General features: G+C 53.6%; 11 protein-coding genes, 1 long non-coding RNA gene and 1 other non-coding gene across 18 annotated transcripts; 8 read left to right on the forward strand and 5 right to left on the reverse strand.

The window, feature by feature from the left end:
* The first annotated feature begins 1,699 nt into the window (after positions 1-1,699).
* DENR (density regulated re-initiation and release factor) lies at positions 1,700-17,825 on the forward strand. The gene is made up of 7 exons (XM_049767897.1): positions 1,700-1,813; positions 11,478-11,497; positions 12,121-12,205; positions 14,188-14,271; positions 15,496-15,612; positions 16,944-17,083; positions 17,520-17,825. The coding sequence occupies exons 1-7, from the start codon at positions 1,702-1,704 to the stop codon at positions 17,562-17,564; spliced, it is 603 nt and encodes a 200-aa protein (XP_049623854.1). The 5' UTR covers positions 1,700-1,701; the 3' UTR covers positions 17,565-17,825.
* Positions 17,826-21,017: 3,192 nt separating this feature from the next.
* CCDC62 (coiled-coil domain containing 62) lies at positions 21,018-58,234 on the forward strand. Its single transcript, XM_049768230.1, is given in 24 exon segments — positions 21,018-21,053; positions 26,905-27,097; positions 28,709-28,785; positions 28,788-28,856; positions 28,858-28,878; positions 31,622-31,694; positions 31,697-31,723; positions 31,821-31,883; positions 31,886-31,981; positions 33,793-33,869; positions 33,872-33,896; positions 39,559-39,584; positions 39,586-39,651; positions 40,063-40,164; positions 40,166-40,179; positions 41,860-41,908; positions 41,910-42,029; positions 42,255-42,428; positions 42,430-42,498; positions 42,501-42,589; positions 50,962-51,118; positions 54,362-54,487; positions 54,574-54,629; positions 58,183-58,234. Coding segments are annotated over 24 exon segments (1,857 nt in total).
* Positions 58,235-66,651: 8,417 nt separating this feature from the next.
* On the forward strand, positions 66,652-84,509 carry HIP1R (huntingtin interacting protein 1 related). 2 transcript variants are annotated; one of them, XM_049769184.1, is made up of 32 exons: positions 66,652-66,810; positions 75,288-75,351; positions 75,662-75,804; positions 75,895-75,951; positions 76,503-76,583; positions 76,760-76,836; positions 76,940-77,001; positions 78,547-78,687; positions 79,052-79,109; positions 79,217-79,292; positions 79,383-79,523; positions 79,603-79,664; positions 79,771-79,843; positions 79,951-80,113; positions 80,196-80,284; positions 80,400-80,516; positions 80,600-80,701; positions 80,797-80,991; positions 81,385-81,532; positions 81,606-81,692; positions 81,836-81,943; positions 82,058-82,194; positions 82,550-82,660; positions 82,764-82,822; positions 82,905-82,935; positions 83,016-83,078; positions 83,302-83,402; positions 83,494-83,599; positions 83,701-83,824; positions 83,908-83,969; positions 84,094-84,297; positions 84,383-84,509. In XM_049769184.1, the coding sequence occupies exons 1-32, from the start codon at positions 66,718-66,720 to the stop codon at positions 84,416-84,418; spliced, it is 3,171 nt and encodes a 1,056-aa protein (XP_049625141.1). In that variant the 5' UTR covers positions 66,652-66,717; the 3' UTR covers positions 84,419-84,509. The 2 variants fall into 2 exon arrangements, 1 of the variants encoding a protein (XP_049625141.1); XR_007492889.1 differs by lacking the exons at positions 66,652-66,810; positions 83,302-83,402; positions 83,494-83,599; ... (2 more) ...; positions 84,094-84,297; positions 84,383-84,509 and adding exons at positions 72,899-73,413; positions 74,489-74,572 and having other exon boundaries at positions 82,764-82,935; positions 83,016-83,218.
* An 802-nt stretch (positions 84,510-85,311) lies between these two features.
* On the reverse strand, positions 85,312-96,930 carry VPS37B (VPS37B subunit of ESCRT-I). Its single transcript, XM_049769257.1, has 4 exons — positions 96,804-96,930; positions 87,222-87,393; positions 86,520-86,602; positions 85,312-86,426 (listed from the first exon to the last, which is right to left on the reverse strand). The coding sequence occupies exons 1-4, from the start codon at positions 96,912-96,914 to the stop codon at positions 85,977-85,979; spliced, it is 816 nt and encodes a 271-aa protein (XP_049625214.1). The 5' UTR covers positions 96,915-96,930; the 3' UTR covers positions 85,312-85,976.
* Positions 96,931-113,544: 16,614 nt separating this feature from the next.
* On the reverse strand, positions 113,545-130,807 carry ABCB9 (ATP binding cassette subfamily B member 9). The gene is made up of 12 exons (XM_049769213.1): positions 130,603-130,807; positions 126,982-127,639; positions 122,596-122,710; positions 122,329-122,459; positions 121,802-122,007; positions 118,787-118,984; positions 118,072-118,200; positions 117,212-117,400; positions 116,685-116,858; positions 115,938-116,097; positions 115,162-115,298; positions 113,545-114,201 (listed from the first exon to the last, which is right to left on the reverse strand). Exons 2-12 carry the CDS (start codon positions 127,580-127,582, stop codon positions 113,953-113,955), a joined length of 2,289 nt encoding a protein of 762 aa, XP_049625170.1. The 5' UTR covers positions 127,583-127,639; positions 130,603-130,807; the 3' UTR covers positions 113,545-113,952.
* A 5,819-nt stretch (positions 130,808-136,626) lies between these two features.
* On the forward strand, positions 136,627-139,452 carry OGFOD2 (2-oxoglutarate and iron dependent oxygenase domain containing 2). Its single transcript, XM_049769246.1, has 7 exons — positions 136,627-136,758; positions 136,968-137,024; positions 137,517-137,630; positions 137,710-137,809; positions 138,489-138,616; positions 138,781-139,038; positions 139,133-139,452. The coding sequence occupies exons 1-7, from the start codon at positions 136,627-136,629 to the stop codon at positions 139,394-139,396; spliced, it is 1,053 nt and encodes a 350-aa protein (XP_049625203.1). The 3' UTR covers positions 139,397-139,452.
* A 1,299-nt stretch (positions 139,453-140,751) lies between these two features.
* Positions 140,752-142,261, forward strand: ARL6IP4 (ADP ribosylation factor like GTPase 6 interacting protein 4). Of its 2 annotated transcripts, none has more exons than XM_049769259.1 (5): positions 140,752-141,023; positions 141,241-141,555; positions 141,639-141,756; positions 141,838-141,907; positions 141,998-142,261. In XM_049769259.1, the coding sequence occupies exons 1-5, from the start codon at positions 140,867-140,869 to the stop codon at positions 142,052-142,054; spliced, it is 717 nt and encodes a 238-aa protein (XP_049625216.1). In that variant the 5' UTR covers positions 140,752-140,866; the 3' UTR covers positions 142,055-142,261. The 2 variants fall into 2 exon arrangements, with proteins under 2 accessions (XP_049625216.1, XP_049625217.1); XM_049769260.1 differs by having other exon boundaries at positions 140,752-141,002; positions 141,184-141,555.
* Positions 142,262-143,435: 1,174 nt separating this feature from the next.
* PITPNM2 (phosphatidylinositol transfer protein membrane associated 2) lies at positions 143,436-207,315 on the reverse strand. Of its 4 annotated transcripts, none has more exons than XM_049769187.1 (25): positions 207,162-207,315; positions 163,567-163,737; positions 161,129-161,343; positions 160,558-160,679; positions 159,861-160,088; positions 158,871-159,191; positions 158,224-158,319; positions 156,131-156,235; positions 155,913-155,983; positions 153,270-153,517; positions 152,970-153,159; positions 152,734-152,862; positions 151,748-151,962; positions 150,852-151,030; positions 149,211-149,381; positions 148,904-149,056; positions 148,119-148,283; positions 147,623-147,771; positions 147,354-147,470; positions 147,126-147,242; positions 146,903-147,051; positions 146,689-146,838; positions 146,239-146,422; positions 145,315-145,443; positions 143,436-145,216 (listed from the first exon to the last, which is right to left on the reverse strand). In XM_049769187.1, exons 2-25 carry the CDS (start codon positions 163,642-163,644, stop codon positions 144,893-144,895), a joined length of 4,005 nt encoding a protein of 1,334 aa, XP_049625144.1. In that variant the 5' UTR covers positions 163,645-163,737; positions 207,162-207,315; the 3' UTR covers positions 143,436-144,892. The 4 variants fall into 4 exon arrangements, with proteins under 4 accessions (XP_049625144.1, XP_049625145.1, XP_049625146.1 ...); XM_049769188.1 differs by lacking the exon at positions 207,162-207,315 and adding an exon at positions 178,782-179,058 and having other exon boundaries at positions 148,904-149,017; XM_049769189.1 differs by lacking the exons at positions 148,904-149,056; positions 207,162-207,315 and adding an exon at positions 178,782-179,058.
* LOC126003013 (U6 spliceosomal RNA) lies at positions 166,734-166,840 on the forward strand. Its single transcript, XR_007493560.1, has one exon. It is a non-coding gene; the product is annotated as a U6 spliceosomal RNA (small nuclear RNA).
* An 8,254-nt stretch (positions 207,316-215,569) lies between the features above and the next one.
* MPHOSPH9 (M-phase phosphoprotein 9) lies at positions 215,570-252,555 on the reverse strand. The gene is made up of 23 exons (XM_049769199.1): positions 252,164-252,555; positions 248,878-249,031; positions 245,654-245,743; positions 244,315-244,835; positions 243,135-243,258; positions 241,779-241,869; positions 240,001-240,104; positions 236,841-236,966; positions 236,287-236,705; positions 235,817-235,990; positions 234,705-234,792; positions 234,264-234,479; positions 232,130-232,177; positions 231,124-231,188; positions 229,507-229,605; positions 227,292-227,426; positions 226,418-226,560; positions 223,778-223,924; positions 220,807-220,927; positions 219,972-220,075; positions 218,191-218,423; positions 217,922-217,990; positions 215,570-215,953 (listed from the first exon to the last, which is right to left on the reverse strand). The coding sequence occupies exons 1-23, from the start codon at positions 252,181-252,183 to the stop codon at positions 215,852-215,854; spliced, it is 3,393 nt and encodes a 1,130-aa protein (XP_049625156.1). The 5' UTR covers positions 252,184-252,555; the 3' UTR covers positions 215,570-215,851.
* A 3,816-nt stretch (positions 252,556-256,371) lies between these two features.
* MTRFR (mitochondrial translation release factor in rescue) lies at positions 256,372-261,787 on the forward strand. Its single transcript, XM_049769267.1, has 3 exons — positions 256,372-256,455; positions 260,332-260,626; positions 261,562-261,787. The coding sequence occupies exons 2-3, from the start codon at positions 260,360-260,362 to the stop codon at positions 261,775-261,777; spliced, it is 483 nt and encodes a 160-aa protein (XP_049625224.1). The 5' UTR covers positions 256,372-256,455; positions 260,332-260,359; the 3' UTR covers positions 261,778-261,787.
* A 1,274-nt stretch (positions 261,788-263,061) lies between these two features.
* On the forward strand, positions 263,062-264,366 carry LOC126002055 (uncharacterized). The gene is made up of 2 exons (XR_007492891.1): positions 263,062-263,483; positions 263,895-264,366. It is a non-coding gene; the product is annotated as an uncharacterized LOC126002055 (long non-coding RNA).
* On the reverse strand, positions 264,310-270,399 carry CDK2AP1 (cyclin dependent kinase 2 associated protein 1). Its single transcript, XM_049769268.1, has 4 exons — positions 270,186-270,399; positions 267,304-267,401; positions 266,274-266,400; positions 264,310-265,045 (listed from the first exon to the last, which is right to left on the reverse strand). Exons 1-4 carry the CDS (start codon positions 270,238-270,240, stop codon positions 264,978-264,980), a joined length of 348 nt encoding a protein of 115 aa, XP_049625225.1. The 5' UTR covers positions 270,241-270,399; the 3' UTR covers positions 264,310-264,977.
* Positions 270,400-277,512: the final 7,113 nt, after the last annotated feature.

Raw genomic sequence — 277,512 nt, forward strand, 5'->3', positions numbered from 1 at the left:
GCTCTTCAGAGTTGCCATTTGGAAATCAAAACCAAGAATGCCCACTGCTTTTGGGGTCAACCTGCCAGCCCAGATTTCATCCCAGGCATCCCATAGGGGCCATTGAGCACCTCCAGCAGAGATCTTTAAATGCAAAACTTGTGAATGAATAACCCCTGGGCATGGGTGGAGAATGTGCTTTCCCACATTCCCAAAACAAGCAAACAAACAAATAAACAACAAGAAAACCCCTGCAACTTTCACCCAAGACAGCCCAATTTCCAATGAGCAGAACTGTGTGCCCATCTGTCGGCGGCGCGCGCCCCCTGCCGGCAGCCGGGCCCCGCGCGCCCAGGCCACGCCCCTCGGAGCCTCCGCGCACGCGCCCTCGCGCTCTTCCGCCCTCGCTCGCGGACTTCTCGCGACGGCCGCCCCGGGTCCCGCGGGAAGAGCCGAAGTCTCGCGAGAGGCGGCGGAGTCTCGCGGGATCGGCCGCGCCTGGCTGCCAGGTGCTCGGCCGTGGCGGCGGACGGAGCGGAGCCTCATGTGCCGCTGGGCCCGGCGCTAGTGGCGGAGCGGAGCCGAGCGGAGCGGCCGGGTAAAGGCTCCGCGGGAGGCCGGGCGCGGGGGTCGCGCCGGGCTTGGCCTGTCCTCGCCGCCGGGCCCCGATCGCCCTTTCCCGGGCGGCCCTGGGGTGGGGACCCGCTTGGCGCCTCCTGCGGCCCCCACATTGCTTCTCCTTGGCCCCCGCATCGGGCCTTCCTGACACTCGCACACACACACTCTTGGGGTCTCCCCCAGCCCGGCCCTCCTGGCCCCCACATGGCTTCTCACCCATCCACACACACACACACATACCAGATCTCCCCCCAACACACACACACACACACACACATCCCAGGCACTTGGCCCCCCACATCAGGCCTTCTTGACACACACACACACACACACACACACACTCTTGGGGTCTCCCCCAGCCCAGCCCTCCAGGCCCCACATTGCTTCTCAGATCTCCCCCCAACACACACACACACACACCCCAGGCACTTGGCCCCCCACATCAGGCCTTCCTGACACACACACACACATATATTCTTGGGGTCTCCCCCCAACCCAGCTCTCCTGGCCCCACATGGCTTCTCACCCATCCACACACACACACCAGATCTCCCCCCAACACACACACCCCAGGCACTTGGCCCCCCACATCAGGCCTTCACACACACACACACACACACACACACCCAGGCACTTGGCCCCCAACATCAGGCCTTCCTGACACACATTCTTGGGGTCTCCCCCCAACCCAGCCCTCCTGGTACTGCTTCTCTCATTCAGACCTTACACACACTCTCTCTCTCTCTCCCCCCCCCCCAGCCCAGACCTCCTGGCCCCCCACATTGTTTCTCACCCATCCACACCCACACCAGATCTCCCCCCCACACACACACACACACACACGCTCTTCATCTCCCCAAGTCTCTCACTTATTTGCTTATCATCCGTTGGGGCAGCGCAATGTCCGCCTCTGCCCACGTGGCCAGAGACCCATGGTGCGGGGCTTCCTGCCCACCAAGTCGGCCTGGCTTTGCGGGGGCAGCTAGGGGAGAGGTTAGTGATTGCACCTAGAGACCATTCGCTGCTCTGCGGGCTCTGGGGTTCGAGGCCACCATGATCCTGTGAATGAGGATGATGCTGTTTCTCTCCTGGCAGGTGTGAGCCATGGCTGCTGACATTTCGGAATCCGGCGGGCCGGACTGCAAAGGCGACCCGATGAGCACTCCTCCCAAATTAGATGATGCCGAGTACCCGCTTCGCGTCCTTTATTGTGGAGGCAAGTGCGTTTGTTGGAGAGCCTAAAGGCGGCTGCTCTTACTTTACTTAACTGCTTTTTTTTTTCCCCTACTTTGGGACACATCTGGCCCTAATCGGGTCCCCCCCTGAAGCCTCACTGTATTGCAGTGCATTGCGATCATTACTCATTTTCTTCTTTTCCTTTGAGTGAACTTTTAATCAAAAGGTGGGGCATAGAGTGGTGAAGAAGCATGGATTACAGGTTTTCCCTAGCTCTCTTAACTGGCTGGCTTCGTGGCCTGGAGAAACTTGCAGACCAGATGAAATAGAGGCAGGCAACTGTGCTCGTTCAGCCTAGTGTTAGTGGGAGATTGCCAGACTTGAGCGGGTGAGAAGCACTGAGGGCATTGCACAAAGAGTGAACAGCTATGCAAGAAAAGAAAAGGCTTGGTTTGTATCCGTGGAGAAATTAATAGCTTTGCCATAATGTAGCGTCAGGTTTATAGAGGCCTATATAATATTCCTCTTTTGTATCTGTTCTCTGCCTGCTTTTCCCCCTCCCTTTTTTTTAGGGGGAGGGGTGCTGTTTGGATCTGAATAAATAGGAGGCAAGGCTAAAAAGGAAGGGGCCTTTGGCTGCAGGCTTGCAAACTCCTGAATTGGAACAGCTGGCTAGTTGGTAACTGGATTGTGTTCGACCCTCTACCCTCATTTTACTCTCTTGTCTGTGTGGATTATTTACTGCAATTCTATTTGATTGGAACTATTCTCTCAGTCCGTGCTGGATTGGGGGTGCGGGGGTTCCACAGTTCCCAAAAGGGAAACCAGACCTTAACGAGAACAACTCACTTCATGTAGTATTCAGCCTAGGGCAGGGGTCTCAAACTCAATTTACCTGGGGGCTGCAGGAGGCAAAGTCGGGATGATCCTTGAGTGCAAAGTCAGTAGTAAGCCTTGAACATTGGGGGGTGTGACCCAAATAGCTAAAACAAAACAAAACAAAAAAAGATTATCTAGGGCAGGGCTACGAAATGTTGTACAGAGTTTGAGACCCCTGGCCTAGGGAGTAGGTCAGTAAGGAGGAAGAATTAGACGACTGTCGGGCCGGAGAGATAGCATGGAGGTAAGGCGTTTGCCCTTCATGCAGGAGGTCATCGGTTCGAATCCCTGCGCCCCATATGGTCCCCCGTGCCTGCCAGGAGCAATTTCTGAGCCTGGAGCCAGGAATAACCCCTGAGCACTGCTGGGTGTGACCCAAAAGCCACAAAAAACAAAAACAAGAATTAGACGACTGTCTTGGGAAGGGATTCTTGGTTTTGTTAGTATTTGGCACATGCTTGCGTGTATGTGTTCATGTAAGGTGCTGGGGATATAGTGGGGGAGGCCCTTGCCTTTCAGGTGACCTGGGTTTAGTTCCTAAGTACCCTTTGTGGTCCCCTAACTGCCAGGAGTGATCTCTGAGCCCTGAGCACAGAATAAGACCTGGAATTAAAGTCTGTGTCCTCTTCCCTCGCCCCTATGAGGCTTTTATCCTGTCAATAAAAAATAAAATTGAGGTGCCAGAGAGAGAGAGAATACAGGGGAGTTAAAAGTGCATTCTTTGCCTGTGACTAACCCCAGTTCAATTCTCAAACACCATGGTCCTCAGGTATCAGCCCTGGATGCCCCCCAAGCTCCATTGGGGTGGCCTGGGGGTATTCCTGGCACAGCAGGGCCTGACTGGCACAGACTGATGTGAATGGCCTGCTCAGCTGGCTGTGAGCTGTTGGAAAGGTTCCCTGAGCACCCCTTCCGCTTGCCTTCCCTCTGCACCCCAGATACTGTGCTTCTTTTTGAGTAGGTAGGCAGGGTTTGCTCCTAGTAGAGCTCGGGACCATGTGATGTTGTTCCAGGACCTCAACCTGTGCATGTCCAGCATGTGTTCCTCTACCTCTCTCTGGCTCGTGTATTTAAAGTACTTTGCCTAGTTCTACTAATGTTCCATTTTTCCTTTTTTGGGGCCGCGGGAGTTGAGGGTTGTGCCACCCTTAGCTGTGCTCAGGTCTTACTTCTGCCTCTGTTCAGAGGTCTCTTCTGGCTGGGGATCAAACTAGGGTCAACTGTTAGGGGAAAACAGTGCACTGTCTCTCTAATCCCTTCAGTAGGCACTAACCATGTATTAAGCAATTTTTTTTGTGCTTGTTGGGTTTTGGGCCACACTGTGGAGAGAGGTTACTCCTGGCTCTGCACTCAGGGATCACTCCTGGCGTGCTCAGGGAACTATATGGGATGCCGGAGATTGAGCCTAGGTTGACTGTACACAAGGCTAATGCCCTCCCTTCCCTCTGTACTTCCAGCTCGTGTTGAGTATCTTTGAAAGTGAAGTAGAATTAGTTTATGTTAATTCATAGAGTAGGTAAGGAAATGCCATAGGATTGAGTTTGGTTTTGATAGTTTTTGTTTGTCTTTTTGGTTTTTGGGCCACACCAAGTGGTGCTCAGGGGTTACTCCTGGCTCTACGCTCAGAAATCTCTCCTGGCAAGCTCGGGGGACCCTATGGGATGCCGGGGATTAAGCCTGGGTCTGCCCCGGGTCAGCCACGTGCAAGGCAAACACCCTACTGCTGTGCTATCACTCCAGCTCCCAGCCTCCTGTATTTTAAAGACTTAGAACGTTAGCCTTTGGGACTGGACAGAAAGGTCAGTGACTTGAGAGCACTTGCTATGCTTATGGCTTCCTTGGACCCCATCATCCCCTGAGCATCTAGCCACTAATGGCTCCTAAGCACCATGTGGTCCCAGAAATGAGAACAAAAAGCAAGCATTATGCCAGCTTGAGTGCAATAAAGAAAAACTTACTAGTTCTGCTTGAGAGAACTGTGGTGATTGTTGGTGGTGGGGAATGGTATTTTTGCCACATTGTTTCATTTATTTAATCTTCACAACTCATTCTGAAGTATTTGGGTTCTAAAGGGGGAATCTGGGATTAAAGTTCCTGTTTTTGTTGGGGCCACACCCAGTGAGTGGTGCAGAGGGCTTACTGCTGCCTCTATACTCTGGGATCATTCCTAGCAGGTTTGGAAGATCATATGTGTGGGTATCTGGGAATCGAACTCAGGTTGGCTGTATGCAAGGCAAATGCCCCACCTGCTCCAGCCCAGATTTTTTTGTTGTTGTTATTGTTGTTATTTTGGGGCCACACCCAGTGAAGCCCAGGGGTTACTCCTGGCTATGTGCTCAGAAATTGCTCCTGGCTTGGGGGACGATAAGGGATGCTGGGGGATTGAACCGAGGTCCGAGGTCCGTCCTAGGCTAGCGTGCACGCCACCGCTCCAGCGCCTACAGCCCAGATTAAGGTTCAAGACAGGCCTCGACTTCAAGGAACCTTAATGAAGTCATGAAAGTTTGAACGACTGTTTGTTGAGATGGTGGAATGATAGAAGCTCATTGGAGTGCAGATAAGGTGTCTAAAATTTATAATCTGGGGCCCGGAGAGATAGCACAGCAGTGTTTGCCTTGCAAGCAGCCGATCCAGGACCTAAGGTGGTTGGTTCAAATCCCGGTGTCCCATATGGTCCCCCGTGCCTGCCAGGAGCTATTTCTGAGCAGACAGCCAGGAGTAACCCCTGAGCACCGCCGGGTGTGGCCCAAAAACCAAAAAAAAAAAAAAAAATTATAATCTGGTTAGTGATAAAGGGCTGGGTTTAATCTCTTTGGGCGCTGGGGAGCCAACCTGGCAGTACTCTTATAGATGAATGAACCACGCATGGCACTGGGGACCAAAAGGGTTGGGTGTATGCAAAGCAAGCGCCCTGCCTCCTCTGCTATTTCCAGCCCCTGAATTTAATCTTTTTTTGGGGGGGGGTTTGGTTTTTCGGCCACACCTGGTGACGCTCAGGGGTTACTCCTGGCTATGCGCTCAGAAGTCGCTTCTGGCTTGGGGGACCATATGGGATGCCAGGGGATTGAACCGCAGTCCGTCCTAGGCTAGCGCTGGCAAGGCAGACACCTTACCTCTAGCGCCACTGCGCCGGCCCCTGAATTTAATCTTTTATAGCACTATAACCAGCGAGAAGGGAGTTTGAAAAGGCACCAGATCAAGTAGGAGACTTTGAAATACCAGATAATGGGGCTTAGCGACCCTGAAATCATAGGACAGAAACACATAAAAAGACTTTCTTTTGGGCCCGGAGAGATAGCACAGCGGCGTTTGCCTTGCAAGCAGCCGATCCAGGACCAAAGGTGGTTGGTTCGAATCCCGGTGTCCCATATGGTCCCCCGTGCCTGCCAGGAGCTATTTCTGAGCAGACAGCCAGGAGTAGTAACCCCTGAGCACCGCCGGGTGTGACCCAAAAATCAAAAAAAAAAAAAGACTTTTTACCTTTTCCTTTTTGTTATGGGGCTGTACCCCACTCCTAGTGGGTCTTACTTCTTACTCAGGGATCACTCCTGGCAGGAATCTTGGGATTATCTGGGATGCTGGGGATTTAACCTGGGAGGGCAGCATGCAAGGCAAGTTCCTACCAGCAAAACCATCTCTCCAGCCCCAATGAAAGGCATTTCTGAGGAAAACAAATAGAATTCAAGTGATCATTGATCGTTGGTTATGAAGATAGCTTGGAGCATTGCAGAGTTTCCAGGTCTGGAATCGAGGAATTTAAGGGGTTATTTCGCTGTCAGGTCTGGGCACGTCCTGTGTTGTATTTTAGGATTTTCAGCTTCCAGATCCCCAAGTTAACGCTGAGTGTGGAAATTGGCCTTTTCATTCTTGGCCTTGAGTTCTGGTCCCTGGCACGGTGTGGCCTATTTGTCCCCAATACCACCAAGTCACCAAGCGGTAGATGGAACTGTCTGGGCACTCAGCCATGCTGACTATTGTTGAGTGGGGTCAGTCCCCGCCTCACCAAAGTCTATCCCCAGCTCCCTGAGCACTGCAAGACCTGTTTAGGGAGGAAAAGGGGAGCTTTCCAGGGAATGCACTTAGTAGGTGCTGGGACACTTCTTATGACTTCCCTGCCTGGGTGGAGTTGTTACGTGGCCCCTTTAGATACGGGTGCTGACCGGTGCATATTGGCGGATATTTGTTAGATTAGACTGCATCTGGCTGATCAGGCTGCCCTTTCTGCTTTCAGTCTTGGTGCACTGGGCTCTGTACTCAGGGCATCATTCCTGGAGGGGCTTGGTGGACCACGTGTGCTGCAGGGAAGAGGAAGCCTTGGTCAGCTGTGTGCAAGACCAGCGCCCACCTCTCAGCCCTAGGTGGCATGTCCTAAGGGAGTGAAGCGTGGTTTGGAGCTTAAGAGTTGAACCAGTTGGAAGAGTTTGGGGTATAAAGAGCCGCAGGTCAAGCTCCCCCATGGTTAAGGAATGCCCAGCTTCTTTGAGGGACTTCAGGGGCTCTGCTGACACAGGAGGCGATTGGAAACGAGGCGGGGAATGACCCGAGACAGGAAGGCAGACCCCCTTGCTAGATCCAGGAAAGTAGTTTCGCCTTAGTCCTAAAAGCCTAAAGGCTCATGATGCCCAAGTGGGCATCGAGGGTTTTTCCTTTCTTTATTGATTATGTGTGGTGAGTGGCAGCTGAGGTAGGAAGCAGTTGTGATTTCCTAGGGAGATGCTGGATGTTGCCAAAGTTAGGGATTGGGTCAGGATTAAAAAAAAAAAAAAAAAAACTAACTACAGTTGAGATTGGATTGACCAAAGTGTTGGAGGAGTCAGAGATGATTTACTAAATTTCTGGGAATAAGGCTCTCTTGAGCTTGATTAGCAGGATTGTGCTCGAATAACATGGATTTTTCTTCTGTTTTTGACTATAGAAAAAAAAAAAGAAGTGTAAAAAGTACATTCAGACTCTTGATACCTATGATTACAAAGGAGGTCTGTGAGGAGATGGTGCCCCCCAGTTGAGCGAGATCCATGGCTCTAATATGGAAAGGACACAGACCACTTGCATGTTATGATAAGAGCTTTTCTTTCTTTTTTTCCTTTTGTGATGGTGGTTGGGGGAGGCTGTATACAAGGCAGGAACCCTGCCTGCTGTCATAGGTGTCACACCATTTCCCCTGCCATCCCACTCACCCAGGTTCAAACCCCGACATCCCACAGAGTCCCTGTAGCACTGCCAGGAGAGATCCCTGAGTGCAGAGCCAGGAGTAAACCCTAAGCATTCCCAGGTATGGCCTCACACGGTGACAAAAATAATTTTTCAAAAGTAATTTTGATTCTATAAAGCTCAAGGGAATTATGGCCCCAAGTCACAAACCAAATAAAAAGCCCCTCTGAATTGAAGTACAAAAAACAGTAATTGGACTAAGAGAACTGTTTACTTACCATCTCTTAAATTGCAAATAATAGTGAATGGTGCTTATTCTGGCTGTCTTCCCAAATAAGCTGTGTAGCATAATCGTTGTTTCCCCTCAGTCCTGTTTTTGTGGGTTTCGAAACAATATCTGTGCTTGTGCTCAAGTAGGCTGCTGAGGTCCTAAGGTTCTAAGTGGCTCTAAAGGCTGTTTGGGGGCAGGAGAGATGGTGCCATGGGTAAGGTGCTCGCCAATCCCACACCACAACTGGGCCTGGCCTGTTCCACGTCCAGATGCAAGACAAGTAACTTCCTTTAAACACTGAAGTTATTTAGTGGGTATAAAGCTTAAGCTTGGGGTGATGGAAAATATCCTTGAACTGGATAATGGTCGATAGTGAAAGAACTATATGCTTAAGCAGTTTGAATGGTCATTCTGTCAAAGCAGAAGCCTGTTTCTCTTTTGGTTTGTTTTTGGGCCACACCTGGAGGTCTCCTGACTCTTGCTCAGGGATCACTCCTGGTGTGTCGCTAGAACCAGGGTTAGCCACATCAAGGCAAGTGCCTTAAGCCCCGGACTCTGGCTTTCTCTCTCTTTTTTTTCCCCATGTCTTTGGCTATGGTGGTGGTGCTTGGGGCCCAGTGCGGTGTTGGGTATGAGCCTAGAGACCTTCTGTATGCAAAGCCTGACCTCTGGCTGTTATGCTATGACCCCAGCCCCCAAACCTTAAAACATGCTTCAGTTAAACCTGTATACTTAGACCAAAATTAAACAACAAGCAGATTGCCTTCTTGGGTGTGGTGAGAGTGAGGGTGGATGCAGTTCAGATTTACAGAAAGGTTTGGAGAATACAGTGCCAGAAATTCCTTACGTCTCTGATCCACACTCCCAAATGTGGCCTTCTCATTCAGCACTGAAAGCATCTAATCAGATGCTTTAATTCCATTTTCTCTCGTCCCGATAATAGCAAAAGGGGTCCAAGACCATGCGTTTCGTCCACTTGGGAGGTCTTGGGGGTCTCTGGGTTTGCATTTCAGACATCAGTGCTTCCCAGAAATTCCCCCACACTCCGAGCTCTCGAGGCTCTTCCCCAGTTATTGGAGATGCCATACCCAGCTTGGCTTGGGTTTTCTTCCCGGCCAGTGGCCATGAGTTTAGCCTGTTTCCTACCAGCGTTGGTTGGATCACCAGGTTGCTGTCCTAATGTAGTTACTGCTTTGCTTGTGATTTTAAAAGGTGATTTATAAAAGTGGCTCGTGTGAGTCAGGAAGTGACTCAAACACTCAAAGGGCTTGTGCTAGAGCTTTGAGGCTGCCTACTCCCTCAATTCTGCCACAAACGAGTGTCATGCTTAGTTTAATTCTGCTTGATTTTTGGCCACACCTGGTGGTGCTCGGGGCTGGCTTCTGACTCTGTGCTCCTGGTGTATGTGAGGGCTCACAGGACCGTAGAGGGTGCAGGGGAGGAGTGTTTTGGGGTCCAGATGGGATGCCGGGTTTTGAACCTGGGTTGGCAGTTGCCTGCAAGACAAGTTCCCAGCCCGTGGACTCTTGCTGTGGTCTCAAGGAAAAGTCTTGTGAAATACTTGGGTCTCTGGTTTTGCAGGTTTTTTGGGTTCTTTTTTACAATAACTAATGATTGGTGAATGTGTTGCCTGCTTCGGAGGCTGCTCTTCTCGCACAGGGCACTGTCCGGGCCAGCGGATGGTGAATTTCTGATCTGCAGCTGGCACATTGGTTTCCTTTCTCTGCAGGGGCGAAAAGGTTGTGAGCCACACCCAGCAGTGCTAGTGCCGCAGTCTGCTCTGGCCTGGCCTTGTGCCCCGGGTGCTCCTCGCCACGCAGCTCTGCGCTCAGGAGGCCACGTTGTGTGCCCAGGGCACCTGGGGTGGTTGTGTGCCCGGCAGTGTCTCAGCTGCTGGGTTTCTGCTGCTAGAAGTGACCTTTGCCTTTCCATTGTCTCAGTGTAGATTCAGAATCTTATTTTACAGCTGTTGAAGGGGGAGGGAGACACCTGGCAGGGTGGAGAAGGGTCCTGAACAACCTGTGCTGAGATGGAGCCTGGGGTTGTGAAGCCTGCGAAGTGTGTGCTCTGCATCTCCTCACCATCTCTCTCTCTCTCTCTCTCTCTCTCTCTCTCTCTCTCTCTCTCTCTCTCTCTCTCTCTCTCTCTCTCTCTCTCTCTCTCTCTCTCTCTCTCTCTCTCTCCCTCTCCCTCTCTCCCTCTCTCTCTCTCTCCCTCTCTTCCTCCCCCCCACATCCATCCCTCAGGGGTTACCACTGGCTCTGCACTCAGAAATTACTCCTGGCTTGGGGAACCGTACGGGATGTCAGGGATCGAACCTGCATCTGTCCTGGGTCAGCTGCATCCAAGGCAAACGCCTTACCATTGTACTACCACTCCAGCCCCTTTGAGCATCTTCCTGGTCCCACTATTTCTCTTTTACCTCAAAAAATTGGGGAAGGTTGAAGAGAATTCAAAGGTTAAGGTTCTTGCTTTGCACAGGGCCAGCCCTGGTTTGATCCTTGAAGTCATGGATGGTCAGAAGAGCTGCTAGGTGTAAACCCTAAGCCCTGAGCACCTACCTGCCAGGTGTGGCCCCAAAACAAAAAAAATTTTTTTTAAATATAAAATACTGTTTTTAGGGCCCGGAGAGATAGCACAGCGGTGTTTGCCTTGCAAGCAGCCGATCAAGGACCAAAGGTGGTTGGTTCGAATCCCGGTGTCCCATTGGTCCCCCGTGCCTGCCAGGAGTTATTTCTGAGCAGACAGCCAGGAGTGACCCCTGAGCGCTTCCGAGTGTGACCCAAAAACCAAAATAAATAAATAAATACTGTTTTTATTTTCTAGTCCGCATGTTTACAGTGGTTTATCGTTTTGGCATGCATTTACCACAGTACCACTCATGTCAAAGACCCTCTAATTTCCTTAAATTTACCCTCTAAAAAAACTTATTTTTGTTTGGTATTTGCTTTTGGATCACACCCAGCACACTTGGCTTACTCCTAGCTCTGCACTCAGAAATCACTTCTCCTGGAGGTAGGTGCTCAGGAGACCATACATGGTGCCAAGGACTGAACCCAGGTTGGCTGTTCGTAAAACAATTGGCTATCCATTGTACTATCACTCTGTTTTTGTTTTTGTTTTTGGGCCACACCCGGTGACGCTCAGGGGTTGCTCCTGGCTTGGGGGACCATATGGGATGCCGGGGGATCGAACTGCAGTCCTTCCAAGGCTAGCGCAGGTAAGGCAGGCACCTTACCTCCAGCGCCACCGCCCGGCCCCTGTACTATCACTCTGGCCCCCTTTTTCGTATGGACAAATTACAGAGAAACAGAAATGAAGAATTTTGTCAGATTTAAGTAAAAGTTAGAATAAATTATTTGTGTATATATTTTTACATTGTCTTTCTTTTCTCTTTCCCCAGTCTGTTCATTACCAACAGAGGTAAGTACTTTTAAAAATTCTTTTCTTCTTTTAAATTTTAGTATTGGGACAGTCATTGATTTTAGAACTAGCTTAAGAACTTTTTAAAATTTCATTCTGTCATTTATAGTTTCAGACTTGAAAAATTGTATGAGTTTAGGGTCTTAATTTGTTTTCTTTTCATTGTACTTGGCAATGTGTGGTTGGGAGTTTTCTGTGGAATTCATGAATATTGAGCTAATCTATGAGAGAATTTCTTTAAAGTCAAAGCGTACTCATTTGAACAGTGGAGGAAAGAGCATAAATTTACATTTTGGAACAAAATTCTAATAAGCGAGCTTAGATTCTGTGGGCAAGTCAAAAATGATACCCCGACTTAGCCAGGCAAGGTGGATACACTTTTGGATGTTTGTTTACTAGAAGCTCTTGTTTGATAAGAAATGACTGCCCAGAGGAAATGCCTAATTCCTTTCTAGGCTCTCGTTCCTTCAGCAGTGGTTTCTGGTGGGACACAGATTTTGTGTGTGTGAGACAGACACCCAGTGTCAGTCGTTAGCAATGACATTCTTTACAGAGCAAGTGAAGGGCCTGATTTTGAAGCAAACTGTATGTGATTGCAACTCACTTTGTTCCTTTCCCTCCAGTACTGCGAATACATGCCTGACGTTACAAAGTGCAGACAATGGTTAGAGAAGAACTTTCCAAATGAGTTTGCAAAACTTACTGTAGGTATGTCATTTTTATTTTCTTTCAGCGAAGCTTGTATACATCATTTTGAAGATGGGAATGGGAATTCTCCTTTAGGAGGCTAATTCAGATATCCTGCTATTTGCTGTATATTCACTGTGCAGGCTGGGCCACATCCAGTGGCGCTCAGAGAGGTTCCTCCTGGCTCTGAGCTCAGAAATGGCTCCTGGCAGGCTCAGGGGGACCTATGGGATGCTGGGGATTAAACTCAGACCTGTCCCATTTTGCCACTTATCACTTATCACTCTGGCCCCTGTATTTTTATCCTTTTTTTTAATTGATTAATTAATTGATTGGCTGTGCTCTGGGATCACTCCTGGCTCTGCACTCAGAAATCACCCCAGCAGGCTGAGGACTATATGGATGCTGGGAATCGAACCGGATCTTTCCTGGGTTGGCCGCATGCAAGGCAAATGCCCTACCTCTGTGCTATTTCTCTGACCCTGTATTTTTAAACTATTTCACTTTTGGGTTAAATTTCCTCATGTTACGTGACATTGATGCAGTTGTCTTATGTCTCTGAACCATATAGATCAAGTATCAACTGTGCTTTTGTGTAAATGATTTAGGGGAAAAATATTTTTGCTCATTTATTCAACAAATTACAAAGTTCATGGTACATGCTGTACATGTTAGATGTTTAGACAAAACGGCAAACAAAAAATCTGCTCTTGGGCAGTTGTATTCTTGACGGTGTTGAATTACTTGGTAAGTATGAAATGGGGAGGTAAAGAGCTGAAGGAAGTAAGGAGTGAATCATTGGGTGCCGTGGGGAGCTTTCCTGGAAATGGCTGCCTCCGAGCAAAGGCCCTGGGGCAGACCTGTCCCCAACTTATTCAGGAACTACCTGGATTCTGGAATCCTCAGGGCAGGTCAGAGGAGGACGGAAGGTGAGGTCAGAAATGGAAAAGCTCTGAGTTCAGGGCAGGGCGGGCCTCTGCTCAGTGAGGTGGGGTGCTCTCACAGGGTGTGCTGACCAGAAGAGGGGTCTGACCTGCCTTCCTAGAGCAAGCAGCTCTTGGCTCTGTAAAGACTAGGATGGAGAGGCGGTCTAGACAGAGGCTGGGAAGAGAGCCCGCAGTGGCCCCTTGGAGCAGCTGGGAGCGGGCCCTGGCTGTGCGCTAGCCGGGGCTGGGGGTGGGTGAGGAACATGGGACAGGAGAAAGCGGGGCTTGTACGACGATGTGGTCGTGGCCAGGAAGAGTGAGGAGCCAAGCCCCCTGCGTTGCTAAAGCTCCCGGCTGGGGAGTAGGAGAGAAAGGGGGAAGCCTGGACTGGGAGCAGGGCAGGCCTATCTGGTGTGCCCTGCATTGCCCTCCCTTAGCCACTGCGGTTCTGACTGTACGTGAGGCACAGACACGGCACCGATAATTATTCACTCCCTGCCAGCTGCTCCAGCAGAGCCATCAGCTAGTGCTGGACTCTGCCAGCCATAAGTGGCTGTCTAGTGGCTGAGGGGATGGAGTGTGCTCAGAAGCAAGCTTAGTGTGTTGACGTACCAAACACTTCTGCGCCTTTCCGTCTGCAACCTCAGTAATAAGACTGTTTTCTTCTGCCTCTGACTTAGATAGGATATGCAGAGTATTTTGTGTGAATCACTGTATGTGTGTCAATGAAGGCAAGTCATTTGTTTTTACATGTCACCTGAAATTGTTGGTAAGATGCTTAAGGTTGCTCAAAGGTGATGGTTTTGTTTGTTTGTTTGTTTGTTTTTTGTTTTTGTTTTTTTTCTGACCACACCCGTTTGATGCTCCGGGGTTACTCCTGGCTAAGGGCTCAGAAATTGCCCCTGGCTTGGGGGACCATATGGGACGCCGGAGGTTTGAGCTGCAGTCTTCCTTGGCTAGTGCTTGCAAAGCAGACACCTTACCTCTAGCACCACCTCGCCGGCCCCTCAGGTGATGTTTTTTAATGTATGCAAAGTAATGGCATTAACTTTTTTTAATTTTGTTTTTATTGTCTAGAAAATTCACCCAAACAAGAAGCTGGACTTAATGAGGGTCAGGGAACAGTAGGGGAAGAGGAAGAGAAGAAAAAGCAGAAGAGAGGTGAGATGTGAATTCCTGGTTTATTTACACCAGCACACCTTAGCATGGGTGGAAAGAGGTAATAAAATGGCCTCTGTGTTCCTGTAATTCTGTGTGTCTGTCCGACGAAGAGATAAAGGATCATATTCTCAGGACGGTTGGGTTGGATTTGGCTTGATTTCATCTCTAATTAGATTAGACCTTAAAAGTGTTAAGGTTACATGACTGAAACCCAACTACAATCATATTTGTAACCAAGGTGTTTAAATAAAGATACTATTTAAAACAAGTGTTAAGGTGGGGAGATGGCTCAAAAGTTTGAAGCATAAGCTTTGCGTGTTGTCTTTATTTTGTCCTTGAAACCGCAAGTTCTGGGGCTGGAGAGATAGCACAGCAGAAGGGAGTTTGCCTTGCAAGCTGCAGGTCCAGCACCAACGTTGGTTCGAATCTGTTCGGATCCAGCATCCCATGTGGTCGCTGGTGCCTGCCAGGAGCAATTTCCAAGCTTAGAGCCAGGAGTAACCCTGAGTGAGACTGGGCCAGGGGTGGCCCAAAAACCAAAAGAAAAGAAAAAAGAAAAGAAAAGAAAAGAAAAGAAAAGAAAAGAAAAGAAAAGAAAAGAAAAGAAACCACAAGTTCTCTGAGTACTGTCAGGAGTGGACCCCTCTAAAACAGAGAGGAAACATGTTTGACTTGCCCAGCACATGCATAACCAGTTAGCTTATTTTATGACTCAAAACTGGTACCTTACTATTTTTTATTTCAAAAATTTATTGATTTTGACTTTGGGACCACACTTGGCAGTATGCAGGGCTCACTCTTGGCTCTGTACTCCAGGATCCCTCCTGGTGGGCTCAGGGAACCAAGTGGATTGAGAGGGATTGAACCCCACTCAAACCATGAGCAAAGCAAGTGCTCTGCCCGCTCACTGTCCCCTCTCTCCAGCCCCCAGATACCTCTCCTATCTAATTACTCCTTTTCCCGGAATATCCTTCCTTCTCCACCCTGCTCCCTTCCCCTGCATAAAAGCCAGACTTAGATGCCATTTCCACACGGAAACGAATGGTTGTTGTCTTGAAGGTAACAGCATGCAAATACTTCTGCCAGACCTTAGCCTTGTGGCAGGCACCTCAGTCTTGTTGTTAGTTCTAAGCATGTATTGTGTATACAGTGAAATGATTAACTTTTTGCTGCTATTATTTTATTATCATTATTATTTATTCACTGAGCTCTTTCTCAATTAAGGCGGAAGAGGTCAAATTAAACAGAAAAAGAAGACTGTACCGCAAAAGGTCACGATAGCCAAAATCCCCCGGGCAAAGAAGAAATACGTAACACGGGTGTGTGGCCTGGCGACTTTTGGTGAGTTCAGGGGTCTAAAACGTGGCAACTATTTTCTGACAGCAGGTTTCATGAAAGGATAACAAATGAGATTGCTGAGATTCAAAGCGAGATGTTTTGGTTTTGGGGGCCCCGCAACCAGTGGCTCTTAGGGATCACTCTCAGCAGGCTCAGGGGAACCATATGGGGTTCTCAGGTTGAACCTGGATCAGCTGCAGGCAAGGAAGAGGGGTGATTCCGGCACCTGTGGTTGCTCAGGGCTTCATCCCTGGCACCGCAGTCGTGAAAACGCACATGGGAGGCTTGGTGCTGTAATATAGGGAGGGCGCTTTCCTTAGCCACAGCTGACCCGACATCAATCCCTGACACCTGTATGGTCCCCCAAGTCTCTCCCGAAGTGATCCCTGAGCATAGAACCAGGAATTAGGGGCTGGGAAGGTGGCGCTAGAGGTAAGGTGTCTGTCTGCCTTGCAAGCGCTAGCGTAGGACAGACCGGGTTCGATCCCCCGCCGTCTCATATGGTCCCCCAAGCCACAGGCGATTTCTGAGCGCATAGCCAGGAGTAACCCCTGAGCGTCAAACGGGTATGGCCCAAAAACCAAAAAAAAAAAAAAAAAACCAGGAATTAAACCTGAGCATCATTGGGTTTAGCCCCAAAACAAAATAGTAAGGATAGCAAAATAGCTTCTTGTACTTAAATGTCATGTTTGGAATTAATTATGTATACTGAGTTTGTTCATAGTTCATATGAACTACATACATAGTGTGAACTATGTAGTATATGCTGCTGTTTTTACATACTTAAACCTTTTCTTTATTCATTTATTTTTTTGTTTTTGGGCCACACCCAGCAGTGCTCAGGGGTTATTATTCCTGGCTCTGTGATCAGGAATCACTCCTGGCAGGTTCAGGGGACCCTATTGGATGCCGGGGATTGGACCCGGGCCCATCTCTGGTAGGCAGCATGCACAGCAAGCACTTTACCGATGTGCTGTCTCTCGGCCCCACATACTTTGTTGGACCTTCAAAAACCAAAAATATTGATATTTAATATAAAAAAAAATAGGGCCTGGAGAAATGGTGGATAGAATGCTTATCTTGCATTCAGTTGCCCCAGATTTGATCCCTGGCACCTTCTAGTTCCCCCATCCCCACTAGGAGTGATCCCTAGCAGATACCGGAAGTATTGAAGTATGTTTTAACCACTCCCTGTAGTGATTTGTAATTATTGTTCTAGAAGGAATAGGAATCCCATTATATTTTGTCCTATAAATTTAGATGAAGATCACATTTAAAAATGGAAAAAGATTTTGATGTATAGTTCTAATTGTAGTCTCCTTTTTTTACAACAGAAATTGATCTTAAAGAAGCACAAAGATTTTTTGCTCAAAAATTCTCCTGTGGTGCCTCAGTAACAGGGGAGGATGAAATCATCATTCAGGGAGACTTTACAGATGATATCATTGACGTCATTCAGGAAAAATGGCCAGAGGTAAGTATAGGGGATGGATGTAAGCATCTGGAGACAAAATGTGTTTGGATTTTTGTTTTTGTTTTTTTTTTTTGCTTTGTTTCTGGGCACTCGGGTTACTCCTGGCTCTGCTCAGAAATTGTTCCTGGCAGGGTTGGGGACCATATGGGATGCTGGGGTTCAAACCAGGATCAGCTCACAGTGCTATTGCTCCGGCCCCTGAAGATATAATGTTTTAGAAGTGGCTTCCTATTACTAGTTTGTTTGTCTCGTCACACTCAGTGGTGCTCAGGGGCTGCTACTGGCTCGGGGGACCATATGGGATGACGGGATTTGACCAGGGTTCATCCCGTGTTGGCCATTTTGCAAGGCAAATGCCTTACCGCTTATCACTTCGGCCCCACTTCCTATTATTTGAAGCCACAATTTATGAAATGTAATTACTTGTGTTTTATAGGTGGATGATGATAGCATTGAAGATCTTGGAGAAGTGAAGAAGTGATTTTGAATATTTGTCCGTATTTAATGATCTGAACTGAGAGTCGATATGGCCAAAGGGAGAGAGAGAGTCCTTTAAAAATATATATATTTATCCTACAGTCAAACTGTGGACTACCCTCACCGTTGGCATCTTCACTGTTCTGTACGAGGCTGCTTGTTTGTTTGTTTGTTTTTATTGCCAAAGTCTAATAAACAGGGGAGACTGTTGTTGCTGATGCATAAAATAGAATTTAGTCAAATAAAAATTTTTGGTCTTTTGGTACTTTTTAACTTTTTATTTTTGGATAAACATGTTTTATGGAAAGGTTTTCTGTTGAAAAACCACTCATGATCTCATCACGCTACGATTGTGAAGCTGAGCGACATTTTCAAGACTTGGCCTTCTTGCCGTCGTGACCGTCTCCTTGCTCCTCCGTTGGCGGCAGTTGGAGGGGCGCGTGCATCCGAAAGATCTGTTGATGCATTTGCTTCACTGGTCGCGACCACCTCCACTGTGGACACATTTAACATGCTGTTGGTAGGGGTTCCGCTGTTTGGGAGATTACTTGGTAAAGTCTATTAAAAGCCTTAAAACAATCTGCGCTGTTTGTTCGCCTTAGTAAGCCACTGCTCGGACATCTTAAAGAAATTGGGAAAGAATCATGAAAGGTGTTCATCACAACATTCCTCAGACAAAACTGCACGTCGCAGACATGAACGTTTGAGGATTGGTCAGAGGAACATCGGAGCATCGAACCTCACACATCAGACTATCGTGTCTGTTTAGAAAGGATTCTTGGGAACATGTTTCTAAACATGTTTAAACAGCTAAGGGGCACTGCTCCAGAGGCATTTTATACATTATTTATAATGGAAAACTTCAGAAAAGCTCCAGGTTCCTATACGGGCTAGATAGATGTGAGTAGAGCTCTCCTAGTCAACTCAGTAATAGATGAATAGACTCAGTACACAGCCTGGGAAAAAGCAATTGGATCAAAATATTCTCACAAGAGGGGCTGGAGAGATAGCGCAGCAGTAGGGCATTTGCCTTGGACTCTGCTGACCCAGGACAGACGGTGGTTCAATCCCCAACATCCCATATGGTCCCCCGAGCCTGCCAGGGGTGATTTCTGAGCACAGAGCCAAGAGGAACCCCTGAGCGGCACATGGTGTAACCCAAAAACAAAAAGACTTATCACAAGAGAGCCCATTAGAATGAATGCATTGAGTGGCTTCAAACTTCGTTGTTCTAAAGGTCTTTATTTGGGGGGAGGGGGGGTTGGGTCACACCTGGCAGCACTTGGGTTACTCCTGGCTCTGCACTCAGAAATCGCTCCTGGCAGGCTCAGGGGACCATATGGGTGGCTGGGATTCAAGCTACCGTTCTGCATGTAAGATGAATGCCTTGCCTCCATGCTATCTCTGGACCCTGTTCTAAAGGTCTTAAGACAAGTGTGACAGTGGGAAAAAATTAACTTGCTGTAGAATCTTTTAGAAATTTAGAACCCACTGTTTATTGCTATGTACGTTAGTCTTTTTTAAATTTTTTTTTTGGTTTTTGGATCACACCTGGCTCCATGCTCAGAAATCACTCCTGGTAGGCTTGGGGGACCATATGGGATGCTGGAATTTGAACCAATGTCCTTTGCATGCAAGGCAAATGCCTTACCTCCATGATATTTCTCCGCCCCGTGTACATTAATCTTGAGAGTTTTTGTTTTTTTGTTTTGGATTTTGGGCCACCCCGGTGGTGCTCAGGGGCTACTCCTGGCTGTCTGCTCAGAAATAGCTCCTGGCAGGCACAGGGAACCATATGGGACACCGGAATTCGAACCAACCACCTTAGGTCCTGGATTGACTGCTTGCAAGGCAAACACCGCTGTGCTATCTCTCCGGGCCCAATCTTGAGTTTTTTTAAATAAAATCAGAAAAATATGTAAGATACAAATTACAGGCCGGAGCAATAGCTCAGTGGTAGGGTGTTTGCCTTGCGTGTGGTTGACCCATGACAGACCCAGGATCCCTGGCATCCCATATGGTCCCCCAAGTCTCCCAGAAGCATATCTGGTGGAGCAAATTTTATCTATCCATCAGGAGCATTTGGTACGGGTCCTCTATATGGTTGGTGGTTGAAGATGTCTCCTGTTCAACACATACATGTATAGTATTCAAGTTCAGTTGGCAAAGTAGTTTCAGTTCACATTTAGCCGTTAGCATCCGCTACCGCAGGGAAATGCAGAATTAAAATTGTCCTTGTGTATAACGTGTGATTTTTTTCCCCCTTTGGCTGAAATTTAGAAGAGCATAATAAGAAAAGATGAAATCATTTTGTTGCTACATGGATGAACTTGGGAAAGTCATACCGTCACAGTGATTGTTTTAAAAAGATGGAAAAACAAGCAAAAAACACCAGTTTTAATGCTGAGTGAAGTAAAGAGAGGGACAGACAGAATCATCTCATGGCAGCATGTAAGGGAATAAATAACATGCTCAGAGGCAGCAGAAACTGGCCTTGGTATGAAGCTTGAGAGGCCAGGGTGGAGGGTGAGGGTGTGGAGTGGGCCCCTGGAACAACAATGTAGGGTGTGTTGCTGCTGTGATTGCAAAAAATAAAATCCTACCACTAACTGCTGGAAATCAAGGTTCCTAAAATAAAACATAAGCCACAGCAACAAGGGACCGACTGGCTGGGGAATGGTGAAGGAGACACAGCACCAGTGGGGGGACTGACCCAGGCCTCCTGTATGCAAAGCTTTCAAGCATGTCTTGGCCTCCCCAAACCTTTTTTTTATTTTACAAAGAGCCAGTAAATCAGCTTTTCCTCAATATAATTCACAGAGACCCAGGTTGATGGCTCCAGGGACTCAGCCCCACTCTACCAGCAAGACTCCAGGCCTGACTTCATCACCAGCCAGGTGGCCAGAGTTTGAAGTAGTTTTCCCCACCCTCAGGTTATCCTGTGTGAACAAATTGCTAATTCTTATTCTATATAAAAAAAAGAAAAAGAAAAAGAGCAGGATCAAAATTCTATATATTTAACATTGATAAGCATTTTTCAAGCCACTCTCCAGTGGCCAGAGCAAGCTTCAAAAGTTGGCATCCAAGTCATGTCTACCATGTCTTGCAGGGGGGGGGGGAATTGCTGAGATATCGCGCGAGAGAACGAGAGGAAGCGGTCGCCGAAATATCGCGAGTACGAGAGGAAGCGACAGCCGAGATATCGCGAGAACTAAGGGCCACAGCCGCCGAGATAGCGCGAGAACCAGGAAGCGGCGGCTGGGTCGCGCAGGCGCCGAGACGTCGCGAGAACGAGCGGAAGCGGCCGTCGAGGCATCGCGAGAACTAAGGGCCGCGGACGTAGAGATATCGCGAGAACGAGCGCGGCCCCTCCGGGCCGCCGTCGCCCGGTCTGCGGGCAGGCGCGCCGGGCTATGGCGTTGCTCGGGTGACGCGGCCGTGGCGGAGGCGACTCCCCATGAACCCCTCGGCGGCCTTCCCGCTCGGGCGCCAGGTGAGCCGGCCGGCGGCTGTCACCAGGCCTGGCACCCCGGTCGGCTGTCAAGTGGGGCACCCCGTTTTGTACAAAGTTGTCTTTGCTGAATTGGGATCAGCCCCGCATTGGCTTGTGGAGATGGGCAAGGCAAAGCTTTGAGAATGACAGTTTTGGGGTCTCTGTTTGTTCTCCACCAGTGTCCCCCTGTTATTTTATACATATATGTATATGTATGTATGTATATGTATGAAGACGTTTCCATAAGATTCTTATCTTACTGATGATCCTATCCTAATGCACCATTGCACTCCACCCTAGGGTGTCACCTGGTGATATTGGATGATCCCTTCCTTGGGGTTCTGCTCCCAGGCAGTGGGGCTTCAGGAGATGTCAGTTTTCTTCAGTGGATGAGGCTGAAGAAAAGCCCTGGCCTTCCTCAAACCCTTGCTTTTATAGACAAGAAGCAGGTACCACCCTAGGGTGGGAGCAGAAGACCTAGTGAGGAATAATCCAATAGACTATCACCAGGTCACACACCCTAGGGTGGGGCACAATTATTGATTAGGATCAGGTCCCTGTTTGGGTGCCATTATGTAGAAGATAGCCCTGCATGGGGCTAGAAGGTGATGGAATAGAGGAGCCTTTCTCCTTCATTTTTCTTTTTTCTTCTTCAGGGGATAGCAGCTTTATTCAGTGGATAAGGCTGAAAAATCAGCCCCAGGATAAGCCCCAGCCTTCCTCAAACCCTTGCTTTTATAGACAAGAAGCAGGTTACCACCCTAGGGTGGGAGCAAAATACCTAGTGAGGAATAATCCAATAGACTATCACCAGGTCACACCCTAGGGTGGATACATTAATAGGTTAGGGGAGGATCAGTAAGATAATAATCCCTATGGAAATGTTTTCATATATAACACCCCCTCCCATGAAATTTTTAAAAGAATATTCTTATTTAGGCATCACGATTATGAACATGTTTGGAGTTGGGTTTCAGTTATACATAAGTAAGAACCCCCCCCCTTCACCAGCACAACCTTCCCACCACCAATAGCCCCCATCTTGCCTTTACCCCCACCCCCTGACTGTATTCAAGACAGGCATTCTAATTCTCACTTCACTACTACGGTCATGCTAATTGTCGGTGTAGTTATTTCTGTAACTCACCGTTTTTTAACCTTTTTAGTACAAAGGCACACTTTTTTTTTCCATGAGAAAGAAAATCACGAGGCACACCACCATTATTAGAAAATGTTAAAAAAAGGGGCCGGAGAGATAGCATGGAGGTAAGGCATTTACCTTTCATGCAGAAGGTCATCGGTTCGAATCCCGGCGTCCCATATGGTCCCCCGTGCATGCCAGGAGCAATTTCTGAGCACGGAGCCAGGAAAAACCCCTGAGCATTGCCGGGTGTGACCCAAAAACCACAAAAAAAAAAAAAAAGTTAAAAAAATAAATTGGGGCTGGAGAGATAGCATAGAGGTAAGGCGTTCGCCTTGCATGCAGAAGGACGGTAGTTCAAATCCCGGCATCCCATATGGTCCCCGTGCCTGCCAGGACCAATTTCTGAGCATAGAGTCAGGAGTAACCCCTGAGCGCTGCTGGGTGTGACCCCCCAAAAAATATTTAAAAAAATTAATTCTGTGGCCAGAGAAATAGCATGGAGGTAAGGCGTTTGCCTCACATGGGGAATGATGGTAGTTCAAATCCCAGCCTCCCATAGGGTGCCCCCCCTTGAGCCTGCCAGGAGTGACCCTTGAGCGTTGCTGGGTGTGACCCAAAATCCAAAAAATAAAGAAAAGAAAAAATAGGGGCTGGAGAGATAGCACTGAGGTAGGGCATTTGCCTTGCATGTAGAAGGATGGTGGTTCGAATCCCATATGGCCTCCCATATTATCCCCACCAAAGCCTGCCAGAAGCAATTTCTGAGTCTAGAGCCAGGAGGAACCCCTGAGCATTGCCAGATGTGACCCAAAAACCAAAAAAAAAAAAAAAAAGAAAATGTTAAAAATATTTAACTCTGGGCCTGGAGAGATAGCACAGTGGCGTTTGCCGTGCAAGCAGCCGATCCAGGCCCAAAGGTGATTGGTTCGAATCCCAGTGTCCCATATGGTCCCCCGTGCCTGCCAGGAGCTATTTCTGAGCAGACAGCCAGGAGTAACCCCTGAGCACCGCTGGGTGTGGCCCAAAAACAAAAAACAAAAAAAAATTGAACTCTGTGCCTATATTGACTATATATAAAGTACTTCTCTTGAATAGGAATCAAACACAAAGAAATTCTTTTACAATGACTTTATTATGAAATAATAAATAATGATAATGAGCTGGTCTATTTGTGAGCCAAAGCCGCAAATTGGAATTTTTCCCACAGCACACCAGACAATATCTCACGGTACACTAGTGTGCCGCGGCACAGTGGTTGAAAAACGCTGTTCTAACTTGCACTCACCTCTCTTTGTGAATTATATGTTGGGCGTTTCTGTTTTGGGTGACACCTGGCCCTCCTCAGGGCTCACTCTCGGCTGCTCTGAGATCCTGATTTCTGGCTGGGTTTAGGGGACCATATGGGGTGCTGGGGATCAAATCCATGTCAACCTCGTGCAAAAAGCAAAGTGTCCTACACCCTGTACTCTATCCAGCCTGCGTTTTTTACATTTAAGCCATTTTTTGTTTGTTTTGTTTGTTTGTTTGTTTGTTTGTTGCTTCCTTGATTTGGTTACAATTCCATAATTGTTGGGGTTAGGTAAGGAATAATATTGTTGACTGATCCAGGGAGAGAACAGCAAAAATAAAATGCAAGCATGAATTTCTTCATAGTTCATTACCAGAGGTTTCCCCTCATATTTTGTCCCCCGTTTTTTCTTTTTTTTCTTTTTCTTTTTCTTTTCTTTTTTTTTTTTTTTTTTGGTTTTTTGGCCACACCTGGCATTGCTCAGGGGTTACTCCTGGCTGTCTGCTCAGAAATAGCTCCTGGCAGGCACGGGGGACCATATGGGACACCGGGATTCGAACCAACCACCTTTGGTCCTGGATAGGCTGCTTGCAAGGCAAACACCACTGTGCTATCTCTCCGGGGCCCCCCCCTTTATTTTCTTTTCTTCATTGTCCACACTGGACAATGCTCAGGGATTGATTACTCCTGGCTCTGCAGCCAGGTATTACCCCTGGCAGTGCTGGGGATCCATGTGGGATGCCTAGGATAGAACACGGCTCAGGAATGTGAGCCACTGTTTAGCCCCAGGTGGGCTGCTCACCAGAAGTTTTCAAAGTGATTCCCCCTTTGGAGCTGGGAGATAAACAATGGTTGGGGCCCCCGCCTGATGAGGCTTTGGGTATCAGAGGGCCTTCAGCTTGAGAACCACACTTGTGGACTAGAGAGACTTCAGGGGAAGAAGACCTAGCCCTGCGTGCTGGCACCTGCTTTCATCTCATGGTCCCCAGTGTAAAATAAAAATATATTCCACAGGGCTAGAGTGATAGCACAGCGGTAAGGCATTTGCCTTGCAGCCAACCCCAGAAGGACCCGGTTTGATTCCCGGCATCCCATATAGTCCCCCAGCCTGCCAGGAGGGATTTCGGAGCACAGAACCAGGAGTAAACCCTGAGCACCACTGGGTGTGGCCCAACCCCCCCCCCAAATACATATATATTTCACAAATTGGGTGAGACTGCCTCAGGCACCTTGTTTCTAACCCCTTGGCAGATGGATCTGATGAAACAGGGTAGCAGTGGAGAAATGATACAGCCACCAGTGAGGAAAAGATTAACTGGAGTCAGCCTGCTTTTTCCTTCATGGCCTCTCTCTTGGCTGCCAAGTGCTGCCTAAGCCAAGTGCTTTCACTCCTGAGCATGCCAAAGCCAGACTACAGACTACTCTCTCTCTCTCTTCTTTTTTGTTTTTTTTTTTTGTTTTAGGTCACACCCAGTGATGCTCAAGGGTTACTCCTGGCTCTCTGCAGAAACCCCTGACAGGCATGGGGGACCATATGGAATGCTTGCTAGGCAAACGCCCTACCTCTGTGCTATCTCTCAGCCCCAGGCTATTCCCTTTATTCAAACTAACCCCCAGTCCTAGGTGAGGGAAGGTCAATTCAAATACAAAAGCAGCTATCCAGTGAGTTTTTAAGTCTTATAGGAAGAGGTAGGGAAAAGAAGTTAGGGGAAGGGCCCTGAGAGATAGCACAGTGGCGGTTGCCTTGCAAGCAGCTGATCCAGGACCAAAGGTGATTGGTTCGAATCCCGGTGTCCCATATGGTCCCCCGTGCCTGCCAGGAGCTATTTCTGAGCAGACAGCCTGGAGTCACCCCTGAGCACCGCCCGGTGTGGCCTAAAAAACAAAAAAAAAAAAAAAAAAAAAGTTAGGGGAAAGGCTCGCCTTCCACCCTATACTGCTGTGAGTCCCTGTAGCACAGACTTGGTACAGAAATCCAAAAAGCAACATCTCACTCCCTCACCCCAGTAAGATGCCAGGCACTGTGTGCCCACATCCTCCATATAGGTATTTCCTTGTAACTGAGCCATATTTTTTGCCTCAGTCCTATCTTGGGAGGGGTTTTCTAGGCCATTCATTCCCCAGTGATTGGTGCCAAGCAGGGTCTGCAGCATGCAGAGCACTCACAGCGCTCCCATCAGCTTCTGTCTTAGCCTGGTGGGTGGGATCCCAGGCGAGAGCTTTCAGCTTGTTTTATTTTTGGTGAAGCAAGATAGTTGTTTTGGGTTTTGGTTTTATGTGGAGATTCTGAGGAAGGGGAGGCAGAAGATAAGAGAGAGATGGTCTCAAGAGAGAAGGTGGGCTTCTCCAAAGGCTGAGAGCCCCAGTACACATCCCAGCGTGGTAGCAGGAAAGTTCACATCTCAAGTTTTATTTATTTTTTGGGAGGGGGCACACCTAGCTCTGCACTCAGGAAATCGCTCCTGAAGGGCTTGGGAGACCATATGGGATCCTGGTGATCAAACCTGGGTGAGCCAGAGTGCCAAGGAAAATGTCCAACTCACTGGACTATCACTCTGACCTCTCAGGTTGGTTTGTTTTTGTTGTGTGATTGTTGTGTTGTGTTGTTCGTTTTGGGGTCACACCTGGAGGTGCTCAGGGATTACTCCTGGCTCCTGTGCTTAGAAGTCGCTCCTGTGCAGGGCTCGGGGGACCATATGGGATGCCAGGATTCAAACCAGGGGTCTGTTCTGTGTGGCCACGTGCAAGGCAAACGCCGTTACCGCTGTGCTATTTATCTGCCCCCCTCAGGTTGTTTTAAATGTACATACTTTGGTTTGGGCCATACCTGGCATTGCTTTGGTTACTCCTGGCTCTGCACTCAGAATGATTCCTGTTTGGATACTGGGGGACCCATATGGATGCTGGGATTGAAGCCTTCTCAACTGTGTATAGACAAAGCACCCTTATACATTTTGATACTATTTTTGACAGGAGGCCAACTGAGAAACTTAGAATTGATTATGAAAGACTAAAGTTCAGAAATAAACTTTGACTGATATTTTTACTATTCTACTTTATTGTTGGGGTGCATCCAGATATGCTTAGGGGCTCACCCTCGTAGGGGCTCAGAGGCTCATATGGGGATGCCGATGATTGAACTCAGGTCAGCTGTTGTGCAAGGCGAGTGCCCTCCTCACAGTGCAGTCGCTCCATACGGTCACCCTTCTCCTCTATGGATAAGTTTTATTTTGTGGTAAAAACTTTCTGAGAGGCCAGAGAGATAGCACAGTGGTACGGTGTTTGACTTGCACGCAGCCAATCCAGAACAGACAGTGGTTCGGTTCCCATACGGTCCTTCCAGCTTGCCAGGAGCGATTTCTGAGCCCGGAGCCAGGTGTGACCCAAAAACAAACAAACGAAAAAACTTTGATTTTTAGAACATCGGGTCAGAAGTTGAGATTTCCACGATAGAGAAACAACGGAAAGAGCTGCAGCTGCTCATCAGAGAGTTAAAAGATCGCGACAAAGAGCTCAATGACATGGTCGCAGTACATCAGAAACAGCTTCTGTCGTGGGAGGAGGACCGGCAGAAGGTGCTGACTCTGGAGGAGCGCTGCAGCCGCTTAGAAGGTCGGGATGAGCGAATGTTCGTCTTTCCTCCACTCACTGCTGGCCCAGACTGGGGAGGGGGAAGAAGATGCCACGGACTCAGTCGTTGTCACAAATGTTTTCCAAGTAGGGAAACATGTGGTATGGGTTAGGTGCAGGCAGATGTCCAGTTAACATGAGGTGGCCTAGCGTTAAATCTGGAGGGAATTTAGAGCCCGGAGGTAAAAGGAAGGTGCCTGGACAAGCTGTTTCTCTCGGCTGACTCAGATCTTAAACTTTATATTAAACAAAAGAAAGAATGGAGAGGGAACTTGAGGAAGGGAGTTGTTATAAGTCAATGTGGCCTGAGAATTATTTATTTTTAGATTGAATTGATTGATCGATTGATTGGGTTTGGGGCCAACTCGTGTGCTCATGAGTCACTCCTGGCTCTGCACTCAGAAATCGTCCCTTGGCAGGGGCTGGGGAACCATATAGGATGCTAGGAATAGAAGTGGGTCCCTCTGGGAGGCTGGAGAGATAGCCTGGAGGGAAAGTTGTTTGCCTATGCATTCAGAAGGTCGGTGGTTCGAATCCTGGCATTATATATGGTCCCCTGGGCCTGCCAGGAGTGATTTCTGAGCAAAGAACCAGGAGTAAACCCTGAGCGCTGCCGGGTGTGACCCAAAAAAAAAAAAAAAAAAAAAAAAAAAGTGGGGTCCCTCCTGGGTTGGCCACATGCTAATCCTCTTAGGCTCAGTGCCTGAGATTTGAAAGAAGTGTGAAGAGAGTGTTGAAGATTATTATAGACTATTAAAGCACTTTTTAATTTTTGGGGGCACACCCAGCAGTGCTCAGGGGTTACTGCTCCTGGTGGTGGCTCAAGGAATCATATGGTGATGCCAGGGACTGACCTGGGTCAGCTGCATGCAAGGCAAACACCCTGCTTGCTGTGTTATTGCCCCGGCCCTAAAGTACTTTTCGTTTTTTTTTTTTTTTTTGGTTTTTTTTTTTTTTGGGCCACACCCGTTTGCTGCTCAGGGGTTACTCCTGGCTATGCGCTCAGAAGTCGCTCCTGGCTTGGGGGGGGGGACCCATATGGGACACCGGGGGGATCGAACCGCGGTCCGTCCAAGGCTAGCGCAGCAAGGCAGGCACCTTACCTCTTGCGCCACCGCCCGGCCCCTAAAGTACTTTTCTTATTGGAGGAAAAATTCTTACCATTTTTTAAAAAAAATTCTTACTATTATAGAAATAGGGTTTTTCTTTGTTTGTTTATTTGGTTGGTTTTGGGGGCCACACTCGGTGGTGCTTGAGTTTATTCCTGGCTCTGCGCTCAGAAATCACTCCTGGCAGACTCGGGGGATCCAACCCCCAGGTCAGCTGAGTGCAAGGCAAATGCCCTCCCCATTGTGTTATCGTTCTGGCCCGCTGAAATAGTTTTGAAACAAAGTATTCTTCGGTCTTTTTTGTTTGTTTGTTTGTTTTTGGCTTTTGGCCCATACCCAGCAATGCTCAGGGGTTATTCCTGGCTCTTGATTCACTCCTGGCAGGCTTGGGACCATATGGTATGCCAGGGATTGAAAAAAGGTTGGCTACATGCGAAGCCAAGAGCCTTATCCACTATTCTATCAGCTCTTGGCCCATTTGTAGGTGAACTACACAAAAGAACCGAATAATCAGGTCCCTCACCAAGAAGGTTCAAAACCTTGGAATCCAATCAGGTGGAATTGCCAGGCGGCTCTTCAGAAAAACTCAGCTCCAGCTGCAGGAGATGGCGCAGAAAGCAACCCACTCTGCCTCTCCTCTCTGAAGACCTGGAGGTTGGCTCTGTGCACTTGGTCCCCGGGTGTATGTATCGGTTTTCCTTCCCCAGCCCTTGGGCTGGCTTGTCTGTCTGGGTTCACCCATTAGGTGGCAATGCTTGCCCAGAGTGGCAGTTGGTGACGCAGGGAGTGCTGGGGGTCAGAATCTTGCCATGCTGGCATGCTGTGATACCATTACTGGGGAGGCCCCATAGTTTTAAAAGTAGAATTTTATTTAAGATACTCAATTATGGGAGCCGGAGAGATAGCATGGAGATAACATGGAGATAGCATGCCTTTCATGCAGAAGGTCATTGGTTCAAATACCAGCATCCCATATGGTCTCCCTGTGCCTGCCGGGGGTGATTTCTGCTGGGTGTGACCAAAAAAAACAAGAAATAAAAAAATAAAAATAGGGGCCTGGCGAGGTCGCACTAGAGGTAAGGTGTGTCTGCTTGGCAAGCGCTAGCCAAGGAAGGACCTGCGGTTCGATCCCCCGCCGTCCCATAGGGTCCCCCAAGCCAGGGGCGATTTCTGAGAGCTTAGCCAGGAGTAACCCTGAGCATCAAATGGGTTAGGCTCAAAAAATTTAAAAAAAAAAACTCAATTGTGGGGCTGCAGCAGGTGCAACAGTGGGTAGGACACCTGCTTGTAGTTGGCCTGGGTTGAATTCCCAGCACCATATAGGGTGTTTGTCCCTCTGCCTACCTGGAGTGGCCATGAGTGCCCAGCAAGGAATTCCTTGGGCCTGAGGTTACTTGATTTTCTAGTTAAGCTTTATTAGCCCAAATTCTGTTTCAGGCTCTGAGAGGTTAAATTTAAATGGGCCATTGGGGGTATAGAATGACTAGTACAGCAGGTGAAGGCCTTACACACAGCCCACCTGGATTCATCCCTGGTACTCCATATGGTCCCCTGAGCTTTCCAGGAATACCTACCTTAGAGAGAGTCATAACTAAGCCCAGAGGACCACTGGGTGTTATCTCAAAAATAAACATAGGGGCCGGAGAGATAGTGCAGTGGTAGGACATTTGCCTTGCATGTGGGCCGACCCGAGGAAGGAGCCGGTTTGATTTCTGGCATCCCATATGGTTCTCTAGCCTGCCAGGGGCGATTTCTGAGTGCAGAGCCAGGAGTAATCCTAAGTGACCACTGGTTGTGGCCCAAAAACCCATCCATCAATAGAGTTTAAAAAAATTATAAAAATAAACTTAAAATAAAGGACATGTAGGAGCAGGAGTGATTAATACAAAGGAGAGGCTCTTGCCTTTTCCATGGCTGACCTAGATTTGATCCTGAGCATACTCCTACGGTTCCCTTGAGCCTTCTAGTAGTGATTGCTGAGTGCAGAGCCAGGAGGTAAACCCTGAGCACCATAGGTTGTGGCCCAGATGTCTTCCCAATTTAATAAAAAAAAACAAAATACTCAACTAAGTTTTGTGTGTGTGTGTGTGTGTGTGTGTGAGAGAGAGAGAGAGAGAGTAGAGAGAGAGAGAGAGAGAGAGAGTGAGAGAAAGAGAGAGAGAGAGGAGAGAGAGAGAGAGAATGTTCATCCACCACTATGGTTCCTGTGTTCCCACATGCTTCCTCTGCCATATCATCGGGACAAGGCATCTGCCGCTTCACAGCAGCAGCTTGTCAGGGCCAGAGAGAGTACAGCTGTGAAGGCCTCACACCCGGCCAACCTGGTCTCAGTACCTGGCATCCTGAACCCTGCCAGGAGTTGAACCCTGAAGACTGCTAGGGGTGGCCCCCAAAATTGAGTAGATGGATTAAAAAAAGAACCATAAAGAGTCACTAATTGTTAAAAAAAAAAAAAAAAAAAAGAGGGCGTAGAAGATGATAGCACAGCGGCGTTTGCCTTGCAAGCAGCCGATTCAGGGACCTAAGGTGGTTGGTTTCGAATCCCGGTGTCCCATATGGTCCCCCCGTGCCTGCCAGGAGCTAGTTTCTGAGCAGACAGCCAGGAGTAACCCCTGAGCACCGCTGGTGTGGCCCAAAAAACAAAACAAAACAAAAAAGTCACTAAATGTTGGGACTGGTGAGGTGGCCCTAGAGGTAAGGGTGTCTGCCTTGCAAGCGCTAGCCAAGGAGAGGACCGCGATTCGATCCCCCGGCTTTCCATTTGGTCCCCCCAAGCCAGGGCTAGTTTCTGAGGCATAGCCAGGAGTAACCCCTGAGCATCAAAACAGGTGTGGCCCAAAAACGCAAAAAAACCAAAAAAACAAAAAAAAAAAAAAAAAAGAGTCACTAATGTTACTTAATTTCAGCAAGGAAATATTCTTTTTCCATTCATTTTATTTCCTTTGCTGTTTTTTTGGTTTGTTGGGCGGGGGGGGGGGGGCACGACATTCTGGTAATGACCTGGGATTACTGCTGGCTCTACATTTACAAGTCACTCCTGCTGGACTTTGGGGAACTGTCTGGACGAGCCTGAGTGGGCAGTGTGCAAGGTGAGTGCCTACCTGCTGCACTATCTCTCTGGCCCCTCTTATTTTATTCAGCTAGAATTATTCATGACAAACATTAGGAAATAGACATTGCACAGATATGACAACAATCACACAAGAGAGGTGAACCTGCCATTATCACAAGAATGCCAAATTTACTGGGAATAAGTGTTTGTTTTGCTTCTTGGTGGCTGCTTTCTTTCCTCACTTTGAAAGAAATATTCAACAAGGGAAAAAAACAAGGCAGAAAAATGAACACAAATTGTGGCTGGTGAACAGACCTAATTAGCATCGGATGTGTTTCTGTGCAGGCCAGAAATGAAAACCTCAGCAACACACTAGTGGAACTCTCCGCTCAAGTTGGCCAGTTGCAGGCTCGAGAGCAGGCCTCACCACGATGATCAAGCTGAAGGGTGACTCGCCGGTGGCTCTCCTCACAGGCAGAGCCTTTTCTGGGGGCTAGAACAGGTTTTTCTTTCCCTTTGCCCATAGGACAAAGATATCATCGAGAGGCGGTGAATCACATCGCAGACTGCTCCGGGAAGTTTAAGCTGCTGGAACACGCCCTCCGAGACCGAAGATGATGGAGTGGAGACCGTGCATTGCCAAGGAGAAGCAGGACTACAAGCAGAAGCTGAAGTTTCTCAAGGTGGAAGTCAGCAAGCTGAAAGGTCAGGCACAGCCGCCCATTGATGTGTGCTTCCTTTCAGGTCCACGTGGCCCAGGCGAGCTCCGCAGGTTTTCTTATGTTAGCCACCCTTTTCCCTCTGTGACCACTAAAAGACTGAGGTTAGGAAGACATCCACACCCATCTTGTGGGGCAGATGCAACATTTCCAGAATCTTGGTGGTGGTGGTGTAGTTCTTGCTTTTTTGGTTATGGGGGCCACACCCAGGGCTCTCAGGGGTTTCCTTCTGGCTCTGCACTTAGAAATCACTCCTGCTGCTTTAGGGCACCCTCTGGGATGCCGGGATTAAACCCAGGTTGGCTGCTTGCAAGGCAAATGCCCTCCTCGCAGTGCTATCTCTTCAGCCCCTGTTGTTTTTATTTTGGGCCCAATTCAGAACAGACAGGGAAGAGGAAGGCAGGAAACCTCCTGTGCTATGAAAGGGGCTCTCTGAGGCGGGATCCCCCCAGATTGTGGTGACGGCCACCCCCAGGCTTTGTCAGCTTTTATAAGGTGTGTGTAGATTGTCATTCCTTGACAGTGGGGTGGCCTCTTTCCTCCCTGTGGCCACAGACTTGGAGACCACTCAAAGCAATAGACTTGGAGTCACCAGGGTCCCTGGCAGTCAATGGTGTTGGGATTGAACTAGGCCTCACATTGCCAGGCCTGCCCTCTGCCACCCTGGTCCATCTCCCTTTCATGGTTGGTTCCACTGCACCGGTGTGGCCTTGAGCCGTTCACCAAAATGCCCTAAGACTGGGCTTGGCGTAGGGGGAAGGCCGAGGTCAGTGCTGGCTCCACTGGATGTGGTTGCTGAATGACCACATGTTCCAACATTGGCTCAGTCAGGTGAAAGGAGATCTGGTCTGTATCATGCCTGGTCTGTGAGTGGGTGAAGCTTCGGGGGTTTAGTTTTTCCCCCCGTTCCTTCTCGTACTTTGTACTTAGGCCTATGGGTCCTGTGTGAACTTGGCAGAGTGTCAACAAGTGTTTTGCTGTGGCCACATGTGTGCTTGGCTGTGGGTCACATGTGCCCCTGCTAATCTTTGTCTGCTGTGCGTGAGTAACTCACAGAGCATGCGGCAGCCGCACTTCTGACCCCGCGCTTGCAGTCATTGGTGGTTCTCTCTGTAGCCCCCTGAAGAATTGTTAGAATTAGATAACATTCTCATTTTTTGATTTGCTCCTGCCTCCTCGATGCCCTTCATAGGAAGAAAATATCGCTTTATAAATGGGAAACTTCAGTAATAGCTTGGCTGTTAGCCCCCAGGAGTAGGAAAGCAGAGGTTTAGTTTTGGGGGCCTCGAGTGGTGTCTTTGAGGAGTCATCTCTGAGTTACCGGAAACCAGCAGCTTTCCATCTGGCCAAGAGCCAGTCTCAGGTCTGCTCTCTGTCTTGGCAGAGGAATAGCAGGCACAGAGGTCCTAGACTGGGCCTTAAGAGGGGGGACAGGACACGAGGAGTTGGGAGGGGAAGCTGGGCGCAGAAAGGCCAGGAGCAGGTTTTTAAATTATTTTCAATCTTCCCCATGATTATTTTGTGGTGGCTTCAGGGCTCCAACTTTGGACTTTGCAAGTGCAAGGGTCCACCTGAGTCACATCCCGGCCAGGGCTTCAGCTCTTATGCTCAGGGTTGAGTATGGGAACAGACCACAACCCTACAGGGACAGGAACCGGGTCCTCAGCAGCCTGGATGCCACGATGGGCTCAGAGGAAAGCGAGGGCAGGGTCGGGGTCAAAGATATGGGGGTGTCCTGCACTGTAGTCTTTCTCAGACCGTCCCCACTGGAGGCTGCTTTCCCTTCTCCTTTCAAAGATGATCTGAGTGAAAAAACGACAGAGAATAACGAACAGCGAGAAGAGATCATCCGCCTCAAGCAGGAGAAAAGTTGGGTCTGCAGGATGAGCTGGTTTTCTCTGGTAAAAACAGTACCTTTGTCGAAGAGGCTTGAATAGTTGTTTATTTGGGGTCTAAATTTTTCATGGTACTAGCAGTATGAGCATTTTGGGGTTTCACCCCTGTTGAAGACTGGGGGTGGCCTCCAGGCAGGGGAATGGAAATGCTGCTTACCTGCCCAGTTCCCCCGCCCCCCAGCCATGCAACCTGCATCGCCTCCCCCAGAAACTGCATTGGTGCTCACAGCTGCACAGAAGAAGGTTCCAAGCTGAGGCAAGGAAGGCTGCATTATTCTGCAGGTTCTGGATTACAGCTAGAGACTCCTGGGGACTAAGCAATAGCATAGTGGGCAGGGGCTTATCTTGCATGTGGCTGACCTGGGTTTGATTCCCAGCAACCCCATGCCATTCCCAAAGCCCCACCACTGTTAGGTCTGACCCAAAACAAAGACAAAAAATGTAGTCAGTTAACCCTTTCCTGTTTGCAAATAGATTTTACAAATGGAAAATACTCCATATTTTCTTGTATTAGTATGACCTTCACTAATATGTTGTTGTGAGTGATATGTTTCTTAATATTATTTCAGTTAAGCCCTCTTCTCATAAACAGACATTATCTTCCCCCAAATTCTATTCCCTTGTTGCTGCAGAATCCCAATGTCATTCCCCACCTGCCCCCACCCTCCAGGCCCCTTCCGCCTCCTTGCTTTGTGCATGGGGAGAAGTTAATTTGTGATTTTTTTTTTTTTTTGGTTTTTGGTTTTTGGGTCACACCCAGCAGCACTCAAGGGTTACTCTTGGTTCTATGCTCAGAAAATCGCTCCTGAAAAGAAAAAAAAAAGAAAAAAGAAAAAGAAATCATTCCTGGCAGGGCTCAGGGGACCATATGGGGATGCCAGGATTCAAACCACCGTCCTTCTGCAATTAAGGCAAATGCTCTACCTCCATGCAATCTCCCAGCTCTGACCTTACACATCTTGTTTCTATCCTTGCTGGCTAGGATGTTTTTACACTTGCGTGCTACTAGTTTGTAGTAAGAAAAGCTTAGGTTTGGAGGTCAGGTTCCAAGGAAAAAAAAAATTTTTTTTTGTGGTTTTTGGGTCACACCCGGCGGTGCCGTGCTCAGTGTTTTTTCCTGGCTCCGTTCTCGAGAAATCGCTCCTGGGCAGGCACGGGGGACCATATGGGACGCCGGGATTCCAACCGATGACCTTCTGCATGAAAGGTAAACGCCTTACCTCCATGCTATCTCTCTGGCCCCCAAAGGAAAATTTTAATGTGGTTTTTAGTGTTTCTGATTTTTTTTTCTGTTCACACCTTTCCTCAATGCATTTTTTGTTATGTTTTGTTTTGTTTTGTTTTGTTTTAGAGATACACCCAGCAGTGCTCAGGGTTTACTCCTACCTCTGTGCTCAGGATCACTCCTGGCAGTGTACAGGGTCGGGGGTCGGTATTTGGTGCCAGGGAATCAAATCCCGATGCCTTCTTTCTGTAAAGAAAATATAATTCTGTAAATGGAAAGCATCAGTATTCAATGAGGAAAAAATTTAGTGAAGCAAATAGTTTAAAAGAAAGTTACTTAGAGTCCGTTTTTTTGTTTTTTTGTTTTTTGGTATTTGAGTCACCACCCAGTGGTGCTCAGGCGGTTACTCCTGGCTATGTGCTCTCAGAAGGTCGCTCTTGGCAGGCTCGGGGACCACATGGGATGCAGGAATCGAAACCACTGTCTGTTCCTGGATTGGTTGCGTGCAAGGCAAATGCCCTACCACTGTGATATCTCTTTGGGCTCTCTATCTTTGATTCCTATTTCCACTCTGGAGAAGCTCTTGTTCTCTCTCAAACTCATGCTTCTGTCTTTTTTCTCTGCTTAATCTTTCTAAATAAGGTGGGCCAGAGCAATAGTACAATGGATAGAGCATTTGTCCTATATGTAGCCAACCCAGGTTCAATCCCTGGCATCCCAATGGGGTCTCCCAAATCTACCAAGAGCAATTCTTTTTTTTTTTTTTTTTTTTTTTTACCAAGAGCGATTCTTATGTGCAGAGCCAGGAGTAATTCCTGAACATAGGCTGTGTGTGTGTGTGTTGGTGTTGTGTGTGTGTGGTGTGTGGTGTGTGTGTGTGTGTATGGTGTGTGTGTGTTGTGTGTGTGTGTGAGAATGGGGAAATAAATTTATTAGAGAAATATGAGGGATGAGGCCGGGAAGGTGGCGCTAGAGGTAAGGGTCCTGCCTTGCAAGCGCTAGTGTAGGACGAACTGCAGTTCGATCCCCGGGCGTCCCATATGGTTCCCCCAAGCCAGGAGCGATTTCTGAGCGCTATAGCAGGAGTAACCCCTGAGCGCCAAACAGGGGTGTGGCCCAAAACCAAAAAAAAAAAAAAAAAAGAAATATGAGGAAAAAGAGAGATACATTTTCAAGAAAGAACATGGGCTTCTTTCAGAAGGAAAAAAACTTTTATGAAAAATTTTCAGAAGCACACGTCCCTTATTTCAATCTGATTAAAGATTGGGAAAATATTAGGCTGAAGAGATAGCATGGAAGTAGAGCGTTTGTCTTGCATGCAGAAGGATGGTGGTTCGAATCCCGGCATCCCATAGGGCATCCCCATAGTCCATTCCACAGGAGTGGACTGTGATTCGAATCTCGGCATCCCATATGGTCCCCAGTGCCTGCCAGATCTATTTCTGAGGGGAGAGCCAGGAGGAACCCCTGAGCGCTGCCGGGTGTGACCCAAAAACCAAAAAAAACAAAAAAACAAAAAACAAAAAAGACTGGGGAAATATGTATTTATTCCACTATAGGGTCACTGTCTCCATTCTCCCCCAGGTTGACTGACTGCATAGAATTTAGGGAGGAGCATTTTTCACTCCTAGGGTTGATTTTGAACAATCTTTCCATTCACATTTATGTGTTTGAAACTGCTAAAAAAAAACTCGTAGGCTCACAGAGAGTTTATTTATTTTAATTTTTTGATTTTGGGTCCGGCAGCACTTAGTTTCTTTGAGTCACACCCAGTGGCGCTCAGGGTTTACTCCAGGCTCCGGTGCTCAGAAATCACTCCTGGCAGGCATGGGATGCCGAGATTCGAATCACAGTCCATCCTGGATCGGCTGCTTGCAAGGCAAACACCCTACCGCTATGTTATCTCTCCAGCCCCAGCACTCAATTATTTTTGTCTGATTTGGGGAACCATATGAGGGTCCCATGGGATCAAACTCGGTGGCTAAGTACAAGGTAAATGCTCTCCCTGCTGTACTATCTCTCTTCACCAGGGAACTTTTATTACTATACAAGTGCTATGAACAAAGTATTAGAAAGATGGGCCAGAAAGATGAATACAGCAGTTGAGGCACTGGCCTTGCACATTGCTGACCCAGGTTTGATACCCATCACCCCATGTGGTCCTCTGAGCCTGTCAGGAGTGATCCCTGAATACAAAACCAAGAGTTAAGCCCTGAGCATAGCCAGGTGTGCCCCCCACAATTATCCTAGGAGGAATTGTCAGATACTATGTATTTTGTTTGTTGTTTGTTTTTTGGGTCACACTGGCAGCACTCAGGGGTTCCTCTAGCTCTATGCTTAGAAAATAGTTTCCTTGGCAGGCTCAGGGGCCCATATGGGTGCTGGGATTCGAGCCATCGTCCTTCTATATGCAAGGCAAATGCCCTACCCTCCGTGCTATCTCTCTGGTCCCAACTACTATGATTATTTTTTCTACTAACCCCTATTTCCTTTTTTTTTTTTTTTTTTTTGGTTTTTGGGCCACACTGGTGCACTCAGGGGTTACTATCTGGCTCTGCACTCAGAAGTCACGTCCTTGCTTGGGGGGGGTACCATATGGGATGCTGGGAATTGAACTGAAGTCTGTTCTGGGTCAGCCTCATGCAAGGCAGGAGGTGCCTTGCCGCTGTGCTACCACTCTGGCCCTACTTACCTCTTTTTAATCGTATATGCTATTATGGTTTGTTTGGTTTTTTGGTTTTGGTTTTGGTTTTTGGGTCACACTCAGCATTGCTCAGGGATTACTCCTAGGCTTTGAGCTCAGGAAATCGCTCCTGGCCGGCTCTGTGGACCATATGGGGTGCTGGGATTCAAACTCCTGGTCTGTTCTGAATTGGCTGCGTGCGAGGCAAATGCCCTAATGCTGTGCTCTCTCTCCAGCCCCGAGCTATTTTGTTTTTGTTTTTTTTGTTTGTATTTTTTCTTTTTCACCGTCAGCCCTCGTACATGCCTATTTTTGTAATACAGGGAAGGCATGTATTTGGATTCTCACAGTGCAGATGCCTACCAGTTACCTGTGTAATGTGAAAACAGCTATTATGGGGAGTGGCTGGCACAGGGCCTTGTGCTCTGACCTCTGGGCTCTGGCCTCCAGCCTTCAGCGTTTGCACCACAAATCAGGCTAAGAAGGAATGAGTCCAAAGCAATCGAGATTCATTTTAGGCTGTTAACGATCAGAAAGAGGGACATGCCATCAGCATTCCTACTGAAGGCTCTTTCTTGTGCCCTGGGTGACTTGCTCTCAGACTCTGCACATGTAAAAACATATCATTTGACTGCAGTCAGTGCTTTTGTGGTTTGTTTTGGGACTACACCCTTCAGTACTGTAGGGCTACTCCTGGCAATATTCGGGGACCATGAGGTACTAAGGGTTGAACCCTGGCCTCCATCTGTGAAGCCCTGTGCTCAGTCAGTCTCTTTCTTTTTTTTCTTTTTTTCTTTTTTTTTTTTGGTTTTTGGGCCACACCTGGCAGTGCTCAGGGGTTCCTCCTGGCTGTCTGCTCAGAAATAGCTCCTGGCAGGCACGGGGACCATATGGGACACTGGGATTCGAACCAACCACCTTTGGTCCTGGATCGGCTGCTTGCAAGGCAAACACCGCTGTGCTATCTCTCTGGGCCCTCAGTCAGTCTCTTTCTCTTTCTATCTTCCCCCTCCCCTCCCTCTTTCCCTCTCTTCGCTCTCTCCTCCCCCCTTGCTCTCTGGCTTGCTCTCTTGCCCAACTGGGGAGAATGTTTACTCCACTTCAGCATTAGTTACCCAGTGAATGTTTTCCGTGTGATAAGGAGCCCAGATCAAAGCTTTTCCCAGTCAACCATTTTGCAGGCTCCTTTGGGTTTGGGTGCCTGGGAGTGAAGCCAGAGCCTCAGGCAGGCACACAAGGCCTCTGCCCTCCAGTCCAGCTGCTTCTCCGACTTCACTTTGTTCTTTTTTCCCCTTTTTTGGTTTTGGGACCACACCTGGTGACGCTCAGGGGCTAAGTCTGGATATGCACTCAGAAATCACTTCTGGCTTGGGGGACCATATGGGGCACTGTGGGTTCAAACCCAGGTCTGTCCTGGGGCATTCCGAGTGTAAGGCAAAAGCCCTACCGTTGTGCTATTGCTCAGGCCCCCACTTTGTAATTTTAAATTCAGGAGCAGAGGAAGGAAAATGTGAGTTGGGACCAGTGAGTAGCACATAGGGTCAGGTCTTGGCCTTGCATGTGGCCGACTCCAGACCGATTCGTAGTGGCAAGGGTCGCTCCTGAGCATGGACAACAGCCAGGGGTGGCCCCTGAGCACGTGAGGGGTGACCCACCTTGAAAGCAAAACCAGATTTAGCTGAGCAGTCACTTGTTGGGGTTTAAGATCTGTGTTGATATAGGCTAGTGACTTATAGTTGGTGACATTTGTTCCTAAATAGCAGAGAGAGAGAGGAGGAAAGACGAGGCTCCTCGACATCGCCAAGTCGAAGCAAGAACCGGACGACTCTGAGCTGCACAACCTGAGGCAAGGTGTGTCCTTGCGGAAGGTGCTTGGGAACGAAAGGGACCGAATCAGGAAGAGCCTCTGCACCTTGGGCCCTGCCAGCTGCTCTTTAGTGGGTGGTGGATGTGTTTAAGGGACGCAGGCAGACAGGCCAGCCAGAAAGGGGAAGAGAGGCTGAAAGTATTTGAGGGAGCAGGAGATATGAGACAGGTAGGTGGGGTGCTCGCCTTGTGTTTGGTCTGACCTGCGTTTGATCTCTGGCATCCCCGATGGTCAGAGCATCGCCAGGTGTGGGGTGAACCCCCCCATGCACCAGAAAAAGTATTTTGAATATTTCACTACTACCCAGTTTCAGTATTTGAAGGTGCCTGTTTTTGACTTGATGGTAGCTTTACAATACACTTTCTATTGACTTATCAATAACATGTATTGATGGCAGATTTACGTGAAACAACAGAGTGATCTTCAGTTTCTGAATTTTAATGTGGAAAATTCTCAGGAATTGATACAGATTTATGATTCAAAGATGGAGGGATCAAAGGACCCTGGAATCCAGGTAATAGTTTGTTTCAGGTAATTTTATTCCACCATTTGGAATAGTTTTTTATTTTGGAGCCACCACATGGCAATGCTCAAGGCTTACTCCTGCCTCTGCATTCAGGAATTAACTCCTAGTGGTTCTCAGGAGTCCTTAGGAATTGAACCCTAGTCGACGTGTGGTGCAAGGGCAAACAACCCTTCCCCCTGTGCTATCTCTCTGGCCCCTAGAATAAATTTTCCATTTCTTGCTATCGTCAGTACCTACTAATTCTGCCAGCATAGGAGGGAAATAACATATGAGTATGCTAAATGAATAGCATTTTTATTCTATGCAGATCTGATCTTAGAATTTTAAGCACGATCCTATGTTAGCCCCTTGATAAAAGCCAGTCATGAAGTGTTTTGTGTGTCCGTTGTGCGAAGGCTCTGAAGGAGAGCAGAAACTGCAGACATTCACTGTGGAGGGGCGCTGGGGCTTGGGTTGAGAGACGACTCTGCAGAGAGCCTGGACTGCGTGTTCTGATTTTGTGTAGAACATCCTGATTTACCAAACTGTGGATAATTAAAGTCATTTCAGGCATTAAATATTCTTGATACCAATCCCACCACTCAGTGTCCCCAGTTTTCCACTCATCATGCTACCCTGCTCCCTATCAGCACAAACAAATTTACTTCACATTGTTTTATTGTAATACAAAGGCAAATGGGAATTATCAAATGTAATCAGCAAGGGGTCATTTGGAAATGATTGTTCTCTCTCTCCCTGGCTTTACTAAATTCAATGTCCTGAGGATTTCCTGGGCGGTGGCTGATGCTAGTGGAGCCTTCTGGGTTACTGCTGAAGCTCTTTGAGTTGGGGATATTTCTATGGAAACTTTCCCATCAGATTGCCTACGGTAATCTGGGCAGGTAGATTGCCGATAGCAACTGGAGCAACACTACGGTCAACCAGACATGGGGAAGACCAACAAAGGGGTCTCTGTTACAGGACTGAGTCCTTTGTTACAGGGCACATATGTGAAATCATGAACAATCTGTTTTTTGACTTATTAGCTAATATATTAATGACTTGTCAACTAGATTGGGGGGGGGCTGTGTAGGTTGGGGCAGAGGAGATAGTGACTGTGGCCATCAGAAAGATTTCCTGGAGAAGGCTAACTGAAATTGGCTCTGAAGACAGAAGAAAAAAAATTTTGTTTGTTTTTGGGCCACACCCGGTGACGCTCAGGAATTCCCCTGTGCTCTGCGCTCAGAAATCACTCCTGCAGGCTTGGGGGAACCATATGGGATGTCGGGATTCAAACCACCATCTGTCCTGGATCAGCTGCATGCAAGGAAAATGCCCTACTGCTATGCTATCTCTCTCTGCCCAATGAACCTTTTTTTTGGGGGGCGACACTCCGTGGTGCTCAGCGGGTTACTCCTGGCTCTACACTTAATTTGCTCCTGGCTTGAGGCAACCATATGGAAGACCAGGGGATCAAACTGCGGGTCCGTCCTGGGGTCAGCGCGTGTGCAAGGCAAACGCCCTATCATAGGTGCCACCCCTCTGGCCCCAATATTTTTTTTCCCCAATATTCAATTAAGACTAGTGGGGGTTGCATTAAGATTTAGCTCAGCTAGAGGTTTGCAGCAAAATATTTCGAACGACAAACATTCTGCACAGGTTATAACTCTGTTTCTTGTCCTGCCACAGTAGAGACATGTGTTTGTCGGACCTTGAAGCTTTCCACCTAAAAGTCGATTCTTAAGTGAGCGGAGAGAAATCAGAAGTCGGCTGGTTAAGGATCAGAAATTTGGGAGAGCATGTTGGCCCAGCCACCTCGGCCCGACCTGAACCCTTGTGAAGTCTGCCGAGAGAAGAAGGTGGCAGGTTGATAGCACTTTCGGGGGGTCAGAGCGCAGCCCCCGTCTCATCTCTGTTCACGAGAGACTCGGAGAAGCCCAAGCCTTGTACTCTGGGGAGGAAAAGTCCAGGACGAACCCAGAAACAAAAGCACCTTGTGCACGAGCCAAGCCTTGTCCCTCCACGGTCCCCGGCCAGGGCCATAGCCTGATTGACCAGGGCCCGTGGGGCGCCTTCGCTGATAGGGCAGCAACTGGCACGACGTCAGTGTCTACCTGGGTCTGGCCGACTGCTCAGCCAAGCACGCCGAGAAGCTGGGCATCGAGGGCGGCGACGCTGGGGGCCAAGGTGGGGGCCACCTGCTGCAGGAAAACAGACGCCTCCCAGGGGAGAGGGACGCTTGTACTGCCCGGTGCTGGCCACCCGAGGAACTTCGTGGTCGAAGCCCCCGGCCACATGTCGGATGTGGAGTGGTATGAGCATCTTCAGGCCCTCCGAACACGCAGAGAATCGTCCGCCACAAGACGGGGTGTACTTGTTTCTGGAAGTGCCATTGGAACAGAGCACACCCCTTCCCAAGGTGAGTCCGTCTGGTCTGGTCAGCACCTCTTGGGGGGGGCGGGGCCCGCGCCTGCCTGTAGAGAGCTTTTTTGGCCTCTGGGTGCTTTTGTTTTTGGTTTTGGTTTGGGGACACACTCAGCGGTGTTCGGAGGTTACTCCTGGTTCTGTGCTCCAGAATCATTTCTGGTGTTGCACAGGAGCCCAGCTGGGTGCCAGTGACGGAACCCAGGGTTAGCCACATGCCAGGCTAACACCCTCACTGCTGTCCTGTCACCCCAGCTATTTTTTTCCAAGGACTTTTTGTTTTGTTTTTTTTTGGGGGGGGAGGCCACACCCAGCAGTGCTCAGGGGTCACTCCTGGCTGTCTGCTCAGAAATAGCTCCTGGCAGGCACAGGGGACCATATGGGACACCGGGATTTGAACCAACCACCTTTTTGGTCCTGGATCGGCTGCTTGCAAGGCAAAAGCTGCTGTGCTATCTCTCTGGGCCCAAGACTTTTTTTTTTTTAATTATCTTTATTAAACACCGTGATTACAAATATAATTGTAGTTTGTATGATTACAGTCCATGTAAAGAACACCCCCCCCTTCACCAGTGCAGGACTCCCACCACCAATTTCCCAGATCTACCTACTCCCCACCCCACCCACACCTGTACTCGAGACAGGCTTTCTTTTCCCTCATTCATTCACATTGTTATGATAGTTTTCAGTGTAGTTATTTCTCTAACTGCACTTATCACTCTATGTGGTGAGCTTCATGTCATGAGCTGCACCTACATGGGAAGATGGGGAGAAGTAAGGGTTGGGACTGAGGCAGTAAAAGATTAGAAATGAGCTTTGTGGGCCCGGAGAGATAGCACAGCAGCGTTTGCCTTGTCAAGCAGCCGATCCAGGACCAAAGTGGTTGGTTCGAATCCCGGTGTCCCGTATGGTCCCCCATGCCTGCCAGGAGCTATTTCTGAGCAGGACAGCCAGGAGTAACCCCTGAGCACCGCTGGTGTGGCCCAAAAACCAAAAAAAAAAAAAAAAAAAAAAAAAAAAAAAAGAAATGAGCTTGTAGGGCAGTATCAAGGTCACATACAAGATGGATATTATGGATATATAGAATATATTGCATACAATACTATCAATAGGAAAACAAGGAGAAAAAATGTTCACTGACTGTCCCAACATAAACCCATGCTAGATCAGCCCGCCCTCCTCCCAGAGCGCGTTCCCATTAGTGTAGGGGAGAGATAGGAGGAAACCTGTTGAACCCCTATAGAGTCCACCTAGAACCACGCCTAGGGAAAGACTGAAGTCCAGGGGAGAAAAAACCCTATACCTGGCAAGAGCTGGTCTCCAGAATCAAGGAGGAAACCGGAAGCCAGATGTCTGCCCGCCCTCCTCCCCGATGCACCTCCCCCCTGAGTACGGAGGGAGGGGGGAACCTGAGGACCACTAAGATGTCCACCTGAACACCACTTCTGGCCATCTGAGCTGGCACCCAGGGAAGGCCTGGATGTCAGGGGAAAAAGACAAGGACAGCTGGGGGCCTGCCAAGCCTCCCAGCACTCCCCAGGCCTATACCCTAGCTATTTTAAAATAAAGCAAGATTAAAAAAAAATATTTGTGTTTAAACGAGCTGTAAAAGTTACTGGCTTTTGTTTTGTTTTTTTAAGTTTGATTTCTTTACATTTTTTTTGGAGGGGGGCACACCCAGTGACGATCAGAGGTTTACTCCTGGTTATGCACTCAGAAATTGTCTGGCTCTGCAGGAAATCCCCTGCTGCAGGACATATGGTTACGTCAGGAGGATCAACCATGGTTATATCCTAGGCTAGCACTGGCAAGGCGATGCCTTACCACTCCGTGCCACCGCTCTTGCCCTGGTTTCTTTACTTTTATAAAATTATTTATTTTGTATTTTGGGGGGCCATACTTGGTGATGTTCAGGGTTTATTCCTGGCTCCGCACTTAGGATTCATCCCATATAGTCTTCTGATGCTAAAATCACATGCGAGAAAAGCACCCTTCCACTGTACTATTTCTTCCAGCCCCAGTTACTGGTGTTTTTTTTTTTGTTTTGTTTTGTTTTTTTTTTTTTGTTAATAGAATATACTGCATTATTCTGGCCTGTTTTATTGTCAGATTTACTGAATCTTGTGGCTGAGTGTTTCCTATAATTATGCCTGCTATTTTTAACTAAAACCTAGCTCTTCAATCTAAATCACAGAAAGGACAAGTTTTCTATATTGAGAGACTGTTGTAATCATATGGACTTTCATAGGATTTTATGATGAAAATTTCTTTCTGGTGTTTGCATTATAGGGGGGCTGTTGTTTTTGGACCACACCTGGTGCTGCTCCAGGTACTCTCTGTGGTGACGGGGGTGAAGCATGGTCAGCTGCATGCAAGGCGAGTGCTTCTGTGTCCTACCTCTTGGCCCTTTTATCTGCTTGGTCATCTTAAAACCATACAGAAGTTAACTCTAAAAAATATGTTGTTCTTTGTTTTTGGAGTGATTGTCACACCCGGCAGGGCTCAAGAGTTACTCCTGGCTCTTTGCTGAGAAATCACTCCTGGTAGGCTTGGGGACCATCTGAGATGCCAGGAATTTGAAACCAGGGTCAGCCACAATGCAAGGGCAAATGTCCTGCAAACTGTTCTATCACTCCAGCCCAAAAAATATGTTTTAAATGGCTTGTAATGTTAAACATCAACTGTTCCTCTAGGGGCCTGCGTTGTTTTTGTTTTGGGGCCATGCCCAGAGTTGCTGGGAGCTACCCCTGGCTGAGTGCTCAGTGATTGCCTTCAGGGGACCGTGTAGTGCAGGAATCAGGAAGCAAGGCAAAGACCTTCACTCCTGGACTAGTTCTCTGATCCCAGTTTTGCTTTCTAAAGATTTTTAAGAAAATGGCTTCTTTGAGGAGGCATGAATGCCTATTCTGGGATACTGAAGAACTTGCCCTTTTTTTTTTTTTTTTTTTTTTTTTTGGTTTTAGTGTTTTTTGGGCCACACCGCCAGTGTGTGTTACTCCTGGCTCTACGCTCAGAAATCCGCCAGGGGGTTACTCCTGGCTCTACGCTCAGAAATCACTCCTGGCAGGTCAGGGGACTTTATGGGGATTCCAGGATTTGAACCACTGACCTTTTGCATGCAAGGCAAATGATTTACCCTCCATACTATCTCTCTGGCCCCTGAAGAACATGCTTTTAATCTTACTGGTATTTTTTGGTTTGTTTTTTGGGCCACACCCAGCAGTACACTCAGGACTCATCTTTCTTTTTATTTTTATTTATTTTTTATTTTTATTGTGACCAAAGTGCATTACAAATCTTTTCACTGCATCATTTATGGTACATAGAGACAATGAATGAGGGGCATTCCCACCACCAGTGCTGTCCTCCCCTCCGCCCCTTTCCCAGTATGCATTCCATATCTCCCTCTTTACCCCCCCAGAATGCTAGTGCAACTGGTCTCCACTTTTTTTTTCTTTTTTTTTTTTAATTTTTTATTTTTAATTATGAGAACAAAGAATGCAAAGAAAGCGGACAAGTAAAGTTACAGTGGAAGGACAATCACCCATAAACAGAATTCCTCAGTATCCCTATAGCTAATATCTTAACTTTGAACTTTTAGCCAAAGAACATTAAGAAAAATAAAACAGAACCTATGTACAATTGCTTTGTCCTCCAAGTCCCAGATTGTAGTACATAATATTTCTTTTTTTTCTTTCTTTCTTTTTTTTTTTTTTGTTTTTTGGGCCACACCCTGCAGTGCTCAGGGGTTTTCCTCCTGGGCTGTCTGCTCAGAAATAGCTCCTGGCAGGCACGGGGGACCATATGGACACCGGGATTCGAACCAACCACCTTTGGTCCTGGATCGGCTGCTTGCAAGTGCAAACACCGCTGGTGCTAGCTCTCCGGGCCCTCTTTTTTTTTTCTTTTATTTTTTTTATTTTTAATTATGAGAACAATGATGCAAAGAGGGACAAGGTAAAGTTACAGTGAAAGAACAATCGCCATAAACAGAGTTCTCAGAAGAAATCCCCTTGCTGACACTTAAATATTGAACTTACAGTTATATATTCATGCACATACATATTAGTTTAAGTTAACATCAAAAGTTTAAGAGGTTTTTTTTAAGGGGTTAGTCAAAAGGACACAGTAAAAAACGGTGTTAGAGTGGCAAATATTGTTTGCATAGGCCCACCAAAATATGGGGGTCATAGAAAGGAATAACCTGGTCTAATACAAGGGAGACCACTACCCCTGAAGTTTCCTGGCATAAGACCAACTCTAGGCTCCAGGCAAACTAGTTTATTCAATCCAAGTCATTGATCTGTAGTGCCAATACAGTTTTATTTTTCACGCAGTTCCTATTGTTGGCATCAGGTTTCTGTATTAAAGATCCTGGAATCTGCACATCCTACATTGAAGTCAGGCTGGTGGAGTATCCTCTAGTTTCACTTCACAATTAAGGGGCAATACAGCAAGCCTGTCGCATGAAGCAGGTCATTGTTCTTGTTAAGTCTTCTCAGTGTTAAGAGAAGTCTCTTTTGAGTAGATCGATGTCAGAACAGCTGTAGGGTCTTCCCTGGTAGAGGAATGCCTCAGGTGATGTTATAGATAACCTTGATGTTTTGTAGGATGTCTTTCTCTAGATTCAGGGTATGAATGGAGAATGCCATTCTTTCTGAGGCCTGTGCCAGGTCTTTATGTCAATGTTCAGGTGTAAGGTCCCATTGCACTAACAAGATTTGTGTGTTCCCATCTCTTTATATAGGAACTTATGGTATGTATAGTATTTTCCCCGTTTTAGTGTGTCTAAAGCAAACAAGAAATAAAGCCACGTGCGTTATCAGAGTATATGGGGGCGTAAGAAACACGTCCAACAATACCCATGACTTGGTTCAAACATAAGCATTAAACTGAGGGATCTTTCACACCAAATTCCTATTGAGCAGTTCACAAAGAGAAGATAAAAAAAATGGGGGGGGGGATCGTCACTGTATAAGAAGATATTCCAGCAAAGTTATAGCCATCAAAGAAAACACCCATAAAATGTTGAAAAGACATGTCTCCTTTTTATGCCTTTAGAATAGTTGGGTGGGTGTTAACTCCAGGGCACCACTTTGGTCTGTGGACTTAGGACTCTACAGTACTTAAGTTAGAAAGGGTAAATGAGGAGTTAATGATGATAGGGGTTAAGGAAGTTAACAGAAATATGATCTTTTGTATGGGGTATGCAAAAGGGCAGAGTACAAAATGGACATTCTGCATACATGAAAACATAATTCAATGATAGTGAGTACTATTAATGTATATTGTGCGCACGGGGGGCAATAGCCCCCCCCCCCCGCGCGATTTTGAAAATATAGACTGGAAAGAGATCTCCAGTGACTTCAAGAAGCTGGTGAGGCCAGAAGTTCAGAGCCCACCTAGACCCCTCCCTAAGGAGCTGAATGGATAATGGGGGAAGGCCTAGGGTATCTTCAAGCTCCACCAAGGGGCCCAACTCACTGGCTTGCCAGGCATGTGGCCCGGGGAAGCCCTGGAGATCTGGAGCAAGGCGGTAGAGGGGGTGCTGGGGTTTCCCAAGGTCCAGCACCCCCGTGGGCCTGGTTAAGAAGGCCTCCAGCATGGCGGGGGGCCTGCCAAACCCATACTGCTAGACTCCCGGTTCCCAGGAAGGAGAGAGATCCTTCAAGAAGCTGGGGAGGCCAGAAGTTCAGAGCCCCACCCAGACCCTCCCTAAGGAGCTGAATGGATAATGGGTGGAAAGCCTAGGGTACCTTCTGTAGAATTAAATAATTAACGATGGATCTGGATGGAGGTGGATGGATAGAGGGATTTTTCCCCTGCCATCCCAAGCCACATGGCTCCGCAACCCCCATCCAGCTGGAGGGTCCCAGGTTTAGGTGAACGGCGGAATCACTCATCAGAGACAGGCATCAGGAAGCATCAACTTTATTAATACCCTATCCATCACATGTGTGGCCTCTATCATAACCTTTTAAGCACAGCCATTCTTAGCTAGCCTTGCATCTCAACTGCTTTTCAGCCATCTTCCCTTTGACCTCCATGCTGGCCAAAGACCAAAAGGCCAAAAAGGGCAGGGCCCTAATCTTCTGGGTCAAAGGCCTTATCTACCTTTTCCAAGACCCCTCCCAGGAATGGGTGGAGTCTTGCAGGTAAGGTCAAGTTACCTAGGGAGAAAGGGTAGGGGCTGAGGCTTCATCAATGTTGCATTAAATAATTAACGATGGTGGTGGATAGTTAAGGATGGAGGTGGATGGTTTTTCTCTGCCATTCCAGGCCACGTGGGCTCCAAAATCTCCCATTCAGCTGGCGGTCCCAGGTTTAGGTGAACGGCAGAATCAGACTCATCCAGAGACAGGCATCAGAAAGCATCAGCTTTATTCATGCCCTATCCACCACATGTGTGGCTTATATCATAACCTTTTAAGCATTTGCTATTCTTAGCTAGCCCTGCATCTTAACTCCTTTCAGCCATCTTCCCTTTGACCTCCATGCTGGCCAAAGACCAAAAGGGCAGAGAGAAGCTAATCCCCTGGGTCAAAGGCCTTATCTACCTTTCCAAGACCCCTCCCAGGAATGAGTGGGGTCTTGCAGGTAAGGGTCAAGTTACCTAGGGAGAAAGGAGGGATGAGGCTTCATCTCCCCCTTCTCTGAAATATAAAAGAACCTTTTGTAATCCTGACTCCACCTTTAGCCAAAGGTGGGTAATCATGCAACAACATAATAAAGTGGGAGGGGTCGGTTCTTTTGGTCTTTGGCCAGCATGGAGGTCAAAAGGAAGATGGCTGAAAGGAGTTAAGGATGCAGGGCTAGCTAAGAATGGCTGAATGCTTATAAGGTGGATAGGGCATGAATAAAGCCTGATGCTTCCTGATGCCTGTCTCTGGATGAGTCTGGGAACCGCCAGCTGTATGGGGATTGAGGAGCCATGTGGCTGGGGGTGGCAGAGAAAAATCTCTCCATCCATTCACCTCCATCCAGACCATTGTTAATTATTTAAGGCTACACCTTCAAGCTCCACCAAGGGGCCCAACTCACCGGCTTGCCCAGGTATGTGGCCCGGGGAAGCCTGGAGATCTGGAGCAGGCGGTAGAGAGGGTGCTGGGGTTACCCAAGTCCCGCACACACACACCACACACACACACACACACACAACACACACACACACACACACACACCACCCCGGCCTGGTTAAGAAGGCTCCGGCATGGCGGGGGCCTGCCGAATTCCCCAGGACTCACTCCTGATGGGGGACCATATGGGATGCTGGAGCTCGAGCCCTGTCTGCTGTGTGCAAGGCAAGTGCCCTCACCTGTTATCCTGTCACTCCAGCACCAATAGATTAAAAACTTTTATTTTTTGTTTTTGGGTCACACCTCGCAGCACTCAGGGGGTTACTCCTGGCTCTATGCTCAGAAATCACTCCTGGCAGGCTCAGGGGACCATATGGGATGCTGAGATTTGAACCACCGACCTTCTGCACACAAGGCAAACACCTTACCCTCCATGCTATCTCTCCAGCTCAGATTAAAAACTTTTATCGTAATTGAGATAATAGGGGTAACAATGATGTTACTGTTAATGATTTTTGTTTTGGGGAGTCTTGGACCACACAGGGATCTTTCCTAGTGGTGCTCAGAAGAGGATATGTGGTCCCGAGGCTAGAAAACAGGGTTGACTATACATAAGGCAAGCACTTGACCCCAGTACTTGTCTCTCTGGCCCTACTTTATGGTTCTCATGTACAGAGTTACTGCCCCAGAACAAAGTCTGGTTTTAGAGAGAAATATATGTGTGATTTACATATAGTTAAATGTTTTCAACAAATATAAATGTATTTAAATATGTACATTTACATATATTTGTAAATGTAACTCATATGTAAATGTAGCTCATACAAATATCTGTAAATATAGTTCACATGTAGGAGGTCTTCAATTCCACTTAAAAAAACAAAGTCGGGTGCTAACCCTGGAGTTACCCACAATCCTATTGAGGCATGAGACCCTTCTTCAGAGCATCAGCCCAGGTGCTTCTTTTTTGTGTGTGTGGTTTTGGGTCACACCCGGCAGTGCTCAGGGGTTACTCCTGGCTCCATACTCAGAAATTGCTCCTGCAGGCACGGGGGACCATATGGGATGCCGGGATTCGAACTGATTGACCTCCTTGCATGAAAGGCAAACACCTTACCTCCATGCTATCTCTCCGGCCCCTGCCCAGGTACTTCTTCAGGCATGAATTTCCTTTATGTTTTGGTCTTTGGCCCTCCCCTGGACAAAGCTATGTTCCCTTCACAGTGTGTGTCGCATCTTGGGGGTCCATCAGTTCCCCCAAGGAAAGTCCTGTCTGTATTTCCCTTCACAGTGACCTCGCTGCTCAGCAGTCCCATTTTCTGGGCTCTTCAGAGTCTGCCTCAAGACTCTGTGACGAGAAGGTGATGGAGACAGAATCCTCTCCCGAGAAGAATCACTCACCAAGGCTTCTGTCAGCCAGCCAGGACACGGCGATCCCCAGTGGAAAGGTCTGTGGGCACCCATTGGCAGAACCGTGGCTCATACACATGCAGTTTCCTGCAGGTTTCTCTTGGGCACTGCAACAGTAGGCTTGGTTTGGGCCATTCTTTAGCATTTTCAAAAGGTAAGGAACCCAAGAGATAGTTCAGGGACTAAGACATTCACCTTGCACATGGCCAGACCTGGTTCCATCCTGGGAACTGCATATGTTTCTCCCGAACATCATCAGGAGTGCTCCCTGGCTAAGTGCATCCACTTCCAATAAAAATATAAAAAACATTTATCTGGGTTGGGGTGCATGGGCCACACATGGTGGTGCTCAGGGTTACTCCTAGGTCTGCACTCCTAGGTCTGGCAGGCCTGGGGGGGACCATATGGGATGCCGGGATACAACCTGGTTCAGCCACCTACAAGGCAAATGCCCTCCCCACTGTATTATGACTCAGGCCCCATAAAAACATTTTTTTTAAGAAAATCATAGAACTGGGGCCAAAGTGGGGACAGTATCTAGCTTGCATTCGTCCGACCCAGGTTTGATCCCTGGCATTCCATAGGGTCCCCTGAGCCTGCCGGGAGTTATTTCTGAGTGCAGAACCAGCAACAACCCCTGAGCACCACTGGGAGTATCCCAAAAACTAAAAAAAATTACAGAACTTTGAGGTGCTGATATTGCTGTTGTGTGCCACCATTGACTCATGATCAGCTGTGGCTTAATTAGTAAAAATTGCAGCACTTGTATCACCTGTTAAAATAGTTCAAGAATAGGAGGCTGGAGTGATAGCACAGTGGGGTAGGCGTTTGCCTTGCACATGGCTGACCTGGGACCAACCCATTCGATTCCCAGCATCCCATACTGAGCACAGAGCCAGGAGGAACCCCTGAGCACTGCCGGGTGTGGCCCCAAAACCACAGACAGACAAAAAACAAAATAGTTCAAGAATAATTGTTCTAGGACCGGTGAGATAGTCTATCAGGCAGGCTACTTGCCTTGTACACTGCTAAACTGGGTTTGATCCCCAGCACTCGATATGGGCCCCCAAGCCTGCCAAGGAGTGATTCCTAAGGGCACAGTGGGAGTAAGCCCAGAATACTGTCAGATATGATTCCAAAACAAAAAAGAGATGCGCAACCCTGACTCAGGCCCCTCTTTCCGCCGAGGTCCCCAGTGCCTCCTCCGGGCAGGAACAGTTTCTAGGAGCTGGTCATGTGCCCCAGCTTCCTTCCTGACTCAAACACATCCTGGAGCTTTGCTTGCCAGTATACACTCACCTTCATGACATAAGGGAAGTCATGTTTCTTTCATGTCGAAAGCACTGAGAGTCACCAGGATCCCAGGAGTTGGAAGGTTCCTCCCTCTGGCGAGGTTGGTGTGAGTCACCAGGATCCTGGAGTTGGAATGTTCCTCCCACTGGTGGGGAAGTTTGTGTGGCACAAACCGGCATCTTCCAGTGTTTCTACTTGGAACTCTGTTCTTCCATTTTTTTTTCTTTTTAGCTTGTCATTATTTGGAGCTTGGGGACACAGCTGGCAGTGCTCAGGAGTCAGGAGGGAGGAGTGGGGAACAGGGGAGCCCTTGAGGGCTGTGGACCTGCATTCCAGCCCCACCTGAAACTGGCTTGGAATGCAGTTTCTCAGACCCTCCCAGGCGGCCTGAGTCAGGATCTCTGACCTGTCCCCAGGAATCTGTCTTCCCAGCCTCTGGGTGATTCTGTATACACGGCAAGTGAGGGCCCAGCTGAGGAGAACAGAGATTCTGGGGAAAAGGATCTGCACGGTTTCACCTCTGGATAACCCGGCCCAGTCAGAGGTGGTCAGTCACAGCACTTTCTTCTCTGCATTTTGTGTTATTAGGCAGTCAAAGTTTCTGTTTCTTTCTTTTTGTTTGTTTTTCAGGCCACACCCATTTGATGCTCAGGGGTTACTCCTGGCTAAGCACTCAGAAATTGCCCCTGGCTTGGGGGGACCCTATGAGACGCCGGGGGATCGAACCGAGATCCTTCCTTGGCTAGCGCTTGCAAGGCAGACACCTTACCTCTAGCGCCACCTCACCAAACCCAAAGTTTCTGTTTCATTTTTTTTTTTTTGGTTTTTGGGCCACACCCATTTGACGCTCAGGGGTTACTCCTGGCTATATGCTCAGAAATCGCCCCTGGCTTGGGGGGACCATATGGGACGCCGGGGGGATCGAACTGCGGTCCGTCCTACGCTAGCGCTTGCAAGGCAAACACCTTACCTCTAGCGCCACCTCGCCGGCCCCAAAGTTTTCTGTTTCTTAATTCATAATTCAGCCTTAAGGCTTTAACATTCCAAGTAGTTGATCTGTAGGTTTTTCTTTTTTTATTTTTGGTGGGAGGAGTTATACACACCCAGCCATGTTCAAGGGTTATTCCTGGCTCTGTGCTCAGGGATCACTCCTGGCAGTGCTTGGATGATCATATGGCATACTGGGACTCAAACCTGGGTCGGCCTGTGTGCAAGACAGGGCAAGGGGGAGCACTGTCCCAGTGGTTAATTTTGTAAACAAAGGTTGCTTCTTAGTGCTCGGGCTCCTCAGTGCACCTGGCCTGGCCTAGAAGTGTTTGGAGGCTGCTGGGATCTCACCACAGTGCTGCAGGACCCGCCAATGCCAGGAATCAAACCTGGGAGTCTGGTATTACCCTTGGAGCTATTTCTCTGGCCCCTGCTCTGTGTATGTGTGTGTGTGGGGGGGGGGGTTTGATTTGGTGTGTGTGTGTGTGTGTGTGTGTGTGTGTGTGGTTTGGTTTGGGGGCTATACTCAGCAAGGCTTAATGCTCAGTAGCTTGGGAGTTGCTACCAACAGTGCTCAGGATATCCATATGGTTCCAAGTATTGATCCCATGCACGCAGCCCATCGGACTCTCTCCCTGACCACCATATCTATTATTAATTAGTGTTGACATACACAAAATGAAGTCTATAACCAGCATCTTTCAAATCATTTCTGAGGCTTTAGTTCTAAAATATTTTGACACGCTGATTATACAAAGTCCATTTAAGAGCCAGAGAATGCCAAGGACTCTTATCCCATGGATGTTAGAACTGAATTCTGAATTCGGGGAGTCAGATGTGGTTACGTTAGTATTTCATGTCCTGCTTTTGCTCACAGTTCCAAAAGCCGCAGGACTCTGCTGCTGGGTAGTTCCTGGTGGCAGTGCTTGTATCCCTGCACTTGTATCTGGAGTGCTGACATGCGTCCTGGTGCTGGAACCTTCCCTGTGTTTCTCTTCCAGGATGACTTTTCTCCCACAAGTAAGCTCCATTGCCTGCTGGCGAAGTCTCGGCAGATGGTCTCAGACCTGGAACTTAGCACCCTGCTCCCCATCAGCTCCGAGCACCTCGACAGCAGTGCCCAGAACGTGCGTGCAAGTACCCACCCAACCCGCTGCAGTGGGCTGGGCTCCCCAACACCCAGGAGGCATCAGCATGTACCCCTTCCTCACAGAAGAGCACTGCAGAGAAGTGCCCCGGAGTGAGCTCCTTGTCCTTAGCCCCAGAACCGTGGGAGACAGACGGGTTTTCTGGGCACTCTGCCCTCCTTCCTACTGGAACAAAGGTGCTTTGCTGGTTTCTGTTACTAGAATATGTAACGCTGGTTCCACGTTTTCCCTCAGTGATGAGATTCTAGTTGTGGTCCGGCCGGTAAGCAAGAGTCACCCTCACTGGTCAAGCCATGGTCAAGCCACAGTGAAGTTACCTGCCTTTTCCAGGCCTTTCTTTCTAGCTCTGATGTTCTCTTGGGGGTTCCAGGATGGCTCAGTGGGGGAGCTTGCAGCCCCCTGTAGAGATTAGGGTCTGGTCCCCGGCCTGCCGACATCCCACTGATGGTCCTAGGGAGCCGTTGGTCAGATTCGGGTCTTAAGCACAACACAGCCAAGGGGGGAGTGTCAGGCCAAGGAGAGGGAGGGCTCACGGGCTGATAGGAAGTTTCATATGCCTGAGCTGGAATTCAGTTCCCTGAAGTAGCTTCCAATACCACAGAGTAACCCAAAAGCAAAAAATATATCCACATCTCCAGAAGAACTGAGCTTACTGTAGCAAGATAGGGGACTCTAGGGGTTCGGGGGGAGACTGAGGCAGTATGGAAGGAAGGTATCTTTGAAGGTGGTGAGATTAGGGGGTTGTATAATGGAGCCCTATCATGAACCATATCGTAAATCCTGGTATTTGAATAGAAAGTAGAAAACATACATATGTGAAAGGGAAAATAGGGGTCCCATATGGTCCCTTGAGCGCTGTCAAGAGGAATTTCTGAGTGCAGAAACAGGAGTCACCCCTGCGCACTGCCAGGTGTGGCCTCAAACCAGAATAACCTTGGGCCCGAAGAGATAGCACTGCGGCGTTTGCCTTGCAAGCAGCCCATCCAGGACCAAAGGTGGTTGGTTCGAATCCTGGTGTCCCATATGGTCCCCCTGTGCCTGCCAGGAGCTATTTCTGAGCAGGACAGCCAGGAGTAACTCCTGAGCACCGCTGGGTATAACCCAAAAAAAAAAACCAAACAAACAAACAAAAAAGACCTTAGACCTTAAGGTGAATAGGGAGGCAGTGTGGGTAGATGCTGCTGTCTGGAGGAACCAGAATAATGTCAGGGGTGCAGCTGAGGGAAGACACGCGGTCCCCACCCCAAAACCTGCAAAGAATGATGCTGAAGACATGAGGTTGGCCTGCGCTTCTCTGGGCACCATTCTCCTCTCTTGGTCTCTCTTTTTTCCACTTAAAAAAATATTTTATTTTGGGCTTTACACTCAGCCTATCCAGAATGGATGGTGGTTCTAATCCCGGCATCCCATATGGTCCTCCATTGCCTGCCAGGAGCAATTTCTGAGCACAGAGCCAGGAGTGACCCCTGAGTACCAAAGGAAGTGACCCAAAAACAAAGAAACAAAAAAAGATTTTATTTTGGGGACCTATAACCCAAGTGCTTAGGGACTATTCCTGGCTGTCTTAGGAGTCACTCCTGGTGGTGTTCAGAGGAACTATATGAGGTACTGGGGGATCAGATTGGGGTTTGCACATACAAGACACATGTCTCCAGTCTGTTCACTCTCTTAAGACTCTGGGGTTTTTTTTTTTTGGGGGGGGAGGGGGATTTACTCCTGGCTTTGCATTCAGAAGTCACTCCTGGCAAGCTTAGGGAACCATATAGGATGCCAATTCGAACCAGGATCTGTCCTGTGTTGGCCACGTGCAAGGTAAACGCCTTACCACTGTGCTATCCCTCTGGCCCTTAAGGCTCTATTAATAGCCCTGCAGGCTCTGTTAAGGCTGCCCAGACTTTGGTTGGGCCTTTAGCTGAGTGAGGCAGATAGCACTCCAACTCTGCCTAGAGTTAGGAACCCCGACCCTGCCCGTCCCAAAACCTGCAGTTTTGTTGGATGGGTTGTGGGCGCCGAATGAAATCCCGGTATTTCATTAGTTTTTTTTTTTGGTTTGGTTTGGTTTTTGGGCCACACCTGGCAGTGCTTCAGGGGTTACTCCTGGCTGTCTGCTCAGAAATAGCTCCTGGCAGGCACGGGGGACCATATGGGACACCAGGATTGGAACCAACCACCTTTGGTCCTGGATCGGCTGCTTGCAAGGCAAACGCCGCTGTGCTATCTCTCCCGGCCCTTCATTAGTTTTTTTTTTTATTCATTCCCATAGATCCTTCTGTGTTTTTTTTTTGTTTGTTTTGTTTTGTTTGTTTTGGATTTGGGCCCACACATATTGTGCTCAAGGTGGACTCCTGGCTCTGCTGAAGGATCACTCCTGGTGGGACTCAGTGGCTCTGGGACGCCAAGGGATCAAATCCAGGTCAGCCTTGTCCAAGGCCTTACCCTGGACTATCTCTCCAGGGCCCCTCCTAGATCTTAGAAAGGCATTTCTGAGGTATCTGGACATTTCTTCAGTATTTAGCTTTTCTTAAATGGCGACTTAAGTTAGAATGTGAGGATTGTTTTGTAGGACATGGATGTCTTAGAAGAGTCAGCTCAGGAAAATCCCCTTCTGTGTCACTGAAGAAAACAGGCATCAGCTCAAGATGCATCGTAGTCCTGGGTAAGGTCACCTCTGCTTATCTCCCCTTCTATCTCCGTTGATATTTAATAAGTAACCTGGGAACATTGATAACGCAGAGGTCAAGTCCGTGCACTCGTTGGACCTGTCTCTTTGGCCTTTCTCTTTGGCCTGCTTTTACATGACTCCTAATGTGAGTTGGGAAGAAATGCAGAGCCAGAAATTCTACTGCTTAATACTGAAAAATCTTAAACCCAAGTAAGGGAACATGTGGACAGAGCTTCCAAAACCACAGAGTCAAACATGACCGTTTCAAGCCATTTTTACTGGAATGCTTGACTGCAAAGAAGAATTTTTCTTTTTTTTTTAATTTTTTATTTAAACAACTTTATTACATACATGATTGTGTTTGGGTTTCAGTCATGTAAAGAACACCACCCATCACCAGTGCAACATTCCCATCACCAATGTCCCAAATCTCCCTCCTCCCCACCCAACCCCACCTGTACTCTAGATAGGCTTTCTATTTCCCTCGTACATTCTCTTATTAGGATAGTTCAAAACGTAGTTATTTATCTAACTAAACTCATCCCTGTTTGTGGTGAGCTTCATGAAGTGAGCTGTAACTTCCAGCTCTTTTCTCTTTTGTGTCTGAAAATTATTATTGCAAGAATGTCTTTCATTTTTCTTAAAACCCATAGATGAGTGAGACCATTCTGCGTCTTTCTCTCTCTCTCTCTGACTTATTTCACTCAGCATAATAGATTCCATGTACATCATGTATAGGAAAATTTCATGACTTCACCTCTCCTGACAGCTGCGTAATATTCCATTGTGTATATGTACCAGTTTCTTTAGCCATTCATCTATTGAAGGGTATCTTGGCTGTTTCAGAGTCTTGCTATGGTAAATAGTGCTGCAATAAATATAGGTGTAAGGAAGGGATTTGAAACATCTATCCTTTGGGCACTTCCTGCCTGGGTTATTTCTCTTGAACCTGCATTTTCCAGGCAGTTTCTTCAGACAGGTTGAGGGGGACAATGGCCTCACCTGTTTACAGTCAAGCCAAGGAGCCTTTTCCAGATGCCATCGAAGTGGCACCATCAGCCTGAGAGCCAGGGTGTCTCCCACTCTCCACCTCGCTGCCTCTTTTCCTTTGCTGAGGAGTTTTTTCTATTTTTTTTTCTTTGCATTTGGGTCACACCTGGCAGCACTCAGGGGTTACTCCTGACTCTATGTTTAGAAATAGCTCCTGGCAGGCTCAGGGGACCATATGGAATGGTGGGTATTCGAACCACCAACCTTGTACATGCAAGGCAAAAATGCCTTACTTCCATGCTATCTCTCCAGCCCCGGAGTTATCCTATTTCAAACATTTTACATTAGCTCATTTTCATGACAGTCAAGGTCTGCTTTTTTTTTAAGTGACATGGGGCTTTTAGCACGTGATCCAGCACTCATTGATTCTGATTTTATTAATGCTGGCTTTACTTCCTGCAGAAACCGCTTTCTCCTCTGTGTGGAAGGCCAAAAGCAGACATCAATACTTCGTATTTAACCTTGAAAACAAAAGGAGGGTTGTACTCCTTCATGAGCAACATTTCGTCACTACGGGGAGCCAAAACTGAAAGTTAATTTTCAAACACCTCTACTTTTCAAAGGAACCATTTTCACGTGTGAGAAATGTTTATTGCATACAAGAAATCATACCTTGTCTTTCATATACTTGAACTGGCAGTTAACGCTGAGGAAGAGGACGTCGCCACAAAGCTGGAATCTGGTTCAGCACTAGACGAGAGAATGTCTTTGAGGTGCATGTTAATTGGAGAACCCCTGTATATAAAATGCTATTTTAACTACCTGGTATTTTTAAACCGGTGAATATATTTAAATGTTATAATTTAACATTAGCTTATGAGTCAGCTCCAAATATATGGGAAGTTCTGTTCTGTTCCCTGGGGTTTTAGCTCTGGACTTGGCTGTGTAAAATAGACTGGATGATATAAAATAAAACTGGGAAGCCAGAGAGATGGTATAGCGGGAAGGGTGTTTGCCTCACACGTGACTGACCCAGGTTGAACCCCTGAGCACTCAGAAATCGCCCCTGGCAGGCTCAAGGGACCAAGTGGGATGCTGGGTCCATCCCTGTTTGGCTACGTGCAAGGCAAATGCCCAATTGCTGTACTATCGCTCCTGCCCCTATAATTTAATTTTTTTTGTTGTTTTTTGTTTTTGGGTCACACCTGGCAGCGCTCAGGGGTTCCTCCTGGCTTCTACGCTCAGAAATCGCTCCTGTCAGGTGTGGGGGACCATATGGGATGCCAGGATTCAAACCACCATCCTTCTGCATGCAAGGCAAATGCCCTACTTCCATGCTATCTCTCCGACCCTCTAATTTAATTTTTTAAAAGAATATACTATGTGTTTCTCTGTGTCTACTAATAGAAGTAATCCACTTCCATCAATAAAAAGTGGGTTTAGAGGCCAGAGAGATAGCACAACGGCCTTTGCCTTGCAAGCAGCCGACCCAGGACCTAAGGTGGTTGGTTCGAATCCTGGCATCCTGTATGGTCCCCCGTGCCTGCCACAAACTATTTCTTTTTTTTGGGGGGTCACACCCAGCAGTGCTCAGGGTTACTCCTGGCTCCATGCCCAGAAATCGCTCCTGGCAGGCATGGGGGACCATATGGGACGCTGGTATTTGAACCAATGACCTTCTGCATGAAAGGCAAATGCCTTACCTCCATGCTATCTCTCTGGCCCCGCCACGAGCTATTTCTGAACAGATAGCCAGGAGTAACCCCTGAGCATCACTGGGTGTGATCCTAAAAAAAAAAAAAAAAAAAAAGAGTGGGTTAGGGTCCGGAGAGATAGCATAGAGGCAGGGCATTTGCCTTGCATGCAAAAGGACGGTGGTTCGAATCCCGGCATCCCATATGGTCCCCCGAGCCTGCCAGGAGCGATTTCTGAGCTTGGAGCCAAGAGTAACGTCTGAGCACTGCCGGGTGTGACCCAAAAACAAAACAAAAGTGGGTATAGTAATTAAAATATTTTGGGGGGTTGACTTTTTTTGTTTGTTTGTTTTTTGGGCCACACCCAGTGATGCTCGGATTATTCCTGTCTGTGCACTCAGAAATCGCTTCTAGGGAACCAGAGAGATAGCATGAAGGTAGGGCATTTGCCTTGCATGCAGAAGAACAGTGGTTTGAACCCCGGCATCCCATATGATCCCTAAGGCCTGCCAGGAGCAATTTCTGAGCGTTGCCAGGTGTGACCCAAAAACAAAAAAGAGAAATCGCTTCTGGCTCTGGGACCATATGGGATGCTGGGGATAGAACCGCAGTCAGTCCCAGGTCAGCCGCATGCAAGGCAAATGCCCTACTGCTAACACTATTGCGTAGACCCCCTTTTTTTTGTTTTGTTTTGTTTTGTTTTTGGGCCACCTCTCGTAGCACTCAGAAGTTATTCCTGGTAGGCTCAGGGAACCATCTGGGATGCCACAAATCAAACCCAGGTCTACTGCATACAAGGCAAATCCACTGTACTATCACTCTGGCCCCTTCAATAAAATTTTGACTTTAAAGATTATAATTATACAGGAGAATAATAAATAAAATAATAAAGAATAAAGAAAATTGGGCCAGAGCAATAGCATAGTGGTAGAGTACTTGCCTTGCACACAGACGACCCCAGGACGGGACAGACTCAGGTTCGATCCCTGGTCCCTGAGCCTGCCAAGAGTGATTTCTGATTGCAGAGCTGGGAGTAACCCCTGAGCACCGTTGGGTGTGGTTTCCCCCCCAAAAAAAATAACCAAAACAAAACAAAAAAGAATAAAGCAAAATAATAAACTATAAAATAAGGAAGAACGGCCATTTGGAACCACACCTGGCAAGTCATTTCCTCAGAAATAAAAGGGAAGTGTTTTTGGAGCTTGTGCCTGCCTGTCCATAGTCAGTTGAGCTGGACAAAAATCTCTTTGTTTGAAGGGGGGTTTAAACTAGAGTCCCATGGTGGTTTCTCTGAGCTAGGAACCACACCCACTCCTCCTGTTTTTAGGGGTGTTTGGGTTGGGGCCAACTACTTAAGAGATCAGGGCTGCTCCTTGCTCTGGACCTGGGGGATAGTTCCTGGTGGTGCTGGGAGATAGTCACAGGAAGGAGGGGAATCAAACCAGTTGTTAGCTGCATGCAAAGCACTTAGCTCCTTCAGATCTGTCTGGTCCCCATTTTTCTCTATTTTTTTCTTTTGGTTTGTTTGTTTGCTTTGGTTTTGGGTCACACCTGATGACACTTAGGGGTTACTCCTGGCTCTGTACTCCGGAAAACATTCCTGGTAGTGCTCTGAGGACCATCTGGGATGCTGAGGATCAAACCCAGGTTGGTCGCATTCAAGACAAATGTCCTACCCACTGTGTTGTCGCTCTGCTCCTGCCCATTTCTCCTTTTTAATTTGGATGCTAAAAAATGGACTTGGGGAGATCAGCCTATGTTCTCTCAGCTTCCAGGCCCAAGAGAGCTCAGAGGGCTGGAACCCAATTGCAGAAGTTTGGGTTTGTTCCCTAGTACCTCACGTTCCCCAAGAGCACCACCAGAAGTGAGCCCCATTCTCAAACATGTGTGGTCCCCAAACCCAAAACCAACCAAAACCAAAAATGAGTGTTGCAGTTATTTTAACTATTGGATTTAAAATATAATCTTTAGGGGCTGGAGAGAGAGCACAGAGGTAGGGTGTTTGCCTTGCATGCAGAAGGTCGGTGGTTCAAATTGGCATCCCCTGAGCCTGCCAGGAGTGATTTCTGAGTGTAGAGCCAGGAGTAACCCTGAGTGCCACTGGGTGTGACCCAAAAACCAAAATAATAATAATAATCTTTAGTCTTGCCCACCACATTATTGTGCATTATACTGTCCATAATTAAAAAAAAAAACAACGGGAAATCCTCATATCAGCTTGTCTCAAGCTAAGTTATTTAAATATGTGAGGAATTTCTGATAAAAAATAATCAACCTTAGTATGTTTGAATAGTTGGAAGATAAAAGTTGATTTTAGCATTTATATTTCGTCATCGACATTCTTTCAAGGAGGAAGTGAATTGTACTATGATTTTCCTGCCAGGAATTATCTCATCCATCTGAAGAGACCTGATATTGTATATTTTTAGAATTTGTGAACGGATCTTTGAAACAAAAATAGAAATACCAAAAGAAATTCTGAGGGGCTGGAGAGAGAGTACAGCAGGTAAGGTATGCTTGCCTGCACGAAGTTGACCAGCGTTCCATCTCACTCTTGTACTCCCAGGACTCCTGGAGCAATTCTCGAGTGCAGAGCCAGGAGTAACCCTTGAGCATCACTGGGTGTGGCCCCCAAATCAAAGTTTCTGAATCAAGATATTACTTGATTAACAGCCCTTATCAGCAGTTTTATATCCCCCCCCCAAAGTGCTAGTTGTATGCTCAAGCTGGAAGGTCGCTGGTTGTCAGGATAAGTCTAAGAACTGGAGCCAGGGAGCTGCTGTCCCTGGCAGCCCTGAAACTTTCCTTCTGGGCGTTTGAGCTGTTTTTTGTTCCTCATGAACCATTTGAGGTTGGTTTTGTTTGGCTGCATTTCAGAACATTCCCCATTCAAGGTCTTAGAATCTTTTTTTTTTTTGAGGGGAGCAGCACTCTGCTATGCTCAGGTTTTACTCCTGATTCTGTGCTCAAGGATCACTCCTCGAGCTGCTCAGGAACCATAAGGGATGTCAGTGATCAAACCCAGGTCAGTCATGTGCAAGGCAAATACCTTGTTGCGATACCACTCTGGCCCCAATGCCAGAATAATTTAAGATTAAGCATGTTAAGAGCAAACCAGAGATGCGGGCAGGGTGATGGCCGGCTCAAAAGGCTGGAGCCTGGGATGCAGCACACAGCCCCGGGTTCAGTCTCCGCCACCCCACGGCCTCTGACCACTCCTGGGTGTAGCTTTGGCATTATCCCAGCACTGCTTGAGCAGCGTAGGCAGGGTAAAAGCCCCATGGTCTTTGGAACTTGTCCAGAGAGAATATATTGACCTGCCATAAAGGACAAGAAAATCTGTGCACGCAGCAGCAAGTACCGCCGTGCTGTCTGCTGGAGGCACAGCAGCGAGCAAAGCCAGCTTGATTTTCTGTTTCTAGGTTAGTGGGGAGACAGACTCGAATCAATCTTGTGCAGCTCATGAAAGACCGCCAAGTGCTTGAAGGCAGCATGGAGCTGCTTCGCCTGCACCTCCCTGTAACAGGGACATAGGTCAGGCTGGAGGGTTTCCAGAGGAAGTGACTCCTGAAGATCCCCATGGAGGCAAACAGAAAGAGGAAGAACATTCCAGACAATGACACCAGCATATCCGAAGGCCCCGGGGTGGGCTGACCCACTTTGGGACCTGTCAGACAGGGTGGTGAGGTGCGGGTGGAAGTGGCCAGAGAGCCCAGGGCCAGCTCGTGCCAGCCATGGGTGGGGGTATGTGGGTGCTGCAGCAGTTGGTGGGGCCTCTGAATCACATTGCTTGCCTGGTTTCCCTGGGAATCAGGTCTGGTCCTTATCCCCAACTAACAGTAAAAAAACGGCCTCAGGAGGCATCAAAAGGGCTACCTGGGTGTGACAATGGGGAACCTCAGCGAGAAGCTGAGAAAGGGGTTGGGGATGCTGCCCCCAGGAAACAATTCCCAGGTGTGTTGGTAACTTCCAACTAGTGTGCCTTTACTAAGGAGTCAGCAGCCCACCAGCCGGGGCAGGCTCAACGCTGAGCAGAGGGGTTGCGGCCACTTCCAGAGCCTGCAAGCTTGAGGCCTGTGTGGCATGTGAAAAGGGAGCCTAGGAGCAGTCAAAGGAGGTTGACACAACCTGTCACATGGCCTGGATTGGGCCACAGCTATTGAAGCGAGTGCTGAGGAGATATTTCCCATGCGAATTCATCAGCAGTGAATATTCGCTGCTGCTGCTGCCTTGTTATCTGGTGAAGCAGCTTTCGGGGATGGGATCAGAGAGAGGGTGTTGATTTCTCTTTAGTGAACAGTCTTCAGGATGAACTTCTCCCTCTGCCTTTGTTTCTGGGCCACATCTGGGGGTGCCCAGGGCTTACTCTCCTTTAAAAAAATTATTTTATCTATGACCCAGTGAGGCGCTCTGGAATTACTCCGGGTAGTGCTCGGAGGACCATACTGGTTGTTGGGAATTAAACCAGGTCAGCTGTGTGCAATGCAGATGCTCGAACAGGACTGACTATCCTGACTCCTCACGGCTTACTCCTGGCTCTAGAACCTTACTTAGATGGCATTCAGGGGTCTTCAAACTATGGCCCGTGGGCCACATATTGTATTTATTCCCATTTTGTTTCTTCACTTCTAAATAAGATATATGCAGTGTGCATAGAAATTTGATTATAGGGGCCGGAGAGATAGCATGGAGGTAAGGCGTTTGCCTTTCATGCAGGAGGTCATCGGTTCGAATCCCGGCATCCCATATGGTCCCCTGTGCCTGCCAGGAGCAATTTCTGAGCCTGGAGCCAGGAATAACCCCTGAGCACTGCCGGGTGTGACCCAAAAAACCACAAAAAAAAAAAAAAAAAGAAATTTGATTATAATTTTTGTTTTTACTATAATGTAGCCCTCCAACAGTCTGAAGGACAGTGAACTGGCCCCCTGTTTAAAAAGTTTGAGGACCCCTGGTAGATGATGGAACCCAGGCCGCTGTGTGCAAGGCAAGAGCCTTATCTCCTGGGGCCAGGAGAGAGAGTACAGCAGGTGGGGGTTGCCTTGTACACTGGCTACTGGCCAATTCCTGATACCCCATTTGAGCCCCCAGCACCGCCAGGAATGATTTCTTTTTTGCTTCTGGGCCACACCTCGCGGTGCTTGGGTTACTCCTGGCAGGCATGGGAGACCCTATGGGATGCTGGGGATCGAACCCAGGCCTGTCCTGGGTCAACCGCATGCATGGCAAACGCCTACCACTGTGCAATCAGGAATAATTTCTGGACACAGCGTTGGGAGTACGTCCTGAGCACTAGCAGGTGTGGCCTAAAAACTATTTATAAAAATCTTTTTCTCTTGTTATCTGTCTCTCTCTTTTTGCTTTTTATTTTTTGTTTTTTTTGTTTTTGGGCTACACGCAGCAGTGCTCAGGGGTATTCCTGGCTTTGCACTCAGGAATCACTCCTGGCAGGTTGGGGTGGGGGGATCACATGGGATGCCAAGGATCAAGGGAATCTAACCTGTATCAGCCATGGGCTCCTGCCCCTCTGTATCTCTTTAAGGGGACTCCTTAGCACCTTAGCTGGGAGACCTCTCACCCACATTCTGATGGGAAAGCTGAGGCTGGAGCCTACATAATAGCCACTGGGGAGCACACAATGCAGATCGTGATCTTTTTTCCTCCACCCCACTTCATAATGTGATTGTTTTTTATTACTTCCATCTGTAGCCAGTAATCTAAAAAGCGAGTCAACACTGAAGGTCTACACCGCCCTCCAGAATATCTGCCACCGCCCAGCTCTGTTGTGCCCTGCCTACTGCTTGCTCCCTCCTCCTCTGGACCAAGGGAGGCCCACGCAGGGAAAAGCACCCACATTTGGACCAGATCCAGTTGGGGTGGAGCTGCTAATAACATGTGTTTTGACACGAATTAATATGTAACTATAAAAAGGAAAGCGTCTAGGTCTAGGACATACTTGGGCCGCCTTCCTTGAGAACTGGTGTCTTACCGGATGTTGGCCTGGTCAGGTGTAGACAGACAGTACTGATTTCGGGGTGCATTTTTGTGTGTGTGTTTGCTATATTAAAAAGTTGTTTGGGGGGGCCACAGAAACACCCCTAGCAGGTGTTTTTGGGAACCCTGGTGGTGGTGTCAGGGATGGAACCAGGGTCAGCTGTGTGCAAAGCAAACAAGCTCCCTCCTCGCTGGGCTTTGTTTTTGATAGGCCTAGGGATCTAAGTAACCAACCGGTGCTCCCCCCGTGGCATACCCCTCTGGGTCAGGGGGCAAAGGACCTCACGGTGCAGGGAACAGAGTGACCTCCATCCCTAGGCCTCCATCCCTGCTACAGGCCAGGAGCTGAGCGACGTCAACCTCCTCCCCGGAGTCCCTCCCCTTGTGGGCGTGTCTTCACTAAGCCCCTCCCTTAGAGAAGAGCCAATCAGGCGCCTTCTAGGGAGGGCGGGCCTATCCCAAGCCCCTCCCTCACAGCGACGCGCTGACGCCTGGCAGCTCCCCCGGGAGGGGCGTGGCTCCTCTAAGCCCCGCCCCGACGCGATTCCATTCCCGCCGCAGGCCACGCCCCTAGCGAATCGTCCATTTCCCGGAGGGGGCGGAGCGACGCCAGGCCCGGCCCCTGCGGGGAGGGGCTACAGAAGCCTCCCCTCGCTTATGGGCGTGGCGAGAGCAGACTCCTCCCTGATATGGGACGTGACCTTAAGAGACTCCGCCCCACACGCACCATACAAGGGCGTGGGGCGGCGAGGCTCCTCCCCTGGTAGGCGTAGCGAGGGCAAGCCACGCCCCCGGGCGGCGGCGGCGGCGGCGGGGCCTCGGGGTGCCGGGCTCGGCTCGGCTCGGCTCGGCGGCGGCGGGCGGCGCGCAGGATGAACAGCATCAAGAGCGTGCCGGCGCGGGTGCTGAGCCGCAGGCCGGGCCACAGCCTGGAGGCCGAGCGCGAGCAGTTCGACAAGACGCAGGCGAGTGGGGCGCGCGGGGGGCGCGGGGTCGCCCTGCCCGCCCGCCCGGCGGCGCGGACCGCGGCCAGGCCCGGCCAGGTGCGCCGGGAGGAAGCTGCGCGCGAGCTGGGCCTCGCCTCGCCTCGCCTCGCCTCGCCTCGGGGCCGCAGGTGCCTCCCCGGCCCCGGGGTCAGGGCAGCGGCCGGGCCGGCCGGGCAGGCACTCAGGAAGGCAGGAAGGAAGGAAGGAAGGAAGGAAGGGAGCCTCGTACCTGCGGCCGCGCCCCGCTTCTGCTTTCTCTTTCTCTCTCGCATGGTGTTTGGGGAGCAGCCCCCTCTGCGCCTTTACGCACCGGGTTTGGGGAGCAGCAATAGGGCCTCCTTGGGCCCCTCGGAACCGGGCCGCATGGACACGGGCGGGTCTCAACAGGCTCCACCCAACTGTCCAACATCTCCGACGACCCATTTCATTCCAAAGGAGGGAATTTAAAATATATATATTTATTTGGGGTGCCACTCTGATCTTGGGGGCCGGGTTTAATAAACCCCAACTAAAAAGTTTCTTCTTGCCCCTTCGGAACCGGGCCGCATGGACATGGGTCTCAAGTCAGGCTCCGTCCAATATACCCAACATTTCTTTCCGAAAAGAGGACATTTTTTAATATATATATTATTTTTCTTTTTTGGGGTGCCAATCTGATCTTGGGGATCGGGTTTAATAAATGAAGAAGACCCAACTCCAAATTCCAACCCTGGACTCCCCAGGTTTGCTAGGAACCAGTCAGACCCCACTTTTAAGTCCTACTGATGCGCCCTTGTCCAAACCTTGATAGCATTTAATCTAAAGTCTTTTAATTAATTAACGCTGAGGGATGGGGTGCGAAATGCCATTGGTAGGGTTCTGGGGATCTGGGCATCCTCTGGAGCTTTTATTTGTTTTTTTCTTTCCCCCTCCTCTGTTCTCTGGAGGAGATTTCCAGAGCAGATGGGACTTTTACTTATTTTATCCGCCACACCTGATGGATGGTGCTTAGGGGGTTGTTCCCGGGCTCTGCACTCGGGGATCACTTCTGGGGGTGCTCAAAAGACTGCCTGGGGTTCCTGGGGTCCCGTTGCCCTGTGCTAAGCAGGGACCTTACCCCACTGTGCTATTGCTCCAGCCACAAAAAATGATGCAATTAAAAGCCAAGTTCATCGATCTGGCTTTTTCATTTTTGGGTTTTGGACTACAGCCTCCCGACTCTATATTCAGGATTTACTCCTGGGGGTCCTCAGAGGACCTTACAAGTTGCTGGGGATCAGGGATCGAGCCTGGGCTGGCTGAGGGTGTTGAGCACCCTCCCTCTCTGCTGTCCTATCTCTCCAGTCCTGAACTCAACTTTTTAGTCGTGTATCAAGGGCGACTGACTGTTTTCAGCGCCAAAGGGAAAGAATCTCTGATGTCAGACATTATTTTCGTGACTGGCCAGGCAAACAAGGTGCCTTGGTTTTGCTGATTGTTTTCCCCTGGCATTGAATTACTTTAGGATGAATTACTTGCTAATGCCCAAGTCTCGGCAGGATTCCACCAAGCCAGGGCACTGGCTTCTGGATTCGAGCTTGTCTTGTCTGTGATTGTTGGTCTTTGAAGCGACATAGTGGAGCAAGTAGGAATAAGGCTTTGCACCTGGCCCAAAAGCATTTCCTATGCAAATGCAATTACTTTAGGAAATAAGGAAGTAGATTGAAGCATATAACAAAAGTTAAACCATTTAAATTTTCATCTGCAGAGAAAAATCCCTGTTATTACTTTGGTTTATCTTATTCCAGACCTGAAATGTATACAGACTTCTATTTTCTAGATCTAGATTAACATATTTTATTCCTCTAATTCAGGGGTCCTCAAACTTTTTCAACAGGGGGCCAGTTCACTGTCCCTCAGACCATTGGAGGGTCTGACTATAGTAAAAACAAAACTTAGGAACGAATTCTTAGGCACACTGCATATATCTTATTTTGCAATGAAGAAACAAAACAGATACAAATACAGTATGTGGCCCGCGGGCCATAGTTTGAGGACCACTGCGCAAGATCTAGATTTTTTTTTCTAGAGAAAAAAAAAGCTTAACTTACTCTCTTAGGGTCCCAGACTAGACCTGGAAATTAAAATGGCAAAGACAGATTAACAAAGGAAAAAAAAAAAGGCTTTGCACCTACTTAATATTTCATTAGATCTGTCCCAGAAATACCTCGTGAGCTGAATGAAGCCAGGCCCTGTGAGCGAGCGGCAAGGGTCAGAAGGCACAGCAATGGTTTGTCTGTCCCTTTGCGTCTGGACACACAGCACAGTCCCTCCAGGCTGGCTTTGTCCCAGAGGTCCTGCCAGCCCCCACCCCTCCCTTCTTGCAGGGTCCCCGGGGTCGGGAGTTAGAAAAATGCTTCGACATCAGCTTAAATGACAGGCCACACTTTGTTTTGGAAAGTCCCTGCCCCGGTCAAGGGGAAGGGGGCCCTACTTCCTGCCCCTCATAGCTGAGATCATTTTGTTTTGTGTGTTTATTCATTCCCAGATCAGGGTCTCTGAGCCCTGAAAGGGGCTATTTTTCCCCTCATGCCTTGCCATCCTTTAGTAGTAAGCCCTTTAATTTTTTTTTTGGGGGGGGGTCACACCCCAGCAGTGCTCAGGAGACCATGCAAAGGGTATCAGACCCGGCTATCTCGTGTAAAGCCTGTGTGTGTCCTATTCTCTAGTGTTCTTTCTGACTTACCATCCTCTTTATATTAAAAAATTTGGGGTGGGTAGGCCCACAACTATCTGGCAATCAATTGATGCGTAGAGCTTACTCCTGGATCTGTGCTCGGGAACCACTCCTGGAGGGCTCAGGGAATCAGCCAGACGGGGTACTGGGGGATCAAACCCGAGTCATCCACATTCACCTGCCCCAATGTTCTGTCTCTCTGGCTCCCAAGCTCCCTTTCTTTTTTTTGTTTTGTTTTGTTTTTGTTTTTGTTTTTGGGGCCGAACCTGGTAGGGGTCACTTCTGGCAAGTTCAGGGGTCATAATTCTATAATAGGATGCCATGTGCAAAGCAAACGTCCTCCAGAGCTGTGCTAACGCTCTGGCTCCAAGACCCATTTTTTGTTTGTTTTGTTTTTTGGGTCACACCCAGCAGCCTTCAGGGGTAACTCCTGGCTCTGCTCAGAAATCACTCCTAGCAAGTTCCGGGGACCAAATGGGGTGCCAGGAATCAAACTGGGGTCCGTCCTGGGTTGGCCACATGCAAGGCAAACACTTGACTGCTGTGCTATCATCGCTCTGGCCCCCAAGCTCCATTTTTTCAAGTGCAGTTGGCAGAGTGGCTTCCGGTCACTTGCACTGGGCTGCCCTCTGCTCCCAGTCAGCTTTGGCAGGCCAGGGGTGTTCAGAGCTGTTGGGAGGCCCCCAGTGACGCCCTAACTCCCACTCTTGCAAAGACATTTCTGTGCTCCTTAAGAAAATAACCTTCAGCTGGTGGCCTTTAGCTGGGCCAACCCAGGCCGGCCTGTTGGGGGAGACTCATCAGGGGAGGAGGCTGTGGGTCTGGAGAGGCACACTGCCTCGCCCTGTGTGAACTCTTATTGGTGGGCACCCCTGCTCAGCCTATAGTCTGGGGATCACTCGCAGCTGTACTCAGAGGAGTACTCAGAGGAGTGTATGTGGGGGTTAGTCCAGGCCTTGGTCCTTCCACCTTGGTCCTTTCCAACCTCTCGCTTCCAGGCTCATCTGTCTACGGGGTGTGGGGTGGTGCCCCAGGAATTTGGGTGTCTGGGTGTGATGTGGAGAGAAGCTGCAGGTAGACAATGGTTTAGAGGCCACTTCTTCAGGTCTGGGACACCCACCGAGTACTCTTTGAAGAGCAGAGTTGGCTTAATGGGACCTTGTGTGCCGGTCCGCCCCCTTGCAGGGTGTCAGGTCTTTAGGCCTTGGGGAGATAGTTGGGGTTCGTGCACCTGCTTGCATTGATCCCTAACACCTTATCTCCTGAGTATCCCTGAGCTCAGAGCCAGGGGTAACCCCCAAAGGCTTCTGCCAAAAAATATGCAGAACCGGACGGACAATGGCTGGAAGGACTGACTGCTCCACTGTTGGGAGGCCTGGCCCCTTTCCAGCACTGCTGGGAGTGACCCCTGAGCACCAGTGGTTTTGGTTTTGGTTTTTTGTGCTACTCGTGACTCTGCACTCGGGGTCATTCCTGGTGGTACGATGGGATGCCGGGGATGGAACCCGGGTTGCTCAATTGCAAAGTAAACACTCTCCCTCTGTGCTGTCGCCTCAGTCCTTACCCCCTGAATGCTCTTAAAGTGTCACTTTTTTTTGAGGGGGGCGCCACACCCAGTGATGCTCAGGGGTTTCCTCCTGGCTATGTGCTTAGAAATCGCTCCTGGCTCGGGGGACCATAGGGGAGTCTGAGGATCGAACCCAGGTCCGTCTTGGTCAGCTGCATGCAACGCAAACATCCTACCGCTGTGCCATCACTCTGGCCCCTTAAAGTGTCATTGTTGATGCTAGATAAGGCCTTTGCCGGACCTTTCTGAGCCGTGGACCACAGGCCGGCTATTTTGTCACCCGCTCTTAGCTATCTCTTCATTCCACTGGGAACCTCTTCCCCATCACAAAGTACTTTCTGGACCACTTGACTGACCATGAGAAATCAACTTTGCTGGTTCACAAATGCAGAGGAAATGGAAGCTGCTGGTGAGGTGGTCACTTCTGCGTTGTACCCCTCCTGAGGACCCTGCCCCGAACTCCCAGCTCTTTTGGTTTGTTTTTGTTTTGGGGCCACACCCAGCAGTGCTCATGGGTTATTCCTGGCTCTATGCTCAGAAATCGCTTCTGGCAGGCTCCAGGGACCATATGTGATGCCGGGAATCGAATCCGGGTCCTTCCCCAGTTGGCCACGTGCAAGGCAAACGCCCTACCACTGTGCTATCGCTCCGGCCCTCCCAACCCTACTCCCCAACAGCTTATTCCTGGCCAAGGTGCAGCCTTTAGGTACACAGAGCCCCCACACTGTGTGCTGGGCCGACTCCCTGCACCCAGGGGTTGGGGAGACTCAGGCTTCTCATGTGCATGGTGGAGGGTTGGGGAATGAGGGACCCATAGGACTCGCTCGCAGCTCACCAGACCCCAAATGAAACAAGTCTGTGTCATCCCCCCACCGGACAGTGTGGCATGCGTGGATGAGGAAGCCAGACCCTGCGGGGCTCCAGGCTTCATCCCCTGGGAAATAAAAGTCTGGGGGTGAGGGCGGCCTGATGTGTGGCGTGTGTCCACCCGAGCCGCACGTTCTGGCCGCTGCTCCAAGTGGAAACTCAGGAGCTGGGCCAGCCCTGCTTGGCAGGGGGCCAGGGCACCCCAGCTGGTGAACCTGAGACGCCCCCGCCTGCAGCCGCCTGGCGCCTCTGCCAGCCTGTCGCATGGGGGGGGGCCACGCCTGTCTCCCCCGTGCCCCTTGGACCTGGATGGACTCAGATATCCGCCGGGTCCTGCCCACTGCCCCCTGCCTCTGCCCAGGCCCCCAGGAGAGTGTCTCTGCGTGACATCAGCCCCTGGGGCTGGGACAGGCACCAGCCACAAAATGCCCGTGGGTTTGAGTCCAGAAGGGTCCCAGAAAAGTATGCCAGCCTCCAACCGCACCATTTCTGCGTGTGGCATCCAGGAGCCCAGACCTGGGCCCACATGGGGTGGCTGAGCCCAGACTGGGGTGTTGAGTGTCAACATGGAGGCGGCCCTTCCTCTTGCCCAATGTCCACTCCTTGCTGGCCCTTGGGCCGCCAACTCAGGCTGTGACTCAGGTCCCGGCATGCGGGATCAACAGGTTTGGGGTGTCGTCAGCAGGGGCTGGGCCCGGCATGGGGCAGATCTTCCCCTCCTCTTCCTCCTCCTCCTCTTCCTTCTCCTCCTCTTCTCCTCCTCCTCTTTCTCCTCCTCCTTTTCCTCCTCCTCTTCCACCTCATCTTCCTCCTCCTCTGGGCCCGCCCCACAAGGGTTGGGTCAGGCCCAGCTAAGGGGGGCGCCCCCACAGGGAAGTGGCACAGCGCTGTCCTGAAACACTGGGCCATTGAGGGGCTGGCAGGAGGTGCGGGCAGGGCCACCCGTCGCTGCCCTGACTTCCTGTCTGCCGGGTGGCCGCTGCCACTTGGCCGGTGAGCACCTCGGGGCCCACAGAGACCCTGTGTGGGCCCGCGATGGCCTTTGAATAAAGAGTCTCTGTCCGAGCCACAAAATTGTGCTGGGTGCCCCCCGCCCCCTGGCTTGAAGGGCAAGCCTTCCTGCCCAGCGCTGTGTGCCAGGCAGGCGAGGCCTAGTCCCTCTAAGAGGGCTGAGCCGCCCTCCTGGTTGAATCGTCGCTTGGGGACGGACACTCGCTGCCTGGATGTGCCCAACACTTGGTGTGTGAAAAGGGCTTTTGTTCGCTTGTTAGCTCACCCAGGAACTAGCCTCTGAGGGCCAGCCCAGCTCTGGGCCCGCCTGTGGGGTTGGCGGTGAGGGGAGGACCTGGCAGACCCAGTGGGATGGGAAGGGAAGGTACCCCGGGGGGCCAGAGCTGAGGACAGAGGGGAAGGGCCTGGGTGTGGTGCAGAGCCCAGGAGGGCAAAACTTGCGGTTAGTGCAGGGCCTGAGTGAGAGCTAGTTGAGTGAGCAAATAGGAGTGTGGGTGTGCGTGTCTGTTGGGGCACGTATGTGTGTGTTTATGTGGTGTCAGAGTATCATTCCTGCCTTGCTGTACACTCTAAGCTAGTCTGGGGGTGCTGTTGCACCCCAGTTGATGCTCTGGGATCTGTGGTGCTGGTGGAGGAGGCTACTGAGGAGGGAGGCGACCCCTGACTGCTGCAAAGGCCCTGGGGGCAGAGTCCCCTTTGCCACAGAACCGGGCCTTGAGGGCTCCCTTGAGCACTGGTACTGTATGTGTGAGGCCCAATTTCCACCTCCTGAATGCCAAAGGAAAAAAAAAACAACCAAAAAAAGACAAAATGGCAGCTGGGGTCAGAGCAAGAGCACAGCGGGGAGGGCATTTGCCTTGCACGATGCAAGCTGGGTTCGACACCTGGCATCCCAGAGGGTCCCCCAAGCCCTGCCAGGATTAAGCCCTGAACATCACTGGGTATGGCTCTCTAAAAAAAACAAAAAACCTAGGGCCTGAGAGATTACACAGCGGTAGGGCATTTGCCTTGCATGCAGGAGGATGGTGGTTCAAATCCCGGCATTCCATATGGTCCCCGAACCTGCCAGGGGTGAGTTCTGAGCACAGAGCCAGGAGTAACCCCTGAGCACTGCCAGGTATGACCCAACCCCCCCAAAAAAATCCAGACTGGCAGCCATATCCTGGTTATGCTCATTTCTGCCCAGAAGTGGGGAGCGCTGCCTCCGATGGCCTCAGGCTGCACTGTGTGGCCAGAACCCGAAGTACTGATGGTTGACGCCGCCCCTGACTGCACACCCTCCACACCGGGGCACCTTGAGGCCAGCACCCCTACTTCTGGGAGCGCCAGTGGCCCTGAGCCCGCCGTCCTGCAAAGGGCTGAGGCTGGTGGAGGGTGAGGGCGGGACCACCACAGATGCCCTCTGTGAGCCTGGCCCTGGGCCGCACATCTGTGCTGCCCAGACAACGAGGCTGTGTTCCAGGCTGGGGAGGCTGGGCAGGCAGGTGCTGGGCCTAAGGGGAGCACTTGGTTGCCAGGGATACGGGCACAGGCCGGGGCAGCTGCAGGAAGGTGACCCTGGTCAAATGTGGGTGTCTGCAGGCTGCGTCCTCCGGCACCCAGTGGGTTTCGGGGTGCAGGAGCAGGTTGGTGTGTGTGTGTGTGCAGAAATGTGGGTGCGAGATACGGGTACGGGTTTGGGTGCCCTCTCGTGGGCATCCACCGGGCTTCCCTGCTCTTCCTGGAATCTTCTGGACCTGCATGGCCAGCTGGCAGGGGGCGGAGCCAGCTCAGGTGTCAGCAGTGGAGGCGGGAAGGGTGACGCCTGGCTGGCAGCCGCAGCTCCAGGCCCAGTGCCCGGTTGTGGGCGCTGCGCCAGCCATGTCTCCTCCCCTGGGCAGGGGGTGGCTTCCGCCCCGGCCTGGACCCATGAAGGGGCTGCCGTGGGCACCATGTGGGGGGTTACCCTTTCTACCTGTGCCAGGCAGGGTCCCCCCACCTCCCGACCCACTTGGGTGTGGTCCCCAAAGTCAGGTGATTCCTGTTCAGAGGAGACACAGGCCAGCTTGAGGGTGGGCAACGGGGATGTGGGGTTGTCTGGGAGGGACTGGAAGTGCTTGGGCAGCTCCTGGGGACAGTCACTCCCTGAATGCTTCCTGGAGTAGGAAGCAATGAGTCAGGGTAGAGATGGATCTTGTCCGGGGTGAGTAAGAGACTCTGTCACCCACATGGAACCCACCCAGTGCCTCAGTGACGAGGGTACCATGGGGGTGGCTTGGGCAGAGGCCTCAGAGGGGGGCTCCCCTGGGTCCTGACCACCACCTTCTTCCCCATCAGGCCATCAGCATCAGCAAAGCCATCAACACGCAGGAAGGGCCCGTGAAGGAGAAGCATGCCCGGCGTATCCTGCCCTGTGGGGTAGCAGGGAACCCCAACTCTGCATCTCTCCCTCTCCACACCCCAACTCTGCACCCACCCTTCCCAGCGTACTCTGCTCTGGGGGCCAGGGTACCCCAAAACCGCATCCTTCCAGCCCCATGCCTCTCCCACCTGGTGTTATGTGTTCCGGGGGTTCGGGGACCCCAACCCTGCGGCCCCTTCTGTCCTGGCTCTTTGGGTGGCCCTTGGTCTCCTGGTCTCAAGCTGAGACCCTCAGGTTCTGTCTCCCCCACCCCCTTGCCCGCACTTGGCCTTGACCCTTGACCCGGCAGGCATCATTCTGGGCACACACCATGAGAAGGGCGCCTTCACCTTCTGGGCCTATGCCATTGGCCTCCCGCTGCCCAGCAGCTCCGTCCTCAGCTGGAAGTTCTGCCATGTCCTGCACAAGGTCCTCCGCGATGGGCACCCCAATGTGAGTCTCACCGTCCAGGGCGCTGCATCCTGTGGGGGCCTCCCAGTCAGCACCTGGTCCTGGGTTCTAAAACCTTTCATGTGCCCACAGGTGCTGCATGACTGCCAGCGGTATCGGAGCAACGTCCGGGAGATTGGGGACTTGTGGGTGAGTGCAGGGGCAGATCGGGCTGGGACTCCCCTCGTCAGCCCCAGGTCCCCTGAATTGAGAGATAGGGACCAGTTAGGGGTGTGGGTTCCCTCAGGTAACCCCCCTCTCAGCTGCTTTGGCATCTTTAGGTTGGACCTTTTTTGGGAGGGTTTAGGCCACACCTCAGGGCTTATCCTGGCGCTGTGCTCAGAAATCGCTCCTTGCTTGGGGGTGCCGAGGATCAAAACCCAGGTCCGTCCTAGGTCAGCCACGTGCAAGGCAAATGCCTTACCACTGTGCTATTGCTCTGGCCCCAAGGTTTGGGCCATTTTTTAGTTCCTGGAAGATCCTTGTTTGCAGCCAGGTCCTGAGCCTGCCAGGGTCCCTGGACCCCTGACTCCAGTTTCATGTGTGGCAGGAGGGTGAGGCCCATGGGGCATCTGAGGCCCAGCCTGTGGCCTATGCTGGGCAGGACCAAGTGCCAGGGGCCCAGCAAATGGCTACAATGTGTGGGGTGGTGGTATGGCTGCTTGTGCCCCACAGAACCCTGGGGTGCTTTCTCTCTGCAGGCTCATCTACATGACCGTTATGGGCAGCTGGTGAGCGTCTACACCAAACTCCTGCTCACCAAGATCTCCTTCCACGCCAAGGTGGGTCCCAGGAGAGGCCCGTCCACACTCTGGTGTCCCGACACGGCTCTACCCTGGGTGGGCAGGGTTTCCCCTTTCCATGGCCAATGGTGCCTTTGGGTTTGGGGGCTACCCCCTGCATGTTTGGTCCCTGTTGCCCCTCCTGCTGGAGCCAACATGGGGTGTCCTCTCTGCAGCACCCCCAGTTTCCTGCAGGCCTGGAGGTGACGGATGAGGTGCTGGAGAAGGCAGCAGGCACAGATGTCAATAACATGTGAGTGACCCAGGGCTCCCCACAGTACCCCCCCCTCCCCACACATGGGGTGTCTGACCCCCATGAAGTGCCCTGGCCCCTCCCCAGTACTGCCTTGTCTCAGTTTCCAGCTCACTGTGGAGATGTTTGACTACCTGGACGCCGAGCTGCAGCTCTCTGAGGCAGGTGAGCACCCCCTGGGGTCCTTGCCCTGCCCATTCTGCACCCCTACCCCGCCCTGCAAAGCCCCAGGAGGCTGGGACCCCAGCCAATGGGTTCCCCTTCGGCCCACAGGTGATTGTTTCTCCTGGGTAGACAGATTGCTTTACTGGGTAGAGCAGTGGGTGGGCAGAGGAAAAACACTCTTTTGGGGTTTTTTTTTGGTTTTCTTTTTTTTTTTTTTTTTTTGGTTTTGGGGCCACACCTAGCAGCACTCAGGAGTAACTCTATGCTTTGCTCTCAGAAATTACTTCTGGCAGGCTCAGGGAACCATATGGGATGCCAGAGATCAAGCTGAGGTTGTTCATGTGCAAGGCCAATGCCCTACCCACTGTGCTATCACTGGCCTCACAAACGCCTTTTATTTATTTATTTTTGGTTTGGGGGCCACACTTGGTGGTGGCACTCATAGGTTACTCCAGGGTCTGTGCTCAGAAATCGCTCCTGGTAGGCTCGGGTGGGGGGGGGGACCATATGGGATGGCCGGAATCGAACCCAGGTCTGTCCTGGGCTGGCTGCATGTAAGGCAAATGCCCTACTGCTGTTATCACTCCGGCCCTATGACAAACGCCTTTTAAAAGGAACCCCCCCAAATAAATAAATAAAGGAAACCCATGGGGCCGGAGAGATAACATGGAGGTAGGGCATTTGCCTTGCATGCTTCAAATCCCAGCATCCTATATGGTCCCCTAAGCCTGCCAAGAGCGATTTCTGAGCGTAGAGCCCTGAGTGCTGCTGGATGTGACCCAAAAATCAAAAAAAAAAGGAAACCCAAAAGATGCCCATTTCGGACCTGTGTCTGACCCCCAAGGCTGGGCTATTCTGGGGGGTGGGTTGGGCACACATCTCCTGTCCGCTGGGTGGAGACCAGCAAGAAGGCCCCAAGAAGGGGCACCCCAGGTGGCATCTCAGAGCCCCGGGAGAGAGGAGAGACTGCGGGACTGCTGGCAGGGAGGTGCCAGGTGGCCTCAGCTCCTGCCTTTGCCCACAAAGCCAGAGACAGCTCTAGAAAGCATTTACCAGGACATTTTTTGACCAGGGTTTGCCCGAGGCCTGGCTCAGTCACAGCCCACTTGGGTGAGGCTCTGGCTCCACCCCTCAGCACCCCTCCAACTGTGTATGTGTGAACTTTTACAAAGAAAAGGGACTTCAAGTGGCATAATCAGTGGCCGGGGCCTTCTCAGAGTGGGGAGAACCTTTCCCTTGCATGAGGCTGACCCAGGTTCGATCCCCAGAGTCCCGTAGGGACCCCTGAGCCTGCCAGGAGTGGTTCTTGAGCACAGAGCCAGGAGGAACCCCTGAGCACGGCCAGGTGTGACCCCAAAATAAAAGGGCCAAGACACAATTCCCGGTGAGGTGAGGGCCAGTCATGGCGAGCATGGCCCGTATCTCTTCTGTGTGTGGTGAAGTGTGACCCCGACTGCCCTACGTGAGGTATGCCCGGGTCCTTGGACCCTGCACACTTGCTCGCCGTGCCCTCCTGTTCTGAGGCCGTGCCCCCCTCCCTGCCAGTCTTCCGGCAGCTGAACACGGCCATCGCCGCCTCCCAGATGTCGTCGGGCCAGTGCCGGCTGGCGCCCCTCATCCAAGTGATCCAGGACTGCAGCCCCCTCTACCACTACACAGTCAAGCTGCTCTTCAAGCTGCACTCCTGTGAGTGCTCGCATGCGGGGTGCTCCCATGTGGCCTTGGTCAGCTCTGCTTGGTCACCTCTTACCTGGGTGAGGGTGGCAGTCCTTGGCCTGCCCCTGCTCTGAATGCTGACATCAGATCTGAGGAACCCACGTGCCCTCACCCCAGCCCTAGCTGTAAGCCGAAGCTGCCCTAAGCCATTCTCCTGTCTGGGGAATTGGGCCCCATTGTTTCATCAAAGCCTTCTGGGGGTTGGAGTGGGGGCAGGCCAAGCTGCAAGGGGTCCCAGTCTGTGCTGGTTTCTAGGGTCTGGGGGGGTCTCAATAACATAGACTGGACCATGGGGGCCTCACCTGGTCGCTCCCAAACCCCCCCTCCGTCCTAGGCCTCCCAGCTGACACTCTGCAGGGCCACCGGGACCGTTTCCATGAACAGTTCCACAGGTACTGGGGGAAGGAGCTGTGATGTGGGAGTCTGTGAGGTACAGGAACATGAGGGGATGGGGGTGGGCCGCGCCCGATGCTGCCCCTCCAAGACCGTTGCCCCACAGTCTCAGGAACTTCTTCCGACGGGCGGCTGACATGATCTACTTTAAGCGGCTCATTCAGATCCCGCGGCTGCCCGAGGTACTGCCCAGCCCTGTGCCCCATAACAATCCCATGGCCCGGCCCCTGCCTCAATAGGCCGCCCGCAATTCCTACTTCCTGTCCCCCCAGTCACCCCCCAACTTCCTGCGGGCCTCGGCATTGGCCGAGCACATCAAGCCGGTGGTGGTGGTCCCTGAAGAGGTCCCCGAGGATGAGGAGCCCGAGAACCTCATTGAGATCAGCTCAGGGCCCCCAGCTCAGGAGACTCCGGTGAGGACCCTCGGGGTGGGGGGGCGGGTCCTGGGACCCCCCATCTGGCTGGGTCCCATCTTACCTTGCTCTGGGGCAGGTGGTGGCAGACCTCTTTGAACAGACTTTTGGACCCTCCAACGGCTCCGTGAAAGATGACAGGTGAGTGGGGAAGCCAGAACGGCCCTGAGACCCTGAGAGCAACTCCCCTTGGCCTCTGGGGCCTGTGGGTCTGACCCTGAACCTCGCCTTTCCTGTGGCCCCCCAGAGACTTCCAGATCGAGGCCCTGAAAAGGGAGGTGGAGACGCTAAGGGCCGAACTGGACAAGATCAAGCTAGAGGTGTGCAAAGAGCTGGGAGCATAGGTCAGGGGGCGGGTGGGAGAGTGGGGCATAGAGAGTGGCCGCGGGTGGTGGGGGGGGGGGTCACCCATACTGGCTTCCCACAGGCCCAGCGGTACATCGGGCAGCTGAAGGCGCAGATAAACACGCTGGAGGCCGAGCTGGAGGAGCAGCGGAAGCAAAAGCAGAAGGCTCTGGTGGACAACGAGCAGCTTCGGGCCGCACAGCAGGAGGGTGCTCGGCATCAGGGTCTGCTGGAGGAGGCCGAGAGTGCGTGGGGACACGGAGAATCAAGGGGATGGTGGTAGGGGACACCCTGCCCCGCACAGGGGCTCACACCTGCTCCCTGCAGAGAGGGCCAGCACCACCGAGGTACGCTACACACGGCTGAAGGAGAAGCACAATGAGCTGGTCCGGGTGCACGCGGAGCTGCTCCGGAAGGTGCCTGGGGTGGACGGGAGGCGCCTGTGGACAAGGAGTAGGGCCAAGGGGTGCATGGGCCAGACAGGCGGACAGGTCGCCCCAACAGCTGCTGAGCTGTCCTCCCTCCTGCCAGAACGCAGACACGGCCAAGCAGCTGACGGTGACCCAACAGAGCCAGGAGGAGGTGGCTCGGGTGAAGGAGCAGCTGGCCTTCCAGATGGAGCAGGCACGACGGGACTCGGAGATGAAGGTGTGTGAGCTGCCCCCCTGCCCCCATGTACCTCCCATCCCGAACCCAGCTTCCCGCATCCTGACCACTGCCCCCTGTCGCAGCTAGAGGAACAGAGTGACCAGCTCCAGCAGCTGCAGCGGGCCCTGGAGGCCAAGGCCGGAGAGTTGGCCCATGCGCAGGCAGCGCTGACCCGCACTGAGCAGGTAAGACGCAGCGGGCGGGTTCAGAGAGGTGCAGCTGGTGCCGGTGTTCGGGGCCGAGGGGGTCCCAGCCCCTGGCCCCGTGCTCTTGCGTGCAGAGCGGCTTGGAGCTGAGCTCGAGGGTGGAGGCACTGAGTGCCGAGAAGGAGGCGCTGAACCACGAGGCGCGGCAGCGGGAGGCCCAACTGGAGGAGGCGCAGAGCCGGGTTTCTGTGACCGAGGAAGCGCTGAGCCGAGAGCAGCAGCGCAGCCGCCAGGAGCGGGACGAGCTGCAGGGCCGGCTCGACGACAAGGTGGGCTCAGAGTCCCTCTAGGGCGCCCCCACCCCAGCCACTGCACCTGCCCAGAACCTCGAGAACCCAAGCCCTGCAGCTGGAGCAATAACACAGTGGTAGGGCATTTGCCTGGCATGTGTCCTACCCAGGATGGACCCTGGTTTGAATACTGGCATCTAGGAGTGACTTCTGAGTGCAGAGCCAGGAGTAACCCCTGAGCACTGCCGGGTGTGACCCAGCCCCCTCAAAAATAACATCCCCAAACCTGAGCCCTGCACATAGCTCCCAGCCCAGCCTCGCCCCGCTTGCTCTGCCCCTGTGGGTCAGTACCACCTAGGCGGCTCTTGCATCCTGGACCCCCAGGCCCTCCGCATTCGTCTCCCGGGCTGTCCCTAGCATCTCCTTATGCAGGAGACCCAGGAGAGGAGCCTGCAGCAGCGGCTTCTGGACGAGCAGTTCGCGGTGCTGCGGGAAACGGCGGCAGAGGCCGAACGCATTCTGCAGGATGCGGTGGACAAGCTGGACGACCCCCTGCACCTGCGCTGCACCAGCCCACCAGGTAGGCTCTACTCTGGGGCTGCGTGACCGGGCAAGGCGAGGCTGGGCAGCCTCTCACACTGGCCCTTCCACAGATTACCTGGTGAGCCGGGCCCAGGCAGCACTGGACGCCGTGAGTGGCCTGGAGAGGGGTCATGCCAGGTACCGGGACTCGCCGACAGGTGAGGGTCCACCACCCAGGGCCCAGGGAGGTTCCAGGCTCAGGCTGGGCCTCAGTGCAGTGGCCGCCAATGCAGAGGCCATTGGTAGGTGAGCCCCCTCGGCCAGGCCCATAGCTGCTGAGCCCTCCCTGGTGTCTCCGCAGATGCCTCCGCCCTGGTGGCCGCCCTCGCCCAGTTCTCCCACCTGGCTGCGGATGCCATCATCAACGGCAGTGCCACCGCACACCTGGCCCCCACTGACCCCGCTGACCGTAAGCCGCACCCTCTGCTGGCGGGAGTGGGGTGGTACTTGCCCGCCCAGGCCCTGGCAGGAAGGAGACTGTGAACCCCCTTTCTATGCCCTATTCTCTCCCCTTCCGCTGCAGGCCTGATGGACACATGCAGGGAATGCGGGGCTCGGGCACTGGAGCTCACGCGGCAGCTGCAGGACCGGCAGGCGCTGCTGGGGGCAGAGCCCAGCCTGGTGCGGGCCCCACTGCAGGGCCTCCTCCAGCTGGGCCAGGTAGATGGACATGGACTGACTTCCGTGTGCCCCTGTGTGAAACGTATCCCCAATCTCTCTCCCAGGCCCCGAACCCCGTTGACCTTTGAGTCTTCCCTAATGACCCTCAAAACCTCCCTCCCTCACCCTCGAGTCCTTCCCCCTGACCTCTGGATCCTCCATTCTGACTCTCAGTCCTCCCCTCTGACCCTCGAGTCATCCCCTCTGATCTCTGGGTCCTCCACTCTGACCCTCAATTCCTCCCCCCTGACCCTTGAGTCCTTCCCTCTGACCTCCAGGCCCTCTCCCCTGACCCTCAAGTCTTCCTCTCTGATCTCCAGGCCCTCCCCTCTGACTCCATGTCCTCCTCTCACAGGAGCTGAAGCCCAAGAGCTTGGACGTGGGGCAGGAGGAGCTGGGGGCCGTGGTGGACAAGGAGATGGCTGCCACTTCTGCGGCCATCGAGGATGCTGTTCGCAGGATCGAGGTGAGGACAAGGCGGGGCAGCTAGGCACAGTGCCGCAGTGGGTTCTGGGCCCACCCAGTGACCCTGTCCTGGCATGCGGCCCTCACACTCCCCTTGGCTATAGGACATGATGGACCAGGCCCGCCATGCCAGCTCCGGCCTGAAGCTGGAGGTGAATGAGAGGTGAGCCTGCTCCCGCCCCAACGTGGGGTGCCCATGCCCCCGTCTCTGGGAAGGGCCCTCTGACCCCACTGTCCTCCCTCAGGATCCTCAACTCCTGCACAGACCTGATGAAGGTGAGTTGGGGCACGGCACCCCATGAGTGGGCGGGTGGGTGTCGGGGGCCTGAGGGTGACTTGTGACTGGATCGTGGCAGGCCATCCGGCTCCTGGTGACGACATCCACCAGCCTGCAGAAGGAGATCGTGGAGAGCGGCCGGGTGAGCCGCCCACTGACTGCTGACCACTGGGAGGGAGTGACCCCTGAGGGAGTGGCAGCCCCAGCCCTGACCCACTGCATACACAGACACCGGCCCTCAATGGGGCAGAGCTGAACTCCCCACCACCACCCCCAAGATCCCCCACCCACCCACACACACACACACCCACAACCCCAGGACAGCCCACAATTGAGCAGCCGCCCTGCCCTCCTGTCGTCGCTAGGGGGCAGCCACGCAGCAGGAATTTTACGCCAAAAACTCCAGATGGACCGAAGGGCTCATTTCGGCCGCCAAGGCCGTGGGCTGGGGAGCGTCACAGCTGGTGTATGTGCCCCGGGTGGGGGATACCCGGGGTGGGGAAAGGTGGGGGGCCCCGGGCGGGCACGAGACCCAGGCCTGGCTGGCCCGTCCGCAGGGAGTCTGCAGACAAGGTGGTGCTGCACACGGGCAAGTACGAGGAGCTGATCGTCTGCTCACATGAGATCGCGGCCAGCACGGCCCAGCTGGTGGCCGCCTCCAAGGTGGGTGAGGGTGGCCTGCTGCTCGCCTGCTGTGGTTGGGCCCAGACAGAAACAGACTGACAGACACACACACACACAAATACACAAACACCGCTCTACAGGTGAAGGCGGACAAGCACAGCGCCCACCTGGGCCGGCTGCAGGAGTGCTCTCGAGCCGTTAACGAGCGTGCTGCGGCCGTGGTTGCCTCTACCAAGTCGGGCCGCGAGCAGATTGAGGAAAGAGGTGAGCCCAGGGCTGGGGGGAGTTGGTGGGGTGCAGTCACACACTTGTACACGCACCCACTCTCCCTCCCTCCCTCCGGCCAGACACCATGGACTTCTCAGGCCTGTCCCTCATCAAGCTCAAGAAGCAGGAGATGGAGACACAGGTGAGTGCAGGCATCGGAGGGAGTCACCTGACACCTGAGGGTGGGGGAGTTCCATCCAGGGGCTGCCCCAGGAGCTGGGCTGAACGGACTGTGCTGAGTGAGCCTTGGGGCCTTGGGGCCGCAGGTGCGGGTTCTGGAGTTGGAGCAGACGCTGGAGGCCGAGCGCATGAAGCTGGGAGAGCTCCGTAAGCAGCACTACGTGCTGGCTGGGGCCGTGGGACCGCAGGAGGAGGATCACAGCCGGCCCAGCGCCGCCCCACGCACAGCTGCCTCTAGGAAGCCACCCTTGGCTCAGAAGCCTAGTGTGGCCCCCAGGCAGGATCACCAGGTACCGGGCAGGGCAGGAATTGGGGGGCCGGGGAGTGGGGTGCAGGCCCCGGCATAGCCCTAAGCCTCACCTTGGACCCTGGCAGCCCCACAGAAAGGACAGTCTTGGCACCAGCACCTAGGCCTGTGGGGCCCGACAGGGACCGCTTGTGAGGGGCCACCCCAGGGCCCAACTTGTAGAGGACACTGGAATGGACCGGAACCGACCGGGCAAGGACACTGGAATGGACCGGAACCGACCGGGCAAGGACACTGGAATGGACCGGAACCGACCGGGCAGCTGCAGACCTGAGCCCCAAACCTTGGGAAATACAGGAGCTTTGGGAAATTTCGAGTGAACCTTTGCCTGTGTCAACGTCGTGGAAAGTTGGGGGGGAGTGGGGGTGTCATGGGGCCATCAGCACCTCACTGCTGAGGTGGCACAGCACATCCTTCCCATTGGGCCCTTCATCTGCCCTCCCAGCTAGGAGCTGGGCCCGCCCACCCCCAGCTGACTGGCCGCAGCAGAGAACCTCAGATGCCAGGTGTGACCACAACCGGCTCTGACCTTTGGAGCCAAGGTCTAGTTGACTCACTTCGATTAGTTCTTCCGGTTAGAGGCATCCTGGCTTCTGGGCTCGGGGAAGGGGGCTGGCCCGAAGAGGCTTGGGAGAAGAGGCTTTTGGGGGGAACCAGCCGTGCTCAGCCATGGTGGGACTGAAGCTAGCACCGGCAGACCAGCCCCAAAAGACAAGGCTTCCCCCACGCTGAATTCTAGAGGAATTCCTCTAGAGCAGTGATGGCTGACCTTTTGAGCCCAAGTGCCCAAACTGCCGCACAATACCTGGTCCTCCCAATGGCCAGTCCGGCCTTGTTGCAGGTGAGCTGCAAAGCAGGCACCGGCACACTCGCCTCCCGCTACGCCGCATATCTTAATTGCGGGCCTTCCCGCGTGCCAGCGGCAAGGCCTTCGTGTGCCATAGGTTCGTTCTTGAGGCTCGAGGCTGCTGCTGGGGAGGCAATGTGACAAAACCGCTTACAAGAACATGTTTATTCTCTATGCAAAAGGCCCTACAGCTTTACAAACAGCTCCAACACGGCCCCGAGCAGACGGGGCAGCCTGGCGCCAAGCACCCGTTTGGCTGGGCCCAGGGGCCCCATGGCAGGGCGGGTGGCACCTGGATGGCACCTTGCTCCACACTCCTGGCGTGGCAAGGCAGGGCCGTCCACACAGCTGCTTCGAGTCCAGGAGCAGACGGCGCGGTGAGGACAGAGGTTGGTAGCCTCGCCCGGGCCCAGTGCCAGTGGAGGCTAAGGCACGGGCAGGCAGCACTGAGGACCCACCGCCCCAGCTGCTCGGGACAAATGTGCATTTCCTGCCGTTTCCCTGAATAGTCCTAAACGAGGATCGAAAAATGGTTTCCCCGATATAAAAGAAGAAAACAACTTGGTGAGGTTCAGGGCTCTGCGGCGAGTGTGAACCCTGCTGTGGCTGTGGCTTCCAGATACTTGGGGAGGGGGATCGTGGGCGGGTGGCTGACACCCTCCTTCCCAGAAGCAGCTCCACACTGGGCCCCCGCTGCAGGCTGGACCCTGGGGTCTGTTGAAGGGTGAGGACGGGCTGTGTGTGGGGCCTGCACACCCACCTCCACACCTTCCCCCGGCCCCCAATCCTGGCGGTGCCCGACTCCTGGAGGGCACCTAGAGAATGAAGCCGGGCCGGGGTGGGGGCCTCTGGGGCAGCGCGGGCGGGTGTGGAGACACGAGATGCGCCGAGAAGCCCTGCGGAGGGGGCAGGCCCACACGGGGAGGCAGCGGCGGGCACTGGAGTCCAGGGCAGGGTGAGCCCACAGCGGCCGGGAAGGGCATGGCCAGGCGGCCAGCTGGCACGGGGGGCGGCGGGGGCGGCAGACGCCGGGGCAGGGCTGAGGGGACCCCGCCGGCCTCCGGGGCTGGGTAAGGCAACGGGGCGGCAGGCTCGGGCAGCCGGAGGGGCACAGGGCCCGGGGCGAGTCTCTGGCCCTTCAGCACCAGTTCCTGCAGCTTGTCGATCTTGACCCTGCGTGTGTGTGCCAGCCTGCGCTGGCTTGGGTAGGTATCGATGAAGGTGTCCAGGGGCAGCTCCCCATCCAGGAACTTCTCGGCCATGTTCTGAAAGCAGCCGGGGCGTAGTGTGAGGGACAGAACCCCACGGCCAGCACCAACCTCCGCCCACCCGCCTGTCTGCCTGCCCGCTCTGCTCACCTCTGTATCCTCCTCGATTTTGGCTCCTTCAGCCTGGAGAAGGGCTAACAGGGTTTCCAAGGAGGCGCTGCTCGACTGCCTGTCTGGAAGGGGCCGGGGCCGAGATGAGCAAAGGTGGGTGGAGCCCCAGAAACCACTGTTCCCCACACGACCCCCCAAGTGCTGCTGAAGTGCCAAACTGCCTGCCCCAGGGTGCCCATTTCCACAGGCTCCACCAAGCAGGGAAGGGGCGCAGGCTCTCTCCTCAGTGCTCTCTCTGAGCCCTCAAGGTGGATATTGGGGAAAGGCCACATGACCCTGGGGCTCCAGCAATAGCACAGTGGGTGACCTGGGTTTGATCCCTGGCATTCCATATGGTCCCACAAGCCTGCCAGGAGCAATTTCTGAGATCAGAGCCAGGAGTAATCTGAGTGCCACCAGGAGTGGCTCAAAAGCAAAAACTAAAGCTGTCTGTTTAAAATACATATTCAAGGTGCCACCAACCAGTTGCCAGTGCCGTCCCCTGGCCTGTGACCCATCCTACCGCACAGCACATGCCTGCACTGTCAACCAAGGCCTCAGGCCTCACCCCTACACCCCTGGCATCGGGTATCCCCACCATGAAGCACTCAGGAGCGAGGCTGAGCCACCTCCAGGGTCCTCAGAGCGCCCCCAATCCCTATCCCCTCACACCCTGCCAGCGCTCCTTCCCGGAGGCCTCACCCAGCTTGGTCTTCTTGAGCTGGTAGGTCTCGAAGAGGCCCTGCAGCTCCTGGTACCGCTGCGTCAGGCGGGCCTTGAGCGCATCCAGCCGGGGCAGGAAGAGCAGGTTGCCCTCAGCCAGGCTGCGGTTGCTGGCAAGTGTCATCTCCTTGCTGAGCTGGAGATTCTGCGTCTGTGGGGAGACAGTGAAGTGAAGGGAAAGGCTGTGGTGGTGGTGGTGGGCGGGGAGACAGTGAGGTGAAGGGAAAGGCTGTGGTGGTGTGTGTGTGTGGGGGGAGACCTTGGCCCCTGCTGGTAGAGATAGAGCGGCAGGCTGAGGGCCTGGGCGAGAGCAACCTGCAGCAATCCGGACACTCCTCACCTGGGGGGACACTCAACTTCTGTCCAAGCCAAGCCACACCACAGCCCCCCAACCATGCTGCTGCCCACCCCCAACACTGCAGTAGCTGGATGGATGGACAGGCGCACGAATGGACGAACATTGATCCCTCGATGCACGAGTCTGGGCAGGGAGACAGACAGGGAACCATCAGCCCTTTTGTGCAAGTTTTTTAATTTTCTTGGACCCAAACACACACTCTTCATCCTAAACGACCAGGCAGGGTCATGGGGACGAGTCCATCACTCCTGGTGCTGAGCACCTCAACCCACAGTGTCCCTGCTTGATTCTGGGTCCGGGTAGTGCTGGAAACCAAACCCTGGAGCCCATAGCAGAGCACAACCCTGGGCTCCTCCCGTCCTAGATGGTTGGTCTGTGCTTAAAGGTCTCAGGGGCTAGGGGTCGCGGCCAGCAGTGCTGGCAGGGAGGTGCAATGGGGGTGGCTCTCGGTGCAGAAAAGGAAGAAGGGCCTCCCACGGCAGGGCAGCTGCTCCTGGCTGGGGCACTCCCTGGTCCCTTTGAATTGAAGTCCAAAAACCTGACGAAATCAGAGCTGAGAGGCCAGAAATAACTGGAAGAGCTGCAGGATGGAGAGGGTGAGACAGCTCTCGGCTCCTGGGCTGCCTGGAGCCATCTGCGGACAGCAGCCTGTGGGGAGGCACATGGTCTTCCTTCCTTCCTTCCTCTTTTAGGACAAAGTCTCAAGTGGGGGGGGGGGGCGGCTCTGTCCCACCTCTCTGACCCCTCCCTTCACAGACAGCATAGCCAGGTGGGCACCAAGGGCAGGAGCAGCCCTGGGCCCTTAGTTACCCCAGGCCCCTGTTCTGGACCAAGAAGGCCCCAAGGGACCATCTGGGAGCAAACTTGCTGCCTCCTGAGCCTGAGGACCTAGGGAGCAGCCCAGGAGAACAAGCAGGGGGGGGGGGGGGGGGGGGGGGAAGAGCAGCAGGTTCCATTCCGAAAAGGGCCCTCACCTGGCCAGGCACACTTGGTGAGAAACGCCCCAGGCGGGTGCCTCGGGCACAACCCACTGCCCAGAACACTCCAACCCTGGCTGAGGGGAGATTTAGTGCTCAGAAATTCAGCCCCAAAGAACAGATTGAGCCTCACGTGACTGCGAGTATTATTCATTTCTGTTCAGTATGAAAAAATGCTGGCCAAAAATACCCCTGCCAGTGGGTAGAAGGATCGAATCACAGGAAAATTAATTTCTCAAGGATGCCACTTCACAAACTCCTAGCCAGAACGATCCAGCGAGGAGCAACGCAGAGAAGCCGATGGTGCCCCAGTTCGGGGCGCCCCAACAGTATCAGAGGCTCGGCCAGCCCCAATCAACCACAGCCCAGGAAATCCTCAGACCCCACGTTCGCCATGCTGTGGAGAGACCAACAATTAAAAACAGCCTGGTTGATCAAAGCTCCGATAATTCCATTTGCCTTTGTGTTGAGAAAAACAATGGAATGCCAATTTGTGCCTGCAAGGGGGGCAGGCTAAGGTGGCGGGGGAGAAAGTGGGGACACAGGTGGAGGGGTCACTAAGTGGTGGGTTTGGTGTCGGAATACAGAATGCTCGAGACAACTGTCTTATGAACACCTTGGTAAATCATAGCGTTAAGAGTAAAAAAATCTTTATAGAATAAGGGGGCCGGAGTAATAACAAAGCAGTAGGGCGTTTGCCTTGATCTCCGGCATCCCATAAGGTCCCCAAAGCCTGCCAGGGGCGATTTCTGAGCTCAGAGCCAGGAGGAACCCCTTGAGTGCCGCTGGGTGTGGCCCAAAAAACAACAAAAAAAAAATCTTTATCAAAATAAAATCATTCCTGTCATGGGATGGGGTGGCGCAAAGGGGGGCAGCTCTGTACCCACAGCCTAGAACTTGTGATATGGGCCTCAGGATTGCAGGCACTGTTTGAGGGAGCAGAGCAAGAAGACTTAGAGCTGGAGACAGCACAGTGGGTAAGGTGCTGGCCTCGCAGATGGCAAATCTAGATCTGATCCCGACTCCCCATCTGGTCCCCCAAGCACCACTAGGCGTAGCCCCCGAACCAAAACAAAAATTTGTTTCTGAAAGGGCAAAAAAGCAAAACAAACAAAAACTCTCTTACCTCACCACCACTTAACCAAAGCCGGCACCAGGAAGCCTTGTGTTTATTTTTTAACTCAGAGGTGGGGGATTGGGCCACATCAGAGGGTTCTTAGGGACTACACTGGCTGTGCGGGGAGAGGGGAGAGGGGAGAGGGGTACCTCCTAGAGGTGCTCTGGGGACCACAATGTAGCACTGGAGATTGAACCTGGGTCACAGCCAAGGGGCCGCATACCTTCTCCCTGGACTCCCCTCTCTGGCCCTTCTGCGCTGTGCTCTATGCTGGTGGATAACTCAGCCTCACCCCCCCCCCCCAATCTGGCACAGAACCTTGCGTTTGTTTGCCGTTGGGCAGAGGTCAAAGGTGCCAACCCGACTCTGTTTGCTGTGGTCAATGTGATTAATGTGACTAGGCCCTGAATTTGAACCTTCCACACCTCCTCCCTCACCTCCAAGTTGTGCCAACTCCGGCTGCCTCAACTGTCCACGTATTCGCTAGCATTCCCCGGGAAAACACCTTTGTGTCTCCACATGTGTCAGATCCAGAAACATCCCCCAACAGTGTTCCCAGCCCTGACAGGCACAGTGGGGTCCCCAACAGTCCCTGAAGCCAGGCGCCCGCACATCTGAGCCCTCTCAAGGGAGAAAGTCCTGCCTCGTCTGGTACTGCAGAGGGCGAGAGCACCTTCAGATGCTGGGAGCCGGGCGGGGAAACTGGCCAGCTAACACCGGCCTGACAACGGCCTGCTTCCCAATGGGCGCATCAGCCGAGTTTCCGAGTACGCTGGGACCAAGGACCCGCTGTGTCGCCATCCCTATCGCAGACCCAGGAGTGGCAGGACTGGGAGGCGCAATGGCCACTCTGGGCATCAGGACGGTGACCTGTGGCAGCTGTTCCGGGAAAAGCCGCAGAGCTCCGGTGGCAAAGGCCCAACAAAGAGGCAACATGGGGTGGAGCTGGGGAGAAGGACACGTTTTTCTCTCTCTCTCTCAACTTCCTTCTTTCTCTCTCGTTTTATTTTAGGAGCCACACCTGGCATATTCCGGCCTCACCTGGAATCATACGGGTTGTCAGGGATTGCCCTCCCCACTGTGCTCTCTCCAGTCCCTCTGTAGGACATTCCCTGGGCCTTCGCTCTCCTGACCTTCGGGGTGTCTCCTCTCTCCCAGCCCCTAAAGACAGAGGGCAGTGGCAGCCTCTCACACCTGTGTTTGTGCTCGACTTCGACTGGCAGTCAAGGAAGTTGACCCAAAGGTGCAGCTTGTTTGGGGAACCACAGTGTCTCCACCCTGCCAGAACCTGCCTGTTCTCTGGAGGCGGCCACAAGGCACAGGGGCACCCCTAACTGGGCCCCTCTGGGATGCCAGGCAGTGCCAGAGCAAGACTACGGAGCCTCTCCAGCACATTCGGGCCAGAATTGACCCTGCAGCCACGTCACCTGCCGTGCCCTGTCCCTGAGCACCTCGCTCTGTAGAAAGCCCTGTCAGGCAGTACCCAGGGGCAGGATTTCAGTCCATGCTTCTGTCAGTCTGTCCAAAACAGAGCAGCAGGTATGGACCCGCCCCTGCTGCTGCTGCTGCTGCTTTTGTTTCGTTTTAGGCTACACCCAGCAGTGCTCAAGGCTGACTCCTGGTTCTGGTCTTGGGGATCCCTCCCTGGGTACAGGGGGGTTCAAAGCCAGGTCAGATCAGAGGCAGGCAACCCCCCCACCCCTGCTGTTCCTCTAGGTCCCCAGAGCTGCCTCTGGAGTTGCTGTCACAACCTCTTGCCTCTGAACCGGAAAGGTAATGCAAGCAGTAGGTAGGGCATTTGCCTTGCACACAGCTGACTCAGGACAGACCAATATTCGATCCCCAGCGTCCCATATGGTCCCCTAGCCAGGAGCGATTTCTGAGCGCATAGCCAGGGATAACCCCTGAGCGTCACCGGTTGTGGCCCAAAAAAAAAAAAAAAACCTGCCTCTCTCCTCACCCACTCCCCAGTTCTTGAGCTTCACCCAGTAGGGTGGGTATTGCCCAGGTGGCTCCGCCCCACCCACCTCACCCCAGAGCCTCTTCCTCTTGGGATCCACAAAGTCCTCTTCCTCGTTCTTTCCTGGAAAGCACCTGGCCTTGGCTCTAGGGGGACCGCAGAGGCAGGATCAGCCCCCACAGCCTTCGTGTCCCTCCCCATGACAAAAGGTCCTTCTGTCACCGATGATGCTGGGCACAGATGGGCAAAGCCATCTGTGGGACTGTCCCTCTGGGAGCCACAATCCTGCCGCACATTGAACCTGTAAGCCGGGACGGAGGCTTCTAAACAGGCCGTGAGAAGCCACACCTGGCGGCAGATTCAGCACCCTGTAGATCGAACCCTTGACCAGGCTGAAGCTGCCTCTGACTGGCCAAAGGCCAAAGTGTCGGTGCTAGAGCTGGTCGAGTCTCAGGCAGAAGCAAAGGCAGCAAAGCCGAGTGACGACTGTCCCCTCGGCTAGATCCAGCTTTGGGAACCTCCCTGCTGCTCTCACCATCCTTTCGCTTCAACGACCCCCACAAGCCTAATGCGAGGGGGGGGGGGTTTTGAGGGGTCTTCCCGCCCAGTCAACTGAAACACAGTCACACAGCCATGACAATCTCGATTTTCCCCCTTCAAAAAGGTTAAGATGGGGGCCGGAGCGATAGCTCAGAGGTAGGGCATTTGTCTTACAAGTGGCTTACCAGGAATGGACCCTATTTCAATCCCAGGCATCTCTACGGTCGCCTGAGCCTGTAAGGAGCGATTTCTGAGTGCAGAGCCAGGAGTAATCCCTGAGTGCTGCTGAGTGTGCCCCCTCCCCCAAAAAAAACCCCAAAAAGGTTAAGATGCGGCAGGAGCGAAGGCACAGCAGGCACGGCTGACCCAGGCTCCGTCATCCGGCACCCCGGAACATAGGGTCCCCCGAGCCCAGCCAGGAGTGATCCCTGAGCACAGGGCCAGGAATAAGCCCTGAGCACCGCCAGGCGCAGCCCCAAACCAATCAGGCACACGCAAGAAAAAGCCAAGCGCCCTCTTCAAGCCTGGGTTCTCCCCGGAACATGTTTCTTGCTCGCCTGTCTTATGCCTGCACGTGTGTTCCACTCTGAAAAGCCCACGCTGTCTCTTGAACACATGCTTCTCTCTCTCCTCGCACATTTAGGAAAATTTCGTTCAATAGAAACGATCTTGTTGAGGCCAGAGAAACAGCACAGCAGGAAAAGTGTTTTGCCTTGCACACAGCCAACCGGGTTTGATCTCCAGCATCCCATGGGTCCCCTATACATCACTAGGAGTGAGTTCTGAGAGCAAAGCCGGGAGTAGCCCCAAAGCCCTCAATCCCCAAAAAAGGGGGGGGATAAGACAGGCCAGAAAGATGGTTCAATGGGCAGCAGGCTCTGGTTTGATCCAGTCGCTCTGGGAGCAACAGTCAACCAGAGACAACAGGAGTCCCTAAGCACGGCCAAGTGTAACCCCAAGACAGGTAATAATAATAAAAAAAATGATATAAAGGGGCACTTCAGGGGCCAGAGCTACGGCACAGTGATAGGGCGTTTGCCTTACATGCAGCCAACCCGGGACACACCTGGGTTAAATTCTTGGCATCCCATCTGGTCCCCCAAGCCTGCCAGGGGCTATTTCTGAGCACAGAGCCAGGAGTAACCCCAGAGCGCTGCCGGATGTGGAACCTGCGCCCCCCCCCCAAAAAAAAAAGGGGGCATTTCAGAAAACATTCCTGAGTGTGCCATGGCTGCGCAAGGTAGAGATTTCAGCTGCGGGGGAGACTGTGAGTGGCCCTTGGGTGGTGACGAGGAGGGTTCAGCTCTGGAGAACACAGCAGCCAGGCCTCCCAGGAATTCCTCCTGCAGAATTTAAACCTGAGCTTCCATCACCCAGAGTCCCAGCAGGCCTGGCAGCAGAGTCCAGTGCCCACACCAGACCCGAGGACCTCACTGAGCACCCATGATTCCTGCAGCAGCTTGGTGACACACACACCCCCACCCACAAATCGCACCAGAACACGCCTCAGGGAAACAGAGCAGCCACCCCAGGGCGATGACTTTCCAGTGCACAATCCTGGTTGGACAACAGCCCAGCCACTTACCACAAGCACAAAGAAGCCCCTGGATGTGAGCCTTTCAGGGCACCATCACTGGGAAGGGAGCAGCAGCATTTCCTGAGAAAGCAGCGACAGCCCCAGCCCCAGCCCCAGCCCCGAGGGACAGTCAGTCCCTTTTATGGGAGGGCCCTGCGCAGACAGGAGGGCAGAAAAAGAAATTTCCATTGCCAGGTCCAAATCACTTTAAATACACACCATAATAATAATGTACTCTTGGGGCAGGCCAGGCCAGGCCAGAGCACAAGGGGTGAGAGCCGTGATGCTCCTGGTCTGTATTTCACAGTCTGGCGAACTGTGCCTTGGACTCGAATGGCAGGAACAGGAAGCCATCAACACTGGGTGGTAAGGGCATTAGAAAGTTAGAGGACATTAGAACGTTCGCGTCTGGGCCCGCCACACGCAAAAGGCACAATTACAACCATGTCGCCACGGCATAATGCCCGGCTACAGTTAAACCAGCGCACTCTCCAGCACCCACAAACCATTCCCTGAGGCCGGGAGAAGCTCACTCCACAATTTAGAACACTTCCTCCAGCCAATTAAAAAAAAAAAACACCTGGGGCTGGAGAGATAGCATGGAGGTAAGGCATTTACCTTTCATGCAGAAGGTCATCGGTTCGAATCCCGGCGTCCCATATGGTCCCCCGTGCATGCCAGGAGTAATTTCTGAGCACGGAGCCAGGAAAAACCCCTGAGCACTGCCGGGTGTGACCCAAAAACCACAAAAAAAAAAAAAAAAAAAAAAAAAAAAACACCTTTGGCTGAGGCTGAGAGAAAGTAGATGCAGCGAAAAGGCCTCCTGTTCTACTTCCTAGACTCCATCTAGGTCCCCCGAGACACCCCTTTTTGACCAGAGGAAAGCTAAATGTCTCTCCCATTAATAATGGCTAATTAAAATTTCCTTCAAAATTGAGAGAAAAAAACTGCCTAAAGCCTGGCATCACAATCGAACTGCCAGTCAGGGCTGTCATCTGTCTTTGTAAACAAGAAAAACTAAAAAGCGTGATTAATCACGCAATTTCTCACTTGTCTTCTCCCCATCCCATTACTGAGGCCACAGGAAGGTTCTCGCATGACGCTGTTGGGACTCCCCAAAACAGACACGCGGGCTTTGCTGCCCCCCACCCAGATGTGCACAGAGGTGAAGCAGCTTATTTCTCATCACACAGCTGAGGACTCTCCAAGTCCAGCCCGGAACACACCATGCCCGGATCTGAGTGTCCTTCCAACAGCACACACCTTCCGAACGGGTCCACTTGGTCAAGGACAGGCAGTTAAAACAAAACAACAACAAAACCAACAAAAAAACAAGGGCTGGAGAGATAGCAACAGCAATAGGGCATTTGCCTTGCATGCGGACGACCCTGGAGGGACTGTCAGGGGAGATTTCTGAGTGCAGAGCCAGGAGTACACCCTGAGCACCGCTGGGTGTGGCCCAACAACCAACCAATCAATAAATAAATAAAGTTAAAAAAAATACAAAGTCCGGGGGGGGGGGGAGAGAGAGCATGAAGACAGGGTGTTTGCCTTGCATGCGGCAGGACAGTGGTTCGAATCCCGGCATCCCATATGGTCCCCAAGCCTGCCAGGGGCGATTTCTGAGCATAGTGCCAGGAGTAACCCCTGAGCGTTGCCAAAACACACACACACACACACACACACACACAAACACACACACACACACACACACAAAGAAAAATGCAAAGTCCTCACTGTCTCACAACCAGCCCAAGAGGCATCAAAGCACCTGGACTGAATGAAACGAAACTCTGAGTCCGACCATGACAATGATGTGAGTCAGCCAGGTCAGGCAGGGAGATGGGGTGCCCACTCTTGGCACTCCTTCTCCTAAATAAAGAGCACCCCCTCACCCTGCAGAAAGGACCGGCTGAGTGGTCCTGTCTGGCTGGTGGGGAGGGTCACCTTGATCCAAGCGCCCCTGACCCACCAGAATGGGGTGCTGGGCCCTTCCCTTGAAAACTGAGCCCGACTACCCAGTGGCCCGGAGTTGAGCAGAACTCTCCAACTCTTCACAACCTGCCCTGCAGTTCCCATTAATGTTTCACCACACCACCACCATGGTGGCCAGGGGCAGGGGCGCTGCGGGAGGGGCGAGAAGAGAAGAGAGGAGAGGAGGGCCGGGGCTTTATTTTCCTTCCTAATCTCCCAGACAGCCTGCTGGCATCCAGCAAGAGGGTCGCCCAGCAACCGGGGAGCAGGCAGGCAGCAGGGGCCGGGCCAGGGCAAGCCAGACCAGGCAGAGGGAGAGAGACGGATGGATTCATCACGTGCTCCCTGCAACCACGGAAAGGGGCCCCCCGAGAGTCAACCCCCAAAGACCCAGGGCCCCAACCAACCCTCCGTGTGCCAAGTTACATGCGAGGCCCCTGAAGACAAGGGGCGTCATTAAGGGGGAGAAGGCTGATACCCCGGCAGGCAGCGCAGGACACTGGCCTCTCTGTGGCCGGGGACAATAATGATCTGTTGAGGGGTTGTCCCGTCCCAGGGATCTTGAATGGGTAAAAAAAAAAAAAAAAAACCTAACCGGGGGGCCCCCTGGAAAAGGGGGGCTGTGCTCCAGGCGGGGCCCTGGCGTCCGGGCAGAGAGCCAAGAGCCCCCCACGTCGGGCGGGCGTGGGAAGGCGCCGGCTCGGGAGACAAAGAGGAGGAGTGGGGGGCTCCACCTGCCTTGGGGGGGATCCCCGAGAATGGGGGGACAAGTGGGGAGCAGAGGGTCCCCCCAGGGAGGGCCGGGGTCCGAGCAGGCCAGGCGGGGAAGCCTCCGCCCCCTGCCCCGCTCCCCCTCTGGTCCCCACCCCGACGGTGGAGCAGCGGGGCAAGGGGGGGGACAGACAGGGGCGCCCCCCAGAGCACCCACTCTTTCTGCTACCTCCGGGGAGGCCCCCAGGGTCACTTCTCGGACCCCCAGAGGGCCCCCCTGGCCTGGGGGGGGACCCCCGAGCCGGCGACCGCCGCTCTCCAAGCCCCACTCGGCCCCGGCGCGCGCACCTCCTCCATGTCCTGCACCATGCCGGCCAGCTGCGCCTCGTCCTCCAGCAGCTCGTGCAGCTGCACCAGCGAGAGGCCGGAGAAGCGGCTGTCGCTGCCGGCGCCCGCCATGGCCGCGCCGTTCTGGCCGCCCCGCGCCACTGCCGGAAGCGCCGCCCCGGGACCTGCCCCCTAGGATCACGTGGTGCGTATAGACACGCCCCTCTGATCACGTGGTGCCGCTTAGACCCGCCTTTTTGATCACGTGATACAAATAGACCCGCCCCTTCGGTCACGTGGTGTTGCCTAGGTCCGCCTCTTTGATTACGTGACGCCGTTTGGACCCGCCTCTCGCACCACGTGGTACAGCCTGGGCCCGCCCCGTTAGACCACGTGGTATTTCTGGCCCCGCCCCCTCGAATCACGTGATGCCGGTGGCTCTAGATGTCATCGGCTAGCGGGCGCAGGTGGGACAGGTCTGGGCGCGGGGGTCCCCCCTTAGAAGCGATTTTGGGAGAGGGTTGAAGGGGTTCCTCAGACCCTCCTAGGAGCCTAGCCTGGCCCGGATCCCCCATGAATGGGCCTCCTTGGGGATCCCCTGACATGCCCGAGGGAATCCTGGAACCCGCAGCAGCTGCTTCCAAGGCCCAGGGCCAGGGCTGGGGAGAGGGGCTCCCCTGTGTGCGGGAAGATGGAGCCAGGGGCGTCTGTCTGGGAGAAGCAGGGGCCGCGCCCTGCTGGTGGATCCCTAGGAAGGGTCCTCCTTGATGCCCCAAGGCCCTCCTCGGATCCCCCCAGCAAGAGACCCTGCAGGGCAGGCAGACCCAGAGTGATCAGCCGCCCAAGGCTTTGCACAACCCTAAGCTTTGGATGTTCTGCAGGAGGAAAACTTTTCTGTTTCCAAGACCACCGGGGGTAAGGCTGGAGGTCAGAGCTGGCCGCCTCCTTAGCCTGCCAGAAACACACCAAGACAGGCCCTGCCACCTTCCTCTGGTTCCTCTGAGCCTGTCACAGACTTGCTTGAAAGATGCGGCTTTGGGGGCCACACCCAGCGGCCCTCAGGGGTTATTTCTGGCTCTGTGCTCAGAAATCGCTTTGGGAACCCTTCAGGATGCAGGGGATCTAACCTGGGTCTGTATCGTGCAAGGCAAACCCCCTACCGCTGTGCCAGCGCTCCAGTCCTGAAAATGCTGTTTTGAAGAGAAAGAAGACATGGGAGTTGGAGATGAGGGGACTAGCTTGAGTTTTGCTTGTTTGTTTATTGCAAGACACGATGGATCTGTGAAATTTAGAGGATTGTGTGTTAAACCACTAGAACTTCAGGAATTCCACATAAAGAGAGAATAAGATTAGCAGTGGGAGTAGCCGAACCACACAGACCTCACCCCAGTATACAGGAGGGGTGGCTAGTTCTTAATGTGTTTGTTTGGAGGTTTCTTGGGGAGGTTCACACCCAGCAGTGCTCAGGGCTTTCTCCTGGCTCTGAGCTCAGGATCATTCCTGGTGGTTCTCTGGGGACCATATGGGCTGCCAGGGATCAAACTACATACAAGCGCCTTAACCTCTGTGCCATCTAGTCCAAGTAGCTGGTTCTGAAAGGCTGGTTCTGTGAGCGGCACTTCAAGGAAGGGCCCAGCCTGGCATTTGCAGCCCCACCTTGCCCCGTTTTTTGACCCCAAAACCTCTTGGATTCGTCAGATCTATTCAAAACACAACTTCCTACTTAAATAAAACAAACCACAGAACTGTTGGCCAGCTCTGGAAACTTCTCCCACACGGAAAGTGGGCAGGAGAGGGAAAGAAGGGCCAAGCTCCTGCAGTGGGGCCCCTGCCCTTTCCTCAGGGTGTGGGACCAGAACAACCCCTCCTCGGGTTGGTTGGCTGATGTTTGGGTTTCTCTCTATACCTCTGTCTGCCTGCAAGCGTTGGATTCATCAAACCTGTGCTCAAGCCAATCAAAGCAGCAGCATGGTGCCAGGGCTTCTCAGTAGGGGTGTTACTACAGGAGAACTATTACACAACCTCAGGAACCTTTTGAGCAACTACTTAAAAAGGGATGTCTGGGTGAAGGCTCGGTGGGCTGGAGAGTGCAAGTTTCATGCAGAAGCCCCAGATACAAGACCTGGTACTGTAGGTCACCTGAGAACAGCCCAGAAAGCAGGGTCAACAGTGACTCAACAAAGACAATCTGCTTCTAGAAGAGCTATAGACACCTTCTGGCCTCAAGCTGGTTCTCTGGTGGGATCCAGGAATGAGTGACAGAGGGGTGGGGAGGAAGAACTGGGCAGGACAGGGCAGGACAGAGGTGGGTGCAAGCCTGAGGTCTGAGTGTGCAAGGGAGGGATTCTTCCTGCGGCACCGCCCTTGTCATCAACTTCTGAGTGTGCGCCCTAACCAAATCACGAGTCAGCAAGAAGGAAAAAGGTATTTGTCACGGTCACCGAGAGGAGACGTAAGGTATAAAGCAGTGTTTGTTTGTTGACTTATTTGGGTTTGGGACCACACCCAGCGGTACTCAGGGCTGACTCCTTCTTGGCTCTGAGCTCAGACATAACTACTGGCAGGCTCCAGGGATCATACAGGGTGGCAGGGATCAGACTAGGTCAGCCATGTGCAAGGTACACCATACCCACTGTATTATCTCTCTGGACCCTAAATCCCGGCAGCTCTCAGGGGTTCCTCCTGGCTCTGCGCTCAGAAATTGCTCCTGGGGGCCGGCATGGTGGCGCTAGCTAGCCTAGCTAGCCTAGGACGGACCGTGGTTCGATTCTCCAGCGTCCCATATGGTCCCCCAAGCCAGGAGAGACTTCTGAGCACATATCCAGGAGTAACCCCTGAGCGTCATTAGGTGTGGCCCAAAAACCAAAAAAAAAAAAAAAAAAAAGGAAATCACTCCTGGCAGACTGGGGGACCATATGAGATGCTGGGAATCGAACCACCTTTAGTCCTGGGTCGGTAGCATGCAATGTAAGTGCCATACCTCTGTGCTATCTCTCCGGCCACCTAAAGAAGCATTTTAAAATGACACTCAGTGAAGATTTTGTTATCAGTGTGAAAATGCTGGGGGTTGGTTTCTTTTGATTCAAGATCTGACCCTGAGATTAGGGGGCTATTTTCCTGTTGGGTTGCCCCATGGGATTTGGTGAAAGCAGTTTCAGTTTGGTGAAACGGCCACCTTCAGAACAAGAAAAGCACTCAGCATTGCGTGATGGGACCCCAGATTCATTCCCTAATGAACAAAACAAACAAACAAAAGGCTGCCTTTGCCTCTTTCTCTTACTTTCTGTATCAGGGGGTTGAGCCCAAGGCTGCACTACCGACCCATTGTTCAGTTGAGGGACTTCAAGTCTTTCCCAGCTATTGTGAGTCTGGTCATGGCCCCTGCAAGCCTAACCCAGCTGTTCCCTTGGACTCTGATTGTTCAGAATTGGGGGGTGGGGCTCACCATCTCACCTCACCTCACCTCATTGACTTCAGACAGAACTGGCAGCAACCAGCTGGGATCACTCAGCATCATGCCTTCCGGGGCCCACGCACTGGACAAGTATTTGTTTCCCGACAAACCAACCAGATTTCATGCATGTTCCCGAGTGTGGTCAAACACTAGAGACCACATGGTGGGGAGCAGGAAGCTCCCAGAGAGAGGCTGGGGAAGGGTTCCCACAAGCATTCGGGGTGCCTTTGGGAGAGCCCGTGGGCTGCTCTGCCCAGTGCCTGAGTTCCCCATATTCTCACAGAACACTTCCCCATTCCTGGCTTTGCATAACTATGGTCTGGAATGCCAAAGTGATAGCACAGTGGGTAGGGCACTTGCCTTGCACGTAGCCAACCCGGGTTAGATCCCTTGCATCCCATATAGTCCCCCGAGCTGCCAGGAGTGATTCCTGCACGAAAAGCCAGGAATAAACCTCTGAGCACCGTCAGGTGTGGCTCCCCATCAAAAAAATGTTCCTGGGGTTGAGTTGGGTTTTGACTCGAGTTCTTTTTTTTTTTTGGGCCACACCCATTTGAAGCTCAGGGGTTACTCCTGGCTATGCGCTCAGAAGTCGCCCCTGGCTTGGGGGGACCATATGGGACGCCGGGGGATCGAACCGCTGTCCATCCTATGCTAGCGCCTGCAAGGCAGGCACCTTACCTCTAGCGCCACCTTCCCGGCCCCTTGACTTGAGTTCTTGTGCCACTCAAGCTTTGAGCTTTCGTAGGTGCATCTGGCCATGTTTCCAGGCACAAAACGGTCTTATCAGGGAGAAGACTGGAGCAGAAGGAGCTGCTGTGGGAAGCCAGGCCTTGGGTCAAACTATCGCTCACCCCATGCTCAGTGCACTAAAAGGCAGCCGAAGGATGCCACCTCACCTCATCAGGTTCTGGTCTCCACCATCCCTCTCCAGCACCCTGAGCTGAGGCAGCCACACAAGAACCATCAGTAGTGGCCTGTGTAGATGGGAACAGTCACGCATGGGACCCAGAAGCCCTGTGACAGAGCCCCTGACTTGGCCACCCTCTACAGCAGGACCCTCCGGGCCAAGGGGACATGAAGGTTTGCAATGTGACTGACAGGTGAGCAGTGGCCCCACCAGGGAGGGGCTTAGCAGGGTGGTCCAAAAAACACATTTTCCAGCTGTTAAAATAGACTTGGATTGGAGCAATAGCACCGCAGTAGGGTGTTTGCCTTGACCCAGGATGGACCCGGGTTTGATCCCCAACATCCCATATGGTCCCCGAACCTTCCAGGAGTGATTTCTCAGCGCAGAGCCAGGAGTAACCCCTGATGCCACCGGGTGTGGCCCAAAAACAAACAAACAAAAACCCACAATAGACTGGCTGGAGCAATAGCACAGCAGGGAGGTACTGGCTTTGCTCGCAACCAGCCCATATTCAATCCCCGACATCCCAGAGCGTCCTTGGGGTCATCACCAGGATCACTCCCTGAGTACAAACCCACAAGTAAGCCCTGAACACACACACACACACACACACACACACACACACCAGGAAATAGACAGCCTAGAATACTACCAGGAAAAACCAGTGAGTTGATGTTTGAGTTCAAAGGTAGAGCCAAAGGCTGTCGTCACCAGGAGCAAAGGGAAACATCTGGGCAGGAAGACAGGAGGGAGACAAAGTTTTCTGGGTCTTGGGTACCAAGGACCAACCCAAGGTGAATGTGTGCGGGGCTGTTCCCTACTGAGTTACATTTTGCCAATGGTTTAAGATATTTGGGGACAAACAGAAGGTTATGTTTGGAGCCAACATGGGCCTAACCATGAAGCCTCTGCTCCAGCCAGCTGAACTCTCTCCAGCACAGGGTGTTTTTTTATTAAGAGTATTTTATTTATTTATTTTTAATATTTGTTTTAGATGATTTTTAATATGACCTTTATTTAAACACCTTGATTACAAACATGATTATAATTGGGTTTCAGTCATAAAAAGAACACCCCCTTCACTAGTGGAACATTCCCATCACCAATGTCCCCCATTTCTCTTCCCCCACTGCCTGTCTTTGAAACAGGCATTCTATTTCTCTCACTCATTGACATTCTTACCATTCTCACCATAGTTGTCAGTGTAGTTATTTCTCTAACTGCGCTTACCATACTTTGTGGTGAGCTTCATATTGTGAGCCGGTCCTTACAGCCCTCATCTCTATCATCTCTGGGCATTATTACAATAATGTCTTTTATTATATATATGTATATATATGTATACATATATATGTATGTATATATATATATATATATATTGGTTTTTGGGTCATACCCGACAGCGCTCAGAGGTTACTCCTGGCTCTATGCTCAGAAATCACCCCTGGCAGGCACAGGGGACCATATGGGATACCGGGATTCAAACCACTGTCCTTCTGCATGAAAGGCAAACGCCTTACCTCCATGCTATATCTCCGGCCCCATATTTATAATTTTATTATTAAAAAAAAGCACAGGGTGTTTTAATGTTAAGAATATAAGAATTGGGCCTGGAGAGATAGCACAGCCTTGCAAGCAGCCGATCCAGGACCAAAGGTGGTTGGTTCGAATCCCGGTGTCCCATATGGTCCCCCGTGCCTGCCAGGAGCTATTTCTGGCAGACAGCCAGGAGTAACCCCTGAGCACTGCCGGGTATGGCCCAAAAACCAAAAAAAAAAAAAAAAAAAAAAGAATATAAGAATAGGTGCCAGAGTGGTGGCACAGCGATAGGGCGTTTACCTTGCATGCAGCTGACCCAGGACGAACTATGGTACAATCCCCCAGCATCCCATATGGTCCCCCAAGGCAGGAGTGATTTCTGAGCACATAGCCAGGAGTAACCCCTGAGCATCAAGGGGTGTGACCCTCCAAAACAAAACAAAACAAAAAGAATATAAGAATATGTATGCGTTAAGGGTTTTTTGGGAGGCTCTTTTTCGGGTAGGGGAGCCTCCCAAACAGAGTTCAGGGGCCCCAGAATGCGAAACAGGGATTACCCAGCTCCCTGTACAGTGCTAGGCACTTCCAGGACCACCCCTAATGATACTCAGAGTGCTCCAGGGACTCGAACCCAGGTCAGTTCCACTATACCAGATTCCAGTGGCTTTTGTTTTGTAGTGAAAAGGGAAGGAGCACTAATGTCGATTCAGTTCAGCAACTGCTGACCACTTTGGATACTGTATTCAGCATCGTGAAAGGGCTGAGTAGTTACCATTTCCCCCTAAAAATAATAAACTCTTTTCCGGCCCCAATCTGTACATGGTAAACTGACAATAGACATCTTTTTCTGGATCATGAGCTATCAAAGAGGAGAACCAGTCATCAAACCTGATTTGCTTTATTGAAGAGGGAATTGAGGGAGCCGATGTGATAGCGCAGTGGGGAGAGTGTTTGTCTTGCACATGGCCGACCCAGGTTCGATCTCCAGCATTCACAGAGCCTGCCATTCCCCGGAGCCTGCCAAGAGCAGTTTCTGAGTGCTGCCAGGTGTGGCCCAAAAACTAACAAAAGAAAAACAAAAAATTAAAAGAGAAGTTCTGATCATTTTAAAAGCTTTATTATATATTATTATATGTTTATATTACAAACATGTTTGTAATTATGGTGCTTAAATAAACATATTATTTTTTAAAAAGCTTTATTAAATTGTGGTTGTTATTTTTTCTCTCTCACCAACTGTTGATGTTTAGTGTCGTTGCAAACAACCCAAGGTAATAAGTCATTTTTGGTTTATTTGTTTTTTGGGTGGTGCTCAGGGGACCCAGGAGTGCTGGTCTCTGCCCAGGCCATCTGCCTTCAGAGTCTGCCCTTTGCGCGTCTCACTGGCCCAGTAAAGCTATTTTTACCACTTCTGCTGATCAAACCCCCTTTTCATAGCAAGAACAACTGGCAGTTGACTTAACTCTGCTTTCCTGAAGAGCAGTTTCTGGTTATCCCTGCGTGTGTTTTCAAAGCACAGTGCTCTGTAATTCTCACGAATGAGGCCTTTAAAAAATGCCTATCAAGAGCCAGAGCAATAGCACAGACAGTAGGGCATTTGCCTTGCACACTGCTGACCCAGGATAGACTCGAGTTTGATCCCTGGCATCCCACATAGTCCCCCGAGCATGCCAGGAGCAATTCCTGAGCACAGAGCCAGGAGTGACCCCAGAGGGCTGCCAGGTGTGGCTCAACCACCCAAAAAATAACTAAATAAAAGTGCCCTCCAGTGCCAGGGCCTACTCCCCCTTGAGTCATTTCAGAGGTAGGTAGGGGCAGCTGTTTGGACACAGGGAGAAGCCCTGCAGTTCAGTTCTAGCTCCATAAGTTTGGGGGGCCCTGACTCCCACTTCTGGCCCAGCCAGGTCCAGAGCCTTCCCCAGAACAGTAAACCTGAATAGGTGCCCATGAGCTGAATAGGGTCAAGTCAGGCCTCTGGCCCAGAGCCCTTGAGCCCTCAAGGTTAAACAATATTTTTAAGAACTACCCAAATAGGTTTCATCTTTTGGAAGTGACATAAATAGTCTGCCTGTTACTTTTTGTTTGATTATTTACTTTGTTCTTGAACCACACCCAGGTTTACCAGCCTGGTGCACAGGGTCACTTCTGGCACCTCTTACTATGTATTTCTGAAACCAAACTGGGCTTGGCTGCTTGCACCTGAACTCTCTGGCCCTGCTTTAAAAAATAAAAATAAAAATAGGGGGCCGGAGAGATAGCATGGAGGTAAGGCGTTTGCCTAGCATGCAGAAGGGCGGTGGTTCGAATCCCGGCATCCCATAGGGTCCCCCGAGCCTGCCAGGAGCGATTTCTGAGCATAGAGCCAGGAGGAACCCCTGAGCACTGCCGGGTGTGACCCAAAAACAAAAAAAAACAAAAAAACAAAAAATAAATTTAAATTTTGGGTTTTCTGTGTTATCATCCAATGCCCCTTTTGCCAATTTTGAAATACTTCATATCAAAATATTCAAGTTAGAGGCCCAGAGTGATAGCACAACAGCAGGACATTTGCCTTGCATGTGGCTAATCCAGAATGGATCCAGGTTTGATCCCCAGCATCCCATATGGTCCCCCGAACCTGCCAGGAGCTATTTCTGAATCAGTCAGGAGGAACCTGTGACAAGTATTTGAGTACCCAAAAAACAAACCCAAGATATGCAAGTTAACAAACACTTGCAAAACAATTTATGTTTACTGTCAAAACTTCTCAAACAGGGGCCAGAGAGATAGCATGGAGGTAGGGCATTTGCTTTGCATGCAGAAGGACGGTGGTGGTTCAAATCCCGGTATCCCATATGGTCCCCAGAGCCTGCCAGGGGCGATTTCTGAGCATAGAGCCAGGAGTAACCCCTGAGCGCTGCCGGGTGTTACAAAAAAAAAAAAAAAAAACCAAACAAACAAAAACAAAAAAACAAAAAAACTTCTCAAACAGTAATGTATAAAATGGAAATGTTATGAGCAAGTCCCATTGGGGTCAGAGAGATAGTATGAGGGGAGGACGCTTGCCTTGCTAACACCTGACCTGGTTTGAATCCCCAGCACTGCAAATGGTACCCCCCAACCTCCTCCTTGAAGACATAGCCAGGAGGAAGCCCTGTGTATTTCTGGGCGTAGCCCCCAAGATCCCAAACAAAGAAATAAAAAGCACAAATTCAATCGCCAGAAGTGACCACAGCGGACAGTCTTGTATATCTCTCCAAAGCTGAGGTCTGGGGTCCAGAAAGATAGTATACTGGTTAGAACACTTGCTTTGTATGCGGCCCATCTTCGGTTGAATGCCAACGCCCCAAAGCACCACCAGGTATCCCAAGCACCACCAGGAATGATTCCTGAGTGCAGAGCCAGGTGTGGGACCCTGCCCCCCAGAAAAACACATCTAAAACAAGGGAAACCCAAAGCTAAGTTTTGAGTCTTTTTTGGGAGGAGGGGCCCACACCCAGCAGTGCTCAGGGATTATTCCTGGCTTTGCACTCAGAAATTGCTTCTAGAGGGTGGAGAGATAGCACAGTGGTGGGAACGTTTGCTTTGCACGAGGCTGACCCAGAACAGAACCTGGGTTCGATCCCTGGCATCCCATAAAGTCCCCCAAGCCAGGAGCGATTTCTAAGCGCATAGCCAGGAGTAACCCCTGAGCGTCACCAGGTGTGGCCCAAATCCACTCCCCCCACAAAAAAAAGAAAAACACAAAGAAATCGCTCTGGGCAGACTCGGGGGACCTTATAGGATGCTGGGAAACAAACAAACCCAGGTCTGTCTGTCCTGGGTCAGCCATGTGCAAAGGAAATGCCCTACCACTATTCTATCTCTCCAGCCCATCAATACTGAATCTTGAGAGCAGCTCAACTGCTGGGGGTTCCTAACTGGACCCCAACAGTCTTCACAGCTGTACCTCAGCTAACTCTTTGGGGACCAGACACTTTGCATCTTCCTGGAGGACAATTTTCCTAGAAAATGAGCTACATAATTTCTTAGCTTTTCTAATAGATGTTATTTTGGAAGTTTTCTATTTGCAGAGAACTGGAAAAGCTGGTTCCTAGCCACCCTCCTCCCACCACCCCCTCTTTTTTTTTTTTTTTTTCAGTCCAAGGGAACCATGTGGAAGGTTCCATGAGGCACTAAGGTTCCTCCGGTGGGAAACCAGTCGGGCATGGCCGACCCCAAGTTGGCAGCAACCTTACCAGGGTTCGTTCCTCCTCTGCTGGAACTGGAAGCAGCTTGAAGGTGGGTTTTCCCCCACTTTTAATTCTGTGCAGTTTTTTTTTTTTTTTTTTTAAGTGAAGCATCTTCTTGCCAGAAGGTGTTAATGCAGGCACTAAATCTGGAATGTTCTTGTCACTGTGAGCTCTTGCATGTCTCATCTCAGGCAGAAAACGTGTAAAGATGAGCCAACTTTGCTCCTCATGTCACCCCTATGACGGCTCCTGCTCCCCTCCACACTCCCGACCCCCCATTTCATGGCCAGCTCCTTTCAGCTGCTGCTCCCCAAAGCCTCACCCACCCACCCTTCAGTCTTGAGTCACAGAAAGACTTTTTCAAATCGGGGCTGCTTAGCCAGGCTCTCCCCTACTCGAATCACACAGTTTGCTCTGATGGTTCTGGGGGTCTGGCATGTTGGGGGTACAGGCAGGAACGCTGCCCTTCTGGAGGCTCGGAGGAGAACAATCAGTTCTCTCACCTTTTTTTTTTTTTTTCTGGGCCACATCTGGCAGCACTCAGGGGTTACTCCTGGCTCTACGCTCAGGAATCGCTCCTGGCAGGCTCGGGGGGACCATATGAGATGCAGGGATGGAACCTGGGTTGGCCATATGTAAGGCTAAAGCCCTCCCCGCTGTGTTATTGCTTCATCCCCTTGTTTTTACTTTTTTTGTTTTGGGGCCACTCTCAGCCGTGCTCAGGGCTTACTCCAGTTCTGTGCTCAAGGATCACTTGTGGCTATTTGGGGGATCCTATAAGATGCTGGGGATTGAACCTAGGTGGGAGGCGTGCAATGAACCTTACCCACTATGAGCTGGCAGGCTGTCTGTCTGTCTGTCTGTCTGTCTCTCTCTCTCTCTCTTTCTCCCCCCCCCCACACAAGCATTTTTGCTTTGGTATCTGACCATTGAAAGAAGCATCTTTGTTTCTTGGATCTCCGTTTTCCAACCTAAAAATATAAGCTGCATTCCTGCAACAGTTCAGTTGGGAGGCTGGAGAGATAGCACAGCAGTAGGGTGTTTGACTTGCACGCAGCCGACCTGGGACGTTACCTGGGACAGACACAGGTTCAATTCCCAGCACCCCATATGGTCCCCTGAGCCTGCCAGAAGCGAATATTGAGCACAGAGCCAGGAATAACTCCTGAAAGCCACCGGGTGTGGCCCCCCCCCCAAAAAAAATGCTTTTGTTGGGCGGGGTTATACCTAAGAATTCTAGGGGGACCGAGGATCAAACCAGTTCTCCTGCAGACAGCCCCTGGGCTGAGTTTCCTCTCTCTGGGCCCAGAGAGAAGAGCACTGACAGCAAACCCCAGGAGTACAGATGATGAGTCAGGCCTGGCAACTGGTGCAGGGACCAGGAATCCTTCCTGGCCTTCTTACCACTTCTTGTTGGCCTGCGAGGTCCAGGCTGGCTTTTTTGGGGGGGCACCAAGGAAAAGGACAGACTGGGTGCTGCCTCAATGGGGAAGTCTGGGAGCCAGCAGCCACCAGAGGAGCTGACGCAGGAACTGGCCATGGCGCCTGCCTATTTTAAACCCGGCAGATCACGGGGAAGGCGCATCGCCAACAGCTGGCACATAGGCTGGTCTCAGACAGACAGTTCCCAGGCACAGCCGGGCGTGGGGGGCTCTGCATACAGGCGGGGGAGGCACTCGTTCCCTCTTGCCCTCTCACCTCCAGCCCACACAGCTTCGGGCCCCTGCTGCTCTGGGCCTTCCTTGCAGCCTGTTCAGTCACTTCCTTCGGTCTCGACTGCCTCTCCCCTCCAGGGGATGCCTGTGCATCCCCTAATTCCAACTGGAGCCTGTGGGCGCTTTCACCTCCCTGAGCACCGGTCCACACACTCTTGAGGCAGCTTGGCGGATTTTAGAGTCCCCCCTAAAATCATGTTTTAGGTCTGACAACTCCCTGGGCATGAGCTGTCTGAGGCCCCAGGGCCAGTCGCTGGGTGTCCTGTTTCTGCTCTTCTCTGCTCATGGAAGCCTGTTTTTGGGGGTGCTAGGGCCCCTGTGTGTAGGAGATTCCCTTTAGCTGGGGAAGGGGGTTAGGTCCTGACCTTACGGGCAGGAGAAACAGGCTGCCGGGATTGTGAGGTGGAATGGACAGAGGTTGGACCGGGGGTACAGGCTAAGGGTGACTGAAAAGGGGTGAAGGGCGGAGGAGAAGGAAAAGCTCGGCCACCTCTTCTGTCAGAGAAAGCACCTGACAGAGAAACATGCTTGTATGTTTTGTTTTTGTTTTGGGGTCACACCCAGCAGTGCTCAGAGATTACTCCTGGTGGGCCTGCGGGTAAACCTATGGGATGCCAGGGATCGAACCCAAGTCAGCCGCATGTAAGGCAAATATCCTCCCCGCTGTGCTATGGCTCAGGTCCAAGAGGATCTGGAACTCGATTCCCCAGTGACGAGTGTGCGTCATCTTGGGGACATAAGCAAGGAAGGAATGTGAAGTAGATAAGGGGGCTGAGCAGCATGGCGACCTTGTGCATGTGAAGGCATGAAAAGACACAGCCCTGCCACTGAGATCTGCTGAGTGAGTTAAAAGAGTCACACGTGGGCCCGGAGAGATAGCCCAGTGGAGTTTGCCTTGTAAGCAGCCGATCCAGGACCAAAGGTGGTTGGTTCGAATCCCGGTGTCCCATATGGTCTCCTGTGCCTGCCAGGAGCTATTTCTGAGCAGACAGCCAGGAGTAACCCCTGAGCACCGCCGGGTGTGGCCCAAAAACCAAAAAAAAAAAGAGTCACATGTGGGGCCGAAGAGATAGCATGGAGGTAAGGCGTTTGCCTTTCTTTTTTTTTTTTTTTTTTTTTGGTTTTTGGGCCACACCCGTTTGATGCTCAGGGGTTACTCCTGGCTAAGTGCTCAGAAATTGCCCCTGGCTTGGGGGGGACCATATGGGACGCCGGGGGATCGAACCGCGGTCCGTTCCTTGGCTAGCGCTTACAAGGCAGACACCTTATCTCTAGCACCACCTTCCCGGTCCCGGCGTTTGCCTTTCATGCAGAAGGTCGGTGGTTCAAATCCCGGCGTCCCATAGGGTCCCCTGTGCCTGCCAGGAGCAATTTCTGAGCATAGAGCCAGGAGTAACCCCTGAGTGCTGCTGGGTGTGACCCAAAAACCACAAAAAAGAAAAAAAAGAGTCACACATCAGGCGATGTGACAAGCTCCCAAAGTGAGGGGCTTGGGGGATGGGATGGTCAGTGGTACTGAGAAATCAGAAGGCTGCCTGGAGGGAGCAGCCAGAGAGGCGCATGTCCACATCAGCCAGCACCCTGGGATGGACGAGCCTCGCCTCCGTCACATCAGTCCAGGCCCCTAGTCCCACAGCATTTCAGAGAAAGTCATTCCTTTATTTGAGCCAGAAAGGTCAGATAATCATAGGTTGGAGGTCAGAGAGCACGACCCGTGCTGGCCTTCGACCATGACTTTCATCTGCAGCCTCCAGTCAGTCGATTATATAACGGCCTGAGTCACTCGGGCCAGGAAGCAGGAAACCGCGAGGCCCCAACAGAGCTCCCTAAGCTGAGTTCTTCAGGGCAGAACCAGAGAGGAAACCTCACGAAGACTAGGATTTAGGCACCTGCTGCTCGGGCCACTCTCTGTGTTACCTCCACCCTGCAGTGCTCCCAGCCTTCCCAAGGAAACCCAGGACCACCTGGCCTCTCCCTGCTCCTCAAACATGGCCTCCCAAAAGCCTCCATGCCCTGTGTCCCGTGGCCTGGACAGCGGTGCCCATAACTGTTGATTTTCCTGCACCCCAAATCCACACCATTTCCAGAAATCATCCAAGTGTGGCTAGCTGCCTTCATCCCTGGGTGGCTAATGCAGTCACTTATGTTCATGTCTGTGGGATTCAGGCTGGGCCCAACCTGCGGCAGCTCCACAAGCCCCTCTGAAGGACTGTCAGGGTTCAAGACACCCCTAATAGCCGACCTGCACCCTTGGAGAAACCTTTCCCTCTCCACGAACAGGAAAACTGGATGCCCTCCAGCCAGCCAGAACCGGTCTGTGCCGTGGGACAGGCCTGGCAGGGGATTGACCACAGCGGGCCTTGGGACGGTCACCAAGGTGACTTCCGGCACAGCCCCATGATGACTCAACTGCTCCAACTGGCAACTTCCTCTTGCCCAGAAGGAAAACCAAAAACTGGTAGAGGGACCCTGGGTGGCATTTCCAGTCCTTTCCCTGTTGGTGACTCACCAGATGGGAGGGACACAGAACTGGACGCAGGACCAGGGGAGGCGCTCCTGGCCTTGCACATGGTCAATCCTGGCTCGATCTCTGATACCTCAAAGGGTGCCCTGAGCCCACCAGGAGTGACCCCTGGTCACAGAGCCAGGCGGAAATATTGGGGTTTGGGCCACCCCAAAACAGAAAATTATTTCCACCATTCTCTATCCCACCACCTTGTAAACAAGCAGAGCGCACATCTACCTACAAAAATTATTTTCTTGGGTCAGAGCAATAGCACAGCATTAAGGTTGCCTTGCATGTGACCAGTCCGGACAGACTCAGGTTCCATCCCGGCATCCCATTTGGTCCCCCGAGCCTGCCAGGAGCAATTTCTGAGTGCAGAGCCAAAAGGAACCCCTGAGCACCACTGGGTGTGGCCCAAAAAACAGAAATAAAAAAATTATTTTCTTGGGGACTGGAGAGATAGCATGGAGTAGGTGTTTGCCTTGCATGCAGAAGGACGGTGGTTTGAATCCCGGCATCCCATAGGGTCCCCCGAGCCTGCCTGAATGTAGAGCCAGGAGTAACCTCTGAGCGCTGCCAGGTGCGACCCAAAAACAAAAACAAAATAAAAAAAAAAAAAACACATTATTTTCTTGAGGTGGGAGATAGGCCAATCCATCTAACATGCTTGGGTACATACCCCAAGCACTACCAGAGTAGCCCCTGAGCACTGCAATGTGGCCCCCAAATCTCATCTTCCACACCCCCGCGGGTCGGGGGACTCCCACGAAAGTTGCACAGAAACTGTGAAGAGGGGTCTAGGTGATGAGTGCTGTGTTGGGGTTCCCGTGGAGATCAAGGGCACAGGCCACCCCCTAGCGCAAGTCCAGCCTTGAGCCTTGGCCACCGACCTTCTACAAGTCATTCGTCTTGTCTCTGACAGTGAAACGTTCAGTCTGAGAGAGACAACAGCAGCCTTGGCAGAGCTGAGGGACACTGTGCTCAGGCCAGTGTGAAGGTGTCCCTGGCAGGGACAAAAGGGGCAGGAGGGGCTTTTCAGCTAAAGGAAAAAGCCACTGAATGGCACTTCTTTTGTTTGTTTTGGTTTTTTGGTCTTGGGGCCACACCCAGTGCGACACATAGAGGTTCCTCCTGACTCTGCACTCAGAAGTTGCTCCTGGCAGGCTCGAGGTGGTGGTGGTGGGGAACCATATGGGATGTCAGGATGGAACCTGAGTCTGTCCGGGCTGATCACATACAAGGCAAATACCCTACCACTATGCTATTGCTCCAGCCCCTATTTTTTTAGTATTTTGTTCTGTTTTGTTTTGTTTGTTTTAGGCCATGCCTGGTGGTACTCAGGGCTTACTCCTGGCTCTGCACACAGGGGTCACTCTGCACTCAACTGGAATGCCAGGGATAGAAACTGGGTTGTCGGTGTGTAAAGTCAGCACCCTCAACTGTGGAATGGTGCCCTCACACCTCCAGCTCGTAGGGCCACCTTTTCCTTGAGTGGGTCCCACCTTGGGACTCGGCAGGCTGACAGATTAACTCACGGAGTCCCTCTGAGCTCTGCACGCTCCAGTGCCCGGAGAATGTGTCCTGTAGCCAAGAGGCCCCGCTGACCCTCCATCCCAGAGCAAGCCTGCTGCAGTCCACGTCCTGGCTCAATCTGGGGACGGTGCCAGCGTCTCCCAGGGCAGACACAGAAAGCCTTGGGCAGGGCCCCCATTCTGCTACCATCTGGGTTCAGCCTGGGGTCATCTGGCAGAACGGCCAGTTGGGCAGTGAAGCTGCTGGACACGGAGACTACCCCCCCTCGGGACCAAGAATCCATCTGTTTCCTTTCCAGCGGTCGCTGGTATCAGGGGTCTGCCTGGACTCTGTGCCTGATGAAGGGTGGCTCCTGGGGGGCGCATGGAAGGGGCAGATACCTGGCCCCTGGGGCTGGACTGAAGGATGGACAGACAGTTAGGGGGAGCACCGAGATCCTGGCAATACACAGAGCTCAGGCTCAGTAGACTCGCTAGGAACATCCAGGATGGGCAGGAGAGCCTGACCAGGGCACAGAGAGGTCAGGGGTCAGAGGTAGTACGCTTTATTAATGGTTCTGCCCACATCTTGCAAACTGCCTCCCTCCCCCGCGCCAAAACTCAGAGCCTGACCACCGTCCCCTGCTCTAACAGGGAAACGATGTGTCTCCCAAATGCGACGCAGCACAGCTGGGGGGGGGGGAGGTGTGTGTGTGTGTGTGTGTAAGATGGGGGATAGTGTGGCCAAGGGGTGAAGCAGGGTGTCACAACAGTTGGGGGGCCCTAGACTCGGTCAGGCCTGGCCGACCCCTCACTCTACAGTGGAGAGGGGCTGTGGTTTCACAGTGAACAACTGGCTCTGACCTGCCAGGGCTTCGGTTGGGGCTCACGGGCTGCCTCGGGCCTGGCACAGTCTGTGCCCCTGAGCCCCCCAGCCACACCTACTCTGGGGAAGATGGGGGGAGCTGTCCTCAGGCCTCCGAAGTTTCTAGAACGTCTCCGTGGACTTGTCCTCCATGATTAGAAAAACATGTTTGAAACTGAGGCCTGAATGGAGCCACGGAACCAAGCGGGGAAACACCTGGTGAAATCTCACTTTTCAAAGCCTGGGGGGTTTAGGGAGCCCTGGGATGCTGCTGCCCATGATGGGGGTGTGGGCCCAGGGGCAGGTGGGAACAGGGGCAGAAAGCAAAAGCTGTGAACCTCCCCGCCCGGACGTGGCAGACGGCACGCCAGGTTCTGGCAGGGTCTGGGCTGGAGGGCGGCAGGGGTCCCCCCACAGACAGACCTCGGGTGGGCGCATGGCTCAGCCTCAGGGACAGGCTCAGGCCTTGGGGCCTCCACTGCCTGGCATTTCCTGGTATCCGGCCGTGGGTTCGAGTGACAGGATCTGCCGCTGCACCAGCTTGGCGTAGAGGCCGCCCTGGGCCAGCAGCTGCTGGTGTGTGCCCTGCTGCACCACACGACCCTTGTCCAGCACCACAATGAGGTGTGCTCGCTCCACGGTGCTCAGCCGGTGAGCCACGATCAGCACAGTGTGTCTCTGCAGGTTGCCGTGGATGGCTTGCTGGATCTGGGGGATGGTGGGGCACAGTGGGGTGCTTGCTTGCCTGTGTGGGTCACCCCGGCCCCACCTGCCCTCTGGTCTTGCTGCCTGGTCAAAGGTCTCACCTGTATCATGACCCCAGGCACCCCTCACCTCTGTGTCTTTCCCTTTTTTTTTTTTTTGGATTTTGGGCCACACCCAGTGATGCTCAGGGGTTACTCCTGGCTATGAGCTCAGAAATCGCTCCTGGCTTGGGGGGGCATATGGGATGCCAGGAGATGGAACAGAAGTCTGTCCTAGGTCAGCCGCATGCAAGGCAAATGCCCTACCACGGTGCCATCACCACTCCACTGTGACATCACTCTGCCCTCTCCTTTTTTCTTTTTAATCTTTGATTTTTGGGCCATAATTGATGGCACTCAGGGCTTTCTCCTGGCTCTGCACACAGAAACCACTCCTGGCAGGCTTGAGGGAGCATATGGGATGCCGGGGATCGAACCTGGGTTGGCTGCAACCTGGGTTGGTCTTCCTCTTTTTGCCCAAGAGCAAGTCTTGTTGCTCTGCTCTGCACCCACCCCATCTTCTCCCTCTGCCCCCCATGTCTTGCCTCTTCTCACAGGAGACTTGCCTCCTGGCACCGTACCCGCCCCCTCCTCGGGGACTCAGCGCCTCCATCACTCATGAAACAACAATGGCAGCCCCCAGAAGGGTAAACCTGCCTCCTGGGCCTACCCACCACGCCACTCCCTCAGTGCTGCAGCACAAAATGAGCAGGTTCTGGGAGAAACTGAGGCAGCAGACGGCTCCCAGCATGAAAGGGCAAGGGGCCCCAAGGAACAGGTGCAGAGGGGCCCCTGTGACCCCCTAGGCTAGCCCAGCGCCTCCCACTGATGGACACTCACCAGGTACTCACCCCAGTGCTCACCCACCCAGTACTCATCCCCCAGTGCTCACCCACCAGGTACTCATCCCCCAGTGCTCTCTCACCAGGTACTCGCTCTCAGCATCCAGTGCACTGGTGGCTTCATCCAGGATGAGGACAGACGGGTTCCGTACCAGAGCCCGCGCCATGGCCACACGTTGCTTCTGCCCGCCTGACAGCTGTGCCCCCTTCTCACCCGTCTCTGTGGGTAGAGGAGGTGCTCAGGAGCTGAGCCAGACCAGTGGGGGCTGGGCCGTCCAAGGAGGGGGCGTTTCTGCCCCCACTAACCCCTCCTAACCTGGCCCCTGCACCCCCAGTCTCCTCCTGCCCCTCCTGCCCAGCACTGGGGGGGTTCACAAGCTGCCGCTCAGGCAGGTTCCAGCCTAGACACCAGCCCATGTGCCAGGGGGTGGGGATCCAAGCTCTGCGCCCAATTTTGGGTGCCCCCACTCTGATCTTTATGGGGGGGGGACCATGACATGAAGCAGGGCCAGCCTGGCCCAATGCAGAGCAGATTTCCCTTTGCGAAAACACAGATCCTGTGCCTTACAGATGGGACCACCCACGAGTTATGCCGGGTCCTGGGCACGGATGATATAAAGTTAGCACTGCCCCACGTACTGCCCTGGGACATCCCCTGGGGGACTTCTTGATGCTGCAACAAGTGTCTACCCGTGGGTACAGGAACTCGACATTGTGCTCCCTACCTGCCACTGACACAACAGGGGAGAGAGGTGCCCAGGTGAGAGTGCACTGGGCTGTGACACCCCAGCACAGCGGGCAGCATGGAGGTGGAGGATCCGGGGGTACTTTGGAGGGCAGTCCAGGCCCCAACCCACACCTGTGTTGTAGCCGTCTTGCAGCTCCATGATGAAGCCATGTGCATTGGCCTTCTGTGCGGCCTCCACCACCATCTCAAAGGGCACAGCGGGCAGCCCATAGGAGATGTTGTCCGTGATCGAGCGGGCGAACAGCACTGGCTCCTGGCTCACCAGGGAGATCTGCGGGACACAGGGGCATGAGCTTGGGTTGGTCCGGTCACTGGACATGGTGTCAGCCCTCGGGTCCCAGGCCTGAGACCAGATGGGGCTGCCCTCCCAGCTCCCCTGGAAAGTCATGGTGGCACTGTCCCTCTTCCAAGGCTCCGTTTTTGGGGCACTGAGTCTGACCTCTCTGCTGTCCCATTCAGGCTGACTGGGGGGATGGCAGTACAAACTTGTGTTTGAGTCTTGTTGAAATGTTGAATTAGGGACCAGAGCGATTAGCACAGTGATAGGGCGTTTGCCTTGCAAGTGGCCAAAAAAGGACAGACCAGGTTTGATTCCCAGCATCTCACATGGTCCCTGAGCCAAAAATCAATGCCAGGAGTGATTTCTGAGCACAGAGCCAGAAGGAACCCCTGAGCGCTGCAGGATGTGATCCAAAACCCTTCCCCACAAAAAGTTAGAGGGAGGTGGAGGCCTTGTAACAAGCTGAGAGCAGAGATGGCAAGTGTGAGTGACCCAAGTGACATCAGGATCAAGGTCTGGGACAGGTGGGGTGTGAGGGACACTGTGTGGCCTGGGCTGTCACCCCTGGATGCACCTACCACTCGGTGCAGGTATTTGTGGTCATAGGCGCTGATGGGCTTCCCGTCCAGCAGCACACGGCCGCCCTCCAGCGGGTAGAAGTTCTCCAAGATGTTGACACACGAACTCTTGCCACTGCCCGACGGCCCCACAAGAGCTGTCACCTTCCCCGGGGACAAGCTGAACGACACATTCTGCAGTCCAGGAGGACAGAGGTAGGCCCTGGGGCAGCATTCCACAGCCAACTGCTGCCGCCCGGCCCCACATCTCTCTGGTCCTCTGTCCTGCCTGGAAGGTTCTTTTGCAAGAGCAACATGGTTGGCTCCTGTCTGTCATTCACTGGGTATAAACACCACCGCTGTCACCGTGCAGCCCTCCCCTACGGATGCTACCGTCCTCACAGGCTATCCCTGTCACCTCACCCTGCCCAGCGCCTTTCCACTGCTGAGGCTTCAGGAGAATTCAAACCCCAGAGGGTTCAGCCCCACAGGCCCAAATCCTGTAGGCCAGGCTTCCAGATGTGGAGCCTCACCTCGCCTCACCTCACCTGCAGCACTTGGGTGTGGGGCCGGGTGCGGTAGGTGAAGGTCACATCCTCAAAGTCCACTCGGCCTTCCAGGTGGTCGGGGGCCAAGTCCCCATCGTGCACCATGGTGGGCTGCCGGTCGATGAATTCGAAAACCTTCTCGGCCGCTCCCACCCCTTGCATGAGGCCGCTGTACACGGAGCCCACGGACTGTGGACACAGATATATGCACATGCCACAGACAGCGATGGTGATGAGAGTGTGGCAACAGTCAGGAAGCCGCCGGCATCTATCAGTTCAGACCTGGGAGGCAGCTCCACCCCAGCTCTGGGGCACAGGGATTCCCCACAGGAAGCCAAAGGGGCTGTTCACCACTTTTTTTTTTTTTGCTCTTGTTTTGGGGCCACACCTGGCAGCACTTAGGGGTTCTTCCTGGCTCTGTGCTCAGAAATCACTCCTGGAAGGCTCGGGACCATATGGGATGCCAGGAATCAAACCCAGTCTGTCCCGGATCTGCACTGAGCAAGATAAATGCGCTACCGCTGTGCTATCACTCTGGCCCGTTCAGCCCTTTCATATTTGGGAGGGGTGCCGGGGAGCAAAGCCAGGGCTGCCCACAATCAGACACACATAAGCAAATGCCCTACAGCTGAGTCATATGGGCCCTGAGGAGGGAAAAGGAAGACCCCTGGAGTGTGGAGGACCCAGGAGGAACCCCTTGGCTGCACAGAGGGTCGTTTCTGGGGTTAGGCCCAGCAGCTCTAGGGCAGGAGGGCCAGACAAGCGGGATTCGGATGCTGCAGATTCTCTGGGGTGCCACTTCATCAACATCACACCCACAGAGCACCCCCCAGGCCCTCCCCTCTCCCGCCCCTACTCACCTCCATGCAGTCCCCCAGCACGAACTCGTAGATGATGAAGGAGATAAGGTTCCCGCTGCTCATCTGGCCTGAGATGACCAGATGTCCCCCGTAGTAGAGGATGCTCACCTGGACCACCAGCAGCGTGAGCTGGGGGGCAAGGAGTGAGTGCATTAGGGACTCCCCCACTTCCAGCCTCAAATGGGGCCCCAGAAGCTGCCGGAAGCTCCCATCCGCCTCAGCCTGGATGGAATGCTCCCACCTCCAGCCTCAGAGAGGGTCGGGTGCTGGTGGGGGCCACACTGCGACTGGGCAGAGCATGAAAGGGGGTGCCCTGGGAGAGCAGGGGAGTCTGGGGGACTGTGCCCGCCCACAGAGAGGGTGCATATAGAGCACCCCATGCTCCAGATCAGAAGGAGGCCAGGTGAGACTGGGTGGGTCAGCAGCAAGTCTGCAGTGGTCTGTGGATGGATTCGATTCAGTTCCTGCCTTCTTGGGGGACCCAATCCCAATCTCTGAACTGCTCCCTCCTGTCCTAGCTGTGGCCAGCAGAGGGCATGGAGGGCAGAGTCACCCCTTCCCCCTTCTGCAGGGAGCAGCCCTGACTCACCCCTCTGCATGATCTGGGATCTGCTGTGGGCAGCCTAAGCTGGTCCCTCAGCCACAGGCAGGCTCCCCTCCTCTGTACAGCACCCCGGAGACCCCGACTGTGTACCCCACTGCCCTGACCACGTACCCCACTGCCCCAGACGTAGCAGGTATAGGCGGCCGCCTCCTTGCGATTGAGCGCATAAACCTGCTGCAGCCGCCGTGAGAAGGCCTCGGCCTCCTGGTCCTCGTTGGCGAAGCTGCGCACCGTCTTCATGGCGCTGATGGTCTCCTCGGCCGTGGAGCTGGCCCGGGCCAGCGCGCTCTGCACCTCCTTGGAGAGTCTCTGCAGATAGATGGGTGAGTGTACCAGCTCAGCCACTTAGCCACGCTGCCCCGGCAACCATTCCACAGGGCGCCTACATGGCTGGAGAGGAGCCCAGACCCCCAGTCCTTGCTGTCCCTGGTCAGACTGCCCAGGCCTCCCCTACGCTCCCCTGGAGCTCCAGCTTCTTCTTCCCTTTTTTTTTTTTAACTTTATTTATTTATTTATTTATTGGTTAATAGGTTTCTGGCCCACACCCATCGGCGCTCAGGGGTTCCTCCTGGCTCTGCACTCAGAAATCGTCCTGGCAGTCTGGGGGACCATATGGGATGCCGGGAATTGAACCAGGTCCCTCCTGGGTCGGGCGCATTCGAGGCAAACACTCTACTGCTGTGCTATCTCTTCGGCCCCTGGGCTCCAGCTTCTAGGCTGAGCTGGGAGGGAGACAACTATGAGCTCCTTTATTTGTTGGTAATTTGGGGGGCTACTCCTGGCAGCACTCAGAGTTAGCTCCTGACTCTGTGCTCAGGGATCACTCTTGGCTCTTTGCTCAGGGCTGACCCCTGGCTCTTTGCTCTGGACTCACTCCTGGTTCTACACTCAGGAATCACTCCTGGCTCCATGCTCTCAGATCATCACTCTTGCCTCTGAGCTTGGGGCTTATTCCTGGCGGGATTTAGGGGACCCTATACAGTGCTGGAGACTGAACCCAGGTTGGCTGTTTGTATGGTGACCGTCCTCCCTGCTGTGCTATCGCTCTGGCCCAGTGCTGCTGGGTATTGACCATGCTCAGAGGAAATGAGTCGCCTCTCCTCTTTTCAGGAAAGGGACTTCAATGCCCTTTACCACACCGAAGTTGGGTGTCCTGTATAGGGGGTTCAGGTTAACACTGCACAGAGGATCCCATGGCACAGGGGTGCTATCAGCACTGGCCCACATGAGACCAAGTTAGAGTTTGGACTTGGCTTGGAGATTCCAGAACTCAGAGAGAGAGAGAGAGAGAGAGAGAGAGAGAGAGAGAGAGCCACACATCCACTGGCTGTGAGATCTGCCTGGCAGTACGAATAGTGGAGTGAGAGCTGAGGGGTTTCTGTGGGTTGGGCACTGCTGCTTAGGTCCTAGGGTATTTCCTAAAAAGCTGGGACTGTCCTGTACCCTAGACCCAATTCCTAGAGGCATCTGCATGAAAGGGGGGCTCAGAGCTGTATCCAATGTCATGTGGTGGACCCTAAAAACAGCTGGAGTCCCAGGGCTGGTGGCCTCAGGGACCTTGGGGTTCCAGCCCAGAGCAGAAAAGCAGGAAGGGCCTGGCTGGAGCAGCTGTAGGACAACTCAGGTCTGGCTCATGTTGATTCTTCCCAGACATGAGTGAGGAAAAGGGAGCCTAGAGTGATGGCTCTGCCCATGGGATGCCATAGGCGGAGGCATGGGGTACACCAGATCGTGTGGGACAGATCACCTGCAGCTCATGGGGAAAGGGAACACAGGGTCTGCACAGCTACATCCTGTTCTTGACGTGCTTGTTCTTGAGGACCTGAGACCCATGAACACAGTCTCAGGGGAGCTTGAAGCCCACACTGCAGTTCTGCAACACCAGCTGCAATTCAGACACACACACATACTCACAAAGATACACAGAGCAACACACAAAGACACAGAACACACTCACAAAGATACTCAGATGAGTCAGAGTGATAGCACAGCGATAAGGCATTTGCTTTGTATGCGGCCAACCTGGGACGAACCCAGGTTCAATCCCTGGCGTCCCATATGGTCCCCTAAGCCTGCTAGGAGCAACTTCTGAGAGCAGAGTCAAGAGTAACTGGAGGGCCCGGAGAGATAGCACAGTGGCGTTTGCCTTGCAAGCAGCCGATCCAGGACCAAAGGTGGTTGGTTCGAATCCCAGTGTCCCATATGGTCCCCCGTGCCTGCAGGAGCTATTTCTGAGCAGACAGCCAGGAGGAACCCCTGAGCACTGCCAGGTGTGACCCAAAAACCAAAAAAATAAATAAATAAAAAAAAGAGTAACTGGAGCACTGCCCGGTGTGGCCCCTCCATAAAAAAACAAAGATACTGGGGCCAGAGAGATAGCACAGTGGTAGGGCATTTACCTTGCATGTGGCTGACCCAAGACGGACCTCAGTTTAATCCCGGGCATCCCATATCGGTCCCCAAGCCAGGAGTGATTTCTTTTTTTCTTTTTTTCCTACCAGGAGTGATTTCTGAGTGCAAAGACAGGAGTAACTCTGAGCGTTACCGGGTGTGGCCAAAACAAAACAAAACAAAAATCTAAAACAAAGATACTTGGGGGCCAGAGAGATAGCACAGAGGTAGGGCATTTGCCTTGCACACAGCCAATCCAGGACAGATGGTGGTTCAAATCCCAGCATCCCATATGGTCCCCGAGCCTGCCAGCAGCAATTTCTGAGTACACTGGCAGGAGTAACTCCTGAGCGCCACCTGGTGTGATCCAAAACCAAAACCAAAACAAACAGAAAACAAGAACAAAGAGATACAGAGACCCAAAGATACACAGAGATACATACACAGAGACACAGATAGACTCACACACAGAAAAACACACACGGACACATAAAAACACCCTCACACACACTCACAGTCACACATGCCCATTCTCGCTCCTGAGGTGGGCCCTTCTGATAGCTACGGTGTGCACAGGCTCCACTACATCCAGCCCTTCCTGCAGACACCACCCAGAGACATGTGGAGTCCCCAGGACCCCTCTTGCTGTCTCACAGGGGGACCCTGCCCCGGGAAGCGCCTGAGTCGGGGGATGGGACGGACGGGGCTTCTGTAGGACGAGGTGTGGGGACCCACCTTGTAGTACTTGCCGTAGGTGTCGGACACCATCATGATGATGGGGAAGCCCATGAAGGTGACCAAGGAGAGTTGCCAGGACAGGCTGAACATGAAGACCACCACGCCCGTCACCTTGACCGTGTTCCGCAGGAAGATGTTGATGTTTTGGGATACCAGGTCACTCACCATGGTGGTGTCCGAGGTGAGGCGGGAGATGAGGTCACCTATAGCATGGGGGGAGGGAACATGGGGGCTTCCGGACAGGCCTCCTGGGCCAGGGGAGGCCACAGGGGACCCAGCCTCGCACCACCCACACCCAGCTCTATGCTCAGGCCCCAGATGGGGTATCTGGCCAGCGTGGGTCCGAGGGGGGTCATGACCAGCCAGGCCACTCTGGGCTCCTGCTGGGACCTTGGCTGACCTGGCTGGGCCTGGCTCCAGCCATAGCAGGCAGCCAGAACTACAGCCCGTTTGTTCCCCAGGGTTATGGGCTAGGTCCGGGGACCCCGAGTTCACGGCCACCACCAGCCCCCCGGAGGACCAACCTGTTCGGTTTTCATCAAAGAAGCTGGTTTCCTGGGCCACCAGTGAGCGGAAGAGCCGGTTTCGCAGGCGAATGTTCAGTCTGGCAAATATGAGGGTAAAAATGCCGCCCCGAATACCTGCGGCAAACGAGCTAATTGCAGATAAGAGATGTTACACAGAGCAGACGGCCCCGCGGCCACAGGGAGGGCCCAGGGGGTGGGGGCAGGTCTCGGACCCCGCACCCCCTTCCCCCCGTCCCTCCCCTGCACGGGCCAGGGCTCAGCTACCTGCCAACTGCCAGAAGGCACATGCCCAGGACGGCCGTGCTGAACTGCTCCATGCTCTTCTGGATGACGATGCCGTCGATGGCACGGCCTGTGTAGTAGGGGAGGAAAGTCTCCCCTGTGGGGACGGGGCGCTCTCAGCACAGGGGGGCAGTCTCCTCCCAGGCACCCCAAGCACAGGCTCTGCTGTGGCCCGTGTCAGCCCCTTCTGTGGACAAGACCCCGAAGCCAAAGGGTAAGGTCGGAGCTTGCCCGGGGCCATGCAGTCAGCAATGCCGCCTCATCCCTACTCTGGTGTCAGAGTCCAGGTCCCAGATGGGGATACTCTACAGCCAGCTGTGTCCCAGAGGCCCTGTACAACTGACTAGGGAATTCCTCACCTGTGTCTTTTAAATACACACATCTGGGACCGGAGAGATAGCACATCAGGGAGGGCATTCGCTTTGCATGTGGCTGACCCACATTCGATCCCTGGCATCCCATATGGTTCCCTGAGTCTGCCAGGAGTAATTTTTTTTTTTTTTTTTTGGTTTTTGGGTCACACCCGGCGGTGCTCAGGGGTCACTCCTGGCTGTCTGCTCAGAAATAGCTCCTGGCAGGCACGGGGGACCATATGGGACACCGGGATTCGAACCAACCACCTTTGGTCCTGGATTGGCTGCTTGCAAGGCAAATGCCGCTGTGCTATCTCTCCGGGCCCTACCAGGAGTAATTTTTGAGCGCAGAGGCAGGAGTAACCCCTGAGCGGTGTGGCCCAAATCCTGTGCCACCCCCAAAAAAAAAACCCAAATAACCTATTGGCCTGGGGAGATGCTTGGCAAGGTGGAGCGGTGTTTTCTCAGGGTCTCTTAGTCCATCTCTGGTGCTATGTGTCCCCAGCACACTGAGAGAAACCCCTGAGCGCCCAGCTGCGAGCAGCCCCCCTCAAATACTGCTCTTGTGATCACCGGAGTTTGCACACAGCTTGACCGAGGTATGAGAGCTCCTGCAGCTGTGGGAGATGGTGGGGGGCCATACCCGCTTTTAATGAGTGAGCTCTGGCCAGGACGCTGCTAAGGGTGGCTTGAGGCCTGGGAGGGATCAACAATGGCAGCCCTGGGGCTGCAGCGGTGGTGCAGGGCGTAAGGCGTTTGCCTTGCATGCACTACTAGCCTAGGACGGATCATGGTATTCCGCATGGTCCCCTAATCCAGGAGCAATTTCTGAGCACATAGCCAGGAGTAACCCGAGTGTCACCGGGCATGGCCCAAAAAACCAAAACCAAAACCAAAAACAATGGCAGCACTGCCACAACACGCTCAGGGCATGGGGATTCCTTGGGATTCAAACTCACAACTGTGTGTGAGCAGGGCAGATGCTCCGAACCCGGATCTGGGCAGAGGTGAGAGTTGGGCGGTGTCTGGGGTGGGGGCCAGGAATGGGAGACTCAGAGCAACTGAGCCCTCTACCCCATCCACACAGCAGTGAGTGAAGGAGTGAGCTCTGGTCCCAAACTAGCTCCGACTGAGTGCTCCCTTTCCGGTGCTCGCCAGCCCAGTGCTCTGGGACACCCACTCTCAGCTCAGACGGTGTCCCCCTGCTTGTGACCCTTCTTGGGCCTCCCAGGTATCTGGGCACCTGCTGTGGAGGGTTGGCGCCCCCTGCTGGCTTCAGCACAGGTCGCCCTCCCAGAGTCTGGCACTGCTGGGTTTACCCATAAGAACCTGCATAGGCATTTTCATCACTGACAACACCAACCAGTGCCAGTTTGCCGGGCCGGGCAAGGGAGACCTGGAAGGGATTCAGACAAGCTGGCGATTGGCGAGGCCCCATCAGATCTTGGGGACTGGAAATCAATCGTTCTGCTGTTGTTTTGAGGCCAAACCCAGCTGTGCTCAGGGTTCACTCCTGGTGGTGCTCAAGGGGCCATCTGGGATGTTGGAGGTCGAACCCTGGTTGGTTGTGTGTGAAGTAAGAGCTTCACATTGCTGTGCTATAGCTCTGGCCCTGGGAAGAATTCCTTTTTTTAATTTTATTTTATTGTTTTTTGGTCACAACTGGCAACATTCAGGGGTTCCTCCTGGCTCTGCACTCAGAAATCGCTCCTGGCAGGCTCGAGGGACTATATGGGATGCCGGAGATCAAACCCAGATTTGTCCCAGGTTGGCTGCATGTAAGGCAAATGCCCTCTCGCTGTGCTATCACTCTAGCCCTATGAGCCATTTTTCTTTTTTCTTTTCTTTTTTTTTTGGCTTTTGGGCCAAACCCAGTGATGCTCAGGAGTTACCCCTGGCTATGTGCTCAGAAATTGCTCCTGGCTTGGGGGAACATATGGGACGCCAGGGGATCGAACCATGGTCTGTCCTGGATCGGCTGCGTGCAAGGCAAAAGCCCTACCACTTGCACCACCGCTCCGGCCCCCTATGAGCCATTTTTCTTTTCTTTTCTTCTTTTTTTTATGAGTCATTTTTCTAAGTGACTAACCAATAGACCAACCATGTGCAAAGCAAATCCTCACCCTGCTGTGATATTGCTCCTGCTCCTCATTCCACAAAACATCCTTGGGACAGCCCCAAAGGCACTATACTCTCTCTCTCTCTCTGGCTCTGAGGGATTTTCTTTTTAGCTTCATTTCAAACTCTGCTCCAGAGAAACTGAACTACCAAGTGCTTCTGGGTGGAGCAAGGAAAGATGGGACTGCCAGGCCCTGGCAAAGGGGAAGTTAAACTCTTAAAGGCCTCGTGGGCCATCCCAGCCTGCCTCGTCCTGGCTGGATGTGGGGTCATTCACTCATATTGTTTGTTGTTGTTGTAGTTTTTTTAGGCGGTGGGGAGTTTGGGTCATACTGGCAGCGCTCTGGTTTATCCTGACTCTGCACACAGAAATTGATCCTGGCGACTTGGGGGACCAGGTGGGATGCTGGGAATTGAACCGGGATCCATCCAGGGTTGGCCGCATGCAAGGCAAATGCCCTACCACTGTGCTATTGCTCCAGCCCCTGGGAAGAATTCTTTGAGTTTCTTTGTTGTTGTTGTTGCTGCTGTTTATGTATTTTGGGGGAGCCACACCTGGCTCTGTGCTCAGAAACCATTCCTGGCAAGTTCAGGGGACCATATGAGATGCCGGAGTTCGAACCCGGGTCAGCAAACTCCCTGTTAGCTGTCCTATTGCTCTCCTCTATGGTTGTGTTTTTGGCAGTCATACCTGGCTGTACTCAGGGCTTACTCTTGGCTCTGTGCTCAGGAATCACTCCTGGCAGTGTTCAGAGATTATTCCTGGCAGGCTTTGGGGACCATATGGGATGTTGGAGATCGGATTGGGATTGGCTACATGCATGGCAAGTACCTTACCAGCTGTCCTATAGTTCTGGCCCTATTTGAAGATTTGTTTTAAGAAAAAAATTTTTTTTTGGTTTTTGGGCCACACTTGGTGGCACTCAGAGGTTACTCTTGGCTATGCACTCAGAAATCACTCCTGGTAGGTATGGGGGACCAAATGGGATGCTGGGATTTGAATCCCTGTCCACCTTGGGTTGGCCATTTGCAAGGCAAATGCCCTACTGCTGTGCTATCTCTCTGCCCGCCCTTTTATTCTTGATTTTTGGGTCACACCCAGCGGCGCTCAGGGGTTACTCCTGGCACTGTGCTCAGTAATTGCTCCTGGCAGGCTCAGGGACCATACAAAATGCCGGAATTGAGCCCAGGTCCATCCTGGGTCAGTTGTATGCAAGGCAAATGCCCTACCATTGTGCTATCTCTCTGGCCTCTCCAGCCCCCCTTTTTTGGGGCAGTTTGGGTCATACCCAGCAGCACTCAGGGGTTCCTCCTGACTCTACACTCAGAAATCACTCCTGGCAAGCTTGGGGGACCATATGGAATGCTGGGATTCAAACCACCGACCTTCTGCATGCAAGGCAAACGCCTTACCTCCATGCTATCTCTCTGGCCCTGTCTCCAGAACCCCCTTTTTTTTTTCCAGCCCCTTTTTAATGAATTTTGTTGGGGAGCCAGAGCAATAACAGTGGGTAGGGCATTTGTCTTGCATGCGGTCAACCCAAGCCAGACCCAGGTTTGATTCCTGGCATCCCATACTGTCCCTCTAGCTTGCCAGAAGTAATTTCTGAGCGCAGAGCCTGAGTGTGCTAGGTATGGCCCCAAAACAAAACAAAAGGAACATATTTTGCAGGGAAATAGTGTTCAGGGGATCCAGAGTCATTCTCTGCTACACTTCATCAGGAGGTGCCACGAATTAAATGTGTGACTCCCTGTTGCTGACCACCGGCACAAGTTGCTGACCACTGAGCTACCTCCATGGCCCCACTGTGAGCCCTGAGCCCTTCAGTAAAAGCACGGAGGCTGCAGAGGAAAGTCAAGGGGAGTAGGGTCCTGCAGGGAGGGGAGTCCCACTCACCCAGAGCGGCCACTATGAGGAAGAAGGAGGCAGCCACGAGGAAGGCCACATCAGGCTTGGTGTAAGACAGCAGCTTCTGCAGAGTGGCCCCTGACGCCTGCTCAGGCAGGGCCTGGCCCTCCGTAGGGAAGGCCTCAGCCTCGGCACCCGCACCCCGCTCCAGTGCCTTGGCATGTGGCCGCACCGTGGCCAGCAGCCTCCAAAGCAGGAAGGAGGCAGCCAGCGACACGTAGGTCCAGACGAAGAGGGCCCAGAACCAGGGGTCCCTCACGGGCCGGCGCACCTCAGAGAAGAGCAGCAGCTTGACCATGGCATAGACACCCACAAAGAGGCACACCAGGGCGATGACGGCCCGTGATGCCCGCAGTCGCCGAGGGCCCAGGGCACTGTTCTTGGCCACCCCGATGGTTGCGCCCAGCAGCAGGCAGCTGCGGTACAGGCAGGCGGCCCACAGGTCCAACACAGAGTCGAAGACGTTGAAGTGGCGGATGTCCTCCAGCAGGCTGCGGTCGGGGTGGCTGAGTAGGTAGATGGCCGTGGTCACTGCGACGTCCACGCTCATGAAGGCCAAGGTCACCACCACCGCCTTCCACAGCTGCATCCTGCCGGTGGCGCGAGCGAGGTGAGGGGTTGATCACGGGGGCGAGGTCATGTCTCCCTAGTGGGGGACAGGGAAGGGCAGTGTTTGTGTGTGTGACACCCCCCTGCTGGGGGTCAGGGGGCAGCAGGAGGGCGACAAAGAGGTGTCTGTACTGGGGGAGAAGGGGCCAGAGAGAGGGAACACGGTGGGAAGGTGCAGAGGGCCAGGGGTGTGAGGGAAACACGGGACTAGGTCCCCAAGAGACGGGGAATCTGCCCTGGGCATCACTGGAACTGATGACAATGTGGCATGTTCCGGGGGGCAAGGTCAGAGCCCCAGAGGGTAGACTGAGATAGGAGAATGGAGTTAAGATGCATTGTGTCGGGGCTAGGGTGATAGCACAGCAAGGAGGATGTTTGCCTTGCTTGAAACCAACCTGGGGTCCCCTAGGGTCCCCTGAGCACTGCCATTGTTTGTTTGTTTGGGTCACTCCCAGTGGCACTCTGCGGTTCCTCCTGGCTCTGTGCTCAAAAATCACTCCTGGCAGGCTCGGGGGACCATATAGGATGCTGGAGTTCGAACTCAAATCCATCCTGGGTCAGCTGCATGCAAAGCAAATGCCCTACCGCTGTGCTACCACTCCAGCCCCCCAAGAGTGATTCTTGAGTGCAGAACCAGAAGGAACCCGTGTCACCAGGAGGAAGCCTCAGACAAGCCCGCCAGTGGGGGTTCTGGAAGCTCCTGGCAAACATCCACACGGAGGTGGGGGTCGGGGGGTGAGCCAGCACCTTAGCTTCACGGAACAGCAGCTCCAGTGCTCAGAACCCCCTTTCCCTGTGAGCTCCTGCACCCAATTTGAGCCTGCGTCACTCCCACACTGGGCCTGGACACTGGGCTGGCAGATTCCAGGGGCGAAGGACTTGAGGAAATTTGGGAAAGCGGACCTGACTTGGGGACCTCTCATGTGGGGCCTCAGGACTTGGAGCCCCTTCTATTCTGTAGCCTTTCTTGTGCCACCTGCAAAAACAGGCAAGGTGGAGCCCCCTAGTGGAGGCCAGTGACAGGGAAGACCAGAAGGAGTGACCCCCCCCCCCCCCACACACACACACACACAGCTCTGGTGTCCCACCTGCAGGCTCAGCTCTGGATTGTGGAGCCACAGAGGCACATCCTGTTTACGAGTGGGGAAACTGAGGCAGGCCTGGGCCTGAGCCCCCCTCATCCACCCAAGTCAGGCAGATAAGAGTCTAAGCTCTTTCCTCCAAATAGGAACCAGTCTGGAGGTGCAGCAGGGGATGGGCCCTGTGGCTCTTGAGGGTCCTGGCTGTGTAGGAGTCACCCCAGAAGAGAGCCTTAAAACTCTGGAACCCCCATAGGGCAGCCTGTGGGGTGTCCCTCACAGCCCAGAGGGAGTCATGGCCTGCTCCCTGGCACAGCAAAGTTCAGTTCGGCAGTGTCCGGGCTGTGTGCTGACTCCAAATCCCAAATTCTGAAGGAACAGCAACACCCCAAGAGTGCTGGGGAGGGGGATGAGCTGGGGAAGCTGGAGTTCCCTCGCTGGACCTCCTGCACCCCTTCCCCTTCTTCCTTCCTGAGCTGCCCAGGGGGGCAGAGCAGGGGTTAGTGGGAGGTTGGGGGGTGCAGGTGTATGGAGAGGAGGGAGACCCAGGGGGACAGGCTCTGCCAGGGGACACAGAAGGTCTTGGGGTCACACCAGCCACTATAGTTGCAGTTTGCCTCTTGGGGAGCACAAAGGGTCTCCTGGCCCAGAGAAGGTGGGCCTAGAATTGGGGTACAGAGTTGGGCTTCAGAGCTGGGACTGGCAGCACAGGACTGCAGTTCCTTCCCTTCACCCTGCCCAGCTGCTGCCCTCAAGGGGAACAAAATAAAGCCTGGACACCTTGGAGACCATCTGAGTCACAGGATATGGGTAGGGAAACTGACGCAGGGTGGGGTCATGACAGCAAAGTGGGGCCAGATCCGAGTTCCCGAATGCTGAGCCTAGCCCCGGCTCAGGTTTGAGACCACCTGCTGGAGGTCAGCTGAGGGTAAGTCAGGGCACACACACACTGCTGATGATTGTGGCTCGAAGGGACAAGGACAAGGTGGTGGCCGGGAGCCAGAATGGGCACTGCCCAGGGCTGCCTGGGGGTCTGGATCCCCAAAACCAAGAAAAGGCAGAGAGGGTCAGTCGGTGAGAGATGCCAGCCACCAGTCCCCAACATCTGAGCATCCCAGGCCCAATGCCTCTCCTGGTGTCACTGCACAGAAGGAAATGGGGGTGCCTGGGCGGGCAGATAGGCATCACCAGCCTTGAATTTCAGCACCACAGATGTGTTTCCCTGGGAGGGTCACCCAGTTGCAGGTGAGGGACAGAGACCTATGTGCACCCATCATCTATTCTGGGGCACTGTGGAGGCCAGAGGGAGTGTCCTGAGGCCAAATCTCTGAGCACCCCCCCAATCTCCTTTTTCCTTTTTGCTTATTCCTGCATCCCAGGAGCCAGGACCGAGTCTGCCCAGCTCCTCCACCCGAGCCAAGCTGGGAAAAGCTGTTTCGGGGCTGGGGTGGCGCCGGGCAGGCCAGCTGGGGCGCGTCCAGTCCCTGCAGTCTCCCTCCTGGCACCTGCTCCAGCCGGGGCCGGGAGGGAAGGAGGGAGGGAGGCGGCTGTCTGCGGGGCCGGGGCGGGCGGGCGACCTGTCAGACCAGCCCAGCGGCGCTCAGCTCCAGGGCTCACCCCGGGCCTGGGGATGGGAACCCCGTGGGCACCAGGGGCCGAGGAGGACGGAGCTGCCGGGACTCGGCCTGCAAGCTTGCAAGGCCCGGGCCGGCCCCCAGCTGCCGGGCACCGCCGGGCTCGGGAGACGCAGCCCCGGGAGCCCGCGGGGAGGCCGGCATGGGTCCCCCGGGCACCCCCGGGCTCCCCGGAGCGGCGGCGGCGGCGCTCTGCGGGCGTGGGTGGGCACGATGCGGCAGGAGCGGAGCGCGGGAACCGGGTGCCCACACATGCCCCGGGCAGGCCCCCGCCGGCGCGCCCTTACCTGTCACCGGGCCCGGCTCCAGGTGAGCCGCGGGAGAGAAGAGCGAGGAAGGGGCCGGCCGGGGCTGCTGCGGGCTCTGCGCCGCGGCTCGGGGCTCGTTGCGCGGCGCCCGGGCTCCTCCCTCCGGCCTCCCCGGCGGGGCCGCGCCAAGGTCGGAGCCGGCGCAGCAGCGGCAGCTGCAGCGGCAGCAACAGCGCAGCGAGCACCGCGGAGTTGACAGGAGGGGCGGGGCCTCCGCAGGGGCGGGGCATTGGGGCTGGGTTCTCATGGAAGGGTGCGCGTGGGCAGGGCATAAAGGGGGCGGGGCCTCTGGGCTGATTCTCATTGGAGGCTGCGCAGGGGCGGGGCCTCGGGGCTGGATTCCCATTGGAGGGCACTCGTGGATTTTTATTGGAGGATGCACAGGGCGGGGCCTCAGGGATGGATTGTCATTGGAGGATGCCTAGGGGCGGGGCCTTTGGATTGGATTCTCACTGAAGGATGCGCAGAGATGGGGCCTCTGGCAGAATTCTCATTGAAAGATGCCCAGGGGCGGGGCCTTTGGGCTGAATTCTCACTGGAGGTTGTGCAGGGGCGGAGCCTCGGGGCTGGATTTTCATTGGAGGTTGTGCAGGGGCGGGGCCTCGGGGCTGGATTTTCATTGGAGGATGCCCAGGGGCAGAGTCTTTGGGCTGGATTTTCACTGGGGCACCTGCAGGGGCGGGGCCTGCCAGGGCGTGGCCTTTGGGCTGGGTTCTCATTGGAGGATGCGATGCGCAGGGGCGGAGCCTCCGAACTGGACTCTCACTGCGGGATGTGAAGTGATGGGGCTGTTGGGTTGGACTCTCATTGAGAGAAACGCAGCACCTCTGCATTCGGGTCTCATGGTTGGGGCCCCAGATGATCACACGCCCACCAACCCTGGTGCCTGGGTGATTTCCATAGACCCAGTGTCCCCCAGGTGGAGGCCTCAGTCCTCCCCTCCCCAGGGCTTCTCTTTTTTTTCTGTTTTGTTCTTAGGTCACTCCCACCAGTGCTCAGGGATCACTCCTAGAGGCCTTGGGAGTCCTCCAAGGATGCCCATGATCCATCTATGTCATATGGGCCCTTCTATGCGGTGCCCATGATCCATCGATGTCAGCTACATGCCAGGCAAGAGCCACACCCGATGTGCCCTACCCGCTGTCCTATGGCTTCAGATCCTGCACACCAGTTCTTAACACCCCCAAGCCTGTGCGTACCACCAGTGACTCACACTTGGATGTGGCTTTACACAAATTGCAACAGCTAGTCCTGGAAAGGGTGGTGTGTTGTGTTTGTGTGTGTGTGTCTCTGTGTGTGTGTGTGTGTGTGTGTGTGTGTGTGTGTGTGTGTGTGTGCTCACACGCACCAGGGATCAACCCAGAGCCTGGCATAAATAAACCTTGTCCTCTAGTCATTAAACCACATCCCCCGGCCCTCACACTTTATTTTAGTTCTTAGTTTTTGTTGTTGTTTTGCTACACTTAGTTGTACTCAGTTTATTTCGAGCTTTATGCTCAGGGGTCACTCATGCAGGTTTTGGAGGCTAGATAGGGTGCTGGGGACTGGGTTGGCTGCCAGCAAGAAAAATGCTTTCCTTAAACTCTATCCTGTCTCTTCAACCCCTTTCTTGCTAGCCCTGAAAGGAGTTTTTCTATTTGAACTGCAGGAGGGACTCTAGTTTGCAGCTAGTTGTTGCAAGTCAGCCCCTGAAGAGGTTGACTGATGGAGGGATGGAGGATGAGGCCTTTCTCTTCCAGCTCGGAGCACGCGTCTGCCACCCCGTCCAGCCGATGGTTCTGAGGTGAAGCGGCGGGTAAAGAGCTCGCAGACAGTCAGGCTCGTGGAAATATTAGCTTTATTCGGTGGACAAGACTGAAGTCCAAAGACTCAGCTTCAGTTCCAGCAAAAAAGCCTCGGCCTTCCACAAACCCTTGTTTTTATCCCCCAGAGTCAGGTACCAAACAATGGTGGGATCAGATACCAACCAATGGTGGAAGCAGAATCAGGTACTACCCTAGGGTGGGGGCAGAATGCCAGGTCACACCCTAGGGTAGGGCACAATCACCAATCAGTTTAGGGTGAGTAACATAGTAATCCCCCAAAATATTTACATACACAATAGCTAGTTACTATAGGAGAGAAAAGTCTGGAAACACTCTAAATGCACCACTTAGAGAAGATCCCTTGTTGCAGAAATAGCCAAGTCTACAGAAAACTGTGAAGCTACCAGAGCACAGAAGGACCTCCTGAGTGTGTGGGGGGAAAAACTGAGGACAGAGTGAAGAGGAAATTCAGACAAGTGGGTGCATTCGAGAAACCCTTGGCTGGGGGACCCAAAGGCTAAAGTGTCTCAAGGCTGGGTCTGGATCCAGGTGCTATCACCTTGCGGGGTGGCCTTGGTCAGATGCCCGATCGGCAGACGAGTTGTACCTAGGACAAAGACCTTCAAACTTGGGCCACCGGGAAGGCAAAAAACACAGGCCCTGGCACGGGGGTGGGGGGGTAATCTTTAAAGGAAGGAAAGGGGCTGCTTCTCTGTAGGAACTTCAAATACCTACAAGAGCCAGAAATAACAACAAAGGATCCTTCACAAGTGTGAAGATCACAGGACAGGCTCCCAGGACTGATGCCTGTGTGTCCTCTGTTGCCTCTGCCAAGAGCCAGTCTCCCAGCTCCCAGTTATGGCCTGCAGTGTGTGACAGACTGAGCAGACAGTAGGGTGTGGGGTGGAGTGGGTGAGTTGGGAGGCCTGAGCTGTCAGCTCTTGCCCCGGGGAGGACCAAGTGACCCTGCTCGTGATGGATCACGACTGCCTCCCTGCATCTGGTCCATGCACCCCCTTGGGTGGGGCTCCCCGCCCCAGCCTATGAACAGATTGCTCAGGAGAGCATGCACCAAGTGCCTGTTTTTCTTTAGATAAGGAGTGCATTATGGAAAACATGATGGCGTTACTGGCACAAAGCTGCAAAAAAAAGTCCAAACTGATGGCGAAGGTCAAAAGCTGGACCAGAGGGCCCGGAGAGATAGCACAGCGGTGTCTGCCTTGCAAGCGGCCGATCCAGGACCAAAGGTGGTTGGTTCGAATCCCAGCATCCCATATGGTCCCCCGTGCCTGCCAGGAGCTATTTCTGAGCAGACAGCCAGGAGGAACCCCTGAGCAATGCCGGGTGTGGCCCCCCCCCAAAAAAAAAAGCTGGACCAGCACACACACAGGGTTTGATTTCCTGCACCCCAAGTATCGCTTAGAATTACTCCTCCCCCACCCCCGGTATTGCTAGGTGTGGCACCAAAAACAAAAAGCAAAACAAAATCAGGGCAAAAGCCCTGTTGGGAACAGACAGGCCTGGGGCTTCCTGGCTGTGGAAGTTCCTGGCTCTGTCCCTAGCACTGCAAACAAACAAAACACAGAAGGCGCTGGAGCACAGATTTCCAATACTGGGGCCCCAGGCTCACTCTCTGGGTATGACCCCAAAATCAAATCAAACCAAAATGAACAAGAAACCTGTCACACTAAACAAGTAGGCTGTGCGGTGAGTAACAGAGAAAGGAAAGAGATTGTGGGTACAGTTGTCGCCCCAGCCACAGACCCCACTGGAAGGTGGAATTCTAGCCTCAAGCTGGGGCCTGGAACCCCAACATGAAGAATCACAGCTCAAGAGAGCAGCAGCCACATAAGGGGACACACAGCTGTACATCCAAGGAGCGGGTGCAAGATTAAAGGCACTTGTCTCTGGTGTGTCTGTCTCTGGCTGGACAGGGAGGAAGGCAGCAGGCAGGATCCTAAAAACCAAATGCACTGGTGGAAAAGCTGGCCTGCAACTAAGTCACAGAAAGTCAGGGTCTCCCATATCCCTTCCAGGGCCCTGGAGCTTCAGACCTTCCCCTGCAGACAGACAGGCGACAGGACTGCAGTCTCTGTGGAAGTGCTTCGTGGGAGCTGGGAGCTGGGGTTGTGAAGGCAGGAGTGAATTTGAGTGAGTGCCAAGGGTTTCTGGGGTATATGTGGGTGAGATCACCTATCTTCCATCTGAGCGTGCATGGGGTGATTGTGCATCATGCATGTGTGGGTCTGAGCCTGCCTGAAGCAGGAGAGCAGAGTGGTTAAGAATATGTCAACATGGGGCCAGAGAGATAGCATGGAGGCAAGACCTTGCATGCAGAGGGTCGGTGGTTCAAATCCCGGCATCCCATATGGTCCCCCGAGCCTGCCAGGAGCAATTTCTGAGCATGGAGCCAGGAGGAACCCCTGAGCGCTGCCAGATGTGACCCAAAAACAAAACAAACAAAAAAAATGTCAACATGGTTTTTCTTTTGTTCTTGTCTTTTGTTATCTTTGTCTTTCTTTTTCCCCCTTCTTCTTCTAAATAGATATTTATAACACACCTAGACAGACTCCTCCTAGTTTTTCTCTTTTTTGTTTGCCTTTATTTTTTTTTATTTTCTTCTCCCACATCTTTTCCTTTTCCTTTTTTTTTTTTTTTTTTTTTTTTTTTTGGATTTTGGGTCACACCTGGTGTAGCAAGTCAGCCCCTGAAGAGGTTGACTGATGGTGGGATGGAGAATGAGGCAACCTGGCAGCTCTCAGGGGTTACACCTGGCTCTACGCTCAGAAATCGCTCCTGACAGGCTCAGGGGACCATATGGGATGCCGGGATTAGAACCACTGTCCTTCCGCATGCAAGGCAAATACCTTACCTCTATGCTATCTCTCCGTCCCCTAAATCTTTTCTTATATCTCCAGTAGAGCCACATTACTGGAATCACCTTGATCAGCCTCATAAATTGGAGGGGGTGGGAAATGGATGGAACCAAGAACAGACAGTCGTCCTATGTTCATTTGGCTAAAATAAAAAATGATCAAACTTGGAATACCAAATCCAAAGTCAACAACAACACTATCAATACCCAATCTACAACAAGCTGTACAAGGGTGGGGGAACAACTGCACTAGCATTACAGGGAGGGGGTTAAAGGAGGAAGATGTAGGATGCATGCTGAGAACAGAGGTAGAGGGAGGACAACACTAGGGATGGAAATGTCCCTCACTCATTGCCACTATGTCCCTTACTGTGAAAGATTTGTAATTCACTTTATTTTTATTTTTATTTTGGTTTTTGGGCCACACCGGCAATGCTCAGGGGTTACTCCTGGCTGTCTGCTCAGAAATAGCTCCTGGCAGGCACGGGGGACCATATGGGACACCGGGATTTGAACCAACCACCTTAGGTCCTGGATCGGCTGCTTGCAAGGCAAACACCGCTGTGCTATCTCTCCGGGCCCTGTAATTCACTTTAACTACTATACAAATTAAAAAAAAAAAAAAAAAAAAAGAATATGCCAACATGGGCCAGAGAGATAGCACAGCGGTAGGCCATTTGCCTTGCATGCAGACAACCTGGGCACCCATCTGGTCCCCAGCCTGCCGGGGGCGATTTCAATTAATATTATCAATTAATAAATAAACAAACATAAATAGATAGTTCATTTATTATACACCACTCCCAGCCTCGATTTCCCCATCTGCAGAGGTTCTGGCTCAGTGGGCTGCTTGCAGGGATGACAGGCGAGAGGGGAAGGTGGGTGGCTGTCACTTGCAATCACCTGGGTGTGGTCTCTCAAAGGCCCCGCCTCATCGCGGGGGTGTTAGCGGAAGTCATGGAACGGCAGCCAATCGAAAAAGCAGGGGAGGGCGGAGCCAGGCAGGAGCAGAGGCGGAAGTCACGCTCGGTGGGGGGCTACGGTAACCGATTGGGAGAGACGGGGAGGCGGTGCCAGGTAGCGTCAGCCAATCGGAAGACGAAGGAGGTGGCGCCAGAAGAGTCTCCAGCCAATAGGAAGAGGCGGTGAGAGATGCAGCATCAGCCAATAGGAAGCGACGGGGGAGGCGGAGCCATGCAGAAGATGTGGAACCCCCAGCCAATAGAAAGACGAAGGAGGTGGAGCCATGGGGCTCTCCAGCCAATAGGAAGCGACGGGGTGGGCGGAGCCATGGGGAACGCGGGAGTAGTTGTCAAACCGGCCATGGCCACAGCCACGGCCCCGGCGCGCTTCTACCGCTGCGCCTGTTTCTGCTCCGAGAACCTGTACGTGGCTCGCTACGCGCTGCACGTGCGGTTCCGGGATGCGCAGCAGCTGCGCCGAGACTACGGGCCGGTGAGTGCGGGCCCCGCGCGGGGGGCTGCGGGTTCCCCCGACAGTGGCGCCCGTGCGAGCGGCTCCTCCCCGGGCCAGGGGCAGGCAGGTCAGCGCCGCCCCGTCGACCCTCGGCATGGCCGCGCCTGCGTCCCAAGGAGGGGAAGTCGGGGTGCAAAGACGTCCACACACTCCCGCACGGTCCTGATCCCCGCCTGTCGTGCCCCCAGATCCTGCGCAGCCGCGGCTGTGTCAGCCCCGAGGACTTCCAGCAGCTGTTAGTGGAGGTAACGGCTCCCACCCCCGCCTCGCCGTGGTGCCTCTGTCCTGCAGAGGTGCGGCCCGAGGGAGCCTCCAGCCTCAGGACCCGCCGGCATCCACTCCCAGCTCTTGGCACCAGGAAAGAGCTGCAGGAATGGGCTTGGCGTCTTTTCCTTTCCTCCTCTAGGCTTAGATAAGTGTCACCGTAACCTGGATCTGAGATGGGAACATTTGCTTCAAAGTGGGGGCCCCCTACTAAGCTTTTATGGGGGGGGGGATATTCCACCGACAGCTCCCTGGGCTGTCCTATCACCCGGTCACTGCTGCATCAAGAGCCAGAGAGGGGAAGCGTCCCAAGGGAACCCCTTTCTCCGCTTCCCTGAATGGCCGGTGGGTTGAGGGCTCTCACCTCCACCAATGGCTGGATGGGCCCCCACTGGCTCCCCTGAGCTGCCTCTTCCTCTGGGTAACTGGGGGCCACAGTGGGAAGCCTACACGGGAACCTCTTTGCCCCCCAGCTCCAGCAGGAGGTGGAACGGCGGCAGCGGCAGGGCCAGGAGTCAGCGGCCAGGAAGGCCCTCATTGCCCGCACCTACCAGCCTGCCAGGCCCGAGCTCTTCCAGCTGCTGCAGGTACCTGGCAGAGCAGATTGCTGGCAGGAGGGCCCGGTGCCTGCCCACCAGCCCCACTGCTCATGTGTTCTGGCCCCAGGATGAGGCTCTGGCCCCTGAGTTTCTGGCAGCAACGAAGTACAGTTCATCACCAGCAGCAGAGCGCCAGGGCCTCCTCAAGTGGCTGGAAACAGTGTCAGGTACAGTCCAGATAAGGGGTCTCCAGGACGGGCCTTTCTGAATTTCCCCATCCACGTTCAGACAGATACCAAAAAATGGCAGAAACCAGGAGGTCCAGAACAGGGCTTGGGATTCAATTATTGGTTCCAACACCTCTGTATGCACTCTCGAAGGAATAGGGGCACCTATGCTGGTCTCACTGGGACTGATCTGAGGGTACCAATCTGGGCGGGGGCAGTGTTGGGCCTCATCACAGCAGGCTTTCTGATGGAGGACAAAAGGGACACAGTTAAGAGTGCTCCATCCCCTTTCAGAGGGGAGAACCCCTCTATTCTAGCTCGGGTAGCCTCTCCAACAGGGGAGGTGACGTGGATGTTGTAGGAGTGAGGCTGGGCAGGGAATTTGCAGGTGCAGGAGCTGCTGCATCTGACTAGAAGTAACTGGTTTTCCTCTAGGGGTGGGTGGTGGGGAAACACTGGCTTGCCCCTCCTCTCTCTGGGCCTCATCAGGACCCACAGCTAGATGTGGTGGCCGGACAGGCCACCCCCAAAATAGTTCTCCCTGTCTGCAGGCCCGTTATCATCCAGAACCCCTGATTATCGTGTCTGCCTTATTCAGATGAGGAAACTGAGAGAAGAAAGTGAAAGACAGGCCCCCCCTATACCTCCCGCTGAGCCCCCCACTCCCCCACCCCTGCAGAAGAGAAACGCATCTTTCGGCTGCCCGTGTTCACAGCGTCCTTCTGCCAGGCCCTGCTGGATGAGCTGGAGAACTTTGAGCGCTCAGACCTGCCCAAAGGGAGACCCAACACCATGAACAACTACGGGGTGGGTGAGGCCTCAGAGAGGACCCTGGGGCACTGCCACCTGGCCGGGGTCTCCCAGTGCCTCCTCCCTGGGGAGGCAAACAAGAGTCTTTGCAGCATCCTTAACATTTTGCTCAGGAATCCCCCCCCCATCCCCGTTGAGGGACTTGGGGTGTCCCCGCCCAGGTGCTGCTGCATGAACTCGGCCTGGACGAGCCACTGGTGACCCCGCTGCGGGAGCGCTACCTGCAACCGCTCATGACCCTGCTGTACCCCGAGTACGGTGGGGTCCAGCTTGACAGCCACCGAGCCTTCGTGGTCAAATACGCCCAGGGCCAGGATGTGGCTCTGGGCTACCACTATGATAATGCCGAGCTCACCCTCAACGTGGCCCTGGGCAAGACCTTTACAGGGGGCGCCTTGTACTTTGGGGGCCTCTTCCAGGTTAGTGCTTGTGAGCCATCGACAGGCAGAAGGTGGGGGTCAGAGGTTAGGGATGCGGCCAAGAAGTTGACCTGATGACTCCCACTGTCTGCAGAAGCCTGAGGCCCTGACTAAGCCCCTGGAAGTGGAGCACATGGTGGGCCTGGGTGTCTTACACCACGGAGCCCAGCTACATGGTGCCCGGACCCTGCGCTCTGGGGAGCGGTGGAACCTGGTGGTCTGGCTGCGGGCCTCAGCCGTGCGCAACCACCTCTGCCCCATGTGCCTGCGGCAGCCGGAGCTGGTGGATGATGAGGGTTTAGGCGATGGCTTCACCCGGGAAGGGCCTGCTGATGTGGATGTGTGCACGTTGACCTGACGGGGATCTGCACAGCAGAGGGGAAAGATGCGAATAAAAGTCCCTATGACCCTCAAGAGGTCTCTCCGGCTTTTGCTTTCTTTCTGTGCTTCAGCAGACCACTAGCTTAGGAGCCTTATGAGCAGCAAGTGAGTGTGAGCAAGGCGTCCTGCTGGATTCAGGGAAGGCAAGTCAGGTGCACCTTGCCTAGATCTCACCTCCCTGGAGCCCAGAGCCCAGATGTTAAATCTGGTTTGTCCCTCTGCACCAGGAAGGCCCTGCTGAGGGGCAGGGCCACCTGGATGGGGTCAGTGGCTTCCTGACTACCATACCCAGGGCAAGCCCAGCGCCCCAGGGAGCAAGAGTAACCCGTGCAGGACCCTTTAGATCAGGATGCTGAGAGTATGGGTCCCCAGTGCCTGGTGATCCTTCTGGCCAGCACCAGCCTGGTGGCCCGGCCAGGCCCTTTTTCCTTATTGCACCCTCCACTTGCCACGTTCCCAGCAGGATTGGTTGAGGGGGCTTGGGGGGTGTCCAGGCTCTAAAACCAAGGGTTCCCACGTGGAACTCTGCAGCTGCAGCAGCTGCAGCTGAGCCCTCTTCAGTCAGGGTCGTGGCGTCCTGCACTTAGGAACAGCCAGGGGGATTCTATCTTGGTGCAAGGAGCCATTAGGGAGCCTGGCTCAGGCCCCTCTGCAGACATCCTGGGGGTGTCTGGGGTGTCGCCCCAGAGTGAGCTGAAGGTTCTGGCAGGTGAAAGGTGAGGGCCCGGCTAAAGAACTGGGCCAGACCGGGCTCGACTGCAGGGGGAGCGCCGGGGCTGGCCTCTGCGGGGGGGGGGGGGGGGGGGGGGGGGTGGGCGGAACCACAGTGGCGGCGGAACCAAAAGGCGGCAGCGTCAGTTTCCCAGCCGGACCCAGCGCGCGCAGGACCGGAAGTCAGGCGCCGCCACCGGCACTTCCGGGAGGACGCAGGACGGCGGGCGGAAGCAGAGCCGGACGGCCTAGGGCACCGGGGCGCCGGGTAGGGTCGCCCCGCGGGGGCTCCGGAGTCTTCGGGAAGCTCGGGCAGCCGAGAGGGTCTGGCCTGATCTTCGGGCGTGGGAGACCGGCGTCACGCGTAGGCGCAGTGTAGCCGCGGGGGGGGGGGGGAGAGGAAAAGCTTCGCGCGCATGCGCATTGAAGCAACGTGTGAGGAAGGCCTCATGCGCAGGCGCAGTACAATTGCAAGAAAAAAATATAGCGTCGGACGCAGGCGCATTGCAGCAGCATGGGCGGAAGGCGTCGTGCGCAGGCGCAGTGCAGCCGCGGGGGGGGGGCTAAAGAAGCTTCGCGCGCAGGCGCAGTATATCCGCGCGGTGGTTGGGTTGAGTCTTAAAGGGGCCGCAGCTCCGGGCCGGAGCCGGTGCAGCAGCGGAGGTTGCTCGGTCTGCCTGGTGCACCGGAGGGTCAGCCCTGAGTCCAGCAGGCCCTGATCGCCGCCTGCAGCCCGATGGCCCCTGGAGGCTCCCGCCGGCGCTCCCGCTCCCGCAGCCGATCCTGGTCCCGGTCCCGATCTAGGTCCAGGTCCAGGTCCAGGTCCAGGGGGCGCGGGCCGGAGAAGAGGCGCAGGGCGAGCCGCAAGGCCAGTGGCACCTCGGGGGCGGAGGGTGAGCACCGGAGGCTCGGGCAGGGGGTCAGGGCTGGGCGCAGGGGCCCGAGCCCCGCAAACCCCTGTGCGGGGAAGATGCTCAGGGCCCGGCCCCACCCGGGCTTTCTGCACGCCGGGAGCGGGAACACTGGAGTGGACAGTGCCGGCTCTGGGCCTAGGCTCGGCTCCCCTTCTCCTGGCCCCGCGGCCTCACCTTCTTCCTCCCTGCATCCCAGAGAGACGCCGGCACAAGGCCCAGAAAAGACACCGGTGCAGCTCTTCCTCCTCCTCTTCCAGTTCTTCCAGCTCGTCGTCCTCCTCCTCGTCCTCCTCGTCCTCCCCTTCCTCCTCCTCCTCTTCCAGCCATGGCAGGAAGAAGCGGAGTAAGCACAAAGACAAGAAGAGGAAGAAGAAGAAGAAGAAAAAGAGGAGGAGGAAGAAGCTGAAGAAAAAGAGCAAAGAGAAAGCAAAGGTGCAACCGGTCGAGGCTCTGCCCGGCCCCTCGCTGGACCAGTGGCACCGCTCAGCTGGCGAGGAAGAGGAAGGCCCAGGTACTGTGCTGCCCTGGGTGGGCTGAGCGGGTGCAGCCCCTGTCTCGCCTGCTGCCCCCCTTGCCCGTCATGCCTCCTTGCAGTCCTGACTGATGAGCAGAAGTCGCGGATCCAGGCCATGAAGCCCATGACCAAGGAGGAGTGGGACGCCCGACAGAGCGTCATCCGCAAGGTGGTGGACCCCGACACAGGCCGCATCAGGTAGGGGCAGGGACAGTGGTTTCTGATCTGAGAGCTGCTGGGGATCCTGAACCCCCAGCCACCAACCCTCGCCTCCTCCAGGCTCATCAAGGGTGATGGTGAGGTCCTGGAGGAGATCGTGACCAAAGAGAAGCACCGAGAGATCAACAAGGTTGGTAGGACCCCTCTGGCCCCGCGAGACACTCTGCTGCAGCTGCCTTGACACCCGCCTGCCCCCTACCCCCGTGTTCTTTCTCCTCAGCAAGCTACTCGAGGAGATGGCCTGGCCTTCCAGATGCGTGCTGGCCTGTTGCCTTGAGGCACCGAGCACCCAAGGTCTACGGTGGCCACCAGAGTTGGGTCCCAGAGGACCGCAGGATACCTGCAGGTCACTGTTGTCCTTTTCCGAGTACTGGCCTCGGCTCCATCGTCACCCCAAAGACAGGGTCAGTGGCCTGGGCGACTCCCCCAACTCTGAGCGTTCCACTGGCCAGACATTAAATGTTCTCTGGTTGGAGGAGTCAGTCATTGTGTTGCTTGTTTTTCTTTTGGGCCACACTGCTAATGCTCTGGGATGACTCCTAGCAGAACTTGGGGAACCTGATGGGGTGCTCAGCTGTGTGCAAGGCAAAGGCCCTGCCTGCTGTCCTCTTTCCAGAGGAAGAAGGGGGATTTTCCAACATTGAGGAAAAAACGGGTTTCAGAAGCTTTGGAAGAGACGCCAGCTGTTCTGCCCTGCACATCTTTAGCTCAGCTGGCCTTGCCCTGGGCCCTCCTGACCCTGCTCTGCAGCGGAAGCTCCCGGTGTCATCTCACCTGGGGTCACACCGTGAGATGCTTCCTGGCAGCCCCTTTTGGCTCCTGGGCATCGGGACAGGGGACAGGGAACAACCAGGCCCCCCACTGCACCATCCCCCCTCCTGTCACCAGTGCAGTAAAGAGACCCAGAAGGAAGCCTTCCTGCTGTTTTAATTGGAGGAACAGACACTTTCACTGACACACTCAGGCCCAGTGGTGCAGGGCAGCGGGGGGGGGGGGGGGGGGGGTGTCACTGACAGTCGGAAGGGCGAAGATGATGTGAAGACAAGGACACAGGGCAGGAAGGGGTGGGGTGAGTGGAGACTCTGCCTAAGGATCCCTCCTCAGAAACCGGAGAGGGCTAAGGGAAGGGGTCAAGCGGTGTGGGGAGGGCAGGGACTAAGGCTTCTCCTCGAACAGGCATGAGACAGGGTGGCAGCCACAGGGCCTGCTCACCCTTTGGTTAGGCTGGTCAGGCCTGAGCCCTGCAGCTCAGCACCCAACGCTGTAAACATTTTTTGGTATTTTTCAAGGACTCTGCCCTCCCTCTGTTTCTGAAAGCTTGCTGCTTCCTCCGGAGAAGAATGTGCCCAAAGGGGTCTACTTGAGGCAGAAGCAGACCTGGAGAGAGGAGACGTTGGCAGGGGCTGCCCACGGCACTACCTATGGCTGCAGGCCACCAGGAGGGGCCCAGGGGACTATTGCTGCTGTCCTTGAAATGGCTGGCGGTGGGGCGGGCAAGCGGAACTGGGCCTGGGGTTCGGCCAGCAGAGCCCATATGGCCTTGACTGTAGGGGTGTGAGGCTCTGCTGTGCTCCGAGGGTGCGATTGTCAGGCCCAATGGGACAGTCGGGGCCAGAGGGCAGCTATTGCACTTTCAGCGGCAACAGTCACATTAAAACTTGGTCCGTAAAATAATCGTCGCTTTATACAAGACGTCTGAAAGAACAAGATGCTACATCTTCAATATGAACACACTCTGAAGGTCCCATCCCTCCAGACATTATTCTCTGCACAAAATAAATAGCTTTCACGCTGTACAGCCTCGCTCTGCAGAACATTTACACGCCCCATCCAGCTGTACATATCTACACGGGGCAAACGGCACCAGCTTCTGGCTGGCGTTTAAGCACGGCTTCTCCCACATGGATCTTGGTCTCACGGTGCCAGGCGACCCCCTCTCCTCTTGAAAGGGGCGAGGTCGGCCCAGTGGCCCAGAGCCAAGTGCCACTGCCGGAGACTGTGCTTGGGGGAAGGGGATGGGCCACAGCTCAGCCCAATATAGGGGCAGCCTGGTTCGGTTCCGTCTGGCTACCCGTGAGCTAACAAAGCAAGTTGTGGCTTCTTAGATTCGGCATCAAAACAAAATCGGCATTAAAAAAATTATTTTTAAGTGTGCATCCCACCCATCCCAGAGTAGAAATTGGGTGAAGTTCACGGGGCAGGTGAGGCAGGGAGCCCGTGACCCCTGCACGGGCAGAGGGTGGGACCTGGGGGACCCAGAGCCAGGCTGGACTCCATCACAGTGCTGGGCTTGTCATGTGGAGGGGCTGCGCTTGGTACTGAAAGAGTTAAGAAAAGGAAGCAGCCAAGGATTTGCTCATTTAAAAAAACCTCATAGAAATCAGATCGGAGAAGTAGAAAGGTGTAGAAACGTGGAGGGGGGGAGGTGGCGGACGCAGAGGCGGGACTGACTGGAGGAAGGCGAGGAGCAGGAGCCGGCCAGCCCTCACCCGAGGCTTCTGGCGGCCTCACCACCAGGGCTGCGTCCACAGACAGGGCCAGGCAGCTGCCGGGGCCCGAGAGGCTGGGTCTTGCTGAGAGACCTTGCTCTCCCGCTGCCCACGGTGCTACCGCCCGGGCCCTTGCGTGTGGCAGTGGGTCCTGGGTGGGCCAGGCTTGGGTTTTCATGCATGTCCACGCGTCCGTAGACAAGAGATGGTTGTGGGTCTCTGCTCGAGCATCAGTGCGAAACCAGTGAGGTCTAGTCGCGTTAACTCGAGCTAACAAGCAGGCTGGACCCCCTGTCCGAGCAGCTACCAAGTGGGAGAGGACCCGGGGGTCAGGGCGGGCTAGAGCCAGAAGGTGACAGGCTGGGCCCGGGTCAGTGTGAGTGAGGCACGTGTCCCAGTGTGTCTTCTTGGTGGAGGGGCCCGCCATCCTGAGAAGCTTGTCCTGTCAGCTTCATGACCCTGAGGACATAGGCGAGGCTGGGAGGCCTGTGGGTGGCACAGCCCAAGTTCTCTGCAGGGCCCTGGACAAGCATGGCCAATGGTGTGTGCCTAGGCCAGGCCTCCTGGCAGGGCTGGCCACCTCGGCCTAGCACCATGGAGACCACCACAGCGCTCACTACCAGCGCCTACTTGGGGCCAGTGCTGGCTCCCGGCTCCAGCCGGCCGGCCACGTTTCGGCCCCAGCAGCCAGCGGCCATGCTCATGCTGCGCTGGCCCCTCTGCTCTGTGTCTGCCTGGCTTGGCGTTTGCTCGTGCCGGTGGCTGGGCCCGCTGGGCTGGGCTGAGATGGTGCGGAGCAAGTGGTTCCGGGAGCGTAGGAAGTCACCCTGGCCAGGCAGGCCAAAGCTGCCCTTGCGCAGAGCCATGCGGGTGGTCGTGTTGCGGGCGGGCCGGGCTCGGTGGTTGTACTTGAGCTGGGCCAGGTGAGCTGCATAGCCGTCCGTGATGAACTGCCGGGAAGGCAGCGGGAACAGCCATCAGTCACAGGGCTGTGGTCCTGTCCACGCTGCCCACTGTGCCACCCCCACCAGCTGCCCCCCACACTTACCTGGCACTGCTGCTGCAGCTTCTTGGTGGGCCGGCCCACGATGTAGATCTGCATGGGGGACAGGCTGATGGAACTGTAGACCGCCACATCCTTGGTGGACCCGTAGGCAGCATGCACGCGCAGGTGCAGCTATGGGGGAGATGGATGTGAGTTGGCCTGCAGGAAGACTAGAGTGTCCATAGACGACCTGGCCCAGGGCATGAAGCCCTGACCCGAGTCCCACCCCACTCTAGCCAGTTCACACCCACCTGACCCTGCCCACCCCATCAATGGCCAAACACACAGACCAACAGCCAGCTTTGCCTGTGACCAGGGCCACTAACAGTGACCCCACCCCAACCATGCTCACTTCCCCACAAACCTGCATCCCAGCTCACCTATAACCATGTCCACCATTTGGGTAGCCATCAAATGTGGCCCCTCCTGACCACGCCCACAATTAGGAGCTCCACCCATTCCACTAATGGCCACACCCACAAACAGAATTCTGCTTTGCCTATGACCACGCCTACCAACCACGGCCCCTCCCTGACCACGCCTACCATGGAAACCCCACCCCCAATCAATGGTCACTCCCACAATCAGCATTTGAATAGCCATCAATGATGGCCCTGCCCTGACTATGCCCACCAGGAGCCCCGCCCGCTCCATATGGCCAAACTCATGCCAGCATCCTGTATTGCCTATGACCAGGCCCACCAGCAGTGGCCCCACCTGGCCACGTCCATCAAGATAAACCACGCCCATCGCACAATGGCCACACCCACAAATCAGCATTGCACCTTTCTGTGGCCACACCCACCACTGGACACGCCCACGGTAACCCACCCCCCACATTTCAATGGCCACACCTCGTCCCATCCATGACCCATCCACCCCAGTGGTCACGTCCTCCCAGCCACACCAAACCCGCCATGGCCGCACCTCCGTGATGAGCAGCTTGAGAAAGTTGGCCTTGTGCCGGAGCGGGTCGTGGACCAGGCCATCACAGAAGGACACCACGCCATGGGGGAAGTTGTGCTGTGCCAGCCACGCCACTACCCTCTGCTTCTGCATGTCGGGCCGGCCAGTCACGTAGATGATGAGGTAGCCCAGGTCTTGCCAGTGCCTGGGGCAGGGGCAGCCTGTATGTCCCGGTGGCGCCCCTCTCACAGTCTGGCCAGTCCCCCCTTCCTTTGGCTGAGGCAAGGCTCCAACACCACCCCACAGTCCTATGTCCGAGTCGAATCTCTCCCGGTGCCCAATAGATGCCAGGGCCACTTCCCCATCCAGAGCCAAACCTAGTAACCCAGGCCTCATAGCAGCCAGCGGTGGCACTCATGTCCGTGATGGAGTGGTCCTGCCCAGCACCCCCCCTGGCCTGCTGCCACTCACCGCACCACGTCCACAGCCCCGGCTCGCACTTTGGGGTCGCTGCCCATGATGGACACGCTTGCGGCAAAGGAGCCGTCAATGCTGAAGACCACGAACTCCGTGCCCTTGGGCAGCACCGTGATGTAGCTGTCGGCGAAGGTGTGGTCGCCCCTGCAGGGTGGCACGTCAGCACCTGTGACCACTGCTGCCCGCACCCGCCCTGCCCAGGTCATACCTGACCACCATCTTGATAGGGTAGACGCCCACTCCCAAGCGCTGCGTCTCCGGGATAGTGTAGGAGACGCGGCCGCTGCTGCTGGTCACCAGCGTGTCCAAGTAGAGCCACTCCCCAGAGGGAGGTTGCAGCATGATGTGAATGTCCACCTGGGGGGGGGGACAGGGCCAAGTGAGCGGCACCCCCATAGCAGGGCCCAACCCACTGCAGCCCCCGGCCTTACCTTCTCCCCTGTCAGGGTGACCATGTCCAGGGGGCCATACATAAAGCGGCCCATCAACACCTGCGGCCCGTCCTCATTGGCCAGTGCGTCATTGACCCGGTGGTTGGCTGTCACATTCTGGGGTGGGGGGGAACAGGCTAGTTGGGCCTGGGGCAACAGGCCACCAGCTCCACCCAGATGTGGGTGCAGGGGCTCAGGAGGTGTAGGACCCCTTGAGGCCGGGCTCACCCTTAGTTTCACGTGGGTCCGCCTGCGCTGCCACTTCTCTCTGGGCTTTGAGGGGCTAAACACGGACACTTCCTTGCCATCCAGGTCCAGGATGCTAGAACAGTCGTGGCGCATGACCTGGGGACAGCATGGGAGAGTTCTAGGTTTGGGAGGAGGGGCCCACTCGAACCTGCCTCTGGACCCCACCTCCCTATTCAGTCCTACCCTATTGATGGCCCCATGTCACTGTCCCAAAAACCTGTGGCACTCCCTCTGCAGGGTCCAGGCACCTGTCTCAGCAGGAAGGAGACCACGTCGGTGGACTCCCAGTAGCTGGCGTGGAAGAGGTGAGGCAGCGCCACGGTGGGAAAGGCCGTCAGGGCGTCCGGGCAGTACAGGGCGTAGTCGATACGCTTCTGACCCCACCACTTGGCAGCAACTACAGGGAGGGAGGCAGGGAGGTCTCTGGAAGGTCACTGATGGGCACCCAAGCTCTACTGGGGTGACACCCCCCCCCCCCCGACCCTTCATGGCGCCCCATCACTCCCACTGCCTCCTTGGATGCCTGAGAGTCCCAGGATCCTGGTTAGGCTTCAGTGGGGTGCCTGGAAACAAGGAGGGGTCCTGCTAGCAGAGGGTGTGTGGGCAGAGCAGCAAGAAATGGGACTGGGCAGCAGGTAAGCAGGGAGGGTAGAATCCCAGATCTACTCATGGGTCCATTTCACGGATTTCAGGATCACTGCCCAGGACACAGCACGGGCCAGCCCACTCCTCTCGGGTACTCACTCTGGGCGATGCTGGACGCAGTGTAACTCTCGGCCATGCCCGACACCTGGCTGGCAATACTGATCTCGCTGGCCCGACGGAAGCCTCGGGAAGCAGGGGGCACGCCGGGTGAGGAGGGGGTCGCCTGCTCCTGCAAGACCGCGCTGTGGGCCTGGAGTGCATCCGCTGCAAGGACAGGTCAGAAGACACCGGGTGAGCCCACAGGGTCTCCCCAGCCTACAGGAGGATGATCTGGCCTGAACCCACACTGGTGGGGCCCATCTCAGGTCATCAGGGACCCGGAGTGGAGATGAGAGGGATTCGGTGGGGTGGCCAGAGAGACACGGACACAGACATGGTGAGGGGTAGGCAAGGTAGCTAGGCTTGTGCTCCTCTTCCTACTTCAGCCATCAGCCTGGACTCCAGTTCCTGGGAGTCCATATGGGGCTCTGTTGTGTCCTGGGGCTACCCCTTTTGAGTCAGCTGAGTCCCTGCTGGAACATGGGCAGCAGAGGCTGGGGCAGGGTGAAGCGGAACCCACCTCTGGATGGGTTTTAGGACCCTTGATATGCTCGAGGAGGGCTGGCGCCCAGGGTTCCCTGGCCCCTTTCAGTTTCAGCTCTTCTATGCTGTCCTGCAGGCCCTCACAGTGGGCACAGGGCCCCCGGGCTGAAGTTCCTGTGCTAGGGGATGGGTCACCTCCCTCCACAAACCATAGGACAGGTCCCCAAGACCCGGGTGGGGGGATGTCTCGGCAAAACGGACGGAGCACACGCGGGGGGTAGGGTGGGTGGGACGTTACACACACTCCACGCAGCCAGGGCCGGAACGGGGCGCGGGGACCGGAATGCTGGTCTCCAGGAAGCCATCCCCGGAGGGGCCCTCCAGGACCAGCTCTGGGTGTCTCTGCACGGCCTCCACTGGAGCAGACGGGAAAGAACAGAGGACAAGGACAGATACTAGTGCGACGGACATACAGCTGCCTCCACAGTGGAAGGAGATCGAGATGGGACGGGACAAGACAGGACGGGACAGACACACGGGGCCACATCAGAGCGGCGTGTACACATCCCCAAACCCCACCAGGTGTCCCCTTCCCGGCCTGGGGCTCACCCAGCAGCGTGGAGCAGCCGTCCCCCAGCGGGTAGCGCTGGTATCGAGGGACACTGAAGGGGGCCAAGGCGTGGAAGCGGCGCTCAAGTAGGGGCTCCAGACGTGAGGCCGAGGGGTCGGCGGGGTGGAAGAGGTTGTATACTTGCTGGCAGGCGGGCCGCAGCTGGAAAACTGGGGAGCAGGGCAGGCTCAGTGGGCAGGCGCAACCCCCCCCCCCCACGGACCTTCTGGAGTGGGCCAGCTTACACCAAGCCCCTGGTCTCCCACTTCCTGGGTGGGTGGGAGCAGGGGAGAGACAGCAGGACGTGTCAGTTTATACCACCCTTTCTTTGGTTACCGGTGGGGAGGGTGTTGGGCCATGGCCAGCAGTGTTGGGGGACCAACTCTCTGAGCTGCTATCCACCACTGGGCTCTTTGTCTTTATGTCATACTGACGCGCTTCTACCAGTACTATTGTTCTTTTTCTTTTTATTTGTTTGTTTTTATTTGGGGGCCACACCCGATGGTGCTCAGGACTGGCTCTGCACTCAGAAATTGCTCCTGGCAGGCTCGGGGGACCCTATGAAATGCTAAGAATCAAACTGGGGTTCATCCAGGGTTGGCCGTGTGCAAGGCAAATGCCCTACTGCTGTGCTATCACTCCGGCACTTGATATATAATCTTACCATGACTTTCCATGTTTCTTAACAGAAAAGCTCTGCCTGTGGTAGGTCAAGCACAGGAACAATCAATCATCAGGCAGATGGATGGGCCTGTTGGACCCCCATGCAGCCTCCTTACCCTCAGCAGAGCCCCTTGTTTTGGGAGGGCCACATCCAGTGGTGCTCAGGGGTTGTTCCTGGCTCTGCGCTCAGAAGTTGCTCCTGGCAGGCATGGGGGGACCATATGGAATGCCAGAAATCGAACCAGGTCCATTCTGGCGTGGCCACATGCAAGGCAAATGCCCTAGTACTGTGCTATCTCTCCAGCCCAGGATGGTCCATTTCGTGTGTGTGTGTGTGTGTGTGTGTGTGTGTGTGTGTGTGTGTGAGAGAGAGAGAGAGAGAGAGAGAGAGAAGAGAAAGAGAGAGAAGAGAGAGAGAAGAGAGAGAGAGAGAGAGAGAGAGAGAGAGAGAGAGAGAGAGAGAGAGAGAGAGAGAGAGAGAGAGAGAGAATGTGGGTGGTAAGGGGTTCCTCTGGCACAAAGGAAGTTCTGTGTTGTTGGTTTTTCTTCACAGAGACAACAGCACCCTAAAAGCACTGCTCCAGGGTATCAGCCACTGGTCTCTAGCTCCCCTCTGAGAGTCTCTGCTTCCGTCTCCCAGCAACAGTGCAGGCTGTAAGCTGAGTGATGTTGGCTCTTGAGGGGGTCCAGCCAGGCTCCCCCACTCTCTCCCCTGCCCCATCTGTGGGGACTTAGGAAGGCCCTGGATCTGCAGGGCTGAGGCCTGTTCAGATCCCAGCATCTTCCTTATGAGTTGACTATGCTCCTGCATAGCTGGCACGGGGTGACTTTTCCCTGCCCTCGACACTGGGATGCTTAGGGTGTTGTATGTTCGGGGAGCTGGTGCAGGAAGGGGCCTGAGATGCAGCCATGGATTTGGGTCCCCTGAAATCCCCTGCCCCGCCCCTGTGCTGTGCTGCCCCCAGCAGGGCCCTTACTGTCCAGGGCTGGAATGACGGTTTTCCGTAGGGCCAGCACCAGCCCCAGGGGACATCCGAAGAGGAAGAGGTCTGCGATCTCGAAGTCAAACTTGCTCGGGGTGCCAGCGCTATCCAGCACGGTGGAGCTGCTGGAACGGCGGGCACCAGATTCCTTCCTCAGGACCCGGGCATGGAGGCTATGGGGGGTGCAAGGTCCTGAGCTCAGAGCATGTCCTCCACTCCCAGGGCCAGCCCTTCCCTCACCATGACAAATCCTGTTCCCTGATTTTTCGTTTGTTTTTAGGCCACACCCAGTGGCACTCAGGGGTTCCTCCTGGCTCCTGGTGGGGCTCAAGAACCATATGGGATCCTAGGGATTGAACCTGGGTTGGCCGCATACAAGGCAAGCACCCCACCTTCTGTGCTATCACTCTGTTCCCCCTTGTTTCACTTTTTTGTCTTCTGGGTTGTGGGTCGCACCTGGAGGTGCTCAGGGCTTACTCCTGGCTACAAGCTTAGGGTTCACTTCTGGTAGTGCTTGGGGATCACATGGGTGACTGGGATTGAAGTGGGAGAAGATGGGAGCTTGTAAGCCCAGTGCCTTCTAGGCTTCACTACCTCTCCCAGCCCACCGTGTTGGCCTGTGGTGTACCTAGCCTCATGGTGGGAGGGTCCCCTCTGACGAAGGCTGTTCCAGTTTCTCTGGGAAACCTCATGGAGCCTTCCACTTCTACCCATCATGACAGTTGTCCCCTCATGCTTAGATGGCCTTGGGCATACATGGACCAGCTGCAGCAGCCTGGAGCCATATTCTCTGCCAGAAGAGTCCTGGACACATACAGTCAGCACCAGAACTCTGTCACGGGCAGGTCCTTGGCTCTGGCTTCCCGCCACCACCGCCCTCGGGGCCCCACCTGGACAGAAAGGCCTGGTGCTGCTGAATGGTGTCCAGCTCATAGGTGGACGAGTCGCTCCTCTTGCGGGGCAGCTGCCTTTTGGGGTCCTCGGTGCCGTTGCTGTGCGGGATGTCAATGTTGCTGCGGCTGAGGTGCCGGCTGCTCTCCAGGTTGCTGCTGCTGGGGCAGTTCGCTGCGTTCACCAGGGTGCCTGGGGCCAACAGGTCCGCGTCCTGGAACGGCCCAGAGGCTCACTGCCTGAAGGCTGGGAGCTGGAGCCCACCAAGGTAGCCTATGCTCCTGGCCTCAGCAGCAGACTCCCCTCTCCTCAGGGGGCCCAACCCACACCCTGACTCCTGGACCCTGACCCTTTCTCTGTACAGCCTGTAGGTGCCAGCAACAGGTGCCCGACTCTCCTTTCACTCTTTGGGCCACACCCTACTTTGTGTAGAGGGGACCATGAAGGAAATAGTGCCAGGGTTGGAAATAGCATTGACTACATGCAAAGTGCCTTTCCCTGGTACTGCCTCAATATTTTTTTTTGGTTTTTGGGTCACACCTGGCAGTGCTCAGGGGTTATTCCTGGCTCCAGGCTCAGAAATTGCTCCTGGCAGGCACAGGGGACCATATGGGGCACCGGGATTCAAACCGATGACCTCCTGCATGAAAGGCAAATGCCTTACCTCCATGCTATCTCTCCGGCCCCAGTACTGCCTCAATTTTACCTGTTTCTGGGGCCAAAGTCAGCAGGAGCCTAATGTGGGCCCTGGCTGGGGCTGTGGGCATGGATGGGCATGGTCAGAGTGATGGGCATGGTAGGACCAAGGGCCATGGTCTGGTATGATTGTGTGGCCAGGGATGTGGTATGGCCTGGCCAGTGGGCATGGCCTAGCCAGTGGGCGTGGATATGTTTAGGGGTGTGGTCAGGTAGGTGGGCGTGGCCCAACCAGTGGGTTGGCCTATGTGCGTGGTCTGATCTAATGGCGTATGGTCGTGGTCGGTACCTGCACGCTGGCCACGCTGGCCACGCTACCCCGTCGGCTGCTGCTCTGGCTTTCGCAAAGCGGCTGGTTGCTGTGGCACAAGGCGTCGAATGCCAGGACGCCCCCCACGCAGTCCCCGATCAGACAGACCTGGGTAGGCGAGCAGAGAGGCGTGAGGCTTGAGTATCCATCCCTTGTCCCCATCCCACCTGCGGGGTTCTGCTGACCCCCTTAGTCTCCAACCCAATCCAACGTACCTGCCCGCTGAAGGCTGTGCCCTCCTGGGACTTGATGAAGTCCCCGTAGGCCAGGTTGGCCCTTTGGATGACTGTGGCCACGGCGTCCTGGTACTGGGGCGCAGAGGTGGCCAGCAGGGGCAGAGCTGCCAGGGGGATGTGATCCTGGTTGCTGGACAAGCAGCCTTCGTCGTGGCTGTAGGGACTGAGACTGGGCAAGGGGGCCCGGCCGGCCATCAGATGCCGTCCACAGCCTGGGAGAAAGGGGGGCCAAGGCGTGTGAATGGGGGGTCCCCGTTCCGAGTCCAGAGGGGCACTCACTTGGAGATGAGCGCGAAGGCGTCAGAGCAGACGGGTGGACAGGGCACCAGGCGGATGGCGAGGCGGCCCAGGGCGCTGGGATAGTGCACCCGCACCACGGAGTCGAAGACGGTGGCTATGGTGTTGGCATCACCCTGCTTGGAGCTGGGGTCCCCTGCGCCCCTGTCCAGGAGTGTCCCCCCGTGTAACAGCAGCAGCAGCACATGGATCTTGGAGGGTGCAACCGCAAGAGGGGGGCTGGCCTCGTCCTGTGAAGGTGGGTGCAGCCGTCAGCCCTCAGGACTCAGCCCTCGCCCAGGCCCCATCAATCACCCCCAAGAGGCTTGTCTTGGTCCTGGGGATCTCTGCTCAGGCCTCACCCCTTCTCCCTCCATCAATGCCAGAATAGTCCCTTTTCTCCCCCCAGGCATGGGGGAACCTCACACTTCCCAGCCAGGGCACTCGGCCCTCTGTACCCCCTTCCTGCCCTGTGAAGCCTGGCACCTTCTCCTTAGTGAGCCAGTGGCCCCCACTTCTCCACAACCCTGTACCCAGCCCCCTATTCCTAGATTCTCGCTGTCACTAGGGTCCTGGCTAGCAAGTGTCCCGCTGGTCTGAGCCTGTCCTTATGGGGGGGGGGGGGACCTGGTGAGGTATAGCGAGGTGGTAGCCCAGGGACACATTCCTCATGCTGTCAGCTGCACCTGAATGCAGAGCACTCCTACACTGACTGACTGTGAGGGTTCAGGGCTTGTCACATTCACATTATTTATTTATTTTTGGCTTTTGGGCCACACCCGGAGGTGCTCGGGTTACTCCTGGCTGTCTGCTCAGAAATAGCTCCTGGCAGGCACGGGGGACCATATGGGACACCGGGATTCGAACCAACCACCTTTGGTCCTGGATCGGTTGCTTGCAAGGCAAACGCCGCTGTGCTATCTCTCTGGACCCACATTCACATTATTTAGTGGCTTGGGATGGGGAGTGGAAGTGAGGATCCCACTAAGGAACTGTGCCCGTCGAGGGACCATGAGGCCATGAAGTGGGTCCCATGAAGGTGTGGCTCATGAACCCTAGAATCCAGGCAGAGGCCAGAGAGGTGGGAGCTGGGCATGCTGGCAGACATACTACGAAATACAGGGGCTGGCTGCTGAGTGCGGCCAGAGGCCAGACAGGCCAAGGGGTTCCTCGCAGCAGACCACAGGCTCTGGGAAGAGACCCTGGGCATGGCTTGGGTTGAGGGGTTCCTAGCCCTATACAGGTGTCCCCCAGCCCACATGCATAGTTGAGAAGAGCCAGAGGCAAGCTTCTATTTCCTGACACACAGTCGCAGGGACAGGTAGGGCAGTGGGAAGCTGTGGGGTCCCCTTATGGCCATATTCATCAGAACCCAGCCTTCTTGGGGATGTTAGGATAAAGGGCACTAATCTTGGTTCTCTGTAGGGACACAAGGTCTGAGTTAGACATAGGACAGACAGATCCCCTGGAACAGGGTAGCTGGTAGAGCCTGGGAGCATCTAAGAGCCAGGTTTGGGGCTGGAGCAACAGCACAGCAGTAGAGCATTGCCTTGCACACAGCCAACACAGGATGGACCCTGGTTCGATTTCCAGCATCCAATATGGTCCCTCCTCAACCCATGCCTGCCAGGAGCGATTTCTGAGTCAGAGCCAGGAGTATCCTCTGAGCACCACTGGGTGTGACCCAAAAACAAAACAAGAGCCAGTTAGGGGGGCCCTTTCCACAGGGCAGGATGGGGGATCCAATCTGGGGTTTGCAGTGCCCAGAAACAGCACCAGGCTCTAAGCATCTCCTGAGGCCACCAGAACCTGGCAGTCCCCCCTACCTCCCCCTTTGCCTCCCCACCTTGGGACCTGACCAGACTGGCCACTCACTCTCCACCCATCCATCGGCTACAGGAGACTGTTAGCCATGGGAGAAGGCTCCTCTGGCCTCAGCAGAACCCCATCTTATCTTGCTGCAAACTCCCCAAGGGGCTCAAGCCCCCATGAACCACCGCCAGCCTCTGACAGGCCTGTGCTGTCCCCTGTAAACAGCCTTGAGAACCGGGGAGAGCTCCATGAAAGCAGCCCCAAAGGGACACAGGCACTGGTCAAGATGTTTATTGGTGGCTGCGGCCTGTTTTGCCGGGCCTGACTTCTGCCTCGGCTGTTTGTGTTCCCTCCCCTTCAGCCTTAATCTCGTCAGGAACCGCAGACAGGCCGGGCCCAGGGCGAAGCTCTTATTTTTGATCTGGAATTTACAAGTGGATTCTATTACTTCCTGTGCCCGAAGCTGGGTGGGGGCTTTCTGGGGGTCCTGGGGGGATATGGCTACCTGTGGGTCTTCAGGGATCTGGCATGGGGGGAACAGAAAGGAGGCCCCCACGGGGCCGGGCGGTGGCGCTGGAGGTAAGGTGCCTGCCTTGCCTGCGCTAGCCTAGGACGGACCGCGGTTCGATCCCCCGGCGTCCCATATGGTCCCCCAAGAAGCCAGGAGCAACTTCTGAGCGCATAGCCAGGAGTAACCCCTGAGCGTCACCGGGTGTGGCCCAAAAACCAAAAAAAAAAAAGAAAAAAAAAAAAGAAAGGAGGCCCCGACAGTCGGGATGGTCTTCGGGTGAGCCTGTGCCCTCCTATCCGGTCCCCTGGAGCCCCCACACCCACCTCTATGATATTCAGCTGCTCAACGCTGGAGATGACACGGTACTCGGGGGCATTCTGGCCAAACAGGCTGTCTGCGGAACAGAAGGGGGGACCCCCGGTGAGCAGAGGTGAGCCGCACTGGGGGCTCAGCCCCCCAACACACACTCACATTCTCCCTCTCTCCCTCTCTACCCCCCCTCTCTGCCCCCCTCCTTCCTCTCCTCTCCTCTCCCAGGTACCCTGTGTTGTGTCCGGCTCAGGGCCTTCGATTTTGTCCATGAGGTCGTTGGAGTCCCACTTGCTGATATCCTTGGGATACATCTCCTCGGGGTCCGACAAGTCCTCTGTGGGGGACACAGCACTCAGCAGCCCACTCTGGGCGAGGATGGGGTGCTTGGGAGTGGCCTTGGGAGACCCATCAGTCTGGCCTTTTCCCCACTGCGCCCCTGCAGGTTCCTACCCAACCTTGGTGGGAAAGAACTGTTGGTGACATTCTAGACAGCCAGAATCTTCCAAGTCCATCTTTTAAAGGAGAAGGTGGAGCTATTAGGACAGTAGAGAATGTTCTTTGCTTTGCACATGGCTGACCTGGGTTCGATCCCTGGCATCCCACAGGGTCCCCCAAGCCTCCCAGGAGTGATTCCTGAGAGTAGAGTTAGGATGAGCCCTGAGCATTCATTATCAGGTATGGGCCCCATCAAAATAAATAAATATAAATACACAAAGAAACCTTGGGCCACAAGAGGAAGAGGGTTAGAGTTTCCTCCTTCTAGGATGTTCTCCTCCTCCCCCTGCCCTGCTGTTTCTCCAGATCTGGCCCTTGAAGGTCCCACCCGTGAGCACCCTTAGCATTCCTTCCCTCTGTCCCATGTCCTGCTCCAACACGAGACAGCCCATAGAATGGTGTGGAGTGAGCAGTGGGGGGAAACTGGGGGGCCTTTCCGTGCTGGCTCCCCTGCACACTGCCTCTCCCTCATGGAATGAGGCTCTTCCTCAAGACAGGGGCAGGGGTGGGGGTAGCTTCCCAGACCCACATCCTTCCCCACCCCAGAATAGAGATGGTTCCGAAATCACTGTTTCAGGCCCTCCGACTAGGCACCTCCCTCTTGCCAAACAGGACACTGGCCACAGAGGTTCCCAACCTCTATCAGGTGTTCTCAAACTATGGTTCTACGCTCAGAAATCGCTCCTGGCAGGCTCGGGGGACCCTATGAGATGCCGGGATTCGAACCACCATCCTTCTGCATGCAAGGCAAACGCTTTACCTCCATGCTATCTCTTCGGCCTTCATATAAATTTTGTTTTGTTTTGTTTTGTTTTTGGGTCACACCCGGCGGTGCTCAGGGGTCTCTCCTGGCTGTCTGCTCAGAAATAGCTCCTGGCAGGCACGGGGGACCATATGGGACACCGGGATTCGAACCAACCACCTTTGGTCCTGGATCGGCTGTTTGCAAGGCAAACACCGCTGTGCTATCTCTCTGGGCCCATATGAATTTTTTTAACTATAGTCTGGCCCTCCAATGGTCTGAAGGACAATGATCTGGCATCCTGTTTAAAAAGCTTGAGGGGGGCCGGAGCGATAGCACAGCGGTGGAGCATTTGCCTTGCACATGGTAGACCCGGGACAGATCCAGGGCAGACCTGGGTTCGATTCTTAGCATCCCCATGCCTGCCAGGATCAATTTCTGAGTGCAGAGCCAAGAGTAACAACTGAGCGCCACCGAGTGTAGCCCAAAAACAAAACAAAACAAAACAAAAAACAAAATTAAAAAATTAAAAGTTTGAGGACCCCTGTATCTAGACAGCCGTGTAGACTGCCTGCTGTATGGACCAGGTGATGGCAGCCTCCACCAGCCAGTAGCCTGAGCCGGGCTCTACCCAGCCAGTAGGGGGCACCAGGCCACACTGAGTGTTGGTGGGGAAATTGGCTCATGTCTTGCTCACCAGCCTTTTCTCAAACAGCTACATTACAGGCGTATAAACCCAATCCCCCAAATCAAAAACATGGTTTAGCAAAACTAAAAAATTACAAGGAGGGCTGGAGCGATAGCACAGCAGATAGGTGTCTGCCTTGCATGCCGCAACCTGCCGTCCCATAGGGTCCTTCTGACACCACCCCCCAAACACAGAGGCAGGAGGAAATTTTGGGGCACGGCTAGGATGGCCCCCAAACAAATTAAACAAAGAAGCTGACTTGGTCAGTCCTGTTCAGGGCTCACCCCAGCAAACCCGGTATACATCTGGAGGCTGAAACCCCAAGACCTAAGGAGTGGTTTCCTGGGTCACCCCCACCCTATGCGGCTCAGGACTACACCCCAGCAGGACCACCTACCATGTGCATCGAAGAACTCATCCTCCGAGCTCTCGTCCGAGTCCCGGGCAATGCTCTGCATTCGCCACTCAGACAGGCTGTGCCGGGAAGGGCTGGCTGGAAGGCAAACCTGGGCTGAGTGCCAGGGTGGTACAGCCTGACCCAACCTGCCCGGCCCTGCCACTCCACTCCCCAGACGGAGGTGGGGGAAAAGAGGGGCCAGTAGCAGTTGGAGACTTCTGGAACCTTCAGGATGGTTCTCCTGGCAGCTGGCAGAGTGTGGAGTGTGCACAGGGAGAGCCTCTGGGCCTGGTTCTACCTGGGATGGGTGCATCAGTCTCACCCATCAGGCTCGGGCAAGAGTAGGGGTGAGTGAGAGGAGGGGTGGGCGATCCTGTGCAGTGGTGGAGGCTGAGCATTGATGCAGGAGCTGAGTGAGGGCTCTCGGGTTCCTGGAGGGGAGCACCTCAAGCAGACTCCCTGCGGGGAGCCCACCGTGACCCCTCTTCTTCACTCACCCACATTGGGAGCCCAGGAGAGGGAGGGAAGGTAGATGAGGCCCCCCTGCCGACCATCCAACTGGGCTCCATTTGACTTCAGGAGGGCCCAATGTGGTTCCCCCACCAGGTACCGGGTTAGTCTCATGGTGGTCAGCCTGGGGAACTCACCTCCCCGCTTGGATGACCGTGAGGACTTGGAGGACGTGGACCACTGTTTCTTGAGGCCCCCCCGGCCAGGCAGGGGCTCCCCGCTGCTGCTGATACTAGGCTGGGGAGACTCCCTCGAGACCAGGTCCTGGGGATTCTTGGTGAGCTCCGCGGCCTCCTCCTCCTCTTCCTCCTTGTCCTGTGCGAACTGGGCCATCTTGCGGGACAGCATGAGCTGCGCCTCCTTCTCCAGCTCTCGAATGTTCTCCATGCTCAGCCCAAACCACTCGTCCTGCCAGCACCAGGCCTGTCTGTGGGCACGGACCATCACCTTCCGCAGGCCTGAGGGATGGGCATGGGGGCGAGGGTGTGTGTGTGTATGTGAGACTGGGACATGCCCGCTTTGCCCCATGCCTCAGTTTCCCGCCGGCAGGGATGGGATGGAGACTGGAGCAACGGCATGGCGAGGAGGGCATTTGCTTTGCACGCAGCTGACCCGGGTTCGATCCCCGGTATCATCCCATAGGGTCCCCAGAGCCTGTCAGGAGTGATTTCTGAGTGCAGAGCCAGGAATAACTCCTGAGTATTGCCAGGTATGGCCGAACAAAACAAACAAAAAGGAGGTGGGGCCTGGGTCAGAGGTCTCATGCACTTAAAAGGGGTCTATGGTTGGGGTACAAGACCCCCTCCTCGATACAGTATCTACCCAAACAAAGGCCACAGTGATGACGGCTGAAAACAGTGTGGGGGTCACTATGTCCCCCTCACATTCACTCAGACACAAGTGATGGGGTGGTGTGACCCAGGCCCCGACCTGGAACTGCTGGGAGTTGGGGTTCAGGCAAGAGAAGAATCAGGATCAGCTGGGAAAGATCCCATGTTCCCTGGATCCCCGCTGGCCAGGTTGGTCCAAGGAACAAAGTCAGAGATGTGTGTGGCCAAGCCCAACCCTAGCACGCACAGTCCCACAGGGTCCCTGGCCTGGGGAGCACTGTGAGCGTGGGGGCTGACCTGTGTCGTGGATGAACCTCTCGATCTTGGACTGCATACCCCAGTAGCGGAACTCCACCTTGCATAGTTTGTAGGCGCACATGAGGGGCAGGAGGCGCCGCTGATACTCCTCGATCCAGTTGTCGGCCAGGGGTCCTCGCTGCGTCTTGATGGAGTGGAAGAGCCGGGGGTCCTCGTCCGTCTTGTACTCGCTGGGGGGCATGGGGTCCTTGACGATGTCGATGAAGTCTGGGTGTAAGAGGACCCCCAACTATTAACCCAAAACAAAGGCCTTCCCCTGTGACTGCTCCCCCAACTTCCTGCCTCTCTCACCTGGATGGTGAGACCCTCCACAGATGGGAGGGGTCTGTGGTTTGGTAATTAAGGGGTTGCCTGGGGGGAGGGGAGAGAGAGACGAAGTGAGGAGAGATCAGGATGGATCAGGAGAGAATGCCAGACCCTTGGGTGGAGAGGACACAGGTTAGGGGTGCCCCCTGGACCATGGGGTGTTTGCCTGAACAGAGGATGCAGGGACACCTGCAGAGAGAGCTGAAGGGGGGCAGCAAAAGTGGCAGCATTCTGGGGTTGCTCGCCCACGTGTGAGAGGGGGCTGGGCGTGGCCTTCAGGGGCATGAACCCCACAGCCCTTCTTCTAAAAGTGCTGGTGGCCTGTGAGGGGGGTCCCGGCTGTCCCATCCCCTGGGTCTGGACCACTTACCGATGGTCAGTTGGTTCTTCTCCGCAGGAGACAGGTTGAACACGTTGGGGTTTTCGCCCGAGTCGCTTTTGTAGAAAGTCTCGATGTCGATGGAAAATTTCTCCACGAAAGGACAAGTGAACCTGGGGGCCGAAAAGGCCGTGAGGGGTGGGGGACTGTGGAATGAGCCGCCCCTCACAGCCATTCCAGCAAGGCTCGAAGGGGCCAGAGGGATCCTTGTAGGAAGACAAGGCTGGCAGCGAAGTGGGGTGTCTGAGACATCGTATCACAGGTGCCACTGGACTAGGGCCCATCCCTGGCCCCCACTCTGAGCCCCCCATTTCCCAGAGAGCCAGGTCAGCATGAAGCTGAGTAGGCTGGGTAGGGGGCTCACCATGCAGAAAGGACCCCATTTCCCTCTGCTGGGACCTGGTTTACTGCCCTCAGGTCCCCTGAAGAGATTGGGCTGGGCCCTAAGAGAAGCAACCCTGTCTGAGAGGGGAACCCCCCCCCAAAAAAAACATGGGGGCCCACTCTGCATTGTCAGGATGGTCCAGGGAGCTCAGGGCTGGGCACTGGAGTGCGGGCTCACCGGGTCCGGGTGTAGGGGTACGCGTTCCAGGATTCCTCCACCACCCGCAGGGCGGCCTTGGGCAGAATGGAGCGGAACCAGCCCGGGATATGCATGCCCACATGGTAGACCTTGTGCGTGTACTGGCCCGAGCCCCCGGGGCCGTCAGTGTACGGCCGGTTCTCTAGGATCTCCACGCCGCTGCCCTCGCCTGACGTTTCATTCCGGCTCTTCTTCTACAAGCACAGAAGCACCGTGAGTTTGGGGGGAGGGAAAGGGCTCAGGAGAGGCTGAAGAGGTTTTGGAACACACCCGGTGGTGCTTAGAGGTTACTCCTGGCTCTGCGCTCAGAAATCGCTCCTGGCTTGGGGGACCCTGTGGGATGCTGGGGATCGAACCAAGGTCCATCCTGGGTCAGCTGCGTGCAAGGCAAACACCCTTCTGCTGTACTATCGCTTTTTGATTTTTTGGGCCACACCAGGTTGTACTCAGGGCCTACTCCTGGCTCTTGCTCAGGAATCATTTCTGGCAGTACTCACAAATCAGATGAGGTCCTGGAGTCTCCCAAACCCCACAGGGAGAGAACCCCGAGCACCACAGGTGTGGGTATCCCCTCCCCCAACAACTTATTTATCCCACCTGAACAATCAGAACTGCCCACACCTAGAACGGACAGGTAGAGGAGTCTGCAGGGGGGAGAGAGGGGATAAGGAGACTTAGAGAGAGAAGCGGAGAGAGCCATCATCAGGAGATATATAGCATCAGATTCAGCATCTGCAATTCAGTATCATCAAGGAAGCAGCAGCATTCGCATCACCAAAGGGAGTTAGTCAGCCTGGAAGCCAGTGAGGAAGCCTGGAAAAAGCAGCTGAAAGGGGGACAGAGGCCCGGAGACCCCAGCAGGAGTGGAGAAGTAGCTGCTAGGAAAAGGCTAGTATAAGAGGCCATGGGAGGAGGTGTGCATGGCGGTAGAGACTGTGAAATCAAGCTGGCTGACTCCTGGAACTTCATCTGACTGCTTTGGGAATCTCTCCGCCCTCACCCTGCCACCTGCAGACCTGCCAGACCTTAGGGGCTGCGAGAGCCAGGTCAAGCCCAGAAAGGCCTCACCATCCCCACACCAACTCTAGGACTCATTAATTTATATTAAGACAACACACAGGGTGTGGACCCAAGAAAACAAAAACAACAAAATAATAATAATACAAATAAACTCAATGGGGGGGGGGCCTGTGTTCAAAATACATCACTCTGGGGCCAGAGAAATAGCACAGCAATAGGGCATTTGTTTTGCTCACAGTCGATCCAGTTCAACTCCCCGTATTCCATCAAGCCTGCCAGGAGCGATTTCTGAGCGCAGAGCCTAAAGGAACCCCTGAGTACTGCCAGGTGTAATCCCAAAACCAGCCAAACAAACAAATAAACCCAAAAAGCATGTCTCTCTTTACTCATTCACAAAGCAACGGAGAATTCTGTCTGAAGTTGCTCCAAAGACTTGAACAAACATTTCCTCAAATATCTAGAAACAGGGTCGGAGCGATAGCACAGTGGCAGGGCGAATGCCTACTGGGTGTAAAACCAGAAACCAAAACAATAAAAAAAAAAAAGGACATAAACACAAGACAGGGCACGCTGGCATGTCCTGAAGAGCCCAAGTCGAGGTGAGTGAGAGCAGCAGCTGTGCTGAGCAAGAAGGCAGCAGAGTGGGTGTCCTGTACTTAACCTGCTCAGCTCTGCTCAATGGGAGCAATTTCCCGGGAGCTGAGAGCAGGCCGACCTTCGCAGGCTCTTCAGGGATAATGGCGGGCTAAGTGGTTCGAGAGGGACTGAGTGCGCCAAACAGCCTTCAGAGGGGCCAGCGGGGGAGCTCGGGGTCCTCAGGGATTGAGGGAGGCAATACCAGGAGTGGGTGTGCTGGGGGGATTGAGGGAGGCAATACCAGGAGTGGGTGTGCTGGGGTGGGCACGAGGGATGCCAGAGGGTGTGTGTGTGTGTGTGTGTGTGTGTGTGTGTGTGTGTGTGTAGGGGGCACGGGCAAATTGCCAGGGACAAAGGGCTGGGCAAGAGGCTGGGAGGGGGCTTCTGGGTGCAGGCTACTAGGGTCAGGTCTGACCGTGAGCCCCCCCCAGATAAGTGCATCTGAGCTATGTATCAGATGGAAGAGGCAGGTCTGGGAGCTGGGAACCCTGCTGTGTTCTCCTGGCCAGTGGCTCCAGCCCTCCTCCCCATTCTCAGAGGAGGACAGCATGGAGGTGATGTCCGGGGCAGGCAGAAGGGGTCCGCAGTGAGCCCCTGGCCTCGAGACTGAGAAGGAGCCAGGCGCTGCCCATCTGTGATGTGTCTGGGCCCAGGCAAATGGCGCCTGGGAGTGCAACTGTGTGTGGGATGGCGGGGCGAGGGGTGTTGCAGGGAACTGCACCCACTTCCCACACTCAGGAGCCCCTTGGCCCACGACCCACCTGGATCATGTAGAGCTGGGCGATGCGGTACTCCTCCACGGTCATCGGCAGAGGGATCCGGTATTCCTTTATGATCATCTTGGATGCGGCTTTCCCGCACCCGGGAAGCTGTACGTTGCGGGTCCCGGATGAGTCTCCTTACAGAACCATGACAGGATTCAGCACGGACCCCTGTGCAAGGAGGACAGGCCGAAAATCACTTTCTGCAGAGGTGGCGGGCCTGGCAGGGAGCCTACTTTTGGTCCCACCTCCAGCAGAGCCCGGGCTGTGACCTTGAAGCTCTGCCATGCCCTGGAGACCCAGGAGGTGACCTTGAAGCCCACATTGTGCCCTTGGGGCTTCTGCTTCCCAAGTCCGCTGAGCAATCTCTCAGAGCTGGCAAGAGAGCCTGAACCCCACACCTGCAGGGATGCTACCCCAGGATTTGGCGGGGACACGGCTGGCGAGGATGGTGAGGGTCGGTTGGTGAGGGGGACAGTGAACCAGGGAAGGAGAGAAGGAGCTTCCGGGGGTTTCTGGGCACAGTCTGTGCTGTGGCTTCTAGCAGGAGGTGCTGAGGGCTGGAGCGACAGGATGGTGGGGAGGACTTTTGCCTTGCATGTGGCTGACCCAGGTTCAATCCCCGGCATCCCACAGGACCCCCTGAGCACCACCACTCGGGAGTGATTCCTGAGTACCAGAAGTCAGTCCTGAGAATGTCCAGGTGTGGCCCCAAATCTAAATAAGTAAAAAATAAGCAAACAATCTCATTTTACTTGCATATGAAGATAGCAAAGAGCACCTGCGTTTGAATTCAAACCAGTTCATGGCTCTAAGGCCCACACACCCATCTCTGAAGCATGCTCCTGCCTCCTGCCTCACCCACAGTAGCGTGCTCCCACCTGCTGTCTATGGCCCACAAGGGGCTGGCTGCAAAGGTTGCCCCAGAGGAATTAATGCCATCACGAGACCAAAGGAGGCGTCCGTCGAGAGAGCTGGGCAGAACCAGACAAAGTTTCCAAAACTGTGACAGGGCCACCCATCTGGGGCCCTGGAACCATCACAAGGCTCCATGTTAAGCACTGGGCATGTCCAGGCAGTGGGCAAGGCCTTCAAGGCACCCCTGAGGAGGCACCTGGTGAGAGGTGGGCTTTTTGGAAGCATCAACACTATACTTCCGTCAGACCAAGGAATTTTCTCTTTCTCTATTTTTTTGTTTGTTTGTTTTGGTCCACACCCTGTGAAGCTCAGAAGTTACTCCTGGCTCTGAGCTCAGAAATTGCTCCTGGCTAGGGGGACCATATGGGACGCCAAGGATAGAACCAGGTCCATCCTGGGTCAGCCACATGCAAGGCAGATGCCCTACCGCTGTGCTATCGCTCCGGCCCCCAAGGAATTCTCTTAAGGCACTTCAGAAAGGGAAAGGGGCTCGGGGAGGTCCCAGGTACTCCAAGGCACTCGTCCCACATCCACATATGGCCCCGGATCCCAACCATCCAGTCTCTCTGGTTTGGGTTTGGGTTTCAGTGCGAGCAGTGCTTAGGGCTTCTCCCAAGACCTGTACATAGTTTTAGAGTCTTTCCAGCCATGGTTGTAAATGCAGAAAAGACCCCAGAGGGTCTTTTCACCACCTAAATCACCCAGGAAGTGTGTACTGGGTGGGGATGCTGCCTTCTACACTACTTCCCACCCCACCCCCACAAGCATTGTGTGAGCCCCAAAACTAAGGAAGGGAGGGCTGGAGTGATAGTACAGGGGTAGGGCATTTGCCTTGCATGCAGCAGACCCGGGACGGACCCAGGTTCAATCCCCGACATCCCATTTGGTCTCCCGAGCCTTCCAGGAGCGATTTTTTTTTTTGGGGCCACACCCTGTGACGCTCAGGGGTTACTCCTGGCTATGCGCTCAGAAGTTGCTCCTGGCTTCTTGGGGGACCATATGGGGTCGAACCGCTGTCCGTCCTAGGCTAGCGCAGGCAAGGCAGGCACCTTACCTCCAGCGCCACCGCCCGGCCCCCCAGGAGCGATTTCTGAGCACAACGCTAGGAGTAACCCCTGAGTGCTGCCAGGGGTGCCCCGCCCCCGAAAAAGGGGAAAAACTTGGGGGCTGAGGGCATGAGCACTGTTTGCAGCCCAGTGAGTACCAGCTACACAGAGGGAGCCCCCAGAATAAACCAGTGTCGGGGCCGGCGAGGTGGTGCTAGAGGTAAGGTGTCTGCCTTGCAAGCACTAGCCAAGGATCAGGACCGAGGTTTGATCCCCCCGCGTCCCATATGGTCCCCCCAAGCCAGGGGCAATTTCTGAGCGCTTAGCCAGGAGTAACCCCTGACCATTAAACGGGTGTGGCCCGAAAAACCAAAAAAAAAAAAGAAAGAATGAACCAGTGTCACGACCAGCTTCTGGGCCTCTGTACCCCACTGTGTGCAGGGGCACCGAGGATACTCAGCTCTCCTCTGACTCTGCCATCCTAAAGGCCCGTCTGTGTCCAGCACCTCCTGAGGTCCTGGCGGCTGGTGGGCAGGACGCAGGCCCTGGATCCCATGATGGGGCCAGCCTCTCTGCATAGCTTCCACAGCTGCCAGCATGGCAGCTCCTGGCCAGCTGAATGGAAGCCTCCTGGCCATCATCTGCCAGCTGAGGGTTTTGAGAACTGGTTTTGTTCTCAGGCAGCTGGTGGAGTGCCACACTTATGCCTAGGGCTCCGAGGGACTGTAAAGCCCCGCACCTCTTTATCAAGGCCAACAGTCTGGGCTGCAGGCCTGGGGACTCCCAGTGTCCTAGGCACAATATTCAAATGGTTTAGCTTATGGGCCGGATTGCACAACTGGGAGAGCTGTTTGCCTTGCATGCAGCTGGCCCAGGTTCGATGCCTAACAAATCATCCCAGGAGTACCTTGGGCACTGCCAGGAGTAAATTTTGAGTGTAAAAAAAAGGCGGGGGCCAGAGAGATAGCACAGCAGTAAGGCATTTGCCTTGCACGCAGAACAATGGTTCGAATCTTGGCATCCCATATGGTCCCCGAGCCTGCTGGGGGCAATTTCTAAGTGTAGAGCCAGGAGTAATCCCTGAGCATTGCCGGATATAACCCAAAAACAAACAAAAAAATTTTTTTTTGAGTGTAGAGCCAGGAGCATGGTCAGGTATGATTCCAAATGAAAACAAACAAATCATAAAAAACCCAACCACCAGTGCTCGCTTCGGCAGCACATATACTAAAATTGGAACGATACAGAGAAGATTAGCATGGCCCCTGCGCAAGGATGACACGCAAATTCGTGAAGCGTTCCATATTTTTTTGTCCAAAAAAAAAAAAAAAATCCAACCACCAGGGGCCAGAGAGATAACATGGAGGTAGGGTATTTGCCTTGCATGTAGAAGGACGGTGGTTCGAATCCTGGCATCCCAGATGGTCCCCCGAGCCTGCCAGAAGCGATTTCTGAATGTAGAGCCAGGAGTAACCCCCTGAGCGCTGCCAGGTGTGACCCAAAAAACAAAACAAAACAAAAACAACCAACTGTACTGGGGAGGGAAAAAGAAAACCGGGGTGTGGGGGGCTGCAGAATTTCTCTCTCCTCTCTCTGCCCTCACCATCCTGCACCATAGGATGCACCTGGCCCACTGCCTCCCATCCTAGCATCCCCCTCTATCATCCCTCTGCCTGGCTTAAGGTGTTGCTCTAGGGGGGGACCCTCCCATTGCCTACCTCACCCCTCCGCCCCAGCTAAGATAAAAGGGGTGCTGGGGCGGCCTGACCTGGGGGGGGGTTCCCTTGGCAACTGTTCCGAGACCCGCCCCCGGCAGCTAAAGTGCTAATGACAAACTGCTCTGCTGACTCTTTGATGCCCCTCCTGCCAGTCCCTGGCACCCTTGCTGACTCAGGCTGCCAGACTCCGGGTCTGTTTGCCACCAGCCCCTCCCCTTCCTCTGGGGAGAGAAAGGAGGGTGGGGAAATGGGGGGGCGGCCTTGGGAACTGCAGCTGCCTCCAGGCCCCCTTTGGGCCTCATCTCCTGGAGAAAAGGAGCCCCAAAACGAGGCCACGAGCAAGTGGGGCACCCCGGAGTCAGAAGCCCCATTTCCTGGCAGAGAGGGCTGAGGGTCTGCTGCTGGGGGTGGGGTGGGGAGGAAGGCCACTGCTTATACCCTGAGCCAGTGGGCCTCTAGCTTTGCCAGAGGGGGGTCAGCCTTCCCAGCCAGGCCTCCCAAAGGAAAGTTCCAAGATAACTGCATCTTTACAGGCCATTGGCTGCCTCTCACCCTGTAAAATCCTCTACGCATCAGGGCCACACTCAGAGGAGGAGAATACCCCACCAGGAATAAAGTCCTGTTCATACCTGGAACAGCTGGCTTGGGGAAGGAGGTGGGGGTGTGGCCACTTGCCTAGGACAGCAGGACAGGGTTTTTTCTTCTTCTTCTTCTTCTTCTTCTTCTTCTTTATTTTTTTTTTTTGGGGGGGGGTCACACCCAGCAGTGCTCAGGGGGTTACTCCTGGCTCTACATTCAGAAATCGCTCCTGGCAGGCTCGGGGGGACCATAAAGGATGCTGGGATTCGAACCACCGTCCTTCTGCATACAAGGCAAACGCCCTACCTCCATGCTATCTCTCCGGCCCCAGCAGGGCAGGTTTTATACTGCTCAGGGCCTGGTGCTGCTCTGCCCACAGCCAAGTGAGACCCAAATTACCCACAGCTCGAGTCCGGGCCTTGCCCTCCCTCCTGGCTCATCTCAGCAGCCGGCTAGCTCGTTCTCTCCTGCCAGGAGTCACAGCAAAGGCCCAGGAGGGTCTCTGCCCATGTTCCCTGCTCATAGAGCCAACCACCCTACCGAATGCAAGCACTGAGCCCAAATGACTTCTTGGCCTCTGGACCTCAGCACCAGGCCTGGTTCTGCCAGAGTGGGGCGGATTGGCTGCTTCCAAAACCACTTTATTGACAGCAGGAGGTGGCTCAGGAGGAGCTAGTGGGCCTGCCCGGCAAGCATGAGGTGTCAAGATTGAACCCTGGGGTGGCTGCATGCACCCATGTGACCCCAGCAGCTAGACTGCACTCCCACAAAGTTTTCGGCTGTTCAGGTGCCTGTGAGCCTTGTCTCTGGGACACCTCGACAGTGTGTGCGTGACATGCGTGAGCTCACAGCTGCCACCACAGAGACAGGGATATTGAAGGTCGCATCCTAACAAGCTGTTTCCCTCTTACGGGAACATGCTCCCTGCCCAGCTCCCTGAGAACAACTACCTACCACCCCTTCATGCTGCTTTTTGTTTGTTTGTTTTTTGGGGTTTTTTGGGGGCCACACTCGGCAGCTCTCAGGGGTTACTTCTGGCTCTGCACTCAGAAATCATTCCTGGCAGGCTCAGGGGACTATATGGGATGCTGGGGATCGAACCCAGGTCCATCCTGGCTTGGCCACATGCAAGGCAGACGTCCTACCAGTTCTATCGCTCTGGCCTCCAATGCTGCCTTCTATAAGGGGACAAAACAGCAAGCGCCCCTGACCCTCGATGCCTGAGGCTCAGCAATTCCCCTATGGGGTGGGCGTGGGGTCTGTGCTAGCGGGGGGTGGGGGGGGTGGGGTGGGGTGGGTGGGGGGGTGGGGGGGTGGGAGTGGGGGTGGGGCAGGCACAGAGACTTGGGGACCCCTTAGCAGAGCTGCAGATGGCTGAGCTGTGCTCCTGGCCTGCTGCACTGCGCTGTGGCTATTTTTACTAGAGTTGCTCATTTTCCGCGGCTATTTGTAGAAACCAACCCCCGAGACTAGAGACCGAAGATCTGGAGGACTTTTGTGTTATTTGGGGTTTTATTTTTAATTTTTTTTTTTTTGGAGAGGGTTACATGAGCTGCTTTAGCAGGGTAGAGTCCCAGCTTCCCAAGACATGGGGGACCCTTCCCCGTTGGCTGCCCCTCGCCTCTCTCCTGACTTCTGTCCCCGCATCCTGGGCCCTGTTCCCTTCTTGGCACCTCCAAGGTTCAGTTCTGGGCCTCACTGCAGCCTTATGGGGTTTGGGGAATGACAACAAATTCAGGGGCCCCATCTCAACCCCGATACTTGTCTGCAAAGACCTCAGTTCCGCATCAGGTCACAGGGCGGGGAAGGTAATGATCTCTCTTTTGGGGGTCACAATGCCAACCCCCCTGCTGGCCACTGACTGTCCCATCCCTGTGTGGCTAGGCCTCCTCAAGCTCGTCCCCACACCGAGGCCTCACTCCAGAACCTCTGGAGGAAGTGGTAGGGTGACAGAAGACAAGTTTTCTGGGTCACAGGTTAAGAGAACTCAATTTTTTGTGGGGGGTGGGGAGGCCACACTCAGCATTGCTCAGGGTTCAGTTCACTCCTGGTGGGGCTCGGAGGGCCCTATGCGGTGCTGGGGATAGAATTTGAATTTCCCCAGGTGCAAGGTGAGTGCCTTAACCCCTGTCCTATCTCTGTGGCTCCAGGTTGTCTGTCTAAGCTGAGAACAACAGTTATCTCAAACAGTTTTACTTGGGGAAAACAAAAAACAAAACAAAACAAATGGGCAGGGAGTGGAGGCCAGAGCTATAGCACAGCAGTAGGGTGTTTACCCTGCATGCAGCCAACCTGGGACGGACCCGGGTTTGATTCTCGGCATCTCATAGGGTTCCCCGAGCCTGCCAGGAGCAATTTCTGAGCACATAGCCAGGAGGAACATCTGAGCACAGCCTGGTGTGGCCCAAAACCAAAACCAAAAACAAATTCTCAGGGGCAAAGAAATGGCAGAGGGACTGGAGTGTAAGCTGTGCACCTGGGAGACCTGGGTTTATCCCCATCCAGGAGAGGTCCCAGCACTACCAGAGGTGACCCCTGAACACTGAGCAGCACAGCCAGGATTAGGAAAACAAACAGATCTTCATGTAAAAATGAAAGAAAAGTGAGTGAAGATAAGTAGAAAAGGGGCTATGGGGGAACGTATGTGGCAGCCGGCAACTAAAATAATGGCTTCACTCTAGAAGTGAAATACAGTGCCTCAAGTTAGAAAAAGAAAACCCTAAAATATTCTTTTTTTGGGGGTTTGTGCCACACCCAGTGACACTTAGAGGTTCCTCCTGGCTCTGCGCTCAGAAATCGCTCCTGGCTCGGGGGACCATATGGGACGCCGGGGATCGAACCCAGGTCCGTCCTGGATCAGCCGCGTGTAAGGCAAACACCCTACTGCTGTGCTATCACTCCAGCCCCCACCCTAAAATATTCTTTTCTTTTTCAGTCTCTCCTGCTCTTATCACAAGTACACTGACCTGTTTGATATCGGGGATCAAGTCCTCTTCTGTTCCTTCCCCCACAGCTTTCTCAGGACCTAGTGCCCTCTACTTCATGCTCACTTCTTTTCTCTCTCTTTTTTAGATTCTCTAAGTGTCTTTTTTCTTTTCTTTCTTTTTTGTTATTTTTCTTTTTTCTTTTTGGTTTTGGGTCACACCCGGCAGCGCTCAGGGATTCCTCCTGGCAGGCTCGGGAGACCGTAAGGGATGCCAGGATTCGAACCACAGTCCTTCTGCACACAAGGCAAATGTCCTACCTCCACGCTATTTCTTCGGCCCTACGTGTCTTTTTCTGACTCCCTGAGTGGGGAGCTGAGCTCAGTGACTTAGAGCTGGACCATTGCTTTCCCAGCCATTCATTCCCTTTACATGCTGGTTCAAATGGGTTGTTTTCCTTCTTCAACCTCAAAAATCCCTTTTTCATATTTATTCTATTGTCCTGGAGGATCCTCTAGGAAAAGGCAATCGGGATCTTTGCTAATTCACATGCAGCTGCCAGAAATGACACAGAAAAATTCCTTGTAAAGTGACATGAAGGGTCAGCCAGAGAATAGTCAGGACCCAAACGTTTATGAATTTTTTTCGCTTCTTTGTTTTGTTTTTGGGCTGCATCCGGCAATGCTCAGAAGTTACTCCTGGCTCTGCCCTCAGGAATTACTCTCAGTGGAGCTCAAGGGACCACAGGGGTCACTGGGTATTGAACCCAGGTCAGTCGTGTGGAAGACAAACACCCTCCCCACTATGCAAAACCTCAGGCCCTCGCTCTCATTTTCTATAATATGGCAGACACTGTGCTTTATTTGCAGTTTTCTAGACCCACAAGTTCTTTTTCTAGGAAGGGGCACCCCACCTCAGCTCTGCCACTATCACACAGCCCTGGGAAGTATTCATAGAAGTGTGCATAGGCTGGGTGCCAATATAACTTTATTCAAGGGCCGGTGAGGTGGTGCTAGAGGTAAGGTGTCTGCCTTGCAAGCGCTAGCCAAGGAAGGACCATGGTTGGATCCCATATGGTCCCCACAAGCCAGGGGCAATTTCTGAGCACTTAGCCAGGATTAACCCCTGAGCATCAAACGGGTGTGGCCCAAAAAAACAAATCAAAACAAAAAAAAACTTTATTGAAAACACAGATTGTGGGCCAGTACTGTCTGTCCTTCTGCCACAGATCCTATTTGGGGGGGGGGGTTGTTTTTGTTATGGGATGCTCAGAGGTAAGTTACTTCTGACTCTGATCTCAAAACTCACTGCTGGCAGGTTCAGAGGATCCTATGGTATCAGGGGATTGAATTCAGGTCTGCCACATGCAAGGCAAACACCCTCCCCGTTGTGCTATCGCTACAGCCCCCCTGACTCATTTTCAGCGATAACCTCCCCGAAACCAGGCACAACTCTAAGAGTTAACAAAGGCATTATTTGTTCTCCCCCAAGGAGAGAAACCAAACAAGCTTCTGTTCCTTCATTCTGCTTCCCCATTTGTCCTCCAAACAGTGCGGGTGACCCTGCATCCTGCCATCCAGAAACTTCTGTCTCTAGGGGAGCTTAATTATAGATCCATTTTCCCCCCAAATCAAGCCCCCTGTGCTCCCTTCTTGGGAGGAATTCACTCCATTTTCCTCTGAATGGGAATAAATTCCACTCGGCCCTCCAAGAATGAATAATGCCAAGTCTACTCAGGTATTCTTTAGAATCCCCAGCTCTGCCTCATCGACCTTCTGAGTCTCTGAGAGTCTGAGAGAAGGTGGAGAATACAGGTTGGGGGACAGACATCATGGCCTCCCTGTAAATCTGGGGTGCTGCTCTAGACCCCCAGATGTTCAACCTGGAAGGCCCCCAAAGGCCATCCAGACTGTGGGCCTTCTGGCAGACACCATGGTGAGGCCTCAAATAAGCCCTATCTCGGTGACATCTCACTCTGCATGAACAGTAACCCCCATGCACTGCAGCATCCTCCCAAACCACCCATGCCTTCCATCACCACCTAGGGGACATGCCCCTCCTGGTCGGGTCCCCCAAGATCTCCTCTCACTCTCCTCCAACCCCTCATGAAAGCACAAACCCATTGAGGACCCATGTGCAAGATTGCCGGCAGATAGACAGACAGGCAGACAGATGAATGGACAGGTAGATGGATGGATGGATGGACAGATGGACAAATAGACAGCCAGACAGATGAATAAATAAATGAATGAATGGGAGGATGGACAGATGGAAGAGGAAGAGTCAGATGGATGGACAGACATACAGATAGGCTTAGGACCAGGAGGTGCTGGTGAAAGCAAAGAAAAGGGGAGCTCAAGATTCTGAGCGATTGCACAGTGGAGAGGTGTTTGCCTTGCACGTGGCCGACCTGAGTTCAATCCCTGATATCCCATATGGTCCCCTGAGCCTGCCAGGAGCGATTTCTGAGCACAGAGCCAGGAGGAACCCCTGAGTGCTGCCGGGTGTGGCCCAGAAACCAAAAAAGAAAACAAAAAGAAGGAGCCCAATGTAGCTTGGTCATTGGAGCAGTTCCCTGGCACTCGGGGCCCTGCATTGTGGGGGCTCCCACTGCTGGTCCCTTTCTGTGCACTGGGTCCCCTACACTTTCTACTGTGTCTGGGATGGGGGGCAGCATCCCAGACCCCTCCCAAGGCAAGGATGAGCCCGCTAGGGCCCTCAGACTGGATGCTCTGAACCTCATCTGCAAAGGGAGGCGGAGATAAGGGGGGCGTTGGACACCCGTGTGCACCACACCCCACACTGTGCCAGCAATAGCGACGCGCTCTGGCGCCCACGGCCATGGTAAAAATACCACGGTGGCTCAGGGGGGTTGCTAGCTGGGGGCTGGGGGCCCTGGGGGTGGCTCCCCCACCCATCTCAGGGTGCTCAGAGGTCTTGCTGTCAAGCTTAGGCTGCTGGCAGGCAAGAAGCAAAGAGCCGTGGAGGCCTGGCCACAAGACCAGCCCAGCCCAGCCCTTCCACAGAAAACAGGAGGGTGGGCCAGAGGCAAGAAATAGTTCTGCTGCCAATGAGTCATGAAAAGGCAAAGGCCGGCTTTGGGGGTCAGGGTAAGGGGTCAGACAGTCAGGCCCCAGACACCCTCTGCATCCACAGGGCTCACGCAGCCCTGGAACTCCCTAGGCCTAGCAAGGACAGCCAAAACGGAGGAAAACAGACACACAGAGACACACACACACACACACACACACACACACACACACACACACCCATGCATGAAGACATAGGCAAAGAACACCACATAGATATACAGACATAGGGACACAGTGATTTGCACACACATGCTCACAGATGCCTCACACTCACAATTAGGCTCACTCACACACAAACACGTTTACACACAATGTTTACACACATTCCCCTTCACACAGCACATAGCCACAAACATGCTCACCCACTCACACTCATACACATGCTCACACTCACACCACTTTCCCACTGCATTCACACACACACACACACAGAGACAAACACACGGATGCTAGGAGGCAGTGCCCGGTGGTGACAGAGTTACTGTGACGTGTTGGGGACCCCATCAGTATGAACACCCCACTCCCCACAATCCCTCTCACCTGGTGAATTCTCCCTCTCACTTGCCCTCACCACAAGTGTCCCAACAATTCTCAAACTTCCAGACTGAGTGGGGAGGGGTCCTGGTCCCAGAGCGGGACACTGTGGGGGGGGGGGAGGAAGCCAGACATGGGGCAAGGGCACAGGCTCAGGGTGCTGGCCTGTGCTACCTGACTTCCTCCTGGGGGTCCTTGGGGATCCCCCTTACAACCTGCCACACAGCCTGGGTCACAGCCCACACCAATGTGGGTCTCCAGGCAGGGTTGGGTGGGCTGCCCACTAGCAGGAGTGTGAGGAGAATGGGGGTGCCCAGTGGCTGGTGCAGGGGTCACCCAGCTTGAGTCCAAAACTGAGGTAAGCACTAGACAGGGGAACGGGTCCAAGGAAACAACTGAGAAGCCAGGCTAGGGCCTGGATGGAGTACAGGGTCACCTCGGCCAGTCACCCCCATGTCAATAATGGGCCCAGCCTACAGTCTAGCCTGGGGGCCCTGGACAGCACTGGGCAGGATGGTCTGAGCAGAGGCTACAGTTTCCATCTCCCTCATGACCCTACATGAAGCACTTCGGCCTCTTCAGGACTCGGGGACCAGCCCAGAGCAAGAGCTCAGCCCACGTCCACACTTAGACAGATGGACGGACAGATGGGCAGACAAGGAGGAGAGGTGGGGGGACTCCCAGACCACACACAACTCAGGAGCTACAAGAAGGAACCGTGGCTTGGGGCTGGCTCAGACGGATGCCCGGGACCACAAAGTCAGGATGGACGGGTGGTTGAGGACCGAGGCTGGGGCAGGGGTGACGCACTACAAGGCAGGGACAGCCTGGGCCCCTAGAAGCTGGCAGAGGCAGAAAGGAGCCCCTACTCCCTCAGCATGAACCCCCATGACCCCTGATTTCACTGTTGACCTCTAACTGCCTCAATGTGGATCAGATGGGGGGGGCTTTAACAAGGGGAAGCTTTAACAGGGAGGAGGGTGCCTCTCTCAGGGCCTGATCCCAGTGCATGCAGGAAAAGAAACCGAGAGAGCTCAGCCATGGTCACTGGGCAGGGCCAGGACAGCAGCTTTGCCGAGAGTACAGCCACCATCTCCTCTGCTGAGCCAGCCCTGCGCTGCATCCCTCAGGCCCTGCTGGAGTTTTCAGGGTACGTCCCACCCCCATCTAAACAGGGCTCAGGCTTGGGTAGGACCTACAGAGTGGTGGGGCAAGACACCACCTGCCCCCAACCTGCCCCACACTGGGGTAGCTGAGACTTCTAGAAGCTTCAGGAAGGACAGCAAGGGTTTCTAGGTTCTTCCTGCAGGGGGCAGACAGTGCCTGGGGTCCAACTCAACTGTTCCTCCTGGGGACAGCTTAGGACATTGTGGGGGGCAGTGGTCATGCTGCAACCACAGAGCCGGACATGGCCTTTCTCCAAACCAGATCCAAGGCTCACTCCGTTGGTGGAACCAGAACCTCCATATGAACCCAGGAGCCTGTCGTTTTGCCCCCACCACATCGCAGCCCATGCAGAGGGATGGGTTTGGAGGTGGGGGTCCCCCAGACTGAGCCCTGTGTCCGGGTGCCTGTCTGGTTCTTCCCAGCTGGATGTGCGGGTTGCTTGCCCTCACTGCCAGCAAAGGGGGACAGGACTGGCTCCCTCCTGCCCACCCTAGCATAGCTTTGGGGGGATTTGGGTGCACACCAGGTCTCTCAGAGGAGCTGCCCCAACCCTGCCGCCCCACCCAGTGGGACCCTAAATCCTGGGTGCTCCCCTGCCCTACTAGTAGCAGAGGGAGAGACAAGGGCAGGGTCCAACTGGTCCCCAAACTCTGCCCACCACTGGGCATGAGGCAGACCATGCAAATGCTGAGACAGGGGCTGATTGGTTATTTCTGTGTGTGTGTGTGTGTGTGTGTGTGTGTGTGTGTGAGTATGTGAGTGTGTGGATGCGGCCAACACAGGATGGACCCCAGTTCGAATCCCAGCATCCCATATGGTCCCCCGAACCTGCCAGGGGCGACTGAGTGCAGAGCCAAGAGTAACCCCTAAGCACTGCCAGATGTGACCCAAAAAAAAAAAAAAATGACTACGAGATGGGCCTGAGCATTTCCCCCTACATCCTTCTGGGGTACCCACCTTCTCCTTCCCTTACACCCTCTGTGCATGGCTATGACTTCAGGGGAAAAGGGAGACCTGATGAGGAGGCCACAAAATGGGGAAACTGAGGCATGGGGCCAAAATGATGGTGACTCAAAGTGGGGCAGGGGACCCCTGAGTCTTGGTGTGGGCCCCTGTCTGAGCATGGGTAAGGGCTGGGCCAAGGATGAATGCAACACAGTCGAGGATCACCAAGAAAGCCCCGGGCACAGCTCAGCTGGTCACCCCGACATTGCAGGTTTCCCTAAACGCCGCTGGGAGCGGGCTCACCCCAAAAATGGCAGACGGGCTCTCCAACAAGATTCCCAGTGGGACCCAGACTCTTGGCTCCCTGGGTCCATCACGTAGCAGCACAGGAGAGTTCTGGGGCTGTGCACCCAGGCTCTGGGTTCTTGGGGGGTTAGCAGGGAAGGTCAGCGCTCAGCCCACCTCAAGGGACCCTTCCAGAACTGCATCTGCTTCTGTTTATTGGGGCTACTCCTGGCAGGGCAGAAGCAGGACCCCCCTGCTTGAGCACACACACATAGATACCTGAGCATGGCTGGCCTTACGCTCTGGCACATCTGAGGCCTGGCAGTGCCTCTGACAATGCCCCCTTCTTTGCGCCAAGACCCCAGAAGCCCAGAAACTGAGTGGCTCCTCCTTCTCGGGGCGGGGCAGGGTCTTTGGCCCACCCCTGGCAGAGCTGGAAAGGCCGGTCTGCGTTGTTCAGGCTCAGCGATGGCAAGCCAGGCCTGCGGGGTGCTGGGCACCAGCCATTTTCTGTGGGCAGGTTACCAGGGCAGGGCACAGCCCAGTGGCACAAGGCAGATCTGTCTGTGGACCTGTGCGTGAATAGCTGATTTTCCTGTGTTGCTATTCCCATACCATTTCTTCACATGAGGCAGGTCCACCCTTGTGTCCTTTCTTCCCTGCCCTCTGCAGCTCCCAGAACCCTGCACAAGCCAGCTGGGTCAGGGTGGACTAAATCCAAGGTGCCCTGGCAGCACGGGGGACGGTAGACGGGCAAGTTGCCGCCGGCAGCCCGAGCTCCCTTATTCCTGGAAGGATCCCCCACCTCCCGGCTCGCTTCACACCCTCGCAGCTCTTGGGCTTTCAAGAATCAGAGGAAGGAGGAGGAGACTGCTCCTGGCGGGCTCCAGGGTGCGGGAGGCCAGCAGGGAACAGGTTGGGACAGACCCCAGGGCATTGCAGGCCCCCACGGGCTGGACCCCTAGACATCCCCGGCCTTGACCTCAACTGACCGCTGAGGCCTGGTTTCTGGGGCCTGCAGACACACCCAAACCCCCAGGAGCACACACACCCGCCCTGCATGGGCTTATCAGACTCAGCCAGAACCCAGACACAGGCTTTGGCATTAGGGAGCTGGCTGGGTACCCGATGCCCAAATGGACTGGCCCCAGTGGCTTTGCACAGGGAAACACAGGGTTCCTTCTCGAGCCGGGTTTCCAAGGGGAAGACAAAAGAGACAAGGGTGCAGCTTCCTGTCCCCCCACTCTGCAGCCCCTGCCAACCCTCCCTGGCACCCCATGATTAAACGTGAAGTCAGAAGCCTCTCTTGGACTCAGCTGCATCCATGCCACACCCCTGAGCCAGCCCAATTGGGGGTCAGAACCAAGCCAGTTCCCAACACCATGTGAATGTGGGGGCACACCTGGGGTGAGGGGAATGGGGTCTTCCTTTTAGCCACAGGTTACCCTGCTTCCTCCTGAGGCCTCTCCATCAGGGGCTCCCAGGACCCTTCAATCACCTTGCAGGGCAATTTGTGAACAGGACAAGCAGCTGGGTGGGGGGTCACGGAGGTACAGGGAGGTACAGGGAAGAGGTGCAGGCACCGTGAGGGAAGAGGCATGTATCAGCCCCTCTCCCCTAGCACCCCAGAATGAATGTGTCCCATCTCTGGACAGACTCAACACCCTGTGAGCACTGACCCTGTGGCTGTGCATGGAGGACATGGGAAAGGGGGTGCTGTCCAGAGATGTTCCGTGCTCCCCATAAAACTGCAGAGTCAGGTGAGCCAGGTGAGCCAAGGAGCTCAGGCTGTGTTCGTGACATTGGGGAAGGGAAGAGGCCTGAGCAAGCAAGCAGTGGGGAGTCCCCAGGAGAGACCCCATGCCCTCCCCTCCTGGCTACTCCACCGAAAACAGGCAATCATGTGACCCGGCTGGTCCCTCACTGCTCCCAAAGCGGCAGCGATCCCAAACCTGGTGCAGGCAGGGCTCGGGGGACTCATTTATTCATTCATTCACTCACCATTACCTTACAGGAAGAAACCACTGCTGGGAAGGGGGAGGGGGCCGTGCGGTGTAGCTGGGGGCCATGGGGGGCCCCCCATCTCTGCAGAGGTCCACGGAGCTCCCCATGCTGCCGCTGCGGCCGCCGGCCTCAGAGAGTCATCCAGCTCCAGCTGCTCTTCTGTTGGGGTGCCCCATGGCCAGCGGAGGGAGGGAGGGAAGGAGAGAAGGAGGGAGGGAGAGGAGGACAGTGGCAAGCCGGCGGCTGGAGGTGGGGATGGAGCCCAGACAGCCAAGGAGGAGCGAGGCTGAGAAAACTAGGGAGGGAGGGAGGGAGGAGGAATGAGGAGAAGGAGGAGGAAGAAGAGGAAGAGGATAAAGAGGAAGAGGAGGAGGAAGAGGAGGAGGAGGAAAGGAGGAGGAGGAGGGAGAGGCAGTTCCCTTCCACCAGGACCACTGAGCTAAGTTGCCATGGAGAAGAGGAGCCGCTGGCTGGCTGTACCCGAGGCGGGCGGGGCATCTGCGGGCGGGCAGTGCCAGCCAATCTCCTCCTGCTTTCTGCCTCCCCCAACCAAGCTGGGGGCCCTGCTGACCGGGGCACCAACTGCGCCCTGCCACACCCGGGCCCAGCCTTGCACTCTCAGACACGCCCTCAGGACAGAGGGGTGTCCCTCTGGATGGTGGGGAAGGGGATCAGAGGCTCCTCTGCTCACCCAGGCTCCCAAGTCCCTCCCTGGACTCCAAACTCTGAGCAGCAGAGAAAGAGCAGAGCTGGAGTGGGGGGCTCAGGCCCCTCAGCTGTTGGGAACCTTCAAGATCATGATGATCACCATGAGGGGAACTCGAGACCCCAGCCTGCAACCACCCCGGGCCCAGTTGAGGTGGGGGTGAACCCTTGTCCCTTGGGCACGGCAGCAGCACTCACCCCACTGGAGGAACCAGGCAGGGGTGGGGGCCCAGGGGACGGTGTGCATCCCAGTTCCCTGGCGGCGCTTTCCCACTTTTCCTCGAGCCTGGTTACACGCCCACGTCTAGCTGCGAAGCCTCTCGGCACCCAGCTTTTCCGACGCCCCCGACGACGCCCGCCCATCACCCTGCCTGTCCCTCAATCTCTCACAGACCAAGTGAGGGGCCTCCTTAGGGCCTCACCCCACCACGCCACACACAGCACCACACCTGCAGCTCCTCCACAGAGGCAGGTCGCAAGTCAGGAGCCCCAGGTCGCCACCTTCCTCCTCTGTCTTAAACCTTTATGCTCTGTGGCCTCATACACGGGGGATCCCGTTTCCAGGAGCAAGTCCCTCTGTAGCGTCAATACCCCATGCTTTCTTCCTAGAGGGGGACTGAGCCCACTGTCCCAACTGCCACCACTCAGACATAGCTGGGCATCTGCCCCAACTGCTGAATTATTTGCTAAATGGCTTATGTGTGTGTGTGTGTGTGTTGTGGGTTTGTGTGTATAAGTGTGTCTGTACATATGTGTTGTGGGTGTTTGTATGTGTGTTTATGCATGTCTGTGTATGAGGACAAGGAAAGTCAGATCAAGGACACCCCCATCCAGTATGCCGGGTCACCCACTGCCTGAATCACTTCTGCTACCCAAGCCTCAGCTTCTCTCTAGGGAAAGCTCACTGCCTGGGGACCTCGGGGGCTTTGAGGTGCTGGCGGAAATGCCGAGGCCAGACCCAGTACCCAGAAGAGCTGTATGAGCCCTTGGGCCCCTCATACCCCAGGCAGCCCCAAAGCACAAGAATGCCACCTGGGTCCTGAGAAGGGACTTTCAGGTTCCATTTCCTTGTCCCTCTGGTGACCCCTCTGAATTGTAGGACCCCCGAGATTGGAAGGAGATGCCCTGCACTCCGTCCCCAGCTCCAGCCCCTCCCGCCTCTACTTACCCATGCAGCAGGCTGGAGAAGGCTGGAGGGGGAGCAGCAGAGTGTCTAGTCTAGCCAGACTTGGGGTTCGTGGGGGACGGAGCAGACGCCGGCCCAGGACAGGGCTCAGGAGGCTCCATGGCGAACCCCTGAACCCCGACTTGCCCTCCTCTCCCTGGTGCCCTAGACCCAATTCTAGAACCCCATTTCCTGCCGTTTCTCCCAGCAACCCAAGGGCCACCCCGGAATTCAGACTGAAGCCCTGGGATTGGACAGGTCTAAGTGCCAGCCCCCGAGGAGAACTGGGATCCCTGTCCGTCCATCTGTCCGTGGGCAGCAGTGGTGCCTCGGGAGCTTGGGACAGACGGTGCCTCCCCTCCACTGGCAGGTACAGGGGGAGCAGGGAGGACCTCAACGCCCAGGAGACCCAGTTCACTCTGAAGCCTCAACTACAGGAACCAAAACTTGACCAGGCCTCCCCCAAACACACACCCAGACTGCCTGTCCCCCAGAGGAGCAGCCACGGCTGCCGGCTGCCGGAAGGGACTGTGACAACACACAGACCACAAAGAAGCAACCCGGGGAGGCTGGAGCCTGCCCATGGCATGTCACCCCACCCTGCTGACTTCCCAGGGTCCTCCCTCACCCACCTCCTTCACTTGGGGTCTGGGGTCCCCTTCAAGTCTTTTTGCTCTGCCAGTGTGCCCCCCAGTACTGCCAGCCCCAGGCCCTTGCTCGGGTCCTTCCTGGGTGGTTGCATAATTTCCGTACTGGAGGGCTGGGTATTGGGGTCTCCCCAGGACCTCCCTGTCCACCCCCCCACCCCCCCACCCCCCGATCCTGTCCCCAGCCCTGCCCTCAGCATCGTCCTTCCTCCTCCTCTTCCTTTCTGGCAGCTGTGGCAGGAAACCAACCGAACCCACCACCCTCCTGACAAGGCTAGCAGATGGCCCCTGCTAGCCCCCACCTGCCACTTCCTGCCGGGGTCCCCACTCCTTAGGACTGGCTTGTGGAGGCCTTTCTGTTGGTTCCCTTAAAGGAGGTGGAGTGGCGTGAAGGGCTTTGTTTCCCTAACAAAATGAGGGGTCCGTGAGTTCAGAACCCTTAGGGTTGAGCACCATGGGGTCACGGTGGTTATCTGGCTACGGGCCCACTCGGCACCCCCTGACAATGGGAAAGTTCTTCCAGAGACAGGGCAGTGAGGGATCCGGAAGTGGGCAGACACACACCCCCCATTCTGCCAGAGGCCACAATAGGGCTGGGTACTGCCATAGCCTCAAGGCCCCGGGCCTTCAACTCCCCTCAATATTCCCAAGCAGACCCCCACACACGCACCCCAATCCTGGAGGCACCCCCCACCCCGTCCAGACTCTCCCACCAGAGGGACTGGGTACAGGGGATTCTTGGCATGGGGGGTGTGGCCATGGGGCAGCTGTGGGCAGGAAGTATTCAGGACGGTGACTCGCACTCACACAGGACCCCCAAAACCTCCTGTACCCCTCTCACACACAGCTGTACCTTTAAATTCTTTGGCCACCAAATATGGAGACATTTGCATGTGAAGCTGTTTGTATGTTGGGTTATTTTTAGGGTGACCCCAGTTTACCTCCCTTTGGAACCAGACATGGCCCAGGAGACATTTTGCCCAGAGAGGGGTCCCTGAGAAGAAGGATTGAGCAGGGGACTCCCAAGTGGGTGTGTGTATGGCTGAGACCCCCCTCCCTCCTGAGCTGGGCCCCAGAAAAACCACAGCAGGTGAGAGGCGGCTGCTGGAGGCTGAACCCACCTGTCCTCATGGCCCCCAAGGGACCTGGGCCAAGCCGCGGTCAGTGTGGGCGTTCAGGCGCATCCACTGATGGGGATATTTTGCAGACGGATTTTTCTAGAACAAGCGGCAATTAGAGGCGATTTTCCCTCCCTCCCCCCTCCCCCAGACAAGAACGCATCAGCCCTACCAATTTCCCGGCTAATGATTTCCTCCATTAAATTAAAAAGAAGAAGAAAATGTTTTTTTAAATGGATTACCAGCCTGCGCTTCCGAGACCACGTGACCCGTCCTCCCCACCCAAGTCCCGATCCATCAAACCCCTTCATTAATTTTTCATAAATGAAAGTCTGGGTGATAGGCCCCGAGCAGACCCCACCCGACCCCTGCCAGGCCCAGGTCAGTCCCAGGCACTGCTGACCGACCCTGAGCTTCCAGGTTCCTGGGCAAGGAGGCTGAGACTGGAAAGGCCTGGGCAGGAGTTCCAGGACTTGGGGGGATCCTCTGAGGGGGACCTGCATCTCCAGGAGAAACTGTAGACTGGGGGCTGTGTGTCGGAAAATGGAGGAGCAGGCAGAGGGCTTTCACCTCAATCTATGTGCTTTCTTCCTGTGCAGGGCTGGACACCGGGGTCTCTGAGCAGTGACCCCGCACCATGTAGCAGCCACTGGCAGCCACCCTACTGGGAGGTTCCCACAAACAGTCTTGAGAGGAGGGGGGAGAGGGGACCTGGGTTTAGCAGGATGGTCCAATTTCTAGCATGAGGAGCCAGCCCAGGATTGGTGACCACAAAGATGGTCTAAGTATGTCCTGTACACATATGTACCACATATGTCTTAAACTTTTACCATACATATGCCCTGCACATATCTGTCCATCAAATGCATATGCATATATACTTTTGGGTTTGGGGTCACACCCAGTGGGGCCCTGATGACCATACAGTGTTGGGGATCCAACCCCACATCCCCATGCCAACCCCATGCTCCAGCCCACACCTTGGGCACCAGCATCTCTAGGGTCCCTGCTGTGCACCAAACAACTTAAAAATAGACCCAAAGGGGAAAAGGCCAAAATACTCTGACACTACAGCTGTGCCCCATGTTCCCTGCTGGGCTCATGCTCTCCTAGGGAAGCCCAGGAACCCCTCTTGCCACTGGGTCCTACTACCAGGGACCTGGACCTAAGGGCCCACAGGGTAGTTAGGGTGTGTGCCCCCCACACCGCCCACAGGGGACGCTTCTCGCAACTGCCACGGTTCCTGTGAGGCAGGACACCGTGGGAGGAGGCAGCGGAGTAGGACGAGCCGTCCTGGGTCACTGGCCAGCTGGAGATCGGCAGGGCAGGTTGAGGGTTTGCCAGCCCCATGCTGGGCCCCCACCCTCAAGACCTGCCATCCTCTGCTCTGCTGAAGAGACATGGCCAAGCTGACTGTCCAGCTCATCTCAAACATGGCACATCCCTGCCATGACAGTGCTGAGGACAGTCACCCAAGATAGAAAAGCTGGGGTCCCGGGGGAGCCCACATGCAGCTGCTTCTCCTCCAAGGGCACCATGCCTGGGAAGGGATTGACCTCCCGTCCCTGTTCATGCTGTGTGCATGGGCCCCATGGCAGCAAGGGGGAGTAGGTCCTGCTGGTCGTGTGTCTCTGGGGATTGTCCATGGGCATCCAAGGGAAGAGAGGAGGGAGGAGGGAAGGAAGGCGGGAGAGGTTGGGGAGAGGATGGAGGGAGGAAGGAGGCTAAAAGTGAGGGGAGCTAGGGCAGAGGGAGAGAAGAATGGCTGTAAGGGGGCGCCCCCCACCCAACACTGCCATGGGACCCAAGAACCTCTGACATTGACCAAGAGGGCGGCTTTAGACTTGAGGGTGGTGGGTAGGGCATAAGTGGGCGTGGCTCCTTGGATTGGTGGAGATGGAGTGGGCGTGGCTCACCGAAACGCGGGTGTGTCAGGATGGGCGTGGCTCCCTAAGCATGGGCGGGGACGGGATGGGCGTGGTTCCTTGGACTGTGGAGATGGTGGGCGTGGCTCCTGTAAACTGGGCGGATACAGATGTGGATGGGGTCCAAACTGGAAGGGAGCGGGATGGGCGTGTCCCTGGATGCTGTGGGCGTGGCTCCAGAGGCAGTGGGCGGAGTAGTGAGGGGGCCAGGCTCTCAGGACCAGTCCATTTCCCCCCCCCAGCAGTGTAAGTGACACCTTTTTGCACGAATCCTGCACCTTGATTACAATTTTACATTTGACAGAAACGTTTCCAGGGCTCTGATGAACAAGCAGAGTCTTGCAAGGTTAAGGAAAGAAGCCCAGATGCACAACTTGTCCAGTTTTGACAACCAAGCTTCTGAGAAGGGCCTGAGTGACCAGCAAAGGAGCGGCACAGAGGGGGGGCTGAGAAGGACGGGCCTTCTCAGGGACAGGGATTCATGGTATTGCAGGGAATGAGGGGAGAGGGACTCCCTGCAACTTGGAAGGAGCTTGAGGTGGTAAAGTACCCCCTGGACCAGGGACAAGTCCTGGATCTGATGGTCAAGTCATCCAGGGGTGAGTTGGCCTGACCTTCCATACAATGGCTCCCAAAGCCCTGATGCCAGAATCGAATACGGCCTTCCTGGTCTGGTAAATACTGACCAGTGAGAAAAAGTAAAGAAAGGGAGGGGGGCTTGTCACAGGTTAAGACACTTGCCTTCCCCTAGCTAACACCATGTATGAAGATCAAATCCAAATGGATTAAAGACCTTGATATCAGACCTGAAACCATAAGGTATATAGAACAACACATAGGTAAAACACTCCATGACATTGAGACTAAAGGCATCTTTAAGGAGGAAACAAGACACTTGCCATGCAGGCCAGAGAGATAGCATGGAGGTAGGGTGTTTGCCTTGTATGCAGAAGGATGGTGGTTCAAATCCTGGCATCCCAAATGGTCCCCTGAGCCTGCCAGGAGCAACTTCTGAGTGTAAAGCTAGGCGTAACCCCTGAGCATTGCTGGGTGTGACCCCCCCCCCAAAAAAAAGACACTTGCCTTGCATGCAGCCACCTATGTTTTTTCACTGAGCCCACCAGAGTAAACATTAACACTGAGCATAGCTGAGTGGGGATGGGTGGAAGAGGAAGAGGAGGAGGAGGAGGAGGAGGAAGAGGAGGAATGATCAGGGCAGGGCAGGACCAGGAACTCCTCTGTGGTTCTCTGCTCAGGAGCACCAGCAGAGCTGAGGTCCACACACCCACCCTGGAAGGAGCATGATGGGCTTCCTGTGGGCCCCTCACTAGCCTGACAAGGGACTCTGCAGACACTCCAGGAGACAGAAGGGCTGGAGCCAGAGTTTGGAATTTGGTTTTGGGTCATTCTAGGCTTTGTCCTGGGGGTGGAGGGAGGGCAGAACCAACCATCCCCCCTGACTGCCTCCCCATTTTTTTCCCCCACTGTTAGACAGCAGTTACTCTCTTGTACCATGAGTTTGACAGTGGCCCTGCCAGACACTGCTCCCGGGCGGCTCCCAGGACAGCTGCCTGCTGGCCCGTCCACAGCAGAGCTGCCTGGCCAGTGTCTGGTGACCCCGTGCACCCCAGACTGTTAATCTCAGCATCTCCTCTTCCGCAGCGCATGAGTAACCAGAGAGATGACTTCGAGGGAAGAAACCAGAGATGGCCAGAGAGGTGACACCACAGGGCCCGGGCTGTCACAGAGCTCATGACAACACAGCTCCTTGTGTGCGGCGGCAAGCAAGGGGAACTGGGCAGAGGCTGGAGGTTTGATGGCCCTCGGCCTCCTGGGCTTCAGGGTCCTTGGCTCAGGCTTGCAAGGAGTTCCGGCTCACCCTAGTAGGTGGTCTACTCACCAGTGAGCGAGGGGACCAGCCTCACTTTTTGTTTTCTTTTTGAGGGGTCACTCCTGGCTCAGTGCTGGGGGTCACTGGGGGCTAGGGCTGAAGCCACAGCAGCCTGTTTTGATCCTTACACTTCTGGCCCAGGATTTCTGCGCTTAAAGAACAAGAGAGGCCCACAAGGACCCTGAGCCTCAGTTTCCCCAGGACAAATGGCCTCCCCCCCCTCGAAGAAGCCATGGGGGTGAGCGCAGGGTGGACTGGGAACAGACTCAGACCCGCCCACCTGCAGCAAAATCTGAGGAACCAACCAGTGGGCAGTGGCCTGGGGCCTGCTCAAGCCTGGATACCCTCAGTGTGGGCTCAGGGGGATGTGGTGTACAAATTGACACCCAGCTATTAACCCAAAACAAAATCTACTTCTACCTCTTTCCTCTTTATTTTTTGGTCTTTGGGCCACACCCAGTGGCATTCTAGGGTTACTCCTGGCTCTGCACTCAGAAGTTGCTCCTGGCAGGCTCAGGAGACCATATGGAATGCTGGGATTCGAACCGGGGTACATCCTGTGTTGGCTGTGTGCAAGGCAAATGCCCTACTGCTGTGCTATCTCTCCAACTCGGAAGTTTACCTTGCATGAGGCCGACATGGGACAGAAACTGGTTCGATTCCTGGCATTTCATATGGTCCCCTGAGCCTGTCAGAAATGATTTCTGAGCGCAGAGTCAGGAGTAACCCCTGAGCATTCCCGGGTATGGCCCAAAAACAAACAAACAAACAAACAAACAAAAAGAATAGACACAGAGTCACTGCAAGTCCCTGGTGAAAACTCCTGCTTATGGCTGTCTCCAGCTGCTCCCATGCCTCTGCCCTTTCCTGACTTTGACCTGAGGACCCCTCTCACCCACGAGTAGCCTCTGACAGAGGAACAATGGTGTGGGCCAATCCCTGAACCCTGAAATTCGTCCACAGGGCCAGGCTGGGGCTGGGCAATGCTAGGGCCAGGCATCCCCATTTTCCAGCACCCCAGTTAGGATGGGGGCTCCCAGTCCGAGTGTCTGGGCATCCATGGGCATTCCAGCTCCAGTTCACAGGGCTCCCATTTGGGAAGGTGTGTGGCTAGCCAGACACTGGGCAACGTCAGGATATGAGTTTATCCCTCCATCACTCAGACTTTCTTCATAATAAATAATAAACTTTATTATAAATGCTTTAAATAAATAATAAGCTTTCTAGTAATAAAAATACATTAAAATAAATATAAATAAATAATAAGCTTTTTTTGATTTGGGTCACACTCGGCGGCGCTCAGGGATTACTCCTGGCTCTGTGCACAGAAATCGCTCCTGGCAGGCTCGGGGGACCCAGGATTCGAACCACCGTCTGTCCTGAATCAGCTGCGTGCAAGGCAAATGTCCTACCAAAGTGCTATCTCTCTGGCCCCTAAACTTCCTTTTATAAATAAAAAGGTTCCTTTTTATTTTGGGGGTGCCAGAGCTCACAGCCCAGCACCAGCCTAAAGGGAGGGGAAAAAGAAGTGGTTGCCCTGATGGGAGGTGGGGCAGGTGAAGTCTCTAAGAGCAGCAGCTGGGTCCCCACCCCTCCCAACACCCCCAAAACTCCTGCCCCTCCAGCCTGCGAACCTGCTTTCCCGGCTGGCACCTTCTGTCCTAGTAAGACAGTGAAGCTTCCATGTACTGAGGGACAAGGAGGCGAGACTTCGAGGTCTGACGACCTGCCACGCAGCTGTCAGCAGCTGTCACTCCACCCTCAGTCTTCCCCTCTGCTCCCAGGATGACAGACACTCCCGAAAGACACCCCTGCCGCTGTTCAGTCCCCCATTGGCCTCTTAGGAAGATCCCCCACTGTCTGCTCCCACCTGAGTTTACACAGGGGCTATGCCACAGCTGGGGCACCTTCCCCACTCATTATCCCCAGGGACCTCACCCCAGACTCCAACCCTTGCCCTCTGCTGGCACGAACTGGGGGCACCAGATCTGCTCTTGAGAGTAGGGGTGGCCACACCTCAAAAAGCTTCATGCCTAGGACCCCACCCAGGGCAGGAATTTTATTTGATTTGATTTTTGGTTTTTGGGCCACACCCAGATGCGCTCAGGGCTTACTCCAGGCTCTGCTCAGGAATCACTCCTGGGGGGCTCAGGGGACCATATGAGATGCTGGGGATCAAACCCAGGTTAGCTGCATGTAAGACAAATTCCCTCCTCGCTGTGCTATCATTGCAGCCCTCATGACTAGATTTAATCCATGGCCTTTGAGATGCCGGGAAAGGGGTTGGGGTAGGGGGGATCCCTAGAGATCAGGCTGCGTTGCCCTGGAACCTGCCAGTTGCCACCAATCCTAAGAAAGGCCTGAGTCATGCCAGGTCCTGGGAAGAAAGAAGAGGAAGAGGAGGAGAAAGCAGAAGGTGAGAAATGCTGGGTGGCTTCAGGGCCCCCTTCTCTCTCACTCCCGCAGAAACAAGGGTCCCTGGCAGTGTCCCCAGCCCAAAGCCCGAGCACTGAGTCCCAAGGGGGAGCTCTGGTGGAACAAAGAAGCTGGTACTGGTGCCCAGAGTTGGGCCAGCCACCTCCCTCCACCTGTCACCCCAAGGATCAGCCTGGCACCCGGGGTCAGGGGTGGGGGCATCAGCAAGGAGGAGGCTGGTCCTCTCAGGCTGAGAGCAGCTCCGGCTTATTTCCGGCCAGCACCCGGCCCCACGCTGCCGCTGCCACGCCACTGGGGCTTTCCAATCGAGACTATATTTATCCCGAAGCCGTGGGGATAATGGCGAGGCCAGAAATAGCCTCTGTGACGTTCACGTGAATGGCGCCCGACCTCAACCCTGGCACCTGTCGCTTGGCACTGGGGAAGGCAAGCAGCTTGGGGGGGTCCGATGGCCACACAAGCCAGATGGGCACTGCGAGCCCCGATGGCTGCAAAGCCAAGGCCTTTCATCACTGTCACTGGCTGAACAAAGATTTCAGAGAGCCCGGGAGGTGCCACCTACTACTTGGAGCAGAGAATCCTGGGGCTGGGGCAGGGAGGGCGTTTGCCTGGCACATGGCTGACCCAGGTTCACTGCCCAGCACTCTAGAGCTCCCTCCCCCAGGAATGATTCATTAAACTCAAAACCAGGACTCAGCCCTGAGCACTGCCAGGAGTGATCACGGAGCACAGAGCCAGGAGTCAGCCCAGTAAACAACCAAAACAAAACAAGCCAAATAACCCAGACAGAGTGGTTTGGTTGGGAGCAAAGTGGGGCTGCCTGCTTGGAATCAGTCATGGTGGCCTGGGATACACACCCTCTGCACCCCAAGAGGGAAATCAGTACAGGCTGAGTCCAGCTGCCCCAGGAGGAAGATGCGTGATTTTTTTTTTGGGGGGGTGTCACAACTGACAATATTCAGGGGTTACTCCTGGCTCTGTGCTCAGAAATCGCTCCTGGCAGGCTCAGGGGACAATATGGGATGCTTGGATTCGAACCACCGTCCATTCTGGATCGGCTGTGTGCAAGGCAAATGCCCTACTGCTGTGCTATCTCTCCAGCCCCTCCTCTCTTTAGTTTTTGCTTCCTGAAAAGACTGGCCCCTGGGTCAGGGTGGGCAGCGAGCAGAGTTGTATCACAGAGCCTGGCATGGTGGAGGCTCAAGAGTAGAGAGGCGTTGGTCGCTGGGGAAGGTTTCCTGGAGAAGGGGGCACTTTGGTAGAGTATTGAAGGACGCAGAGGAGCATTCTGAGAGAGGAGGGGGGAAGGCAGAGGGAACAGCAGGAGCGGCATGTCCTAGTGCTCAGGATGTGATGGGGTTAGGGGTCTGAGGAGAAAGAGCAATGTGAGGGTATCCGTGTGTGCGCGTGCGTGAGTCTGTGTGTGAGTGAATGTGTCTGAGTGCATCTGTGAGTGTTAGAGTATGGGTGTGTGTGATTGTGAATGTGACCATGTGTAAGAATGTTTGTGATGGGGCTGGAGCAGTGGCACAAGCAGTAGGGCATCTGCCTTGCACGTGCTAACTTAGGACGGACTGCGGTTCCATCCCCCGGCGTCCCATATGGTCCCCCAAGCCAGGAGCGATTTCTGAGTGCCTAGCCAGGAGTAACCCCTGAGCATCACTGGGTGTGGCCCAAAAACAAACAAACATCCCCCCAAAAAAGAGTATTTGTTTGTGTCTGTCTATCTGCACTGATGGTGGAAGTCCAGGCCCTGCTCTTCCTCCCTGGGAGGAACCAGTCCCATATCTGCTAAGACAAAGGCAGGAAGGGCTCTCCCCACCTTCTCAGCCCCCATCAGGAAGGAGAGGCCCCATCTCCCTTAGGAGCCCCCCCATGGGCCAGCACAGGAAGAGCCTCTGTAGCTCTGGGGGGTCAGGTACCCTGAGGATGAGGGCACTGAACGGGCAGGGCTGTGGGGCAGAGCAGGGACAGCAAGGCCAGGGACCCCAGCCACCACCATGCCCTGTACCCCACACTCTTAAAACACCAGAGAGGGTGGGAGAGGGCAGATGCATGGTGACCAGGCCCATGAGTGACCTGACAGTGGGGGGGAGGAGGGGGCCACACAGGGGACAGGGCCAGTGCCTGTCACATCACGCTAGTGCAGCTTTCAAAGAGTTGGTGCCAGCCACCATGAAGCCCCCTGACTCGCCCGTGACACCTCGGGGTGAGAGGTCAACTGTGACACACACTGGAGGTGACAGACATGCGCCTCAAAAGGGCGGACCAAGGCCAGAGGAAGCAAAGCAGTCATTGTGGCTGGAGACCACGGGTATAGACACAGCCCTAGTGAGAAGAGCGGGGTCCCCCAGGGAGATGAAAACCCTCCACAGGGGCAGGAGACACCCCCGCCAGCCCTCCTTACCGCATGTGGAATTCAGGGTGTCTGGGTGCTAAGCAAGGACTGGAGGAGAACAGTTGCCTATGAACACGCCCGACAGCTGCCAAGACAGACGGACAGCCTGAGCCAGAGCAGCGAGTGATGTGTGCAGGATTTCCTGGACATCGACACTACGTCAGGGCAACGTACATGTGTCTACACGGTGTTGGGGCCAGTGTATGTATATTCTATGTTGGGATTCACCAGCCTTTCACCCCCACAAAGGGACTCTGTTTGCAAGATCACCGACTCCGACTCACACAGCTGCGATGTCCACAGCAGCCACTCTAGGCATAGGAAGACTTTTCCCTTCTCAAAAGAGATGCCGCTGGAGCTGGAGAGATAGCACAGCGGTAGGGCATTTGCCTTGCACACAGCCGACCCAGGATGGACTCAGGTTCAATTTCCAGCATCCCATAGGATCCCCCCTGAGCCTGCCAGGAGCAGTTTCTGAGCGCAGAGCCAGGAGGAACCCCTGAGCACCTCTGGGTGTGGCCCCAAAACCAAAAATAAAAAAAAGAAGTTCTAAATGTCGGTCTCCTATATGGCCTTGAAGGATGTGAACACGGCATGGGGAAATGACTAATCCAAACAACGACAGAAAAGAAACGTCAAGACACTCCCTAAACCAGAGCTGGCTTCCTGGAGGAGGCCAGAGGCTAGACCCTGCCCAGCCAGAGGCCATCAGTGAGTGAATCTGAGTCTTCCACCCAGTGTACTAATAAAATATCAGTGTCGGGGGCCGGAGCAATAACACAGAGGTAAGGCGTTTGCCTTGCACGCGGCCAACGAAGGACGGGCCCCCGGTTTGAATCCCGGCATCCCATATGGTCCCTCAGTCTGCCAGGAGCGACATCTGAGCACAGAATCAGAAGTAACCCCTGTGAGCGGCAGGGTGTGACCTCAAAACAAAACAAAACAAATCAGTGTCTCCTCATCCTGCTACACAAATGTCACTCCTTGAGCACGTCTGTCCTTCCTTCCCATCAGGGTTCAGCTGTCCTGAGCAGGGGCCTGTCCCTAATCAAGGCCCAGGGCTCCTTTCCTGCCTTCTACTTTGCCCACCTCACGCCAGGCCCAGCGGCACTTACTGCTCTTTCTAGGCGATATAGTCGCCACCCTGAGCTAGGTTGAGTGTCTCCATCCCCAGCCACAGAGACCCCAAGGCTCTCGGCCTGAGTCATACGAAGGCTGCCCTCTCTCCAGTCTGTGTTCTCCTGTTCTGGAAGCCTCCGGTTATCAGGATGCTCCAGCTCCCACCATGCTTCCCAGCCGTGGGCACATCCTGCAGGGCTTGACGCTGCTGTACCCGCAAAAGAGAAGGAGCTGGGCCCGGAGAGATAGCACAGAGGTGTTTGCCTTGCAAGCAGCTGATCCAGGACCAAAGGTGGTTGGTTCAAATCCCAGTGTCCCATATGGTCCCCCGTGCCTGCCAGGAGCTGTTTCTGAGCAGACAGCCAGGAGTAACCCCTGAGCACTGCCGGGTGTGACCCAAAAGCCAAAAAAAAAAAAGAGAAGGAGCTATGCTCTTGACTTGGTCCAGGCCTCGCTTACTCCCTCACCCGCTGATGAATGGGCGACACTCGGTGCTTTCCGCCGAGGCCCTCAAGGGTTTGCTTTTAGGAACTGTCTCCTCCAAATTCCCATTCCTCTGTGATCTGGGATCCTCCCTCCCAGGATTCCAGCAGCAGGCAACTGGGGTTGTCAGGGAGGCTTCCATACTCTTGGCCACACTCTGTACAGTGCTAAGTGCATACTCATGCGGGCAGCCTGAGGATCTGACTCAGGGCCTTGTGCTGGCAGGGCTGGTGTTCTGCCCTGAGCTGTCCTTGAGACTCTCTGCATTTTTTTTGTTTTGTTCTGTTTTGTTTTGTTTTTGGGTCACACCTGGCAGCGCTCAGGGGTTCCTCCTGGCTCTATGCTCAGAAATCGCCCCTGGCAGGCTCAGGGGACCATACGGGATGCCGGGATTTTTTTTTTTTTTTTTGGGCCACACCCTGTGACGCTCAGGGGTTACTCCTGGCTATGCGCTCAGAAGTTGCTCCTGGCTTCTTGGGGGACCATATGGGACGCCGGGGGATCGAACCGCGGTCCGTCCTAGGCTAGCGCAGGCAAGGCAGGCACCTTACCTTCAGCGCCACCACCCGGCCCTGGATGCCGGGATTTGAACCACCATCCTTCTGCATACAAGGCAAACGCCTTACCTCCATGCTATCTCTCCGGCCACTGCATTTTTCTTTCCTTTATTTTTTTTTTGGGGGGCATTCCTGGCCTCTGCTGAGCTCACTCTCAGGCCCACAATATGATCATTGTTTTTTCTTTTCGGTTTTTTGGGTCACACCCAGCAGTGCTCAGGAATTATTCCTGGCTCTGTGTGCTCAGAAATCTCTCTTGGCAGGCTTGGAGGACCATATGGATATCAGGATTCGAACCACTATCTGACGTGGATCGGCTGTGTGCAAGGCAAATGCACTACTGCTTGCTATCTCTCTGGTCTCACAATACGATCACCTTAAAAGTTACTTCTTTTTATTGATTTTGTTTTTGGGGCCACATCCTGCAGTGCTCAGAGGTTACTCTGTGCTCAGGAGTCACTTCTGGAAGGCTCCAAGGACCCTATGGGATGCTGGGGATTGAACCTGGGTTGGCCAAGTTCAAAGCAAATACCCTTCCTGCTATCCTACAGCTCTGGCCCTGTTGTGGTGTGAATGAGACCAGATGTGTCTCTAGTTCCTGACCTGGATTCCTGTTTTCTCTATCCAGAGGCCAATTCCAGCCTCTGATCTGATCATTTTTGTTGTTGTTGTTGTTGTTGTTTTTGTTTTTTTTGGGGGGCCACACCCAGTGACGCTCAGGAGTTATTCCTGGCTATGCACTCATAAATCACTCCTGGCTTGGGAGACCATATGGGACGCCGGGGATCAAACCGAGGTCCGTCCTGGGTCAGCCGCATGCAAGGCAAATCCCCTACCACTGTGCTATTATTCCGGCTCTCTGACCATTTCTTCATCAGGCAGAGAGAGGCGGGTACCTTCACATGCATACACAGTGCCACTGCATGACTTGGGAACCCCTGGAGGAGGGCCTGGGCTGTGTTTCCCCGTTCCCCTTTCTTGAGGTGCATACGTGAGTACCGAGCACAGCCAGCCTGCCTCAGACACCCCACTATGGCACCTGCTGGCCCTGACCCCTTCTCTTCCTTCCTGCCCCTTCCCCTCTATTCTGATCTAGAACCTTCTCTGACCTCCCTGTCCCTATGCACATGCCCGGCCTGGCTAGCCTAGGACAACAAGAAGCCCTTCACACTGGGCAGGGTCTGGCAGGTCTGGGAGCAGCGTGGAGAGCAACTACCTTGCTCCCAGCTGGCAAGAGGCTCCGAGGGGCTGAGAGATCCCAGAGGACAGAGTTGGGGTGAGTTGCACCCCAAAAGTTCACTGGGGGAGAAGCCAACTGGGCACACGGAGACGTACCAAACAGGGGGTGGGGGGGAGAGAGAGTCTGAGGCGGCAGCAGTTGGTAGCATTATGTAAAATCCCAAGCCCACAAAAATATCATTTGGATGATAAAACGTTAAATTTAGCTCGGTACAGGGTGACTAATACTATGAGGGGAGGCAGTCGGCACCCCAGTTGCCTGGAGCCCATACAGCTGCTCTGAGGAACTTCTGACAAGTCTCGGCCCCGTGTGTGTATGTGTGTGTGTGTGTGTGTGTGTGTGTGTGTGTGTGTGTGTGTGTGTGTGTGTGTGTGCGCACAACAGCCCATTATGTAAGAGGTGACAGGGGCTCAGCAGGGGTGGGGGACCCTCACTTTATTCCCGGACCACCATCGTCTTTTTTTCTGCTGAGCCTGGTGGTCGTCCTCATGGATGAGTGGTGCTGAGGGTCAGGCTCTGAGACAGGGACCCCCCCAGAGCCCTCTTGCCAGGTTGTTCCCAAGCTAAGGGGTCCCCCATGAGTCTGGGCCTTGCAGGGTTGGGTTCTGGGGTCAGGCTTGGCCCCGGAACCTGCTATTTATCTTATACCCCTGGGGGTCGAGAAAGGCCTGGCAGAGAACTCACGGCAGAGGCAGAGATATATGTGCGCGCGTGTGTGTGCATGTTTCTATGTGTGTCCTGCAGCCTGGGTTCCAGGGCTCCTGCTGCGGCGACAGCTTGAGGCTGAGCAGACGAAGCCAACCTGAGACCAGCATGTGGGACCTCACCTGGGCGTCCCAAAAGAGTTGCCACAGCCAGGAAGTGGGTGCCAGGGCCTGGGGCGGCCAACTCAAGATCGAGTGGGCTGAAAGAGGCCAGAGAGAGAGGAGGGGGATGGCGGACAGGGGAAGGGCACAGTGCTGGCCTGCATCCTGACCACCCACTCCCATCTCCAGCACAGCGGAGGGTCCCCCAGAACCGTGGGGTGTGAGCCCTGAGGGAGGGTTCCCTATCCCCTGTTCCCCTCCTCCCCTCCTGCACCCCCAGACTACTCACACCACCCGCACACGCTTTTCCCCCAGAGGTGACGTTAATGCCTTTTTCTTTCCCTTTATAATTCAGGGTGCTGGGCGGGTGGTTTTATTATTATTTTCTTAATTTTAGCAAAGGCACAAAGTCCCACTGTGCCTCTCTGAAGGAGCCATTTCCCTCTTGGCAGGGAGGCTGCTTCAAGTCTGAACCCTGAGGAGGAGACACACGGGGTGGGGTCGCACCTTTGGCACTGGGGGGTCACAAGGACTAGATAGCCCAAGACCTGAGCTCTGCCCTTCTGGCCGGCCCACCACCAGAACTTTGTTCTTACAGGGCTCGGGGACAGGTCTCTCTGCCAGCGGCATTTCCACAAACTATTTCATCACCGGGTCTTGCTCCGAGTTTGCAGGTTTACGGCCCAAACATGATTCATCTTGGGACTTGCCAGTGTCTCAGGTGAAGCAGCAACAACTGGATGGGGATTTTGCCCTTTGTTTGGGTCTGAGGATCAGGGTGGCCTGGGGAATGGCTCTGGGATGAAGCAGGGGACAAGGGCTTGTCTGTGCCCAGGCTGTGTCCCCATTTGCTGCAGGCAGCCCCAGTGCTCCTGCCCCTGAGGGTCCAAGCACTGCGGCCAGCAGTGTGGACACACAACCAGGAATATAAGTCCGGGTGGGTGAATATAGCGGACCACGATTTGGGATTGTCACTAAGGAAAAGGAAGAGGAGGGGGGCTTTAGTAACAAGGACAACAATTGGGGCTGCAGTAGGGCGTTTGTCTTGCATGCGGCCGACCCTGGACAGACTCAGGCTCGATCCTTGGCATCCTATATGGTCCCCTGTGCCTGCCAGGAGTGGTTTCTGAGCGCAGAACCAGGAGGAACCACTGAGCAACACCAGGTGTGGCTCAAAAACAAACGGAACAACAATAATAGCAGCAGCAACAGGATGAGGAAAGAGCAGAGAGCATGTTTGGGGTCTAAGTTCTCTGCCCCCTAGAAAAAGATGCTTAGTGCTCTCAGGGCAGAAGTGGGGGGCCTGCAGGGAGGGTATTCCTGGCTGAAGAGCGGTGGCCTGGCTTCTGGGAGTGAGACCATGTGTGGAGTGAGAGAAACAGTAGAGATACTGGATGATGGGCCAGCAGAGCCATCACTGGGCTCCCACAGATGCACCAGCCACAGATGCCCTCAAAGGGCGCTAATGAGGCCATCAAAATGGCCCGGGGCAACTCTGTGGGTGCCCAGGAGACTGGAACATTCTTGCCCGCAGGCCGGCGGCAGCACCCACAGTGACCAGAAAGGCTGCAGCTGTGTGGAAAAGGCACCCACGGACCCTTGTCCCCTGAAGCCCCTGCTGGGCTCAGGTGGCCAAGGCAAGCAGTGTGGGGAAACGAAGGTGGAAATGAGATGATACCACAGGAAAGAGGGGAGACCCAGGGGCCAGAGAGGTAGCACAGTGGTAAGTCATTTGCCTTGCATATGGCCAACTTGTGATGGACCTGGGTTCGATTCTCAGCATCCTATATGGTTCCCTGGAGCCTGCCAGGAGTAACCCCTAACTGCCTCCAGGTGTGGCCCAAAAACCAAAAAATAAAAACAAAAAAATAGGGGAGACCCAGAAAAGAGAGGAGGGGCGCTCCTTACACGCACATTCTGGGGTCCTGAGGGTGCAAAGTAGATGGGCCGTCACCTCTGAGGAAGGCCAGTGGCCCAGCACCTTGTGTTCCTGGCCTCAGGGACCCCAATTTTGCAGTGTGTCCACATACACTATTTGTTGAAAGAGACTAGAAACACCTTGAGGGGCCAGAGCGGTGGCGCAAGCAGTAGGGTGTTTGCCTTGCACACACTAACCTAGGACGAACTGAGGTTTGATTCGCCAGCGACCCATATGGTCCCCCAAGCCAGGAGCAATTTCTGAGCGCAGAGCCAGGAGTAAACCCCTGAGCATCACCAGGTGTGGCCCAAAAATCAGAGGAAGGAAGGGTGGATGGAAGGAAGGAAGGAAGGAAGGAAGGAAGGAAGGAAGGAAGGAAGGAAGGAAGGAAGGAAGGAAGGAAGGAAGGAAGGAAGGAAGGAAGATTATAGAAGGCTTCCTGCAGGAGTAACTGCCTAGGAAGAGGCAGGTTGGGTGAGGGGATCATGACAATATGACCGGGTTGGGGGCCTGAAGACAGTATCAATGGTTCTCAGAAGACCCTCTGGCTGCAGGGAGAGGTGGGGCTGGTGGTCTCTTGGAGAGGAGGGTGTGGACATGTACATACACTCACATACATGCACACCTGCGTGTTGCCTGAGCAGCTTTCTGGTCCGTCCTGATCCTATGAGTTACACGCAGGATACAGCGAGGACCTAAGGAGACGCTGTCAAGGAGGGCTTCCCACAGGAGGTGGCAGAGCAAGCTCAAGGTCAGGCTGGGAGTGGGGAGTGCTCAGAAGTGCCTCATGGGGGGGCAAGGACACACGTTGGGGCTCAGGGTCCTTGGAGGAGACAGGAAGAGCCTCGCCCAGGAGAGGCTGTTTGTTGGCAGCCAGAGGAGCCGCTGACCTTGCACCGGGGACCTTGGGCGGCTGGGAGAGGTGTCACGGCTCAAGGTCACGGTGCTGGGCCCAAGCCGGGGACAGGGACAGGGATGACAGGGTTGATGGGGTTCCTAGAGCAGAAAGGGAGGAAGCCTCCCTCTCAGGGTCAAGATTGTGACCCTGTCTGCTGGATGAAGCTGTGGGGAATGCCCCCCTCTTCCTGTCCTTCCTTTGACCCTGCAGTCTGGAGGCCTTCCCAGTTGCAGTATCTTTCCACATCCCCTTTGTTTTTATTTGTTTGTTTGTTTTGGGCCACACCCGGCGGCGGTGCTGATAGGTTACTCCTGGCTCTGCACTCTCTCCTGGCAGACAAGGGGGACCATATGGGATGCCAGGAATCGAACCCGGGTCCGTCCTGTGTTGGCTGCCTCCAAGGCAAACCCCCTACTGTTGTGCTATTGCTCTGGCCCTCAGATCCTGTTTTATTTACTTATCTTTGGTTTTGGGGTCACACCCAGCAATGCTCAGGGGTTCTTCCTGGCTCTACACTCAGGAACCATTCCTGGCGGTGCTCAGAGGACCGTATGGGATGCCGGGGAGAGAACCTGGGTGACATAGTGCAAGGCTAACTAACTATTGCTGTGCTATCACTGTGGCTGCCAAAGATGATTATTTGTTTTTTGTTTGTTTTGGTTTTTGGGTCCCACCCGGCAGCGCTCAGGGGTCCCTCCTGGCTCTACACTCAGAAATCGCTCCTGGCAGGCTCGAGGGATCTTATGGGATGCTGGAATTTGAACCACCGCCCTTCTGCATGCAAGGCAAATGCCCTACTGCCATATTATCTCTCTGGCCCCAAAGGTGATTATTTAGAAGCAGGTGGAGAAAATGAGGTCACCGGCACCTTGAAAGCCAGGCTGTGGGCCTGTCCCCCTGTGGGCTGCCAGTGAGATCGGCAGCACCCCAGGCTTTGCTGGGCAGGGGCACTGGGCATCCCTGGGTGTCACCTTGCTCACCCCTTCCCCCCGTAGGCCTCAGGCCTTGCTACCCTACACTTCCAGAGTGCTGGGCCCAGGACCTTCTCCTAGGAACCTGACAGGGGACCCCACTGCATGCCCTCATCTTGGGGGCACCAAGAAGTGCCCGTGCTCAGCCCAAGCCAGGTGAGCAAACAGCGGGTTGCTTCCGACGGGCTGAGTGGAGCCACACACTGGAGGCCTGAGGCCGCGGCAGCTGGTCCAGCCACAGCTCGAGCATGTTTATCTTTCCACCCGCAGCATAGGGACCCGCCAGGTCAGTGTCCGCCACAGGGCGAAGAGCAGGTCGTGAGCGGCTCAGAGACCAGCACGCCTGAGCCTGAGAGCTCGCATGGTTTCATCCTCCTCTGGGACTTACTCCTGAATGCTGGGACTCAAATCTGTGGTTCCTGCCCAACCCTCTGAGCCTGCTGCCCTCCTGCCACCCAGCATTAGTAATGGAGTCAAACCATCATTATTTCTAGAACATTCTTTCAGGAGGCCACACCCAAGGGTGCTCAGGAATTGCTCCTGGCAGGCTTTCAGAGACCCTATAGGATGCTGGGGATTGAACCTGGGTCAGCTACATGCAAGGCAAACACCCTCCCCTCTGAGCTATCACTCCAGCTCATCATCCAGAACATTCTTGCCTCCCCAAGCAGAAGGTAGGTGCCCCCTGTTCTTAGTAGTGGATGCATTTCCCTATTAGGGTGCTGGCCAGGTGTGGACTGGGCAGTGTGGGGTTGGCTGTCCCAATTCTGCTCCACTGCACCCAAGGACCACCTTGCCTTCACTCATTCTCCCCCTGCACAGTCCCACTAGGAGTTCCCCTGGGCCATGCCCCCTGCCAGAAAGGCGCATGGTCAGGAGGAGGGGGACAGAGGGATGTGTGAGATGAGACTAACAGCCCTAAACAAAGGTGTTCCCCCCCCAACTTTCTTTTTCCCTAATCTCTTCTTTTGGCACATGAAAACCCACCTGGGGGGCCCGAGAGATAGCATGGAGGTAAGGCGTTTGCTTTTCATGCAAAAGGATGGTGATTCAAATCCTGGCATCTCATATGGTCCCCAGTGCCTGCCGGGGGCGATTTCTGAGCAGAGAGCCAGGAGTAACCCCTGAACACTGCCGGGTGTGACCCAAAAACAAAACAAAACCAAAAACACCTGGATTACAGGGCCTTCCCCCACCCTGGTGGATTTGGTTCTGGGGAATAAAGAGAGAGCAGGTCTGGCTTTTGGGGGGCACAGAGGGAGCACATGGCAGAGAGAGGCCATGAGGCAAAAAGCAGACCGACTCCAATGAATCTTTAACTCACTGACTTGGTATTATGTATTTATTTATTTTTGATTTTTTGGCCACATCGGTGATGCTCAAGGGTTACTTCTGGCTCTGTGTTCAGAAATCGCTCCTGGCTCGGGGGACCATATGGGACGCCGGGGATCAAACCACGGCCCATCCTAGGTCAGCTGTGTGCAAGGTAAATGCCCTACTGCTGCACCATGGCTCTGGCCCCAGCCCCCGGCTTAGAGGAAGATGAGTGAGACTGTGTGGACTGATTTCCCTCTCCGGGTTCTGCTAGGCCCAGGACAGATGGGGAGGGCTCAGTCACCCCAGAAAGTCTCTTTAGAAGGAAGAGACACTTTTTGTTTTTTGTTTTATTTTGAGCCACACTCAGCAATGCTCAGGGCTTATTCCTGCCTCTGTGCTCAGGAATGACTCATGGTGCTCAGGAGGACCCTATGGGATGCTGGAAAGGAACCTGGGTTGCTGCTTGCAAGGCAAATGGCCTCCCTGCTGTGCTGTCGCTCCAGCCCCTGGAGGGCACTTTCCTTTCCAACCTTCCCTTTCTCTGCCTTGAATGGAGATGCCAAAATACAAGTTATTGTGACAAGAGGGGGAAAGCTCCTGGCCATGAAGGAGAGCCAGGCCCTGGACCCCATCCAGCTTAGGGGCTAAGAGGTGAGGGGGCGAGGGGTGAGCAAGGCACTGAGCAGCCCCCAGCCAAGGCCCCTTTTTTGGTGCTCGAAGCTTGGCCACAAAATCTGGGGCCCAGAGAGCCGAGGACCCTCTTCCTCTGGGGGGGGCCCCAGCTCCATCTCCATGGTGACAAGTCCCAGCCTGTAGCTAAAAATAAAATTGCACCTCTAGAGCGCCCCACACCCGCCTGCCAGAGTTGAGAGACCCCGCATGGGGCCAGGAGGATTTGGACTCAGGTCCGGTACACCCACCACCAAGACCCCCAAGTCTACAGACTGTCTGCCCCCCTCATCCAGGGCCCTCGGGACCCACAATGCCTTGCCAGGGTGCCTTGACCTGAGGTGCCAGTGGTTCATTGCGAGTCTCCTAATCACCCCAGAGCTAGTTCAGTTCCCCTGTGGTGGTCCACTGAGCACTGTGACTCTCCCCCATGGGTCCCACTTTGCCATCTGGGGGAGGAGGACACAGGCTCAGGCCCCTTGGCCCACAGGAGAACCTGAAAAGAGCCAGTGCTGGGGGCCAGCTGGACCCCCACCACCACTGCCATGCTTGACCCATAAGTGTCACCCATTGCCTGTGTTGACCAGGTCACCCACCGTTCAGGCTTCTGCCGAGCACACCAGGCTCCAATTCTGAGGTCCGTTATGGCTGATTTTCTTTTTCTTTTTTCCTTTTCTTTTATGGTTTTTGGGTCACACCTGGCAGTGCTCAGGGGTTCCTCCTGGCTCTACACTCAGAAATTGCTCCTGCAGGCTCGGGGGACCCTATGGGATGCCGGGATTTGAATCACCGTCCTTCTACATGCAAGCAAATGTCCTACCTCCCTGCTATCTCTCCGGCTCCCGTTATGGCTGATTTTCAATGGCCTTCTAAGGTTTCCAGCGAGGCTCGAGGGGTGCAGCACCCCACTACTCACCAGCCCAGAGTTAATAATTAAACAACCCTAATTGGCGACCGAACAGTTCTGAGCAGCTTCCTGGCACCGTGGCCCCCGTGGCCCCCACGCCCGGCGATAATGGATTTCCTAAGTCAGCCAGGAGCTAATTCACATGGAAAGTTAATTAGCCTAATGAAGGCAAGTGTGACACGGAGCACTCCAGACTCAGCCACCCACAGCTTCGAGGCCTCCGGGGAACCAAGGGGAGTTGGGCAGGGACCCCCACAGCTCACTACCGGCCACTGTGCTTGGGCACCCCTTGAGGGAGCTGCCAACAGGCTACCCCTTGCTCGCCACCCCACACACCACACAGCAGGCCACAGTGTAGATCCTGAAGGAAGGTACCCCGCCTGCACCCCTGTGGACCCCAGGCCCTCCTTTTCCTTTTTGTTTTTGGGTCACACCCGGCAGCACTCGAGGTTCCTTCTAGCTCTGTGCTCAGAAATCGCTACTGGCAGGCTCATATGGAATGCCGGGATTTGAACCACCGTCCTCCTGGGTTGGCTGAATGTAATGCAAACGCCCTACCGCTGTGCTACTGTGCTCTCTCTCAGGCCCCAAGACCCTCATTTTTCTACTGCTCTCCTGCACCGCCCCCAGCCGGCCTTCCTGGAGCAAGTCAAAGCTGCCATCACCCACCGCCCTGGGCTGTGCGAGGACAAAGTGTGGAAGAAGGGACACAGGGACTGAGGAGGGCCTCAGCCGGAAACCGTACACCCCACAAGGCAAGGTGAGTGGGGGCCCCTGCAGAGATGAATGCGCTGAGAGAAAATGAGGGTAGTGGGGTCCTGGGGAAAGGGCCTGGGGGTGAGGGAGCAGTGGAGCCAGATGCTGATATGGGAAGATGAAAAATGGGGAGCATGGGACAGATGTCCAGAGAGTGAGGCCCTCAGTACGATCCTGGACCACCCACAAAAGAGCTGGACCTTGTGGTTCTGCTGAGGAACCAGATACCAGATACAAACTCACAGACACACAGACACACATGCACCCATGCTGTTAGCATGTTACACCTTATTTTACCCAAAACAAAGATCATCCCTGGTTTCTTTGTATCCGTTTGTTTACAACTTGGTTTCACCCAGAACGAAGATTGTCTTATATGTAAACCTGGGTGGGACAGGTTTAGGATAGCCGGAGCTATCTGCCCTTACTTTGTATGTCCTTACTGACACACTCAGGCATGGTCTCTGGACTTAATAAAAACGGCAGTTCCGGCAGGCAGCTTGCGAGAGATACGAAGTAGAAGACTGTCAGACTACACGTGTTTAGCCCTCAACCTGGTCTATATTATTTCATGCATGACCCAGATTCAGACTTGTTCACCTTTGGGTTGGAAATATGGCGTGTGGGGTGATTTTGCAACACGAAATGAACTCAGATCTCAGAACTTATGCCCAGACGCTTGCCCAGAACTCAGATCAGCGGCAAGGGCTCAGCTCTTGCTATGGGCCACATGAATGATAATCCGGGAACAGAGAAGGTGGGGCCAGCGCTGGGTCCGTGTTTGGCTGCAGGACAAATGAAGTTGGAGAAGCAAGAGAGGAAACCTGCTCCCTGCTCCATAAAAGCCCAGAGAGTCGCTGTCCTTCACCCCAAATCCTGCAGGAGGAACCAGGAAACAAGCCAAATTTCAAAAGCCCCCAGAAGTGAGAAAAGTGGGCCCCAGAGTCAGGCTGATGGTGGCTTTCCTGGCAGTGCTCCCCATGGAGCCCCGCCCCCTTCTCCCAGGAAGTGCTCCCCATGGCGAGTTCAGCCCCCAGTGGGAACCTCACACAAGGGGAGTCTCAGGCTAGGCCCGGTCTCCTGGCCCAGCAGGGGGATGCTGCCCGTTTGCTCCTAATACTGCTTTGTACTGGGGTCTCCCACACATGGAGCCCTTCCCTGGATCTGACCATGCCAGGTGGCTAAGGGGGCCTCCATCTGCCCAGAGCCTGAACTGCCATGACCCTGTGGCCCCCTGCAGGGCAGCTGGGGGGGGGGGTCAGGGGAGCATGGTAGAGAAACCCTGCAGCAAGCGTGCCCCAAATCTAGGAGAATGAAGACCCGCTGGGCCCTGGCCCGGCTCCTCCGAGTGGCCAAGATTCCTTTCTCCATGGATTACCCAAGAGGGGAAAATTAACTGCAGAAAATGTTTGGGTTTTCTCCCGCTTATGAAAAAGGAAGAAGGAGATAAAGAAAAAGCAAGTGAAAAGTCAACAGAAAGCCTGACCAAGCGCCAAGAAAAGCAACTTAAAGGGCCTCGGGAGGACAGAGGGAGGACGACTCAACCCCAGAAAATAGCCTGGTTATGTGTGCCAGGCCACAAGCCACCCAGTGAGGAAGAGTCCTGTCTCTAGTCCCTAACCCACCTAACATCCCCTAGTGAGCCTCCATGCCCCCTGGGAATGGTCTGGGGGAGCCACAGGGAAGAGCTGGTGGCTTGCTGCAAAACTGGGGCCTCAGGGACATGGCAGGAGCCACCTGGCCCCCCAAAATGCCAGGAGCCACCTCTGAAGAAAACACAAAACCAGAGTCAGACACGGGGTGGGGTGGGGGGAGGCCCAGTCCTAAGAGCCAGCTGGGCACAGAGCAAAGGGTACAGGTGTTCAGCTGGACCCCAAGCACCCATGGGAGCGACTCTCAAGCTAGAGCAGGCCCCAAGCACCACTGGGTGTGGTCCAACCCCCAAAAGAGGAAAAGAAGGAGGAAGCTACCATGCGCTTGGGGCTCAGGGATGCCCCCAATGTGGTCCAGTGGTGTGGAAGAGCCCAGTCTGGCTGGAGCAGAGGGCGAGGAGGGCCAGGAAGAAGGGATTGGGGACATTTCTTCTCCTCTGGCACCCATGAGGAAAGAGTGGACCACACGGGGGTTCTCTTAAGCTCACACCTGGGAGCACAGGAACAGAGATGGATCTTGGGGAGACCCTTCTTGGAACCACGGATGGTTCGATTCTGATTATAGAGCTCAACCAGTTTTGGTTTTGCTTTGTTTGGGGGCCGCACCCGGCGGTGCTCAGGGCTTACTCCTGACTGTGCTCAGGGAGCCATATGGGGTTCTGAGACTCGAACCCAAGATCAGCTTTACAAGGTCATCTGTGTGCACAGCACCCAATCCCCTACCCTATCTCGCTGGTCTCTGTTATCTCTTTTGCTTGATTTTGTTTTGGGGCCACACCAGACAGTGCTCGGGGGGGGGGGGGGGGATCCTCCTGGCTCTGTGCTCAGGAATCAGTCCTGAGCAGGCCCAGGGGACCCTATGTATGGGACGCCAGGGATCAAACCCAGGGCTACCACGTGCAAGACCAGCTGTTCTGTCTCTGGCCCCTGGAGCTCAGGCATGTGACTTCGACAATCTTGCAGGGCTGACGTCCCCCAAGTGACAACATCAAGCACGCGCATGCTCACACCAGCCCTGGTGGCCCCGGGGCAGCACCTGGCTGCCAAGTGGGGGATCAATACCATCGATCCATGATCGTCTCTCAGCACAGATACTTCCAATGAGTGGGAGGGCAAGCAGAAGGGTGCAGGCTCTCTGCAGGCCCTACAATTCACTCTTGGGACCCTGAATTTCAGGATTTCCCACCCCCAGGTCCCCTCTTTTGAGTTCCCACCTTTGCCAGCTTGGACAGTCCCTGCCCCTCTGTTCACTGCACCCTGGACTCCCCCAGAGGGAATAGGACTGGGCAGGCTGTATAAAATTGGAAACTGAGGCTGCAGGGCTGCTATGGGCCGGGGATGACACTGTAATTAGGGGCCCCAACCATATACAATTGGAAACTGAGGCAGGGCTGCAATGGGCTGGGGGTGACAAAGCACCCTGGGGGCCCCAGCTGTATACAATTGGAAATTGAGGCTCAGGGCTGTGATGGGCTGGGGGTGACGATACACCCTGGGGCCCCAGCCGTATAAAATTGGAAACTGAGGCTGTAGACCTGCTATGGGCTGGGTGGGGAGTGACTATGCACCTCCGGGGGCCCCAGCCTTATAAAGTTGGAAACTGAGGCTGCAGGGCTGCAATGGGCCAGGGGTGGCGATACACCCCGAGGGTCCCAGCCCCTCCCCGGACTCACCCACCTTGTGTCCAAATCAGGCGACCCGGCTTCCCACAGAGAGGGACTCAGAGGCCACCCAGCTGGCCTCAACTGTGTTGGGTTAGATCCACCCAGGGGCTCCTAGGAACTCAGAACCCATCACCTCCACTGCTCCAGGCCAGGCCAGGTTGGCCAGGTTGGGCTGAGCAGCTGTGAGGCCAGGGATGGGCAGGGGCCGAGCACTGCCCACAGTGAAGGCGGCTCCCGAGTCATTGGGTCCTCCCCAGGGAACCGCCCGCTCCAGCACCAGCTCCAAGGGCACGACGCGGCCTTCTCCAGGCTCTAGAAGTTTCCTCCGCTAATAGCTACAAATAATGGGACTGTCCTCCCTCCCCAGGGACTGGCCAGCCCAGGGGCCTTGGACATGTTAAAAATAGTGCTCCAAACAGGCAGCAAACAGAACAGGGCCTGAGGGAAGGGTCAAAGCCTCTGGGCTCCTAAAGCCACTGCTCACCCTTGCCCACCCACAGAAGACACAGAAGCATTCCAGCTTCCCTATACTTGGGCAGTGCCTTGAGGTGCCTGGGAGCCAGTGAGGACTGGCCAGAGCCTATGATGGGGACCCGGGGGTGTGTGTGTGTGGAGGACACTCACACATCACGATTTCTTGTTTGATGGGGGACACACCTAGCAGTGAGCTCAGGGTATCATATGATAGGGTACCTAAGATCTAACTCAGCTGGCAGCATGCAAGCAAGCAAGTGCCCCCCCAGACTGTCCATCCCTCAGCATCGTCCTGGTGATGGGGTGGGGACCCCCCAGGGTGGGGACCCCCCCCCATAAACCTGGGCCAGGGTCCTGCCATGCCAAATCAGTGCCCTGACCTGCTGGCACCCAGATGCTCGGATGGCACTCAGGGGCCCAACATTTGACATCTCACATCTGACATCAGGAGGGGCTGACGGAGGGAGGGAGAGCAAGGGGGCTGGGGCACCAAGGAGGGTCCGGACCCCGAGGGGCCCTTGTGACAGCCGCCACCTCTCGCCCCCACGGCCCGGCTCCTCTGCCTCCTGGGCCCAGCCCGGGGCTGGCGAGGCCCGGGTCTGCGCTGCCCGGCCCCGATCTCGGGCCTGCCCGCCCGGCTGGGACCGCCCGGCTCGGCCGCACTCACCCGGGCGCTCGTCCTCGGGCCTCCGCCGCCGCCCGCCCGGCCCGCGGCCCCGCCGGCACGTCCCGCAGCTCGGCCACGCACGTGCGGGCCGCCCCGCCGCCGGGCAGCCTCCGGGACAGCGCAGCGCCGGGCCGAGCCGGGCCGCCCCGCATGGCCGCACACGGCGCCTCCGGACGCCGCCGCACGCGAGGAGCCGCCGCCGCCGCCGCCCCCGCCCGCCCGCCCGCCCCGCCCCGGCCCGGCCCGCGCCGCCCGCCCCGGCCACGCACCGGGACGGAGGCTGGCACAGGCGACAGAGTAGCGGGCAGGAGGGCTAGTCGCCCTCCTCCTTCCTTCCTTCTTCCTTCCTTCTTCCTTCCTTCTTCCTTCCTTCCTTCCTTCCTTCATTCCTTCCTTCCTTCCTTCCTTCCTCCTTCCTCCCTCCCTCCCTCCTTCCTCCTTCCTCCTTCCTTCCTTCCTTTCTTCCTTCCTTCCTTCCTCCTTCCTTCCTTCCTTCCTCCCTCCCTCCCTCCCTCCTTCCTCCTTCCTTCCTTCCTTCATCCTTCCTTCCTTCCTCCTTCCTTCCTTCCTTCCTTCCTTCCTCCCTCCCTCCCTCCCTCCCTCCTTCCTCCTTCCTTCCTTCCTTCCTCCTTCCTTCCTTCCTTCCTTCCTTTCTTCCCTCCTTCCTTCCTTCCTTCCTTCCTCCCTCCCTCCCTCCCTCCTTCCTTCCTTCCTTTCTTCCTTCCTTCCTTCCTCCATCCTTCCTTCCTTCCTCCCTCCCTCCCTCCCTCCTTCCTCCTTCCTTCCTTCCTTCCTTCCTTCCTCCTTCCTTCCTTCCTTCCTCCTTCCTTCCTCCTTCCTTCCTTCCTTCCTTCCTCCTTCCCTTCTCTCCCTTTCCTTCTCCCTTCCTTCCTTCCTTCCTCCTTCCTTCTTTCCTCCTTCCTTCCTCCCTCCCTCCCTTCCTTCCCTCCCTCCTACTCTCCCTCTCTTTCTCTCCCTCCCTTCCTCCCTCCCTCCCTTCCTTCCTTATTCCCTCCCTCCTTCCTCCCTTCCTTCCTTCTTTCCTTCCTCCCTCCTTCCTACCTTCCTTCCTCCCTCCTTCCTCCCTCCCTTCCTTCCTTCCTTGCTTCCTCCCTCCCTCCCTCCTCCTTCCTTCCTTCCTTCCTTCTTTCCTTCCATCCTTCCTTCCACCCTTCCACCTTCCTTCCACCCTTCCTTCCTTCCTTCCTTCCTCCCTCCTTCCTCCCTCCCTCCCTTCCTTCCTTCCTTCCTCCCTCCCTCCCTCCCTCCTCCTTCCTTTCTTCCTTCCTTCCATCCTTCTTTCCTTCCATCCTTCCTTCCACCCTTCCTTCCACCCTTCCACCCTTCCTTCCTTCCTTCCTCCCTTCCTTCCTTCCTTCCTTCCTTCCTCCTTCCTTCCTTCCTTCCTTCCTTCTTCCTTCCTTCCTTCCTTCCTCCTTCCTTCCTTCCTTCCTTCCTCCTTCCTTCCTTCCTTCCTTCCTCCTTCCTTCCTCCCTCCTTCCTTCCTTCCTTCCTTCCTCCTTCCTCCCTCCCTCCTTCCTTCCTTCCTTCCTTCCTCCTTCCTTCCTTCCTTCCTCCCTCCCTCCCTCCCTCCCTCCTTCCTTCCTTCCTTCCTTCCTTTTTTCCTTCCTTCCTTCCTCCTTCCTTCCTTCCTTCCTTCCTCCCTCCCTCCCTCCCTCCTTCCTCCTTCCTTCCTTCCTTCCTTCCTTCCTTCCTCCCTCCCTCCCTCCCTCCCTCCTTCCTCCTTCCTTCCTTCCTTCCTTCCTTCCTCCTTCCTTCCTTCCTTCCTTCCTTCCTCCTTCCTTCCTTCCTTCCTCCCTCCCTCCCTCCTTCCTCCTTCCTTCCTTCCTTCCTCCCTCCTTCCTTCCTTCCTTCCTTCCTCCTTCCTTCCTTCCTTCCTTCCTTCCTTCCTTCCTCCTTCCTTCCTTCCTTCCTTCCTTCCTTCCTTCCTTCCTCCTTCCTTCCTTCCTTCCTTCCTCCCTCCCTCCCTCCCTCCTTCCTCCTTCCTTCCTTCCTTCCTTTTTTCCTTCCTTCCTTCCTCCTTCCTTCCTTCCTTCCTTCCTTCCTCCCTCCCTCCCTCCCTCCTTCCTCCTTCCTTCCTTCCTTCCTCCCTCCCTCCCTCCTTCCTCCTTCCTTCCTTCTTCCTTCCTTCCTTCCTTCCTCCTTCCTTCCTTCCTTCCTTCCTCCCTCCTTCCTCCTTCCTTCCTTCCTTCCTCCTTCCTTCCTTCCTTCCTTCCTTTCTTCCCTCCTTCCTTCCTTCCTTCCTTCCTCCCTCCCTCCATCCCTCCCTCCTTCCTTCCTTCCTTCTTCCTTCCTTCCTTCCTCCATCCTTCCTTCCTTCCTCCCTCCCTCCCTCCCTCCTTCCTCCTTCCTTCCTTCCTTCCTTCCTCCTTCCTTCCTTCCTTCCTCCTTCCTTCCTCCTTCCTTCCTTCCTTCCTTCCTTCCTCCTTCCCTTCTCTCCCTTTCCTTCTCCCTTCCTTCCTTCCTTCCTCCTTCCTTCTTTCCTCCTTCCTTCCTCCCTCCCTCCCTTCCTTCCCTCCCTCCTACTCTCCCTCTCTTTCTCTCCCTCCCTTCCTCCCTCCCTCCCTTCCTTCCTTATTCCCTCCCTCCTTCCTCCCTTCCTTCCTTCTTTCCTTCCTCCCTCCTTCCTACCTTCCTTCCTCCCTCCTTCCTCCCTCCCTTCCTTCCTTCCTTCCTTCCTCCCTCCCTCCCTCCTCCTTCCTTCCTTCCTTCCTTCTTTCCTTCCATCCTTCCTTCCACCCTTCCACCTTCCTTCCACCCTTCCTTCCTTCCTTCCTTCCTCCCTCCTTCCTCCCTCCCTCCCTTCCTTCCTTCCTTCCTCCCTCCCTCCCTCCCTCCTCCTTCCTTTCTTCCTTCCTTCCATCCTTCTTTCCTTCCATCCTTCCTTCCACCCTTCCTTCCACCCTTCCACCCTTCCTTCCTTCCTTCCTCCCTTCCTTCCTTCCTTCCTTCCTTCCTCCTTCCTTCCTTCCTTCCTTCTTCCTTCCTTCCTTCCTTCCTCCTTCCTTCCTTCCTTCCTTCCTTCCTTCCTCCTTCCTTCCTTCCTTCCTTCCTCCTTCCTTCCTCCCTCCTTCCTTCCTTCCTTCCTTCCTCCTTCCTTCCTTCCTCCTTCCTTCCTTCCTTCCTTCCTTCCTTCCTTCCTTCCTTCCTTCCTTCCTTCCTTCCTCCTTCCTTCCTTCCTTCCTTCCTCCTTCCCTTCCTTCCTTCCGTCCTCCCTCCCTCCCTCCCTCCCTCCTTCCTTCCTTCCTTCCTTTTTTCCTTCCTTCCTTCCTCCTTCCTTCCTTCCTTCCTTCCTCCCTCCCTCCCTCCCTCCTTCCTCCTTCCTTCCTTCTTCCTTCCTTCCTCCCTCCCTCCCTCCCTCCCTCCCTCCTTCCTCCTTCCTTCCTTCCTTCCTTCCTTCCTCCTTCCTTCCTTCCTTCCTTCCTCCTTCCTTCCTTCCTTCCTCCCTCCCTCCCTCCTTCCTCCTTCCTTCCTTCCTTCCTCCCTCCTTCCTTCCTTCCTTCCTTCCTCCTTCCTTCCTTCCTTCCTTCCTTCCTTCCTTCCTTCCTCCTTCCTTCCTTCCTTCCTTCCTCCTTCCTTCCTTCCTTCCTTCCTCCCTCCCTCCCTCCTTCCTTCCTTCCTTCCTTCCTTTTTTCCTTCCTTCCTTCCTCCTTCCTTCCTTCCTTCCTTCCTTCCTCCCTCCCTCCCTCCCTCCTTCCTCCTTCCTTCCTTCCTTCCTCCCTCCCTCCCTCCCTCCTTCCTCCTTCCTTCCTTCCTTCCTTCCTCCTTCCTTCCTTCCTTCCTTCCTCCTTCCTTCCTTCCTCCCTCCCTCCCTCCTTCCTCCTTCCTTCCTTCCTTTTCTTCCTTCCTTCCTTCCTTCCTCCTTCCTTCCTTCCTCCCTCCCTCCCTCCTTCCTCCTTCCTTCCTTCCTTCCTTCCTTCCTCCTTCCTTCCTTCCTTCCTCCTTCCTTCCTTCCTTCCTCCTTCCTTCCTCCTTCCTTCCTTCCTTCCTTCCTCCTTCCCTTCTCTCCCTTTCCTTCTCCCTTCCTTCCTTCCTCCTTCCTTCTTTCCTCCTTCCTTCCTCCCTCCCTCCCTTCCTTCCCTCCCTCCTACTCTCCCTCTCTTTCTCTCCCTCCCTTCCTCCCTCCCTCCCTTCCTTCCTTATTCCCTCCCTCCTTCCTCCCTTCCTTCCTTCTTTCCTTCCTCCCTCCTTCCTACCTTCCTTCCTCCCTCCTTCCTCCCTCCCTTCCTTCCTTCCTTCCTTCCTCCCTCCCTCCCTCCTCCTTCCTTCCTTCCTTCCTTCTTTCCTTCCATCCTTCCTTCCACCCTTCCACCTTCCTTCCACCCTTCCTTCCTTCCTTCCTCCCTCCTTCCTCCCTCCCTCCCTTCCTTCCTTCCTTCCTCCCTCCCTCCCTCCTCCTTCCTTTCTTCCTTCCTTCCATCCTTCTTTCCTTCCATCCTTCCTTCCACCCTTCCTTCCACCCTTCCACCCTTCCTTCCTTCCTTCCTCCCTTCCTTCCCTCCCTCCTACTCTCCCTCTCTCTCTCTCCCTCCCTCCCTCCCTCCCTTCCTTCCCTCCCTCCTACTCTCCCTCTCTCTCTCTCTCTCTCCCTCCCTCCCTCCCTCCCTCCCTCCCTCCCTTCCTTCCCTGTGGCCCCTGGCATGGGCAGGGCAGGGTCACCCCCACCAGCAGAGCTAGTAAGAGTCCCCACCCACCTCACTCCACTCCACCCCACCCCACCAGGTCCCTTCTGGCACCCAGGCCCTGGGATGGGGGGCATCTGGCACCCACAGACTCCCACTCAGGGTGGGTGGGATACTCCTAGGTCAGAGACAGGAACAAGGCCTACCTGGGCTGGTTTCTCCCCCACCCACCCCCAGCACCCTATATGGGCCCCTGAACCCCACCTGGGGTGAGCCCTGAGGTTCCCCAGTTGCGAAGCAAATAGCAAATATTGTTTTTAAAAATAAAAATGTACTGAAGGTAATATTGAACCTTCAGCCCTCTTCCCTCCACTCTGGGGACCCCAAGCCTCATTCAATCTGCTTTCCAGAGCAGCCTTTTAGGGACCCCCATTGACAGCATCCCACTAACCCGGGGGGAGCATAAACCACAGCACGCTCAGGAGACATCTGCTCAGGTCCACACATTTATTGAGGATGCAGGGGAAGACAGTGGCAAGCACCAGCTCTCCCCACACACAAACGGGGCTGCGTTGACAGGGCCACAGCCGAAACAGAAAAAGCTTTTTTTCCTTTTTTATTTTTTTTCACATTCGTGGTCACTGTTGCAGTGGAGCTGTGAATTATCCTAATCATCCTGGAAGTCTGTAGTAGGGAGACGTGCGAGTGTGTGGGATCCAGCAAACGCAGACTTATGGCTTGATTCCTCCTGAGAGGGGACCATGAGAGATCAGTACAGTTGAGAGAGGAAAGTCTTAACGCAGGACACCGGAACACTAATGCAGTTTTGGGCGGTGAACTGCCATGGCACTCCCAGCGGACGGTGCAGGGAACCACATTCTGAGACATTTGTGCAATAAAAATCAGCTTAATTGAGTCCTACAAATCCTCGGAACGAGAAACACTCACCTGGGACAATGAAGGCAGCCTTACCTAGGGTTCCTAAGAGGGCTCAAGTGGGGCCTATTTTTTTTTAAAGCTTCCTAAAGACTCTCAGTACATGTGATACATGAAACTGACTTTAAGATCATCAAACACGTCTAATTTTTGGACAGCTTTATCACTCAATAAAGGAAGCTTAAAAAAAAGATCATCTAAAAATGAAAAATAACAGAAACATCTCATTTCCCAATGTTACGTGAGCAGAGTTCAGAAGTGCCACCACTGAGTTAGAATGAAAAACAGTTCTGGTCTTAAGGCCCTAAAACTTGAGGGAGGATGAAATGGTCCCTCGCCTGGCTGGAGGTTCACGGCCCCATGGGGTGGGACGGCAGGGGCAAAGGAGCAATGATCTCGATGGCACTCGCCAATACTTTTTTATTTTTTGGTTTCTGGGTCACCCCCAGTGGTATTCAGGGGTTCCTCCTGGCTCTGCACTAAGAAATCGCCCCTGGCAGGGTTGGGGGACCATATGGGATGCCGGGAATCAAACCACCATTCTTCCTGGGTTGGCCATGTGCAAGGTGAATGCCCTACCACCTGCTATCCCTCCGGCCCCTACTGGCCAATACTTTTGAGGAAAGCCAGCCCTGTTGACATAAAACACTCCCATTTCACATGATCCAAGTGCCTTCTGAACTTAAGACTCAACGGGGGGCCGGGAAGGTGGCGCTAGAGATAAGGTGTCTGCCTTGTAAGTGCTACCAAGGAACAGACCGAGGTTCGATCCCCCGGCGTCCCATATGGTCCCCCCAAGCCAGGGGCGATTTCTGAGCACATAGCCAGGAGTAACCCCTGAGCGTCAAACGGGTGTGGCCCAAAAACCAAAAAAAAAAAAAAAGACTCAACGGATTATCAGAAGCGTTAATTTTAATACCCCCCCCCAAAAAAAGCATTTGACCCTATTTAATAGCAGGAATGTCATGGAGCTGGGCTGTGACATTGCTTCTCTCCAATCTCCAAGTCCCATTTGCTCTGGCTCCCACAGGGACCTGGAGGGGAGCAGCAGGGCCAGACCCAGGCCCAGGCAAGGTGAACTCCTGGCACCAAATCAGGCAGGAAGGAGACTCAGGGCCTCTTTCCCCTGACCGATGCCGGCTCAAGGCCAGCCTGGCACAGTAGGTGGAGCCCTCCCTGTCACCACAGTTTAGACACCCACACCATCACCCCCAGGCCCTGCCGCTCCCCACACTGAGCTATCAGTCAAGTGTCCCAGAGTTAAGCATCACCAACAGAGAGATTGCTAAGGCGATTTCCCTTGGCCTCCTTGTTCACAGCTACAGAAAAATAAAAAGCGTATTTAATCAAAGGACTGATACTTCCAACCCATTCCACACTTCAGACTTTGACCAAAGCACATGGTTGGATTGTTTTTGGTTTTCGGGCCACACCCGACGGTGCTCAGGGGTTCCTACTGGCTCTGCACTCAGAAATCGATCCTGGTTCGGGGGACTCTATGGGATGCCAGAAATCGAACCCGTTTCTGTGAGGTTCGGCCGCTTGCTAGGCAAACGCCCTGCTGTTGTGCTATCTCCCCGGCCCTCATTCTGATGTTTGTCTTGAAAGAAGCAGGGATAGAGGACCAAGAAGGTAAGTTCGTTCCAAGATAAAGCTCCGGATAAAGCTGAAATGTCAGCAATTTTGCAATCCAGCAAGGACAAGGCTAGTAACTGTCGGGATAGTGTTAATACAGTGAAAACATATTCAAGGGGATCTCCCTGGTAAAGCCAGTCCCTTTTAAGAGGTCTACAGGGGAGCTCTGTGCCAGGCTTAGTGGTGACAGTCACTTTACCAGGAGACTTGGGGAAAATACCAAGAATAAGGCACTTGATGATTCCTGGCCGAGTCACTCTTGAGTCTGCAGTGGAACTGGAAGCAGAGACTCTCAACCTCAGGCAGGCCAGCGGGACAGTGTCCAGTGAACTGCAAAGGGCCAGTCAGGGTGGCCCGCCTGGAAGCAGCCCCACAGAGCTTTGGTGATGGCGAATGTGGCCCTGTGAGAGGCACGTGTCTCTCCCAAGGGATGCCGGTATTCCACACACGGCCATGGCACTGGTCGACAGAACTTGAAGTCAACTCAAATGTGAGACTCTGAGCTTCTCAGCAGGAGCGAGCCTGAGCCTCCGCAGGGTTACCGGGCCTGAGTGGGCGGTTGGGGCTCAGGCGACAGTGGCCAGGCCAGCCAGGCCAGGCAGAGGGTGGTTTCCAGCGAGGGAGCACTACAGGAGCGGGGGGGGGGGGGGCACAGGAGGCTGGAAGCGTCCGCTGGCCCCAAGAAGATCGAGGAAGACAGGGCAGCCTTGCACTGCCCTGGTGGCTGGCTCCAACTTCTCCTTCACCCTTTGTGCACAGGCCACGATAGAGAGGAGGAGCAGAAAGTGAAGCGTGGCTCTCATCTGAACTCCCTGAGTCCCACAGACCACGCAAGGGCTCCCCCTCTCGGCTCCCCATTCTCAGGAGAAGTTTAAAGAACACGGGCGAGTTTCTTGTAAGTCTTCAAATGAACTGTTGAAGTTCATTCCAGCAGTTGCATTATTTGCTATTTATTCTAATAGTCCCTGTATGACAAATGTTTCAGAGAGAATTGCACCGCCAATTTTGAAAGCCTCAACATGACTAAAATTCGGGGGATGCTGTAATGAATTAATTAATTTCTAATGCATTCATTATGTATTAGTCTACCGAGAGGGAGACCGTGAGCACTTGTTTTTAAAAAATGATTCCTGATGTAGAACAAGTTTACAAAACTGGTGCATGAAGTTCGTTGTAAAAGGGGAACACGGCTCCTCTGTTTACATTTCCTTATTTGTAATATAAATGGGATATATCCTATTTAAAAATAATACTTTTGAAATAGTAAAATATACAAGAGTTTCCTGAGCATAACAAAAATATCTTGAAAATCTGTGGCCATTTGAAGTATAAAATAGCAAGTGTAGGAATAGCATGATTGTAAACTACCGTTTCAAGGCTTATAAAGAGTACAAAATGGTCCGTGTCTTTTCTGAGCATAATTATACATTAGTGCAAACAAAAAAACATCTCAACATCCAGTGGCAACACTGAATCTCAAAGATTTGCACAGGTGCGCAAAACATGGAATTTTTTTAATGTCATTCGAACAGAACCTAGTTCTCGGTTAATCCTTTCCAAACGGTCTTCCAAGGCCTCCTGGGTGAAAATAATTGAAAGCATTTTGTTAGAATTCCGTACCAAGTTCACAGTCACCACCAACTGACCTTCTAAAGGAGCTAGTACAAGGTTGTAATTTTTTTTTTTTTTTGCCACACCCGGCGGTGCTCAGGGGTTACTCCTGACTATCTGCTCAGAAATAGCTCCTGGCAGGCACGGGGGACCATATGGGACACCGGGATTCGAACCAACCACCTTTGGTCCTGGATCGGCTGCTTGCAAGGCAAACGCCGCTGTGCTATCTCTCCGGGCCCGACAAGGTTGTAATTTTTATGTTCATTTTTTTTTTTTTTTTTTGCACTACTAGGGATTGAACCCGGGCCTCACACACCCAAGACAAATGCTGAATCCAAAACTACAGAGATAAACTCGAGTTCTTTGCTGACCAGGGAGGGGGTTCAAGGCTTTGCATTTGGAGCTACACTCTCAATCCCTGACATTGCAGCACCCTGAGACAACCAGAAGTTCCTGAGCACTGCCGGCTATGACTCAACTCCTGCCCCTCACAAAAGAAAATTTCCACTGAACTTTCTTGTCATGAAACAGGCTCTGATGTTTTGGTGGGTTTTTTTGGTTTTTGAGTCACACCCGGCAGCGCTCAGGGGTTGGTTCCTCCTGGCTCTAAGCTCAGAAGTCGCTCCTGGCAGGCTCGGGGGACCCTATGGGATGCCGGGATTCCAACCACCGTCTTTCTGCATGCAGGGCAAATGTTCTACCGCCATGCTATCTCTCCAGCCAGGGCTCTGATGTTTTAAACTACTCACTAAGCAACAGGTCCATAATCTGGTTGTTTCTAACTTTGAATGTTATGAACAATAAGCAATAAATGATTTCAAACACATGCCTTTGCTCAAAGTAACAGTTGTAGGATCCTTCCAGAGTGAAAAACGGGCCACAGAAATGCAGCCAGTGGGTGCTACGGCTGCCATTTCAGTACTCCTCATGAACAGTTTCCCTCCACTGGCAGCGAGGGGACAAGAGAGATCCCAGCCTAAAGATGAGTCTGAGATCAACCTGTCATGGGCTGCAGCAACAGCACAGTGGGGAAGGCAACTGCCTGCCCTGCACGTTGCCAAACCGGGTTCAACTTTCAGCATCCTAGATGGTCCCGTGGGCATTCCATATGGCGCCAGGAGTAAGCCCTGAGCATAGTGGGTGGCCAAAAGACAAAGAGGTTTGTAGGAAAGAGAAGAATGTAGTTCGGGGTTGGGGGCTTGCTCTAATATGTGAGAGCCTGAGTTTGATCTCAGTACCATGGAGGGACAGTTCTGGTGCAGAGGTGCAGGCTGTGCATGAGGCCGACTTTACTTCAATCCCCGGCATTCCATGTGGTCCCACGCCCGCCGGGAGTGAGCCCTGAGATCAGAAACAGGAGACAGCCATGAACACAGCTGGGTGTGGCCCAAAATCAAAACTACTAACTAACTACAAGAGGGAATGCGGAGGGGCCTGCCCATAAGAGCCCCAGGTTGGCACCTCGTGGTCCACCATGGCGTCATTTACTCCCGTTAGTTTCTTGAAAACACAAAAGCATAAAAAGGAACAGTGGGCCAAGGAGATAGCTTGGAGGTAGGGCATGTGCCTTGCATACAGAAGGACGGTGGTTCAAATCCGGGCATCCCATAGGGTCCCCCGAGCCTGCCAGGAGCGATTTCTGAGCATAGAGCCAGGAGGAACACCTGAGTGCTGCCCGGTATGACCCAAAAACCAAAAAAATAAAATAAAATAAAATAAAAAAGAACAGTTTTTCCTTGAAATCTAAGGATGACATCAGCCTCTTTCCTGAAACTAACTGACAGCGAATGTGCTCTCTCAAACGCTTCCTGTACAAAGGCTAACGGCTGTTGATACGCACTCCTGAGCCAGAGTTCAAAGGTCGTTCTGGGAACCTGGAGCCAAGACCAGCAGCATCAGCATCAACCCAAGTGTCCCGCCAAGGCCTCCCACCTGATTTAGTCTGGTCTGCAAGGTGCTCCGTCCTCCAGGAGAAGGCATTCGGCTGAGCGCGGCCTCGATCTGGCAACACAAGAGAAGCACCAGTAAGGACAGGGCTGCAGCTCCAGGGAGGAAGGCTTCGAACAGAGCCCCAGGGCCAAGGTCACCTCGGCTGTGCTGTCCCCCTGGGTTTCTCGGCTCCGAGGTGCAGACATGCCACTCGCTCCATTCCCACTGGCCCCTGCATGTAGCACCCAGTTCTGAAGGGGACTTTCCTTTACCTGATCCTTTTCTTTTGAAAGTTCGTCAAAAAAGCGTTCTGTCTCTGCCAGAGTCCTGATTTTGGCCATGTATTCGAAGTCATCTGGTGGGGCCTGGCCTGAGTTGGCGGCCGGCTGGCTGTCCCCTGGGGGGTCCAGGGAGCCCGGCTCCACGGAACCCTGCAAGGGCCTGGGGGAATTGCTGTGGTCACGAGCAGGGATGTGGGTGGCCGGGTCTGAGCACTGCTTCTCTGCTGAGAAAGAAACGTCCTGCTTACCCATCTTTCCCACTGATCATTTGCAACACTAAATATGTCACCCAACCTCCCTTTCTTTCTGGGGGTTGTGATCCCCCAAATCACACAAACGCTAAGTGACCCACCATAGCAACACAATACCGAAAAGATGCACAATAATCATAGACTAAGTGCTTTTTCACTATAGAATCTTCAAAGCTCTGTTCTTTTTTGTTGTTGTTTTTGGTTTTTGGGTCACACCCAGCAGTACTTAGGAGTTACTCCTGGCTCTATGCTCAGAAATCACTCCTGGCAAGCTCGTGGGACCCTATGGGATGCCGGGATTTGAACCACCGTTCTTCTGCATGAAAGGCAAACACTCTACCTCCATGCTATGTCTCTAGCCCCCAAAGCTCTGTTCTGATTTTGAAAAGCCTCACTTTACTGCAACAGAGCGAACTTTCCGGAATTTTAAATAAACTTTAACTAAAGTTACAGCAATAAAAGAGTAACTATCACTTTCGGTGGGACTAGGGACTGGCCCGAGTCTTACACTGCCACTGAGTGACAGCCTGACCCGCCCGAAACACTCAGTTATCTGCCAGAGAGGGGGCAGTGAGAAAGCACTTGGCTTGCAGGCAGCTGACCTGGGTTTGATCCCCACACCAACCACAGAGGGCCCCCCAAGTACTGACAGGGACTGGGCATGGCCAAAACAAAACTTCTATTTGGTTTCTTTTTGTTTTGTTTTGGTTTGTTGTTTTTTTTTTGTTTTTTTTTTTTTTTGGTTTTTGGGCCACACCCGGTGGTGCTCAGGGGTTACTCCTGGCTGTCTGCTCAGACACCTTACCTCTAGAGCCACCTCGCCTGCTATATATACACATACATACATATATGTATATAAATTTAAGTGAGAAAAAAAAATGATCCCAAGGGGCCGGCGAGGTGGCGCTAGAGGTAAGGTGTCTGCCTTGCAAGCGCTAGCCAAGGAAGGACCGCAGTTCGATCTCCCGGTGTCCCATATGGTCCCCCCAAGCCAGGGGCAATTTCTGAGTGCTTAGCCAGGAGTAACCCCTGAGCATCAAACGGGTGTGACCGAAAAACCAAAAAAAAAAAAAAAAAAAAAAAAAGATTCCAAACCCACCTTGTGCATAAACACAGGATACAAAAACAGACAGGGCCAAAGAGTTCATTGGTAGAGATTTAAGGAGCTTGACTGGCATGTAACTGGTCCCAGTTCAGCCCAACACCAAAAACTGTCCACTGAGCCTCACCAGAAGTGATCTGAGCACAGAGCCAGGTGTGGCCTCCCCAAAACCAAGCCAAACAAACCAAAGCACACAGACGCAGCCTGTCTGTCATTAAGACAGGATCCCAGCAACTCATTGCCACAGCCTTTCAACAAGGCTGACTGACATACGTACACCGGGGCTGAGCAGCAAGGGTGCTCACAGGGACATCGCCCTCGGGAAGAATATCTCAGTACATGAAGCTACCAACAAGAACTCAGAGTCCTGGAGCGAGACCAGACTGGTGCATTTGGTAAGAAATGTCTTAGAAAGGTACCTTCCGCATCAGCTAGAGGGAGGAACTGGAGTCGCTTCCTTGGGTTGGCGTGTGGTGACGGAGCGGCAGGAACAGAATCTAAATCATCCAAAAGGATATCAAATCTAGTGAATGAAGCAAGTGACGGTGAGAAAAGAGTGGGATTGGTTTTTCCCTATCTCCAAAACAAAGACGAGCTGGTATCCAGTTAGCAAAGGTTTGTGTAATTGTTTCAAAAGCGAGCTGGTCATGGCTTTCCTCGGGTTGAAATTATGGGGCATAGGACGCTGACAAAAGCATGCTTGCACACTCAAACCTCAAGCCCTGAACCATTCTCCCTCACCCTCCAGCGTCACAGCGGTGCCAGAAGGACCCCAATGTCACAAGCAGGAGCTGAGGGCGGTGCCTCTCCCAATCTCGGGGGTCACTGCTCCCCTCAGCGCACAGCCACCTGCATTTGGGGAGGACAGATGTCCACAACACCCCGTGGGCTTACTTGAGCTCCAGGCCTCCCCCCTCTCCCCTGAAACACTTCACTCTCCTGGACAAATGGCTCAAAATGTCCCTGTAAAAAAAATTCACCTTTCCAGGAAAACAAAGACATTCGTCGCCAAATGCCAGGAGAGGTCTAAGGTCAGGCACTTCCATGGCTAAGAATTATTCTCTGTGATGCCAGTACTTTTACTTCTGAAGCTAACACTTGTGTGTTCTAAACCCACAGAGTTGCCAGAGACAACTGAAAAATCAGTGACCACCAGAGACCGAAGTGGGCATTTAAAACAAAACAAAAGAAAACAAAACAAACAGACAAAAAATACACACACAGGGGCCCAATGTACCATTTTATAGAACTTACCGACTGGAACTGTTTTCACTTTTGCTAAGGAGATGACTGAATCCTGGAGAGAAATTTTCTTTGGGGGATCGTTTTGGACTGGAAGTTGTGGTCACGGGTGTTAACATAATATCTCTTTTGGCTAGAGAAAAAAAAGAGGCAATTTTCTTTTCTTTCTCTGTCATAATGTGCTAGAATGTCAGGAGATACTTTCTCGACAGGTTTTTTTTTTTAATCTTTTAACTTTAAAAGGAATATCGTTTCACTGTCAAATGTCTTAAAATATAAGGATATACAAAATAAAAATAATGCATATAACTCTAACAGCTAGAAAGACCCTTTGTTAACACTTTAGTAGTTACTATTACTGTAGTTTCACACGACTCAAAACAGGTTTTTCAGGATTTTAGAATTCGAGTGGAAATAGGGTGGACGCAGCAGCGCCTAACGGCAATTCCTACAATATGGTCATATGCAAAAGCTGAAAGGATAGCACAGTGGGGACAGCGTTTGCCGTGTATGGGCCTGATTATGGGTTTGATTTCTGGCATCCCATATGGTCTCCTCAGCCCATCAGGAGTGATTCCTGGGCCCGGAGAGATAGCACAGGAGCGTTTGCCTTGCAAGCAGCCGATCCAGGACCAAAGGTGGTTGGTTCGAATCCCAGTGTCCCATAGGGTCCACCGTGCCTGCCAGGAGCTATTTCTGAGCAGACAGCCAGGAGTAACCCCTGAGCACAGCCGGGTGTGGCCCCCCGCCCCCCCCAAAGAAACCAAAAAAAAAAAAAAAAAAAAAGAAAGAAAATAAAAAATATAGGAAGCCAATGCTTCAAGTTCATTTTCTGTTTATTTCTTTTTCTTTTATTTTGGGCCACAGCCGGCAGCACTCAGGGGTTCCTCCTGGCTCTGCACTCAGAAATCGCTCCTGGCAGGATGGGGGACCAATAGGGGATGCTGGGAATCGAACCCAGGTCCATCTGGGTCAGCCACGTGCAAGACAAACACCCTACCACTGCTAAGCTATCGCTCTGGCCAACAAATTTTCTGTTGATGCATCTGGCAGTGCTCAGGGGCTACTTAAGATGGGCTTTGGAAAACCGATGCTGGCCAAATGCGAGACAAATGCCTTACTTAAGCCTTGTGTTACTGCTTCACTCCCAAAATTTCAATTTTTTTGTTTTGTTTTGTTTTGTTTTGGGGTCACACCTGGCAGCGTTCAGGGATTACTGCTGGCTCTACTTTCAGAAATCGCTCCTGGCAGGCTCGGGGGACCTATGGGATGCTGGGATTCGAACCACTGTTCTTCTACATGCGAGGCAAACGCCCTATCACTCTGCTATCTCTCCGGCCCCCCAATATTTCAACTTTTTTGTTTTTGTTTTTGTTTTTTCCGGCCACACCCGTTTGACGGTCAGGGGTTACTCCTGGCTAAGCGCTCAGAAATTGCCCCTGGCTTGGAGGGACCATATGGGACTCCGGGGGATGGAACCATGGTCCTTCCTTGGCTAATGCTTGCAAGGCAAACACCTTACTTCTAGCGCCACCTCGCCGGCTCCCTAATATTTCAACTTTTAAATCCATTTTAGAATGAATGACAATGGTGACAGGCAGGATGGTCAAAGGAGGATGGTCAAAGGGCAGGAGCACATGCTTTGCCTTCAAGAGTCCTGCATTGAATCCCTAGCATCAGTGTTCCCCTATGCATCATTGTTGTGGTCCTCAAGTAAAAAAGATGATGAACACTGGGTAAGCTTAAGTAAAATACCAACGGAAAATCTTTGTTGCTATTGTTTTCCTTTGGAGCCACATGGGGTGGTACTTCGGGCCTATTTTTAACTCTGAGCTCAGGAGTGGTCCTGTCTTATACTCAATGAATGGGCCATATTCCATGCTAGGTATCGAACCGGGACCACTTACGTGCAATTAAGTGCCTTGTCCAACATGCTGTCTCTACCTGACTTGATTCCGACTCAGCTGGCTTAATACGCTTGTTTTTTTTTTTTTTTTTCTTTTAACTTTTTGGGTCACACCGTCGGCACTCAGGGGTTATTCCTGGCTCTGTGCTCAGAAATCGCTCCTACCAAGCTCAGGGGACCATATGGGATGCTGAGATTTGAACCACTTTCCATCCTGGGTTGGCTGCGTGCAAGGCAAATGCCCTATCACTGTGCTCTCTCCAGTCCCAATATGCTTGCATTTTTTTTTGTTTGTTTGTTTTTGGGCCACACCAGGTGCTCAGGGGTTACTCTTGGCTGTCTGCTCAGAAATAGCTCCTGGCAGGCACGGGGGACCATATGGGACACCGGGATTCGAACCAACCACCTTATGTCCTGTATCAGCTGCTTGCAAGGCAAACGCCGCTGTGCTATCTCTCTGGGCCCTGCATTTTTTTTTTTTTTTTTTTTTTGGTTTTTGGGCCACACCCGGTAACACTCAGGGGTTACTCCTGGCTATGTGCTCAGAAGTTGCTCCTGGCTTGGGGGACCATATGGGACACCGGGGGATCGAACCGCGGTCCGTCCAAGGCTAGCGCAGGCAAGGCAGGCACCTTACCTTTAGCGCCACCGCCCGGCCCCTGGGCCCTGCATTTTATATAGATGCATAAAATAGCTGCTGTTGTTGTTTAGATTTTGGGCCACACCCAGAGGTGCTCAGGGACCGTATGTGGTGCCAGAGATAAAACGAGGTTCCCCTCTTCATGGGCTGTGCCTAAGCCTCTGCTCTCTTTCCTGGCCTGGATGATGGCAGAGAGTCATCTGCTGTCCCCAAATGGTAAAGTTACATTAGCTCAAAAAAACAGCTGGACATATAGGTTTCCCATCCATAAGATCCTTCTTAGAGACTCACCAGTGCCTGTGTGAACACATTACTAGGATCAGGGCCGCTGGCCACATGCACAGAGCATCTACCCCAGAAGGGAGGAGGAAAAGAGCGAGAGCGAGTGAGAGAGGAGAGAGACGGTGCTGGCAGCATGGGGCTGCTCGGAACCTCACCTGGGGCTCCGCACTTGCGACTAGAAGGCGGTAAGGAGGAGGAGCGCTGGGATGCACAACTCAATCTCTTCGGCCTCTGCTGGGGGCACTTCTCAGGGGAGTGGCTGGCACTGGCAGAAGTTCCCATCAGATGAGAATTCATGGATTCTGTAACAGAAAAGTGAAATTTGTGGGGGGTTTTGTTTGATTTTTGGGCCACACCCAGCAGCAATCAGGGATTACTACTGGTTCTCCATTCAGAAATCGCTCTTGGGAGGCTTGGAGTACCATATAGGATACCTGGGATTGAACCTGGGTCTGTCCCAGGTCGGCCACATATAAGGCAAATTCCCTGCTGCTGCGCTATGTCTCCAGCCCCAGGAAAATGAAGTTTTTAATTACCACGAAAAACATCAAAGCAAAAAGCAAACCAAGCTTCAGTGATCTGCTTTTATTAGCAGATGGTTATTCAGGCAATTATGCTTACTAACTAGGTTAGAATTATCTGCAAATGTGTAACATATTCAAAAAAAATGGTGGGAGTTTAGGATTAATATACACCAGGTCACTCGGGCACTGGAAGAGGCAATTAGCAGAGAATCACAGCACGCATGACACCAGCCGCAGGACCATTCTTGCGGCTTTGCAAGATGGGGGCACTCAGGACTCCTGTCCTGCTAACTGGTGAGGAACCCGGAAGTCCAGAAATACTGGATGTCTGTCCAAACACACACGGATGTGGGAGACAAAGTGATGTGGTATTGTCTCAAATCCCCCAAGAGCAAGCTCTACAGAGATGAAGCCATCAAAGGTGCCAGACTCTGTGCATGAAAGCTCAGGCTGGAGACTGAGATGTGCACAGTACACAGAAGTGAAGGAGCTTGCCTAGTTTGCAGCTGCGGCCCAGGTTCAAATCCTTGAACCGTGCATAAACCCTGAGTACAACCGGTGTGGCTCCTAAGCACTATCAGGTATGGCCCCAGACCAGAATAAATAAACAGCACACACATTCTGTCTGGGCCATGGTGCCCAGGGGCACATGCCACCACATCTCCCTCCAGAGCTGTGACTTTTCTATCTTCGTGTTGGGCTCACCGAGAGCCTGTGCTCTCTTGAGCGAGTTACTCATCACTCTTTTATCCATCCTCTCGCTCCTCTCCCTTCCTTAGTACCTTCAAATAAAATCCATTCTTACCTCCCCCAAATTTAAAAAATTAAAAGTAGGGCCGGAGAAGTGGCACTAGAGATAAGGCGTCTGCCTTGCAAATGCTAGCCTAGGACAGACTGCGGTTTGATCCCCCGGCATCCCATATGGTCCCCCCAAGCCAGGGGCTATTTCTTTCTTTTTCAGGGGGGGGGCCACACCCGTTTGATGCTCAGGGGTTACTCCTGACTAAGCGCTCAGAAATTGCCCCTGGCTTGGGGGGACCATGTGGGACGCAGGGGGATCGAACCACAGTCTTTCCTTAGCTAGCACTTGCAAGGCAGATACGTTACCTCTAGCGCCACCTCGCCGGCCCCCAGGGGCAATTTCTGAGTGCATAGCCAGGAGTAACCCCTGAGTGTCAAATGGGTATGGCACAATAAAAATAAGCAAACAAAAAATTTAAAAATAGTTCCACGTGGGGCTGGAGAGATAGCATGGAGGTAAAGCGTTTGCCTTTCATGTAAGAGGTCATCGGTTCGAATCCCAGTGTCCCATATGGTCCCCTGTGCCTGCCAGGAGCAATTTCTGAGCATGGAGCCAGGAGTAACCCCTGAGCACTGCCGGGTGTGACCCAAAAACCACAAAAAAAAAAAAAAAAAAAAAAAAATAGTTCCACGTAGGCTGGGAATTCAGTTCAGTAATAAATCACATGTCTGAACCTGGTCCAATTCTTGTCCCTCACACAAATTATGGACAGAATTATTACTAGCGATTATCTACAAAATGTGGCTGAAACAGTGGCAAAATAAAGATTGCTAATACTAGAGGAATATATATCTTTAAAAGAGAACTAAAGTTGGGGCCGCAGCTATAGGGCAGTGGTAGGGTGTTTGCCTTGCACACAGCTGACCCAGGACAGACCTGGATTCGATCCCCAGTGTCCCATATGGTCCCCCAAGCCAGGAGCAATTTCTTAGTGCATAGACAGGAGGAACCCCTGAGTGTCACCGGGTGTGGGGGAGGGAGGAGAGAGGGAGAGAGAGGAGAGAGAAGAAAGACAAGAGAGAGAAAGAGAGAGAGAGAAGAGAGAGAGCGTGCGCTAAAGTTGCCCAGGGAGATAGCACAGCAGCACAGAGGTCAACCCAGATTTGATCCCCAGGATCTCACATGATGTCCTGAGCACCACCAGGAGTGGACCCTGAGTGCAGAGGCAGGAGTGGACCCTGAACCCACACGGTATGTCCCCCAAAACAAGCAAAAGAAAAAGCTGGAGGGTCAGGGGGAGATTCCCTTATGTGTATCAAGCTAGGAACAAAAGACTTACTGCTGGGCTGAGACAGCACAGTGCGGAGGGCTCTGGCCTTGCACACAGCCAACCCAGGTTCTACCCCAGCATCCCACATGGTCTCCTGAGCACAGAGGCAGATCCCAGAGCACAGAGGCAGGCCTAAGCCCTTAGCAACAGTGGGGGTAGCCCAAACCGCCCCCCCACAAATAAAGACAGACAGGCTTACTCTGTGACGTCTCCTCTGTCTGCGTGCCCAAGTGCCTGAACTTCTGCTCCTGCTCCAGCTGCCTCAGTGCCTTCTGCACAGGCGCATCTGAGGTCTTGCTCGGCTCTGCCAGGCTCTCGGGCGGACTCCCCAGGGAGCCGCACCTGCAGGCAGACAGCCGGGCACTAGGTCACAGGGTGCCACAGACCCCCCACAGCAGCACTGAAGTGGGGCCCTTGGGGTGATGAAGGGATATAAAGTCAAGGTGAGTGGCCCCTTGCTACCAAGTGGAGGAACAGCACCCAGATGTCTGCACAGGGACCATGGAAGGGCTGGAGCCATCAGTCAGCCCCGGATTCTAGCCCCCATGCTGTGGGCACAGGCCTGCGGCGTCCTCCTGGACAGCCAATACTAGTCTACCAGGGGAAGAGCACAAAAGTTGACAGAGACATCCCCAAAATTGGGCCTAGCTAATCATGCAATGAAAGAGAAATCGTCCTGGCCCTTCTCACACCCCACAACAGATGGCACACCCAGGACTGAGGAGGTATCCCGGGGGAAGGATGAGGGGCTCCCGGGGCTGTGAGGCCCAATATCCTGACCTGACCAATGCACCAGGACCCACCCTGAAAACATCAGCCTCTTGGCCAGGAAAATCAGGTCCCCAAAGTCAAGATTTCAGGGAAAGAGAGATTTCTTCTCACATCCCGCCCATTTCAAAGCAACTGGAATCTTTCACAAAGCAGAACAAGCTCCCAAGTACGACGGGTCACCAAGTTTTCTTTCTAATTATTTAAGTGATACCAAGAATGATCACATCCTATTCTCATACTGGGAAGGTGAACGCTCTAGCCACGAAGCCACATCCTCGGCCCCTCGAAGCATGCTTTCTTACCCAGGGACACAGATTTCCTCCAGTGGATTCTCAGCCCTTCTGTCCTGAAGGGCCAGGGGCTGGCCAGTGAAGATGGAGTACTCGGCCCCGGGAATCAGCCACTTGCGCCTGCTGACATCTGAGGTGGTGAGGGTGCTGAAGAGGGAAGACAAGCCTTGGGTGTGAGGCTGCGTGGACCACAGACACTGCACACGGACAGAAAGCAGCAGACACATGCCCTGCACAGCTACGTTCAGACATGTGGGACATTCTGACATCAGACACACGTTATCTGGGTTTTAAGACGAATCTGAAGTAGTTTGAGTTTCTATCACTTCTGAGCACTCCTGAGTTTCAGTCAAGGTCTGCACTTGACTGATGGGCCGGTGTGACAGTATGGTGGGGAGAGCACCTGCCTATTTAGATCCCCAGCATCCTCTACGGTCCCCCCCACCCAAGCTCCCAAGGATTGATTCCTGAGTGCAGAGCCAGGAGCAACCCAAAATAAAACAAAAATGTGGGCCAGAGAGATAGCATGAAGGTGGGGCGTTTGCCTTGCATGCAGAAGGGCGGTGGCTCAGATCCCGGCATCCCATATGGTCCCCCCGAGCCTTCCAGGAATGATTTCTGATCATAGAGCCAGGAGGAACCCCCAAGCGCAGCCGGGTGTGACCCAAAAACCAGTAAAACAAAAATGGCTCAGGCATTCCCACCCACACTGACCTCCCATCTAGCCAGCTTTTACGTCTCTGAGCCTTGACACCACCCTAGAGTTCACAGCAAAGAGAGGAGCAGGGTCAGATCTATTGGGCTTTTTTTCGCTGAAATTGTGGGCAAAATCCACACATGTGTGTGCATGTACATCTATGTACACATACACATGTACACATGTGTGTACATGTATGCACTGTGTGTGTCTGCACATGGTGCTGGAGATGTACCGCAGAGCCTCAGGGCCTCCACCCCAAGCAGCATCCCTGGGTCCCTCCCATATTTCTTCTCTGCACTCTGCTGAACGGTTTCCCAGAGGCCACATGAAGCGGTCACTGTTTCCTCAGCAGCTAGCGTGTTGCTGGATGATAAGGGAGAGGAGCTGTACAAGATTTTAAGAGGAACTGGAGATTCAGTACAGGGTTGAAGGCACCTACCTGGCTGGGTTCGAATCCCTGGCACCCCATATGGTCTCTCCAAGGACCATAAGGGGGTCATTCCTGAGCAGAGACAAGAATGGTCCCCAAGTACTCCTGTATGTTGTTGCAGCCACCCCCCAATAGAAAAACTTATTCCTTAAATATAAAGATATCATGCTCTAACATCATAGAAAAACCAATTTTCAAAATGTAAGGAAACCAGAAGACCCATTAACCCAATGACAGATCAATAACTATTGATCTCTATTTATTTATTTATTTATTTATTTATTTATTTATTTATTTATTTATTTATTATTTTTATTTATTTGGTTTTTGGGACACACCCCGTAGTGCTCAGAGGTTACTCCTGGCTCTACACTCAGAATTGCTCCTGGCAGGCTCAGGGGACCATATGGGATGCCGGGATTCAAACCACTGTCCTTTCTGCATGCAAGGCAAACGCCCTACCTCCATGTTATCTCTCAGCCCCTAAGAAACTTTCTGAGATAAGTCAGCTCCAAGAATATTAACTGATTTCCCTAACACAGCTGGTCAAAAACAAACAAACAAACAAAACCATATTGGGGTCAGAGTGATAGCACAGTGATAGGGCATTTGCCTTGCATGTGATGACTGTGGACAGATCTGGATTCGATCCTCACCATCCCATTTGGTTCCCTGAGCATGCCAGGAGCGACTTCTGAGTGCAGAGCCAGGTGTAACCCCTGAGCACCACCAGGTGTGGCACAAAAACCCAACCTCCCCCCCCAAAAAAACCCCACATAAATCCAACTTTCCTTCTACTAATTTACTTTTTTGGAGGGGGTGGCCACACCCAGCACTGCTCAAGGCTCACTCTGTGCTCAGGGATCACTTTGTGTGCAGAGATCTAACACATACAAGGTGACGTACAAGGTAAGGGCCTGATCTGATTCTGTCAAATGCCTCTGCAGAAAATCTTATATATGAACAGTCTGTCAGATGGCACAGCTCTCACTAAGCAGTGAGTCTAACCCTGGATCCTGGATGGGGTGCACAGATGACATCAGAGATGACCCCCGAGAATAGCAGCAGAGTTGTGCAGACACTGGATGGTGACTTACTTGGCCCGAGAGGGTCTCGTGGTCGCCTTCAGATGCCGGAGACCGAACATATTTTCATGCTCCACTTGCTTGACCTGAGCTTCCAGTTTTGAAATTGTTCTAATTTGAAAGCCAGAAAAGGAGGTCTATTTTAACAAACAACAATGTAGACCAGCAAGCAATTGTGTATGTGAGTGAACCTTTTAGAAAAGGGTTGACAAAAGATCTTTGCCCTAGCTCAAATACTTGGGGGGTGAGACCGGTAGATGAACTGAAAACGCACAATAGTGTCAGAATGAGGGTGGGCTGCCTCTGCCCACAACCACTGGGGTTTCCTCAGCTCCTCTCCCAAGCTCTGAAAGGAAATAATGGCCAACTCTTCCCAGGGAGTCTGGGCTGGCCTGGGCTGATCCTGCGGGGCCTTCTTGGAATGGGGGGTTGGGGAAGTGACTCCCCATTTCTGCATGAACCACAGCGGCCAGTGCTACAACCTTTACCCTCACTTAGAAATTGCCCAGTTCTGCAACTTCACCTTATCAAACTGCCAGATTTGCTTCAGTCTATAAAACCTGACCATAAAGAACCTCAGAATTTCGTAGTAGTGTCAGCTTAGTAGTAACCCAGGGAACTGGATGAGAAAGTTCCATGGGAATCTATCTGCCCACTTAGGGGGGCCTGAACGGTAAGTAACACAGAAGCAGCTCAACTAGCACCAACCACAGTCCAGGAAATCCTCAGACATTGACGTTAGTAACCATGAAGAGAGAGAACAATCCTTTCAAGCTAACCCTTGTTATCTAAGTTTTGATGATTCCATTTGCCTTTGTAATGTAACAAATAAAATGAAGGATTTTTCTGTGCCTGCAAGGAACAGGTTGTGATGGTGGGTGGAAAACTGGGGACAATGGTCGGGGAGAGGTCAAACTTGTGGTGGGGTTGGTGTCAGAATAGTTAATGCCTGAACAGCTGTGTTACGAACTATTTGGAAAGTTACAGTGTTACAATAAAAAAAAAATTGAAAAATTGGAAACACTGAAGGAGTGGCCAGAAAGATAGCATGGAAGTAGGGCATTCGCCTTGCATGCAGAAGAATGGTGGTTCGAATCTTGGCATCCCATATGGTCCCTCGAGCCTGCCAGGAGTGATTTTGAGTGTAAAGTCAGGAGGAACCAACCCCTGAGCGTTGCCAGGTGTGACCCAAAAACCAAAAAAAAGAAAAAGAAACTGAAGGAACTGGGGCTGGTGAAGTGGCGCTAGAGGTAAGGTGTCTGCCTTGCTAAGCGCTAGCCAAGGAAGGACCGAGGTTCGATCCCCCGGCGTCTCATATGGTTCCCCCAAGCCAGGGGCAATTTCTGAGCACTAAGCCAGGAGTAGCCCGAGCATCAAACGGGTGTGGCCCAAAAAACAAAATCAAAACAAAACAAAACAAAACAAAACTGAAGGAACTGTGTGATCCCCAAGCCTGCCAGAATAGTCTCAGAAACTCCTAATATGACAGAGTGGCCCTTGGACCCAGGAACACTGCTTGGGAAATCTCCCTTGGCCACCCAGACCAAAAAAAAAACTCTTCTAGGACCTTTCATCATAGACAAACATATAAGCATTGAGCAAACAATTACAAGCGGGACTTTTCTTTACCTTTTGAGATCAGAAATCTGAGTGTGGGCATCAAGCAACTTGTTCTCAGTTGTATTTAACGTTTCCTGTGGAAATAAAGCCAAACCGTGAGTTGCTGAAGAGAACTATGAAACAGGTATTCCTTTCATCTTCACATGCATGAGACAATTCTACAGCTATGCCAGAGAGCTAAAAAGGAATTCTGTGGATGCTCCCCAAGCGTGGCCTCCACAGGAGTCATGTTAATTCAAGGGGGGAAATGAGAGCAAAAGAAACCAGCTGACATAAATAAGAGCAAAAAGCTCGTATAATGAACAGAATTCCATAGGTTCTGCTTGGTTACAGTATCTTCATTTTATTTATTTTCTGGTTTGGGGCCACATCCAGCAGTGCTCGGAAATCACTCCTGGATGGCTTGGAGGACCATAAGGGCTGCTGGGGATCCAACTCAGGCCGTGGGTGTGCAAGGCAAATGCCCTCCCCACTGTGCTCTCTCTGGCCCACAGATCTCTGTCCATTTTAAGGACGGACATACTGACACCGTGGTAAAATAGGCAAACCAGTAACTGTTCTGCTGAACGTGGGAAGGCCTGGTGAACTCTAGGTCCCCGAAAGTCATTGACTGCTGCTCTGCACAGCTGCTCTCTGACCTCAAATATCTGCAGATCTCTGGCATGGCTGAAGGGTTTCGAAGAATCCAAATAATCAATTCTCAAACTCTTTTCCTCGGAACTCACACATAATACACCAGACTCAACCCCACAAAGTCCATGCTCTGAAAACAGAACTTCCTTTCACCTCTATAGCTGCCATTATGTGTGTACAAATATTTCGTCCCATCTTGTCTCAAATACAACAGCCATTCCTTGATGTCAAAAACTAATGAATGAATCAAAAGCCTGTCATTCAGGTGGGTAGAGAGTTGGGATATCTGGGGGACAGCAGGAGAGAATGGGTCAGCCCTTGTATCCCTGGCCCCACCCTTGGGCTTCCCCCCAGGACCCAGAACCCAGTTATAGGGTCTTACCTTCACTCTCTCATGTTCCTTCCCAAGAGATTCATACTCTAACAAAAGCTACAGGGAGAAACAAAGTGTTGAACCCCAAGATTAGAGACAAAGGCATGGATTGAGGCTAGTCTAAAGGACAGAGAAGGGATGTCTGGCTCACTGCTCTGGGCATTTGGCAGGTGATGGGGCCAGGCCAGGAAGTCCAAGGGAAAGTCTACACTGAGCCCACCAGGGTCCTGTCAGGCTTGGACCCAGGCACCCTGAAGTCAACAGATGCTGGAATAAATAAAGGAGGCTAGGGCCCAGAGAGATAGCACAGCGGTGTTTGCCTTGCAAGCAGCCGATCCAGAACCTAAGGTGGTTGGTTCGAATCCCGGTGTCCCATATGGTCCCCGGTGCCTGCCAGGAGCTATTTCTGAGCAAACAGCCAGGAGTAACCCCTGAGCACCGCCGGGTGTGGCCAAAAAACCAAAAAAATAAAAAAAAAATAAAAAATAAATAAAGGAGGCTAAAGAGTTCAGAGAGGAGAACACAGTGATTGGGGCGATGTCTGGGACAAGGTCCTGTTCTGGAACAGCCACACAGAAGAAGAGTGGAAGGTCGAGCACATGAGAACAAGAAAACAAGTATGGGGCCAGAGCAGTGGCACAAGCGGTAAGGCATCTGCCTTGCCCATACTAGCCTAGAATGGACCACAATCCACTGGCATCCCATGTGGTCCCTCAAGCCAGGTGTGATTTCTGAGCATATAGCCAGGAGGAACCCCTAAGCATCACGGGGTGTGGACCAAAAACCAAAAACCAGAAAAAAACCAAAACCCACAAGTATGGATAAATGCTTCAGTTGGGGATTTTGGGTTTTTGAGTTGACTTTCTTTTTAAAGGTTTTTGGGTCACACCTGGTTATTCCTGGCTCTGCACTCAGGTGAGAGACTCTGGCCCCTTGGTTTTGGTTTGAAGCCCCACCACCGGGAGCTGCTCCAAGCAGTACCAAGAGACCCTGTGGTGTCAGGGGCTAAACCCAGTACCTCACACATGCAAGGCAAGTTCTACCCAAGTTACAACCACAGCCCCATAGGGCAAAGCGTGAACTGGTGATCTAGGCAAACAATATAGGATGAGGACAGTTCAATTCAACTTAGGGCCCAGAGATAGGGCAGTTGCCTTGCATGTGGCTGACCTGGGTTTGATCCCTGGCATTCCGGGAGTGATTCCTGGGTGCAGAGCCCAGGAATCAGGTGCAGAGCCCTGTGTACTGCTGGGTGTGGCTGAAAAATAAACAAAAAAATCCAAAAATTAAGCTTAGTTTTCTGTAAGTTTATTTCAAAGTAAAAAAAAAAAAAAGTACTTTAATGAGCCAATACCCCTAAGCAAACAGTACTTTAAAGATCTAGTTTTTTTGTTTTTTAGTTTTTGGGCCACACCCAGCAGCACTCAGGGATTATTCCTGGCTATGAGCTCTCATAAATCGCTCCTAGCAGGCAGGGGAAACTATAAGGGATGCCAGGATTCGAACCACCATCCATACTGGATGGCTGTGCACAAGGCAAAGCCTTGCTGTGCTCTCTCTCCAGCCCTAAAGAATATAGATTTTTTTTTTTTGCACTTTCCTTGTTAGTAGCAGAGACTAAAGGCAAAATCCCAAATCAGAAAATATATCTATATAGAAAGACACATGCTGTGGGGCTGGAAAGATAGTCCAGCACAGCCGGGCGGTGGCGCTAGAGGTAAGGTGCCTGCCTTGCCTGCGCTAGCCTAGGTCGGACCATGGTTTGATCCCCCGGTGTCCCATATGGTCCCCCAAGACAGGAGCGACTTCTGAGCACATAGCCAGGAGGAACCCCTGAGCGTCACCGGATGTGGCCCAAAAACCAAAAAAAAAAAAAAAAGATAGTCCAGCACGGAAGGTGCTTGCCTTGCATGTGTCTGAACTGAGTTCAATACTTGGCACCCCTTGTGGTACCCCAAGCCCCACCAAAAGTCATTCCTGAATACAGAGTCAAGAGAAAACCCTGAGCACCTCCAAAAGATAAAATAAAGATGAAAGATAAAATGAAGTAATCAAAATAAACCCCAAGGAAGCTATACTAGTGCCTGAGTACAGCTGGAATCGCTTCAGCCAGGCTCGTCAGCCCTCACACTTGGTTACTTACATCTTGAAACATTTTTTTTTCCTGTTTCAGTCTCGCTTCTTTATCATCCGAGAGTTTATAAGCATTCTCGAATGCTTCCTCCAGGTCCTGCAGTCTGGATTTCAGCCGCAGGATGGTGCTGTCTTTTTCTTTGTTACTCGTTCTCATTTCCTCTATCCGTTCCTGCAGGACTTTGGAGGCATTGCTGGCTGCATAGAAGCGGTCTCGAAAATCACTCTACAAAAGGAAAAGAAAAGGGTAATAAATGGTTTTTGGGAGCCGGAGCAATAGCACCGAGAGTAGGGCATTTGCCTCAGACACAGCTGACAAAGGTTAGATCCCAGGCATCCCGTATAATTTCCCCAAGCCCGGTCAGGAGTAATTCCTGAGTGCAGAGACAGGAAGAACCTCAACACCACCAAGTGTGGCCCCCAAACAAGCCAACAAAAATAAAATACTTACAACTTCTATTTCCAGCAAGTTATTCTTATTTTCAAGGGTTTTCACACGACTAGTAGCTTCACTCAAAGCACTATCTAATTGGCCACATCTAAAAAGCATACATCAAAAGAAAATTAGAAGAGAAAATCATTCCTCCGAAAAACATCTATCAAACAGACATTATTTACAAGAGCCCAAAGGTGGAAGCAGGGCCAGAGAGAGCACTCTGGGAAGGGTGCTGCTGACCTTGCCCACTAGCCAACAAGGGCTCGAGTCCAGCACCAGATTTGGTCCCTGAACCCCCACCAAGAGTGATACTTGAGAGAGCACAGAACCAAGGGTGATCCCTGAACATAGTCATAGGACCCCAAACCCAAAATAATAATAATAATAGTAATAAAAAGTAAAAAGGTAGAAACCATTCCGGGACTCTCAAGAGCTGTAGTCTCAGTGACGTATGTCAGAAGCAATGATGATGATGATGATGATTAGATAAATTATATTATACAACATGTATATTTTATATATTATGATTATTCCAATTATTCTGATTCCACCTCTCCTGGTACCCAGGAAAAGAAAACTTTCGAGGACAGGGAGGAGAGTAACGGTTCCCAGGGCAGGTCAGGGAGAACCCAGCAGGAGGCAGCTGTGGCCCCTGGGGACAGATGAGTGCGCACAGTACAGATGTGCTCTGAGGCCCAGAGGACCCAGAGGACGAAGCCAATCTTTCCTGCTTCAAATTGTAGAGTTCTCCGAGCACAGAGCCAGGAGCCCCCACCCAGGAAACACTGTGTGTGATGGTGGAGGCCAGAGACCGAGTCTTAGCAACGGAAGGCGTGTTTCTTAAGTAGAGCTGCTAGATTCTCAGTGCCGGAGAGATTCACTAGGCAAACTTTCTGTGTGAAAGTTCTCAAAGTGTTTTACTGTCACAGTATCTCCGGAGATGGAGAATCCCACGGTGCAGTTTTACTTGTCCTGAATGAGGGTGGTAGGGAAGTCTACCATGCACACAGCCCAGGCAGGTCCACGACCGATATCCGGCACCCCACATAGTCCCGGAATAATCACCAGGAGTGATCCCTGAGCACGGCGGGGTGGGGTTGGCCCCAAAACCAAACAGAAATGTTTACCTGTCTACAAGAATTTGATTGCTTTTCTTCCAATTTTCAGCTGCACAGATTTCCTTTGCCTCCAGTTTCTGTCTCCAACTGCTTATTTCTGATTCGTAATAGGCTCGGAGGTCTGCGATGTGCCGGGCATGTTTCTCCTTCAGGCTCTGCCTGACCCTGCTGGGAGAGAAGAGCCTTTCTTTGCATTCTCAGAACACAGTTGACCATGACCACACACACACACACACACACACACACACACACACACACACACACACAAAGATGCTCTATATGGAACATGCGCTCTTCCGACAACTTCACACCTTTCTGAAACACACACACACACACACACACACACACACACACACAAAGATGCTCTATATGGAACATGCGCTCTTCCGACAACTTCACACCTTTCTGAAGATGGGCCATCAAAATCTCTTTCCTCATTTTGGCAGGAACCTTTCCCCTCCACAAGTACATACTGAGACAGGTCGCCGCCTTCTGTGCCGCTGCCAGCTGTGCCCGGGAGTGGGGATGGTAGCGCCAAGGTACAGGGGCCCGGGGCGGCCTGGAGCTCCTCCACGGTACTCAGCGACGTGCCGCTGCTGGTGGCCGTGCACAGGGACGGGAAGGTGGAGCTGGTCTGGCTCCCATTGGGGAAGGCTCGTTTCTCCCACGAGCCTGTGGGCGTGGGTGAGGCTTTCCAGGCGGGAGGGGACTTGGGGAAGGCAGACAACTGAGACGTCACATAACTCGCGTGTGACAAGGAGTCGAGGTCAGAGTGACTGGATAGCGTGGGCTCGAGGACAGAGTCAGGGGACAGGGATGCCTGGTCTTCAAGGGTGCTGCGAAGGCCATGAGGGTGCGGGCTGGGCTTCCTGTGAACCGTGGGGTCCAGAGTCAGCACCTGGCGAGAGACAGATCGGGGAGGCGGCTCACTCTCCATCTAAATGAACAGACTCAACAGACACCCTCAGAAACAAAAGGGCAGAAAAAGGCCAGGTCACCCCGGTTCCACCCAGTAGAACACTGACGACTTTACCTCTGGTGGGTGACTTAGGTTGGCTGTGGAAGTGAGATCCCTCTCAGAAAAGAGCCTGTTTTCCCTCTGTTTCCTGTGATAAATATCCTTCAGTGACAGGACCTTCATCTCAGTGCCAGCGTTCAACTGAAAAAACATAAAAGAAGGATTGGAGAGGAAAGCACAGCGGTAGGGCATTTGCCTTGCACACAGTCGACCCAGGACTGATGGTGGTTCCAATCCTGGCATCCCATCTAGTCCTCTGGAGCCTGGCAGGGGCAATTTCTGAGTGTAGAGCCAAGAGGAACCCCTGAGTGCTGCTGGATGTGACCCAAAAACAAAACAAAACAAATGAAGAAAGAGAATTCCATGGGATCATCAGCGGGAAAAGTGTGTTGATATCCAGGCCAACAACTAACAGGATTTGGAGAGTGTCAGTGAAACACCACTCTGTAAACTGCCAACTCTAACCTAGTCAGGAATGTCACGGTCCACTGTGAGTCTCCTGAGAAGGAGAAACCATTCTAACCTCTAACAGTAAACTTCTAGGGGAGAATTTCAGCTTCATTTATTGAGCACCTGAGGAGTAGTTCCCCAAATAAGGCCTCTGGTAGCCCAACATAAGAACCAAGTGATGAATTAAGTAAAGAAAGTGGTCACTAAACAGGTGAAGCAGGAAGAGGAAACTTCTGGATAGAAAAATGTCATGTGATCCAAAGGAAAGGTTAAGAGGTAGCATTCCTCATCTGCATGGGCAGACAGACATGGGCTGGAAAGAGAGCACAGACAGAGGTATGGCATTTGTCTTGCACACAGCCAACCAAGTGTGATTCCTGGCACCACATCAGATACCCCAAGCCAAGAGTGAACACCTAAAAAAAAAAAAAAAAAAGTGAACACCTAAGCACCAAGCCGAGAGTCAGTCCCAGAACTGTGGAGGGTAGCCCCACATCCAGAAAAAGAAGACAGACAAAAGAGGGTTAAGGAGTTAACCAATGAAGGAACTGAGTGACAGCACAGCAGGGAGGGCATATGACTTGCATGTGGCCGACCAGGGTTCCATTCCCATCATCCCATAGGGTCCCCTCCCCCAAGTACTGATAGGAATGAATCCAGAGCCAGAAGAAGTCAGCCCTGAGCATTGCCAGGTGTGGTCCCCAAACAACAACAACAACAACAACAACAACAACAAAACACCCCTCCCCAATAAGTCAACCAATGAAAAGAACCGTATTCTAATTTTTTTTTGGGGGGGTCACATCTGACAGTGCTCAGGGGTTACTCTTGGCTGTATGCTCAGAAATCACTCCTGGCAGGCTCGGGGGATGCAATCTCTCCGGCCTCAAGAACCGCATTCTAGATCAGAAGGAAGCTCCGCCCCAGTTTCCAGTATGTCAAACAGTGGCTTTGCCAGGTGACCCCTCAAAGCTGCAGCCTGGCCCTGAATGTGAACTCCGAGCGCCTCAACTGTCAGAGTGCGGTGGAACATCCGCCACTTGCTGCCCCTGCCTCCTCCCGGTCTCCTGTCCCCCCCCACTCTTCCTATGGAGTCGGGTGCTGGCCTCCCTGGGGACTCAGCTTGGGACAAGAGTGTCAGTTCTGGCCTCATGTGTCCCCCTGGCCTCTCCCCAGCCTCCCTGTCTGGCAGGGCTGTGTTTCCTGCTCGCCCATGTGTGGCCGCGACTCCTTTCCCGAATTGATTCTCATCGTGGGACCAAAAAGCGAGAGTCCAGCTGTGGCTCTATGGCAGCCCCCAGCCTGGAAGGCTTGAGGCCCAGGGTCTAATTCCCAGCACAAAGATATAAAGATAAAAAGCAGACATGGAGACAGAGAGATAGCATGGAGGTAGGGCATTTGCCTTGCATGTATAAGGATGGTGGTTCGAATCCCGGCATCCCATATGGTCCCCCGAGCCTGCCAGGAGCTATTTCTGAGTGCAGAGCCAGGAGTAACCCCTGAGCGCTGCTGGGTGTGACCCCAAAACCAAAAACCAAAAAAAAAAAAAAATCACACGTGACATACAGAGATACATACAAAAGCTGATATGTAAGTATATGTACAGAGTTTACTCCTTTGCCTATGTTCTCTAAGGAACGCAGTTTGTATATTTCCTGCTCACAAAAATTGAACAGAGGAGCTGGAGAGATAGCACAGCAGTAGGGTGTTTGCCTTGCACGCAGCCAGGCCGATGGTGGTTTGAATCCTGGCATCCCATATGGTCTCCCGTGCCTGCCAGGAATGATTTCTGAGCAGAGAGCCAAGAGTAATCCCTGAGTGACACCTGGTGTGGACCCTCCCCCCCAAAAAAAACTTGAACAAAGTAAATTAAAGAGCTCAAAATGAGGGTACAGAGAGATCTGCAGGAGAGCGGGACAAGATGGAGGCAGCACTAGTCTAGGGCCAGGGCAAAATGCATCTGTGCACAGAGCAAATAGTGGGGAAGAACAGGCACAAAAGCGTTCCATGTAATTTCAAAATACTAACCAACTATTTTATTTTCCTTTATTTGTCCAAAGCTTAACTATAATTGTAATGCCAACACACATATATACAATTATACTTTCATTTTTTTATTCTTGTGTGTGCAGAGACATTTACTTTTTTCATTTTGTGTGTGTGTGCGTACGCAGGTGTATTTTATTGCCATGTGTTGTATGTAGAATGCTGAAGATATTTCTTTTTACTGGGGGCTGGATGTGTGGATACAGAGCACTGAAGAGCTTTCATTTTACTACTGTGTTTGCATGGATGTGCCGTGTACTGAGGGTCTTTCACTTTAGTGGTGTGGAGTGTGTGTGTGTGTGTGTGTGTGTGTGATATAGAGCACTGAAGAGCTTTCATTTTACTGCTGTGTCTGCATGGATGTGCCGTATGCTGAGGGTCTTTCACTTTAGTGGTGTGGAGTGTGTGTGTGTGTGTGTGTGTGTGTGTGAGAGAGAGAGAGAGAGAGAGAGATATGAGTATAGGATACTGAGGATCCAACCCAGGGCCTCACACCCACATGTGCTCTACTGCTGAGTCCTGCTCCACACACACATTTATTTTGGACCTTGGAGCCAGACTCAGCAGTGTCACTGACTGGTGTCACTCCCAGTGACACGTGCCAGTGTTCCATGTAGAAAGAAGCCCCCCTCAGCCAGCCCTCGGGGGTCCCCGGCTAGCCACTTGGTGCCCCAATTACCTGGTCTGAAGTGTGATCCGTGGAGGACAGAGTCAGTGACTTGTTGCAAGTCCTAGGCAGGGAGTGGTACAGGTCTGGCTGCTCCAGCCTCCAGTAGGTCAGCCCTGAGGCAGGAAGGAGTGAGACAGAATGGCACTGGCTTAGAACACTCAAAGGCAGGGAGAGGACAGGATGGTGCTTATCCTGCATGCAGCTGACCTCAGGGTAAAGCCTGTGGTCCCCTGTTCCACCAGAGTTTGCCCTGAGCACTGCTTGGGTGTGTCCCAGTAATCAAAAACTGAGTATAACAAAATTAAATATAGAGAGAAAGTAGGTCTTGGTTAGTTGTATTCTTTTTTTTTTTGGGGGGGGGTGGAGCATACCTGGAGGTGCTCAGGGGTTACTCCTGGCTCTGCACTCAGGGGACCATATGGGATGCTGGGATTTGAATGAGGGTCATTTTTAGGTCAGCCTCGTGCAAGGCAAACGCCCTACCACTGTCTATCGCTGTGGCCCCAGGAGTTGTACTCTTGCTGAGAAAAGATTCTCTGAAATGCCTATTGCACAAGTCCTAACTTAATGATTCCAATACTTAACATACAAATACTTAATTAAAAGTAAAGAAAAATAAGCTGAATATTTTCTAAAAGGTGACCATTATGAATAGCAGACAGAGATAATATCAAGAATGAAGTAACCCAAAGTTCTGTAGCAGTGACTACCATCCAGGCCTAGTACTGTGGTCACTCGGGAGTGATTCGGGAGACCAAGCACGTGGCTCCGGGGAACGACCGAGGCCTCTAGCTCACAAAACTTGTGCTGCAGCCCTGCTGAGCCATCTCTGGCTGCTCTGGGGGAAGTGAACAGAGACAGGGAGGGAAGCAGGAAGATGGGCCGTGGCGTCCCTATGTCAAACTGGAAGAAAGATTTACAAAAAAGGGGTGTGGGCTGGGGAAAAAGCAGCAGAAAGTATGTGACAGTCTATCAGGACAAGGGCCAAAGGGGTGAGAAGAATTTGGAACCTAACAAAGAAAACAGGGGCCGGAGCAACAGCAAGCATGGAGGGTATTTGCTTTGCAAGTGGCCAACCTGAGTTTGATCCCCGGCATCCCACATGGTCCCCTGAGCCTGCCAAGAGCTATTCTTGAGCACAGATCCTCTCAGAGGAGGATCCTCTGAGAGTCACTGGGTTTGTGGCCCCCCCAAAAAAAAGAATCAAAAGAAAACTAATTCATGCTGATAAGCAGGTGCAGGTCATTGGGGAAGGTGCGGCCAGCCCCGCTAGACTTGGGAAGCCATGCTCCTACCCCACAGCCACTACCTGCACTTTCTCCCTCTGACTCTGATGTTTCTCTGTATAAAACTCTTTTATTTCTGGGGATGGAGCCCTCAGACTGTGGGAAGGACACTTGCTTTGCACACAGCGGACTCAAATTCACTCCACAATAGCCACATGGTCCTCCAACTCCAATAGGAGTGACCCCTATGCCACTAAGCCACGAGGAAGCCCTGAGCACTGCTGGGTGTGGCTCCCCACCAAACACAGCAACAAAGAATGGTTTAAGAGTACTCCAACTGGGACCGGAGAGATAGCGTGGAGGTAGAGCAGAAGGATGGCGGTTCGAATCCCGGCATCCCATAGGGTCTCCCGAGCCTGCCAGGAGTGATTCCTGAGTGTAGAGCCAGGAGGAACCCCTGAGTGCTGCCAGGTGTGACCCAAAAACAAACAAAAAAAAGAGTGCTCCAACTTTATTCCAGTGGTGCCTAAAAACCAAAAATGAGTGAATCAAGTACCATACCTGTTCCTGAGTCGGACACCCATGAGTCGGGAGCTTCCTCCGGTTTACTGAGGTAAAATGAACTAGGACAGGCGGCAGCAGTGAAGTCAGTCTACAGCCCAAGAAAGAGCACTGTTACTCATCAGCTCAAACTCCAGGTGGGATTTCTGACCCAGAAATTCTGAGGCAGCTGTCAGGGAGGGCCAGAGACCCCGAACAAGAATCTTCATCTTGGGTCCGGAGAGATAGCACAGCAGCGTTTGCCTTGCAAGCAGCCGATCCAGGACCAAAGGTGGTCAGTTTGAATCCCGGTGTCCCATATGGTCCCCCGTGCCTGCCAGGAGCTATTTCTGAGCAGACAGCCAGGAGGAACCCCTGAGCACCGCAGGGTGTGGCCCAAAAACCAAAAACCAAAAAAAAAAAAAACCAAAAAGAATCTTCATCTCTTTTTGTGGAGGGGGATTTGGGTTTTTGGGCCACATCTGGTGGAGCTCAGGGGTTATTCCTGGCTCTGCATTCAGTAATCACTCCTGGCAGACTGGGGGTTGTGGGGTGGGAAGACACAACAACCATATGGAATGCTGGCAATGGAACCCAGGTCTGTCGCAAATGCACTACCGCTGTATTATCACTCTGGCCCTCTCTCTCTAGAATGAAAGCTGGACAACTCTTTCGCCCAACAATTCCCGAAGTTCTCATCATATGGATACCAGAAAATGTGATCTTTCTTTTTAACCCACACCAGACGGTTCTCAGAGATCACTCATGCCAGGACACAGGAACAAATAGGGTGCTGGGAGATGAACTTGGGTCAGGCGTGTGCACGGCAAGCACCCTTCCACTGTCCTATCCTTCCAGTCCCAGAAGACCTGATTTTATGTATTTGTTGGGTTTTGGACCACATCCTGAAGTGCTCAGGGCAACATCTGGAGGGGGATTGAACCTGGTTTGGCCGCGTGCAAGACAAACATCCTACCCACTGTGCTATTATTCCGGCCCTGAGCGTCTGATCTGAAAACACTTAGATAGGTGCAAATTTCCCATTTACTTGATGGATCCTATTTTCCTGGAAAAGGAAAGGGGTGGTGTCAGCCTGCCAGTGGGAGCAGCAGGCAGGGGGGCCCTGGAGGGAGTGCAGATCCCAAGTGAGAGAGGTGTGATGAGAGCATTGGCCTGGTCCCCTGGCTCCCTGAAGCGAGACCTCTCGGGAATAGCCTCAAGGAGTGATTGTGTGTTATAGACAGAAACTGCTCAGAGTCAGAGGCACGGGAAAGGCTCCTTGTGACCACACTGCAGGTATGCAGGCACCCATGCATGTACACACACGCACACACGCTGTGTACAAGCGCACAGGGTGCAGCATCGTGGCCGAGTTACCTGCTCGGGAGGCTGATTGGCTGGCTCGCTGGCATGCCCCGACTCTGGACACGCCTCTTCCGAATGAACTCGCTTCGGCTGGTGCTGCTTGAGTTTCTGTGCCCAGGACGTGACAGCTTGGCTCCTGAAAGAGCAGAAAAGACTCTCCGGCGTGCTGCCCTCAATCAGGTGAGGGGACAGCAGCGGCTGTGTCTGTGGAACATGCTGTGCCGTGGCCTAATAAATAGCTCAGAGGACATTGACTTCATTGATTTCCAATTTTTCGGTATTTTATTAAAGAAACCAAAAGACTAACAGCGATTCACCACACACAGCTCGAAACCATGGCCGAAAACAAAGCATCATCATGGCCTCGTCAAACACAAAATATACTATAGTCAAAGCGTATTTTTTTGTTTTATGTTTTTTTCCCAAAGCGTATTTATTTACAGACATTTATGTAGTTTTTGATGAGCTAGTTATAGTTTAGTTATAAATGCATAACTATAAATTGGGCCAGAGCAATAGCACAGAGGTAAGGTGTTTGTCTTGCACACAGCCAACACAGGACAGACCCTGGTTCAAATCCCTGCATTCCATAGGGTCCCTCTAGCCTGCCAGGAGCAACTTCTGAGCACAGAGCCAGCAGTAACCTTTGAGTGCTACCCAGTGTTGCCCCAAAAAATAAAAACAAAAAAAACAAAAGACTTCAATTTTCATGGGGAAAAAACCCAACTGAGCCAACAGATCTTCAAATACATCTCATTCTCCAATAACCCAACTGAAAAAGAGCTTTATTTACTAAATTCCTTTTTTTGCTTTTGTTTGTTTTTGAGCCACGCCTGGCAGTGTTTGGAGATGACACCTGGAGGGGGGGTTGGAGAACCATCTGGATACTAAGGTTCAAACCCAAGCCGACCATGTGCAAGGGAAGGGTCGTACATGTACAAGGCAAGCATTCTACTTGCTATAGTATCCCTCTGGCCTTTTACCCTTTAATTTACTAAATTCTAAATAAATAACACTTCCTTGTTATGTGACAGCATCTCTCTCTCTCTCTCTCTCTCTCTCTCTCTCTCTCTCACACTCTCTCTCTCTCTCTCTCACTCTCTCACTCACTCACTCACACACACACACACACACACACACACACACACACACACACACTCTCTCCTTGAAATTACAGAGAAATCTGACTTACCCATGGTTTTTCCCTCTGTACACTTCTGAAATTGTACTTTTACCCAAAAAACTGTGTTCCAGTTCAGCAGGAAGGTGAGAAACATCTTCACTCAGAGGTGCAGCAAAGTCCTCGGGGCTCTGAGAGTCAAAGCTTGGGCTGCTCACACTGGTTGCATGGGGCTCGGCAGGGCCAGTGGGAGCACTGGGTCGTCCAGGACATACGGTCCCATGCTCCATGAACTCCCCCGAGCCCTGGGCCTGGTAGGAATTCAGCTCGGAAACGCAGGAAGTGCCATAGCCGCTGCTCACAGAGCTGCCGTCGGCGCTGCAGTCAGCATGAGACTGTGGTGCTTCTTGCTGCATTTCAGGCTTTGGAAACTCAGAGTAATTGATAATAGGTTCATTTCTCTCAGGGGGCTCAGGGGAAAAACCCATTGGACTTCCTGCAGGTCGCTGTTTGCTCAAAGAACTGTCACAAGCCGCCCAGGAAGCATTGTTGGCCTGTAGCTTGACTAAACTTTTGATCTCCTCCTGTATATGCTGAAAACAAAGATACAGGTTTTGGTAAGAAAGGATGTTATGGGCAAGAGTGAGAGCACAGTGGTAGGGCATTTGCCTTGCATGCAGCTGACCTGGGTTTGATTCCCCGCATCCCATATGATCCCCCGAGCCTGTCAGGGGCCATTTTTGAGCGCAGAGCCAGGAGTAACCCCTGAGCGCTGCTCGGTGTGGCCCCCAAAAACCAAAATATAAATAAATAAATAAATAAAGATATTATGGCTGACCCAGATTCGATTCCTGACATCCCATATGGTCCTAGCCACTACCAGAGGAATTCCTGAGTGCAGAACATGTGGCCCAATCCCAACACCCCCCAGAAAAGGAAGGATATTTATGTGAGCCAAAAACTAGCTACTGGCAGGGGCGGGCTCAGCAGGCAAGCAATCACTGCACTTGTGAGCCCCTGAAATACATTCCTGTACCCAAACACAAAAACAAATTACTCTAAAGACGACCCATTTCTTTTTGTAAACAAAAGTTTAAACAGATGAAGTATTCATTGGTCCTTCTGCAAATCCTACCAAAGGACCAACTGTAACCTGGAATCCAATAAATAATAACTGTAGCCTCAATCACAAAAACAAACAAACAAAAAAACATTTTTGAACTGGGACCAGAGTAATAGCACAGTGGTAGGGCATTTGCCTTGCATGCGGCTGACAACCCAGGTTCAATTCCCGTCATCCCACTGGGTTCCCCTAGTCTGCCAGGAACGATTTTTTAGCACAGGGTGCTAAAAATAAACCCAACCAAACAAAAAAATAAGACATTTTGTACCAACATCAACAACAACGTACTTGAATCTGGGTGTGGAACTGCTCCTGTTGGGCGACTACCTGCTCCTCACATTGTTTCTCCACTGCTTGGAACAGCTGCAACCATCGGGCCTAGGAAAGCATAAAATATCATTGGTAAAAATGATGGACCTTGGCCCAGGGGGGACTGCATTTGCTTTGCACATGAGATCCACACAGGTTCTATCCCCAGCATCCCACGGGGTCCCCCAAGCACTGGCAGGAGTGATTCCTGACAACGGAACCAGGAGGAACTCCGAAGCAGCACTGGGTATGGGCCCCAGAAGAAAACCGATCAATAAAGAAGCAGCAGCACTGCCCAGGACCCGGGAAAGAAATACCTTCCTTTCTGGGTATACCCGGGGGCTGCTCTCCAAGTAGGCAAAGTCTGATGGGCCCCTCGCCCGGCCCCCAGGGTCCTCACTCCAGTTCTGACCACCACTCAGAGACTCACATGTGAAAATATCTGGGACCACACACACTCCAGTCCCGAGAATCTCAATCTATTTTTTGTTTTTGTTTTTGTTTTTGGGTCATACCCGGCAATGCTCAGGGGTTGGTTCCTTCTGGCTCTACGCTCAGAAATCGCTCCTGGCAGGCTCGGGGGACCTTATGGGATGCCGGGATTCGAACCACTGTCCTTCTGCATGCAAGGCAAATGCCCTACATCCTTGCTATCTCTCCAGCCCCAGACCCCCCCCAATCTATTCTTTAAGTATCATATGCCTTTTAAAGTCATACATACATACATTAACATGTGGATATTTTTTAAAAGTGTTGCAGCTGGAAATGGAATGGAAAAGTTCCCTCTAACCCCTGGAACTAGCTCCCAATGTCCTTCATGGCCATTCTAGGGCCCGAAGGCGCTGCTGGTTTTGGCTTTTTTTTTTTTTTTCTTTTGGCCACACCTGACAATATTCAGGGTTCTTCCCGACTCTGCACTCAGGAATGACTCCTGCAGTGCTCAGGGGACTATATGGGATGCTGGGTATGGAACTCGGGTTGGCTACATGCAAGGTAAGCGCTCTCCCTCTGTGCTGTCACTCGGGCCCATTCTGGTGCCTCTCGATTCGAGTCCCATGAGCAGCTAGAACAGTACCAGGAGACGGGCACAGTGCACCTGAGGCCGACCCCATATCCGGCTGCCGGACACTCAGTATTCGAAGACAGGGACTGGACACGCACAGGTACTTCCCTATTGGGTTCGCTACACCAGAAGGCCAGCCTAGCATGCATGCGCCGTTCCATTCCAGTCTCACTGCCCATGTTACTTACACACCAGCTTCGTGGGTATCTTTCTGCTTCCTGAACACGCCAAACCACCTCAAAAGCTTTCTCTCTGACAAGGAAACTTTTCCCTTCCATCCTTAATGCAGTGACTTTTTTCCCCACTGTTAAATTCCCACTCGGTTTCCCAGTTTCTTTCTGCACCTCAGATGATTTCTGTCAGACTAACTGACCATAGTATTATTACTAACTTGTCTCCCACCCAACATACCCAGACTAGCCCCAGCAGTGCTGAAGGACACAGGTGATGAAAGAATACACACTGACAATCTAAAAAGAGATGGGGCTGGAGCGACAGCGCAACGGGTACTGCATTTGCCTTGCACACAGCTGACCTAGGCTCGTTTGCCAGCATCCCACAGGGTCCCCCAAGCCCGTCAGGAGTAATTCCTGAGTGTAGAGTGAGGAGTAAGCCCTGAATATTTTAGATGTGCAGCTCCCTCCAAAAACAGGTTATAATGACCTAAAAAAAACCTTCCAAGCTGATTAGTCTTGATGCCTGAGCCCACCCAATCTTCAGGTGAATGCTGAAAACACACAACCAGAACATAATGAAAGCCCAAGCAATAGTGCAAAGGGGAGGGGGACACCTTGGAAGAAAGCAAGCTTTCAAGAGTGGGGTTACTAGTTAGGCACCCGAACCCTACCAGGAGGGACCCAGAGCACCACGTTGTAGGGTCCCCAAACAAAACCAAGAATTGTAAATTTTCTTACAACCACAGAAATATTAAAAGTTGTACATATTTAGCACAGCAGATAGGGTGTTTGCCTTGTATGCAGCCCACCCAGGTTCGATCCAGGGCATCGCATATGTCCCCCAAGCCTGCCAGCAGCATACCCTGAGCACCACCAGGCATGACCCAAACACACACACACAACCACAAAAAAAAACCACTATTATTTAGGTGCAAATGTGATCCAATTCTTTTCTAAATGAATGGATACACATATTCTTCTCAAGTGATCAGCTTAAGAGCTCCATGAGAAGTTTCATAAAACAGTTCTGAAGAATTAGGCCATCTGCAGGGAAGCCCTGGAGAGAGTGTGTGTCTGTGTGTGTGTTGAGAAATGCAGCTGGTCATCTGTGGGACGAGGTGTTCGTGAAATGTGGCTGGCCAACATGGGGTGAGCTGTGTGTGTGTGTGTGTGTGTGTGTGTGTGTGTAAGTGCAAACCCCATAATACCACACCAACCCCCAAAGTAAGAAATAACTGAAACTCCTTGTCAATTTTATGTCCATGTTACACAGATCAGGTAGTCAGATAATACCAAGCATATTAAAAATAACCCTGTATACAGAAGTGAAGGAAGCAAGCTGCTCAATGTGTACTGCATGGCAGGAAAAGCACTTGCCTTGCATGGGGGGGGGGGGCGGCAGCATACAGGTCCCACCATCCACACTGCATATGGCCCCCCAAGCCTTGCCAGGAGCGATGCTGAGTGCAGAGCCAGGTGTGAGACCCAGGTGTGAGACAGCCAGGTACAGTCCCCAAATCCCCCAAATTCAAAAGGTAAAAATAAACCAGCCATTAGTAAGTCTATTACTAATATGTTGTCAACAATAGGTTTTTTGTTTTGTTTTGGGTTTTGGGTCCCACCCGGCAGCACTCAGGAGTTACTCCTGGCTCTACTCTCAGAAGTCACTCCTGGCAGGCTTGGGGGACCATATGGGATGCCAGGATTCAAACTGGGGTCCGTCCTGTGTTGACCGTGTGCAAGGCAAATGCTTTACCGCTGTGCTATCGCTCCGGTCCCTGATAGTTTTGATCCTTTTTCACGTCCATTCAATTTTGTTTCCCAATTGATAGCTGACCATCGTAACGATAACTTAAATATTATGCTCTTTAAGGTAGCAGTTTAAAATTATTTAGAGTTTAGCAGAGGCAGATTTCTAAAGAAAATTATGTTTTTCATTCCAAAAATAAGACAAAATCAGATACCTCACAGTTTGTCCACAGTGCCGAATCAGTCTCGCCACAGTTTTGTAGCTCTTGCATTAAAGAGGTTAGGACTTCAACTGTACCTTCAATTACAGATGGCCTGGTCTTCCCTGGGAAAGAGGACACCCCGTTTGTACTAAGGTGGGGACTACTTCTGTTGAGACACAAATAATTAAAATGGTTTCTTTATTCTCCCCAAGTGTTGAATAATTCAGTAGTTCAAGATTTAGCAGAGCAGGACAAAACCACGGATACTTAATCCTGCTGAATGGCCCCTCATTTGTTCAAAAATCTGATCAAGTTTGTCCAGGAAAGGAAAGCCGCAGTAAAAAAAAAAAGAGGAGGGGGAGCACTCAATTTTGTTTTTTTTGTTGTTGTTGTTGCTGTTTTGGGGCCAAAGCTGGCAGCACTCAGGGTTTACTCCTAGCAGGCTGAAAATTAAACTCAAGTCGGCCGCCTGCAAGATAGATGTTTCCCCCGCACTGTACTATCTCTCTGCTCCCTTTTAAAAACATAATTGAAAGACCTTCAGAAGTGAGAGGTGTCTAGAAAGTAGCAGCAAAAAGAAGTTTGATTTAAAACAAGCAGCAACAACAACAACAAAAACTAGACTCGATTCCAGCTGCTCCTACTTAGATCCTGCCGGAGGATTAATTCGCCCCACTTGGGAAGAGCCCTTTATTGGGTTTCTTTCTCAAATGTCCAGATTGACAGTCACTCCCGTTAATTGGATTCCTTCTAATTTGGTGTGATAAGGCGATGCTTATCTCAGCACTCACTGTCTCTGAATAAAAGCAGGGCCAACAAATTATCAGCTAGCTCTCACTAGCCTATTCAGCGTGTAAGACAGCGCTGATTCTTCCCAGAAGCAGGCTCTTCTGCTCCTGACATGAATCTATTTTTTATTTTTGGGGGGGTCACACCTGGCCATGCTCAGGGGTTACTCCTGGCTCTATGCTCAGAAATCGCCCCTGGCAGGCTCAGGGGACCATATGGGATGCCAGGATTTGAACCACTGTCCTTCTGCATGCAAGGCAAATGCCTTACCTCCATGCTATCTCTCCGGCCCTGACATGAATCTATTTCACATTTGTTTAATAAAAACGGAGCAGAACTAGAATTTACAGGGGTCAGGGTGTGTGCCTTTCTTTTTCTGTTTTGTTTTGGGGCCACACCCAGAGGTGCTCAGGGGTAACTCCTGGTAGGCACAGGGGATCACATGAAGTGCCAGGGATTGAACCCAGGTCAGCTATTTGCAAAGCAAGTGCCCTGCCCTGTACTGTATCTGAGGCCCCTAAGGCACTCACTCTGCTTTCATGGGGCCAACCTCAGCACCGAGTAGGGTCCCCTGAGCACCACATAAGGTACCTGGGCACTGCATACTGCCCCCGAACCCCACCAGGAGTGATCCCTGCCAGAGTCAGGAGTAAGCCCAGAGCACAACGAGGTGTGGACCAAACCCAGACACCAATAAAACCTAAAGAGTAAAATTAAAGACATCAAGTTTTGTTCAAGGTCCCGTAAGATCATTTTCACTTATTAACACTTTCAAAAAGGACACATTATATAAAATCAAATACTTTTAAAAGTAAATATTTTTCAAAGTCAGGATCAAAAACTATTGAGTCAAGGAAAAGAACATTGCATGCTGTCTATAAAGGGTATAAGTGTAACCATCGAGTTTTCCTTTAGCCAGTGGATGTGCCAGTCACCAGAAAAGGAGCAGAAATGCCCCCCACCCCGCCCCACCCCAAGCGTCAGTGAGCAGGACTTCCTGGAGAAGCTTCCAGAAGCCAGGCCTGAAGGCCCCAGACACCGGAACCAGCGATTCCTGAGCTGGTGAACCTCTGACACTTCCCTCGCTTTCCCCTCTCGTTACCTACTTTCATCTCTGCTTTTTTCTTGATCTCATCTATTGTAAACTGCCTCAACTTCCATCTAAGGAGGGCTGAGAATTTTTTTTTTAGAAATTAATTCTGTGGTGCCGGAGTGATAGCACAGTGGTAGGGTGTTTCTCTTGCAAGCAGCCGAGCCGTGATGGACCCTGGTTCGGTTTCCGGCATCCCATAGGATCCCCCGCCTGCCAGGAGCAGAGTCTGTCAGGAGCCATTTCTGAGTGCAGAGCCAGGAGTAATCCTCGAGCACTGCCAGGTGTGGCCCCCACAAAAAAATTCTGTGGCCAGAGAGCACACAGAGGTAAAGGGCTTGTTCACCAGCACTGGGGTGATCCCTGAGCACAGCAGGGTGTGGCACAGTAACCAAAAAATAAAATTTAGAGATGAAATATAATAGAAAAACAAAAGTGCCTCGAATCTGCCTGCTCTGATAAAGAACAAAGCAAACGTGGATTCCTTAGAAAAGTAAAGCTAAGACCAATGCTGGACAACATCTTGTTTTCCGGGCTCTGTGCTACCGAGAGGGCACAGCATATGTTCTGCCGACTTGCTTATTTCTAACATCCAACTGCATTTAATAACATTTTTTTTCTGGGCCACACCTGATGTGGCCAGGAGTTACTCCTGGCTCTGCGCTCAGAAAATCATTCCTGGTGGTCTCTGAGGACCCTATGGGAGCTAGGGATTGAATCTGGGTCCATTGCCTACAAGGCCAATGCCCTACCAGCTGCACTATCAATTTGGTCCCTTGAATTTATATTTATTGGGGCCATAACCTACACAGCTGAGAGTCATGGAATGCCAGGGAGCAACTGAAGCTCCACTGTCCTGTGGTCCTGTGAAGTGCATCCCTCAGGCTCTTGGCCCAACTAAGTCCAAGACTTACTTCCTACTACCCAACTGCCACTCCTTTGCAGGTGAGGGGGATTTATTTCTAGAACATTCATGATACTTGTGTGGGTGGTAGAAGGTGTGATCATATTTAAGAAACTAAAACATTTATGTGGGCTGCAGAACGACAGCACATTGGACATAGGGTGCTTGCCATGTGTGTGGCAGACCGGGGTTTGAATACTGGCACCCCGTATGGTTCCCCACCACTGCAGAGGCTTTGAGGGGTGATCTCAGAGGTGCTCCAAAAGCAAAAACAACTTCTTGAGGGAGAGGGGATTTGGGCCATACCTGGTCACTCCTGACAGTGCTCAGGGAATCAGACAAAGTGCCAGAGCATGGAATCAGGGTCAGTCAATGCAAGTGCACCACTAGGTATGGCCGAATCACCCCCCCCCCAACAAAATAAAATCAATAATTATGACACTACCTGGGTAAAGTGGCATGACCAAATTGGATTCTTTTTCTAGTTCAGGAATATCTGCCTGCCCCAATCTTACCTATTAGTGTTTAGGCTCATTTCTAGAGAACGGGTAGAATTTGTGGCATGTGATTCTAGACTGGCAGTTTTCTGTAAAACATTCACCGAGTAAAAATCTTCCGTAACATACAGACAGCTTTAGCCCTCTCATCTGGAAACGTCAGTCCCTTCACTGTCTGGAGAAAGGGACCCCGTCCTCTTCAGCTGTTTCACGTTTACAGGCATTTTCGGTTGCTAACATTCAGAACTGTGAAATGTCCTAAGTTCTCAAGAAAATCTGAAAATGAAGGGGGGACAAACACTAATATGAAAAGTCCCTAACCAAGAAAATGACAGGCCAGAGCAATAGCACAGAAGGGAGGGAGTTTGCTTGTACTTGTTTGCCCCAGGTTCAATCTCTAGCATCCCATATGGTCCCTGAGCACAGCCAGGATTGACTCCTGGGCTAAGAACCAGGAGTAACCTCTAAGCGTGGTGGGATGTAGCCCAAAAACCAAAGCAAGCAAACATCTTTGCCTGATTCTGGAAACTTTGATCTTTACCAGAAGTCTACATTAAGCACATTAAGCAACAGAGCAATAGCACGGCAGTAGGGCGTTTGCCTTGCACACGGCCGACCCAGGATGGACCCGGTTCTATTCCCCGCATCCCATATGGTCCACTAAGTCTGCCAGGAGCGATTTCTAATCACAGAGCACCAATGGCTGTGGCCCAAAAACAAAAAGGCACAGCAAAGTTGCCAAAGGTACATCAAGAAATGTGGCCTATGTCCACATATAACAGAGTCTTCTTGGCCATCGAAAGGGAGAGTGTAGCTATTACAAACTCTACCGTGTGATGAGCATTAAACCTGGTGAAAGAAGTCAGTATAAAAATGGGGCCGGGCGGTGGCGCTGGAGGTAAGGTGCCTGCCTTACCTGCGCTAGCCTAGGAGATGGACCGCGGTTCGATCCCCCGGCGTCCCATAGGGTCCCCCAAGCCAGGAGCGACTTCTGAGCGCATAGCCAGGAGTAACCCCTGAGCGTTACCGGGTGTGGCCCAAAAACCAAAAAAAAAAAAAAAAAACAACACAGTACGTCATTTCATCAAGTTGCAAGACATTTCAAAAATCTACGGTGTTGGCTGTCAGGAGCCAAGGGTGGAAGTGTCTGCAATAGGTAAAAGATTTCCCTTTAGGGTGAAATTTCCAGAAGTTGACATTAGTGATGTCTGCAAACCTCTGATTATACTAGGAATACATTTTACTTTATTTTGGGTTTTGGGCCACACCAAGAAGCATTCAGGAATTACAGCTTTGCGTAGACTCAGGAATCACTCTTGGCAGGGTCAGGGGACCCTATGGAATGCCGGAGATCGAACCTGGGTCGGCTGTGTGCAAGGCAAATGGCTTATCCACTGTGCTATTGCTCCGGCCTCAACTAAGAATACATTTTTTTTGGGGGGGGGGCACACCCGGCGGTGCTCAGGGATTACTCCTGGCTGTCTGCTCAGAAATAGCTCCTGGCAGGCACGGGGGACCATATGGGACACCGGGATTCGAACCAACCACCTTTGGTCCTGGATCGGCTGCTTGCAAGGCAAACGCCGCTGTGCTATCTCTCCAGGTCCTAAGAATACTTTTTTTTTTTTTTTTGTGGTTTTTGGGTCACACCCGGCAGTGCTCAGGGTTTTTCCTGGCTCTGTGCTCAGAAATTGCTCCTGGCAGGCACGGGGGACCATATGGGACGCCGGGATTCGAACCGATGACCTTCTGCATGAAAGGTGAACCCCTTACCTCCATGCTATCTCTCCGGCCCCAAGAATACATTTTTAACAGATAAATTTTATGACATACAAGTTATATCTTAACACAAACTATTTTAGGAGGTGGGTGGTATTTGGGACACACCCAGCAGTACTCAGGGCCTACTCCTGGTTCTGCACTTAGAAATCACCCTTGGCAGGCTCATTGGACTATATTGGGTGCCAGGGATGAAAACCGGGCTGAGCCAAGTCCAAGGCAAGCGAATTACCTGCTGTACCATCCCTCGAACCCAATACAAACTCTTTACAGCTTGGAAGGTGGTGTAATTTGGTAGGGCATTTGCTTTCCATCTGTGAGGCCCAGTGTTAATGCTGGCACCAGAAACTCTTCTCCCGAAAAAAAAACAAAAACAAAAACGAGGGGCTGGCGAGGTGGAGCTAGAGGTAAGGTATCTATCTGCCTTGCAAGTGCTAGCCAAGGAAGGACCGCGGTTTGATCTCCCACCATCCCGTATGGTCCCCCCCAAGCCAGGGGCAATTTCTGAGCACTTAGCCAGGAGTAACCCCTGAGCATCAAATGGGTGTGGCCTGAAAAACAAAATCAAACAAAAACAAACAAAAAAACAAAAATGAAAACAAAATAAAATGATAACTGTAAGTAGGAGGTGAGAGTGAAAGGAGGTCTCCTTTGGCTTACAGAAGTTCTAGACTCCACCCAGGCATCGAGAATGGGGTGGGCATAAACATGCCGGAAGAGCCTCTTTTCCAAGGACTGAATTACTCCAGGTCTCTGACCATCAAGGCCCCAGGCTGCATTCTGCTTTGGACCACCTGCCTGGCTTACACACCAGGTTCAGTTCATAAACCCTACCACGTTCCCATGCATACCCACCTACAGACAACTGAAAAGCTTAGTAAGGAAAACCAATCAGTGGAAAACTGCTGCTCACATCAGCATCAGCCGGTCAGAAGAGCAGAGCCTGGGGTCCCCACTCCCATCGATACCAGCTCGGAGAACTGATAAGTTTTGTTTTGAACAAAATGAGCAAAGGGATGAAGCAAAGAAAATGGAAAAATGGAAAAAGCAAAGAAAATGCAGACAGGAGCCTGCACCTAGGGACTGAGCCCACCGCACAGAGTTCCAGGATTTTTCGCACAGTTCTTGCACAGGGGCAATGTGTGAAGGTGCCAGGATTCTCCCCCAGGGGTGGTTCAGGATAGCCATCGCCAGCGACAAGAGAAACCCCGAACATCCACCGGGACCCCCAGTTTCTAAGCCAAGGTCCCTCATCCCAAGGCTCCATCCCATCCCCTTCTCCCCACAGCAGCAGAAGATGATGCAGCAGCGGGGAATGCGCGTGAAAGGCGAAGCCCAGGTCCCAGCCGGCGTGCAGAAGAGGAGAGATGGAAGGGGGCGAAACAATAAAATAAAAAACCCAGAAAGCAGACCATGCATTTTACAAAAACAGCCGCCCCCAATATATTGTTCTTTTTTTCTCATAATAAAAATTGTTAATTCTTAAAGGTCAAATGACAGAACGTGCATGGCTCCCAGAAGCATCTGCATAGTCGAAACCCCGATCACTCACACACACACACACACACACACACACACACACACACACACACACACACACACACACACACACACACACACACACGAAGGTAGTCCTACGGTCCTGCAGCCCTGAACCCCCCCCCAAAAAAAAAAAGGGGAGCTCAGTGGAGATGGGGGAAAGTGAACCGGGCACGGACAATCAGGGAACGGCAGGTGATGGTCCAGGCTCCGGGTCAGCCCCTGGGAGCCTCGAGATCCAAGGAACGAGCTTCTCACCTGGGCCCAGAGCATCTTTTTAAAAATAAAGAAATCAATCCAAGCACCCGAAGCCCCGCCCCCTGTCAAGGGAGCTGAGCTGCGATTGGACGGCGCGGCCGTCAGTCAAGGGCAGCGCCTACAAAAGGGGCCCGGCCGTCGGCGGCGCCCACACGAGCCAGTCTGTGAAGGGAGATGCGGCCGCAGCGCTGCTTCGCTGCGGGAACCCCAAGGCTTCATCCTCTACTTATCCACAGCAAAAGGCTCCCCGAAATCCCCCCGCAGCGACTCTTTTACCTGCCGCCGCCGCCGCCACCACTGCGGGTGTCAGGGTCCGGCGAGCGGCCCCTCGCGACCGTTAACTCCAGAGCGCATGCGCGCGCCCGGCTCCCGGCTCCTGATTGGCTGCCAGGCGAAAGGGCGGAGTCAAACGAGGCGTGACTCTTTGGCCCGCCCATCGCCTTTTTCCGGTCCTGCTGCCGGAAAAGGGCGGGGCAACTGTCAAGTCCTCGCAGCCGATTGGCTCTCTGAAAAACCCACGAGAAGAAAGTTGCGGTTTCCCGCAGGCGCACTTTGTCCGCGCGACGCCAAAGCGGGTGAGGGCAACTGTCAAGGTGGAGCAAAAGGGTGAACCTGGCGCATGCGCGGGGAGGAAGCGAGAGAGCGCGGGATTGGGTCGCTGGCTGGTGCAGAGTTAGTTGTTGGTTCGAGTCTCCCCTCGTTATCGGGGGTTGGGTGGTGAGCCCTAAGGCCAGGTAAGCTCTCGCGAGGATGTCAGGCCCGCACGCGGCTATCAGGAAGGCCGGGGCTCTGGAGAGGGCCCAAGATGGGTGCCAGGGGCCCGGAGAGATAGCACAGCGGCGTTTGCCTTGCAAGCAGCCGATCCAGGACCAAAGGTGGTTGGTTCGAATCCTGGTGTTTCATATGGTCCCTCGTGCCTGCCAGGAGCTATTTCTGAGCAGACAGCCAGGAGTAACCCCTGAGCACCGCCGGGTGTGGCCCGAAAACCAAGAAAAAACAAACAAAAAAACAAAGATGGGTGCCAGGACGTCTGTCCTCTGCGGCCCTGCCTCCTGGTATCCCCCCCAAGTCCCCCTGGCACTTGACCTGGGATCCACTCCTTGAGCTCAGTTTCCACGAGAGGGGTGCTGGTGGTATTTTGGGCCACACCCAGGGCCGCCCAGCCTGCTCTGATTGAACCTGGGCCTTAGACTGCTGCTTGTGTTCTACTCACTGTGCCATCTTCCCGGCCCTTTTTAAGGGGTGGTGGGGTTCCCCTGTGGCTCAGACTCGCAGGAGCTCCATGGACAGTTTGTGAGCTGATGGTTGGCTCGTAGTCACCAAGGTGTCATTTGTCTCACGGATATTTGTGGGGTTTTGGGGTTCACAGCAAGTGGTACTCAGGGTTTACTCCTGGCTAGGTGCTAGGGGTGGAGGCACAGGGGGTGCCAGGAATCAAACCCCGGTTGGCCACGTCCAAGGCATCTCCTTTCCCACTGTTCTCTCTCTCTCCCGCCTCTGTCTCATTCGTTTTTGCATCTAAACAGTTTGTCAATTTAAGAGCCAATTCCTAATTAAAAATTAAAGGGGAAACTCATACTGTCTGTATTACTGTAAAATATGGAAGACAATGAGGGGTACTTTTTGGTTTTTGGCCAACACACCAGCGGTTAAGGGCTACTCTAGCAGTGGCTGTCAGAATGTGAAAGCCTCCAGTGTGTACAGTGAGTGAAGCACTGGCTATGCTCTCTCCAGCTAATGGTAGATACATTGAAATCTTAATTCTTTTTTTCTCCAACTCGTTTTGGTTCTTATTCCATTAGATTGTCCTGAAAGATGTCCACATTTAAATCAGGACTTGATTTCCTGAAGGTGCTTTTATCTTTCCATGTGAAACTTCTGGGAAGTCAAGTGTCCTTCTTTGGCATCATAATTATCTCCTTGGCACCCGACATCACAGACCACAGTTATGACCTCACCAAATTCCTGGTTTTCAAACACTCCTTACCGGGCAACATGTAGCTGGAGAGGTAGCTCTTTGGCAGGGCATTTGCCTTGCACACATTCAACCCCGGACAGACTCCATTTCAACTCCCAGCATCCCATATGATCCCTCAGGGATGCCAGGAGTGATTTCTAGGACTAACCCTGAGCTCTGCCAGGTGTGACCCCCCCCAAAAAAAAAAAAAACCCATCAGGCAACACCCCATAACTCAGTCGCAGCCTCTGTGCCAGGAGCCTTTTTACTTTAAAACTCTAAAAGTAGGGGCCGGAGCAATATAACTGCAGGTAGGGCATTTATTTGTCTTGCATGTGTCCCACTTGGGTTCAATTCCTAGCATCCCAAAGGGTCCCCCAAGCCTGCCAGGACCAGTTTCTGAGTGCAGCACCAGGAATAACTTGTTTTGGGTGTGGCCCCAAACAAAAACAAACAAAGCCCCTCTAAAACAAATGTGTGAAATCACCAAATTGCTGTTGATGCCTGGACCGTGTTAAAATTCGATCCAGCATCACTGGTGCCTTAGAAGGGACTGTGGGCTCTTCTCTTTTCAGGTGGGCCCTGTGTCATTACCCCTTTCGATGGCATTCATTTGTTTCCATGGTTCCCCCACCTTCCCTCTTGGCCTTCACCATCCCCCTCTGCCATGGCTTCTGGATCTAAGGCTGCTGGCAGCATGGCACAGTACAAGAAGTGCCCACATGGTTTCTCGTACACCCAGCCCAGAGTCTCTGCAGTCTCACTGGGTACATGGAAATGTAGCCTGAGGCCGGGCAGGAGGGTGGCACAGTAAGCTGAGGGCACGCCTGGCATATGCAGGAGTCCAGGTTCCATCCTGATGTCATCTGGTCTCTGGGCATCCCCAGGGAAGGGTGTCCAAAGAGAGAAATGCAAAGCAAAGCCCACTGAGTCAAGAGTCCCCAGAGAAGGAGCTGGAAAGCTCAGTGGGGAGACCGTGACAGTCCTCTTTACAGTGGCCCCATCTCAGTTTTCTGCACGTCTGTCCCTGTGTTAAGCTCTGAGAAACTTAGTACTCAGCCTTTGAGGATTAAAAAAAAAAAAAGGAATCTGGGGCTGAGAGATAGCACAGCAGGGAGGGTGTTTGCCTTGCATACAGCAACCCAGCATGTGGTTCCCCCAAGCCTGCCAGGAGTGACTTCTGAGCACAGAACCAGAAGTAACCCCTGAGCACCACCAAGTGTGGCCCAAACACCCAAAAAAAGGAATTTTAGGCAACTAAAATTCCAGAAGTTGAGTCCAGAGGTGCTAAAGTAGTTCAAGGAGTCGAATGATAGGTACAGCCAGGAGGACATTTGCCTTGCATGTGGCCAACTAGGGTTCTGTTCCCAGCATTCCTCAGGGTCCCCTGAACACCATAAGAAGTGAGTGAGCCCTAAGTATCACCCAGTGTGACCCCCTCCCAAAAATAAAAACAACAAACCATTGGACAGATGAAGTTGCTCAGTAGCAAGGCCACTGTTTCCGCTCACTTGTCCAGCTTGGAAGTGTCTGAAAGGTGTGGGGAGCTGCGGGCTGCAGGAGGCCACTTGGAGAGAGCCTGGCTGTACCCGACAACCACTTTGAACAATTGTCCTGCGTCTCCCTAATGTCCGGATAAACTCGAATTTCAGCTGCTCCGATTGTTCCCCAAAGACTTTGGGTTGCTCTGTGGGCATCACAAAAACCGAAATCCAATCTGTGCACTTGTCTGGGCCGCTGAGCTGCAGGCCTGTCTGTCGTTTCCAGCAGTCAGTTGCTGGAGGGGGGCCAGCGCACCCCAGAGACTCTAGACCTGCCGGATTGGCTGTGGAACAAAGAGCCCCGTAACCACACCCAGGACCTGCCTGACCCTCCGCAGGCCAGGCGGGAGACCTTCCCGCGTGTTTCAGACCGGAACGAGGACAGAGTGTTGGAGCCAGGCGGCGGTCCAGAGGGGCTCTGAGACCGCAGCTCCGCCCAGCCTGGGCCACAGCAGCTGGGCAGCCCCAAGATCTTTGTCCAGCCAGCGGAAAGGCAGCCCCTGAGGGCCGGGCTGGCTTCCCTGTTGAAGCTAAGCCAGGGCTGTGTGACACAAAGGAATCCTCTTCTGCACGCTGAAAGCAGCCGGGAGGGAAGGGAAATTTGTGTGACATCTTCGAACCAACAACCCAGAGTTTAGCGTTTCCTCCAGCTGCTTCTAAAAAGCATTCACACACAATAAGCTAAACCAGTTTTCCCCACCCCTTGCAGTGACATTCTGTTGACTTGAGCTTTGCATGGCTCTCGGGTCACCCAGATAGGGGAACCAGTCCAGAGGTCACCCACAGAACTGGCAGATAAATTAATGGGATCCATGTTCTAAGAAACTACCTGAAGACAGCGCTGTCTGCACGGATATGTCAGAGGGACCCTAGGAACCGGGCAGGGCCTGAGTTCGAGTTCCAGGTCATGTGCTGAATGCCAGCTCGTGATTCCAGCCTGGTGTGGCTGCTCACCAGCCTGAGTGTGAAGCTAAGCAGGTTCCGCTCCCACCACTCATTGCAGCTGTGAAAGGGAGGGAAGGGGGCATCTATCACCCCCCAGAGGTTGTTTAGGTCCGAGGCGGAAGAGGCGCTTCTGTAGAGGCTGTTTTGTTTTTTCCTGTCCAATCCAGGTCCCGAGCTGCCAGTCGGGCCTCACCCATGCGTCACTGGGGCCTGCTGTGCCGCCATGCGCCACTGGCCAGGATGTGCCTGGTGGGGCCTCAGGGACTGGGGTGGCTTCGAGACAGGCCCACGCTGTGGCAGATCCCACAAGCAGGCAAGAAGGACCGCCCAGCCCTGCTTGCCTTGGCCGAGAGCGACCTCGATGAGCAGTTTGTGAAGGGGCATGGCCCTGGGGGCCAAGCCACCAACAAGACCAGCAACTGCGTTGTACTGAAGCATGTGCCCACGGGCATCGTGGTAAAGGTAGGGCTGGATGCTGAACCCGGGGTGTGGAGATAGCACAGTGGGGAGGGCGCTTGTCCCTGCACATGGTCGACCCAGGTCTAAAACCGGAACCTTGTATGGTTTCCTGAGCCTGCCAAAGTGATCCCTTAAGCATAGCCAGGCCTGGCACGAAAACAAATTAAAGAAAAATTGATGGTGGAGGGTCAGCACACAGTGGTAGTTGTTTGCCTTGCACATGGCTGCCTGGGATGGACCTGGGTTTGATCCCTGGCATCCCATATAGTCCCTCGAGCCAGCCAGGAGCGATTTCTGAGCCCAGAGCCAGGAGTAACACCTGAGCACTGCCGGGTGTGACCCAAGAGCCAATACATATGTTTGATCAAAATAAAAAAAATGATAAAGCTGGGGCAATAGTACAGGTGGGGAGGTATTTACCTCGCACTTGACCCACCTGGGCACTCCATTGTGTCACCAGCAGGAGTAATTCCTGAGCACCTCCAAAGAAATCTAACCCTTTATTTCACAGAATTTAACTCTCAGTTTGCTTTTCGGACTGTTTTCTCACTCATTTCACAGAATTGTCTTCTGCCAGATAGAGCTAGGCCCCACATGTTCTATCTAACTCACGTTAACTTCCCATAATGCTGTTTTTCTCCCTTGGGCTAGAATTCTGCCCAGGAATGAACCCCACAAAGGGTCCACTGTCTACCTCCAAGCCTCTGGCTTAGTGGATACTTTGAAAATTATTAGGAACTTGAAGTCATTTGAAAGCTACTGTTTCTGGGCAGCTCCTGATAAGCAAGACACAAAGAGCTGCCTCATAGCAGAGAGGGGAGCCGGGTGGCCTTGTTCCTGTTCTGACTCCAACCTAGGCCCTCTGAAGGATGGGGTGGGATCGGGCGATGCCCTGGGCACGCTGGGCCCTTCACAACCTTGGACCTTCCCCCTCTCAGTGCCATCAGACAAGGTCCGTGGACCAGAACCGAAAACTGGCTCGGAAGATCCTTCAGGAAAAAGTGGATATTTTCTACAATGGGGAGCACAGCCCCGTCCACCAAGAGAGGCGAGAGGCAGAGCGGAAAAAGCAGGAAAGAAAGAAAAGAGCCAAGGAAGCCTTGGAGAAGAAGAAGCTCTTCAAGGAACTCTGGGACTCCAGTAAGGACCACTGACTGGCAGGCAGGAGGCTGCAGGGCCCTGTGGAGGGTCCTGTGACACACAAACGCAGGGAATTTTCAGGGGGGCACGATCAGGGTTCAAATGACTACAGTGAGGCTGCATAAAAGCTCAGAAGGGGGCTGGAGCTGTGGCACAGTGGTAGGGCATTTGCCTTGCACGTGCTGACCCAGGACAGACCACGGTTCAATCCTCCGGCATCCCATAAGGTCTCCCAAGCCAAAAGTGATTTCTGAGTGCATAGCCAGGAATAACCCCTGAGCATCAACGAGTGTCCCCCACAAAAAAAAAAAAAGTGCAAAGGGACCAACGGGCCTGGATTCTATCTCCAGGGCCACGCAGTCCCCGAGCACCGAGAACACCCCCCAAACACTGCCAGATGTGGCATCCTCGAAACATAAAATAATAAAAGTATAGGGTCAGAGAGATGGCACAGTGGTGTTTACCTTGCAAGCAGCCGACCCAGGACCCAAGGTGGTTGGTTCGAATCCCGGTGTCCCATATGGTCCCCCGTACCTCCCAGGAGCTATTTCTGAGCAGATAGCCAGGAGTAGCCCCTGAATACTGCTGGGCGTGGCCCAAAAACCAGAAAAAAAAATAATAATAAAAGAATGAACAAGTATGAATGGGGCCTTGGGTGATGGCTTACTGCCCAGCTCCTCAGCGCTGCTGAGGATCCCCAAACACCCCCAAAGAGGATGACATGAAAGCCACCATTCTGCGAGAAGGTACTACTGGGAACACAGCAGCCCTGGACAAACCCAGGTCTCCCCTGGCAGGTGCACTACTGTCTGACTCCGTCCAGTCTTTCCTTCTGGGGGTCACCAATGACAGGGCAACCCTGGTGTTAGGTTCAGGCAGTGACCCATCTCTCTGGCCTTGGATTGTTTGGGCTTTTTTGTGGGAACACACCCGGCGGTGCTCAGGGATTACTTCTGGCTCTGGACTCAGAAATCACTCCTGGCTGGCTCGGAGTAACCATATGGGATGCTGGGGGTCAAACCTAAGTCCTTCCAGGGTTGGCTGTGTACAAGGCAGATGCCCTTCTGTGCTATTGCTCAGGACCCGCTGGGCTGTTTCTTGACCTGGGCAGTAGCTGAGATGTTGCCCCATTTTGTAGTGGGGAGAGAGAGTGGGGTCACTAGCTTAGAGGCTACAACCTTCGCTGGAGGTGGCGCCTGGTGAGGCTCGGGACCCTGCGGTTTCAGGATATGCCTGTGCAAAGCACATGCCTTGATCCCTTTGACCCCCTTTTCAGAACATCTATTCATAGTTCTATTCTGTTTGACTCTTGAAGGAAACATGTCCTGGAAGTCTTTGACGAGGGTGGGCCAGGATGCAGGAAGCTAGAAACAGGCTTCCCTTGCAGGACTACCAAGTGTGGCTCCAGCTCCTCCCAGCTACGCCCCAGCCAGCAGTGCTGGGACAGGGTTCCAGGCTGCCCCTCCACCATCCCTCTGGCCTTTGCCAGGAAGCAGGAACTTACTGCTGCCAGATAGGCCTGAACCCAGGAACTTGGGCGTGTTCCAGAGCCAATGTGGGGGCCGGAGCACAGTGGGGAGGGCACTTGCCTTGCACATGCCCACCTGGCTTCGATCCTCTAACCCACTCCCACAGGGCACCTGCCCGGAGCTGTGTCCAAGGCCTTGGGTCATGCCTGGGGCTGGAACAATAGATGCCAGGTCAAGCCACTCAGTAGTGGGTGGGTGTAACTCCACCCTGGATTTAGGTGTAGCTACCTGAGACCCACCCATTTCTGGGAGGGGTCTTGGAAGGTTATATAAAGCCTTTGACGAAGGGGATTAGGCCCTTTTGGTCTTTGGCCAGCATGGAGGTCAAAGGGAAGATGGCTGAAAGGAGTTAAGATGCAGGGCTAGCGAAGAATAGCAAATGCTTAAAAGGTTATGATATAAGCCACACGTGGTGGATAGGGCATGAATAAAGCTGATGCTTCCTGATGCCTGTCTCTGGATGAGTCTGATTCGCCATTCACCTAAGCCTGGGACCCGCCAGCTGAATGGGGATTGCGGAGCCACGTGGCCTGGGATGGCAGAGAAATTCCTCCATCCATCCTTCTCCATCCAGCTCCATCGCTAATTATTTAATGCAACAGGTGGAGGCCACGTGGAGGGTCCCTTTGGTTCAGTTTCTGTGCCAAGTTCTTGCCCTAAGACCCTGGTGCCAGTAGCCTCAGGTACCCTCACCTTTGCAACTGCAGGTTCTGAACAGTGTCCCAGGAACACTATAGGGAAGAGCCCTTGGAGGCTCTGAGGGGCACTGAAAATTCAGCAAGGTCTGGTTCTTGACTGTACCCTCAAAACCAGACCCGCCACACTGCAGTTCCTGGCACTGTCCTCTCACTGAAGAGCTCATTTCTCATTTCTGTTAATTCTTAGCGCCCAGAACTCTGAGCCCAGGGTGAAGCAGGGGTCTCCACAACTAAACTGGGGCCCCAGTCCTAGGCTGTGGGGGAGAACTATATCCAAAATTCTACTTCAAAATCTAAGAAACCTAGATCACAATACAAGTTGTTAATGAAAATAAGCTTTATTACATCAAGTAATAAATACATACAAAGATGCAAATGTTTTAGTCGCTTTCTTCCAGATATTGGGGGGGCAACTCAGGGGAGGTGAAACGGAAACTCTTCTAGTGTTTGCAAGAAAGCTTTGGGGCTGGCTGGGCTGGGGGCAGGAATTGCTCCTCTGTGTTTATAATGGGGGCATTTCTGAGCCCGATTCTGAAGTACCAAGCGCCATGCAGATAGATGCTTCAGCAGCAAAGGAGTTCCCCGAAGCAGGATCTACACAGGGCAAACAGGCCCAAGGGACCAGCCATGGGTGCACAGGATGGGGCTGGGCTGGCTGTGCCCAAGAATGGGCAGAGAGAGTGGCCAGGGTGGGGCATGCGAGCGCTGAAGAAGCCAGACTGCAGCTCGGAGGCCCTGAGTTCATACACCTTTGAACCAATGCTTAGAAGAAAGGAAAAGAAGGAAAAAACCCAAAGAGGTCCTAGCTATGCAGAAAGGCAAATTCTAAGCGACCGCCAATGAGGCCTTCTTGAATTCTTAAGAGAGAGGTGGGTTCGAGCCACAGGTAGAGAAGCCCAACTGTTAACATTGTGAAAAGGGAACTTTCATTTCGTCTCGGCAGGAGACAGTCCTGGAGGGAGACCCTCTCGGCTGGCAAGGTCTTCGCTAGGACCGGGCGTTGCGCTCCGTCTCAGCCAGGCACTCCCGGACTAGACCTCTGGCGTGAATGATGCCTGGAAATCAAGAAGGGGGAAAAATCAGTGTGGCGGGGATAGGGAGAAATCACCCCACAAGAGGGGCTAGGAGGTGCAAAAAGATGCAAACCCTTCCCAGAGCCTAGCCTCCACACGTGTCCTGTGTCCCCGAACTTGGGTGGGTGACCACAGCCTGGAGCCTCACTGGACTTGAGAAGGCGTGTGGTCAGGGCCAACGTCCCCCGACGTCTCCTCCCTGTTCAACAGGGGCCCAGGGTGCCCTGCAGTCCAACCCTCCCATTCTGGAAGTTTCCCAGATGGATCAGTGTCTTAAAGACTGACCTCAAGGGCTGGATTGCTAAACACAGTGGGTAGAGCGTTTGCCTTGCGTGCACGGCAACCTGGGTTTGACCCCCAGCATCCCATATGGTCCCCCAAGAATAATTTCTGAATGCAGAGCCAGAAGTAACCTGAGCACCACCAGGTGTGGCCCCAAAATAAAATCCTCATCTGAGGGGTGAGGATACCTCCTCCGGTGGACTCCCTCAGTCCCCACTGGACCCCCTCTCACCCCTCAGGAGCATCTCAAATCTGTAGCAGTGGGAGGGCCAGAGGGGGCCATTGGCCATAGCCACAGTGGTCACTGGAGTGGCCCGGACAGTCACCCCAGCCTCACCGGCACCACAGCCCCTTCTCAGGCCACTCACACCCGAGATCCTCTCAGCTCGCTGGACTCAGCCACCCCGGCCACTGTCCCGACTTCCCTGTGACCACTTCCTGGAGGCTTGGCCCTCACAGCACCCTAAGCCCTGCTTTCAGGCATCTGCACATTCCATCATCAGCCACTCAGGATGCCTGTACCCTGGGGACCCAGATCACCTCAGGGCCGCTTGCCGCCTATCCCCCACAGGTGTCACAAGGGCCCTAGACGGAGAACCCCAAAGCTAGCTTGTCTCCTCTCCCATATTCACTAACCCCAAAATCAGTCACTGAGCCACAACTCCAGAATGGGACCCACTGAATGGAACGGAAGACCCTTCCCCCAACTCCGGAGCCCAACAACCTCCTCCCCACTGGCCGCCTTGACCCCTGCACACCCCACTTCCTAAAGGCAAACAGAAAGCCCAAAGTGCAAGCCCCCAAAGTACAGCGGCTCTTATGGTGGCCCAGGAGCAAGTGAGCAGGAGGCAGAAAGGCAGACAGGGTGCATCCCCTGACCTGACCCCAGAGCCCAAGCCCCAAGCCCCCCACCCCTGGCTGCACTAACCACGCTTGAGCCGCTCCATGGCGCTCTTGCTGCCAGCATACGTAGGCCGGATCTCCTTGCCCAGTTCCTCAATGATCGCCAGCAGCTCCGCGTACTTGCTCTGTGGAACCTGGCTGCTCCCTGATCCCTGCAACAGGGAGGAAAAGGGTCACCTGCACAGATCACCAAACTCAGGAGCATGGCACGGACGCAGCAGCAAGGGGAAGGGGGCCAGGCTGTAGCCCCCAGGCCCTGGGCATATAGTGGGGACAGAGTCATCAACACCCCCGTGAAGGGTCTCAGACATCAATCACCTCCCAAGATTCAGATGAAGAAGAAAATTCATCTCAGGGGGATCTGAAGGTACCAAGCGAGGAGAGGGGGTGGCCAGGCCCGGGGACAGAGGGCGGCAAATGTCACTGATGGCCCAACTGAGGGAGCCCCAGATCCCTGTCCTTCCTTCCCCCCAGTCCTGCCGTGGCTGCTCCTCCCTGTCCTCCCCACATTCCTCCCTCATGTCCCCCACTCCGGCTCAGGTCAGGCCCCCCTCAGAGCCCTCGCCTGCTCCTCCCTCCTCCTCAGTCGCCTCTGCTGCGTGGTCTCTCGCTCCTGGCACCCCAGATCTTGCTCCTGGGAGGCCTCCAAGCGCTGCCGCCTACGGGCCTCCCAGTCTTCCCTGCGCTCCTCCCACCGCCGCCTCCTCATGGCCAGGGCATTGCGCCTCCTCTCCAGGCCTCGCTTGCAGCTATCCTCACGCCGACGTCGCTTCTTGAGGCGGTCTCGCTCCCGGGCCCGGGCCTGCTTCTCCTCGGGGGACAGCAGGGCCCGCCGGGGCATGGCCAGGACGAGGCAGCTGCCACCGCCACACCCGGCAACTGGGCCCCTGGTGACCTCAGAATGTGGCCGAATTCTGGGATTCCTGGGGCCTTCCACTTGCAGGAAGAACTGGGGGTCCCAGGTCCCTCTCACACACCGGCTCGCTAACTGTCCCTGGATATAGGTACACAGAGCAAGGCCACATTTGGGGCAGAAGGGAGTGTCCCCACCGTACCTGTGTGTAGCCCAGGGAGGGTGGCCCATAGTCGCTGAGCATCTGGCGGTACTGGGCAGGTGCAGCCATGCTGCTGGGTGTGGGGTGGGTGCTGCCGCCTGGATAAAGAGAGAGACCGTCAGAAAGTGGGGCTCATTCCCCCACCCTGCTGCAGCGCACCTTCCTTCCCACCCCATCCAGGGCCTGTGCCCACCCCTCCAGGGCTGCCACACCCTGCCCTTCAGGTCGCCCAGAGACCCCCAACCCATCACATGGTCCTCAGGGATACATTCCTCTGAAGGACTGCACCCCAGAATGGGGGTCCGAGGACGTCTGAGGGTCCTGACACCCCAGACCCTCTGACAGACAGCTGGCATGGGAGTGGGGAATAGGGGGTTCAGAGCGTCCAGATGGATGGAGCCAAAGGGAGGGGCTTGGAAACCAGGTGCTTCTGAGAGGCTGGCCAGAAGCACCCGAAGGCTGGGCCCCCGCTATGCAAATTTGAGCCAGGGGGGTGCTGGGCACAGGACAGGACATAAGAGGCTCCCATCTCAGCCCAAACGCTCAGGCCCAGAACCCAGAGTGGACACACACACACACACACACACACAGTCTGCCAGGGCAGGAAGCGGGTGCTGAAGGGAAGGGGGCACAGAGCCTCACACCACTGGAGGCATTCTAGAAGTTTCCATACTCCAGTGGGAGACAAGCTAGCTGCCTGTGCATGGATATGAATGTGTGTGATGTGTCAATGCGTGTGTGTGTGTGTGTGTGTGTATATGTGTGAGTTGTGAGTCTGTTGTATGAGTGTGGGTGTGAGTTTTTGGAGTGTTCTGAGTGTTTAAGTGTGTGCAGGGTATGATGTGAGTTGTGAAAGTTTGTGTGTATATACGTAAGTGTTTGAAAGTGTTGAGTGTTGCTATTTGAGTGTTGTGAGTGCATGTTGTGTCTGAGTTGTGAACGTGTGTGTGTGTGTGAGAGAGAGAGAGAGAGAGAGAGAGAGAGAGAGAGAGAGAGAGAGAGAGAGAGAGAGAGAGAGAGAGAGAGAGAGAGAGAGAGAGAGAGAGAGAGAGAGGGTACGTGAGTCATCTCTGTCCCATGAGTCAGCGGGACCACCCTGCCTCGCCATGTAACCAGAACCAGGCCTTTTCCCTCTCTGGGCCTCAGTTTCTCTCTCTGCACCCAGAGCTGGCAGGAGGTGTTGGGAGGCACTTTCTGTGCAGTTTCAGGTCTGGGGGCCCAGGGTGCGGGGAGAGGAGCACGCGACCCTCAGCTCCACAAGAGGGGGGCTCGGCGCCCACCCGGGACATCGCAAGTGACCCCCTTTCTGTGGCAGAGCCCCCAGGTTCCGAGGACAGCTGGGGCTGGGTGATCCAGAAGGGTCCTGCCGGGCCGGACAGATGCCCCTGGAAGGAGACAATCTGCAGACAATGGGGTGCGGGGCTGGGGTCCCCGAAGCAGGGAGCGGGAACCCGGCCTGGCGGGGACAGGTGCAGGGACAGCACAGGGCGGAGGGAAGGGAGCCAGGCGCGGCTCCCCACCCCCACGGCAGACAAAGAGCGGCCGGGCCTGGGGAGCTGGCGGCCTTCCCGCCACTTGGGGCGCCCGGGGGTGTCTCCGGCAGGGGCGGGGGCTTTGTCTGACTCTGCCACCGCGGCCCTGGGCGAGCCCGGGCAGGAGGGAGGCAGGGCCCGAGGGCGCACGGGGCCAGGGAGCCGGCGGCAGCGAGAGTCCATCTTGGATGCAAATGGCAGGGCTGGGGGTCCGGGAGCCGGGCACCCCAGAAGCAGGCGCCGGGGCGCCCCAGCGCACCCCGCGGCTTCCAAGCACCGGGTGCGGGGCAGCCTAGAACTGGGGAGACCCCTAGCTCCGGGACCCCGCACCCGAAGGTCCAGCAAGGACGGGCAGCTGGGGGGATCCCCAAGATCTGCTGCTTTAGGAGGGGGTGCATGCGTCTTGCTCAGGGTCCCCGGAATCCCTGAGCGTCTGCAGCTGGGACCCCGAAATCGAGGCTCCTTCCAAGAAGTTCCAGCTCAGCCACGCACACTCGTGTCCCCGGGGGTCCCCGAAAGGGGGGTCTCGGGGCGACCAGGGGCCGGGGCTAGCACGGCTGCCAACGTGTCACTGGGGTCAGTCGCCTCCCCCAACGCAACGCGGCTCCCTAGGCGTGGCGTGGACGCGGGAGACAAAGCCGGTCACCCGGGGCCCCCCCAAAAAAACGACCTCCTTTCCAGCACCCCCTTTGGCGCATCTATGGCGAGCTCCAGGCACGACCCCCAGAGCTGCCTGCGAACTTCTGGCGGAGTTTCCGGGACCCCCGCTGCACCCCGGAGCGCACGGCGGGCGCCTCCCCGGGCCGAGGGCAGCGCCTCTAGCTAGGCTCAGAGCCATGGGGAGCCCCCAGGGAACCCCCAAGTTAGGGGTGCGGAGCCTCAGAACCCCCGCACCCTAGGGCCCCACTTGGGCCAAGCCCTTTCGAGAGCCCCCTTCCCCAACCGGGACCTGGAGTTCCAAGGCCGCCCGGGGACCTCCCCAAACCGTGCGCCCCGAAGGGCGCAACTGCAACCCGCCGGACCGGACCCCGCACGCGCCCCGGCCAGATCCCCCCCAAGCCCGCGCCCTGCCGCTCCCCGAGCCCGCCGGCAGGGGCCCTCGCCGAGCCGTGGGCGCCGGAGCCAGAGGGAGAAAAAGGAGTCGCCGGAGCTAACGTGGAGGGGGAGAGGGGACCCCGGGGCTCGCCAGCCGCCCGGCGACAACTTGGAACCCTGGGGGACGGCACTAGCGGGGTCCCCGGCCCCAGGCCCAGGAGCCCCAACTTGGAGACACTTGGGCGCGCGGGGGGCGCACGGAGGCGCACGGGGCGCACGGATCCGGATCGTGGGGTCCCCGGGGCGCTCACTCACCCGCGTTGGCCGCGGCTGCGGGCATGGAGGCGGCCAAGTTGGGCTTGTACGACATCGCCGCGAGCTGGCGGGGCGCGCCGGGGCGCACCGGGGCGCGGGGCGCACCGGGTCCCCGCGCGCTTGGGTGCGCGCGCGCGCGCGTGTGTCTCGACCGGGGAATCTGGCGGATCTGGAGGGCGGATCTGGTGGATCAAGAAGGCGGCGAAGATGGCCGTCGCGCCCGGGGCCGCCGCACTGGCTCACCCGGGCCGAGGGCGCGCGGGGCGGCGCGGGGCGGGCGCGGGGCGGGCGGGCGCGCGAGGGGCGGCCGCCAACTTTGAGCCGCACCGCGGGGTGGCCCTGGCTGGACCCGGGAAGGGGCGGCCCGGCCCGGCCCGGCCCGGCGTCAGGGGGCGGCTCCACCTGGTAGCCGCGCCCCGCGCCCCGCGCCCGCAACTTGGCAAAGTTTTCTTTCGGGGGACCGGGCGGGGCGCGCTCTGGCACCCACTGGGGAGGGTCTTGGATCGCCCCGAGCAGCCCGAGATGGGCACGCGGGGGCCGTGCGGGGTTTGGGGGGTCGGTCCGGGGGTGCGTGGGGTACGGGGATGGAAAATTACCTGGAGAAAATGGAGGCGAGCGGCGGCCTTGTGTGCGCGCCCCGGGATCTCTCTGTCTCTCTCTCCAAAGCGCTGCTGCAGCGCCCCGTGGGCCCGAAGAGGTGTCAAGCCTTGGGCGGTTCGGTGTCGGTCCAAAGCCCCGGCAATTCGTTCCTTCGTCCCGCCTCGACCCCCCACCCGGGCTGGGTGCAATCTTGCAGGCGCACCTGCTCGGGGGGCGCACGGGGAAGAACTTGGCAAAGTTCCGAATGGCCCCCACTGGACAGACACCCCGTGGCCAGCCTCAGCCTCGCTCTGGCCTCTCTCCCCAGATGCCACGAACCCGTCCTGATGTTTTGGGGCGAATGACTAAGCTTTGGAGATACTAAGCGTTTGGATTTTGGGGAGCCTTCAATGGTGACACTGGAGGAAACGCGCCTGGGGCCTCCCACCCGTCCCCGCCGCTCAGAAAGGCCGCGTGCGCGCTCTGGAGATTTTTTTTTCTTTCCTCTTGTCACAGACGTTCCGGGTCGTGCAAGGACTGGAGGAAGCCCGGGAGGAAGGGGCAGTACCAGACTCCACCCCCGCACACACACTCCCAGGGTCCCTGCCCCCTCTCCAGCTTGAACAGCACCCCTGTACCCCACTATTGGGCTAGTTCAGGACTGGGCACTCTGAAATTTTCTTTCATAGATAATATGTATGGCACTTTGTCCCACCCTCCTGGCCTCTCCAAAACCCAGTGTCCCGAGTACATTGCAGTCACTGAGCCTTTCTTTTGCGGGGAGGTCACACCCGGCAGCGCTCAGGGGCCACTCCTGGCTCTGCGCTCAAAAATCGCCCCTGGCAGGCTCAGGGAACCATATGGGATGCTGGGATTCGAACCACTGTCCTTCTGCATGCAAGGTAAACACCTTACCTCCATGCTATCTCTCCAGCCCCCACTGAGCTTTTAACTTAAAAAAATTTTCCCAAAATTTTTCTTTTCTTTTTCTTTTTCTTTTTTTTTTTTTTTTTTTTTTTTTGGTGTTTTTGTTTTGGGTCCACACCTGGTGGCATTCAGGGGTTACTCCTGGCTTTGTACTCAGGAATTACACCTAGCAGGTTCTGTGGACCTTATGGAATGACAAAGATAGAGCCAGGCTCAGTTGTGTGCAAAGCAAACCCCCTCCCTGCTATGTTATTGCTCTGGCCCCAGTTTTGAATTTTTGTTTTGTTTTGGGGTCACACCCGGCAGCAATCAGGGATCACTCCTGGAACTACGCTCAGATATCGCTCCTGGCAGGCTCCGGGAACCATATGGGATGCTGGGATTCGAACCACCGTCCTTCTGGATGCAAGGCAAACGCCCTTCTTCCATGCTATCTCTCTGGCCTCCCCCGGTTTTGATTTTTTAAAGAAATATATATTGAGCAATAGCATGGCGGGGAGGGTGGTTGCCTTGCCCACAAGGGACCTGGGTTCCATCCACAGCATCCCATATGGTCCCCCCAGCACCACTAGGGAGAACACAAGTGCAGAGCCAGGAGTACCCCTGAGCACTACTGAGGTTACCAGCACCCCAAAATCATAATTATTATTCAGGGATCACTTGGAAAAACTTGGGGATCACTTTCAGCCTGGCTCAGGTGGGACTGTAGGTGGTAAGAAGGGTGGCCCATAAGTACCTTAAACATCTGTGTTCTCTCTCTGTGGCCCTGGCTGTTTCGATTGTGGGGGACACATCCAGTGGTGCTCAAGGGTTCCTCCTGGCTCTGCTCTCAGAAATCATTCCTGGCAGGCATGGGGGACCATATGGGATGCCAGGGATCAAACATGAATCGGTTGCATACAAGGCAAACACCCTACTGATGTTCTATCGTTCTAGCCCTTTTTTTTTGTTTTGGTATTTTGAAATTTTTTAATTAGTAAAACAAAAATGGTTAATGTGACATTGTGACACTGTATTGGATACAACACCCAAAACTAGTCTTGGATATGACTATCAAGAAATGAAGGTGGAAATGCAGCTAGGCGGCACAGCCAGGAGGCGCTTGCCTGGATGAGGCCTTGTTCCATTCCCAACGCCCTTTCTGAAGACACTGCGCAGCTTTTATCTCCGTCTGATCAGTCACAAAACTCCCAGCTTGTACTGGATCCACAATTCATGACACTCGAGAGTTACTTGTGGCTTTGCACTCAGGGGTGACACCATGTTTGGTGGCCTGAGGATGGTGAGGATGTCTTTTTTCTTTTTTTGGTTTTTGGGCCACACCCGGCGGTGCTCAGGGGTTACTCCTGGCTGTCTGCTCAGAAATAGCTCCTGGCAGGCTCGGGGGACCATATGGGACACCGGGATTCGAACCAACCACCTTTGGTCCTGGATCGGCTGCTTGCAAGGCAAACGCCGCTGTGCTATCTCTCCGGGCCCGAGGATGTTTTAATAAAAACGTTGGTCGGTCCCAAGCAAGGCAAGCAACTTCCCTGCTGCAATATTTCTGCCCCCAAGATAATCAGGAAAGGATTTTTGCCCATCTGGTTGTGCTCAGTGCTTACTACTGGAGGGACTTGGGGGGCCATATGCAGTGTAGGGACAGGACCTTAGCTGACCACATGCAAGAAAGGCTCACATCGTGGGGCTGAAACGATAGCACAGCAGTAGATTTTTTGCCTTGCATGCAGCCAACCCTGGTTGGACCTGGGTTCGGTTCCCGGCACCGTATAGGTCCCCTGAGCCTGCCAGGAGCAATTTCTGAGCACAGAGCCAGGAGTACACCCCGAGGGCCACCAGGTGTGACCCAAACGACCCAAACCCTATCCCTCCAAAAAAAAAAAAAGGCCCAGAATGGAACACTGTACCATCTCCCCAGTTCCATCTGGCTTACACTCAGATGACTTCCTGGGACTCATTTAGTGTGGTGATGGATTCTGTCTTTTGTTTGTATTTGGTTTTTTTTTTTTTTTTTTTTTTTTTTTTTTTGGTTTTTGGGCCACACCCGGTGACGCTCAGGGGTTACTCCTGGCTATGCGCTCAGAGTCGCTCCTGGCTTGGGGGACCATATGGGACGCCGGGGGATCGAACCGCGGTCCGTCTCCTAGGCTAGCGCAGGTAAGGCAGGCACCTTACCTCGAGCGCCACCGCCCGGCCCCAAAACTTGAATTTTTTTTTTTTTTTTTTTTTTGGTTTTTGGGCCACACCCGGTAACGCTCAGGGGTTACTCCTGGCTATGTGCTCAGAAGTTGCTCCTGGCTTGGGGGACCATATGGGACACCGAGGGATCGAACCGCGGTCCGTCCAAGGTTAGCGCAGGCAAGGCAGGCACCTTACCTTTAGCGCCACCGCCCGGCCCTGTATTTGGTTTTGTTTTGGGGACACACACTGTGGTGCTCAGGGGTTACTCCTGGTTCTGTATTGAGGAATCACTCCTGGTTGGCGGTGCTCCGGGGACAATATGGAATGCTGGAGATTGAACTCAGATCTGTTGCGTGCAAGGCAACTGCCCTACCTACCTGCTACTATCACTGCAACCCCACTTATCTTTTGAGTCAGTATCTGTGCTCAAAGTTCTACCATATGAGGTTCTGGGAATTGATCTGGGTGGCCTTGTGTAAGGCCTGTTGTCCTGTGTCTTCACTCCCATGTTGTTTTTTGTTTTGGGGGCCACACCCAGTGGCACTCAGGGGTTACTCCTGACTCTCTGCTCAGAAATTGCTCCTGGTATGCACAGGGGACCATATAGGATGCCGGGGTCCGTCCTGGGTCTTCTGTGTGCAAGGCAAACACCCTGCCACTGTGCTATCACTCTGGCTCCAAGTGTCTTTAAAAAAAATGGGGGGGGGGCGGAGAGGTGGTGCTAGAGGTAATAAGGTCTGCCTTGCAAGCGCTAGCCAAGGAAGGACCAAGGTTCGATCCCCCGGCGTCCCATATGGTCCCCCCAAAGCCAGGGGCAATTTCTGAGCGCTTAGCCAGGAGTAACCTCTGAGCAGCAAACAAACAAAAAATCTTTGAAACAAAAAAAAAGTGGGGGCCAGAGTGATAGCACAGCAGCTGGGTGTTTGCCTTGCACGCAGCCAACATGGATTTGATCCCCAGTGTCCCATAGAGTCCCCCAAGACTGCCAGAAGTGATTTCTGATCAGACCCAAGAGTAACCTTTGAGCACCACTGAGTGTGGCCCCAAAACTAAAATAAAATATATAAATAAATTGGGGGCCGTGCTCAGCAGTGCTCAGGAGACCATATGGGGTGCCAGGGATCAAACTCAGGTTGGCCATATGTGAGACAAGAGCCCTCCCCGCTGTCCTCTCCAGCCCTGAGTCTGGTTGGCAGAGGTGCAGACACTGAGACATGAGACATGAGAAGCTTTTGTCCTATCTCTACTCCGGAGTGATGCTTTATAAGCAGACACGGACTCCGAATAAGAAGGACAAAGCATCCTTTGTGTGTGTGTGTGTGTGTGTGTGTGTGTGTGTGTGTGTGTGTGTGTGTGTGTGTGGTGTGTGGTTTTTGGGTCACACCCTGCAGTGCTCAGGGGTTATTCCTGGCTCCAGGCTCAGAAATTGCTCCTGGCAGGCACGGGGGACCATATGGGGATTCGAACCGATGACCTCCAGCAAGAAAGGCAAACGCCTTACCTCCATGCTATTTCTCCGGCCCCCCAAGCATCTCTTTTATCCCTCTAAGAAATGCATCTGGCTTGACATCAAAGGTTCCCTAGGAAGTTCTCCCAAAGGAACAGGCAGGTGAGGACATTGGAGAGACCAAGAGCCTGGAGAGATAGCACAGTGGTAGGGTATTTGCTTTGCAGGCAGCCGACCTGGGACGAACCCAGGTTCGATTCCTGGCATCCCATATGGTCCCCCATGCCTGCCAGGCATGATTTCTGAGCACAGAGCCAGGAATGACCGTGAGCGCAGCTGAGTGTGGCCCCAAAACCAAAATAAAGTTAAAAAAAAAATGCCTAGAAAGAAGGAACTGCTAAGGTCTGTTCTCATTTGCCCAGAGCTTCAGCAAGCAAACAAGCAGCTGCTCCAAGTCCCTTAAGGGTCCTGCTTTGAGACAAAGCCACACAAACCTGGACTCTGTCTTCAGGAAGCAGCCGAACGAGGATGCGAACCCAGGTGCACTTGACGCCCAGAGTGGGCAGCTTTCAGGGGACAGAGCCAAGTTGCCGAGAACTGGACTAAAAATAAGCACCTTGCACATGTCTTCAAGCCTCCTTCCTCTCCTTCAAGTCCAGCCCAGATGGTTTTTTACATCATGCGCCCAAATGACTAGCTGGTAAATACGAATATACTGTACAGACCCCCGCCCCCCATTTCTAGGCCATCTCCTCACTCTTGGGCCCTGTCTCTCATCCCTGTCCCTTCCACACAAGAATCTTAGGCCCCTGGGGGCTGGAGAGATAGCACAGCAGTAGGGTTTTTGCCTTGCACACTGCCTACCCCGGAAGGGCTTTGGTTCAATTCCTGGCATCCCATAGGGTCCCCTGAGCCTGCCAGGAGCGACTTCTGAGGGCAGAGCCAGGAGTAACTCCTGAGCACCACCAGGTGTGACTCAAAAACAAACAAAAAAACAAACAAAAATCTAAGGCCCAGCTCTCCTCTCATCAGGGGATCTCAACTAGGTTTTGGTTTTATCAAAGCAGATCACAGGGGGCCCGGAGAGATAGCACAGCGGCGTTTGCCTTGCAAGCAGCCGATCCAGGACCAAAGGTGGTTGGTTCGAATCCCGGCGTCCCATATGGTCCCCCGTGCCTGCCAGGAGCTATTTCTGAGCACACAGCCAGGAGTAACCCCTGAGTACCGCCGGGTGTGGCCCAAAAACAAAAACAAACAAAAAAAATAAGCAGATCACAGGGCACTGAGTGTTGATCCAACTATGTGCAGGGGAACTGGGAGGCCAAGCCTGGTCAACTCCTGGTGAGCAGCTTGGGGTTACTAACAGCAGCAGGTCCAGGGCACATGGGGTGAGGCTGAGCAAGCAGATAAGAATAAAAAAAAAATCTCTCTGGGCAAAGTGGGGGTTCAGAGCCAAGGTGGGGTTCACATTTCTTTGTCCTGGTTAACAGCTGATGGTCATTTGTTTCCATTTAAAAGCAGGAGTTTGTGAGGGGGAGGTAACACAGTGGTAGGGCATTTGTTTGCCTTGCATATTGCAGACCCAGGATGGATGGTGTTTCAAATCCCGGCATCCCATTTGGTCCCCCCCCCCCTCCCCCGAGCCTGCCAGGAGCAATTTCTTTTATTTTGTTTGGTTATTTTTTTTGGGGGGAGGGGTTATACCCGGCAGCACTCAAGGATTACTCCTGGCTCTGTGCTCAGAAATCGCTCCTGGCTTGGGGGACCATATGGGATACCAGGGGATGGAACCGCAGTCCGTCCTAGGCTAGCACCACCGCTCTGGGCCCAGATTTTTTTTTTTTTTTTTTTTTAACGAATTCTTTAAAAGAACCACTGTGAGAGTCAAAGATGTTCGTCTCAGCCATATGACGTCCAACACCTTGCACCAGTGCACATTTCCCTCGACCAATGTCCCCACTTTCCCGCCCACCCTTCCCTCTGCACTTTACATTTTTCTCTTCACCTTTTTCCTTTTAGACTCTGTAGTTTCCAATATTGTTACTGAACGGGTATCCTGCATATCATCTTCCTTTCAGGCACCTAGTTCTTGTCCAGAGTCATCATTTCCGTCTCTGCCCTAACTGCAACCCCCAAAAGGACTGCTAACAGGGGGCTTACACACCAACATTCACAGACATTTTACAGTACCTT

Source organism: Suncus etruscus, chromosome 2 (genome assembly GCF_024139225.1).
Source record: "Suncus etruscus isolate mSunEtr1 chromosome 2, mSunEtr1.pri.cur, whole genome shotgun sequence".
NCBI lineage: Eukaryota > Metazoa > Chordata > Mammalia > Eulipotyphla > Soricidae > Suncus > Suncus etruscus.

Coding starts and splice junctions, on each gene's coding strand:
- DENR (XM_049767897.1), top strand. CDS start 1,702: ATGGCTGCTGACATTTCGGAATCCGGCGGGCCGGACTGCAAAGGCGAC. Junction 15,613..16,943: donor GTGTGGCCTGGCGACTTTTG/GTGAGTTCAGGG, acceptor TTTTTACAACAG/AAATTGATCTTAAAGAAGCA. Junction 17,084..17,519: donor TTCAGGAAAAATGGCCAGAG/GTAAGTATAGGG, acceptor TGTGTTTTATAG/GTGGATGATGATAGCATTGA.
- HIP1R (XM_049769184.1), top strand. CDS start 66,718: ATGAACAGCATCAAGAGCGTGCCGGCGCGGGTGCTGAGCCGCAGGCCG. Junction 80,702..80,796: donor CGCTGACCCGCACTGAGCAG/GTAAGACGCAGC, acceptor TCTTGCGTGCAG/AGCGGCTTGGAGCTGAGCTC. Junction 81,693..81,835: donor GTACCGGGACTCGCCGACAG/GTGAGGGTCCAC, acceptor GTGTCTCCGCAG/ATGCCTCCGCCCTGGTGGCC.
- VPS37B (XM_049769257.1), bottom strand. CDS start 96,914: ATGGCGGGCGCCGGCAGCGACAGCCGCTTCTCCGGCCTCTCGCTGGTG. Junction 87,394..96,803: donor TGGTGCAGGACATGGAGGAG/GTGCGCGCGCCG, acceptor GTCTCCCCACAG/ACGCAGAATCTCCAGCTCAG. Junction 86,603..87,221: donor GCTCAAGAAGACCAAGCTGG/GTGAGGCCTCCG, acceptor GGCCCCTTCCAG/ACAGGCAGTCGAGCAGCGCC.
- ABCB9 (XM_049769213.1), bottom strand. CDS start 127,582: ATGCAGCTGTGGAAGGCGGTGGTGGTGACCTTGGCCTTCATGAGCGTG. Junction 122,711..126,981: donor CCTCATAGTGGCCGCTCTGG/GTGAGTGGGACT, acceptor CCGTCCCCACAG/GGGAGACTTTCCTCCCCTAC. Junction 115,299..115,937: donor GCAAGACGGCTACAACACAG/GTGTGGGTTGGG, acceptor CTCTACCCACAG/AGACGGGTGAGAAGGGGGCA.
- OGFOD2 (XM_049769246.1), top strand. CDS start 136,627: ATGGCCACAGCCACGGCCCCGGCGCGCTTCTACCGCTGCGCCTGTTTC. Junction 136,759..136,967: donor TGCGCCGAGACTACGGGCCG/GTGAGTGCGGGC, acceptor TCGTGCCCCCAG/ATCCTGCGCAGCCGCGGCTG. Junction 138,617..138,780: donor ACACCATGAACAACTACGGG/GTGGGTGAGGCC, acceptor GTCCCCGCCCAG/GTGCTGCTGCATGAACTCGG.
- ARL6IP4 (XM_049769260.1), top strand. CDS start 140,867: ATGGCCCCTGGAGGCTCCCGCCGGCGCTCCCGCTCCCGCAGCCGATCC. Junction 141,556..141,638: donor CGAGGAAGAGGAAGGCCCAG/GTACTGTGCTGC, acceptor GCCTCCTTGCAG/TCCTGACTGATGAGCAGAAG. Junction 141,908..141,997: donor AGCACCGAGAGATCAACAAG/GTTGGTAGGACC, acceptor CTTTCTCCTCAG/CAAGCTACTCGAGGAGATGG.
- PITPNM2 (XM_049769187.1), bottom strand. CDS start 163,644: ATGATCATAAAGGAATACCGGATCCCTCTGCCGATGACCGTGGAGGAG. Junction 156,236..158,223: donor TGAGTTCTTCGATGCACATG/GTAGGTGGTCCT, acceptor TGTCCCCCACAG/AGGACTTGTCGGACCCCGAG. Junction 147,052..147,125: donor TCACCCTGACAGGGGAGAAG/GTAAGGCCGGGG, acceptor CCCCCCCCCCAG/GTGGACATTCACATCATGCT.
- MPHOSPH9 (XM_049769199.1), bottom strand. CDS start 252,183: ATGAGCCTAAACACTAATAG. Junction 241,870..243,134: donor CCAATCAGCCTCCCGAGCAG/GTAACTCGGCCA, acceptor CTTGGGCTGTAG/ACTGACTTCACTGCTGCCGC. Junction 234,793..235,816: donor AATCAAATTCTTGTAGACAG/GTAAACATTTCT, acceptor TATGCTTTTTAG/ATGTGGCCAATTAGATAGTG.
- MTRFR (XM_049769267.1), top strand. CDS start 260,360: ATGCGTCACTGGGGCCTGCTGTGCCGCCATGCGCCACTGGCCAGGATG. Junction 260,627..261,561: donor CCACGGGCATCGTGGTAAAG/GTAGGGCTGGAT, acceptor TCCCCCTCTCAG/TGCCATCAGACAAGGTCCGT.
- CDK2AP1 (XM_049769268.1), bottom strand. CDS start 270,240: ATGTCGTACAAGCCCAACTTGGCCGCCTCCATGCCCGCAGCCGCGGCC. Junction 266,401..267,303: donor CCTCCCTGGGCTACACACAG/GTACGGTGGGGA, acceptor TCCCTGTTGCAG/GGATCAGGGAGCAGCCAGGT. Junction 265,046..266,273: donor CATGGAGCGGCTCAAGCGTG/GTTAGTGCAGCC, acceptor CTTGATTTCCAG/GCATCATTCACGCCAGAGGT.